This window comes from Falco biarmicus, chromosome 13 (assembly GCF_023638135.1).
Source record: "Falco biarmicus isolate bFalBia1 chromosome 13, bFalBia1.pri, whole genome shotgun sequence".
In the NCBI taxonomy this organism is placed as follows: domain Eukaryota; kingdom Metazoa; phylum Chordata; class Aves; order Falconiformes; family Falconidae; genus Falco; species Falco biarmicus.
The window spans coordinates 20,457,300-20,724,944 of NC_079300.1; the positions used below are offsets into that span (position 1 = coordinate 20,457,300).

At 44.5% G+C, this 267,645-nt stretch overlaps 6 protein-coding genes across 13 annotated transcripts in view; 3 read left to right on the forward strand and 3 right to left on the reverse strand.

Moving 5' to 3' along the window:
* Window positions 1-22,027: 22,027 nt before the first annotated feature.
* On the reverse strand, window positions 22,028-75,830 carry ACSL3 (acyl-CoA synthetase long chain family member 3). Of its 4 annotated transcripts, none has more exons than XM_056358403.1 (15): window positions 75,625-75,818; window positions 55,736-56,157; window positions 49,193-49,370; window positions 42,969-43,078; window positions 41,540-41,678; window positions 39,607-39,757; window positions 38,887-39,010; window positions 38,561-38,632; window positions 37,992-38,131; window positions 37,104-37,276; window positions 35,938-36,012; window positions 34,753-34,944; window positions 33,380-33,494; window positions 28,512-28,669; window positions 22,028-26,267 (listed from the first exon to the last, which is right to left on the reverse strand). In XM_056358403.1, the coding sequence occupies exons 2-15, from the start codon at window positions 56,084-56,086 to the stop codon at window positions 26,104-26,106; spliced, it is 2,142 nt and encodes a 713-aa protein (XP_056214378.1). In that variant the 5' UTR covers window positions 56,087-56,157; window positions 75,625-75,818; the 3' UTR covers window positions 22,028-26,103. The 4 variants fall into 4 exon arrangements, with proteins under 4 accessions (XP_056214378.1, XP_056214380.1, XP_056214379.1 ...); XM_056358405.1 differs by lacking the exon at window positions 75,625-75,818 and adding an exon at window positions 75,210-75,228; XM_056358404.1 differs by lacking the exon at window positions 75,625-75,818 and adding an exon at window positions 66,854-66,958.
* Window positions 75,831-104,271: 28,441 nt separating this feature from the next.
* MOGAT1 (monoacylglycerol O-acyltransferase 1) lies at window positions 104,272-126,696 on the reverse strand. Its single transcript, XM_056357942.1, has 6 exons — window positions 125,856-126,696; window positions 114,786-114,964; window positions 114,164-114,365; window positions 111,414-111,588; window positions 107,627-107,826; window positions 104,272-104,556 (listed from the first exon to the last, which is right to left on the reverse strand). The coding sequence occupies exons 1-6, from the start codon at window positions 125,947-125,949 to the stop codon at window positions 104,402-104,404; spliced, it is 1,005 nt and encodes a 334-aa protein (XP_056213917.1). The 5' UTR covers window positions 125,950-126,696; the 3' UTR covers window positions 104,272-104,401.
* Window positions 126,697-126,906: 210 nt separating this feature from the next.
* On the forward strand, window positions 126,907-169,511 carry FARSB (phenylalanyl-tRNA synthetase subunit beta). Its single transcript, XM_056357941.1, has 17 exons — window positions 126,907-127,063; window positions 128,152-128,207; window positions 130,251-130,405; window positions 130,944-131,016; window positions 132,269-132,384; window positions 132,824-132,974; window positions 134,193-134,301; window positions 136,594-136,664; window positions 137,978-138,039; window positions 138,127-138,178; window positions 139,746-139,807; window positions 140,231-140,438; window positions 140,863-140,943; window positions 143,910-144,002; window positions 146,030-146,147; window positions 152,748-152,900; window positions 168,823-169,511. The coding sequence occupies exons 1-17, from the start codon at window positions 127,006-127,008 to the stop codon at window positions 168,972-168,974; spliced, it is 1,770 nt and encodes a 589-aa protein (XP_056213916.1). The 5' UTR covers window positions 126,907-127,005; the 3' UTR covers window positions 168,975-169,511.
* Window positions 169,512-171,732: 2,221 nt separating this feature from the next.
* On the reverse strand, window positions 171,733-213,815 carry SGPP2 (sphingosine-1-phosphate phosphatase 2). Its single transcript, XM_056359145.1, has 5 exons — window positions 213,568-213,815; window positions 199,239-199,397; window positions 186,820-186,999; window positions 184,188-184,277; window positions 171,733-177,633 (listed from the first exon to the last, which is right to left on the reverse strand). The coding sequence occupies exons 1-5, from the start codon at window positions 213,778-213,780 to the stop codon at window positions 177,088-177,090; spliced, it is 1,188 nt and encodes a 395-aa protein (XP_056215120.1). The 5' UTR covers window positions 213,781-213,815; the 3' UTR covers window positions 171,733-177,087.
* Window positions 213,816-229,376: 15,561 nt separating this feature from the next.
* On the forward strand, window positions 229,377-232,708 carry LOC130158438 (RING finger protein 223). The gene has a single exon (XM_056359177.1). It carries the CDS (start codon window positions 229,479-229,481, stop codon window positions 230,307-230,309), a length of 831 nt encoding a protein of 276 aa, XP_056215152.1. The 5' UTR covers window positions 229,377-229,478; the 3' UTR covers window positions 230,310-232,708.
* A 12,251-nt stretch (window positions 232,709-244,959) lies between these two features.
* Window positions 244,960-267,645, forward strand: part of PAX3 (paired box 3) — a 79,814-nt gene continuing 57,128 nt past the window's right edge. For 2 of the 5 annotated variants that reach the window (XM_056358725.1, XM_056358729.1), the window contains exons 1-4: window positions 244,962-245,046; window positions 245,923-246,158; window positions 247,503-247,632; window positions 248,318-248,452. In XM_056358725.1, coding sequence (XP_056214700.1) covers window positions 244,962-245,046; window positions 245,923-246,158; window positions 247,503-247,632; window positions 248,318-248,452 — 586 coding nt within the window. Of the gene's footprint in view, window positions 245,047-245,922; window positions 246,159-247,502; window positions 247,633-248,317; window positions 248,453-267,645 lie in introns of all 5 variants that reach the window. The other 3 variants (XM_056358726.1, XM_056358730.1, XM_056358728.1) reach the window with 3 other exon arrangements.

Genomic DNA, 267,645 nt, shown 5'->3' on the forward strand with positions numbered 1-267,645 from the left:
TTAAGAATAATCTTCATGCTGTTGCTCCCACCTTTCAGATTCCCCCTTTGGAAAATATTCAGACTAGTAAAGCAGAGCAACAGCCAGGCACTGCAATGATGAAAAGGTCACAACGTAGCTGCTGATGCCAGTTTTTCTTCTCAATGTCCTTGTCTCCTAGAGAGCCTTTTGTGGCAGCAACCTTCGTCACCAAAGGACGCAAAAGTTGAAGCTTGAGGCATCCCATGGGGCAGGAATTCTTCACAACACAGCCTAAGGGATAGTATAATGTGAGCCCTTTCTCCAAATCAAAATGTGAAGATAGTCAGAAAACTGAACAAGGACAGAATCCGTGATGAGGACAACATGAAACATCCTTAGACACTCAGATGACTCCCTGAAGATTCCCTGCCATGGAAAATACATGCCTAACCCTTCATTACAGGCTAATCCATGGCCTGATGCTGCATTTATCTTTCTTTTTGCAGTTAGGGGGTTAATAAAAATAAAGATACAAGACACAACTGATAAAGGGCTAGCTCCTACCAGAAGCTGAGCCTGTCTAGTATGCTAACAGTTTCACTCTAAGGAGTATCCAAGCATATGCATTTTTGGAGTAATCATCTGAAAAAAAGGAAAGAAAAGAGAAATGGGAAGAACAGAGGAGCTGGGGTTTTTTCTCCCTGCACATGGACCTTTAATGGAAGTAATGGTTTGGTATTTACCACTAGGGAGAAAAAGGAGGGAAAGTTTTGCCATGCAAATACTGACTTAGTTATAATTTAGACTTTCCAGGCACAGCAGCTGGGAAAGGACAGCAAAGATGATAAATATTTTCCACTCCCATATAAGATTTCAGTTAGAGTAAAATTAGGCGTCAAGAGCTGGGTTTGACCCCATAAAGAAAGACACAATGAATGGGATGCTTGTGCCCTTGATTTGGTCTTGCGTTTAAAGACCTGCCATGCTGAGATGCACATACTGACTTTTGGTCCCGTTGTAAAACACACGCCTCACTGAGGACCTGATTCCTAAAGTTAATGGCAGTCTCTCACCTCAAGTGAATGTCAGATCAGGCACGGTCCCTGCTCCTTTCAAGTTCTGTACAACGCAGAGTCAATTTCAAGTGAAGCTTGTGAGTGTGTTGGAATAAAAGGGTTCGCTCAAAAGCAGCAAGTCATGCACTCATTCCTAAAGTTGGGAATGAGTATCAGCCTGACACAAGTCATGTGTCTCCTTGCTAAAAAGCCTACTTACAGTATGAAATTTATGAGCTTTACTATATGCTTTCAACACTTCTATGCCTCAGTTCACCCACCTGTGAAATTAAGAATATCTCCAAATTGCATGTGCTGTGAGGGTGCAGCCTGGTAGCGCACTTGCAGATTGCTACCTGAAAAGGTAAAATAACCATCGCGTTTGTGAGCACAACAGCAGGAGCACACGGCTGGGCTGGCAGCTGAGCAATTCTCACACAGCTCTAGGTTCAGTGTCATTTTCCATCACTCCTCCTTATTTTTCATACTGCAGAAATAGATGATGATTTTTTATATACTTCACACAAGCAACTTCCAGAGGAAGGTGGCTGTTTTCTCAGTGTCATCCACAACATGGAAGTAACGCTCTGCCCAGTTATTAACTGTGAAAAGCTTAGTAAAATGCTACAGTTCTGCCTTGCTACCTTACAGTCTTTCACATGCAAATATAACTCCAGACGATGCATACATAAGCCTTCTCTCCAACTTCAGGGTTTAGCTTTCTTTAATTCAAATTTTATTTAACCTTCATAGCAATTCCCCATATCATGAAACTTCAAGTTTCTCAGGCATTCCCTGCACCCAGAGCAGCAAAAACTTTCCATTTTCATCAATAGTAGCAAATACAGGGTTCAGAAGCACCTCACAGCCAAGGTGGCCATCTGCCCTAATGCTCTCAACTCTAGTAGTGGCAAGAGATTTCCCAGAAGTCACATCTGGAGTATTGCAATTGCACTCCAAGCACACAACAAAGATCTGTAACGCAAATTGGTTTCTGATCCTGAGAGATGACAAGCAACAGAAAACCTCAATGATAGCTGTAATAACTGTTTATACTGAATTTAACTGTAGGGCATCCATTGTGCAAATCTTGGTGTTTTGGGATAGGGCATTTCTTTTCAACCTCTAAACCGAATTTCAGAAAGCTCTGAGTGACTGAAGATAAACAGAGTGGAAACAGGTAACTCATGATAGCAATAATAAGAAATTACATATAAAAATCAAAATCTTTCAGTGGCCTGATATGACAATCTGAGTCCAATGTCCTCACACTCTCAATTCTCTTTCCTGTAGCTGAAACAGGTTACAAAGTTATTTTGTCAACATACATTTCTGTACAATAAAATTAAATTTTATTTTTATTTTATTTGTGATTCTGTGAAACTTATACTTCATATTATCTTACCTTTTGGCTTTCATGGGGCACAAAGGACATAGGTATGCTTGAACTGAAAATGCTTTTTCTTTTCTTATTCCTTCCCCACCCCCCACCCCCCACCCCGAATAGAATTATCTGTTGGATGCACTACCTTTAAAAACAGAATAAACTGAAAGCTTTCTTTGCTCTCAAATGCTAGATTCAGTTGCACTGTATGCAATCAACTGTGTTCAATACATTTGACTCTACATGGAGTTTAAAACAGCAGCATACTAAATTTTAAAAAAAAAACCAACAAAACAAGAATCTCTAAATGTGATTAGCAGTATTTAGAAGAAATTCACTGACAAATCCAAACACACATTTCTGTTTCTTCAGCAAGGAGACAGCACTTACACTCCTCCAGCTATGGAAAGGTGCCTTATGTAGGACCATTCATCCTCTCCTCTTTGAAGGGCTTCTGACTAATCTGCTCAGAATTAGCATTTTGATTTGCATTAGAGAAGGCTTCTGACAAATCTCAGGTGAAGGGATATGAATGAATATTTACGGGGGTTTTGAAACATTCCTCTGCATGCAGCATGAAGATCTCTCCTCAGTTTTCTTTCTTTTTTTTTTTTTTTGTTGTTGTTCATTTAGAGATTTTTCATTATCTGAAAAATTCAGCATATGCCAGCAGTTGAGAAGCATAAGAAATAAAGGAGAAGCATAAGAAACCAAGAACAGGGGAGCAGGATGCTCTCTCATGAAATGAACGGGGCAAGGCTCACACACCCAGTGACTTCACTTGCACTGGCACAGAGGTGTAACAGCTCTCAAAGTCCACCACACTTCAAAGAATTTGAGAAGGAAAAAAAAAACCAGACAAAAATTTAACTACTGGGGAAACAACAGACTCTGAAGTCCAGGAGGCAGTTGGTGCTTAGTCGTACTAAGCCACAGCATTGCGGTTTTAATTTTCGTATATCAAGAAATGTTAAAGACCCCAACATCTTGATAAGCAAGTTCTGCCACAGACACATGCCCAGAACTCCCACTGAATCCTGCAGGGTTTGCTGAGTGTGAGGAATACTCCTCTAATAAGGTACCAGCCTGGCTTCCTCCATGGGCTGCATCTAGTTTTCTACCTTGAGATTAAAGTACCTGCCAGTACCTAAGGGGTATTTCACATTAATCTTTAACACTGCTTTTGAGGACAGGGTTGAATACAGACTGTTCAAAAGAGATTGAAAAAAGGGAGATCGTTATGACATTCACCACAAAAGCAATTCTATCCCTTTAGGAACTTGTGACAGCACACAACAAAGAATACAACAAGTGTCACAGTGATCTTTGCATCCTCCCAAGGAGGGAAAACGCATGCAAAGGTAAGTTCACCCTCCTCTCCCAGAAACAGGTGTAGAGCAGAGATGAAAGGGACAGACAGTGCTTTCTCAGTGGCACACATCCAGCCCAGCTGAAGTGAAACCACTTGCGAGGTCTTAGAAGAGAAGCTACATTTCTCTTCATTATTGTTTTTTTCCAATCCTGGAAAATTTGTTTGCAAAGTAAAAAGTAGTCCGTGCTGTTTCACAGCCATGTCAGCACAGCATCCCAGGTCACTGTGACCTTCAGCACATACAAGATTTTTCACTTTCACATGGATACCAGATGCTAAGCCCTCTTTCCCTCCGATGTTCAAGGCCCTCAGGCTTTTGTACTACATCAGGCACTTAGTATCGTGTCCGTTTGCAATGCTCCTTTTGAGTTTTTGTTGTGAAACCTCCACATTTTCTGTAGCTATTGCAGCAAACATCACACTCCGTTAATTTCTGCTCTCAACCTTGTTGACCTGAATCTTCATGGGATTGCAAAAGCAGTTTAGGTTTCATCACTGCCTTTTCCCACAGCAGTCCCCTTTCAAGCTGAAGCAACTGAGACAGCACTTCAGTTTGATTTATTACATATATTTGGCATCTGTTGACTGTACTCACTTTCAGAACATAAAATATTCAGAACAGCTATTTGTATTCTTACTCCAAAAGTCTGCTTTGGAAAACACAACACACACAAAATAGTGATCTGGGGTGTAAATAGCATCAATTGGGATGAACCTCAGGTGCTCAGCAAAGAGGACAGAAAGCATACAAAAGAAGAAGCAACAGCACATCCACCCTCTCCAAAGGGAGGGATGCTGCAAGGTAAAGGAGGGAAATCTGAAATCCAAGGCTGAACTCCCAGTCTCAAATGAGGAACCCATCTGCAGTTTCCCTTTGGATCCTGTAAGGTCTGGCTTACCCTTTTAGTGCCTGGATACAAGAAGTTAAAACGATTCCTGAAAATGAGCTAAGATCCGTTGCTATATTTCTGTATTAGTCCACAGAGCCACAGCTGTGAGTATGCAGAGGATGAGTCCCTAAATGCATAATGTATGGAATGGGTTGCATGCAATACAGGGTCATGCCAGCTTTAACAGAACAGGATTTCTTCCTTTTCAACTGACAGAAAATCTTCATTTCTTCCAGTTAAAATAAGCACTGGTAATCCAGCCTTGCGTGGACATCTGATGGAGATCAAAGGATGTAATCTTCCATTACTAGGAACCTGATCGATGTAACAGCTCCCCACAACCTCCCACATGAAAGAAGTTTCACAAGAGCTCCAAGAGACCTGGAAAAGCCCAAGGAAAAGCTTTCCTGACATTCTCCTCACCAGCGCAGCGAGTTTGCAATCTGCAGATTAGGTGTGCCCCATGGGTGCATGTGGCATCAAACAGAACAGAGAGAAGGTGTGCAGCCCTCTGGGAACCACTGCTGTGTCCCCATAAGGTCCACAGCCACATCACCCTGTGGAAAATTGTTCCCATGCCATGTGTTGAACAGAAAGAGCGAGAGAGCACACAACACTGCAATACTGATCAACATCAAAAAAATCAAAATAAACTTCCCAAATTATTTTTTAAAAGGTAATACCAAGAAAAGGAACTTAGTAACAGGTAAATTCCTACTCTAATCAGGGGCAAGCTTACTTTTTTGAGTGCAGGCATTCATGCCTCTGTGGTGAGATACCATCCCTTCTTGAATGCATTTTGTTAAAGCAAAAGCAACCATTGGTTTGATGGAATTATGCTTTTAGAACTCAGGGGAAAACACTCTCCTCTCTTGGCTGCTCAAAGTAAACAACATGTGGTCTTGTGTGGTCTTTTTGCTCCTCATATGAGGCTGGTATTTTGCTCATCTGTAGGAAGCAGCAGGAAATGCAGAGTTCTGCACAGATACAGGATTCTGCACTTTCCTAACAAGCTCTGGAAGCGCAGTGTGTTTGGGGGAAAAAAATTACTGCTGTTCAATATGGGAAATACAAAAAAAATACACCTAGACACATAGAATGAATTAATACTCCTCTGAGTCACATAACTACAGAATTTTGATGTAGCCATATTCACAGAATTTCCCAACTCTCCCATAAGCATTTGAGTGTTCAAGCATCAATGGAGTACTAATCAATTCTTAAACTAAAGTGTTAAAGGAATTCCTGAAAGCAACATAACTGCTGTACTAGTTGTAAATATAGTTCATGGTGTGCAGTGGTTGCTCACATAAATCATCCACTTAGGGAAGAGAAATAGCGCTCCGGCAGATGAAAGGGCTCAGCACAGCAGGGTCTGTGTTCCCTTTGCTGTTGCACTGCAGGCAAGGAATCTGTTTGCTGCTTTCTTCAGCAAGGATCCTGAAGAACGACACTGCGTAACATGCTGCTACCCATTTACAAAAGAATATGGGGTGTGGAAACTTTGTGTTGGTTTTCTTAACCGTCACTTGCTCACTCAACCCCAGGGCACCCTGTCTGCACCCATCATGGCAGGGGATGCACACAAACCATTTAATCAGTGTGTTTTCCAAGTGTCGCTCCCTTTCCCTACCACACTATGTCTCTTCCACGTGACCCATCCACGTCCCCCTCTCTCTGACCCTTCCTCTGCATGGTCTCGACCTCCACCCCGCCAAGCCATTCAGCCCAAGTCAGCCAAAACCCAGAGGAGGTCTGCTACCCCCAGCCACCTCCACATGATTTGGCTGGCTCCCTCTGCCCCACAGGCTCCACTTCATGCTCCATGTATTGCAAAGGGACGTGGACACAGACCACTCTCATCTATCAAATCGTGTGAACTGAAAATGCAAACTGGAAGCCGCTGCTTCAAAAATGGAACTCGTGTAGTCCTTACCCACATTGCAGAGCTTACCTCCTTCTGAGTTAAACCTCCCGCCACCTTCTCCATCTGTGACTCTTGTCCCTCTCCTTTGATTTCTCCCATGATATTTTGCTTTCACCATCAATGTCCTTCACAAACCAAGTTGCCAAGCATCTCCTTCAAAACCCTCCAAGATCCACCTACTTGCCTGTAGGGACAGAGAGGGAAGGGAGAAAGAAAAGAGATGTTAAGAAGAGTCTAAATAACACTAAGACAACAAAAAATACGTGCACATGTTACTCAGCACCACAGATCCATATTACTTGTTCATGTCACCTATGGCTTTTCGCTGACATTTCTGGTTATAAACATAATGTTTATATCAAACAATGTCATATCAAAACACATCGCTGCCTGTAGCAAGATACCTCGCATTTTTCTGAGCCCTGAAATAGCAATCACACCCCATACATTTGTGAAGTGCACTCAGCTGGGACAGCTCTGCAGAGCTCCAAGTGTTTTCCCAATACCTCCCTTGAAGAAAGAGCTGTCAGAACCAGTTCCTTCCTTCTCCCAGAAGATATCCTCTCTTTGCTGCAGCTCCCTGGGGCTGTGTGGCTCAGCCCCTTGCCTCTGCCCGGTGCTGATGCTGGGGCTGGTGCAAGGCGCATTCCAGAAATGCTTCCAGCCAGCGCCCCTTGTGCTGCTAACTCTCCTCCTTTCCCTAAACATTCAGACATGGCTTAGTCAGACTTTTTTTTTATTTTTTTTTTTTTTAAATAGTTGCTCATTCTCAATGAGACATGGGTGCATCTGTTCTGGAAGGTTCTCTGCCCAAGTCATCATTACCTGATATAGCTTACTTGGATTAGAGCCCAGACCTAGAAAACGTTCCTCTGGATTAATTTGTTTGTGAATAACAGATTAAAATGAAAAAGAGGATGTAGATTTGTTTGCTGTGAGTGTAATAATCTCAGCATTAGGATTAGCTAGCAGCATAAGCAAAAAATCCAAAAACTCTCAAAAAAGTTATCTGAGATTAAGGAGTCTTGGCGATTAAGCTTTTTGATTTGCTGCTGAAGCAACCAACACATCTGAATTCATCGTTATTTTTTCCTAAACCCAAGAACTAACAAGATAAACCAAAATATTTCCATCAATTCCCATCATGTTTTGGTCTATTATAAAGTCTCTTTTTAAACATCAAGCTGACTTTGTGAAGACTACGGTAGGAGTTAACTAAAGAGTAGGCAGTACAAAAGCATCCTGAAACTGGGTGACAAGCTGTGCCAGGCTGCGATTTTGAGGCAGTGAGAGCAGAGGAGCTTTGCTCTGGTCTCCTGTGTAATGTGGGAGCAAATAAAAAAAAAAAATAACATCTTCCAGTTACCAGAAGGATAAAGAGAGATGCAAAATCATTCAGAACTGGACACAGATTGCAAACCCTTGAGGGTGCCATGCCATTTTTGAACCACAGTTTCTAGAAATTCTTAGGGGTCAGACTTTTGTTGTTGCTGTCGAGCTTGAAAAGCACACTATTAAATTGGGAGCTCAGTACCAGAGAAGCAGCAGATTTAAGGGTCAATGCAGAGGCCAATCACCCTTGGTGTTGACAGGGCTCTGCCCTGCCTCTGCTGCACCCCACACCGGCTCCTGCAGCAACCTCTGGAGGCAGGGACAGGCTGGATTATGTCATGTATTACATGACGTTACTGGATCCTGAAAGCACCAGGTAGGACACTCACAGCCTCAGGAGTGCTCTCACAGGGACCCACTACATCTGATTTTTCAAGAAAGCATCTGTTGTATTACAGCCAATCAACAGGTCCAGGCTCAGCCCGTGAACTGCTCAATTTCATTAGACACAGCAAATCTTCACAGGGGTCATTTCCCACTGAAGTCACTGGGTCGGTTTGCTTTTCTACAATGAATCATATTCTGCTCTTTAGGCTTAATACTGAAATCCTTTTCTAGATAATTCCCACTAACTCTGCTCTGTATGTTGCCAGCCTCATAACCTCATATCCCATCGATGTCAACAGCAAGGAGGGTTGGTCACCTCTTCACAGTGCCCCCAAACACCATATTTGTGTTACCACAAATCTGTCCCCTTTGCAGACGTTGCTGTAACACCTCCAGGTCTCAGGGTTTCATGTTTGCTGGTCTCTTGGTACAACCCTGCCATCCCCATCCTCTCCAACACATCCCATCCAGACCCTCTCCTCAGCACCCAGCAGACCACAACAAGCTTCAATACTTCATATAGAGGAAAGATATAAAAGGTCCTGTCTCATCATTGGAAAGCTCAGTGGGGGCAATCCTAGGTCACTGCCAAAACACCCCGTTGTTCTTTTAGGTTTTTTGCTGTTTGGTTTTGGGTTTTTTCTTCCCCCTCATGACTGGTTTCAGGGCCAGATGAATCTCAAAAAGGAAAAAAAAATAAATAGATACAGGCATTGATTCAGGTATCCAGTACTCAGACACTTCAAATAAAATGCCCAGCTCCTTTCTGTAATTTAGCTCAGGAAAGCAGTCAATTTGCTAAATTAAAGATTTTAGAAGTCTTACGAGCGAAGCGAGCCCAGGCTTTGCCCCGTAATTTATTAGCACTTCAATTTCATTTCTCTTAGCTTACTCAACCCTTCATTTCAGAGCCAGTTAAGTTTCAGTCAAGTAGGTTCATTATACCATGGAAAAACCCACGTGCTAAACTAGTGCTATAGACTGCACTAGCGCCCTTAAAAATAATAACTATAGCAGGAGTGAGCTGCCACATCCCCAGCACAGACCAGCTCGGAGTTCCTGGTCACCCTATGTTGCCATGGCTACAAGCGATGCTCAGAAACCAACGCTGCCACGGAGATGAGATTGCCATGACACCAAGGCAAGCAGGAGGCTACGCTGGGGCTGGGCAGATAACACACTCCAGTTTCTGGATGTCATAATTTTAATTAGTAAAGGAATATAATATAGCCACTTACACATAGGTAATGCAGAACTTCAGTAGCATTTCTGCTGAATTAAATTTAGGAGGTTTTAATCTAGCTTTAAAAACAAATGGCAAAAATGCAAGATCTTGTTAACAAAAAAAATTACAAAATACATTAGAATTCTATTATAGCAATAAAGTGGGGGCAATTAATATGCCCTAAATATAAGTAAAAACCAAATGAGGATCCCTTATATCTATATTAACTATGTATTACTGCCTCCCTGAAGCTGAAAGGTAAAGGTTTCCCACGAGGCAGTTACAGAACAAGAGAAACCAAGAAAGAAACAAACTCCTCTGTACCAGGATTTTGAATACTGGAAATTTGTCCATGACTGGGGGTGTACAGGCCGCACCCTGTGTGATGCCAGGCACCTTTAAGCAGGGAGTTATCGAATCCCCCCATTTAGCTAGGCACATTAATTAGGCTGTACTAAGATACTCATTTCATACTATTCAGTTGTTGCCAAGACACCATTCACACTTCTGACTCCCCATTAGCATCAGCTAACAATCTTCTGACGCCTGGTTTTCAAAGAGCTCCAGAAGGATTCAAAGCTGCTATAAGAAAAGAACAAGGCAAGAAAGAAAAGCTGCTTGCTCTTGCAGTCAAAGGAAGAAGTTCAGCCCACGGCTTTTGTGTCTCAGATAACCAGGAAACCAAACAATAAAACCCCAAATTCATTACTTTCTTAAGTCTCATCATTTGGGGATCTGAGTTGTGATTTTTAAATCACAGCTTGCTTGGGAGTTAGCAAAAGCAATAAAGCTTGAAAAAAGCAGACATAACCACAAGTTCCCCTGTTTCCACCTTCTCCCTCAAGTGTTAAGCAAGCTTTCTCCCTGCTTACATCCACAGCTGGGTCCCTCCTGCGTCCCTGGAAGCCCACAACACAGCCCCGACATTTCTCAGCTGCTTTCCCATGTTCAAAACGTAAATGATTTGAGCACAGGTTCAGTCAAGGGCACAGAAATTGTTCATCCTGGGCAAAGCTCTGGGGAGCTGCATGGCAGAGCCAGGGCTGGGGGAAGCCCTGCTGCAGAAACCAACCGGCACTGCCGTGTCATGCAGGTGGTGGGCTTGGCATGGACAGGGTCAGAGACACAGAAAAATTCCAGCCAGCCTGATCTCACCCATTATTTCACTCTGAAACAGAAACCCTGCTATCTTTGACCCTACTCTCCTTCGAGGATGCAGTCAAAGCACTTCTGCAATGCTGCTGCCTCTGCAACAGTATATCCACAGTGGGGAAATCAGCCCCGTAGTCTCAGAGCCTCAGCAAAAGCTAAATGCATTTAGTAATCACCATTACTGCGAGGGCTGTATATTCCAGGCTTTGTGTCGGTGTAACACTCGATACATGTGTTTACGGCTCAGCAATGAAGGTAACGGTGGCAGAGATTAAACGTCGAGGCTAGCAGGAAGCCAATGACACAATAAACGTCCAACTGCTCAGCCTCTATTGTAGCAACAAGACTATCCTTACCCTCAGGCAGAAATTTGTTTCGGATCTTATTTCAGCTTAACTTGATATTAGCCTTAAAAACAGTTTTTAAAAAAATCCTTACATCTATGAAATGTTGGAGGCAAATGAAAGAGGTATGAGAAGCCCAAACCAGCACATTTTGTTCTGAGTCTGGTGTGAAAGTACATGGGCTTGAGAAGTGGAGATTTCTGATTTGCACCCTTCATTCTGTCACTTGCTCCAGGACTGAAAGCCAAAGCACGACTGAGTCACTGCCCAGGGGGGAGATGGCCTCCGAGAGAGGTCAGGAGTTCCTCCCTACAGCAGGAAAACTATAAAGGACAGATTAAAAAGAAAGAAAGATAATTTATTTAAAACTTTGTTTTGCTATTGTGAAGACACTAAAAATATTTTCAAAATAAAATAGGACTGGAGAGATAATTCTTTACAACGCTTAGGGGTATTGCTTTTTTCTAGATACAAAATGTGAGGGAATCGGGTCAGAACCGTGGGTCTTTGCTCTTGCACGAGCTTCTCAAATTCACAGGAAAACAAATGTCACTGTTCTTCACCGAGTCATCTTTTGCACACAAGCATGATTGTAACTGAATCACTGACAAATTACAAACATTTGCCACAATTTATTAATCCTGGAAGGTTCTGGGTTTTTTCTCTTGTGGCTGAAAAGAATAAACCTGAGTCAGCTCCAGCACAAAAATCAAATGCTAGTGAACAGGATGAGACGTCGGCCCTTGTGGGGTTTTTTTATTTACCCTGAGGAAGTAGGTCTGCAGCTCTGCAAAGGCAGGTGCCAAGGACCACGGTCCCTTTGCCAGTTGGGCTGCCGGCACTGGCTGGGTGCAGCTTCACATTGGTGATGCACTCACAAATTTGGCTGGAGAAAGAACAGAGCTGCCTGCATCCGTCTGCGCAGCATTTGTTTTGCTTCTCTCTGCTCACCCAAACTGCAGACGATTAGGTTTTACGGACAGGGCTGCAGCAGCATAAAGCATCCTTCCTCTGCAGGAGAGTCACTCGCCTGCTCTCCTAAGCAGAGCCATGTTAAGTGGGACCTACCCGGTCTGGGTGAGAAGATCCCTGTTGGTCGCGCTTGAGCCTTCCCCTTGCTTACAACAGGCTCAGAGTGCTGGGACATCCACACCGCCTTCTTACCACCTGCAGTGGAGAGGGAATCACGCTCCACAGATTCAAATCTCCTTCCTCCCTTGATACATTCTGCTTGCTTTGACGGCAATTCTTAAAGCTAGTTTTTCTAGAAGCGATTAAGTTCTTGCCTGTATAGCTCGCAGCCTTTCTTGCTCAGCTGTCTCCTCATGAGACTCAGTATCATTCAGAATTTGTCAAGATATTTCATTTTTTTGGATGTTAATGTACATTTAATATTTAGATATGTTCCTCCACCCTCAAGAACATGCTTGGTGAGGTTGTAGGAGGATGCCTGGTTTGAAGGAGTTAGGCACCTGGGAATGTTTTTTACGTCTGGGGAGCATCAGCTCACCAGCCTTGCCCACCCTTTCCCTTCCTCATCACGGTTATGACTCATCCTCCCACATGGATTCTCCTGCACTCTCAGGCATCGCTGGTTCAAAGTAACTGCCACATCCCAGTTTATGCAACCCCACTAGCCAGTCCCCTGAGCACCTGGTGTGGGTAACACAACCATTTTCCTTTGCCCCCAGACAAACATGCCCTTCTCGAAGCCTGTGCCCCCCAGGCCCCCTTCCTGCAGCAGTGGTCCCACCTGCAGGCACGCTGGTTATGCTCCATGCCCGGGGGTCTTCCTGGAGGTGCTCCGAGGACCATCGCCGAGCCCTGAGGGCTCTGTCTCATGGGCAACTCGCAGCTATCGGAGTATTCAGTTTACAGGCATTTTAAGCTAAAGGTGAATACAAAAAAACCTTATTCTCATTTATGCATGCATAAGCCCCCCTCAACCTTGCAACACAGTATAAGCTGTTAAGGATCCTAAATGGTGTACGTCAACACATTAATCTATGGGCAACTTGCAAAGATCCTACCCCAAAGCAACACCAGCAGAGAAACTGAGATCTTACCCAGGAGAAAAGCAAACGCTCTTTGAACAGGTCAACAACCAAAGCAGGAGCCTTTGTACCCAGCAGCAGGGCTCTGCGGAGGTGGGCAGGAGGGGTGGCAGGACATGCAGCGGGGCTGCAGCCATGGCGTGGGCTGGGGCCAGGGCGCGGACCCCACTCTGCCACGCACCCGCCACGCTCCGTGGGACTGCGCTGCAAGGTGAGAGCAGGACAAATGCTGCTCTTCGAAGTAAAACGAACCATACCAAAGTGGGCGATAGATGCTAAGCATTATGCTGTGCATGGGAGCGGGGCAAAGCCAGTCACTGCTTGCCAAGCACCACGGTGAGCAGCTCCCTGGGGCTGCCAGCCCCTGGCAGGGGGACACTGGCACATCCCACTGCACACACACCTCCGCTCACACAGCCAAGGCTAAAAATCAAGATAAAGCTGTGAAGAAAGCAGCATAAAAATTACCCTGAGTAACATTTTAACTATCACTTAATTTATATCTAAATAGTATAAATATCTATTGCCATCCTTCATGCCTACTGTCAGCTGTATTTTCTTACAGTGCATTTGCAGGGTATGAACGCGTGGGGTATGCACCCCAAGATATTCATACAGCTCCCATTTAAGATCATCACATGGACCAGCAGAGAAAAATCAGTAGAGATTTTTTGCTTTGAAGCTACCAGTGCCTCAGTTTATTAGCCTAGAAAATTAATTAAAAAAACAAAATTCAAGTTAATTATGCCAGGCTCACATGGGCTGAGTTATTTGTTCCCTCCAGCACTACAGGAGTATTCACTCCCAGAGGAGCTGCAATGACAAGGGGCTCTGTGATACTTATTTGCTCATCTCTCCAGCATCACACACTGGTTGGGGACCTCACTACAAATAAGCCTTTGCAGTTGCAGAGGAGCTGGGACACTCCAGCCCACAGCTCCCACCTCTGCAGCCACCTCCAGAAGTGATGCCTGGTCACATCAAAAATCTCTCAGAGATGGCTTAAGGTACAAATCTCTCAGAGATGGCTTAAGGTATCAGCTCCAGAATAAAACAGGCCAACAGATGAATAGAGGGGATAACAAAGAGAATTAAGTTTCACTGTACTTATGAGAAAAAATTGACAAGAGTTCTGTCTGCTTGGTTAATATAGAAAGTCTTTTCCTGCAGTCAACACGTGCTTCCTAATCTCAAAATATTTATAAATTATAGGTAAATACCAGACACGGAGATGCTACAAGCGTTTTAGATGTATCAATCTTTAAAGCTATTTGCCTCCAAAAGCTATGAGAAAGGTCTTGGCAATAAAATCAAAAAATCATAGCAAGAAAAATGTAGGGCGAACAAGTTACTGATGGGTTTCTTACGTGGAGCTGGGATGAAAACCAAAATGGGACTATTTAACAGTGAAAACTGGGTATAATTGCCAGAAGCCTCTGCTAAAGGTTACCACAGCAGCAACCTTTACTGCATAAAGTCACTGTTTATAAGGAACAAGTCCTTACAGAGCTTAATCCCAAGGCTCCTGATGTTAGGAGGAAAAGCTCCCTTCGCCTTGCTGGGCTTTGATGCAAGTCCTGACTCAGCAGCTGGCTGCACTGGTGACGTGGGCTGTGGCACTTCAGATGGGAAAGCATGCCACAGCTCTGCTCTCCCTGCCAGAGGGCCGGCATCACCCCACGCAGCCGCTTTCAGCGGTGATGGAGGCAAACACATGGACAAATTCCTTAAAAAGAGAGGATCAGGAGTCCATCCACCGCTGGCGTTCCATGTGACGATGCCAACGCAGCCAGCTCTGGTCAGAGCAGGAAGGGGAAGGGGATACAGTAGGAAACCTCGAGACACAGACAGACGCAATGAAAAAAATAAGAGCATACAAGAGAAACAATGAAACACTTTGGGGAATAATAGTTAATTAAACAAAAGTTGAAAGAAGCCGTACACTTCTTTCAAAGAGGGGGAGTATGCTGTAGCCTCAGCTCATGGTGGGAAAGGAAACGTGAAACAGTGTCAGTCAGTGGTCTTGAATAGCCGTTCTAAGGCTTTGCTGCACTGAATCAGCACAGGAATCTACATATCACAGTGGGTTAGAAATTTCTAGCACAATAAAGCTGTTCTGAGTACTACTGGAGCTTTCTTGAAGAAGTAAATAAACACAGACAGATGGAAATAACTGTAATCCAAATGCTTGGAATTGTTGGAGTGCAGTTTGCACTTATCCTAGATTAGCCCTTAAAACCTACCCCAAGCTATGAAAGGGGAAAAAATTCACTCCTGGCAGAAGCAGGTGGGAGGCTCCTGGGCTCTCAGACACCAGTGGAGCCTCTGGCCCTCAGCTGCCATCAGCGGCAAAACCCAGTGAGCGCACAGGCAGGGCTTCTGCACGGGCACCGTCCCGGCACGTGTGGGGCTGCCGAGGAGCCCTTGTGGCACAGCCCGGGACCCCTGCAACCCCCACCCCTGAACAGTGCCAAGCCCACGGAGCAGAATGCTGCTGCCTGCACCAGGGATGAAGTCAAACCCAGGGAAGCCGCGCCAGGTGCCACAGAAGTTCTGGCAAACACCCCGCAAAGCTGCTCCCTTCCTCCTGCCTGCTGGTCATCCCTGGCACAGGGCTGAGAAGCTACCTACCTGCATCTCCTCCAGTTACGTCACACTTTGAAAACTAAAAATTAAAAGTAAACTGCTAATAATAAAAGTTTTCAAGAAACACCTTGAAACTTCTTTCCACATGCAAGGAGAAAAAGCCACGTTGCAGATTCCTCACCCAAACCATCCCCCTCACGGTACCCATCACCGCGGCTGCTGCTGTTGATGACACCGGTTCCAAAAAGCACCCAAGACATCAGCGTTTTCACGTGGCTTTTCCACAAAGTCACAGGTGCCGTCAGGTGGTGAGTGGCTCTGCAATACAGAGAGAAGCAGACGCATGCCTGGTGGCTAAGGGCTCGCTGGCCACCACCGTTGGGCTAAGGGTTTGTTGTTTCCCCAGAAATTAGAAGCCGTGGGCAGCACCAGATGGGCACAGCTCAGCACTCCACGGGCCGGCCAGCAGTACCAGCCCGATGGGTCCCTGCACCTGAGGCCTCGGGGTGTCCCTGACGCTCAGCACCCCGCAGAACAGCACCAGCCGGGCCAACCCCTGGCAGCCCAGGGCCAGGGTGCTCCAGGTGTACCGTGGCACGGCCCAGCAGGTGGGATTAGACAGATTTCTCTGTTATTCAAATTATCTCAGCTTTTTTATCTTTTCCCCAAGGAAAAGAGAGTTGGTGTAAATAAAATAGATTTCTTCTTGCACCTTGGCCAAGCCTTCCCTCCAAGGATCTCCATATGGCTGGGTAACTTCCAGGCTGCTTAAGATTGGATAACTCTTGTTTTCTGCAAATTCTCCCCCTTATTTTAAATAAATAAACAAATAAATAACGTGTAGCTAATCTAATTATAAATAACGAAAGGTTTATTTAAGTGTATTTCCCCTTGTGGAAAAGGCAGGGCAGCTCTGAAGGAAGGGGAGGGGGTGGTGGCACCTGGTTTACCACTCGATATCAGCCACTTGTTACAATTTAGTGATTTAACGTTTCTTGCCTGCCATTTCCCAGTTTGCCCACGAGCCTGCCACGCTCCTGAAATTCCATCGGGCCGGGATGCGGCAGCTTTCCCCGTGCACCCTGCCAGGACGGAGCGGGGGAACAGCACTTTGCAGGGACATGGGACAGGCCTGCGGCAGCCACCAGCTCCCGGGGGGCACCTCAGGGCCAGGCACACAAGGGGCCAAGGGCCCGCACTGGCCCCCAAGGGCCCGCACTGGCCCCCAAGGGCCCGCACACCCACCCCTCCAGCAGCTGGTGCCCCCTCAGCGCAGAGCACAGCGGCCAGGGCGCAGCACCTGCTCACCAGCAGCCTGCCTCGGCACCCATTGAACTATAAGCCGTCACATGCCAATTCATTGCATTAGTCTAAATATTCCATAGTCAAGCAAGACAAAAAGGAAGGTGTCAGGGATTTTTTTTTTTTATTATTTTTTAATCAGGCTTTCCCTTTCCCCCTGGCCCAGCAGCACTGGCTGTCCCCATATCCCCGAGCCAGAGGGTAAGCCGGCCTTGGCTTCCTGGGCAGGCACTTCCCAGCGGGATCTCCTTTGTCTCCACCCACCCTTCCACAAGGAGCAGCGAAGGCAGATGGGCTCACACCTGCCCACCGCCCTCAGCACCGGCTGCTCCAGGCAGGCAGCGGACACAGGCTCACTCCTTCAGACCTTGGCGGGGGGGGGGACACCCAAAAAAACCCCATTTCTAGAAATACTTGCCAGTCAAGATTTCCAGAAAGTATCATGCCTCCTTTGGAAGCAATCCATCGCGTCTACATCTAATATTATCCAAATTTTGTAAAACAATTAACAGAGTCAAAACATCTGTTATGGAAAAGACTGTACCACAAAGATCTGATTGGTGCGTGGTATAATGAAAAGTTACAGGCAGAAAATAGTAAATGGAAAAAATTATTTAAAAGCAAGTATCCCTTTGTACCACTGGCAAAAATCCTGGAGAAAGTCCCAACTCTCATTTTATGAAAACATTAGGAAAACCACTGCAAAACACATTATCAATGGCACGTTGATGAATATAGACAGAAACAAATACAAAACAAGCAGACTGGGGTACTGGAGAGCATGTTAGGGCAGGGAAACTTTTCTGCATGCTCAGTGGAAACACCGTCATTGCGACTGGAAGGACAACTCCACCTGAGCAGACCGAAGCCACCTATCCGGAGCCCACAGCAGCCCCGTGGGTTCAGCGTCAGAAGGAAGCCAGCCCTGGGGAGGCACTGCCCATCAGCAACACCCTGCCTGTGACAAGACCCCTCACCTGCCATTTCTGGAAAACATCCGATAATCCATTACTAGCCACGTGGAGAAATAACTACATGGGAAATATTTTCGAGGAAAGATTTGTAAGCTTATGAAGACTTCAAATAAAAATCATAATAATAAAAAAATCTCTGAAAGAAGTATTAGCACATTTTGCTTATACCATCCTCAGTGAGATGTAAAGCAAGCAGAAAGCACCATCCTCCAGAAGGCCCATCCTGGTCTACACCAGGAAGGGACAATCCAAAAATCTTCTGGCCCTCGATCCTACCCTGTTGCAGGCCACCTACATAACATCTGCCTGTGCGTGTCAATGAGCATGAGTGCACGCGTGCCTGCAGATATCCCAGCAGAGTCACACTACGCCACAAATTTATCAGCTCTTTTTGATAAAGTTATTCTTTAAAGCCTACCTCCTCCCTTCCCCCACCTTGTTATGTGGCTCTTGTGCAACTTTGGCAAGGAGGAGGAAAGAGGATGTGATGCTGAATGGGCCAGATTGCTCATTGGCATTCTCAGTCTGCCTGGCAATTTTGTTATGCTGCTTTAGCTGGAACAGACTAAGTCCTGAATTGCAACAAAATTAAGCAAAACAGTTTCATTTCCGAGAAGCCTGGCAAAAATACCCAGTAAACATGGGTGAGATCCAGAGAAGAGAACTGATGAGACATGAAATTCTTACCGAGTTTTAGCAACTGGTTTCCTTACAGCTTGTTAAGCATCCAGACCCTTCCAGCTACCCTGAAGAATGGAAACCTCTACTTTCCAAGTCATCCTTAACGCATTTAACCTTTAAAAACAACTATAGATACATATGGTACTAGGAAAGGTAACAAAATTTGCGAGTTTGCAGCAAGATCCATGATGCAAGTCTTAGAAAAAACTGAAGTGCACCTGATCCGCACAGAGAAATCTCTGAATCAAAGTCTGCACTAAGCAGCTAAGCATCCAGGAATTTTTACCAGGTTGGGATACAGGGAGTTTTATGGCAACTTGATACAATAGACACTCTCTTTGGCTATTAATATTTTCATATTTCAAAATTATGCTACTTTCTCCACCACCCTCTCTAGGAGCCAGAAGTAGCAGAAACCCTACAGAAACATAAGGATCTGTCGAGATCTTGCCATTTCAGAAGGATTAAGGACACTACCCACCAGGCCTGTTGCCAAACACTGTTACTGTGATTGCGTATCGATGAAACCCGTATGAATTTTTCCATTAAAACCATTTATGTTCATAAAGTTGTCTCTCAATTATCTGGAAATAATTTAAAAAATAAAATCCAAGCCCACCACTAATAGGAAGTATTACAGTCTTAGATGAAAAAAATAAAACTGAGCACACACTTGTCATAAAGTGGGAAAGGGCATATCACAATACATGGATATTCAGGGGCCAGGGATTAAAGTGTGGCATGTGGCTTTTTCCTGCTATTGCACTTGGCAGTGCTGCATAACCCTGAAATCTGAAATAAACCACCTTTTTGGTATCACATGCACAGAATATTTTGTTATAGAGGAATGCACCACTCCTTCAGGTACGCGTGTTCACAGCAAAACTTAACCCACCCGCCCAGCAACAAAACAGTGTTTGCTTTCCTACCAGTCAGCTCGTACTGGGCGACACACAGCAGCCTGGGGATGCCCTTCTGGGACCACATACATGCACATACAGGCGGTCCAACGCCCAACCCTGCGGGAAGGTCTTTACATTAGGTAGGCAGTTAAAAGCCAAGCAGTGGTTTCCATGTAAAGCAGGAATGAAGCGCTGAAATACTTGGTTTAAAGCATTCTATGATGAGATTTGGGATTCCAATCTTACAGACGCTACTTGCTGAAAGTTAACTTAGTAGCTTCAACAGAGAAAGCATTTATAACTAACTCTCTGAAATGTGATCTACCCGCACCTGCTGTCCCTCCAGCCACAGCAGCTGGATCCCACCCGGACAGGCATGGGCACGTGCCCACCACCGTCAGCTCTGGCCCTGAAGTTTGGCTTGGGATATGCAAAAGCTGTCCCTCCTGGGAACTTTTAGTAATTTCCCAATTCTCGCTGGCACCTCAAAAGGCAGATGGAAAACTACTCAACCCTTTCATCCTGAAAAAGCAGCCTTTCCACCGCTGGCTCCCCAGCACAAAGAAAAGGCATATCCATCATCTGTTCCCCTAGCTTGCCAAGTGCAGACATCCATTCTATACGTACGATTTCCAGGGAAAGACAGTGGTAATTTTCCACGCCATTCACCATCTGCTCTCGCCTGCAGAACTGTTGACACGGGAGGGCAGGCAGCGTTGCCTCACCTGCCGCAGCTGCCCGGGACCCCCAGCTACAGCCCCCCACCCCGGGAAGAGCGAGGCTGTTTCTGAACCGTTGCCCTGCGATGGCACCCAAGACCAAGTCCAGCCGTGCCAGCGTAGCACAGGCATCGTTCTTGGTTTACCTCTTACTGCCAAGGCAGAAATTGTGTATACACAAAAATATTAAATTTTTAAAAATATTATTCTTAAGTATTAAAATTTTATAATTTTTTACAAACCACTCACTTTTCCAGCTACTTGCATATTCCCTTTCCCTGCTGTCCCCTAGATTTTTCTGGTGTAGACAACGATAGCAACTCATCACTTCAATGTTTTTATTTGTAATTTTATTGTATCTATTATTCTGGATCCTATGCCTCTCTGATGGCTTTCTTAACATAACATTTTCTGAAAACTAAGGCTCCTAAAATGGTTACATGTTTATCCTTTCTGAAATTAGTTGCTATAATAAATTACCTACTACAATAGCTCGGAACTTGTTTACTTCTCTTTATTTTACTAAGGAGACACCTAAAGGCATTTTAGAAGCCGTGGATGCCTAAGGGGAAAAAACTCCACGAACAGACAAACAAAAAAAATCAATTAAAGCGTGTCATATTATCCTAAATGAATTTGAAATAGAAAGTTTTCAGTCTTAGAAACACCCAGTATTTTTGAAGGGAAGAAACAAAAAACTACTTTGAACGTAGCTGAAAATCAGGAGGAAGCTGGAGCTTTCTCATGGCTGATGAAAGGGTTAAAAATCAAGATCAGCTATACAGCGGGGAAGGCTTGACATTTAGCCAGCACTACTGACCCCAGGCATCTGGGGACCTGGCAATAAAGACCCTCAAAAACACAAAAAGAGGATCTCAATAGATCTGTTGAGATGCCTCCAGGATGGCTGGTTACCAGCAAGGGGGTTGCAAGCTTGTAGTCAAAACCTTGAAGCACCCAAGATCTTTTAAGTTGCCAGCATCTAACTTGTCTTTGGGATCTGACCCTTCAAGCCCATAAACTTAAAAAAAAAAAATTAAACACCAAATGTAAGTCCTAGTGCACCTGGACAGTAAAAAAACATGGCAGAAGCTTATAGCTTTACATATGGCATTATCATAGCTGGTGCTCTTAACGGGTAAATGACAAATCATATGCAAATAAAAGATAAAGCAGGATGGTAACCTTCCTGTAGTGGAAAACCAGGCTGACCTGACAACCAACGCTCCTGCATTCATCTTGGAACTGTTACATTTATTTTGACTATTTGACAAGACTGGAAGAATAGTTTCAAAAAACACGAGCTGGCTGAATTCCCACTGTCTTCCGTAACATTTCTACTCCTGCATCAGTGAGCCTTGCACAGAAGGGCGATTACTACCCAGTCCAGATACACAAACTCACTACCAACAATATTACCTACAGAAAAAGACACCAGTGACATTTTTACCGCACAAACGGCCCAGTAGCCCCCCAGAGTGTTCACCACCTGCAAAGCACAAACACATGGCTACTGACACAGGGCACTGACAAGATGCCAAACACCAGCAGCAGGAGAATGGAACCTTCTGCAAAAGGTTACCAGCGAGGTGAGGCAGGGAGCAAAACAAAAGGATATGCCTAGCACCAAACAGGTTTCCCTGGCAATGCAGCAATTTGAACTACCCTAACCCTCTACCCTCCTTGAACAGTGGGATTTACGTGCACTAATTTACAATGGCAACTGATCTAGAACTCAGATAAAAATAAAACGCTGCTTAAAAAAACTGGACGCATGGGGCCCAATTTGTGAAATTAATTTTATTTTTGAAATATGATATCCAATTACAAATAAATAATTCATACAATAAAACTCAATTAGGATATACAATGTTCAGGCAGTTCATAGCAACAACCAAGATCACATCGAAAATGAGTTTACATTAAATAACCAATTACAATAATATACAACTGGTCATTCAATTAACGTTTCAGCCTGGTCCACGGTGTATGCAAGTTGAAGATTGTTTCTCTTACCAGTAAAGAAATAGATGTTCACTGTTTTATACCCAGTCCAAAGTAGTTAATACATCACATTAATAAAAATTAAAAACGCTGCGTTGCATCACCTTAATGTAGTTTCAGTACAGAATAAAAGCTTGTGATTTTTAGCTGGATAAAGGTTATTACAAAGGACTCTTGCGTCCCGTAGTAATTTCTGTATAAAGTTACAAGTTTTATAGGACGTTTTTGATGTATGGTTTCAATTCCATACCCTTGTCCGCATCCTATCTATAAAACCAGTAGGCCATAGGTGTATGCATTATGTTCTTAGTTTCAGCTGTACGTTGTTTTTTGCTTTTGTTTCAGGGAGAAATATTTTACTGCTAAGATACAGCTTCCCCTTGAGGCATGGTCCTGCTTGTGTGCGAACTGCAGTAGCAGCAGCAGTAAACCTGCAAGGTCTTTTCTGACATGTGATTTTTAAATGTCCCCACCTGCTCCAGAAACACTGCTCTCTGCAAAGAACACTTACATCATCTAGATTGAACTTAGCCTGAAGTCCTGAAATATTTTTAAATAACTGTGGAAATTTAAAGGAGATTCACAGCATCCTTGGAATTTCTCGGTCAGTCGCTGTTTATATAATGAAATATGTAAATTTTCACAACGGAATACATAGTTACAATTTCTGATGATTCAGTCCTGGGAAATTTATATTTACAAAAGCTTTGTTAAAAATCCCCTCTTTTTGGGGGCCCCTCAGATGAGATATATGCCCCTTGTTCTTAGTTTGAACTCAGAAAGACTATTTAAAAGTTCCGGCTTTTTACATTACAAAATCCCCCACGTGACAGAGACCATTACTTCCAACCATGCACTCTTCCTAATTTACCCTACAGCTGCCCACAGCCTCTGGGACACACGCAATACATTCCAGCAGGTACTTCTGTTGTTCTTGTTACACTGGGCATGGGAAGACACACACAAAAAAAAAGAAAATAAAAAAGGAGCGAGACTAGGTACATTCCTGGCTGGCATGTAGCGCATCTACACAGGGTTTCAAACCTCCCTGATGCTGTTTTTCTGCTCAGCAATGCAAGAACACAAGGTGAGAAGACGGTGGCAGCCAAAAGTATCTGACAGGCATAGCAGCCCACAGGAGTACGACTGCCGGAGCAAGGAAGCCCTACATCTGAGCAGCAGCTGTGACTTACCATCCCATAACAGCCCTGGGCAATTAACGAGAAGCACGGGCACCCATGGGACAAGCGGCCTCAACGGGATGCGGAAGCACTCAACCTAGCAGTATTAAAAGTCTGTCTTTTGTTATAAATCAAAAGAAAACACATACTCATCACAAATATTTTAAGCCCATACAAGTATTGTAAATGTCTATCTCCAATGCTGAGATTAAAATTAATGAACTGCTGTATTTTCACATTTGGAAGAAGAAATAAATGTCCACAATGAATATGACTGCTGAAGTAGGAGGAACTATATATTTATCAACTTCCATTTTAAATATAAAAACCGAACTGCAAAATGAAACGTACAGTTAGACTGTAACGCAATCCTGTGACTGGATTAGAGGAAAAATCAGAACTACTGTTTCCAAACCATTTCAGAAGTTTAAATTTGTGCAACTTATCCAGAAGTGGGTTTAGACCCTTAGCAGAATAATAACTTCAGATTTCTCCTGAATTAACCAAAAGCAGATTTTCTTAAATCTGCTGCACAATGCACCAAGTGATCTACATAGTACTTCAGCAACTAGTTAGTTTTCACTGAAAATCACACAAATACTTGAACAAAGTACATCCTGTGCTGACTGCCAGCTATTTAAGAACATGTTGATGGAGCACAGATTAAGTATTAGTAATGTCTAATATATGATCTGACATTTTCCTACAGACTTGGCAATTTCCACATTCAGATTCTTCATTTTCCAACATTAGTCTTATCTCTACTGGCCAGAAGGTTTTAATTTATGATCTAGATATCTATAGGCATTAATCTCATAAAAGTGGTTTGATTTCTTTTTGTTGCTTACATTTCCATTTGACTAGTTACACCAAATTCTCCAAAAAGGTAACAGTTTTTCATAGGCAGCAGTGGGGGAAATCCACCAATAGTGCGAGAGATGGTAACGTCACAAAATACAGCACAAACCTTCTCACCATTTCATCAAAGCTAAAGTACAGGGAACTTACTTGATAAGTTTCAACTCCTATGAAACTGCTTTTCACAAACAGGGAAGTGTTAACTTAGTTTAAAAAACCCTCCAAAATATTATTTGAGAATTTGTGTATCATCTCCCAAAACTCCCACGTCACAAACGCTAACAGCAGGAACTCTCTGCCCCAAACGCTTCTGCCATTCAGAATTGCTAGACGCTACCACAGTAGGGTACTACAGCAAGCATCAGACCTCAATTTTTGTAGTACTGTGATACACATGAGGGAATAATCTCTAAACTAAAGCTATTAAAATATTTGCTCCATCACAAAGTTGACTGATGTATGCATTTTCACATTCTCATGTAAGTGGTTAAAACAGTCTTTCCAGAAATATTTTGAAAATAGATTTCACATCTGAAAGATCAAAACACTCTCACTGAAGAAAAGATCCCCCATAGCTCTTCAAACAATATTCATATATCTATAGTAGAACAGAAATTGAGACTCCTTCCCAAAAAGTAAGAACTGGGTGTAACAAACCAAGCAACATTAACTCTGGCTGACAAATACTTCAAATATCTGTTTTTTAAACCAAAAAATGCTAAACAAAAAAACCCACAGAATTAAAGGGAGATTTTTAACGGCACAAAGGGCAGCTAGGCACCAAGTGAGCTGAGAACATAACTGTCATTATGTCTTTAAAAATCCCCCCAAGTAAGATTTGGGTTGTAGCTAGGGCAGAAGAGGGGTCTCACCAGACTTTCACAAGCAATGAAAGAGGAAACCCAGTGTAATGTCCAAACCTAATGAGAAAACACTGAAGTTGTTACAGTCCCTCTGCTAAAAGGACACTGTTAAATGTACGAAGTTTTAAGTGAAATTAATGCTGAGAGCTCTTACTAGCTCTATACAATTCTACTGGATAAAACTGTCATGAGCTATTTAAAAAAGGAGTTTCTGTATTTGAAAGATTCTTCTTACATTTAGCTTTTGCTGTGTCAATAGCATCTTATGTATTAAACAAGCTTTAACTAACACCTGCAAATGTACCTGCCTTTATGCAGAGCTGTGCCACGACCATATTTTCACTTTCAGATAAAAACAAAAGTAACCATTAGGCACATATTGAAGGTGTGTTACACGACCTGGAATGTCAAAACATTTTTTTTCCCTCAGATTTACACAGGAAAAATAGCACAGCAGCAAATAACCTGGTGCTCCGTTCAACAACGATCTCGTTACAAGCATTTTCAATGTACATAATGTCACAACATCAATACCTTCTTAACTTTAAATAATTAGGTAAAAAAAGGCCCCAGTATAACCATTTCTTATATAGCCAAGTTCTCTCTATATACATCCAAATTTTAAAGATACAAATAAAACATTATACAGGATTTATAAATGTTTAAAAACTTGAGGCTTCAGAATCATGGCTTCCCAAAAAGACCCGGGAAAATCCACAGACTGACAAGGTAGCAAAGAAAACTGGAAAAAAGGAGACAGACACAAGTTTGCTGCCATAACATTTTACTAAACTTGCCAGTCATCATGGTGATGTTATCAGAAATAACAGTTTAAGCTGCAAATGAGGAATGGTGGTTTTCTGTGTTGATCTCAAGTGTCGAGACAGGCAATTCAAGTATTTCCTATTTGATCCAAGCTCATTGTAGCAAAGTGGTGCAGAAAAAAAGAATTATTTTACGTTTTTTCCATACATTCGATCAATGTCCATTTGATAGTATGCCGTAAGCTCTTTGCGTTTTAGTTTGAACGCATCTGTCACAAGACCAGTCTCAGGGGTCCAAGGATCAGGGCTCAAACGAATTTTTACTGGTATTTCAAACTTCTCCAGATTAGCTGTAAAAATAAACATTTTTAATACAAAACTTAAACATAACCGGTTTTCTACAATTAAGCATACAAGTACAAACTGTATTCTCACACAGAAAAGTGTGAACCAAGAAATGCACCCCAAAACCCCCACGGTTAGCTTTGAAAACCTGTGTGGTCACGAGCAGAGGGACAGCATCCACCAGTAACCGTGCTCCAGTCTACACAGAAATCCTGAAATCACTCCCAGCTTTTTAGGAACAGTTAAAGTTAGGTACCCAACTTCAGGAAAGCCTCAGTGCATGGAAGTGACATCCCCAAAATACACACTGTTGTAGCCCTGTTATGATACTCATCTTCTGAGATAGAATCTTAAAATTCATATTCTGTAAGCCTGAAAAAACGAGGGTGGGGGTGTGTTGTGTTTTTTCCTGATAGCCCTAAACTGTTCAAGGAAAGCAAGCTCATACAGTGGCTGTTCTCCTTACTGAAACAGCACGGTGCTCTGCATGTGACACCTTGAGCACAAAATGCTGTACCACTTGCAGGAGCTTCTCCTATGGTTTCAGATGCAAGAAGGAAAAAAAACCCTAAAAGCTAATCAATAGATGGGCAATATTAACACAAATATCTACTTTCAGGTTAGATAAAAATTTTCAAATCCACAAATGTATAATTACCCTGGGCAATTTTTAGAGCTTCCTATGCCTTTTACTCCCCTTGATATTAAATCACTGGGTTTGGGTTGTGGGGGTTTTTTTGCAATTTAGTACTAAAAATCATAATATTACTTTGAAAGTAAAGGCTATGATACTAAAGTGAAAAACAAAAGCAAATATATGATAACAACAAAATGTGTAGAAGTGCCTCAGGATCAAATCAAGTATTAGTTTTATCCATTTTAACAACATATTTAATTCTCTTTAAAATAGTGCTGCACAAAAAAAACCAAAAGGAAAGCAAGCACTCTCCACCACAGCACTTCTTAGAATGACTTTGCCTGTATGTTCCATGCAGATGAAAAAAAAAAAAAAAAAAAAAATGGAGATGTGGGGCAAGGAAAAAAAAAAAAAAGTCTGCTGCAGTATTGAGACTGTACTCATTGTAACAGCATGCTCCTGTAACAGAAGTATGCAAGTATACATCATAAGAGTTTCATATAATCACAAGCAATGTGGAGAAGTGAAGGTTAACAAGACAAAGACTGTTGGAAGCACAAAGTTATCTGTAGGAGAGATGAGGACAAACTGCAAACAGGTGCAGAAGAACATTACGATACCAAGTGATTGCAATTCATTGCAGAAAAACTTAGAAGAGAATGCATATGAAAAACAGAGTTAACATCCACAGTGACCATTTAAAAAAACATTCTGTGGTCATAAATGACTGAAAAAAAGCTCAGTGCTTCATAATAGTCAAAAGCCAAAACAAGGCAGAAATTCTTATGAAAGAGTAAACAAAGCATCACTGTGCTACTGTTTCATTCTGCACCAGAATACCTAAACAGACTACAACCAATCAGCATGGAAAAAAATACAGCTGAGGGCAAGTATAACAGACATGGGAAAAAAAATGACAACTGCTATTGTGACTGTCCACTTCTCATACAAGAGCTCAGCAGAATCAGGCTGAACTAGCAGATGGCAGGTTCTTCAGAGAGTTCTTCACACAAACTTGGCTGAGCTGTGCAACTCCGCCACAAGACAGTACGGGTACTGATACAGAGACTTTAAAATGTGACTAGAAGAGTTAATGGAAGAAAAGTCTATGGAAAATTATTAACTACAAAGACACTGCTTTTGGCTTAGGAAATCCCTCAGATGCAAGTCACTGGAAGCTAGGAGAGCCCTGTCACCTGTCATCATTTCAGCTATGCACAGGTGTGTAGCAGGTGAGACTGTATGATGCCCAACACACGTATCATGGATCTACAGATGACTCGCCCCCTTTTGGGCCAGCAGCTAAGGCCAAAAAGGCGCTACAGGACATCTTAAAGAGCACCAGACACACACATCTCTACATATACGGAACTGAACTTGTTAAGTTTGACCTGTTTTTATATTCTTTCCTCAGCTAATGACCACGGTAAAAAAATGGTTACCTAAACCAGGAGGACTGACATATCTCATGTTTTGTTGTTGGTTTTCTGTATGAAAAATTCACTTCATATATGTTCTATGAAATATACATTGCTCAAGGGAAGTATTTTTAGAGTCTATGCTTATCTGTAATATGGTCCACAAGGTTCATACTCTTTACCCAGCTACTCACCTGCCATGGCAGCCTCAGCTAGCACCTTCAGTACCTCTTTTTCCATCTCAGGACTGTTGCAGATCTCTTCCCAGGTTCCTTTAAATCCTTTCTTTCGAGCTAGTTCTGCGAGCTCCTTTTGATTTGGCACAACAAATCCAATGACATAAGAATGGAAACTGAGAAGTATAGTGTACTTTAGTATAAATTGTAAAGTTAACAAGTCTTCAAAAATAACATTTCGAGTTGGGGGGTTTGTACTTTACACAGAGATATTGCTCTTAACAGTTGGCTTTTGTTCACCTGATAATCTTTCTGAAACAGCACACACGTTACCTTTGCCTGCTTAAAAATAAGTAGAAAGAGAAGCTACTTACCTTACAGCAACTGGACTGCTTCAAGGTGTGCTGTCCATATGCATATTCCACTGTGTCTCATGCTCAAAGCTTTGGGGAAGCAGTACCCATACGATGTCAATGCGCCCTGCCTCTGCTCATGTTTTGCATCCCGGTATGAAGACTGGTGTGCGGCTTCCCTACCCCAGTTTCCTCTCAACTGCAGAATCCAGTTACTGTAGAGGAGTAGAGGACTGCAGTGAAGAGGGGTTGGAGAGCAGGTTGTGGAATGAGCATATGTGCAACACATCTCAAAGAACGCCTGCTTCTGTAAGGGAAGTGACTTCTCTTTCTCTTTCAAGTGATTGGCCATACACTCACTCTACTGCTGGCAATCTCTGCCTGCTCCTGATATGCCTAGAACATACAGAGCTGTGATATCAAAGTCTTGGAAAACACTGAAGCACCGTTCACCCTGAAACAGGTATTCAAGATTTTTCAGATGGTGCAAAGTTTATGGAAAATGTGAACAGAACCTCACAGAGCAAAGAGATTCTAACAAAGCAGATCACAGAATCCGAGAGCTGAAGGCGATCTCAGATCATTTAATTCATTCACTTGCCACCAAGCAAGGTCAGCTACACCTAACAAGTATTTGTCTAACCCGTTCTTAAACATAAGGCAAATGCTAAAGTCAACGCTTCATTATTCTTAGCATCAGTAAACTGTTCATGATGGCTATTCCTGACTCACTCACTCTGCGGTTTATATCAGTTGTATTTTCATACAGCTTAATGGTCAGATGTTCCCCTCCTTTCCTCAGAAGCTCTCTATTCGTTCACAGGCTGCTACTATTTTTTCCCCCTTCTCACATTTCTAGTCTTCCAGATTTCAAGTTTCTTTAGGAATTTAAGCCATGTCCTTTCCTCCCAAGTCATACATCACAGATCGCTGCCTAGACGCTCTCATTTTTCTCCTGGACTCTTGTCAAGAGGGACACCTTTTCCCAAGCGTTGCGTGTGGAACTCAGACCCTTTAATGCTTGGTAGAGCAAAAGATCATTGTACAACTTGCAGGCACCTGATTATGCCATGTTATTTACCTTCTTCTGATACTTGTTGACTCACATCAGCTCCTACAGAACTGCTACCAGCTGGTGGTCCTAGTCTTGTATTTTTACAGTTTATTTACGTATAATTTACATTTCCTCTCTTTAAACTGACTGCTGTTTTGAAGCAGATCTCCACCTAATCAAGCTTGCTCTGAATTCTAATCCTGTGATCCACTGTACCTTTGCTCCTGTCCCACCTTAATCATCTAGAGATTTATGAAATCTTTTCAACTTTTTATTAATTAAATTTATTATTATTTAATAAAGGTTCTCGCAAGACAGACCACTGATGCAAAACAGAATTTTAACCCTGGTATGGAAATTACTTTAGCTTGTCCTTTAAGGTCTCCAAGATAATTTACAAATACTAACTCCAAATGCCCTTTTGATTACTGTACATTGCAATTTTCTCCTTTGTTACTGGTATGCACTATAACTGGCATCTGACAACAGCTGCGAAGACTACATTGAAGTCCATTACAAATACAGGATTTTCTGGCATCATCTCTCAACAAGCTCTGCCTGTTGACTGACTCAAAACTGTTCTCATTTTTCTAAGAAAGTACTTACAGGAAGACATCAGATTAGCCTCAGTACCGCTTACTGCTTGCATCTCGCCTTCTGTCTTTGCCTCTCCGATTTCCCCCCGCAACACACACACATACTCATGAGATACTCTGTACTGAATCACTGTAACCTTGTCTAGAGTTTGCTCTGTAATGTGTATGCATTATGTACGAGAAGGCATCCAGAACACAAAGGACTCTGGCACTTTCATCCCTGGTTCCTGTAGTTTTTTGACACGCTTAAGGTCATGTCCAGCAATACCACCAGTGTCTCCAGGGAGAAACAGCGTACAGGAGTTCGCAGTTGGCCGGCCAAGCCTCAAACTTTCAGTTCATCTAAAATTCAGCCTTCTGAGTAGAAGCATACTTCCTCTGGACAAACAGGTTCATCCAACTACGCTTTTTCCTAGGAAGAGCACCTTGGAGCTCACAACTCCTCCTCACAGCTTTTCACAGTACCACTAAGTGAAATCTTCCCTTGTTGCAGTTCAAATGCCAAAGCACTGTTTGTCTTGCGAAATATCCTGAAGACTACATCTTCCCTCTGGCGCTGCTACCTCCCTCTCCACTACTGGTCTTTTTGCAGATCTTTTGAATTTGCTAGATTCTTCGGCCTTGGAGGTCATAACAGCACAAAGAAAGACATTTTCAGAATTCAGCCCCCAGGACCTCCTTAGTCATCTCCTCCACGCTAACAGATTTTGCTGAAACATCTCTCCTACACTAGGTATCCTCATTCCCTTGCTGTGCTGGAGATCCTACCAGTACAGCCCTCAGACCTGTGGTAAGAGACCTATACTACAAGTCAACAGCATCGTTTCTATCCTGTGAAGTCTGGTCCTTATCAGCTCTCCTGGAGCATCCTGCTGAGAACTCCCTTGGGGTTTTTTGCCAAGTTTGCTCATTCCTCAGGCAACTGAGCTACTCATTTTCCTGGCGTGATGCTTGAGACCCACTGAATGAGTCTTGGATGGGTGAAGTGCTTAAAAAGCAGTAGGACTCACCTCTGAAGGAGCTCTAATCGTGATTTCTTTCAGCAAACATTTTATTCCTTATCTCACCAAGTATTTTATCTGAAGTGGTCTATTAATATTTTATCTGAAGTGGTCTATTAATACAGCTTTTGAAGCAGTGCCACCGTGTAATCACTTTTGATTCCCTACTAACACGTTCAGAGGAGCTTTGCGCCCCAAGATCTAAGGTCAAATCACAGATTTAACCCATTTGTAGAAGTCTGCCCTCCTTATCCTTTTGCATGTGGAAGACAGAAGAGCTACAAATGAAGGACTCCTCTTGCATACAAAGATCACCCAGGCAAAGTACAAGGAGAGGCAGGATGGATAAGAGAGGGCATAGGCACTGCTAACAAAAGTCTCTGAGCTCACACTGCTGAGGTGAGTGTATAACCCCAGTGTAGTGTGTATATGGACAATCATTCAGAGAATCTGTATTGCATGGCTACTTACACCAAATTACACACGTGAAAGTATTAAGAAGAAATACAGCAGCAGCAGAAAAACCCATGTGGAAGATACCTAGACTCTGTTTGTAAATTACCTTTAAAAATTGCTCATTGGTTTTCCTATTTTTAAGTAATAGGCAAGACACAGACTATCAGAGTCATGTGCCTGTCTGACAAGTGCATTTTAGCCTCCAATGTTATGTTGACCCAGCGAAATTAACACAACATTTGATAGTACAATTCCAACAGTGTACTTCAATCCTAGAAAGCAGAAGTTGCCATCTGTAGGAACCTTCTTATCCACAGAGTGCAAAAGGTGCTCAGAACAGGCACATAATCTCAGGCAGTCAAACAAGCAAACACAAGACTCACGCAGCGAGTCAAAACCACAAATAAAACTTCATATAATGGAAGTTTTCTCAGCAGTGGCATGCCACGTGAGCATTAGTCTATTGATCCTAAACTGTCAAAACTGAAGCTACAGGGTGACTACCATTAGTTTAACACAAAGAAAATACCACAGAGAACCAGGTGAACAAACCAAAAGTTAATTCTCTATTTATTACCACTGAGCAATTCTCTGGTACGCTTGTCCTGGCCTCTTTCAATCACACTTATCAAATGGGGCTTTTTCTGGCCATACTGGCAATAAGAGTATTTCTGATCATTCAGAAGCTCCAAAATTACTTTCCAAACATCAAAATGACAACAGGAAACAAAGATCATCTTAAGAATATTTATATGTGTACGTCTATATTATGCACAGGTAAGAAATTCCAAAAATATAAACTTAAGATGTGTTTGAGCCCTTATATGCCTAATTGATTAGTACACGTAGAAAGCAAGTAGAAAGGACATTTGATCATCATTTATTAATTGTGCATTTGCATAGTATTTGCAAAGCGTTTTCTCTCAAGCTTCAAGGCTTCTGCTGGTGTAGTGCAGGGGTTAAATAAAAGTATTTTTAATGCACAAGCCAGCTTCTGGGCTGTTGGCGGTTTTTTCCCCCCCTGCCTTCCTCTGAAAGACAACAGTACTTCCTCTGAAGAACAGATCACAGCTAAACACAGCAAGGAACAAGGTGTCCTAGGGCTTCTGTAGGTAATATTCGCTAAAGTGCTTAAGTGGTGTCCACTATGAATGCAGTCATTGCCTAGCTGCTTTTCAGGTTGGGGAAAAGGGAATGAAAGACTCATTCTTGGCATTTTCTTACAAGTGACAAAAACACAGGAGAAGAAAAATAAAAAGCTTCAGATGTTTTAGTTTTGATGAAGTTATTCCATTGTATTATAAGCACAATCCTTTTTCAACTGGTTTTAAAAAATTCCACACATTGAGTGGCAAAAAATCTTGCTTACAGCTTCAGCAGGACAGACAAAGAATACAGCAATAGCGAAGTATCAGCTGCCTCTTACCTGCTTGCATACGCACAAATATTATCTACCAGTGGAAGGTTCTTTAGAGCTGCTTCTACTTTGCCAAGAGAAACATATTCTCCTGCCTGGAGTTTTACAAGATCTTTTTTACGATCTATTGAGGAAAAAAGGAATTAAATGTTAGATTACAGAACACAAAACTTTAGACATGGATTTTATACTTTTCTGAAATATACGTATAAATGCTAAAAGGTAAACTGACTCATGTCTGGAAATATTTAAAATCAGGTTTCCAGACTATTCATTTTATCAATCTGTCCCTCATGTAAATATGAGACAGATTTCAATTCCACGCATTTTCTGCCTTCAAAACAGCATTTCCTACGTGACGGCACCGTCATGTGAATGGAAGACAACTAGAAATATACAGAAGCCAGTTTGGCTAGAAGCACACATTTTGTGCTGTCTGGTCTAGGAGTTTAAGGCACAGGATGCACCATTTAGTGACATTTTGTTATTTATTCCCAGGCTAAATCCGTATTTCAAGAGCAACCATTCACCTGTTATTTGAAACAAAAACCATAGGAACTGAAAATTAAGCCCAAATTACTGAGGCTTATTGTGCGTAGCCCAGAGAGGGCGAAGGTGACCACAAGGTTTACTCACCTGGTTGTCAGGGCAGCTATATACTCTCCTTTGCTATATACTTTCACACTGCTTTGTGCAAGCCGGCAATAGTTTTGCAGCTGTATGGCCTTTTGACCATTGCAAGGCTGCTGCAATGGGACCTATGATTTTTCTCATACAATAAACCAAGAAAGCCTAGTTTTCAGGAGCTGCCTGAATCACCCACTGACTTCAAGAGACACATCTGGTAGTTTATAGGGCACCTATTTTTGTGCCTACAGGTGTCAAAGAATGATGAGCCTATCACAGGCTTATGTGTAACACCTTTACCTTAGTATATTTTCCCCCTAGCTCCTTTATGAAAAGGAGATATTATTATAAAGACTGGAAAGATTTTTAAAAAGTCTTATTTAATCCCTGAGCACTTATGACCAAAAGAGCCCTTTCACTGAATCAAACTGCATTATTTACAAAATTATAAAACTTAAGGCAGCTTACCTAGCTCAATTAGCCTATATTTAACTCTTTAATTACTACCCAGTCACACTAACAGCGTGGAGTCAATGTTAAGACTGTTTTAAAAGGAAGCAATTCTTTTAAAAATTAGCTTTTAATAACACAAGCAAGTTTATGTTAACATACCAGAATTTCCCTGGGATACATGTTAGGGCTTTAGACCTCTTGTCAAGACATGGAGAATGTGTTTGGGGGATTTTTTTGTTCATTACAGTATTTAGCAGCCCTGAAAAATGTATATAGGTGTTCACCTGAATTTATTAACTCACCAATAATTTTTAGACATCCATCTTGATGAAATTCTCCAATGTCTCCAGTATGCAGCCACCTCTGTCCATTCTCATCAACAGTGAAATCTTTCTTGGTTCGTACTTCATTTTTGTAGTAGCCCACAGTCACATTTTGCCCTCCAATAAGTATCTCACCTCTAGGATATGGTTTGTCAGTGTTGTAATATCCACCTAAAAGTTTTTTATTAACATACAAGAATTATAATACATTCCAAAGTAAGAATTGCTATCATTTTTAATATTTAAAGATAGGCCTAAACACTTAAGTCAGTCCTTAGCCAAAGTTACCACTTGCCTAAGTAGTTCGGTAAAAGAAGAGGTGGTTCCAATTCTTTTCAGCATATAAAAGTTATTTAACACGTGTTTACAAACAGTGAAATTCAGACACATGCAGAGGGCAAATGCCATCTCTACACAGTCTTTCTGCCTGGACTAACATGCGCTATCAGTTTCATACAGGCTCAAATAGAAAAAGATAAATTTCACCTCATATTTTAAGAAAGAAAAAAATCCCTAAGGTTTCACATTAGCCTAAAACACACTTAAGTATTATTTCTATTCTACAATACGTAAAAGCCTACAGTGAAAGGAAATCACCTAAATACATTTCAAACCCCATTAAACATATTTTGTATGGCATCCATTAAGCTTCCATTCCATATGCCTATTTTTTAATTATTTAATAACATTATGAAGACTATATTAATTTCTTAATGGCAGCAGCAGGTATCACGCACGCACTTAAGTCTCCTGAATCCAGCACCTCTCAAGACACGACATACACAACCCGCACGCTCTCCTGCAAGAATATTGATCTAAATGAGAAACAGGTACAACGCTGTATATATTTAGACAATATACACATATATTTAGAGTGACTGGAATAAAAGAAATGATGTAGCCAGAAAGTGTCATAACACAGCCCAGTCAAAATGCTACTTTCCTTGATAGCTTCTGTCTAGGTATTTGTAAGTTTAAAAGCTACCAAGGAATTTATTTTACCTGTTTTCTCCCCGAAGTTCAAACTTTTATAGGTAAAAGTAGCATTTAAAATTTAAAAAGCCAAGAAATTGTCTAATTACTACTACTGAGTAAAGTCCAACATAAAAACAGCTAAAGTTCCTACAAACACACTGTAATTTAATCACATACAGAAATTCTCACCTTCTTCCCAGTTCAGTAACTTGATTTCACAACAGACCAAAGGTGCTCCCACTCTCCCTGTAGTGTAGTCCCAAACTAGAATTTAAAAAAAGAGCACTTTTCAGAAAAGTTTTTTACCAAAACAGATTAGAAAAAAAACCTTTGTTGTCATGCATCTTATTTAGTGAAAAGTAACTGCTGTTTATTTCTGAGATTTAATGCATGGAACAGAACTTCCAAGAAAAAGCAATGGATCTATAAAGGTAATGCAGATAAAATCCTTATCCTGCAAGGAGAACAGATGGCTGTATTTACAGATACCTCCAGTCATATCAATACAGCTTTGATAGCAAGCTGTCCATGCGGATCATATTTCAGAAGCAGCACAAGAACTTTAGTGTTTGCAGGACTCTGAAATAAGCAGCAATATTTCATAACAATTCAAGGAGTCTGTGTTTTGATGCATGTTCCTAAAGTCCCAATCCCAAATACTTCTGCATCTGAACACCTTCCCAGAAGAGTGTAACTGGAGACTACATCATTTGTATTGCAATTCCACTTTTTTTTTTTTTCCAAGCTACCGAAGAAGCCATTCCCACAGACCTCATGCATAAAACCCACATCATAGCAGTGTGTGGATCACCAAGGAACCTAACACAGGTTCTACAATCCGGCATAATCTAGCAGTGAGCCTTAGACACTTCTTATGCGATCCTTAGGTAGGAAAAAACAGCAGGTCTGACAGTTTCTGCCACCACTGAATAGGAGTGAAATTTTAGGACTAAAAGGCAACTGAAACCACTAAGTTCTGTGACATGAAATTAAAATCCGGTGCAGGCTTTTGCATTCCATTTTTTATTTTCCTAACATCTTGACACACTCACCAAAATTAGAAATCGTTTTTTTCAGTTCACCTGCTAAGTGCAATAATGCCAAGATCCCATTCACACTACTACAGGTTTCTCTACCACAAACGAGAACATTCACATGACGGGTAGTTCAGCAGCTTCAGCACAATGTGTCAGAATTAGTACTCCTACTGTTTTACACATTTATGATTACAAGTAATTCCCAGGATTCCCCAGTTATGTTTGGTGGCATGCACCGAAGAAACAGACTGTCAAAAATGATACACGCTGAGCACTCATCACGGATCACGGCGCTCAGTGGGAGGCACCGACACCAACCTTCCGTGATTGTTCCAGCTCCAGCTGATTCAGTCAGTCCATACCCCTGTCCTACAGGGCAACAGAAACAAATGTTCATAAACCGCTGAGTTGCTGCAGAGAGTGGAGCTCCTCCACAAAGCAGGATGCGAATTTTTCCACCTAGCAGCATTCGTACTTTCCGGAAAATAAGGCTAAAATGCAAAGATAAGAGTATGTATTTGTTGCTTAAAAACAAAAAGAGTACCTAATTTTATATCTGAACTGAAAGTTTCCACCATCTTCAAATAAACTTTTAAGGCATTCAAGGTAAACTTTGAAGGAACACATTTAAGTTTTTGAAAACACAGGCACAGATTTCTAAGCTTGTTTCCACATTTTCTGATTTGAAGATGAGTTAAATGTTTTGAGAATGCAGATTTATAAGACAGCAGAATTCTGTGATTTTCTCCTCGAAAATAACTTAAACAAGCTGTATAAATCTTGAAATTATATTATCCTTTAGTATCACTACAGTTGGGAGTTGGACTAGATGATCCTTATGGGTTCCTCCCAACCTGAGATATTTTATGATTCACTTCTGTGAAAATGTGAAGTCTACAGTTACCTAGAGGAACAGACTTCCCACCTTACCCCAGAATTGTATAAATCCATTATTAAAGTTTCATGAAAATAATGCAATGAATACAAACCTCCAAACAGTTTGAAGTAACACTTATTTAAATTATGTCAGTAAATATTTAAAACCATCACAGACTACTGACACGTTGTTTCAATTTACACTTAATTACAGACTTGTTCAAGTTGAAAATGTCAACATTGAAACAAAGAAAAGCACAAAAAAATCAGATACTGCTCTTGTGGCAAGACTGATAAACATTTTTTTGGCACCATTAAAAATAAAATTACCTATCGCAGAGTGGGGTAGTGTAACCTTTTGAAATCTGTTCCATTTTGTAGTTGTAGGCCAATATAAATAGATTCCGCTGGAAACTAGTCATTTCATTCACTTTATTCATGACATTTTTGTAGATCCGATCCATAATTTCCTAGTTACATAAAAAGATTAACTCAAAGAAACAAATCCTAAATTCAGTACAACAAAAAGGAAACGTGACTTACAAATTCCAGTACATTTCAGATGACAACCCACTCCCAGGTTGCTTCCTCTTCACTTGCTAAGAGATAGCAAGGTGTTCACAGAAATGAGGAAGCCAGACACCAGAGCAGAAGCACCAGTTAACCCCAAGCTGCCTGCTGCCAACTATCTTTATTCCACTCATTTACTAGATGATTAATTAAAACTGCAATCTAATCCCCATAGCTATTTTAACTTTGAAAAACTGCTGACACTCAAATGATGAATGTTTATCCCCAACCTTTTTTATTTAAACTATGATTGCATTGATTTTGTTGTTAAGAACTTGAATTATGTTTTTTAAATAATTTTTAAAATTATTTATCCTTCAGTTACTTACCGGAACAGCTGCCATTAAGGTTGGCTTAAGTGTGGTAACATCACCTTTGCTTCCTTTCTTTATTTTAGAGGACTAAAGGAAAGAACAAGTTTACTAGCAGACACATTCAAGGTTTTTAACGTAAGAAACAGAACAACATAGCACATCTTTCCATTACATTCATTTAAATTATACTGTAACAATTAAAACTAGTCCAGAGTCCCAGTCAACCACCAACCCTGTTTCACGAACTGCAGAAAAGTTTTGTGGTTATATTTTTTAAGAAATATTATGAAGATCTGATGGTGTTTTTTTTTTAACCATAAGGGCTTACATCTACAACATACCTGGTCAGCTAATGTCTGAGGCGAAGAGTAACCAATGCGGCATCCATGAGACAAACACACAAGTTCAGCACTCAGCTCCAGAACATGGGCCAGAGGCAAATAGCCAATATAGATGTCTTTTTCCCTGTAAAGAATTTTTTAACAGATTAGTGGTACAACGTAAACCTGGGTCCTCAGATGAGTCATTAAGCTAAATCTACACAGAGCTTACTGAAGAGCTACAGAAAGTGGAAAAGTGCCTTTGAGCTTGAGAACGTACTTCAAATAATATGGGGGTTTGTTTCAAAAGTTGCATACACGTACTATAGGTTTAAGGCATGACCAAAGTGTGATGCCTACTCATGCCAAGACAGTTAACCATGTGTTACGGTTGCAAAGGCAAGTCTGCAGACAAGATAAAAAACTGCACCAAAGAGAAACAAACCACAGGATTTAACACTAACCACAGAAGTACTGCCTAGGGGAGCTTTCAACCTCTCTCATGCAAGGCAGCCTCACGGGCTTCTGTGTCCCAGTCTTGCCCACATACAGAAGACAAGAGAGCAAGCAGCACCTGAAGTAGTCATTTAATGCAGTACTGGAAGATGCTCAGACACCAGTGCATAGTACGATGTGTCACAGACAAAGCAATATAAAACAATTAATATTTTACACAGTAATTAAAGTTATATGCAACTATATGATTTCTTTATTTGCTGGTAAGCAACCTCTGGTACATACCCCAGATTTGGAATCCTCTCAGCCATTCCAGTTATCCCAGCAATGATGTTGCAATGGGAGATCATAACTCCTTTGGGAACTCCTGTGGATCCACTTGTGTACATGATCACCGCAATATCTGAGGGCACAGGCCTAGCCTGCTGTTTGTTACCTGTAGTTTGTGTTACAGAAGAGAAGGCATAACATGTGAAGAGCCTATTGTGCTGGGAGATCCGATACACTCATGTTTCAGCAGTCACTGCAATGCAACGCTACATGACTACTGCTATTACATTTCGCTTTCAGTTAAAAAGATTGTGGTCAAGCTTAATTGCCTTCACAAAGAGTAGGCATTTCTTTGTATTAGCCAAGCAATTCTTTCGGCGATCGTTCCAGTCTACCACAGCAACACTTCTATTGTTTCCCATATTTCTGCAGACGAGAGAGAAATGGCCAGAGCTTCGGCTTCTCCACAATGCGGCTGAGATTCGCATCCTTCGGCAGCCATGCCACACTGGTTCCATGCTGCCACACGGTCAATCCCCACTGGCAAAGCTACTTTCTCATGTGCTCCCTGGCAGGGCAACAACACGCTGCCTCATTTGCAACACCTGCAGCAAGGCACTGCTGAGCCAACATGAGACCCAGTTTCCATAAATATTTAGAGGAAATTAAACAGCTTTAAAAGAATTAGGGTGTTTGTCAAATATTTGCACTGACAAAAAGAAAATACAAAAACAATTGTGTTTACGCTTAGGGAAAACTGCATAATGCACAAACACATGCGGCACAACATACATGCTGAATGAGAAGAGTGAAAGCGTATTTAGTAACGTCCCACTCACTGAAGCCTGTCCATTCTACATGATAAACACCATGGAGGAAAAAAGCATCAGCACCAACTCAAGTACTTAATATAATATTAAAAGGCTTGACCATAAACAATTCATTGTGGTATTCCACAATTTATGAATGGTTAACTTGACAAAGATAACATTCCTTTATTACAGCATATAGGATGTGGTATTTAGACTGAAGAAAGGAGCATTAGACACCTTTTTACATACCACAAACAGATCTCAATGACCTAATTAATAACAGCCATAAAATATTACGCTGGCGTTGTCTGAACCAGTTTTAATAGTGCATAAAACTCATACATCAAAAAGGGAAAACGATCTTTTAAAGAAATTGAGAGGTCACAACATTGGGAGCAAACTTGCCATTGCCCTGATCAACAGCACATGGATTAACTACCTAACCTAGTCCTAAAAGAAAATTCAATCCAACATTAATGTGCCTTCAGTGGTTAAATGAAAGCGCAAAGAATAAAAACAGAAGAAAGCAACTACTGAATATAATGAAATCTTAAGATACTAGGTTTAGCAGCTCTTCAGAGCCAAGAAAAAAAAATTATAACAGTCAAAACATCTTCTGAAATTCTGAATTCTAAAAATTTCACACAGATTGGAAATCTGCTAGAAAATGTCTTGAAATCTATTGATACTTTCAGAAATGCAATACAAGAGGCCAAGTTCTATCAGATTTAAATGGCTATTTTACATTGTTATTTGTGAATTTAACAAAACTTAATGGTAGCTGATGACTGATGTCTTTTGCTATAAAATACACAACAATTTTCTGTGTGTTCTGAATAACCTGGTTCTAATACGTCTGATCATATTCTTCAACCTGTGACACACGGCTGTTGAGAAGACTTTTTAATAAAAGCATCTGACTCCATTGAAAGAACAAAACAAAAATACACCCCACCCCACTTCCAACCGCAACCAAACTAAAAAACCTCCACAGATTTTATTTAAAGAAAAAGCAGATGATAAAAGGTTAATCACTGCATAATTTTTGGGGATATGCAATTATCCCAGGTTATGTCAACAGGGTCAAAGCAGGACAACAAATTAGATGATCCAAATAAAAAGAAGAGATAACCTACCCATATCTGCCTTGGCCCCCATCGCTTGCACAGAAGCCATAGTGTGAACAATGACACCCTTGGGAAACTCTGACCACGTTGTCGGTTTGCCATCCACTGTAATAATATGTCGCAGCAGTGGAACCTGAGAAACAATTTCCTGTGGACACGAACATGTGTTCAGAAATTAAACATGAGGTTTGTGCCAAAAAAAGCAAAAAACACAACCACCAAAAAAAACCCCACCCACTATCTACTGTATACATTAAAAAAAAAAAAAAAAAGTACTGGCAATGTATCTGAGGTTTTAAAATATTAGAGGAGAAACTTGTCTAGCTCAAACAGCTCCAAAGCTTGAAACTTCTCATATCGAGATTTGCAGGACAGATTGAACCTTCCACTTAGAAGTCCAAAAACTTTTCCAACAATTTACTGATCTGGGTCTTATTTCAAGAAAAGCCCACAAATAAGACTGCAATGATTTGTAGAGGTAATTGACTTTCCACTCATAGAACACAGAGAAAATGGTGATACTGAGCTCTCAACAATTTTTATGTTGCTCCTTGATTACTATGCTATTTCAAATAAGCAACAACTAACAAAACTACAGAAAATTATCAGTTGAGCACTAGTTAAACATTTCAGGCAAAATGTGAATTCTTCCACTAAACATTGGTAAATTTTTTAGAAGAGATTATTACCACCTATAGCAGAAGATTCTCATACTCTTACTGCAAACTGAAATAAATGTGCATTGTATACATACTGTCATTCTAGCAACTTTAAAGATAAAGTTTGGGAAGTTCTCATTCAAAATTCAGCAATAGTTTTAGTTTTTCATTAAAACGATTCTCTTATGTGAAAGGTCTAGTTCCCCCAAAACACATGATGATGAAATTCATGCAGATTAGTTGTTCCATCTGTGTATTCAATCTGTGTCAGTAATGGGAAAAGTTTTTTGACTGTTCTAATGTTTAGTAGGTTTCCTCCCTGTACCGGAAACCAGTTCTAACTCTCCAAGCATCCATCTTTAGATTTAAGAGCCATTCTCTGCTGGGAAAACATCCATCAATCAATCAGGAGGTTGATCACATTTAGCTATTCATATACAGTTCATACATTTTTTTTTTCTGTTCTTCCCATTTGCTTCAACTGTTAAATTTAGGCACTAAGTCCACCTAGTTTCTTGTAAAGGTGTTCCAGGTGGCACTGAGCTCTTCAACAGTGCAAAGTGCTTGCCCTGTTCTCCAGTCTTTGAGGAGCCTAATTCCCACTGAAGACCAACTACCATTTTTTCTGTACATTAAGACAGATACATAAATCTTATTCTAGAAGAAGTGCCTGCCCTATAGAAAGGCAGTAAATCATTGTTCCGTACAGTGGAACCAGGCCATTTAACAATAATGAACAGATACACTGGAAAGAGACAGACAAAGAACAGTTTTCTGACCTTCAATTTTGTTTGCATCAGTTCTTTACTGGTAATGATGGTGGTCACCTCCGTTTCGTTTAGGCCATGTACTATTGCTGGGCCTCCCAGAGTAGCATATAGAGTAACAACTAAAACAGAAAATGGGGGTAAAATGGTGAATCTCCATGTTCCATTTTCAAGTATAGTTTACAATAAGGGGCTGAGATTAATCTGGGTTGGGTAACAGTAAAAATATTTGTCAGCTAACAAAGGTGGTATAGTTTTGTGCTTTACAAAAAAACCCATATTATGTGAATTTAAATACAGCATAATTTTCATTTACTCCCAGAAAGAATAAAGAACAACCACTGAGAACAACCACTGTCTATGTGACCGTTTTAGTTAGACCCTGAAAAGCAGTAAAATTGTCTAACTAAAGGTAATGTGGTTTTGGAACCTCATATCGCTCCCTTCTAGATCTGCTCTCATACCTTCATGGCTTTTACCATTTTAAAAGTAGGCATCTGTTCTCAGTTTAATACACTGTTAACTGTCCTCTTGTACACAGGAAAGAAACAGCTTTCATTTATGACTTCTCTTTTCAGAATTCACGTGCTCTGTTACTAGCCTTTTACAACTGACTGCTAATAGAACATTACTGTAATACTTGTCATCAGCGGATTAATTCTTACACTCAATAAATCCGTAACTACTACATTCTCCCATCTTTTTAAAACAACATAGTAGAGGTTTAATCATCACAATCATTAGACATTGAACTGACATCAATACAGAATAGCAAGGAAGGAAAATATTCAGGAAATTCACTATTTGAAACACTGTTTCCTGCATTTAAGGGCAGCTTGTTAGCAATAGAGTGTACGCCACAATTACTTCGTATAAACGATTTTAAAGTCATATTTAATTCCCTGCCGTTTTTATGGGAACTGCATGAGAAAAGGCAGGAAGAGACGGGGGAAGAAAAAGGCAGCTCAAAAAAGGAAGAGAGGTGTTGCTCTCAAAAAAGTAGTGATTTCCTATTTTCCAAGCAGAATGCTGAACAGGGGCATCACAAAAAAGTTGTAAGGTCAATCACCACAGCAATTACAACATCAGAGCTGGAAGTTTTGTCACATTAGGTATCTGAATGTATTTGTATTTTAGTCTGGATTTAACTGAATATTTAAACAACATAATTATTAAAACAAGACACTCCCTCATATGTTAGGGCTGTACCTATACGATGTTCACTGCAGCAAAAATAAAAATAAAATAAAAGTCAAACTCTGTTGTGTTCTAAGATTTGAAATCCAGGGAGTTACTAACCCAGTGCAGCATATTAAGGACTCAAAAGCAGTTTTCTTACACAGAAAAGTAAATAGTTGACCTCTACTTATTTTTTCCTTGTTAAAACAGTCCATCATAGTTCAGAACTGTTGCAGGGCAAATGCACATGCACTGTGTTTTCTTTAATTTGGTGGGAGCAAAGTCCAGAAGAGTGCCTCTACTAGTTCCCACGAGCTCTCCCTCCTTACTGCAGTGACCCCTGTTATATAAACATCTAGCAGAAATTTAGTTTCCCCAAGCCAACAAGCACAACCAAGACAACACACTGCCTGGAAAGAAAAGCATAATCTCTGAAATAACCATTTATGCAGTTAATTACTCAGCTATAAATAAATACGTCGAGGATAACGTAGAGGTATATGACAGAGCTGAAGAGAAAGAGGGAGATACCATTTATATGATGGTGGACGGATGTCACAGAGAGAAAAAAACCTGAGCAATGACTCTGATCTGTGAAATTCTCACTTCTCCACACTGTCACCTCAACCTTTTGCAGGCAAATCTGAAAGTTTAGGTCATTTTCCTCTCCTCGTTCTCTTAAAAACATACTGACAAGGGATTACCTTGTGTGTTCATCTTTATACATGCAATAGTACAAGCAAGTCTTTGATACCTGAATTTCTGCTAGGAATACTGCTCTAAAAGTCTGACAACAAGAAAGATCTCAACACCACTGAATTTGCCAGCTAATCCACAAGAACAAAGCCTTGCCCTAAAGAAACAAACATAATTTGAAAAAAATGGCAAAAGTTAACTAAAATGCTACACTATTTCAGCATCCATCGTACATCAACAAAAAGCAAAATCTACCTCTGAAGGCTTCAGCCAAATAAACTGACAAAATCACTTCTGCTCAAGCTTCAGGAAAGCATCACTGAAAAACAAAACACCCTTTCCTATTTATTTCATTATTTGGTAATACACGTAGATGTTTTATCTGCCTACACTGATGAAGAGCTCTTCACACAGATTAAGAGCAGATACTTTGGAAGAAAAACCTGTTTTCATGTTAGTACTTTTTTTTTTTTTCCATTTTTGAACTAGCAATCCTACACTACCTCCTGCAAACACAAGACAGCTCCAAACAATGTAAAATTTACAATCAGGCAAACATTTCTAATCACAAACCCACTTCTTTGTGCAAGTAATCAGTAACAAAAATTACTTTCCCCATTTTAATTCTGTAGTGCAAAAGGCATTCTCTCCAACACTATGTATGTACAAAGCAGATGAACCTGGCTCTCTTGACATCAGTTCTGGGCACATACCATCAGATTTAATGCACTTCACAACCAGAAAGAATTTTACAACAGTACCACAGCAGTTAGTTGTTGTGAAAGTCGTAAACTGAAGAACTTCAGCAATGTCTTGCCACACAATTTTATAATTCATTCAGCAAACTAACTGTAAATACAGCATATCACCATCATCTGCCAATACACAAGTCAGCCAAATTCACGTAAGATGACGTACAGCTTAGATGCTAAATACCCTGTCAAACAGTGTGCTGAAGCACGTCTCACTCAATAAGGGAATTGAAAACATTAATCCAACAAAATCAAAAACATATGCACACTATTCTGCATACAACATCCATCCACTATCTCAGATGTATTCCCCCCCCCTCACCCAAACTATAAAATCTTCCTAGGATTTCTAAGTGTACTTCACTTCCAAAGGAAAAATAACTGATACAAGCCTTTGCATTTTATTCCCAGGATAGTCACTAGGGATCTAACACATCCCAAAAGTGATAAAACTGAACTGATACAGTGTGTTAGAAGACACGTAGTTTAAAAGCAACACAGGCATCTCATCCAACAGCAGCCTGAGCAGACCTCAGCAGCAGCCACTCACTGAAGAACGAACAAGAAATACCACCGAGTTTAGGCTGGAAGGCACCTGGGAAGATAACCTGCACAAAACAGTTCATTACAGCAGAGTGCTCAGAGCCATGGCCAGTCTGGTTTTAAGTATCTCCAATGATGGAGATTTCACAACCATTCTAGACTCCTGTTCTAGAGTTTTAGATTTAGAGATTTAGATTTAACCACTCTCACAATGAAGTTCATCTTTAATATGTAATCAAATTTTCCTGTGTTTTAACTTGAGCCTGTTGCCTCCAGCCTTACCAAAACACACCTTTAAGCAGAGTCTGGCTTCGTCTTCTCTGTATGTTCCCATTAGATAGTTGTAGACAGCAACAAGATATCAATTCCTTCATCTTAATGCTGAACAGCCCCCACTCTGTCAGCCTCTCCTCGTATGTCATTCTCCCACCCGTTCAGCATCTTGGCAGCCCTCTGCAGGACTCACTCCAGTACGTCAATGTCTCTTTCCTACTGGGAAGCCCCAAACTGGCCGCAGAACCCTAGATGTGGTCTCACATCACGAAAGGAGGAGGACTGCTTCCCTGCACCTACCTGCTACACTCATGCTACTACCACCCACGATGCTGTTGGCCTTCGCTGCAAGGTGGCACTGCATACTCATGGTTGACTCACTGTCCACCAGCACCCACAGGTCCTTTTCTGCAAAGCTGCTGCTCTCTCTCTCCCCAGCTGTCCCCCAGCCTATACTGGTGCATAAGGCATTCCAGCACACACAGAGGAATTCGTAATTGCTTTCACTAAACTCCACAAGGTTCCAGACAGCCCACTTTTCCAGCTGACAGACCCCTCTGGACACAAGCCCTGCCCTCCAGCCTACTGGCTGCTCCCCACAACTTGCCACGGGCTGTGACCTCCCATGTTTGCACCTGCCCCACTGCCCAGGCCTTCCATAAAGACATTAAACAGTACTGGGCTCAACACCAGTCCCTGAGGGCTGGCAAATAACTTTGCCCTCTGATTACAATCCTTTCTGCCAATGGTCCAATGAATTTTCCATCCGTCTTACCTATTTATCCATTCTTTATCTTAATAGTGTGGTTGTACAGATACTACAGGGACCATGTCAAAGGCCTGGCTGAAGTCAGTATGCAGCATCCACCTGTCCTTGTCCACAGAGCCTGTTATCGCACCAGGCAAACAGCCCGACTGTGAAACCATGTGGGATGCGGCACTACCATCTTGCAACCAATTCCATCCTTAAAACTGAGGGAATACTACAGCGTAAGGGTATAAACCAAAAAAAAAAAAAAATTCACACAAACCTGCAGTAAAGACTTATTTAAATTAAAATTGCTATATTCTCATGAACATATGGCTTCTCAAATTGAAACAGACTCATGCTTAGAGCAGAGAGGGACCACTCAGATACAATTTTCTTGTTAGGCTTGCTTCCAAAATCTGAAAAAAGTTTAACTGATACACATCTTTAGTGTGGGTAGGTAGTAAATCGGGAATTTCTGCACATCTGGCTTTTACAGTCCATCTCTTATTGGCAGATGTATATGTATATGGGGCATGCAAGAGAAGAGGCCAAAGCCTGTGAGGAACAGCAGCCCCTAGAGTGCCCTGTGGGAAAACGAGAAACATCCCCCTTGGTGCATCACAGAACCCAGCCAGGTTGAGCTTCCAGTGACACGAATGACATATTAGGGAGTGATGATGAAACTGACATCGGAAAACAATTCCTATACCAAGTTGAGATCAGCACTCAATAGGTTTCTCAGCAAGAAAAATAGGCCTAGAGCTCCTACACATATCCTTGTGCCCAGGTTCACACTACGCTGGGTACATAGCGGTTTTCCACCATGCAGATGTGCCTCGGACACAGCTGTGGCTCAAGTGAAAGGGGAGCTGACCTGGCTTCGCATCTGTGTCTGCCCTGTGCTGTGAAGCTGTGCAATGACACCTCCAGCCAGCCTGCCCTGTTCTCCACTCCTCAAAGGCACCTCCAGCACAGCCTGCCACCGCCAGTGCACACATCCTGCCAAGAAAGCACCTTCTCTGTCAGCAGGTTCAGCCCTGGCCCAGGAGTAGTGGTCTCCACAGTAAAACAGCAGAAACCTAAAGGATATTTAACTGGAACTTACGAATGGGACTACAACTGTCATCAGACAGAAGAGCCCAAAAGACTTCTCTTACGCTCACTCCATGAGAAAGTCAGAAGTGTCATCCAGGTCAGAGAATCTAGTCTCAGTCCACTGCCACAGTTAAGAATCCAGTTAGCATATGATTAAAATGGATACTATGAATGAGACAGAGACTGACTTTAAACAGCTCATCAAAACTAAAAGTTTCTGAAGCAATAACTAGGACTGAAGCTTGCCCTCGAGCATAACCTCAAGTCAGCACTCAGGTTAGATTAGGATGTATTAAATGGCATGCAATGGACTATGAGAAAGTCAAGAGGCAGAAAGAAGAAAGAAAAATACTAAAAAAAAAAGTCAGCTCAGTCTAAGGTTTGAGTTAAGGAAAGACTTACGGGTTGGTAAAGAGGTTGCTTAGCAACTTTTTAATTGAAAAAGGTCTCCAAAGTAAGGTCAGGACTTACTCAAGCCTTTTCACTTTTAGAGATAACAATACAATAAACTCTAACCAAAACCAAAATTGAAGAACTGATAAAATATCCAGTTAAAACTTATAAGCACAGATGAAGGTTTGACATCAACTCCTGAAACTGATTTAATGAATTCATGTGTGATTTTTGTTTGTTTGTTTTTAGGAACTTGGGAATCTGTACCGATTTGAGATTGAAAGAAAATAAACCTCTCACAAATTCCATTGAGCAAGCTACACTCGCCAAAACCATACTGCAACTGCAAACACATACGGGTTTCTCTATTCGATAAAGCAAAACACTACAAAGTGCAGTCTCTACCTTACATGGCATTTTTTATTTGTAATTTTAAACATTCTGTATAAAGTCTATAATAAAGTTTTCTTAGTATGTAAAGTAAGCAAAAGGTTTATTTTCAGATTGCATTGTAAGATCAAAAGACAAAAATTCTAGGAAAGACGCATACTTACGCTGGTAGTTGCACATAAAGCAGGCCTGCGCTGCAATCATCCACTCGGCTCTGGTCTCACAGAAGATAGCAATGTTAGTCTTTGGTTGCTGACCCAATACTGCTAAGCCCTTTCCAAAATTAACAGCTTTAATGTATACATCTTCATATGAAAGCCAGGTGTACTTGCCAAGGATGACCTAATAAGAATAATAAATTCAATTTAGAAAACGAAAATTCTTAACACATGTCCTACTACATCTTCATCCACATCAAGAAACCACAGATGTTTGAAGTAATATTTGCTTGAATTATGACAGCAGTTTACTCAAGATAATGAATAATCTTCTTGCCAAAAACTACAGGGACTGTGGAAGTTCCAACACAAATACTGCAATATCTCCACACATGTTATCACCTCAGTTTCTATTTTCACATTAGGAAAGCACACAGCTCCCACCGTATTTTGTAGCTTCAGAAGCCCTCTGAACAGCCGTGGTTATCTGACCCATATGCCTTTAATTTTTACAAAGATTTGTTGTGTTTTAAGTAAAGGCTGACAAGCACTAGCTAGTACATATCTCTATTTGCTTCTGGGAGATTTGGGCTACAATTCTCCTACACACATATGATATTTAAGTGTTTATTCTTACTTCAAAAATAGTAATAAAATAAAAAAATCAGTGAAACTGGAATCCAGAAAGCAGTGTATCATTGAGTCCTCAGTCTGAAATTGAGAGATCCCTTTTCCTTTGTTTGTTCCAAAACAAATGCTCAGGGGGAAGAAGAGTAATCTTTTTGCCCTTTTTTACTGTCAAACAGAAGTGGGACAGAAGACCAGACTGGAAATTGCTGGCAAGTCTCAGTACTGAAAAGTCATGGAAAACATTAAGCAATCTCACTTCTCTTTTATATGGGAAAGCTGGTGCACAGTAAATTCAAATCCAATTTTACAAGTCACTATTTATCAGATTTCTGTGTGTGCACATACACCTTGCAGTACCACTTTCTTACTGAGTGAGAAATAGGGTATCTCTGAGTATATCCTAGATATTTTCATATACAGATGTAGTATGAACATGTCTTAAATTGAAAATCCAGACTAAGTTATTATACCTTATCTTGTTTTGTACAAGCACCTTGACAATTTTTAAAAAAATGCGATTTTTATTAGTCAAGTATTTCAGACATTTCCTTTGACTACACAGCATTAGTAACACATGCAAGCAAACACTAAAAACAAAAGCTAGAAAAGCAAACTTCTCCCTCCTCCCCCATTCCGATTTCCGCATTTCATTTTTCATCTTTTACTAAATTTCAAACTTGTGGGCTGTAAAACCTAACAACTCTTTGGCATGTAACTACATTTCTAACAATTCTGTAATTCTACATCCACTTCCTGAATAAAATGAATAATTAAAGAAAAATAAAATGTAATAGTTTTTTTAATCAAAACACGCTTTTTAAACTGCTATATATAGTAAACTATTGGGTAATTGAGTTGTACCTACTACAGCCTTGCTGCATATTGGCGGCATATTGCTCATTAACCTACTTGTTTAGCAGGACAAATCTTTAACTCTGGACAGGTACATGTGCAACTGTGCTTGGAAATTTCAGAAATGTTTTTAAGGGAAAATATTATTTCACAAAACAAAACAAAAATACCTGCCAACAATAGCAATACTTAGCAATTTCACCAGAAAATAAACATTTCCTCACACCAGCATCTGCTCAGGTTTTCCTGTTTTCTTTACAGAAACTCAGCTCCGTTGGCAAATCAGCTGTTTCAGAGCGAAAAACTTTACTGGAGAAGAAAGATCACGGTGAATTTCTCTGCTGGCACCGGTGAGAGAACCCCAGCAGAACTGCTGCCTGCCCTCGTGTGCGGAGGGCTCACACGCTGCTGGCGCTCACAGCCACAGCCCCCCAAGGAGAAGGACCTGGGAGCTCCTTTCGGTTTCAACACACCAAGATATTTCTAGTGTGGAAAAATTTTACTGCTTCCAAAGAAAATACTGCATCTCTTCCTGTCCATCCAAACTTCAGTAATTTGGAATTTTAATTCAAATTTGGAGCATTTTCCCCCAAAACAGTATTTTTGGCAGACTTGTGAATTCTTGACAAGTTCATCAGTTGAAAACAATTTAGAGCAGTAAATCGGGTGACACCCCTTCCATCATTATACTCTACCTAGAGCACGGCCTCAGGGATACTGCTCCCAAATAATTAGGCCAAGAAACACAAGCAGATTCTTCTTACTGTTTCTGGTAAATCTGCCAGTGCGTAAGTGAACAGGGTCATTTCCACCATTCACTACATACCTCACTGAAGTTGGAATAATATATCATTAAAGGGTCAAAACTCAATCTTTCTGAATAACACTTGTGATTCTGCTTTTTTTTCCCTTTTTTTATTATCTTAAATAATTTATCCTCATTGCTTAAACAAGTTTGATATAAAACAGCGAAAGGCGGCCTTATCGGTGCTTTCCTTTCCTAGAGGGTTAGAAAATCCATAGAAAGGAAGTACAGCACTATTGTAGTTATTTTTATATAGAAAGAAATATGTGTTATTAACACAGATGTGTTAAAACAGATGAGAAGACCTTTTCCAATGCAGCTATTCTGAGCTTTACTTTTCTTACTGCCTTCCATGTATTTAAATTCCCATGTTCCCTTCCTCCTCATGCCCACTGTTTCCTCTCTATTCCCTCCCTATGACATATTAATATACTGCCTCTGTCCATATGTCCCTTTCTTCTGCATTTTCCTATATGCTTCTTCTGCAGGACACAGAGCAGGTTACGGTTTCTCCCATCCTTCCTTATGTTTGAGTATGTCTCCAAATCCATCTCCATTTCGGCCCTCCCCTCAGTAGCCTTCGCTAGTATTTTCCAATGTACAGATAGTTTCTACGTTCAACAGCTGTTAAGACTGACGTGAAGCGCCATAACCTTTTACATGTTCACACGCATTTAATTTTACAACTTTCAGAAGTTATTTCTGCTAGATAACTACTTACACACGTGCAGAAAGTAAGCGCCCAAGAGCTTGCAAGCAAAGGGCAAGTCAAGATTATTGAGAACTGATTAAATGGACACACAAACCCAAAGCTGCATCTCAGAGCAGCCAGCGCCTCTGAACGCCTGCTGGGAAGCACCACGTTACGTAGAAGAACACTGCCCCCTAGCGCCCCAGCTCTTCAACGCACTTAAAGCTACTAAAAATAAGTCCGGTTATATTTAATTGCATTGGAAAATACTAGTAAATATCAATACTGTATCCGTACTGGAAATCCAGCAAAGTATACAGACTAAAAACTTGCCGCACAGCGAACATTTCTTTAGTCTGTATTTTAGGGCAACCAAATACAAATTTTTAGTGTGAAGGTGTCATTAAATGTTCTCAAAAAAGCTGCAGGCACACGTGGAGTCGTTAAACTACCTGACCTCAGTTACCTTTCAAGTGGCTTATAAGGCTTGAAGAACCTTGACTACAATGTGGGAACCAGCGATCACAAATTAAATACATCTCCCTGTAGAAACTGTATTAATACAAAAGAAGTTGAAACCGTATTAATACTAAAGGAAGTTGAAATATCTATTTTTGGCTTTTCTCATATGAAAACATGGACTGAAGGTGAACACTTCTGAACCCCCCCACCTTCAAACATTATTTACATAGCACCCTGGGTTTTTCAGTATCATAAGCTATCCTTTTACTGCTCAGTAACTTGGCAAGAACCTTCCTGCAACTTCACATCAAGTTTCAGTTATAATTAGTAACGTTCTGAATTCCCAGGTGCTTGCCCACTTGCTTACTCTTTCACCTTAAGTCTCACAGGCTTTAGACACATCACTTTCCCCTACCAAAAAAGTGTTTACTTTCCCCCACTATGTCTTACTTATTAAGCTTCCATTAATTCTGTTCTTTGTTACAAGCTCTTTTCAAAACAAAACAAGCAACCAACCCCCAAAACAAATACATCCCCCTTCCAACAAAAAAAAAAAAAAACACAAAACCAGAACACACACACACAACCAAAGCAAAATCCACATACCAACATATATAAAAGCAAGCACGTGACAATATAACCTATAAATAAGACAACATAAAATGATCAACCAGCAGAATAAAGTTAATCTTTCTGGCATCATAAAATTTAAGCTCTGCTTAAATTAATTATTTTTTCCAATTAATTACATCTCAATTTCTCAAGTATTTTCAACAGTGTTTTATCCTGACTTAAATAATAGGTACGCTCTCCAATCCATGTATTCAAGGACACTACAGAAGAAAACAGAAAAAGCAACTACATACGAGAAATACTGCAAGATGCAACAAAGTGAGCAAAAGCAAGTATTTGTATTTCATTAACATCCATAAATTTCTGCTACTCTGGCAACTACACAGGAACCAATTAATCTTTTTAACAATATAATAACATAAAGATTCAAGAAATTACAGATTACCTAGGATATCGCTGCTCTCAGAATAACTTAATGTTAGATATCTAGCTTTAATTAATTTTAGCTATAAGTGTGAACACACTTAGTTCTCCTAAGAATCAGAAGCTCAGTATTTTACTTTGAGATATTTACTCAATTAATATATATCATAAATTACATACATTATGCTCCATTAATAAATCATTAATTATGCTAATCTAGCCCATTACAATTTGCATAGAGAGAAATCTAAATAGGTAGTGCAACTCAGTACACAGGCCCACGATCTATATTCCAATCTGCCTGTCACTTGCAGATTACCTCAAAAATGCATCAATCATTCCCACTACTCTGTTCAATTTATGAAAGGGGAAAAAAAAAAACCTAACAAGTTTTGCAACTCCCGTGAAGTACAGAAGTTATATGCATTACATCGAAGATTTAAAGTTGTCAGGCATCTCTTTGAAAAGTTGCATCAAACAAGCTTTAACAAGTTGCCTTCACTAAATAGAACCAAGCGATAAAAAGATGCATGGTATGAAAGACAAAAATCAAAGGAAAAGAACCTTTATAATCAACAAGGTGTCTTGTGAAATTTTCCGATTTTCCTCACTTGCTAAAACATGCTATGAGGTATTAAGAAACACTGTATTCCTTAATGGAAAAAAAGAAAAGAAAATTAAAAGCAGACTTACGTGATAATGCCACAGCTTGGAACAAAGTAACACCAGGATAAGTATGGCAATGACCATAATGAACTGTTGTGTCAAGCTTAGACAAAATTACCTAACTTGGGCAATTTCCAAGTCTAAATACTTAGAAACAAGTAATTTAAGTAGGTCAACACCAACATTCTTCAGCTTTCCAATATTCAGAACACTTTGCTTGCATAATGGAAAAGGCTAAACCTCCTAAGTTGCTTAAGCCCTACGTTACCAATTATGTTTAAAAAACAAAGCACTGACCACAGTGCCAAAATTCTGATTTATGCTCAGAAGCCCACTTTGTATGACATGAACTTTCTGTTTCTTTTTAGGGCAACGAGGCAGCAAAATGTGCATCAAGAGGGACTGTATGTCACCATTTCTCCCAGCACTTCATCCATACTGAAAAATAACTCTATAGCTGGGAGGGAGTTTTGCAACAATTAGAGGTTCTTAACAGAACTAAACTTTGCCATGTATTGATATTAACCAAATTCTACTTTAAACACTAAAACATCAGAATTAAAACTCATAGTATTTAAGGAATCCTTTATTATAAAAACAGGTAATTTTTTTCTTCTGCAGGAAAACTGATCTTAACTGCCTTCATAGCGTATCGTTAACAACTTCTAAGACGGAAGCACAGACCTTTAACACATCCACACACAACCTGTCAATGGTATCTTGACTTGCTTCTTCAGGTAAAGCTGCATTATTAAATGCCTCTGAACAAATACAAAGTTGCAACTGACAATACGGGCCTGAACTGAAAAGTCTGTAAAGTCAGTCCCTTGAAACCCATTAATGGAGTTTTATATTGAAATTACATCTCGTGCACACCCCATCATCACAGAGTAGCAGAGCTGTAGCTCACCTTAAAGGAAATTGAAAGAGGAAAAAAAACTCTTCCAATTAAAGCCTGCACAATATTTTTCAAAAAAAAAAAATTCATTTAAGCCCTGAATTCACAGGGCAGAACAATAAATCATTAAGTTATGATTAAGTTTACTGGAAAGGCACATCTGAGTACAGGCACCTAGCAATTTTTCTATATTTATCTGATTATAGTTCAAAACAACACAGAGGGAGACTTCTTTTTTAATTCACCTAAAAGGAAAACTTGAAAGCCAGTTACATCATCAGCTGAATATTAAAAACAAATGTGCATTTTTCTTTGGCTGAAACCATAAAAAAGGCTATCTACTCAAGAATGCAAAAAGAAGGTTTAGATTTGTTTTAAATGCTAAGTAATGAAACATTGCGAATCAGGTAATTTAACTCTTCTCATGACTACTTAATCTACGTAGATAAACTTTTCCCCCCCTCAATTTGCTTTACTAGACTAAAAATGTTGCAAAATAGTAAACGTACTTTTAAAAGACTCTTGAAGGCAGACTGCAAAGAGACTTACCTTTTTAAAAACTTTTCCTGATGGCTGGATTTCATCTTCCTCTTTTAGGATGTCACGTGTTCCCAAGAGTTTTTTGTCCTTAAATTTAGTTTTAGCGTATTTAAAAACTTTGTCGAGTGTATCACACCCAGGATACAAAACAGAAGCTAAGCAGTGTAGACTGTTAACAGATCTGTACGCACCCCCAGGCTTGTTATTCACAGGTTTAGCTTTAACCTGCTTGGCTTTTGCTATAGCCTGCCTTGATCCTGAAAATATGTACCATGGAATGTATGTTACAAAGGTGTACACAAAGATCATAAAGTTTATAAGCTGTAGAAGAACAGGGTTGATGTTATGCTTCAACTTCATTCTGGCTGCTTGCGAAGGTTACAAGGAAGGGTTCGGAAACATGGATCAATTAGACAGAGATCCAGTAAGATCTGAAAAGAGAAGAAAAGGTTAGTGGTAAACTCTACAGCAGCTGGCAGGGGAGGGTATTTTCAAACAGATTACTCCAAGCCATGTCCCAGTCGGTCGTCTTATACAGAAATTCGGCTAGAAATCTTTTGACACAAATGAAACAAGATGCTGACAGACGAGGAAAAACTCCTCCATTCCCATTTACCAGCCCTCAGTACTTACTAATATTTTGGATTACTTTGGATACTACACAACACGAACACAGAACCTAAGGGATTTGGGACATGGGTTTTGAAATGTGACACGCGAATGGCATGTGTTTATCTGAAAATATTGTATGGTTACACAATTTAAAAGATTCTCTCCAACCACATCAGAATATCTATGCGTGTACCTTCACCAGGAATCTTTACAGCTTTGAGTGTAAATCATCAGCTTCCATACAAGCCCTAAGTACACATGTAATGCCACCACTCTGCACATCGGAACCCCCACCAGTAAGTATGGTATAATGTTTGGAAAGCATTTTAACAAGCGGGACACCTACATAAGAAGAAAACTGTCGCCTTCCCCCATGCAGGCCCTGTATGCCACAGAACTTCGCCAGTTCCTTTATTCCCAGGGACTTTACATCAGTCCTATGATTTCAGTGTCAGTGCCAGTATGCAATGGGCACACTTGTTATACAAACAAACATGACAGTAAGTTAACTAATATTTGGAAAATACTGGAAAATAGCATAGAAACATCCCCCCAGATCCTAGCAACAGTACTATGAAGATATGTAATTTTTTCCAAGGTCCCTAATGATGCCAGGATATTCACTCTGACATTTAAAAGTGTCCCTCATCATATCTGAAGAACACCATGATGCAACTTTCTAATGTATTCTACTGTGCAGTCAAGAAATCATGCCATCTGTCTAGAAGGGAAAAAACAATAATCAATAAATTAATCTAAATCATTATGGAAAACAGGGACACTTGTCATAACGGCTGAAGATTAACTTCCACAATGGTGAATAAGCCACCAGTTACAAAAAATCAGTGTTCTACACATAAAAGCAAGATGAACTATAAATACACTTCACCCAGTTAACTTTTCAGATGTATCGATACAACTGTATTAAAAGCAGTAACATAAATCAAGCAACTAATAATGATGTGTACATCAGATGCACAACTTTGGTAATTCTTTCTAAACTGAGTTTTCCCTCATAAGATACAGTGCCAATACCATATTATTCTTTGCTGATGTCTTACATTCATTGACTCTTTGAAAATACTAATGAAAAGATATTTTAGTTGAAAAAGTAGTATTCAAATCATGCAAGATCCTTCAGTAGTAATGGAAAGAAACCTTGCTTCACGAATCTTGGCTTTGCAGGTCCTTTTAGGAACAGATCAGTCCAATATCCTTCATTTGTAAGACTGATGAAATTAATTCTACCTTTCTCTAAACCATACAATTTCTTAAAACTTGAAGCAAAAAGATTTCACTACCAACTTTTTCCCTAACAAGCTGCCATAACCTCATTGTTAACATGGTTATAGACAGTTTGAAGGAACCAAGCAACGTCAAGGTCTATTCTGCAAAGCACGCAGAGAAACACATTCAAATACAGCACAGGAGCTCTTCAGTGGTAGGACTTGCTGGATCAAGCAGCTGGGGGGGGGGGGGGGAGGCCGTGGGGGCAAGGGATTTAACACCTAAAAAAAAATAATGAAGTGTATGTATTTTAATTTTCAGATCAAAGACAAAAAGCAATGACATAAAAAAACTTAAATAGGCTAAAGGGAAAATTCGTTAATCATTTGAGGAGACTTATGTTCTTAGGCTGTCACTGAAGGATACTTAACGGAAATAAACATGTGCCAGCCAATACACTACTGCACTCCAGAAAAAATATGCTCTTGTTGATAGCAGCATAGAACATGGTGTTTTAAAGGTGAACCCAGTGTTCATGCAACAAGTATACTCATTTTCAAGAAGTTATACAATCTACTTTAATTTTGTCTGGCCCAGTTCAGGGAGGGCACATTTTTTTCTCCTGAAAAAGCTGGTGAACTTCTCTGTGCCTACAAAGTAGAAACAGAATCTAACCAAATACTGCTACAAGCAGAAATTAAGGCAACTGATCTAATACCTTTTGGAAAAATTGTTTTCCCTGTCTGACAAACAGCTGAGCCTGTCCAAAAAATATTCTCTCTGGGTTTCAAAACTTTCCTTGGTTAGCGATGCACTGAGCCCTTCTAGAATAGCAACTTCCCATTTGATTTTGCAGTTACCCCAACAGCTTTATTCCTACCTCAGAAGGAGAAAGGAACCTTTCCCACTATTTCCAAAATAACCACGTTAAGGTCTCACACCACGCTCCCTCTTCTGGCTCACCTGAAGCCTTGCACATAGCCCCCAAACCTGGAAATACTTGCTAATTACCAGTTGTGCTATGCCCACCATTGCATAAAGGCTGCATCACAAGCAAGGGTCTAAGAACACTCCAACAGAACAGACGAAGGGGAAGTATTTTGCAACGTCATTCTGGTTCAGAAAAGCAGGCATCCAGCTCTAGAACTTGGATGTACAACCCGTTACCCTGAGTAAACTGCTAATTATTTCACTTTCTCCTTCAGCAAAGTGAGGCTATTACAAGTCATCTATTTCAACGTTTCTTTTAAAAATTAACAGTTAAGAGATATTTTTTTCTCTTCAAATGTGTTTTTTTTAAGGATAAAAAAGTATTTTTTTGTAAATGTGGTTTTTTGCCTTAAGGGCCAAATAAGATTCCACTTTTCTTTCTTTAAAATCTTATAATTAGCAGGTAGCAAACTTTAGCAAGACAGAGTATTCCTGTGCTAATGTCTAAGAATTTGGCAATTCACACCATGATATTTGCAAAGCACCTATGCTTGTAAGTAATTGCAATTACAATTGTAATCGGGATGTAAAAAATGCAGTCCCTTTTTATAAAAGCAAGAAATACATATTCCAGCATCCTCATTAGAAAGGTAAATTCCAATATCTTTGTATGGTTCTAAAGAGGACTGAGCCAGGACACAAAGAAAGTTCCTTGGTGGCAATGTAAAGGCTCCACCTCTTTCCTGAGAAGTTATACAGAAATTTTCAAGGTCACATCAAATTTGAAAGGGATGCACTGTTTGCTCTTTAATATTCTGCTTTTTAAAAAAGTACCAGACAAAAAAAAAAAAAAAACCAAACACACACACACACAACTCTGAAAGCCTTAGTGAAATACTACACTGGGGCTTTAAAATTTCATTGAAATATAATTTGTGGGCACCTCATCTATTTTGGAAGCATATGACTGCTTGTTACCATAAAAAAAGGGTAAGTAAACCCAACATTTTGGCCCAGGGAATGGAAAGCAGAGGACAACAGGATTCTAAGCAATTTTCTTAAGTATTAGACAGACTATGACATTGTGAGAAAAGTCCACTGCCTTTAACAATACTGGAATTTTGTTGTTAGGTAACCCCTGCTTAGTCCCTGACAAATAAAAACATGTGACACGTGAAAGTATTTTAATTTAGTGGTTCGGTCTACAGATTAGCTGTAAACACTCAGGTTCTTATAGAACACACATCCATTCTGCTTTCACATAATCCTGCTGGGGCTTTTGAGGAATCAGTGCTCAAACCCTGACTAGTGATGCAGGAAAGGTTGGCAGGTTAAATCCTGGAGGAGAACGCTGCTAATATATGCAAGAATATAACTTAGAGAAAAACTGTGCAAGTGAACCTTTCTGCACACACATTAATAGCTGTTCAGTTTACATGTAATTGTGTTTCATGAAGTGTCACCAAATGGGAAAGAGTAAGACCACAAGTAAAAAGGTACACACTTCTTTCAACAGCAAAGGGAAGAAGCAACCAGCACACTCATTCATGAGTCTGGAAAAATAAACCGGCAGTTTTCAGGACTGATCCTGCTTAATACATAATCAGTGATTTGGCCTGACACACTAATACTGTTATAAACCTTTAGTTTTAGAAGAAAACTTTTGTTAAATGAGGAGAAAAAAAATCCTTGAAGGAATGTGTTTACTAATTGACCTGCTTATAATAATTACACTACAATAAAAGCATGAATTAACAAGAAGAAGAAACCTTATGCAACTTCTCATCGCAGCAAGTACAGGTACAACAGCCGATACAAGATGTTCCTGTCTAGGTTTACTCAACAAGACCTGTCACAGGCAACTGCGTGAAATCTAAAAATGGAAAATCCCCATTAAATATGTCAATTATAAAACACTCCCTCCGTTCTTTCACTTGCCTTTTAAAATAAATAAAACCTGTTGGTCATCTAATACTGCACTGTGTCACCTCACAGAGTCTAGGCCCACTACATCTAAGTTAAAATAAAGCCAACTGTAACACACAACAAAGTTCAAGTTATGGCTCATACTTACATCCAGTATAACCAACGTAGCTGGAAAGCATTAGTCAAATTCAGCAGCTCATGCTACTTGCCTTCCTGACATTCCTGGACTCCCCAGTGCCTTCCAGTTCTACCATTTGGGGTGAAAAACACGTACCTATCTTCATGTATCTAGCTATGCAGAAAATACATTTCTGCAGAGTAAGAAATATTCCTGGACACTTTACTAAAAGACTACATGAGACAGTAACAGTTACATTTATTGACCTTGCTCTATGATACATCAAGGTTTTATTTAATGCTCCTTGCAGAAAAAAAGTCATACTTAAAAAAACGCACTAACAATTCACATTTAAAAAACGCAGCAAATGTAACCGTTTGTACCTATTAGCTGTCTGTAGAGGTTATTATTTAAACAGCTATGCAGTTCTCATGCTGATAATCTTTTCCAGAGAAGTTTCAGTGCATGGACTATTTGCTGCTTGAGGTAAGTACCCAGGGTGCTCACTGCCCCATTCCTTACTTTCACAATTTCACACATACTAATTTAATAAAAATCAAACTAAGACCCAGAGATTCCAACATACCCTTGCAAAAACCCACACATTTCTGTCAACAACTTCCAGCTGCAGGAACACACACTGGACTTAGCAGCAAACCCTGCAAAAAGAAACTGATTTGTTGACATTCACAGAAAGGATAAAAAGGTTATTTACAGGGTTAGCCTTTCTCAGACAAAGTAACTTGGTATCTTTGTGTATTGCCTAGTATCTTCATTATAAAAACCAACAATCCAAGTACTCAAGACAATATAATAAAGACCATAACACAGAATTTTAACTAGATCAGAAATTAGCCTCTACTAGTTTACACCAGGACTTAAAAAGCAACATTAACAGCCCTTGGAAGCAGGTTTCTTACTACATCTGGAATTTGCTGTCAAAGCTGCCAGTAAAAACATTTATTTGCTAGCACTCAGCAAGTGAGCTCTTCTTTCACAAAAAAAAAAAATCTCAAAAAACCCGAATTACTATTATTCATTTATAAATACTCATGTACTCATCTATATAAAAAATAGAAAAAGAAAACCAAATGTACACAGAAGCAATAGCCTAGGCTTCACAAGGAAACTCCCCCAACTATGAGGTGAGGTAAAGGTAGAGCCTGAGGTAATGAACGGTGCTGATGAAAGAATCCTAAACATATACCCATCTAAGCAGAAGATCCGTTTTGCAATACGGATTTAAGAGACAGCTGTATTTGAAAACAGATGTTCCTCACAGCTACAGCACAAGTGTTTTCACACATTTGAACCAGAGAGGACAGAAATCCCAACCAGCCCTAGAGAACAGTGGAAACTGATGTCTCGGGTCCCTAGAGGAGTGCTCAGCACATTTTCCCAAATGTGAAGCAACAGCTAAGCAGGCACAAGGACCCACTTCAGCTGCCCCCACAGCTCACCGCAGCACGCCTCCCCTCCCCACCACCTTCCCCAGTGCTGCTCGCCAGGGCCCAGCTCCCCTCCAGCCCATCCTGGTGGTCCCGTCTCTCCAAGGCCCAGGAGTTTCCACACAAGTGCAAACACCATCCTTGTCCCCTGGATGATTATCTTCCAGGCTCCCTACCCCTTCATGCCACCCTTTGCCAGGCTGCTGCCTGGGTCTCAGCATCGCTTCTGGAGCAAGGGAGCCCTTCCCCACACCTCTCCAACATCCACAACACACTCCACGAAGCAGTCCTGCTCCAAAATGGACTGCCTCTGCTGAGTCAAGCTGGGAACAGATCCGCAGCTCTGCCCAAAAGGACATCTGCCTGCAACAGGGAGGGGAAAAAAAGAAATAACATTTGGTGCACGAATGCTGTGGTTTACCACCACCCATTGGAAACAAACCTAGCAGCCCAACCGTCCTCAGCAGCTCCACCTGACCACGCAGGGCTTGTTATAGTTTATTAAACAGCCTTTGCTAAAGAAAGATCTAGAAGAACAGGATTGCATAGCTGTAACAGCCTGACCTATACTCCACCGGAGGCCTTCACTAAACGTTTTCAAGCAGGCAGACCACAATGAAATTAATTCCCACATCCTCTCCAGTCCTTGATTCCTCACTCCAAGGGCTGAACACGAGATAACCGGTCTCTCCCTGGACTCCCCCCTCCTCGCTGCTACCCATGTTGCAAACTGCTGCTCGCTTCCACAGAACAGGGCATAGTGGGAGGCTTTTCTCTCAAAAGGACACAGATTTTCAGGACGTGGGGAGAATAACTACCTAGGCAAGCACACCTAGGGTAATTCCGAGCTACCTTGTTCATACTGCCCTGCAGCCCCCAGCTGTGACCCAGCTCTCCAACAACCCTGGGTGAACTCTCGGGCTCCTCCAACACCCCCAGCCGCTCTGCAGCGGTGGGGGGGGCTGCCGGGGCCACCGCCGCACTCCCACTCCCACCGCTCACCCCCCCCACAAGGCTCCCGCGTAATGAAACCCACAACTGAACTCCAGCCCTGATGGCACCTCGGGAGCTTCTGTGCACAAGTGTTTCCAAAAAGTGCACAAGGGCACACACAGACCGTCAGGAAAGACTGATCACGACCTGGAGCGCCCCGGTTCCGCAGATCAGCATCCCAGAGGCTGCTGGGGCAGGCAAGGCTGCTCATGAAGTCCCCAGCCGAAGGGTATGGTTTTGGTTTGGCTCAAGCAGATTTAACGCTGGGCTGCTAATAAAAACAGACTGTTCATCTCCAAAATGTAATCCAGCTCTTTCCCTCCATTGTACCAACACACAAGTGCCTGTGTGGCTAGAAAGGAATCAGATTAGCTTGCTGATCCAGTTTAAACCCTCTCCTTCTCGGGGCAGAAGGGTGGATTTTCATTTGTATCAACTTTGGAACTTACTTGAGCCTAGGGTGAGTCACTGCAGGCAGCTAAATCAACAGAAAATTAGCACTACAAAAGAAGTTATTCTTCCGCCATCTCAAACTGGGTAACCATGAATAGACAGACGTTAATGCCAGCCCGAAGGGGGAACACACAGCTGGAGGAGGAGAGGGAAGGCGCCTGGCAGTCATGCTCCAAGTCAAACCTCCACTCACTGCAGGAGAAGGAAGACCAGCACAGACCCACAGGCAAAACGCTTTGTGACTTGGTCCTCACTGGTACTGTGAGATCAGAGAAGAGCTGTGGTCTGGAGGATTAACCTTCTGCTCTCACTACTAATGATCTCATTACGTACTTTTTTTGGAGCTCACCCTTGGTGGTTTCAAGTGCTACAGCCTGAATACCTTTAAACTTTGGGTGTGGGCTATTAAGAATTCCTATAAATACAAAGGGGTTTAATTTATGTCCTTCACATCTCAATGCTATGTTTATAAAATGATACCCCTATTTCCTTCGAAGGGAGCCATAAAGCGTGTTATTAGGACAAAAACATTATTATGTACTTGTCAGACATCAACATACTCTAAGGGTAGGAATTACGTGAACCAAAGAAGTCATTTACCCTAAAGAGAAACTTTCTACTATATTAATAAAACTATTTTTCTTGGTTTAGTTATCTAGAAAGGTTTGCAAAACATTATTATTTTCTTTTCCTCTTAGTAGGCCCATTTACACCAAGAGGCGAGGAATCACACCTCGTGGTGACAGACAACGGGGAGACAAAGATGGTAGCACAGAAATAAATTAGACAGAAGCAGCTGACACTTCCTGAGGGCAAAGACTGCACCTCCTCTTAAATGGATCCTTGGTATATCCAGTTATTGATAAAAAGGTAATGGTAAGTGGGTATTCAAAACATCCATTTGCCATCAACCTCTTCTAGGTACCTCCATGCCCCACTTGTATGAAATATCACTGCACCTTGCAGGAGAGTGAGAGGCTCCCACCTGTAAATGTATCCTCTGCTTTCAACAAAAGGACAGTAATATGCATGAGGACCTGAAAGCTAAAGTGACAATCGCAAAGCAGCCAGCCAGCTTTATTTTCCTAAAAACTATGGGACTTCCAATACACAGTCTGAATGCAAGGGCTACAAACTGAAGTTTAAACCTCTGTTACAGGTAAAGGGAAGTAAAACTAAATCAAAACGGATTCAGCACTAATTCAGGAGCGACATTTAACAGGCACTCCTTAAAGCTACTGTTACCTACAACACAAATACCCTTCCAAGACAACAAAATCAGCTGAAAATGCGAACCCCATTGCAACTCTGCATCTTAGGAATTTTCCTATTAAAAACATTCTAAAATTTATTTTCCTTAAGTTTAAAAATTAACTTATACAAGACAGATTAAATATTTAATGAATTAATACATCTTCCATTAATAAGAGTAATAATTACTGTCAGCAAACTCAAAAGCACTTCCCAAGAAGTTAACATCACTGTTACTACTAATACGGACAAGAACATGGCGTGATAAAAACATTTATTCAAAGTCACTCAACAAAGTACCAGCTATGCCAGGAACATAATCCAGTGCTCCTACATCTTTTGTCTCCTTTTCCTCCCACTACACAATACTGCTTCATGGCAAACAAGTGCCTTTCTCGTTTCAGGCACTTTGATTTATCAGATACTGCCAATACACTGCTTCTATTCCTTCTCATAAGCACTTATTAGAGCATTTAAGAGATTTATTTAATGCCAAACTAAACTAAATGTTTTCACAATTGTGTCAATGGATAAAGTACCTTACTACTGGAGAAGACCTCTGAGTAACTTTGGTATCTGCAAATTAACTGTCAGAGACAAAAACACCAGTTTCCCAAGTATACCGCTAGATTTTTAAACCACAGATACAAAATAAACCAATACTGCTCCACACACAGTATGAAAAATGACTGCATAAAAATAAACTAGAGGTTCCATCATTACCCTCAGCCTTTGGCTACTGGAAAAATGGAGTAACAGCGCAGTTACTGCTGTCAGTTTATCACTCTCCAAACTCCTATCATTTTCCAATTGTTCAAGACAATCCTCCCAAGTACCTCCACTGGGAGGCAGACTCTGCTTTCCACTTGAATGCAAGTAAGGACCATGGTTTGATATGACATTTTCTACCACAAAACACAGCCTCAAATCAGTTTTGTAAATTCTGGGAAATCTGAAATGCTAAGGAGTGAACAGGTCTGGCTTGTTTGTTTCTTCGAAATCAAAACAGTAGTAGACGTTCTGCTGCCATATACTGTCTGGTTGTGTGCTGTATTCTAGTTACGCATTCGGCACATCAGAACAAAAAACTTATGTAACAACAGCAGAAATTTTTTAGCAGTAAAGGTGCTTCTGGGTTTTTTTCTCTAGCAGAGGCTATACATGCATACAAATTCACATTTACTTTTAGATTAATTAAGAGTTCATGTAGCGTGACAGTAAAAATTTATTACCCATTATCCTATATTCATTTTTTTAAATTACCAGGGGGCCAGCTCCAAAATCTGGTAAGCCCATGTATTTATATTGTCTTCACCTTCTTTCTGCAACATTTCTTCTTTACTTGATGTGCTTTTGTTAGGGACAACTTTAAGCTGGAACCTCTTTAAAGAGCAAGTGGCAAACGAATACACTCAAGCAACAACACAAATCTGAGAAAACAAAAATTATGATACAGGCTTCAAAAGAAAAAGTAAAGTATTTATTCCAAGTTTTTAGAGAAGTTCCTCACAAGAAAAACATCAGCCAGACGAGCAACACTCTCCAGGGGAATTTTACAATACATTTCAAAATAATAAAGACATCCACAGCTTGATGAAAGCTATCAAACTGATAGAGCGGGATATATCACCAATTAATCTGTCAACAGCTCTTTCAATACACTTTCTGTCAATACACTTTCTATTTTGAAGGATAAATACATTTTCAGGTTCTAATTGCTTGGGGTTTGGTGTGTTTGGGTTTGTTAGTTTTTTAAACACCACCGTGTCCAATCATCTACCAGGATTTACTAAAAAAAAAAGTTTGATGAACAAGCTCCCAGGGTAGCATCTGCTTTTCTCTACCACCACCACCACAAACCCCCTGCAACTTTCCACTGGGGTGACCGCATCTCCAGAACAGGAGCAAACCCTCTCCCTCCAGCCAGCCGCAGAAGTTACAATTCCCTCAGAGGGGACCACTGCCTTCTCAGGGAAAGATTAACACTCCCAAGCTCACATGCGTGCTTCACACTGTGCTTTGTTAACATTCACTTTCAATATAATGAGGAGATCCCCCCTGCAAGCCACACAGCAGAGAAGCAACATGAACACGATTTGTAGAAGTCCCAGACCCAGGAAGCATTGCCTCAAGCCAACCCTTGCACAAGACTCAATGGGTTTTTCATACCTCATGAAGTGAACCTCTCCGCAAGGACTAAGCGAGACATACCGAAAGCAGTACTTCACCCCAGCAACTATATATATATGCAGAAGATAACTTGTGGCGCTTTTCCTGAGCACAAACAGAAAAGGAGAAATGAAATTCACTCAAAGTTCTGTGAATATGCAATTTTTAAGTCCACTTTTAGTAATCCTACCTCTACCAAAAGTTATAAATCTCTTGTCAAAAGCATTGTCTTTGTTTCTTACAGTGCCTACATTAGTATCTGTGAAATCCCACTTCCTAAACACACAGGTCTAGATGATTATTCTAGACTCCTAAAGCTGTATAACATAAATACTCTAAGATTATTTATATTTGAACATACATCCCAACTATACTGCAATGCACAGAAATTGCCTTTCCTAGTATTTTTCAGAATCTAATGTCAAAAAATTACTTGGCTTACTTAACTCTAGATTTCAGAAAGGCTCAAACTAAACCAAACCAATTTATAAGACACTAGGAATGCTGCACACATAAGTCAATCAGTAGAAACAGGACTTAAGCAAATGTCTCCTATGGATACAAGCATGACACCATAAATGCCAAGTTCCCAAAAGGAACGTCACCTGGAAGCTACTTAGGAACGTCTCCACTTTTGTCACAGATACACAGTCCTGTTCTCTGCAGCATCAAAGCTGGCCAAAAACAGTTCCTGAATTAGGCGCTTTATGAGGTCCAAGGAAGGCTACCACAGAAGCAGGTTTCAGCTGTTGCTGCTTCCACCTCGTTCCCCCATGTATTTATGGGCAGATAGCACTCTTTCTTTGCGCTCAAAAAATGACGGGTGACCCATGAGGAATCACTCAAAAGCTTAAGTTACAGAAAGACTAGCAAGCAGGCTGTTTTACTGCAAACCACTTTATAAAGGTTTTTATTTCTCTTGGCTGCTCTGAAATTCTAGGGACAGCGGGGAATACAATATTACCCCAAAAAAAAAGAAACAGCAAAGGAAAAAAATGTATTTCAAATGCAGTGTTTTCCTAAAGATTTGCTTTATGTAGGTTTTACATCTCCACTGCTTGGGGAAATGGCTCCCTTGTTCAAAATCCAGCACCGGAATTTATTTAAGCGTGGCACAAGGATGCCTACCCTGCTCGTTTGAGTTATCAACCTGTTTTCTAACCTTAGTTAGAAGAGTATCAGGACAACCTCTCTCCTCCATCACACTAGAATGAGTAATGTTTTTTTCTCTTTTTATTATTCTCTCTTTTTTGTAAGCAAAGCAAGACAGGATCAGTTATGAACATGCCCAACAATTGCATAACATGAAACAAACACAAAACAAGGACTCATTAAGTTAGAGGCCATTTCATTCTATGTGAAGAAGCGTTAAAGGAGCGTGGTCCTCAGATCCAAGTCCTTATGTGTCACCCTTAAAACCAAAACTTACAAATGCAGGTGTTGAAAACCAGAGGACAACATCCAGTGCCCACAGATATGGACTGGAGGGGATGAAGGTGAAGAGGTAACTAAGTCCTCACAGGAGATAATTCAAGTCAATAGTTCAGAATCAGTATACAAGTATTACAGATAGATGGGATTTTTGGCAGAAGGGAATCCTGTATTTCTATTCAGGGAAAACAAACACAACCTTACACTCCGATTATGTAAATTTGACCAAATTATTGAAGCACCTGGCTGGGTAGAGCCTTCAATGCTAGGTTTTTATAATAAGAACATTTCTTAAAAAGAAAGGTACCATAGTACCAACAGCATTTCCAGGAATTTTGTGAATATTCTCCAGCAAAATTATTTTGCATGCGTTATACAGATGGTCAGATTAGATTAATACAAACTGACAAGCTGGAAGTTCAAAATAAACTATTAAATATTTCTAGAAGAATATAAACAAAATATTTCATGTTTCACAAGCCACTAACATTTCAAAACCCGAAGAATCACATCTTGCATTTTAAAAAAATAATCCCCAAAAGAATCACGAAAGATTAAGTTAGTAACATAATTAAAATACATACAATTTCAACCACTGTACTCAGACTATCGTTATCTTAGATGTACAGAGTATAGAAGAAAAGTCAGGCTAGCAGATCTCTCTGTTCTTTCACTCCCTGGACCTGACCAGAACTGCATAAATGAATGTGTAACACAGGATGTTGACAGAGCATTTTATCTTTTTTTTTTTTTAATAAAACTTATTTTATTGGTAAATGATTTTTTTAAAACAAAATTTGTCACAAGTTTCTTTATGAATGTCTACTTTAGTTAGCATGCCTGATCAAAAACCCTCACACCACCTTCCAGCACCCACTAACAGCCTTGGCTTTGTGGCTAGGACAGCCACACACGACACAGCCCTGCCATGCTTGACTAGGAATTAGATTTGTACCTTGTTCTTGAAAGTACTGGATGTTATCAGGTTAGGCTATTTGTGCAGGTTGTAAGAGAACTAGATAAAAATCTCCATAAGCATCTCCTCCCCGGCCCCCACAATGCGGGGGGAAAAAAGAAATAAAATGTACACAGTTATCAGCACTGCAGAACTGTAGAATATTTTCTAGACAACTCAAAGCTGTTCACTAGGAAAAATCATTTTCTATTCACAGCTTCCCTGAAACAATACAGTACAGCAGTACTCCATCAGATCAACCTAACTGCAGCTATAAATGACTGACAAGCCCCGGTGACAGAACTTTCCAAGTTGTTTGTGACCTTATTGCTGCGGAACATACTGAACACACATTCTGTCACATAGTCAGGGCCTGCCTGAACATTACTGGGACCAGTCTCCCTCCTATACCTGTCACCTTACCTCTCTACTCTTCAACACTCACCAAACATATAAAATCTGCAGACACATCGCTCCACACAACCACTTAAATCCTCCTGCAAAGCCATCAACTCCTGCTCTTCCTGTTCCCTTCTGCCTTTCTCCATACCCACATACTTAAAACACAAACTAGACAGACACCCTCTTTACTAAACACAAATTACATACACATCTAACTTTTAAAAACTAACCACCGATGCTCCTCCTTCCACATTTTTCATAGGTTTTCACAGAATGATCCAATAAACTTTGATTTTGGTAATAGTTTGGTGGAACAACCACTGATCATGCTCCACTGTTTCACAGACCACATCAGATACTGTCTTAAAACTTTGGTTGGTAGAAATCATACTGTATGTCGCAGCTTATGTCACCACGCACACTGATGTATAACACTGCACTAATTGCTCTGAAGTCTTCTGGTCAAGAAGCAAAGAACCCAGACCCATGCAAAACCATCCTGCAGATGGTCAAGGTTTCTCACATGTAGTCAATCTAAACAAAATGAGGCACACTCCGTACGCTGTCCTGGCCAGCAGTAAGGGAAAGGCAGAAAAGTCTTTCCTACAAAGACGCAGAAAACCTGATTTTATGGGTTTCAGTTCACAGCACCCTTACGAGTTTATCACAGGACTGCTCTACACAGACAGTAACGTCACACAGCAAATAGATGGGGAACTGGATCTGGCAGAGCAGTACTACTTCTATTCTGGTGCTTAATCTTCACCAAGTCACTTCTAACGTTCATTATATATTTCCCCCTTCCAGGTCTCATACTGGTTTCCCCTTGTAGATACAAGCACTCAGGATAAGGATGATACCCACAGCACTAGGCTTCCAATTGTAAGTGAAATTGGAAAAGGCTTGCAGCTTGTTATTGCTGTTTTCCACTATCAACAGTGAAAAACTGCAAGTCGGTAATTTGCAATAATCCTATCTTCCCTGCTTTTCAGGAAACCTAGAAAACTAAGAAGCCAGCTTGTCCCACTTCAGATGCTGTAACTAACTCACACACCTCCGTAATTAACAAGACTCACAAATGCCAAGGGAAAAGACTTCCCAACACACGTGTTGACAAATTGCTGCCACCTCCTCTTCCTCCTCCCGGATTACAGACACCAAGCCAGCCCCATGACTTCCCACAAGCTGCAGGCTCACTCGAGTAATTCCCTCCTAAGGGAATACCAGTAAAGACTGCTGCAAGTTTTGAAACGGGCTGATGATAGAACCATTTTGAGTTTTGAACAGCTTTTCTCTAATTGATTTGGAAGGTAAAACATACTAAGGTTTGAGCTTCCTTCAGAGAGATGTACATTTCCCACCCCCCCCCCCCCCCCCCCCGCCCCCCCCCCTATAGTCCTGGATTTAGTAACAGCCATTCAAGAGGTACAATTATGATATATATGGCATTGTCCAGATGATTTCCTTCAACATCCTCAAAACCGTTAGATCCCAAACTGTATCTCAGAACACCGAAACCTCCGAAAGCCCTTCAGGCCTTACTACATGGCAAACCCTGATACAGATCAGGATCTCAGGATGAAGAGCAGTTCTTCCAACTCTTAACTGCACAATTAAACAAGTGAAGTCCCACCACTTGAGAGCTGCTTAAGACTGGCTTGAGTGCCTGCTATAATCCTCCAAGTATATTGAGTAAACCTGCCCTGCCAGACCACATGCAGTCCTAAATAAGCTGGCTCACCAACTTCCACTGCAACTGCTCTGTGGGCAGAAACTAAACAGAGCCATAGGATAATTTGGGACCTCAGAGGGCCTCTGGGTCAACCTCCAGCTCGAAGCAGGGGCACCCATGGGATCATACCTGCTTTCTCAGGGCTTTATCCAGTCGGATTTTGAAAATCACATGGGAAGGAGACTGCAAAACCTCTCTGGGTAGGAAGTCCCACTGCCTGTCTGACCTCATGGTGAGAAATACCTTATAGACACAGACCCCTTCAACTTCAGTTCACACCTGCTGACTCTTGTCCTCCCACCATTGTCAAGAACCTGGCTTCACTCTCTTGAAAGCCTCCCCATTGGTGCTGGAAGGGCCCCCCAAGCCGCCTCCTCTCCAGGCTCAACAACAGGCACAGTTCCTCTGCTCACCTCACATGGCAAAAGCTCACACCTCTACACCATCTTGGTAGCTCTCCACTGAGCTCAGCATAGTTTATCAACATCTCTTGTCCGGGGGGGGGGGGGGGGGGGGGGGGGGCAGGCAGCACAGCTGGATGCTGTATTCTGGATATGGTCTAACTAACAAGCACTGAGTGGAAGAAGATAATCGCTTCCCTTGACCTACTGCCTGTGCTCCTGTAACCGAGGGCACACGGCTGCCCCGCACTCAGCTTGCTGCCCACCATGGCCCCCAGGGCCTTCCACACACGGCTGCCCTCCGCCTGGCCAGTCCCAGGCCCTGCTGCTGCCAGGGAACAGGGCCAGGCAGCCCCCACCCCTAAATAGCTGTTTAAAGGGTAAATTTGCTTAGTAATCAGCAGCAGATGAAATGGATAGAAATTGAAGCCAAGTCGTCTTAGTGTTAATACACCTTACTTAGTAGCACTAAATCGCATCTTAGGGCCATATTCAGATGGCCTAAATTCCACATAAATCCTTCTGTCTCCTATTTCTTATTAGCTGGCTTTCAGGCAGTACCCATTCAGCATCTTACATAAATTATCCAAATTGCTCTCCAAAACCAACTAGATTTCTCCATTGGCTGAGAAAAGGGGCTTGAGTGGAATTCAGGCCACCTGGATTTGGTCTTTAAGGTCTGGTAACACCACAGCGGACTGCATTATTCCTTCAGTTTTGTCACCGTGGCAGTAACCAGCAGCTTCTTTGTCAGAACAGGTTTTAGTTTAGTTACTCTTTCATTGGAAGATGTATTTTCAAAGAAAATGTAGATTTCTAAACAATTCAGGATTCAGTTCTTACCACTACCTTCTGGAAATTTACTCCCTAGCTGGATCTCTTTGAACAAGAACGCTTTATCCGTTGCGCGCTCACATTTTGTCCTGAGCTCTGTGTTATGCTTTGTTCCAGATGTCTTGACAATTCACTGGTTTGAGCCATAATCATACTGAAGACCTAATTTTTTACCATTCACTGGTCTACAAAAAGCAGGAATTAACGCTCTACATTAGCACCAAATGTGGGCTGGGGGAATCAATGGCTTAATTGCTCACTAGTTTGGCAAGAGCACACCATGCTTTAAGTCAAGCGTGAAGACATTTCCTCTAGTTCTTCAAAGGCTATCAGTTTTCCAGCGAATACCATTCTGATTTTCTTAGGCTCCAGGCTGAACCACATCTCTTGGATTTAAGAACTTATTTCTCATAGACATTATGGTTTTATAACAGTGTCATAAATCGAGAAGTTACACATACCAGCATACTCAGCCCAACATGCTCTGCTTAGTGGTCTTGCGTAATCAGAATCCTCCAAGCAAGAGAGATGGGGCAGGGAAGACAGGAACCACCCATCAACACTTCTGCAAAGAGGAACAAGATTCAACACACCACAGTCCTGACACCTTTTTTTTAGGACATGAACAGCGCTTCTGTCAAAGCCTCAGAGTGCTCCAGATGCACAGGTATGGACAACCTACCATCGTCCACAGCTGTAAGTGCTCTCTCTCTCAAAATATCGCAGTACACCAACAGATACGAGATTGTAAAATATGCAGAATACTACTGAGGCTGAGGTTTGTCATCTTCATGATTACTTTGAGTGGAACTGGACAGCTAGGGATGGCACAACTTTCAGAAGGCTGAAAGGCTTCTGAGCTGACAGGCTACTGAGGATCAAACAGGCTATTTTAACATAAATTCATTAGGTCTGCTTCTCCAAGGGATTCTGTTTCCATTAGTAAGAAGCTTGCTTCCTTGACCAGCCAACAGGGGACTGGATCCATACCACAGGCTGCGCATGTTATGTGCTTCATAATTTTTGACCACATAGATCAGCAGGTCCACTCAAATCTGTCTGCCAGTCACCAAAACTGAAAATACAAACCGCGAGATCTGGACCTATCTCCTCTTTCTAGGGACTCAACAAACACACTGAACAACTACAAAGAAAATCAAGTCTTTCAGCCACAATGTCCAACTTCAACCATTCCTGAGGCATAAATCCACAGGACGAGGAGGAATTACCGGGCTTAACAATGTCTTCCCTTAACTTTTCAAAGCACGCAGCAAGCAAATACTAGGAGATGTGCTTGCTCTCTCAGTGGTACAGATGGTTATGAGTATTAAGTCTTATGAGTGCACCCAGATGATAATCTTGCTCTTAGGACATAATTAAGACCTGATAACCTATCTACCATTTCTGACTTTTACTTTTTATCCGGGGGGGAGGGGGGGGGGGGAGGTCATATGCCATAGTGAGTATCTGTGCAATGAGATGCTGAGTCCACTCTAAAGAAAGATTATTTCTACAGCAGAATGTAACCGGACAAAAATCCTATTAAGTCATTTTGGTTTCACTTTGTGCTTTTTTCTTTACACGATACTTCAAACAATATAACTCAAAATGCTTTATGTCAACTCAAATATTCCTTAGGACCTCCATAATATTCTAAAACATCCCAAGTAAAAACTCGTGCCCCTTACCCTTAACAGACTTTTGAAAGTACTCAAAGTCATTTACTGTTGGTTTTGCTCTTTTTCCACAGAGTCTGTATTTGTAATAGCACTATCAAAGTTAGAGAGTGAGGCTCTTTAAACATCGAAATTTCACACTTGGTGTTATCAAGCCCTTTTCATAGGCAAAAAACAAAACAAAAAAAAACCTCCTATGTTCTAGGATCTAGAAAAAAAGCTATGTTCTAGGATCTGGTAGTTCTAAACAAAATGCAGTACTTCTCATTTTCTCATTTTAAAAAAAGTACCTACCAGTTGTCGTACCTAATTATAACATGTTTTGTGGGGGTTATTTCTTCAACAAGTTAAATAAAAAAATATACCTAGCAGCGCTCAAACAACCTTAAAGCTATTTTTATTCAAGCCACCACTTTAATTTCTTCCTGAAGTTCACCGTTTGCTCACTTCGCAAGGATTGCGGCGGGGTCTCTCCAGGTGCCCCTCACGCCGTTCACGGAGCGATCCGAACCGACCCCTCCACGCTCGCCCCTCCGCCGCCCCGCGCCAGCCAGCACCAAGGGGCCGCCCCTCAGCCCCACAAACCGGAGAGACAACGGTACAACGCGACCGGTCAATCCGGATCGGTGCCCCCGCCCGCTCCGCCGGTCTCACGTTACACGCACCCACCCGCCGCCAGCCGCACGCCCGAGGCCGCGCAAACGCACTGCCGGGACCGGCCCCCCCGTCGGGGCCGTTACCCCAGGCGCGACGGCCGGGGCCCGGCGGCGGCTAGCGGCGGCTACCTGCGGGGGGGGGGGGGGGGGGGGGGGGGGGGGGGGGGGGGCGGCCCCCGGCCCGCTCGGTGCCTTACATCGCGCTTCCCCCTCCTCCCGGGCCGTAAGAGCCGAAACACAAAGAAAAGCAGCAAAGAGCGCCCGTTTACCGCCCGCGATCGCGCCGAGGAGCCGGCAAGCCGCTCCCCCGCGCCCCGGCGCCCCGCGAACGCGGCAGCCGCCTCGCAGCGGCGTGGAGGCCGGCCGGCCGCCGCTGGGTGCTCGACGCCGCGCAGCCGGCCGCCCCTCGCCGCCGGCCGGGGCCCAGGGCGGCTCTGGCGGCGGCTCCCACCCCGCCGGGCCGCTTCAGCACCACCGCGGCCCGGATGGCCGCCGCGCCCGCGCTCGCCCCTGCGGGGGCGGGAGCCCGCCCCCGCCCCGGGCCGGGCCGCGGCCCCAGGAGGCCCCTGCGGGGCGCCGCCTGTTCGGGCGGCCCCGCAGCACGGCGGGGGCCGGGCTCGCTGCCGGCGGGCGCAGGGCCACGCAGCCACCCCCGCGCCGGCCTCCCCGCCGCCCCGCACTTACCGGGCCCCGGCCCAGAGGACGCCCGCGGCCGGCGTCCGCACGCTGCGGGCCGCCCGCTACCCGCCCCGGCGCGGCCGCTCCCGCCGCCGCGGCCCGAGTGCGCGCGCCCGGCCGCGCCGCGCCAGTGGCTGGGCTCAGCCGCGGCTGGGCAGCCCGCCGCCGCCGGGCGCCCTCATTCCGTATGCGGCACGGCGCCTCCTGGTTGGCCGGAGCAGGGTGGCGCGCGGGGGCCGGGCTCCCGAGGAATGGCGGGGAGGCGGGCCCGGCCGGACAGGGGTTACTACAGGTCACCCGCGGCAGGGGGCGGGGCGGGGGGGGGCGGGGCGAGGGGAGGGAGGGCGGGCGGAGGGCTCCCTGCCGCGCGTCAGACTCGCCGCGCCTGCGCGCCCGCCGCCCCGCTACCCCGCCGCGCTGAGGCGAGGGGCGGCCGTGGGGCGGGGCACCGCCATTGCCAAGCACTGGTCTCCTCCTACCCGGACCGGGGGTGTCATCCATCTCTATTAAAACCCTTGTTAATTACCTCTGGTCCGCCCGTTAATTTCATTACTTTGACAGGAGCTCCCGCAGTGACGGGTGACGGCGTAAACGCGTGGGTGGTGTCAAACGTTAATTTTGCCTTGGGTGGCAGGAATACGCAGTTACCCGATCCTGGCAGGAGCCCTCGTGCATGTTAAGTTTTATATTTTTGGGGGGAGGGGTACAAAACTCCAGATCAAAGTAACTTGGGTAGAAAGTTGACCTTCTATAGCTCCTTCAGAGGAGTTGGTGAGGCACGCTGGCCTCCCGCTGGCCTCCGCCTGCCGGGCTGCCTCGGCCCTCTGCCCAAAATCCAGGGCTGCAGCAAGGGCTTCAGCGTTTGAGGTTGCCCTCAAGATTTTACGGAGTCTGAGGTTGTAAATAGAGGTGTCATTAGCGGTGGTTGCTGCAGAGGTTTGTGACGTGGATCTCTGCTGACAGAATGGAACGAAGATCATCTCAGCTGACTGCCTTCAAAGCTGGCGGCACTTGGAGCAAGCTTTGCTTTGCTTGAGACTTGGTTCCTTCCTATTTAGCAGTTACCGAGGACATCTTTTATCAGTATTGACTCATCCAGATCCTGAAAATATTCCTCCAAAATTAAAGGTTTTAATTTAACTGGCGGCCTAATACAATGCTGAAGAACAAAATAAATGAGCACCTGCCAAAGATAAGCAAAATAAAAACAACAAATGGGAAGAAGGTTTCAAAGCCCAGAAGACTGAATTACAGCGGGTTGTGCCTGCAGTGGTGGCAGCCACCATTGCCGCAAGGGTTAGGCTTGTTTTCCTCTGTTCTGCAGGTAAAGTGCTCCTGTCACGCAGCCCTTCGGGCTGAACAACCCAGCAATCTGAGCGGCACAGCACGACAAAGAGGAGAGCAGGACTGCAACGCTGAGGGCACCAGTCTGAACACACCCTTACCTACAGATCGTCAGGCACTGAGGTCCTACCTACCATTCAGAAACTATGCAGCTAACCATACCATGTGTCCTACAAACAGTCTTTCCTCCTCTCCCCTCACAGATACTACGTTTCAGAGGAAGCATTGTTGGTACCTATGGTTATCTCTGCAGGGTCTTCAAGAGGCAGGGAATATAATCACTCTTACTAAAAGCAGATTAACAAGATACACTGTTATAAATGTATATTTACAAATACATTTGTATTTCTAATCCAAAGATCAACCAAGTCAGTCACCTCAGTTACTGGAAAAATTGCTTCCACATGCTTAGAACTGGAACAGAAGAGACAGTCACTGACAGTTCTGAAAAGCAGGAAAACATTATCTACAGGAGTTATCTGAGCTGTAAAGATCATGAACTACACAAGCAAAAGTGATGCTAACTGAAATACGGGTAGGAGTATGGAGAGGTTATATTTAAAACAGTTTCTCACTCAGTGGAAAAAGTGGGAAAGGATAAGCAGACTTGGAAGGAGAAGAGACTCATTTTTCAAAGATGGAAAATGTAGGTATTTCTGCAACAGGAGGGAATTCAGGTGGCTTTCTTCCAGAGGATTTACTTACATTGGTAGAGGCAGAATAAACTTAGTAAGTACAACGTGAATATTAGCACAAGGAAAGCAGCCCTAGATTTGTGTCATGCAATCTTCCACATTTCATTCAAGGCAAGGAAGGTTCAGGATAAAAATACAAAAGTGATTTTACATAAAAGGAGGTGGGAGAGAAAGCACCGGACAGTGCAGAGCTCATTTGCTCAGCACCAGATCTCATGCTGAACTCCCTGCTCTTGTTTGCTCCTGCGTAGTCACCAGCGACTGAGCAGTAAAATACTTTGGCAAAAGCCTCACTTTGAGAAATGCATGGAATCCACAACTTGAAATTACATGTCACCCTTATTAAACTGCTAGATCTGAATACTATCAAGTTTTACGAGCAGGAGATTCCGAAGAAACTTTAACTCCAAACATGGATTTGTTGTAAACTTTGTATTTCAGCCTTATGTCTATTACAGGGTGCATCGATGTGTGTGTTTTAAGTTTGCCTGAAATTCTGAGTTCTTTGAAATCCAAAAGCTAATTGCGTAACTAGCCATATTTATTCCAGACAGACACAGCTATTGGCTGTATCCCCAGGTCTTCAGGGTAAATGAGGAGCTGATGATGACATACCACCCCAGCAAGAAGGTTTCTGAAAAATTGTAAGGCCTTTGGTGTTTATGTCCCCCAGTTCTTACTGACTTTTGTCTGGATCGAGGTAACAGCTATGTTACCCAAACTAGTACTCCATGCCTCTAACTGAAGAGCGTGCAAGCATTTTACAGACACCAAAGCAGCCCAAGTACTTTCGTTGCCCTGCAAATACCAACCCTCCAAATCCAGCAGGATCTTCCTGTGTGCAGTGTAGGAGACCAACTGGGAAAACAAACAATCTAACACCAAGGAAAGTTCAGAAGGGTGCAAACAACAGCAGGAGACAAAACTCGTTAAGGGAATAGGGGGTGGAGATCCCCTGAGCCTGTTGGAGGAATGCCTCAAACACTGGCAAGATCAAAGGAAAGGTTACTTTGTATGCACTGAAGACTGATAAGAGGGAACAGCCTGCCAAAGGGTGAATAATGGCCCAAGAAGCAGCAGAGTCAGCAGATTTCTGCACCAACCGGGGGAAAGGTAAATGCGGCAGGGGAAGATCGTGACCACTGACAATTCAAGACTAAAAAGACTTGCCCCTCCATGCCTATGAGGAGCATGCATGCTAATTTACATGCCAAGCGAGGCTGATTTTAATAAGAGGCGGTCCAGACTGAAGGATAAGTATAAAAGAGGAAGGCAAGTGTCATTTTAGGAGGGAATAAGAATGAAAATTAAAAAGAAAGGCCTTCTGGACAAGTGCTCCTACACAAACACAAACACACACACACACCCATCAGCAGGCCCGATGTTGGATCCAGGAGTCTCTCTCCCCCTGCCCTCTTTATTTCTCTTGTTATTTTACCTTTTTCTAGTAAGTAATGTAAAGCATAAAACTTCATAAGCATGGCAAGTGATAAGCATTTCTGCTACCCAATTATTTACCCATGAGCCTGACTATGGAAGAAAAGTCTTTGTTTACCTACAGACCTCTGGTATTGTGTATACTCTATTCCAACCAAGAGAATTAGCGAATCTGAGTCGCTTCTCCCTCCCTCTTGGTGGGACGTGACAGTGCAGGACCGAGTGTCAGATATTCATCACAGAGCATTTGTTACATCCCGAAAAGCTGTGCAGTGCATTCCATATCTGAAGACAATTTAGACAGCAGTAAGCCATTCAAATAACAACAAAAATCTTAGAACTAACCAGTAAATCCTAACAGGTTATGAAGCTTTCATTCATTCATGTTTAAACCAATTTCCAAGGAGTTAGATTAAAAAGGCTGAACTGTGTCCAATCCATTAGCCTACAGTGACATTTCTTAAACTTTCCCCTGTACTGTTCGGTGCTGGCAGCTGCTGGAGACAGTACTGCAGGCTGGATAGCCTGATTCCTGGCAATCCCTGCAGCTTCTCATTCAGCTCAGCATCAGAGGTGAAAGAAACATCATCTGCAGCCCACATTGATTAAGCAGCTTCAAATTTAGAGACACCTAAGGTTTAAAAATACGTACATATGTACACAAACAACAACATACTGATTTAAACAGATTCCTACATGTATTCAGTATTTCTCGACCTTCTTTATAGATTCCTGATGTTTCCATATAGCATAGGCAAAGCTTTTCATGATATCAGAGATTTTACCACACCTTTTTGCTTAAATGTAGGTTTTTTGCAGAGCAGGGGTTTGGAAGATACTGGAGTAATGTGCCATTCACAGTGTAACACTTTTCTTGTACGAGTCCACGCTGAGTATCCCGTAAGGAAACCAAAGAATTTGGGGATTTACAGTAGACACAATAGTCACCTATAAAATGATTGATAATGTATGTTTATAATTGGGAATTTAAACTGCACAAGACACACTAGCGACTGTGGGAGACAGTGACCTTTCCTATACAAGCTACACACAATGATAGGAAATGACAAGTTAAAATAGTACCTGATTTATATGTTAAATAAAAAGGCACAATAGCACAATTAAAGGCAGGAAAGAAGTTGTTGTATCACTCTAAAGCATTCAGGCAGAGAAGGAGTATCTGTGAAAACATTCATGGCTCCTACTAACAACATCCATATATTCACAAATACTTGAGTTTGGTTGGTTTTTTTTTTTTTAATTTCCAGCAGGAAAAGCTCATTAACTATTCTCACTTTCCCTTTTAAAAAGTTTCAGGCATGCAGTCAAGGGGAAAAAAAACCCACTGCCATATGTTTTGATCAACAGCAGAGAATGAATAGCAAGTAGTAAATAGCAGGGAAGATTGCAAGTGATCTTATGAAAATACTGATTTGGAAGTACAATCAACTGACTCATCAGGAAGGAGAACAGAAAGCCAATGTTATATTTGGCCAATTCTAACTAATATCCATGGGGAATTAATAAAAACAAAACCACGAGATGCACTGAAAGAGGAGAGCCTATGAATGGGTAAATAAGTGTGGAAGGTTGGCATTAATCTTTGATGAGCAGGCTGCTGCCTACTGATACTCAGCAAGAAGCTAGAGGGGGAAGAAAAACAACAGTGTCACAGATATAACAGATGTGAGATCTTTTAGCTAAAAATCCCTAGAGGGACACAAACAAAATCAAGTATTTCAGGAAGGTACATATGGTTAAATTAAACCCAAATTGACTTCTGATGTGAAATAATAGAGGCAATTAAAGAAGGGCTTGGGTAGGACAAAGGTCGTGGTCTGGATAGAACATACTCCATTGTACACCTTCAAATTTGTGAAAAATAAATGACTATAATTAGATAACTTTCTCCATGACTCATTAAATAACTGAATGCTACAAATTAATACAGTATTGCTCTAAATTAAATTAATTAAAAAAAGATAACATTTTTAAATGGTTTGCTTAGAACTTAGTTTGTTTTAGCTACAAACAAGAAGACAGACTCATATCCCTGGACATTTTTAATTAAGCAATCAAACTGGCATTTTAATGTTCTATTTCTGAAGTTATCCTTAGTGTGGCATTTTGGATGCCCTCTTAAGACGCAGAGAAGGCTGAGCTAATACTGAATGGGTGGGGAGAGCCAGCTGCGATGCGAGTTCTGGCAGCAGAAACAGCTTGTGTTCCTGAAGTGATCATTGTCAGAACTGTTAATTTTGGGCTGTTGTTTTAAAAGATGGAGAAACATTTCTAGAGCAAGCAGCGTGAGGTTTCAATGCTAAATAGTCTCCATGTACATATTAATACATCTGACTCATCTTTATATCTTTGAAAATTTTTGTTTCTAAATAAAGGAACAAATGAGTAAGTTGCTACGATTAAATTGGAAAGCAGCAAACTGGCAACATGCCCTAAATGATTAATTATTTAGTAGAACATTTGATAATATGGCCATGCCCAGAGCCACTTTTTGCAGAGAGAGATTGATGACATTAATAATAAGGTGATCAAGGGTATAGTATAAAATTTATCACCACTTGACACAGTTCAGTTTGTTAACACTTGAGTACTTCTTTAAATTCCTCGCTTGTGTTTTCTCATAACACAAATATGTTACCAACCCAGTGCGATATATCAGCGTGCAATCAGGTATTAATAGCATGATAACCCCCCAAACCTGAAATTTCCAACTAGGGGAAAGCATGTAAGTGAGTTAGGATCTGTCAGACAAGCTGCAAGGCATGCTCTGCAACACTGCTGCACCCTGGAACTGCCATGCTATGAGAAACTGTGTCACCCATGGAAAATCAGAGAAAGGATTAAAAATAGACTTTATTTCTGCTCTTGAACTTTCTTGCTGAAAAGCTGCCTGTTGTTTTCTAGGCCAACGGAACCTAACAGTGGAGCTGACAGTGTCAAAGGCAGCCAAGAGGAATCAAAAGCATCAATAAACACTAACGCGAGCTTGCAGAAAAAAAGGTGGTTGTCTATGGGGTCCAAAGACAGTAATGTCCTGAGTGAGCAGTGTCTTACAACAATTTAATAATCAAATAGACCATAAAAACATTTGAGTCCAGGTCTGAGCCCATGTCTGAGCTTTCCACACTGCTTGTACATCAGCAGCCACCCAGAGCAGGCTCCCTGGCACCTTGTTGTGTGCCCAGGTGTTACTCTGGGCACAGATGCTTTGGACGTGCTGCAGCCCTGTCCACTGACACTCCTTGGCTCTCCTGGGCACAGCACTGATTTAAGACTGTTTCTTCATTAAAGCAGCACTGGTCACAGAGCCCTTTTGCTTCTTAGACCACCACAGTAAGACTCACCAGGTTGTCTGGATTACGCTGCGTCCCCCTGGCATTTGAGAAGGAAGAAGGAAAAAAAGCCACTTCCCTGGACAGAGTTGCTTTCTTCTGCAACACTGAATAAATAAACAGGGTAAAGGAAGTACTGTTACAGATAGAGCTGGTAGTTGTAAACCCTGTAACGTGACAGTGAGTGGCTAAAAGAATCCAAGAATACTTTACTGCTGTAGCAGGTGAAGGCTGCAAAGACTTCTGATCGTTTGCTTTTATTCACCAGGGTTTGTTTAGTCAACTACTGTACTATGTCTTCACAAAAGAAAACCATTTTACCCTCTAAGACTTCATCCACGAAACAAATAAACGTGGCCAAGGATTTCCAAAACAGAAGCTTAAAATCCTGCTTTTGTGCAAATCAGATGTTTGGGGTTATTTGAGAAAGTTGAGGTAAACTACAGAGTATTTGGCAGTTTGGGAAACACCATGACCTAATTACGTGCCTGAACGTAGCCAAGACGCGTTCTGGGAAAATATCCCCCATTTACCCTGTCTCCAATGCAAACTGCATTCATGGTGGAACTTCTCCCTCACATTTGTAATGTGCTTTTTTGTCTTGAGAGGGTATTTGTCTGTTCAGAAATTTTATTAAATAAGTCACTACTACCCCATCAAGATTACTTACAACATTTAAATCTGAGAATCCTAACCAGCAGGAAAACTTTCAAGCTGAGAAGCAGAAAGAGGGTGAATGCATGCATTTTCTTACTCTGGGGTATTAGGTGGAGGTAAATAACGAAGATGCTTTAGAGCAGACCGAATTTCAGAAACAAAGTCGTGACTAAGTGTAACAGTACCAAATTTTTACTGAACTTGTCTATACTGAAAATGAATACAGAATTACAAAGGTAGGAGTGAACGAATTTAGAGTCCTGCCTAAGCTATGAAGCAAGCTGTGAAATCCTTCGAGGTATGGAGGCATGCACTGCAGGTTCCTCAGAAGATGAACGTCTAACTACAGACAAGTTATTCCTAGAAACACAAAGCTGAACCCTGTATACAAACAGGCAGGTGGGATGTGTAAGAGCCAAAACTATAGTATACATTTTGAAAAAGAAAGCTCTTGCAATAAGTCCCAGGTCTGGTATTTAAAAATCAAGCATTTGTGACTCACACACCCAAAGGTGCTGTTGATCAATACACTCAGAGACTGATTATTTAAAATGCATAATTCATTCATACATGAAATTGATTTTGAATGCAGGGTTGTTTGAATCCTAACACCTGCATCTAATTTCATTTTGGCATAACCAATCAATCATTTTAATACTTGTGAAATTTAGTCTGCCAAACTTAAGTTCGTTGAATGCACTTGGATTTCCTTTGTAGTGCAGTACAGCAATGCTTCGATAGAATTGTGAAACTTCAGAAGAACAGCTTTCAGTGTGCTTTGTATAGGAGGGAGCAACTCCTTTCCGCCAGCCAGAGATACAGCAAGGAAGCCATCCCACTGATTTACACTAAGCTCAACTAGGGAATCCTTCAAAAAGTTAAGGATGTAGTGGAGGTGTCCAATTTTGCAAGCTGTGCTGACCACTGCCAGGCTGTCTGCTGCTTGACACCTGCAAGGCAATGGGTTGTTGTATTTAGTGCAGTTTGTCCATCACACTCCTGTAGAGCACTTTGAAGACACTGCAGCCAGGCAGCAGCAGAGCAGTAGACCTGAGACATGCAGGTAGCAGATGGGAGGGCAAACCCCTTAACTATTTCCTTAAAGCCACATTTATGACATTTGTACATGTGTAAAAGCAAGGATTATTCAGAGGCTTATTTGTCCACGTGTTCTTCTGGGCAATGCTGAGCAGAATGTCAGATCTGCTCAGTTACACATTTACAGTGTTCCTTACAGATTGCATCAGACAATCCATACAACCTACTGCATAAGGGAACGTTTGCTCTTCAATTTACTCAGTAATGATATGAGGAGGTTTATTTAGGTTTTGATTGATGGACATACTCCTTTGCTTCATAGTAACTACTTAGTGATTGAAAATCTGGTATCAGAAACAGTAGACAAAGAAACAGAACTTCTCTAGCAGCTAGGCTTTATATATTTAATAAAGTAATTATACGCTTAATAAAGTAGTTGCAAAATTCAATAAGTCAGTCAGAGTAACTGCAAAAATCAATGAATTTTAGGGCTACCCCACCACAGTATTAGAGAAAGGGATCACTGTTTAAAACCCAAAGAAAAATAAATTCTAAATCAATACTGATATACTTACATACACTAAAATTCCATTCTATGCTATAAAAGCATATTAGAAAACACATTAGAAAGCATGTAGAAAGCATTAGAAAGCATATAGAACTGAGCACTCACAGTAACAAGTAAAATCAGAAAATATACAGAGAATAAAAAGAAAATATGCAGATAAAGGCAGGAGGATTTAAGAGAAAGGTCTGATTCAAGAATTCACAGCTGAAGGTGCAATAATGAAGTATGATTTATAATCCTCCTAAGTCTTCACATTATTCTGAAGTAAATCTACAAAGGCATAAATAACTGAAGACAGTGTGATCTCTTTGATGATTAAAATGATACAACACTGAATTCAGATATAGGGTGGTCTGGGTCTACAGAAAATAGGCCAATGGTATCTGGGAGCACCTGGAGCATTCATCCTCACCTGACACAAGAAAAGTCTAAGGATTAAAAGGATTAAGATTAAGGAAAACTGTTCATACGTGAGGAAGACTACAACCACACTTGCCTAACAACACACAAAGAGGACATCTGCATACCATGATCTACATCACTGCAAAATGTTTGCTTCATCAGTTAATGGATCATATGGGTGTTCTTCAGAAGACTGCATTCTGTACCTCTTCAATCCTCTGATATTTCAAAGACATGAGCACTTCTAAGAAATGAAAGTAGAATGTATGCATATGTGTATATGCGGGGTGAATATTTTTAAGGGATTGTTCCCCTAAATCTTTCCCTTAGGAGACCAAAGCTCTATTATATTCACAGGAGAACACCATAATTCAAAGTCTTAATTCCTGAAAAGATGGTCCAGCTTAAATGTGACCAATATTTCCTCCTGAATACTGGATGCTGGACCTTTCTGGAGAAAACCCACAACAAAAAGTTCTAACCCCAGTCCAAACTTCCATTACCTTTCGCAAGAAGACAATGAACATGAAATTATCCTTTCAAACTACAAATCACTCACAAAATACATTTGTGGCTGGTCTTTGCTAGCCAGTTAAGTTCCTGAGCCAATATGTTCAGTACTCAGCAGTGACAAGGACCACTGCACTGCGTCCCTGTGCAGCCAGCTGGCAGCCGACAACACCGTAGTACAGGTATCCACAGAGATCTCCTACAGCCAAAAAAACGTGTGGTTTTAATACATAAAGCTTTCACAATTATGCCAGTTTGGAAAAAAACTAAACATACTTTACCTAGTGATCACCTAGTTACTCACTGTAAAATGCTTAAATTGCATCTGCACTTTGTTTAGTGTTATTTGGGTTGGTTTTAAAGGCATTTTGTCTCATCTATTTCTCTAGTTGAGACAAAAACCTGGAATTTTAAATGATAGTCATTAGCACAGCTCACCAAGGTCATGTTCTCACATAACCTGTTCTGCACTGGGAGACAGTTCTGAGAGCTCAGTTGCATACACTGAGTCAGCTGCCCTTTCCTTCCAGAATAGATTGTTAGCACAGGCAACAGCATTGTTTTAAATCGTAGCAAGGTATTGCTGTTTACCACGGGAGGGTTTGGCAGTAATTACTTCTTATGTAAACACATACAAATGAACATTCTTATCTGGAGGCCTAAATAAAAGTCTTCGTTAATTTCTTGAAAATATGCATGGATGTAAAATTTCAGACCTGATAAATATTAAGTCATTATACACTTCAAATTCTATTTCATCTCGTAAGTTAAAGTAATAAAAGCAATAGTTTTGTAGTACAATGATGTGTTAGAAATGTCTGCGAACAATAGGGCTGGTTTAGCATAGACTATTTTTAGAACAAATTAGAGCACTATTTTTTCAAGATTTTAAGCCTGTTATAGGGAACTACACTACTCTGACAATACTGTAATTACAGAGATGTAAATGTAATAGTGAATAATGAATGTAGTTACGGAAAGTATATTGTGGAATATCTAATCAATGTGTGAAATCTGGATGCCCTTAGGATATGATCAGCTAGAAGAACTGGCATTAGATGTCATTTGCTTTGTTCCTGCTGAGACAAAGAAAGCATGGTACAAACCATTGAGAACTACTATTTATTAAGAAACTTATTTTTAGAAGCTATAGATTCTCATTACCTCATTATTTTTCTTGTGCAAGGGATACCAGATTTTATAGCAATGTTTCCTCTGAGTATCTCAAAAAACAAAACTCAGGGGAAAAAAAAAGCTTTACACAGCACTTAAGGTAATGATCGACATCATAGCCATTATGCCATGAAAAGAGCAGTTATTTTTTAAGTGAGAAAAAAATCCAGCTTGTGGTTTGGTTTTAGAAATTGATTAATACTATTCTGCAAATATACAAAGAATCATGCAATGTGGAACAGATTACACCCCAACACGCTTGTCTAATTGTTTGATTAAATATCCAACCCAACATAACAAGGACATGGGCCTGTTGGAGCGAGTCCAGAGGAAGCCACGAAGATGGTCAGAGGCTGGAGCACCTCTCCTAGGAAGACAGGCTGAGAGAGTCGGGGCTGTTCAGCCTGGAGAAGAGAAGGCTCCGGGGAGACCTTATGGCAGCCTCCCAGTGCCTAAAGGGGCCCGCAGGAAAGCTGGGGAGGGACTTCTGACAAGGGCATGGAGTGACAGGACAAGGGGAATGGCTGGAGGCTGGAAGAGGGCAGATTTAGATCAGATATTAGGGAGAAATTCTTTCCTGTGAGGGTGGTGAGACACTGGCCCAGGCTGCCCAGAGCAGCTGTGGGTGCCCCATCCCTGGTAGTGCCCAAGGCCAGGCTGGACGGGGCTGGGAGCAACCTGGTCTGGTGGGGGGTGTCCCTGCCCATGGCAGGGGGGCTGGGAATGGATGATCTTGAAGGTCCCTGCCAACCCAAACCATTCCATGATGGTTCTATGATGTTACATTTAGTAGTAACTTTTGTCTGGAGGAATACTAAATAGCCACGCTTTTACTTTTGAGGCACCAAATGATCTCCCAACCTGCTGAAAAGCACTGCTTCCAAAGTGCTTCTAGCCCTTATAGTCAGTCCTGGGCGAAACTGTGGTTTTCCTACTTTTCATTTACCAGACTCAAGTACAAAAGAAAAACTAGTCTTCATCTAAGAAAATCCCAGCAAACACAACATCAGTGCTTTTATAAACAGAGCCTTTAATCTTGACAGGCTCTGAATCCAGAATGCAAAGGATGCAATCTTAGATTTGCTATTAACATTTTTTTTATTTCCTGTGGCGTAAGTAAAGAGTTTAAAAAAACCAACTTTAGGCTTACAATGTGGCTTTCAAGAGACACTTCCTGCATACAGAACCCAGTTCTTGATTTAGGAAATATATATATATGCTATGCTATCATGGGAATTGGCTAACATAAATCCCAGAGAAGTCATATTTGAAGTACCAGCTGCGGAACACCCCGGCTATGCCCAGCTGGAAACACAGGCAGGAGAACTGCCACTGGCATTTCAAGAGGAAGGTGTTACATTTCCACGACAACTCTTTTAAAAGAAGAGCACAATAAAACTGGTGCTGGGGAAGGAAAGGTCAACAGGTAATCCTCCTCTTGAACTAAACTCTTGGATCCCCTGAAAATTCTGATTTTTCCCTTCCTGCAAGAACATTAGTTCTTATGTTCAACTTTATCTGGAGCAGGCTGTTGCCAGGACATAACTCGCATGCTCCAACTCAGCTGCCATAACCCCCGCTCTCCATCACCTTTGCCCTTTTTTCTTCATCTTCATGGCTTGTTGTGGTACATGGAACACAGCCCTTGATCTTACAGCAGTTGCACTAGACTAGGATCAAAGTTTGGAGGCTGGCAAATTAGCATGGGAGACTCTAGCCACAAGGAAAAAGCCTCTTCATACTTGAAAAACAACATGCATACTTCTGCTGCCATGTAACTAAAAACATAGTTATGGTTAGGCACATGATGATGAGTAACAAGGATACAGATTACTAGCTCTTGAAAGCATGGAGATGTGTTCATGCCATCCAAAATGCTGACAGTGCCAGGATGCATCACTTTCTTTTAGTGACACCTCCCCTTACGTGCTTTATTTTTCCATCATGAGCAAAAATTGCGAAATGTGACAGCAACAGCTGGTTATGGATCTCCTGAACTGACGAACAAGTGGTTATCCACAGAAAGCCAGATATATTTAAAACACAATGGGAAGTTCATGCATCTGTATCCCATCTCATCAGCACTAATTGTGCCATGACAGGCTTAATGATCACCTCTCAACGGCAGCATTCCCTGCCCCTTAGCTCGGCTAACCGGTGGCTGACCACTTGTGCTGAAATGAGACAGGGAGGGGAGTTAAAACTGAGTCAGGTTCTCCAGCTCTTGGTGGCTCAGAGCAGCTCTTGCTGTTGGTTTTCATTCAATCCCTTCAACAGCTGATGGAAAAAATGGGATAGCGGGCCTTTAATATCATTCTCAGTGGTAATTCTGGGACTGGCAGCCGGTGTTGGCAGGAGGACAGTTCTCAATGGGATCAGGAGAGGCACTGCTGCTCCCCAAAGCCAGTTATTTTAAGTCACATCTAAACAAGGAATTATCAGCTTATGATCAGCATTTCTCCCCTGCTGCAGGTTCAGTTAGATGCAATACTTGGTAACTAAAAAGCAAAATTACATCCTTTTTGCTTGAGCCAGACTCCTGTTGGCTCTGGTGGGTGTTGGCTCCTACTGAATCGAAGAAGTCACAGCCTGGCCATAGGTATGTGGGTAAATACCTGGGAGGGTGACGTGCCCTGTGTGCCTGCTTGCGTAGCTGGATACCAGCCGGGGAGGTACAGCAGCCTCATTTCAGACACTGGTCCGCGTGCTAATTACTGGCATCCTTGCCTGCAGGAGGGCAGGTGACTCCGCACCAGTTCTGGTACCACCTGTGTGACACTGCCGTGCTTTCTGGTGGTAGTTATTCACCTTCTCTCTAGCTCATCCCCTGAGTAAAAATAAACAAACACACCAACAGAAACTATCACTGGACTCTTTACACTTCCCTGCCTGCCCCACACACGCTCATTTGCCTCCCTGCTGTCTGTACCCTGCATTTTCAGTGGGTATTTGCTCTTCAGCCATGCAGTGTTTAGCGGCAGCATATCTGCACCAGCGGTTTGCATCAGGAACACTGCTATAATCCAAGCACCATTGCAGACAAGGTCTCAGAAACACAAAGAGGCTCGCAATCAGGAAAACAAAACAAACAACAATGCTCTTAACACGTCTGTCAATAGCTCTATGAAGCTATTTTATGGGGGGCTATTTAAACCATCACTAGGTCATCTATACAGCATTATTGCCCATGAAATAGTAAGATTTATGTACTGAAACAAAACATTTGCTAACAACCAAATACCAACATCTTTATTTCTGCCAGGCCCAGCTGAGGAAACCTCTTGCTGGGCTGAAGCTAAGCACCAACCATGACACCCAACAGACATTTATATTGGAGATACCACTGGATGGTGACACCCAGCTCCAAAGGGCAAAGCTAGGCCTCCATTTCTCACTGCTGAATTACAAAAAATGCACGGGTAAATCCCCTTCCCCCACAAGTCACAGCATTTCTATTAACATCACTTGCATGAAGACTTCACGCTATATCCAAATACCTCTCGAGTTCAGGCAGGTGCAGATCCAGGGGTGACACTCATGTCTTATTGAGATCCATGATACTGCTCCTCAGCTTCCCTGCAGCTTTACCTGCCCACACCTAAGGCTTGGGCTCCACCGACCTTCTGACCTTCTCCTTCGCAGCTGCTGTGCCCTCAGCCCTGGTTAACCTGCTCAGCTCCTCTAGCTCAGTCTGGGTACATCCAACTTCTCAGCCAGATTTCTGAAATGATTCAGTTTAGGAAATAAACAAAATGGAGCTTCCTCCCTGGGGGACAGGCATGAGCAACAGGTGAGCAGCGAGAATACCAGCAACCTGCTGTCACAGCTGGATTGTCATTAATTTACATTACATACAATTAAGGCTGCAGTTTAGCTTTGCTGAATTAATTTGTTCAATTCGCTCATTTGCTTTTATTGGAGGGGAATGATCTGAAAGCAGCTGAAATACCAGCATTGGGTCACCACATTCAGCTACATGTGGACTTTGGCTGTGAAGTCAAGTTCCAGATTTGCACTTAAATTCAAACTTAAAACCAGAAAACTCCCATCCAAACTCCTCTCTACTTCTTTGTGCCTGCTTCTTTAGGTGCAAAAATTTGTTTGAAATTGATGATGAATCAGGAAGCTTTTGTAGAATCTGACCAGAATAGAAATCCAGGTGAATTTTATGTATATATACATTTTGAAAGATTTCACTTAATTTCATCAACATTGCTGTATTAAGCACAATACTTTTGAGAATCCAGGTATGCACTTCATATAAAAATGTGGAGCAAGCCTAGGACTGATGAGAATGCTGATGGAACTAATCATAGAATAATTTAGGTTGGAAAAGACCCTTAAGACTATCAAGTCCAACCATTAACCCAGCACTGCCAAGTCCACTAGTAAACCATGTCCCTCAGCATCACATCTACATGTCTTTTAAATACGACCAGGGAAATGTACATTGAAAACATAAAACCCTTCCCTTCAGTATTAATTTGATCTGGTGTATAACAGAGCAATGACAACCCTCAGATTGCTTTATACACCAGTGAGTTGGACTTCAAGTGCTTTATGACAGAACTAAGAAAGCTCATGAAAAGAAAAGCCATCATTCAAAATTTCTGAAAGTTTCAAAACTCTCAGAAGTGGAAATTAGCTACAGAAAGTTCTATCATCTTATTACATACATACACACACATGCATAGATGTATATGTATGTGGAACTGCTTATTTACTCATTAATTAACTTTTCACATTTCCCATCCATTGTAGCTCCTTTGCTGCGAGCCCCTAACCAAAGCTTAGGGTTGGCTGCAAAGCCCTTTTGAAACATTATCAGGACATGAACATCATTCTAATTCTTTTTATTTCAACTGTTTATAATTATTAAAACAGGAGATCTAGCTAACTGTGCTGTAAAGAAATCATGTTTTACCTAAGCTCAGCCTGCTTTTTTGGCAATACCATTTATTTCAATACCTGATAAATTCAAATGTATTGCCAGTGAACACACAATGAAAAGCTATTTTTCTGTTGAAAATTTAATTGAAAGCTATCCCAAGTAATAATGAAAAGCCATAAAAGCATTGGTGTTATATCAAACGTCAGTCCTGGTGCATTAAAAACGTGCTTCTGTACCATTCCTGATCAGAGAAAAGATTAAACGATACAGAGAGTTGGCTGGTGTTTTTTTAATAAGTTCTGGCAACCAGGTTACAACTCTGGACAGTGGTCAGGAGTTTTCATGTGCAGTTGAGGATACAGCTCAAAACAGAGCAGGAACCAAATCCCCCTCTGCAGTCAGGGCTGGAGAGGGAGCAAACCAGCAGGTGCTCATGGTGGAGCCCAGGAACCAGGACTGGGGATGGTTGTACATTACACTCAAATCAATTTTCATGTATTTTTTTAATGCAAGCAGTTATAAACACTGCTGTCCACCTGCACTCCCCAAGGACAGCTGGTTTTGCCTGCTCACAGATTAAGTAAATCCAACCAGCCTCCGTCACCCACTGAGACCACTGCCCATTGATGTCAGTGCCTAGTCCGGTCCCATTCTCGCTCCACCCATTGAGTGTAAGCAGCAGGTGACCCCAGTGGGACACCACCATGGCCAGGGCAATCTAGATGCCTTTGTAGACAAGTCAAAGCGAGGAGGCTGTGCCTGACTGCTCCTCCACCACCTTGGGCCAGAGCAGCCCTCCGGTTGCGTAGATGGGGTCAGAGTGGCATCAAGATGAACAGGAACTGTGAATGAAGCAGAAAACATTGTACCAGCCTCGCCATTTGAGGAGCATCTTAGACCTCAGGGCACAGCTGAAACGATGCCCTTCTATAAATAGCTCTTTGCCTTAAGCAAAGAAGTTGCCTTGATATCAGGTGGCAAAAGGGCCCTGCAATATGAACCTTCGTTGGAAGCAGAATCAAAATTTTTGATGCAACTGCAAAAAGTACAATGGCAGGCGATGAGCAATTTTACATGGAAAGAGCCAATTTCATGCTCTTCTTTATTTTTTCTAGCTCTTACTATCTTCCACTGTGAAATCCTACACAGCAAACATAGCAATATAGTCAAGCAATGTTAGAAGAACATCCTTCCAATACTGAAAAGGATACATCACATATAATGTTAGCAAAATGGTTAGTAATGCCATATAAATATTAAACATGGCAACATTAATATGCAGCTGCCACTGTGAAGGACTGTAGACAAATAGTATAATAAACATTTTTAAAACTGGGGGCTTCCATGTAGGTATCCAAACCAGTCACTTTTTTCACAGAGGTTTAGAGTGCTAGGCTATCATCATATAAAATCAGGTGAAGAGATTCTTGTAGAAACAAGACATGGAGTTTAGGATTCCAGTTTGTAAAACAATTAGTCAAACTTCAAAGTAATTTAATGTTGTTATATTCATACTTCTGGTTTTGTTCTTTTAAGTGTGGATCATTTTCTTACATACTTTGTTTTTTACTAACAGTTGCGCTATAAATAACGTGTCCATTTCATTTCCCCATCTCTTATAGAAAGGATCAACTAGGGCATTTATACCAGCTTTTAAAACAAAAGTTATTTTCTAAAGGAAGAACCTTGGAACTGTCTTGTCTACAACAGCAAACTTTAGTGCTTAAAAAACAACACCCAAGCTGATGACAATTTCACCTACTAGTTTTATCTCCGCTGACAGCATGCCCAGACTGAGATGAGAATCAGGGCTTTTCACACCCACGAGTGGTTTGCTTCAGAGGGAGATGAGCTTCTCAAGATACTCCTGGTAGGACTGCTCACCTTGCAGTGAGGGCCAGGTGTTCAGCACTAAAATACCTTATTCTCTTCTACTCGTTAACACCAGTGTTTGCATGGGTTGATTATTAGAAGTGGGGGTCGCAGATGCCCTGGGGGTAGCAGCCTGTGACACAGCCGTGCCCGCAGCCTTTGGTATCTAGCTACACTTTCAGCAGTTCGCAGCAGTAGACACCTGGGCAGCAGTAATGATGCTGGGGCCAAAGAGGTAAACTGAGGCACAGAGGGCGAGGGCCTGGTCCAAATCCCAAGGCAAGCAATGAATGAACTCTGATTTGTTTATCACAAAATGGTCATCCCTTTGTGAACCCATTCTGCCGACCCACTGTCCTGACTTCTGGACCACATTCAGACCCGCTTTTACCTGGTTAAAAGGACTGAGAAGGCAGCAGAAGATCGATTTTCCCATTTGAATTTGGTTTTAAATGCACGAGGGAAGTTGTTGCACCATCAGTACCAATAAGCAGAATCCTCTTGAGCTGATCCTCCATTGGCACAAATGACTTCTCTGAAGGTTACTATGAGTTTTTAAGACTGAATTAGGACTCTCTGACATGCTTCATTCCCATACGGTTTGTGGCATAGCACTGAAGTCCATCACACCTGAGGTTTCTCTTTCCTTCAGCAGTATGCATTTTCACAATGGTTCCTAAGACATCTGGAGTGGTATGAGACTATCTGGGCAACGAGAAAACTTCAAAAGCTTTGCTCTGAAATGTCCAGTCTCTGAAGACAACACTTCCTGAAAGGCAAAAAAGTCTTGAGAACACATTCCTGCTAGGCTTGCAAGAGGACCCTGAGTCTAAAAGTCAAACAAACAAGAAACCCACACTACAAGGCAGACTGGATGAGTCTTTTTTCCTTGAGCTATACAAATTTCAGCTGACCTGCTGGTGACTTCTCACTTTTGCCTCATGTGAAACCGAAAGAAGCTTCACACATAAGACCCAGGATAACATGCTATCTACTGGGGGATTGAAATCATCTCAAGTTTTCCCACTGACTTCAAAACATTTCCCCTGACACCATATGTTTTCAAAAAGAAAATGCTACAGACAAATGCATTTCAGCCTTCCCTGCTGTTCAACTGATTCAAAGCAGATCTGAATTAGCTGCATCATATATATTTAAGAGTTGCCATACCCCAGTGAAAAGACATGTTGCATTGGACTTACTTCTGTAGTGCTTCTCGGGACAAATGCCTTAAAGGCTACAGATGTTTGGTTGCTGAGCAGAATCCAGAACCTGAGGATAGCAGCTGGGGGAAATTATTGACGTATCTACATTTTAGTTCAGCCTAGGGATGCATATTTGAACTGAATCTCTCAAGCATAGCAGTAAGAATTAGTTAAAGGTATGATTTGTGATGAGTAAATCCTATAAAACTGAAGGAGTAAATTACTAGGTACAACTTCGCTACTCACCTGGGAATAACATTTAACATAGGGCTGGAAATGGAGCCATTTCTTCTATAGTTGTTTGGATTCAGTGAGAGCTGTGGATGCCAGTGCCCATACTGCCTTTTCAACACACCTGTAAAATCCTCAGATACCTTGACTCCTCAAAAAATGACAATAGCTATTTCAGCTTGGCTGTGTGTGCTTTCTCCCTCCCTGTCACTGTTTGTGGCTGAAATTGCCCCTTCGTTTTCTTCTCCCAAACTTCCCACCGCGCTGTCCCCACCTTACGGAGGCTCTGCACCGCAACATACAGGACATGCTGCAATTCAAAGGCCAAAAGTTGCTAAAGCGCTTATGCAAGTTAATTACTGTGCCCGTTTAATCCCATGTAATGCAGATTAGCGCTGTCAGCTACTGTTTGGAAAGCATTTGATGTAACAGGCTGGCCAGTCAGTGCTCTTCAAGAGCAGCAGAGTTGCTTAAAGTGAGGAGATGCTGACCAGCACCGGGAACAGGTAACAGAAACCTCTCACCCTGTTCCCAGTGGCTGCCAGGGCAGAGGAGGCAGACATAAAAGCTAGATACGACAAACAGGCAGGTTTAAAGAAGGCGTCGCACTCCTCATTTTGAGAGAAAATTGTCAGCTTTGACCCTGTGCTCCACTTCTGTGCATTCAGATTAAAAACTCCAAAGTTTCAGAGCACAGTCCCACGAAAGACATCCTTAGGTCAGGAACCAAGCTGCAGTGAAGTCAAGCCACTAGTCCCTATTTTCATATCAAAGTAAAAAAGCTAATACATGTTTCCATGAAAATGAATACTGATACGCCAAAGAAAGCCATCCAGTTTGAGCAGCCAGTCATCCCTACGGGCAGGAGAAGGTGGGAAGGTGGAGGGCTTCCTGGGAACTTGAGTCCAATTTAACTGGATTAATTTACAATTGTTACTCGAGTAAAACGCCCTTTGGCAGCAACGTGTGTTTACATAGGGTCTGCTTATTCCCCAGAAGAGTGCAAATACAATGCATTCAGATAGCTCATTCCAGAAATTAATGTAGTATTTCAGGATTTCCAACAATGCTTTTCCTGTTGTGGAGGGGTAAATAACACTGGTTTTCTTGATTTGTAAGTGGTAGCCGGGACTACGGCATCTCATACACCACCGCTGGTAACTGAGCTACAGCAATAATGCCTGTTTCACATTATATGACAGTTAAGCAAATACTTTCCACCGCAGCAGATTTTATGGTCAAATTTTCTCTCTCTGGCTTACAGCTGACAAAACTTTGCTTGATGGAGGTAATAATGGCAGAATATGTGATAAGGCTGGCTGCTGCTGGCTGCGAGCCAAGGCATGGGATACTAAACTTCCATGTTTTAAAAGCCTTTCTTTTTACTCCACGTGGCTTACAGATGCAGTAAAACTGAATCATTATTGTAAAAAAAAGGATAATTAAATATAAATCACATAAATACTTTTTTCCATTAGAAATCTAAGTCTTTTGTACTCTAAAACACCGAGATTTTGCAAGCAAAGGAGATGTTAGATTAAAAGATGAACAAGTGTCTAGAAACATTTAACCTCACCCTCAGCGTGCTTCCATTGTTAGCCCCAGTGCCTGAGGATGGACAAAAGTTTCTCTTAACCCAGCAGCCACCTACCTCAAGCTGAAACTGGTTCCCTTAAAACCTGCCTGCCAGCAGCCCCCCGCGCCACGCCGCAGTGATGCTCTCCAGGATGATGCTCGCAGGTGAGCGAGCAGAGTCTTGGCAGCAGCCAGAGACATCCCTGCCCACACTGGCCTCTTCCTCGCACCTCTGCCGCCTGCTGCCACCCGAGTGTCCATGATGGCTTGAGATAAGGTGCCAGGCTGAGATGGGGGGCACCCAGCAGCTCTGCTAAGGGAGTGCTGACGGCCGTCAGGGAGATGGGGCAGGCAGCGGAGGGGTGACATCTCAGCCACCATGGCAAGATATGCAGCAGCTCAGGTATCAGACACCCCACTGCTCTCTGCTTGGCCCCAAGGACAGTGGGTACCCGAGCAAAGAGGGGGTGTCCCTCTGACTCCACAGGAAGGGAAGGCAGGCGAACATATCGGCCAGTCGCTAGCCAAGCCCCCTGCCTCACACAGCGCTGGGTCAGAAAGCTGAGAACGAGGAAGGCAAAAGCATCCCACAGAGGCAACGTGGCAAGTACCGGACAGCAGGGATTGGGAGAGAGGTTCAAAAGGATGAACACACAAAAAAGTAAACCCTGTAATGCAAACAAGTTTCTAATTTGAGAACATTAAATGTTCTCGTATACATGTTAAATGCTGAAGATCAGAAAGTGGTGATGTATTTCAAACAGCTTCCAGAGCAGCAACAGTTGTGCGACCTTTTCTCCGCCTTCCTTCCTCCCAGCCCCAGGTAAACATGCCAAGCTACGATGTCAGATAGAGAGAGAAATTTTTCAGGCGAAACGCTGAACCAGGAGGAAAAACGATGGAAGAAGAGGGGGTGGTGGCAGGGAAGGAACGCATCCGAGCAGCAGCACTCGCCGCAGCACTGGGACATGCACACGGAAAGTCGGGGCGCTCCGGGAGCTGGAGACCGGGCAGGAGCAGCAGCGCAAACCCGCCCCCCCCGCCCCCCGGCCCGGGCCTCCTGCTGTGCCGCCGCCGGTCCTTCCCGCTGCAGCGGCGTGAGCCCGTGCGCGCCGGCATCCCGGGGCCGGGGGCTGCGGGGCATCCCTCCCGCTGCCCTCCTCGGTACCCAGGCCTGCGGGGCATCCCTCCCGGGGCTGGGGGCTGCGGGGCATCCCTCGCAGGGCTGGGGCTGCGGGGCATCCCTCCCGCTGCCCCCCTCGGTACCCAGGCCCGGCCGGTGCCCGCTCTACGCAGCCAGCACGGGGCGCTACTTATGGCTCTAGGGGCTGGGCTGCAAAAGCTGATCACCGGTTTAAAAACTTGTTCATTGATGCTGGGAAAACCACAACGCCGGCCTTTGAAGAAGCGCCTGCCCTCCCGCTCTCCCCTTCCACCGATTCCGAGAAGCCGCACCGTGCGCTGGCCTCACCGGGAGGCTGCCGCAGCGGGCGCTGCCGGCCCCGCACACGCCTCTCGGGGCGCCGGCGGTCAGGGCCGGGCCTCCCGCCGCGGAGCCAGCCTGCCAGCGCCCGCCGAGGGTCGCGCCGCCGCCGGGAAGCGCTGGAACGCCCCGGCACTGCGGGCCCCGCGCTGCCGCCATCGCCCCGGGGCCGCCCCGCGCCGCGTCCCGCCAGCCCCGCGCACCCCACTGCGCCGCGGCACGGCAGCGCCACCTGGCGGCACACACGGGCGCCGCTGCCCGCTCCGCGCCGCCCCCCCGCCCCGCCGTCCGGGCCTTCCTACCTTTTTGGGGGAGCTCCTAAACACGCGCACAGTACGGCACCGGGGGAAAACGCTGCTGTTGAGCAGCAGAGCCGTAGTTTACCAAAACGCCTGCCTTCACCAAAGCACGCGCGGGTGTACGCGGGGAGGGGGCAGCACCACCAGCCACGCAGCGCAGCCCCCTCCCGCCCCCCCGCTCCCCCGCAGGATTCGGCCCCCGGGGTGCTGAGTGACATCCTCACCCCAAACCTGTGTTCCTTCAGAGCGGCTCCGAAGTCGCGCATCACTAACTCCCGGTGGTAACTGATGCGGAGTGCAGGGTGCGGGGCTCCTCCGAGCACACAGCACCGCTCAGCCCAGCCCGGCTCTCACCTGCTGCGGGAACCCCAGTGCTACGGCTGCCCTGGTTTAACTGGACTCTGCTTAACATAGGCCTCTACTGGGCAGGAGCAATTGGGGGAACATCGTTAAAAAAATGTTTGCTTTAAATAGAAGAATTAGGTTTTACCTTGTACACATGCAGCAAACAAGTTTAGAGAAACAGCACAAATTTTAGCAACAGATAAAACACCTAGGCTCTGTTTTGATGTGGACTTTGCAATGCATTTTAAAGCACGTGTATGTCCATATTATGTCTAGGAATTAGTCCCAAGCAATTTCTCCAGGAAAACACTGTAATTCATATTGTCTCCTCCAGGACAGGCTCTGCTCTACACACACAGAGAGAGAAAGCTGGTTTTCCCGTCAACAGACCTACTCCCCGTATTTAAACACTGATTGACGACTGCAGAAGGGAAAGGTTGTACCACTGTTGATTGACGTTAGCCAAGAAGAGCTCCCAGCCGGCGTGCTGGGCTCTGTCTCGGTCTGTCTATCAAATTTCATCAGCCATTCAAAAAGCAACGGGGCTCCATTCACGTCAGTAGGAAATTCAACTGAAAATAAATTAGACGAACAGAAGGTGTCATTTGGCTAACAGTTGTAACAGCTACTAGTGTCCAAGATGGAAAAGAATCCAGGTTAGATGTTGGCCAAACCCAGCGTACAAAGGCAACAAGTATTTCTTGATCCCAGCACACTTTAAGGCGATCTCTGTTGCTCTGCACTGCGAAAGGCTCTTCCCAAGCTTGTGCTGTTTGTGAACCCTGCTGCTGGGGTATGGAAGGCAACCATGAAGGATATGGTTCCTCTCCTGCTTTTAGTTACTCTTTTAGAAGGATCTATGTCTCCATCATATGGCTACATTAAGTAAACAGATTTCCTCTTTGTTTCTCTTCCCCTCGTCTTTTTCTACAGCTCTAGTCTGTCTGTTAAACTGAGAAAAGCCATGGGACCACTGGGATCTGCAACACAGGCACTGCTCCAGCAGTTCAGCTGACATGAAATTGATACCACCCTTAAGAAACAGCAGCTGAAAAACCACCTACATCCTTCAAGCCACCTGATTCCCTCCATAGCATCACTTACCTATCACAGCAGTCCTGATCAGGGTAGGTGTTGCTGTAGCACTTTGAGAAGCATGAAGATTCAGTCTCTCTCCATTCCTCATTTCTCTCCATTTCTTGCCTTACAGGTGTAAATTGCTTCTTTATAATATTTTGGCAAAACCAGGATGTGATGCTGATCCATTGATAAACCATGACACACCTCCTCCCACTTACAGACACGGGGGTATAATGAGACTACTTCATAAAGCAATCCAACGCCACTTTACTTTTTATCCATTTTCCCCCTTGCATCTATACTGAGATGCGAGGTGGGATTGTTGCATAAACAAAGTATTAAACCAGTAACAAGACACAATTAGCCTTTCCCAGGCTTGGGAATTCATACTTGTCACTGCAGCTGTTAACATAAACATTGCCACATTTTAAAAAACCCTAAAATACATCACTGTTTCAAGGTGGCTGGTCTTCCTCTTCCCAACAGACAGATGCAACACCTCTTTACTCCAAGCAGCTAGTTAGTTCCCCAGTTCCTAGTTAAGCAGAGCCTCTGCAGGGCTTGTTCTTTCTAGGGCACAGATACTAAGAGTTGGATTCCTTGATGCAAGTTTCAGCTAAAATTCAAACTTATCCTTAAATTTCAGTTGCATTCAACTCCGAAGGCTATTATATTACCAGTTCCTCAGCGGAGTCACCCACCTTCCTGTGCTCCAGCTTCCCTGCTGCACCCCTCGGCACGGCGCTCCTGGCTGTGGGCTGCGCAGCCCAGCCCTTCCTTGCTTCCTTGCCGTGGGTGGCTTCTTCCTCAGACCCTCTGGGGCTAACAGCAGGAACCTAGCTTCAGGCGATCCCTTGGGAGATGGCAGCAAGCAATCCACCCGTCTTCCCTGCCCCCCTGATTTCTCAGCACTCAGCACGTTATGGCCACAGCCTTACAGCTGGTCTAACACGACCTCCTGAGTTCAGATGGACCGAGGGCTGGAGCCCTTACCCAACAGCAGTGATGCATCTTTGAATTCCCAGTCAACACAAGCACACTTTGGTACAAACCTTTATTACCTCACACCTCCTTGCCACAGCTATCATTGAAACAACTGACATTCATCTTTTACTAGTACCATAAAAAGTTGCAAAATGTCAAATATGCTTTGTAGTTCGCAATGTAAAAATTCTTGAGGATTAACCTTCTGTAAACGAAATCTGGCAGAGATGCTCACCCGCAAGGGAACAGGCTGGCACTGTCACCTGGAGCAGGCTGGGGAGGCAGTGTTTGCATGGCGTAGAGGCAGAGCATCTTCCTTGTTGATAGATGACTAGCTTCCCTGGGCTTACCTGCGTCACTAAAAGGCACAAAGAGAAACACACCACAAAGCAGGCCCCAGTAGTGTGGGCATCCCACCAGAAATCTGAGCACTAATTGATTCTTCTAATCACAGCTGGGGGTGGAGGGTGTCACTGTTCCTTCTGGCTGTTTGCTCTTGCTTTGTCAAGCATGAACTGCAACCCAAGACTGCATTGATGCTCAGACCAACACGGGAAGCCTCCCGGCGGCTGCAGCAGTGGTGCCTGCACTAGCCACAGCAGGTCTACAGCCACCAGGGCTCTGGACTTTAGGCTCAGTGTTGCAGGGCTGTTTTACACACCCACACACTGACACAGAGGTATTTCAGATAACGCCATGCCTATCAGGTGGTATTTCAGATAACGCCATGCCTATCAGGTTTGGAGACTGACATTCTATTTTACAATAGTCCTAGATACACTAGACAATTTGTTAATAGAAGGCAGTTTGGAAGGACCACCATAAGCAACATGCAGCAGTTACTGAGCAACAATATGCATTTAAGTAGCTTGTTTTCTTTGTTTCTCCATCTTCCTATGTTACAAAAAGAAAAATCAGTAGTCACAGTAACACAATCCCTACATGTTCTATCTGTGCTGGTTATGGATGGTATTCATAGCCCACAGATAATTTTCTCGTGGAATTCAAAGGTAAGCCTGTTTGTGGGGTACCTTCTGGACCATCTATTGCCCCCAAATCAGTATCTGTGTATTCCCTAGAAGTTTTGGCTAATCCGATCATCAACAATCCATTGTTATTTCCCATCCTCAACCCAATGCTAATGCTTTTAAATTTACATCCTGAGCTTCTATATCATTAAGGTAATGGGGGGAAAAGCAGACTGAGAAGAGAGGAAATATCTCATTAGAGCAGATGGTCTAGGAGAGGACAGTCTGACACAGACTCCAAATTCTTCCTTCATGAATAATCAGCACTACTCATCAGGGCAGGCAGCAAAAAACTAAATCCAAAGGCAATTCCACACAGCTGGCTAAGCAAAAATGACTACTCAGGGCTCATCACTTACTACAGTCCTTGCAACCCTGGAGACCTCTTCCCAGATGTCAAGCCTGCTGTGTCTGACCCCCCTAGACACATGCCCTTCCAAGAGCTGAAACAATCCTGATCTTAAGCCCATGTTAAACGTGCACAGTCACAGCACTTCCTCTTCTCAAGCCTTGCTCCTAAACACCATTTCTGCTGAGTGAGAAGCCACCGCTCAGTATTTTGCATGCACACACAGTCCTTCAAAGATCTTAACCCAGGGGAAGATGGACAGAGTGAGGAAGTCAGACGTGTGCACCACAGCGATCGCCAGGCAGCAAAAGCGTGGGAAGGGAGGGGAAGCACACACGGTGCCAGGAAAGCCGGAGTACGGCAAGGCGAGCCGTGGGCACACGGGCAGCAGCCTGTCAGGGCAGAGCGGGCTACCTCAGGCATTGCAAATTCCAGCCCCAGCTCCAAGAAAGACACCTGTCGTCCTAGGGAAACTGAGAGCAGGATTCACTGGCTCAGTGCTGGTCACATCTGAATGACAGATAGGCACTGGAAGGAACAGTCCTCCTAAGGAAACCGACTTGTTGCTGGAGGTTTTTTTGGAGCACGTCAGGACAACATACATCTGCTCTGTCTGCCAAATATTTATTCAGCTTCAGAGCTTTGGTTCATTAGGAGGCCACTCCGTAGGAGTCGAGATATTTCCATTCTTCTTTAAACACCCACATGTTGCTAAGATCTTTTCTTTCAAGAGTTTTTAACTTTCTGCTCAAGTCCCAGCTGCGTTTCTTCTACAGAGACTCCAGCCCAGCAAGCACACGATGTGCCCAGTGCCTTTGTGGAGCCAGTGCTGCTATTCCCAGAACACACCAGTGCTCATCTAACCCACCTGCAGATGCCCCAGGCTGCCTGGCAATCCTGTGCATGTCCTGTCAGGTCAGAGCACTTAACTGATGTAATATTCAGGCACCAAAACTGCTTAAAGCAAACCAAACACTTCAATAAAACCAGATCTGCAAAGTCCATGTGCAGATAGAAAGCATTTACAAAGAACAAGGATTTATCTTGTAAAAAAATCCATAATATACTATAATTCTCCTTACGTAACATCGCCTCCAAGACCTAGGTGTTTTAGCTGAAAAAGAGTTTGGCTAAGACTTTTTTTTCTTTTTTTCAATGGATATACAAATTTGGGATAAACCTTCTCTCCAATTTAAGCACCTGGTTTGTATAACAAAGCATCTTCTTAACCTGCTGCACCTAGAGCTGTGCTCACACTGCCTTGGCAATTACAGCTGTGTCACACTGCAGCACCGCTCTCTGCATACTTATCCACATCTGTCAGGGGGGAAGATAAAGGCATGTATCAAGTACGCTTTCCTTGGTGAAGTTTCAGGACCAGACTAAACAAACCGGGCTCCCCTTCCTTCTGTGGAATATGGCACATGACCTTTTTTAATTTGCACAAGATGTAAAGTTCATATGATTCCCCCACTAGCCTCCTCAGTACATTTCTCCTGTCCTGTGCCTGCCACCTCCTCTGAGGCTACAACTACCAAACAAAGCTGCTTCATCCTCCAAACCGATGATCCAAAGCACAGCTTGTCCCGAAGAGTCGTATCATTCAGTGCTTCCGACCATGCAGCATACACACGCACACAGAAAACTCAACACACTGTTCTCCTCCAAACAGAGGGTTTGCTCTGCTCCGTAACTTGGACAAACCATTTGTGCTGATATCCCATTTGGGGCAGAAAGCTCCTATTTATTCTTGAATTCACGTGTAAATGGCTTACAATAGCCATCTGCTGAAAACATACACCTTCATTTCTATGGAAGAGCAGCAGGGTTTTCTGATATTCAGGGAACAACCTGATGTCATGTTTGATACATGCTGGTAAGTCCCTCAACTTCTAATCAAAGACTTCTCAGGTTTATATTTTTCCTGTTGGTGAACTCATGCTGGGGCAATTTTGTCTGTTCAAGCTATGGTTCGGTACCCTGGTGGCAAGAACATCTGTGTCGAGTCTCTCACTAGTACTTCTGGTACAGATGAACGTAAAAGGACAACTCAAACCAGCACTGGCTTCGAGGCTCACACCCTAAGGATTTCCCCCCCTCCTGTCCCCCCAAGAGTAAGATAAAAATCAATACATCATCTAATAATCCCTTCTTAAAATTATTCCTTACACAAGGATAATTACAGATTGCAAAATACAGATTGCAAGAAAGACATCTTTCAGCATACAGTGGTTTTTTTCCATGAGATTCGGAATTACAATTTGCTACTCAAAGATGAGAGTTTTATGCTCGGGGATTCCATAATTTCTTTTATGTTCTTCAAATAATTTTCTTAGTTTCTGTAGGTACAATGCATGCAGCTGTTCGATCTCTTCTGTGGTGGGGTTCAAGTTCCGTTTTACAGGGATGGGGCTTCCCACTGTAAATCAAACACAGCAGCAGCATTAGCTTCATTAACATCTCTTTTTAAGTAGAACTGCTCTCCCTCCTGTAACAGCTCCACCACGGCTCCCAGCGAGGTGGCAGAATCACAGGACCCTTCTCCTGCCCCAGGGCTTGATCCTGCCTTTCACAAACTTGAGCCCTGGGTCTGGTTCTCACTTCCTTCTGCTCAAATGTACATAAAATGAATTTTTAAAAAACATCATTTCAGTTTGGCAGCAAAAGAGCAAATGAGAAGGAGCAGTCTACACTTCAACATACAACCCCATGGGCTATGTGCTGTCTTGCTATCAGGGCAGGACTCCGCAAGGTGAAAATAGCATTTAAAAAATGCAGCTTCTCACCGGCTTCTGTTCTGATCTGAATACTAAAGGTATCCAGTGTGAGGGACATGCCTAAGACAGTGGTGCCCTCAAGCACACAGCCACATGAACAGGACTGAAGGAAACACGGGGATCTTCTGATTTATTCCAAATAGGTATTGCCACACCGGTGCCAGAAATGTTGTTGGCTACCTCAGCCTGGGGGGTGGTAGCACGTAAAACCCCCACACCCTGAAAGGTGTCTCTGAACCATCTGTTGCCCACAAATATCATTCCAGCTGAAATGTTCTTCACGCCCCATGCAAAGCCTGCTACCCACCCTGTCAGAGCAAGAGGAAGCATGGGAGGCAATTCCACAGAAGTCCAGAGGGCAGCCCCCTCCTCCACCAAAAGCTACGGCGAAAAAAGCCTGCGATACGCTAGGAGAAGCTTCCCATGATCTCAGCCTTCCTCGTGCTGTTCAGTCACTACAGGTTTTGACAGCTGTTGTTGCACTGCAGGCACTGAGAGCTTAACAGACCCGACCAAGGTTACGAGGAAGTCTGTAGAAAAGCAGAGTTAAAAGCACCCCCCAGGAGCTTTTACAAAGGCACCTGAAAATCCCTTTCAACAGATGTTGCCACTTCAAATTGGATGGTGTTGACTAAGGGGAAGGGAAGCCTAACCAGAACCACAAAGGGGATGACTCTGCATTTTCCTGCCACAGCTTCAGCTGCCAACAGCTCTCAGGTGCTGACATTACACCGCGAGGGGTGGGAACCCAGCCCCGGATTGAGCAACACCTTAGAGGGCGTGAAATCAATATACAACCAATACGGGATTTCCAGAAGCATAACTGGAAACACCAAGCAACCCCCAAGCCCTTCTGCAGCAGTCTCTTCTCCTAAGAGTGGAGATTTCTTGTGGAACTGGAAAATACCCCCATCTCTCACCTTCCATGCAGCTTTAAGCGACCTGCTTGATTTTGTATTTTAGAGTCAATTCTATTTCTGAAAAGCAGTAATAATTTTCAGGAAAAACAAAAGTACTCCACTCATCAAGCCCAAAGACCCAGACTTCACCGACCTCGTGTTTGCTGAACTGCATCTCCTTGCTTTAGGAACCACGGCTTCTGAACCATGAGGAAACTCGCCAGTACCCAGCTGGCCACGCTGCGGACACGGCTAACTGGCTCGGTGGAGCTCAGCGTGGCTGCAGCTTTCAGGAACTGAGCTAACACTTTCAAAGCGGTGTCGAGCCATACCGAGCCCCCTCCCCAAGAATGCAGGGACACGGGGACAGTTTTCAAATGGGATGAAACAGAGGCACCAAAGTTAAGGGATTTCATGAGATCATACAACAAGCTCTGTTGCAAGATTCTGGTCTTGCCGATTTGTAGCACTCCCGTGCTCTAGCCATGGACCACCTCTGCCCTTGCAGTAAATATTACAATGATGAAAATTTACCTTAAAGTAGAGGATATTTTAAGCTTCAGAACAGTCTAGATGCCATCAATCCAAGGAAAAATTGCAGAAAATATGTCATTCTCATTCCAACGCTTTGAAAACTTTTTGGCTTTAATGCAAGTGACATTTTTAGCCTGCCTGTGCACACCGTGGGCTTTAAAAATTAAATCTTTCCTAAAACGCTTAACTATACGAACTGATAAAACACAGATCTTCATGAAATTTAACATGAAAAGAGCTACATTTTTGTCTTAAACATTTTGATTTGCTCCATACTAACACCAAATCTCTCCATTTAAAGGGAGGGCCTTCTTAAATGTCCCTTGTGGAACATCTGAAAAGTTTGATTCACTTTTCTTTAGAAATAGGCTTCATTAGTTCACTCAGCTCAGAATCTGGCTAAAAAATATTTATCCAAAATATATAGACAGCCAGCTATTGCCTTTGCATGATGCCCAGCACCACTTTTTTTTTTACAGGTGTGGTTGCCAATAGCACTAGTTAAAGCCATTAAAAATCAAGACATTCAGCCCCACGCCCCAGTGAGATGACCAGGGATGAAATCTTTTGGAGAAAAATACTCTTCCAAACTGCCTGCCAACACGGCATGCACACTGTCAATTAAACACGCATGGATCTTTCCATGGGGAAAAAAACAAAAGGGAAAGAAACACCTGAGGGAGCTGCAATGCCTTCTAAGCAGCAGCCTGCCAAAGGGCTGTGGTGAAGCTGCCATGGGACACCCTCTCCCTTCCCTCCTCCATCTCTCCCTCTGTCCCGACGAGCACCAGACCAAGCGTGTACCAGCTCCTTCCAGTAGCCCTGCCCCAGAGCACTGCTGGGGTAGCCATGCAGCACCTGCAACGCCCGACTGCTGCTTCCCTGCAGGGCTAAGAAGTGAAGGTGCTGGGCATCTTACAAAATAATTGCAGCATCTAGAATCCGCAGCAACAGCTGCAGGGCTGCAGCAGCCCTCTGGTACAGACTGGACAACCCTTGGGTTTCTCTGAGGATTGCTGGGGATAGAAGCCTGTGAGTAACTGAATGAAGTATAAGGTATGGCCTGGGACAGAAAGGGGGAAGGGAGAAAAGAACCCCCCTTTTTAACAGGGGAAGGACAGGAATTTTTTTTAAAAAAACATTTACTTAAAATCTCACATACTGGTTTTAGATGCACGGTAACCAATTGCTTCTGTTAGAATAAAATTGTAAATTTACACAGATATTAGTAGCACACTTACGCTTTTCATAAGCATAAGAAAAGGCACAGGGGACTTACCAACAGTATGAATAGGCTGCCTGTAAGGTATTAAGCCGAAACTGTACTGAAACACTCCTCTAGCATGAAATAGAGGTAAAGCAAAGCCCATTATCTTTTGCAACTTCTCCTGTACATTTCTGAGCCATGAACCTTTGGGGTTTGCAACTTGCTTGAATAGTTCATTTTCACCAAATGAAAACACTGGGACCAGATGAGCCCTGTAAAATAATGAACACGCTGAGAATCCCACATCAGCCTGCATTCGCACTGCGGTTCACATCAGCAGCGTGGAAGTGGTTTCACAGTAAGTGACACAGAAAGCTTCAGCAGCTCTAGACTTCATCAACAACAGGCATTCAACTCTTCTGATACACAGCTGCTTTTTGGCTGCCTTGGGCTTAAAAAAAAAAAATAATTAAAATAAGGTGATTGGCATACAGCTAGCAACTACCTTTTGGTCAGTATTTACCTGTTTGGTAGCCATCACAACTTGTTTGATAGTTCATGATTATAAAAATGAATAATTGTATGTATCATAATTATAAGTATGATCTTATCCACCACTATTTCAGCGAGTCCACCCTTGTTCCACTGCATTTTCTCCCTTGGCAAGCAAGGAAGCCTTGCTGCTAACCTTACAATGCTCCCAGCTGGGTGGCGTCAAAACCAGATCTTGGCGTTCCTCTGCCTTTTGACCGGAGTAATGCATGCACTTGATTTGAGCACAAAAACAGTGATAAAAACCAGACATCCTTGCAGACACAAGTGCAATGCCAAATCGCTCTGCTGTCCAATTCCCAGTGAAATCCTGCTTCCTCCAGACTTCTTCGAAAACACTAGCCTCAATCCATTATTACCAGAGGTCAAATCCTACCCACGGAAATTATACTAACTCACTTTGGCTCCGGCACAGCCTAATGAATTCTCACTCAGTTCATGAATTGGCTTGGGAAGAAAGCCACTGACTAGCTCCTGGACAAACTGCTTAGGCAGATGGAATCGGCACACTTGTCTCCAACAGGCAAAACCACCATGTATTTGAAGCCTTGACTGCAGCATGCTTTTTGATTAATGCTTAGTTTCATTAAATAGCATGCTGCAGAGTTTAAAGAAAAAGAAGCAGGGCAATCCTAAGCAGTCCCTGAAGGATACAAAGGTCTTTTATTCACTTTACTTAAGTCCTAGCTTCTATCTCTTAGCTCCAGTTAGCCCACACTATCTTTGAGAAAAACCTTACTGCAGAAGACCAGCTTTGCTATAATATTGTCGGGGTGAATTACTGCAGAGCTCTGGACACCTACGGGGGATGCGCTGGGGACAGAGCTGGCTGGAAGCACTGTGGGCAACCAAAGCCCCCCCATATGGAAAAAAACCACTGCTTCTACAGCTTCTCGAGCCTGAAGGCCCCTGAAGACTGCCATTCCCACTCACTATCCTGCCTCGTGTCTGCTCAAAGGTTCTTTCTCAAATAGAGCATATATCACCCGGCTACCTGTAAAGGAAGTATCAGAAAGCCTGGAACATACCGCAGCTGTGTAAATACTCCACTTTTTACTACAACACTAAGACAAACAGGAACATCTTGTGGTGCAATAGCACCCTGAGACTGTGGGATTTGTTTTAATCTGGTAAAGGCTTTTGCAAGATGCTATGTAGGAGGCTAAGACAGAGAAATAAGTAACTTATGATTGTGAAACTAAAGATAAGTTAGCTGATTCATCATCTGTTCCATGTCTTTAGGATTTCTTCACCTTATATCAGGTTCTGTACTACCTTGTACCAAAATGTATTTTCCAAAAGTGCAGGGGACTTTTGCTAACATATTCAGAGCGCATGTGACAAGTTCCTCACTGAGGAACCACAGCATCTCTGTGCTGGCAGTACAGGAGCCAGGGCCAGAAAGCACAGGCCTCTGCACCCTCATGGTCTCTGCATTGCCCCTTCCTCTCTTGGTATTTGATGCTGCAGGTCAGAAGCATCAGAAATACAGGCAAGCACTGACAGCAGGTGGTTCTTCTCATCTGTGTCCCATAAGCCTCCCTTACCTTTTCATTTCCACGTGAGTTGGAAGCTTTTTTCACATTTTCTTAATTGTTAGGAACAAAATGTTAGAACCAGAAGCAATTATTGGATGCAGAGTCTTTGGGCAGTAGCTCAGGACTGCCAACAATGCTGCAAAAGCTCTATTGGGGTCAGACTGTCCCACAGCTCTACTGTATAGAAATTAAGTCAGAATTCCTGGGCTTCACATAGAAGCAGTTTTTCCTGCTGGTGCTCAGACCCAGAATGACTTGTAGCCTGGCGGTTAAGGTGACCATGTACGAGATGTAGCTGTTCAAGTCACCCGGGCAGAGACAGGTGTCACCGCCCACGCAGGGCTCTAGGCAACTCAGCCTCTAAGATACACGATGAACCATCGTTTGAAAAAAGGACTTCATAAGGAAAGAAGTGGCCATTCCTGTGTTTTGTAAGTGTCCTGATTTTATTGTTGCATGTTGGGGATGCTTTTGAAATCAAGGCCATGAGAGGCACAGGTGTATCTAGTTTCTCAATCCAAATCAGTTTGGATGAGAGATAAACACCAACTTTTGTGATCTCACAGATCAGATGTTTATGGACATGCTCAAAAAAACCCCAAAACAAACCACCTAAATATTCTTCTAAACTTTATGTTTAAAAAAAGAAAAGGTACTGATAGTGTTCAGGATCCCACTGGATTAATTAGCAGCTGAGCAGAAATTGAGTAAAGACTCATTTATGCACTAAAGTCCTAATTTAAATACACAAGTGTTGTTTCTGGGTACACATTAGAGTAAAATGTACTCTTCTACTGGAGAACAGGTCCTTTGTGAGACTCCTAGTGATATGCACAAGAAACCCCCTTGGAATTTTGACACAGAATTGTTTCTAGAAAAAAATGGACCTTAACATCGTGTGTGAAAACAGAGAGCTCTTCTTCTCAGAGACCACCCTTTTTTCAGTTAATAGCTTAAAAAACTGTTATAGATTTCTCAAGGTAGTATTTTTTTCTCATTGCTTCACACATTAATATGTAATCCTGGTTGCCGCTCAGAAAGTGTAGCAGGAACAAGTCATTGGTTCCAATATTTCTAGTACACAAGACATCTAGCCCAGTCCAGAACAAACACAATAGCTTATACTGTGTAAATCACTCAAAAGATATTTATACCCTCTCTCTTTAGTTACACATTGCCGGCTGTTCAATAGTACAAAGTAAGTTAGTTTTTCTTGAGATTGCCACCAAAACTTCCCAGAAACTTACTTTTGCAAACAACAATCTTCAAAAGAAATTCTTCAGAATAAAGGTGAAAACAAATCTTCCTAGCGCACAATTTTCAATGATGTAATAAAACAGGGCAGGCCTAGCTTCCTAATTTTTTTTGTTTGCTTAAAATGATAAGAAAATTCTATCTTAATGTTAATTCCATTTAGAGAACAGAAAACAGAATGTCTGCTCCACTTAGCAGTAACAGCCAAGGTTTACTAATATAGTTTCATAATTCTTACTCTTTGCTAGTGCAAAAACCAAGTGAAATAAAACAGCAAGATATGCTAATAACGCCTACTGCTTACAAATTATGAAAGTCAAAGGGAGTTTTCAACACTCCCAGATTGGATCTAGGTGGACAGACTGGCTCCTGTGCCAGACTTCTGCACGTTCTTAGACAAGTAACTCTTTCAACTTCCAGTTATACGGGTTTACTAAATATAACATTAACTACCTTTAAGAATCAATCTGTATTCAAAACTTACTTACTACAAGCAGCCCAGAAAGGAAACCTACCCATGTTTCAAGGCCATTTTAATAAAGCCCTTCCTCTTGAGGATGTTCAAAGTTAAACTTCCAGGATGCGCATTCAGAGATTCCTCTGCTCCTCCGATCACAATGATGGACGCGTGGCCGCCTCCTTCCTTGTTCAGCACGTATGAGACACTCTCCTTGGATGCAGAAACCATTCCTTCAGGAGCAAACATTTTAAGAGTGACCACTGGATCTTCTTGTACAAGTACAGTGGAATGTAAGAAACATTTAAAAATATCTTTAAATATCTAAGTATGTTTTACGATGATTACAGCACAGGACAGGGTTCAAAGATTTGTGTTCAACCCCCTCGCTCTGCAACAGATTGGCTCTTAGGTAAGTCCTTTGATTTCACACTGATGTGCTAAATGCTGTTTGCCTGTCACAGGAGTTTTGAGATCTTCAGGGAAGAGTGTGCTCTTCTGCCGACTTAACTCCCCCTCGGAGAGATTCTGTGCCCGAGAACAGAAGAAACGGCAGCAGATACTGCTGAGAGGCAGCAGCTAAAGCTGTACAGCAGGTGCAGGTAAACACAGGTGGTGAGGGTTTACAGAATGGCTAGAGGACTTGTTAACTCGCACACCGATCTACAGTGCCAAGCTCACCCCCTTCATCCTTTTCAGAACTATAAAGCAGCAGCTCCATCTCAGGCAACGGCATGAGAGCGTCAGAAGCAGCAGAAAAGGCTCACTTGTACCATTCCAAGTGACTGCATCAGCTCATTCTCCAGTAACCAGGACCTGGCGCTCATCAATCTATTTAGCCTAAAATAGCATAAGATGTGAAGCTTTCCTGGTACTCTTGCTGATCCAGATACTTCCCATCGGAGGCACACCGCTGTACCAGCCTTTAACATCGACTTAGACCTTACTCTGAATTTGGTGCTTTGAAAAAACCCCTTTCTACCAGATAAGCGTCTAACCCCTCCAGAGTTCCTTTGTGCCGTAACTTTTACCTCAAAGGCTCATAGTGGTACCATTTACCCAGAAGCCACATTTAATTACATCGTGTTGAATTAACATAGTCTAAATGACAATGCAGAGATCAAGTCTAGTTTGCGTTGGTTTTTGACACGGCTAGTATCAGAGCGTGCTCTTTTGGATGCTAAGCAAAGGCTCCGTCTCCTGTCACCCCACTTGCTTTTTTCTCTTGTTAGAGACATTACAACATGGATTATGAACATGTCACAACAAAGGGAAGATGATTGTGGTCTAGTTTTGAGAGCTGGCCACCAAGGGGAATAGCTTGCTACTGGAGCAAGCTCAGTAAAAAACTACTCCCCTTTGCCATACACGTCTTCACAGTCACTGTTACTCTGAAAAATGCAACTGAGCTGAGACACAAATAATTTGAGCGGTGCTCATTCATCCATCAGCACGCGTTTTCTCTGGAAGAGAAAGCAAGAGCCACTGCCTTTCCCCAGGACAAGTTTATCTCCCTGCTGAAGCCGTGCTGCCAGCCCGGGTGCAGGGCACTGTTCCCGGCTCACTGACGCAGCAGCTCCATGATGCTGCAGCTCTCTTCCCAACGGTGACAACGGCAGCCTGGCAGGCTTCGGAGACAGAGCTAAAGGCTGGGAGATGAAACAAGGTGCTGGGAGCATGGCATTTAGCACACAGAAGATTTTGCAAGTGTTTTATGATTTGACTGATAACCTGTATTATACTGAAGGTCCCCTCTGGTTTACCAGCTACGTACCTGTGAAAAACGAGCTACAAGGCTGACTGTTCTTCAGCGTGCTTTTTTACTCGTGTTATTTCTCATCTAGCAGGTTAATATTTGTTCCTATGGGTCAAGATGCCAAAAACAAGACTTCCAGGCTAGGCAATGTTTAAAACAGTCATTTTCCACCACTGCCAATCCTTTAGCTTTGCAATCCTGAAAGAATCCCCTCAGAAATAACATTCGCATGGAAGGGCATTCTCTGGTATGTCGAGGTACACATGGATAGGCAGTTCTGATATTAAACTGAACATCCTAGACACGCTTCTATGAATAGAGCAATGGAACAGCTTATCTGAGACCACAGCATCTGTGCTGCAGTCAGGAGTAAGAGCTAGAACCGTGTCTCTCAAACCTAGTCTTATGCATTAGACTGTCCTTATGCAAATGCTCTGGTTTATTGAATTTAAGTAAAATAACTCCTGTATTAAACCACTGTGGGCAAACACTAGGCCTGATTTCATTATACACGCTTATGTTCCCCAAACTTATTGCTTGTCATTTTTTTCTTTTATTACTGCAGTACCAATCATGAATATCACCCCTTTACGACAAGTGCTACTTGGAACAGAGAAAAAAAGGTTCTTTAGAGATTACATTGCCATTAAAATTACAGAAAGTTGCAATATGAGACCTCAATCAGAAGTAGGTAATTAAATTCTGACTAGAAAGATATTTGTAATGAGTAGGACTTTGAGCCCTTCAGGTAAGAGATTATCCTCAATTTGTTTTACAAATGTCTGTGCAATGACTAAATAATGTTATAAATCAATATGCCCTTCTCTTCTTGTAAATAACTGGTACATGATACAGTTTAACAAAACTATTAATAAAACCTTTCAAATTGTTTTGCAACAACAGTTCATCATAAAACAGAGGTTTAATTTAGCACCAATGCTGACCCTTCTGAATTGGCATTACTTACCATTTATAGATGCAGAAATAAACCCTACATTTGAAGCAGAAGTTATAATATGGAGCAAAAGCTGAGACATTCTGCTTTTACCTACCAGCACTCATTATGTATTCTCTGAAGAAGGGACAGCCAAACCAGATGGGCATGATATGAAGATATGGAGTAAGCCCAGGAAATAAATTCTGGAAACTTGGACCAGTGCAAAAGTTTCCAAAGGCTCCAGCTACCAGGACCCCATGAGGGTGAAAGCCAAGTAAGTAGTTGTGATTTGGATTCAGATCTGAAGTTTTTATAAGCTGAAAAATACAGACAGTGGAGAACATTATAATACTTGCCTCAGAAGGATCGACAAAAACAGTAAGTATGGAGATTGCACATTGACAACACACAGAACCGATGACAATTAGTTTACTTCTGAGCACTTAACTGTCCCATTTTACAGCCGAACAAAGTTTAAACAGATGTGTCTCAAGATACCATGTCTAGCATTTACTGTGCTGAGGCACTGTCTTATGACCAACAGTCCAAGTAGAAAGTCAGCCTCTGCCCTTTTTTCTCACTAAATCTCAGAATTCCCATGCTTTAAAAAGAAATTCACCCTGGAGTAAGTATTAGAATTTTACCAAAGATGAGTCTTAGACGTTTGTCCATGCTCATGGTTATTCAAGCTGTTTCTGTTCCAGTGTTTACAGTCCTGTGAGAAACCTTTTACTCACATGAATGGGAAAGTATTCCCTAAAGTACTTCCAAACAGTCCAGCTTCTGACCCACTGGGAGCGTCTGCCCCCCGTGCATGGTGTTTCCCAGTCAAGGTAGAGCCACAGCAGGTACAGAACAGCAAGGAACCAGAAGTTGCCCAGAATCAGGATCACGAAGAATCCACAGCAAAACTCTGCTACAAAAGACAAAAAAGGAAACCACAGCAAGCATTAAAGACACCTGTCTCCTCTTAAGACCCTGAATTTCCAGCCCTGATACTTACATTATAAATGCTCTCAAAATGCACACAAATACAAGTTAGCTTGTTCCACATTGTGTGAATGTTGTTACACCCTTGTAGGTGTTTCACCCTTAGTGTATCACCTCAGTCTGTATTGCTTATTCTACTGCACAGCTGGATGAATAAGCCTAAGATGATGCTGATTTACTTTAATAAACCAAAGGCATGAGCTGAAGACCAGGCCAGCACAGTTGCCTTCTCCCTGTGGTGAGAGTGAACACTAATGTTTGGTAGAGAGCATCTGGTTTACCTAAGGCAGAATAAAAGGAGAAAGCCAGAACTAGCAAAGAGGTGATGCTCAAGTGAGCAAAAAAAAGGGAGGAGAGGTGGGGAAGTAAAGCAGGGAAAGAGGGACACAGCAAGACATGATTTTCTATTTCTAGATTTTCTAATGAGAGTGGTGTTGGGCCATCATTTTCCCTTTCTATTTCTTACCTTCTCTACCTATAAAATAGAGATGGCAGTTCTACTCCCCATGAAAAGTGCTCTGTCACTGGCCAAGGAGATGCACTAGACAAGACTAAAACATTACCCTGCTCTCGTGAGACCCCCTGCAGTGCTGCGTTCAGCTCTGGGACCCCCAGCATAAGAAGGACATGGGCCTGTTGGAGCGAGTCCAGAGGAGGCCACAAAGATGGTCAGAGGCTGGAGCAGCTCTCCTAGGAAGACAGGCTGAGAGAGTCGGGGCTGTTCAGCCTGGAGAAGAGAAGGCTCCGGGGAGACCTTATGGCAGCCTCCCAGTGCCTAAAGGGGCCCGCAGGAAAGCTGGGGAGGGACTTCTGACAAGGGCATGGAGTGACGGGACAGGGGGAATGGCTGGAGGCTGGAAAAGGGCAGATTTAGATCAGATATTAGGGAGAAATTCTTTCCTGTGAGGGTGGTGAGACACTGGCCCAGGCTGCCCAGAGCAGCTGTGGGTGCCCCATCCCTGGCAGTGCCCAAGGCCAGGCTGGACGGGGCTGGGAGCAGCCTGGTCTGGTGGAAGGTGTCCCTGCCCATGGCAGGGGGGCTGGGAATGGATGATCTTGAAGGTCCCTTCCAACCCAAACCATTCTATGATGATTCTATGATTAAGAGATTCCACTTCAGCCTCTAAACATGTCACTGTAAGTGGAAGCTCACCATTACTGTGGGAAGACAAAAGCAGTTTTAAGTCCTGATACTTTCAGACCCAGGTTAGTAAGAATCATAACATCCTGCTACAGTAACAATACATCGGAATTGTATTTTACACAACTCAAAAGAGCCAGAAAAAGTTGTTCGATTAAACATAACATGTCACTTTGGGGCTCAATCCTGAAATTATTCAGGGAAACCCCCTACGGAAACCTTGTCTTTGTAGGACTTGTAGAATTTTGCGCTCATGCAGCAGCTCAAGCAGCTCTGGATGGAGTGGGCTGAAGCACAGCACAGTGGTACCTGCTGCTCTCCACCCTGTAGTATGCCCTGCACCAGCCCTCTCGCCCTGGCATCTCACAAACAGAACACATCAGGCTCACGCATCAGAGTAATTCAGCAGATGCTGAATTCCAGGTTTGCAAAGGAGTCAGAACTTTAGCATCACGTATTCATACAATGGCAAACAAAACAGGACCCAGTCCTCACTGGAAGTCTCAACAGGCAAGAGCTGTATGAAACAGGCACTCCTGTGTGATATTTTACAAAGCAGAAATAGTAGTCTGTATGTCCCACAGCTAGCTGGCTTTCATGAGGGCAATACCCTGTTTACGTCTTAAAAGGAGTTACACCAGTGAAACATATGGGGCTAAATACGTAAGTAAATAGAGGTGAGTAAAAAAGTAACAGAAGTACTTCAGGCAGTAATTTGGCTAACACAAGCTAAGTATTAGCAGAACTGAAAACTTAGAAATAAGCAGATGGACCGACAGTAAAACCAACTCATCCTAGTTAAGATCAGTTTCACTCAAGAGAGTGAATACTTGGGCATTGAAAACTCACAGCACATTCCCTATACCAAGCAAGTTTCGAGCTGCTGAAATTCAGAGCTTAACTTGGCCCACAGGCACTCGTGTTTCCTCCAACCCAAATACTTATTTTTTCTGAACTTCACCCAACTTGTCCTTGTGCCTAGTTTGACTGTGCCTTCAGAGTAGGAATGGATATATTGTCACAGGGTGACTGAGAATGACCACAGAATCCAGCAGCAGACAGAGCTGCTGGTTAGGCTGGGTAGAAAAGAAAAGGATGGACATTCCCATCCCTGGCAGTGAATGAGCAGAAAAATAAGGAATTGCATTTGCCCCGAGCAAGGGAGAAGGGAGCAACCATAAAGAAAACCAGAAGCAGAATCAAATCTATTGCTTTGAAGGAGATGCCATTCTTCAGTACCACCAGTACAGAAGCCCATTGCTTCCCCATTCCACAGGAAACCAGCCCTGGTCCTGCGCAGAGAAGCAGCTCAGTAAGACCTCTAGAAAGATACCACAGCTCACCGAGGCCCACAGACCTCCAGAGTCAATGTGGAAAACTCCCAAAAGCTGCAACAATGAGTTCTAGGGAACATCATTAATACAGGACGAGTAACACACATGAAACATGACACAATTCCACTGCTCTGGAGGGAGAACTCACTGGGAACCCCACACCAGCAACACTTCAAAATAGGGCACAGAAATATTCTGAGGAAAAGTCATTACCTGTTCTTTGAAGAAGAGATCCTGAAACTATAGACATTTCTAGGAATGTTAATCTGGACAGGATGCCAAGGCTCACGGTCTCAGTTTGAATAAGTATGAGAAGTTTGTTTAATTGCCATAAATCAATTAATTTCAAGTTGTTATGCAAAAACTGGCAAGTATTTATATTTACTACCCTTCAAAAGGACTTTTGGCTCAGTGCGGAATCACATGCCTTTTTACTATCAGTATCCTAGCCAAACAGCTGAGAGGTGCTTTGGATCAGAGCATCCTTGCTGCAAGAGCTAATTAAATCAGCGGTGATAAGTGCCAGATAGCAGTATTTAATACTATGCAGACAAACATACACAAGATCAACAAGCTCATTGCTTTGCTTTAGCTAGGACACGTTCCTGCGTGCATGTAAGGTATGGGGAGATAAGTATGCTGTCAGCACTTCCTAAGGGAAGCTCAGCATCATGTAGGACAAAGCTCATTTATTATTGCATTCGCAATGAGACATGTGAAGCAAATTCCTTTTACCATACCTTATTATTTCAATGCATTAACAGCCTGCAAGATGAGTTAAACACTGATGACTCAAAACCAATAAGCCTATAAACACAAACCCAGTGTTTTCTCCTTCAGAGCAGACAGTGAGCAGATAAATGGCAACCACTTTACCTCAATTCATAAACAAATTCCAGGCAAAAGGTGAATAACTTGGAATATGTCACTTTACTATATCACTGCCTCCTTGGATGTAGTTCCAGTGTACACTGCAACCATAATTTTTTGCTTGAACTTGAATTTGACAATAATCTCTGTAGTATATTGGAACGGGGGGGGAGAAAGGAAATATGGATTAAAAGACAAATCACTTCCATGAGACTGAATATCTGGTTTGCCAGCCAACATGGGCAAATCCTTTTCCTCCACCTCCCCATTTACAACCTGCAGATAGTCATCTGTTGCAAGAAATGGATGAAAAATATTATATATAGTGTCAGCTAGCAGCACTAGCAGCTGTCCTGCCCAATGATGTTTGAACACCTGATGCGTCACTCATTAAATAAGCTCTGAGTTTGCAGCTGTGGGCACCAAATTAATGAAATAGTTAAATACCACAGGGATGGGAAGTAGGAAACCAGCACACCGGGTAAGGAAATACAGGTGATCCCAGCAAGTGGAAGCTCCAAATGCATTTGCAGTTACTCAGGAGTCAAAAAACGTTTGAGTAATATCTATTGTGAGGGCCACCTAATCATAGATTGTCCACTAGAAGAAAAGCCTCCCATGACGCTCGGAGCAGTCACAAACCCTGTCTGGGCAGTGCAGGTGTATCCTAGGTGGGGCCAGGGTGCTGATCTCAATCTAACCAGCACTACAGGCTCCCCATCGCACCCCTAAAGCCACTCAAAGCAGCTCGCACTGAGACCTCTGGACTGCTCGACAACTCAGGTCTGGACTACAAGCCAGTTCCTGCTGCTTCCCACGTGCCCTTAGCAAAGCTTTCTCTAAAGACACTGTGCTGCTGTGTTTTAATGAGCTGGAGGCTTTCAGAGTTCAGTGACTTGAACCTCATCCCACAAAGGACACGGTAAACAGGACATCTTTATCTCACTGGCATTCTAGTGAATAGACAGGTAGAGATGCAATTTTTTATATTGTGCTTCTCTGGGCTTTATGATTACATGTGCATACCAATACACACAAAGCAAGGTGAAAAGCTAATTTCTTTCATCTACAGCCACAGGGGCGAAAAAAAAAAAAAAAAAGAAAAAAGAAAGACAGACGGCATATTCTTCAAAAGCCACACTGATGTTCCTACAGCAGAACAGTCCTTCCCTCACCCTTACTCTTCAGAGCAGCAATGCCTCCAAGCTGGGTGCCTGAGGAACAGAGCGCTGGAGGGGACTACTAGGAGAATTGCACAGTGATGTTTCCATCCCTAATAAACATTTGCTCCTCTCCATTGTCCTCAAGGTACTGCTGACAAGTTGATTTTGGCATTAAAAAATGTTTTCCCCTGCTCAGTGGATTCTTTCATTAGGGGAAAAAAAGAAAAAAAAATTAACCTTAATTTCTGGCAATACTTTCTAAATTATTTATAGGTTGTAAAGAAAGGGATAGAAATTTAAATGAAATAACACATACAGCAAATAGACCAACAGTCCCACCAAAGGAAGACCTGGGACAACAGGTGACACCTGAGGAGGCAACCTGCCAAGGCAAACAGTAAGCAAGCTGATGCCTCTGTAGACTGCTGCTCTGCAGCTCCCACATAGAAAAAAAACCCACTTTTTTAAAAAAAACTGAGTCATAATGTTGGCACTATCCTGCTGCTTAGAGCCTGCTAGTCTGTGCAATTCTGTCAATACACAGATTTCCACCAGGAGCACAGCAACTTGCTGTCACTTTCTACCCATGGCAGATACAGACTCGCCAGCAAAGAACTAGCTGGGAATTTATTTAAACTAACTGCACTGGAAAATTGGTCAAGTCCACAGGAATCTGGTAGCCATCTCCAGGACTGAGGTGGTAAGGAGGTCGCCGTTTGTTGAAGACATACCAGTCTCCTGGAGTGGAGGTTTTTCGTCAGTTCACTGGTCACAGCTGGGAGACCCGGTCACAAGGATGTTTGAGCATTCCTACCAAGGGAGCTGTATTTCAACATTACTATGATAAAAAATACAAACCCTCTGATGCCACGGTTTGGAAGCTTGTTTACTCTGGAATTTGGTTCCAGTTCTAAGCAAGCAGACCTTCCATTGGCAAATACTGATAAACTAGTGATACAGAGCATGAGGTACTATTGACTTGTAGATAGTGTGGTCTGGATACGGCAAATCCCTGAGTTACTAATTACCAAATCCTGAGACAGCATGCCAATTTTAGCCTACATATTTCCTGTTTCTTTATTTCTCCTCAGACATCCACTATCAGTTCTGGTCACACACAGGTTGCCAAGCCAGGACCTCTGGCCTGACAGAGCACTGCCATTTTTCTCTTCTTATTCCCAAGATATACAAACTAATATACACAGAGACGTGGTTAAATTCCCTCCCTGAGATGTAGGTAACAGCAGCAGCATTCCTAGAAATACTAGTCAGTCAGGCATCACTAAGCACCCTGTTATTCTCTGTGATCACACATCAGTCCCTACCCATGGGCCAGCAATAAGCTTCACAGACAGGTGAATACAGACTGACGAGAACAAGCAGCAACACCAGCCAGCTTACTAGGAAAGGCTCGCAGAGCTTAGCCAATTTTCCTTAGGTATCAAAGGAGAGTTTTTTAAAAAAGGCTTTGAGGAAGAACACCACCATTTTAGTTAGCCAGCTACAGCTGAATCAAATCAGCACCAGATAACAAAACATGACATGTGTGGGGAAAGGGTTGTTTTTTCCTTTAGCACATTACACCGACACCTGCTTTCTCAATACATAAGTCACTTATTCCAGCAGCAATATCTCACCCTGTTGCAAATGTTTCATCATTTCTATTCTTTTGGGGAAGCCAGATCCACAACTCAAAACTGTCTCCAGCCAAGTTCAATTAACAGAGTACTTCATCCTACATGCACAGAAGTTTAATCACTAGAAAACAGGATGTACTTTAATATACACCAATGTCTTTAGCATATTATTTTGTGGCTTCATGCATATTAAAGTATACCTTTTATTTGTACTAATTTTGTATTATTAAGTATTTTGCAAATAAATACTGAGCTGCAGGCACAACAGTCACTTCCTAGGTTCCCATATTTTGCAAATAAATACTGAGCTGCAGGCACAACAGTCACTTCCTAGGTTCCCAGTAAGAAGACCTGCGTGCTATTGCCAGACCCATACAGTGAAGGTGCACCGCTCTCCCCAGCCACCACCTCATCTCAAAACAAAATCCTGGTATCCTTATCATAGGGTTAAACTCTCTCTCATCTCCATCTCTCATAGTCTGGACCAAGTCACCACCACTCCACCCAAGCTACCTAGTTCTGCATTGGATTTTGTACATGCTCAAATTCTACTGTCCCTTTTCACATCACACGCACAGAAGCTGGCAGGGGAAAAGCTCACCAGTTCACCTTCTTGCTTTATTTTCTTCAAAATGCTCTCCTTTGATTTATGTACATTAGAGAGGAAGAAAAACAAAAGGCTAAAGCAGCTGTAAAGCAGCACTTAAATGAAACCTCATTGATTTTTCCTTGTTTGAATTGTTTTGCCTTTAAATGAACCCTTTGATCTACCCCCTGCCTAGGTAGGGATCACCTCCTGACACAACCTGAACCTGGCTCACAGCCCTGCAGCACTGAGGCACGCAGCTCACCCCGCCACACGCTTACAGACCTGCGGAACAGAAAACCTACCCTGGCTCCTAACCGGAGGATATCAGACGTACCATTAACTGCAGCCAAATATTCAGTCAGAAGCTCTAAGAAAAATATTTCCAAGCTTAAAAACAAAGATTTGATGCTAAACACCAAGGACACCCAGCGCATTCATCAATGGTGACAATTTCTTTTGTGTGTATGTACCGTGAAACCTACAGTATAAAAAATGGGACTGATGTCACCTCTCTGCTTTCACCCCCCGTCAGACCAGCAGCACTGAACAGGCTTGGAGATTTCATTTCTCCAGGTGACCTTCTCCCTGGACCGCGGCACAGAGATCAGAAGCAGGTGTCGGCACACAGCTTCACCAGTGGCCATCAGATGGGTGCTGCACATGCTGGGAAGAGGGCCAGACCTACCCTGGGACTGTCAGCCCCTGGCCAAGGCGATGAACCCCAAATAACAGCAATTACAGGCATAAAACGACGTCTACCAAAATTGTCTGTTTCAGCTTTTTTTTCCTGAAATAGGTACTCTGAAAACGCAAAACTTCATATATTTGCTGCTGTGGCAGTGAAACACTAATGACCTGAAATCATGCTTCAGCCTGAAGCCCTTTTGGATTTCTGCTTAACACAGCAAGAAACAGCATCATTTTCGCATTTCCTGTTTTTCAGTTTTCATAGTTTTAGTTTTCTAGACTGCAGGCTCATAGCACTCTTCTTTTAAATGAAAGAAGCTTATTTAAAACACTTTTTCATGGAACTTCACCTGAACTATTTTAGCCTGCTGCACTTAGAGCACGTAAGATAGGAAACCACGTGGCACTTTTCGCTGGCACATGGTGGGAAACTGTTAGATGGGCATTTCTCTCGTTTCATCCAGAAGCTCTTGGATACAGATCACAGTATTTCAGAACTTATTTTTGCTTCTGGTGTCATGCCCCTGGATAAGTAACAGAAGAACCACTGCTACAATGAAAACTCGTCTTTTCTGCTTGAGGGTGAACTTTGGCAGCTCGCAGTACAGAGCAGGGAAGCACAGGAACTTACACCCAGAATTTTAAAGAGGTTCTTTTTGTATGTAATGAAATTCTGTACAGCTTTTTTTGAGGCAGAGGCATGTTTATTCTGCCTACGCTGTACAGCAGAAGCAATGTTCTGTAGTGCAGACCCAGCCCAAGCCAGCACACTGTACAAAGAAGCAGAACTTTTCTTGTTTGTTCCTTGCTACTGCAGCTACTTGTTCAGCATTCCTTGACCGATTCGCTCTTTCTCCAAGTGGTGATGAGATTCTTCAACAACCATTGCCTATACTTATTTCAGGCCAACGTGTGCGTAGCCTTTAGTCACAGAAGCAAAAGGGCATTTTCAATCGTCAATTCCATGGTCTCAGAAAACCATGCACCATTACAACACAGCAAACCTGGAAAGCAAGGGGCAAAGACCACAATGTGCTTTTTACATTAAATACAGCTACTCTTAAGGGTCTCAGCCAGGAAGACAAAACCAAAGCTTGATTTTGAGTCTCCTATCCAAGTCACATAATGGATTCTAAGCTGTAACAGACTCACATTCTGCTTACAGCTTACCCTGTGTGCCAAATCATGCTTTCACATGTCACTTCCCAGATTTCAAGGATATCATTATCCAATTCAGCTTTTGTCTTTCAGGGCACTGATTTCAAAAGTTATCTTACTTTATTAGTCCATTTTATTAAGCTACGGCACCTCACCACATACCTAGATGGACAACTTTGAGAACTAAGCCAGTACCTTATTTATTTACTGCTCTCAACAGAATCCCTGTATCTATAAAATGAATCATTAGTTATCACATGGTGCTATCTGTTCATGTTTTCACATGCAGATATTTTTACATAAGAAAGGCTGAATCTACAAAAGATGTTGCTTGATATAACCTAGTTCCAGCCACATACCAACCCACAAACAACACCTACCCCTCCAACCTATCCTGTGAATTCACACAGTATTTCACTTGTACTGGGGCAATCCCCTGCACAATTTCAAAGTGTCACTTTTGAATTCAAGAGCAATGTTTCCATATTTTGTCTGCTCAGCAGACAAAAAAAAACCAAAACAAAAGGCTGAAAAAATCAGGCATAAAGGTAATCCAGGACATCAGAAACCAATTCGCTTTTCCTTTAAGTCATTTAGGATTCAGCCATGTGAATTTTCCTGGAGCCAAGTGAAACTTTCTGGCCAGATCACTCCGACTGCCCTGTGACTGAAAGAGTACACTACAAATAACAAGGTCACCTTGGATAGCTCTAAAGGTAAATATCCCCATGAAAGTACAAGCAGATGATTATTATTAATTTGTCCACCAAAATTCAAGCACTCCTGCAAACAGATTTTTTTCATGATCATGTGCACTCACTATATATTTAACATAACCAGCCATAACACCACTTCCTTGTTGATTTTTGACGTTTATCCTCAGACAGTGCCAGCTGCAGAAGACAGCTGCCTACTTCTCCCACTGAACTGCAGCGAATGTGGATTTTCTGCAGCCCAACCACTTCCAGCAAGCACAGAAGGACATTATTTTCTGCAGCAGTGTTGTTACCAACCAGGCTCGGATAAAAAATTGTTTCCTTCCATTACCACTGAACTTCCACCGCATTATCATCAGACTGGAATAATGGCATATGCAAAGGTCTAATTCAATAACAGAAAATTAAAAGTACAGGCTATTTACAATGCAGCCACAAACATGAACTCTTTATAGTCCAACCACATATAATTTAGAGGTAACAAAACACCCGAGCGCTAAAGATACATCTATCAAGGTGCTTCATACCCTCCATGTTTCCCCCACAGACCTAAACCTGTGTGGGCTAACAACCAAAAAAAGAAAAAGACATCATCTGAAAGACATCAGACTACCATGTAAACGATACTATATTTGCAAGATATACAAGAAATATATGCACACATTCCTTTTCTCCTTGTAATTCCTAAAGCACAGATAATCATAAATCGTCCCGACACTTCCAGTAACACACAGGTAGTCAGCTGCTCTATACCTCAGGACAGTTTTGTTCCACACAGGCTATTCAATAACCACTTGCCAATTTACACAATCCATGGATCTGGTCCCAGAGAATTAAGGCTTAGCTTACCTTATCAAGTGACTCATTTTATCAAGTTCAAGATAATTACCCATGAGAGTAAGATCTTGCTATTAACAGGTGTTTAGTGATAGGAGCCTGTTAAGATATTAGGAAAATTCCCTACAGAGGAATAAGGAGTGGAAAAAAGTTTACCAAGTAAAATTCTTACAAACACTTTCTTAAAGCAAGAGGGGACATTTTCCATTAATTTACAGAGGCAGCTGCATTGAAGCCAGTTCACTTGTTGATCCTTATTAATTCTCGTCACCTAGTTAAATGAGAATTTTATTGAACTACAGCATATAGTTATTTTACAAAATCAGTAATGAAAACAGCATTAGTCACATATCAGCCTTTACGCTCACGTTCAATAAAAAGCTGGCAGTTGTCAGAAACCTAGTGGGCATCTCAGTGAGAAGACTGCTCGCTAATTTTTATGGCAGAGAACCCGCAGATAGAAAGACACCCCCTCCAAAAAAAAAAAAGAGGGAAAAGCCATCCAGTGCTTCCAGGGAAGAGAAGGGCCGAGCCCGAAGCGCGATGCTCCCGCCCGGCCGCCTCTCCTCCCACGTGGAGCCACGGGTGACACCGGGCGATGCCAGCCGGTGCCGCTGGCGAAGGGAAAAGCCGATTCTGCCCCTTTTCTCTGCGGGGCAAGGGCGGGAGGGAGGATGGCTGTTACCCAGCAGGAGGAAGGAGAAGATCCACTGCAGCACGGCGACAGTCTGGATCCTCCTCTTCAGGGGGATGTTGATGGGAGCGAACTCGACCTTCATGCTGACGGCGGGAGAGCAGCGCGGCCAGGCACGGACCCGCCGGCTCCGGCTGCGGCTCCAGCCCCGGCCCCGGCCCGCCGCACATGCCCGCCGCCGCGCCGCGCCGCGCCGCTCCGCCGGCAGCCGCGCCCCCTCCCGCCGCTGGCGCTGCCCACGGCCGCGGGCCCGGGCACGGCCCCAGCGGGCGGGGACGGGGAGGCGGCCGCCCCGGGCACCGTCCTCCCCCGCGCCCCGCCCCAGCCCCGGGAAACCCGATGCGAACCGGCGCCGCGACACGCGGCGGGGGCTCGGCGGCCACGGCTCCCGGCCGCCAAACGCCGCATCGGCCCCGGTGGAGACAGACGGCACCGGGCAGCGAGGGCGGAGGCAGCCGCGGCTTTATCAGCCCGAGCACCGGGCCCGCTGAGCCGAGCCGCGGGACGGGGCCGCCTCAGGCCCTCGGGCGGGCGCCTGCCCCCCGGAGCGGCCGGCCACCCCCGCCGCCGTGCCCCGCCGAGCGGGGATCTTCAAGGCAGGAGCTGACGGAAGCCGGCCAGGCACCTACAGCTCCTGCGGACTTGGGTGTCACTCGTGCGTTTCTAATTAAACGCACACGCTCCGCCGCCTCCCGCCCCCGCCTCTTAACCCGGGGCGGCAGCAGCGGGCATCCTCACAGGAAAACCCAGCGTGACAACAGCCCACCCCGACAGTCGCAGAAGCGCCGTCCCGGCTGCACCCGCTGCCCCGCCGGCAGGGCGGAACCGCATCAGCCCGCCCTGCACCGCGGGCCGGCCCCTCACGTCGAGGGACGCCGGGCCGGTGCCGCCGCCGTAGCTGCCCGCCGCGCTGCCGGCGCTCGGCGCGCCGCCCGCCCCGTCCCCGGGCGCAGGAGCCGGGCGGGCCCGCAGCACGGGCGGGCGGCCAGGCCGCCCCCGCAGGGCCGCGCTGGGGGGCGAGGGGCGCGGCGGGCGCAGGAGCCGGGCCAAGGGCGGGCGGCGCTCAGGCAGCGCGGGGGCAGGCGCGGCGAGGGCCCGGCGGGCGGTGGCGCAGGCGCGGTGCGGCAGAGCCGGTGCCGCCATGCCGACTGTCAGCGTGAAACGGGACCTGCTCTTCCAGGCGCTGGGCAGGACCTACAGTGAGTGGCGCGGGCGGGCCGGGGGCTGCGCGGGGCCGCTGCTCGCCTCACGCCGCCCCCCGTAAGGCGGGCCGGGCGGCGGCTGCGGCGGCTGGAGCGTCTCGGGAGCCTCCCGGGAGCCTCCGGTTGTGCTGCGATGGGCCGCGGCCTCCGGCCCCGGGCAGGCCCAGCCCCCGCCGGCAGCTCCCCGTCGCTCCTTGCTCAGCCCGGTGTCAGCGGAGCTGAGCCAGGCGGCGGGGGCAGCCCGGCCTTCAGGCCGACGGCGGGGTCCGTACCGGCGGCGCGCCCCAGCCGCCTCCCCTCACCGCCCCGCGGCACGCCAGGCGAGGCCCTGGATTTCCCCCGGGCCCTTCAGGCCTTTTGCCCAGATACGTGCTGTATCAGCCCGAATCCTTCAGGACGTCGGAACCCTGCATTCCCAGAGCGCAGTGTCTGGTTGCAGTTTCCCTGTCTGTTTCAGGAACTGGTAAAAGCAAACAGGAAAGGGAAAAGGTGGGAGCAGGCAAAGCAAACAGTTAATAGTGTGGTTTTATTCGGGCCTTCTTCCCTGGCTCTGTAGAAATTTCACTTAAAAACTGTTTGGCTGGAAGAGCGCTTGGGGACACGCAGCAGTTTATCTAGTCCCTGCTGGAATTGGTGCGCTCTTCAGACAGATGGGTGCAAATTACCATTTTCACATCAGGGTTGTGTGACTGACATGTCATAACACAGCTGATGCAACCTTTGTATGACAAGCTGACTGATTAAAAAATTAGCTGTTGGCAGAAGCTGTGTAACTACTCCCTCCTTTTTATCTGTTCAGGCCAGAGCTACTCTGACAAACTTGCCGGACTTAGTGAAGCCGGCAGCAGAGCCGGGCTGAGAAGTCCTTGCTATGGCTGTAAGAATAACTTGTCAATAAATGCAATCGGTACTAAAGAAACTACTGCTCAGATGCAAATACAAGCAACTTTCCTTGAATTGCTATTACCCTGTTTCAAAATATCATTTGTTACCTTGTTTGAAAACATTTAAAACAAACAGGAAAAGATTCCTTTTACAGTCTGAGGTCTGCTTATTAAGCAAAAATTCACCTTCTTTCTTCACAGCTGATGAAGAATTTAATGAGCTTTGCTTTGAGTTTGGTTTGGAGCTTGATGAAATTGTAAGTAATGGGGTTTTATTTGTTACTTTTTCAGTAGATGTAGTGTATTGACAGCATTTATATTTGTAAGAGTTCATGCGGCATTATTTCCAGCATATACATAGAGTTGTAGAATGGTTTGGGTTGGCAGGGACCTTCAAGATCATCCATTCCCAGCCCCCCTGCCATGGGCAGGGACACCTTCCACTGGACCAGGTTGCTCCCAGCCCCGTCCAGCCTGGCCTTGGGCACTGCCAGGGATGGGGCACCCACAGGTGCTCTGGGCAGCCTGGGCCAGTGCCTCACCACCCTCACAGGAAAGAATTTCTCCCTAATATCTGATCTAAACCTGCCCTCTTCCAGCCTCCAGCCATTCCCCCTGTCCCGTCACTCCATGCCCTTGTCAGAAGTCCCTCCCCAGCTTTCCTGCGGGCCCCTTTAGGCACTGGGAGGCTGCCATAAGGTCTCCCCGGAGCCTTCTCTTCTCCAGGCTGAACAGCCCCGACTCTCTCAGCCTGTCTTCCTAGGAGAGCTGCTCCAGCCTCTGACCATCTTTGTGGCCTCCTCTGGACTCGCTCCAACAGGCCCATGTCCTTGTTACGTTGGGGGCCCCAGAGCTGAAGGCAGCACTGCAGGGGGTCTCACGAGAGCAGAGTAGAGGGGGAGAATCCCCTCCCTCGACCTGCTGGCCACGCTTCTTGTGTTGCAGCCCAAGATATGGTTGGCTTTGTGGGCTGCAAGCGCACATCGCTGGGTCATGCTGACCTTCCTGTCAACCAGTGCCCCCAAGTCTTTCTCCTCAGGGCTGCTCTCAATCCATTCTCTGCCCAGCCTGTGTCTGTGCTTGGGATTGTCCCGACCCACATGCAGGACCCTGCACTTGGACTATTTGAACTTCATGAGGTTTACACAGGCCCAGCTCTCAAGCCTGTCAGGGTCCTTCTGGATGGCAACCCTTCCCTCCAGTGTGTTGATACGGTATTGGCCTGATAGGATTCCCTGATACAGTGTTGGGTAATGCCCTCTAGCAGGTACCAAGAAAAAGTTTAGGCAAGGTTTGGAGGATACAATGTTGTATCCTCAAAAAGCAGTGTAGAGGAGACTTGAAGGCCCCTTTGACCTGTACGGTTACTCAGCAGCACTGCAGCAGGCTTTTCATCCTGAAACATCCTTACACATCTGCATACCACAGGGTAGAATATGCAACACATACCTTTAGGTTCTTGTTTAAAAACTATTGTTGCAATAGATTGTATTAGCACAGGTGTTTTGAATCTGAAAAAAAACAGAAACACAAAAATTACCATCATGGAAGCAAGAGAACCCAAGACAGCATATTGCTATACTTCATGGATGTCGGCAGCCTGCGCAAGCTCCAGTCTAGCCCCATTTTATTTAGCAACATAAATACAGCCACAGACATGTATTGAACATATTTTACAAGATCTGTTTGGCTTTGTTTTGTGTGTATTCTTCAGTGCAGTATCCACAAAAATGTATTTGTCCTGGACATTGTTGTCTAAATTGTAACTAATTTATATTTAAAGTTTTGATTCAGGTTCTGTAGTCATGAAATTTGCTAGCCCTGTTACCTGTTTTCATGTAAATCTTGTTCAAGTAGACCTGTTTTGGATTTGCTTTTTAATTTTAATTAATTGATATTCTAATGATATTTATTAAAAGACATCTGGACATCCTATGTTATGCTTTATTTCAGAATAGACTTGATATGACAAGCCATGTGCTGATAGATTGCTAAATATAATGTCTCAGTTCTCTACTGGGATCTGCTAGCCTGGAGACTCTTGCTTCTATAATCTCTTTTTTTAAAACTCAAATTCTAATGGTGGATTTTCTTTTGGTATACTGCATTACAGTCTCTGAATCTGAGAAAAATTTAGATTTTACATAATTTCTGGTGTTTGGTGTGTCCATTTGCTCTATAAATCCAACTTACACTGTTAAACTTCTAATTAATACAATTTTTCCTATATTACCTCACCATCATACTCCTGTCAATGTTAAGAAATTTCAGGTTAAAAACACATTTTTGCTTAATTTCAGACATCTGAGAAAGACATTATAAGTAAAGAAAAAGGTGAAGAAAAGGCAAAGGGTGCATCTGATACCATTCTCTATAAAATTGATGTTCCTGCCAACCGTTATGATCTCCTTTGCCTTGAAGGATTGGTCCGAGGACTGCAGGTCTTTAAAGAAAGGTAATGCAGAGTTGTGAGATTTTTGTGTGGTTTGTTATTTGTTTCCATATGAGTCCATTTCTGGTCAATAAACAAACTTGCCACCTGCTTGGATTTTGAGTACAATCTCATGTGTAGATCAGAGTTGTCAGATGTTCCTCTGGAGAGGATTTGTTGTATATTTTCAAAAGACTACACTAGAATGTTACTGGGTTTTGTATCTGTTCTAAACATTTTTCAGCTGCTGTTCCATTTGAGACTTAACCTCTGTAAAGAACTCCTGCAGAGGAGCTTCCTTGGGATGCTCTGTACTTAATACCAAAACAAATAATTGTTTTCACTTTTCTGCAATGACTTTATCTTCTTGAGTATTTCCTTTCTAGTTCAGTAATCTGTTTACTATTCCATAGAAAACAAGTTTTAAACAGTTAGCTAATTTTCGTGCCAAGAAATGTTACTAAAGAAAGTTTTCTGCATATAATTGTTTCTACATTTCTGAAGTTTCCTGCATTTGGGGAACTTTCTTTCAGTTACAGGCTGACTTCTGGTTTTATTCTAGGATAAATCTCCCTAGGTATGAAAAGATAATACCACCTCAGGGTGAAGGTCAGAGGCTGATTATCACCGAAGAGGTAAAAATGTTTACTGTACCTTTGTGATTTTATTGAGAGTTTCTGAATCAGCAAGATAGGTATCACTACTCATTTTATAAGAGCACTGAGACTGGAAATCTTAATTGCAGAACAAGGGATAAAGAAATTTAAATATCTTTTAACTCACGATTGATTTCTAGGGACAGGGAGGGGGAGGAACAATAGAAAAATCATTTTTGGTGAACCTAGTAGCAGATAGCAGAATCACAGAATGGTCAGGGTTGGAAGAGACCTCTGGAGATCATCTAGCCCAACCCTTTGCTAAAGTAGGTTCACTTAGATCAGGTTGCATAGAATTGCATCCAGGCGGGTTTTGAGTATCTCCAGAGAAGGAGACCACGACTTTTCTGGGCAGCCCGTTCCAGTGCTCTGTCACCCTCAGAGTAAAGGAAGTTTTTTTATATTCAGATGGAACTTCCTGTGTTGCAGTTTGTGCCCGTTGCCTCTTGTCCTGTCGCTGGGCACCACTGCAAAGAGCCTGGCCCCATCCTCTTGACACCCACCCTTAAGATATTTCTATGCATTGGTAAGATCCCTTCTCAGTCTTCTCCAGGTTAAACAGGCCCAGATCTCTCAGCCTTTTCTGGTAAGAGAGATGCTCCAGTCCCCGCATCATCTTCGTAGCCCTCCGCTGGACCCTCTGCAGTCTGTCTCTCTTGACCTGGGCAGCCCAGCACTGGGCACAGCACTCCAGATGTGCCTCACCAGGGCAGAGCAGAGGGGGGATCACCTCCCTCCACCTGCTGGCCACGGTCCTCCCAGTGCACCCCAGGGTCCCACTGGCTTCTTGGCCACACGGACACGCTGCTGGCCCATGGGCACCTTGCTGCCCACCAGCACTCCCAGGTCCTTCCCCGCAGAGCTGCCCCCCAGCAGGTCAGCCCCAGCCCGTGCTGGTGCGTGGGGCTGCTCCTCCCCAGGGGCAGGACCCTACACTTGCCTTTGCTGAACTTCATCAAACCTAAGTTCCAGATGCTCACGTTGCATTGACCTTCTGGGCCATTACACTGTGAATTGGAAACCTCCCTGTCTGTCATCAGACCTGGAGTGGGTTTGTTTGGTTTGTCTTTTTTTTTTCCCCTTGATATTCTGATGTCTTTCTGTGAATTTCCCTTTTGCTTACTACTTTACGAAAGAGGACTTTATAAAGACAAGTGCACATTTAATCAGTTTTAGTTTTGTATATTCTGTGTACTTGAAATTTATAATGTGTTGCTGTTGTAAATTGTAGACTGTCCATGTCCGTCCTCATGCTGTAGCTGCAGTCCTTCGTAATATAACTTTTACCAAGGAACGTTACGATAGTTTCATCGACCTCCAAGAAAAACTACACCAAAATATTTGCAGGTTAGTACTTAATTTAAAATAATGTCTATGTGTATGCTTTTATCACGTTAAAACTGCACATCCCTCTGGCAGAAAGGCATTATATTTATAATTATGCTAAGGAAAGTCTTCTATAGCAGCTCTCTTGATCCTTCTCACTTCCTTGCCAGTTTTTGCCTGCTCTCAGTATTTTTCAACATAAATAGCTGTTACAGCTCCTACAACAGTTGAGAAAGAAGCACTTTGCAATGGTCCCATTAGATTTGCCTTTGACTGTTTTGTTGTTAACATTTGTTAAAATGTTATTCGTGAAAAGAATTTCTAGGTTTCTCAAAATTGCCCTTCTACTTTTTCAGTAAGTTCTATGAATGTATAGAAGTATAGAGCATCATGAGATTCTGTCGCGAAGGAACTCCAAATATTACTAGTGAAATCATTATTTTGCCTTCTTTCTTTCTAGGAGAAGAGCATTAGTAGCAATAGGTACCCATGACTTGGACACCATCTCTGGTCCATTTACTTTTACAGCTAAAGCACCTTCTGAAATTAAATTCAAGCCCTTGAATCAATCCCAGGAGTACACAGCTTCACAAATTATGGATCTGTATAGAGTAAGTGAGATTTTTCACACTTGTTGCACTAAATGCAGGAAGATACATTTTCAAGGCTTAATATCTCTTTTATCCTTGTTATTAAGAGTTGTACTTGCAAATAAATAAAAGTTATCTTCTGTAGCTTCAGGCAGTGAACATTCCACATTTTGCTTATTCATGAGAAATGCATGGTAATACTTTATCCTAATTGTCCATGAAAGATACATTGTGATGTTTTGTGGCTAAGCACAACTCTTAGAATAGTGAGTCTGATATTAACCCTCTGATTTATCAACACAAAGACTGCTTTTCATGATGTTCTTAATAATACTGTAAAAAGATGGTGTGTTTATATATCTACACTGGTAAGATAGCATACAAAGCTGAGAAAAGCTTGGGGTAAGTAATATCATATTTTTTAATGTTACTTTAATTAAGCCATTTTACTTGGGGAGGATGTCAAATTACTTGCTCAACCACAGATTAGGCAAGCATAGCTGTGTGAAAGGCTCAGGTTAAGTCTGGCACTGCTCTTGGCCGAGCATCCTGATGAAACCAGGTAAATGCTAGGAAAAGATTCTGTCAGGTCTAAGTTTATGGTGTTTATGTGGGCCACTTTAAATGCCAGCATTAGAAAATGATACTGTTATCATTGTCATTACAGTATGCAGCTGTGCTGGAACACACATACTGGCCATAGAGAGAAATAAATTCTCAAAGATCTCTTACTAAAGATGAGTAAGAGAGCTAGGAAACAAGGGGTATCAGAGAGACTATAAGTAAATTATCTTTTTAGTGCAGCGTATACCTCTGTCATTGGAACAGATGTAAATTTTCAATTAAATTTAAGCAATTTATAGTTAGGTATTGTAGCGCTAATTTTTATCACTGTAAGGAAAGTTCCTAGAAACTAAGGATGTGTGCCCGTGGGTTTGGCAATGAAAGGTCTGCTGCGGTGAACAAGGGCATCATTTGGACAGCATCGCCTACGCATCTTTGAGAGAGTCCTTAAACAAATAATTTTTAACACTTGTGAAGAAACAAACAATCCAGTTAGCTCATTTCAAAGTTTTCCTGCTTCTGAGAGCAAACAGCTTTTGCTAGTGAAGTACCTAGCTCTCAACCAAATCCTTCCCCCTTTCAAAATTCTTGTTAATCTCTCAGCAAAGGATTGTAGCACTATGGAAGTTCACAAGTGAGCTAATGTGAAACATACGTTGTGCTTTGTTTCTCCAGACTGACAGCCACCTTCGGCACTATTTACACCTAATTGAAAACAAGCCACTTTATCCTGTCATTTATGACAGCAACGGTGTTGTTCTGTCCATGCCACCAATCATCAATGGTAAGATTACTTATGACTAATTTATACTGTCGTTGCTATTTTGTGTGTGAGCCAGAGTGTCTTAACAGAAGCACTGATGTAATAAGGATTATTCTGTTTACTTAAAATTGTTTCATTTACAATTTTGTATAGTCTTCTTTCAGTTTAAATGCAGCCAATGTTTTTGCTCCCTCCCTAGGCTGACAGTGTTCCTCTTTCCTCATCCTCATCAAGAGGATGTAAAAGTCCCACTGCAAGCCTCTGCATTTAGCTTCTCGTACCATTCAAGAACTCAAGAAAGGTTCCTTGTGAAAGGAACTGTTGTGAGGAAAGCATTTTGTTTGCATACATAAACATTGTTCATCAGACATTTTGCTAAAACAAGCATGTAAGAAATTATTTTGTAAACTGATATCTGTAACAGTCTGCGTGGTACACCGTTTTATGTGGTCACAGTAGGGGACTTTTCACCTAGGTCTTAAGCCCAGCGTACAAGTGATTTCGGAAGATGTTAATGGCTTAAAAAGAATAAACTGATCTGGACTTTTTTGCATTGTTTCTAAACATGGTTTTCCTCTGAACACAAAAGAAACTGTGGGTGATTTTTGAGAACCGTGTTTACTGAAGCTAGTTAATGACATAGCAAGAATTACTCCTTTAACAAAGACATTTCAGTATACCTACATATTTATGTAAAGAATTGGTAACTTTCCCTACACTGACTGATAAAATTTGCAGTGATAATTTCTTTGGATGTATTTTTCCTAATTGACCTTATCCATATGTTAAACAGCTAACCCAAATCTTCTTAAAAGGCAGCTCAAGCTCTGTGGCAGGGACTGGTAAGAATGACTGTTCAATTGAAGGTAGTGTCAACCACTGTTGACACTTCAGAATGTTTCATGAATAAGCATTGCATATTGCTTACATTTTATCAATTAAAAGGTTGAGTTAAATTTAATACCTGTCTCTATTGTAAAGAACAGTATTTAAGAGAGGCTTCCAGGTTGAAGGTACTTTTTAAACAGATAATGAAATGTAAACATCTGTATTGGTTTTTTGGATTATTGACAAGCACTAAAGTGAAAGGTTGTATTTGCTTTGAAGTGCATCCAGAAATGCTGAATGGATGGAATGCCATCTGCAAGGAGGTACAGCACAGCATCAAAGGGAAGGGAATACAAAATCCCTCAGTCTTAAGATCTTCAGTGCACTTAACTTTAAGTCTAGCTGTAACCTGGTTTCTCAGGTAGGAAACACAGAAGCTGAATTACTTGATCAGGGTCAAACAAAGGAAGCAAGAATGCCATGTGTATCCAAGTGTGTACTTCCTTTTGCCTCCTGTGGCGTGCGTCTCCATTAGCAAACAGCGTAATGAAAGACAAGGACAAAGAGGTTGGATTTGGCACAATCCCATACAATTGTAGGATGCCTGTGTCCATGCTGCATGGTTACCTGCAATGACATTCATTCAAGGTGTGCACTGCACATCTATACCTAACAGGCAACGAGGCAGATTTCTGTACAGCTGCTCTAGATCGCTCGTGGGTTACTAACAGAACCCCATTCTTGTAGGGAACCAAGTACTGGGGGACACTTTGGGTTCAATTTGCAAGAGACACACTTTAGGTGATGCCCCTAAGTGTATGTTCCACCTGGAATCTTCCAGGTGGGAAACAGTTCTGAGTGCATCAGTGATGTTCTTCAGTGCACACCTCATGACTCCCAGTACAGACACAAAGCAGATTCATGCCTAAAAGGAACCCGTAGTAGGACATGAATCACTAATGTAGACAAATCCACAGTGTATCAGCAGTGTCAAGAGATCTTGGTTATTCACAGAAGGAGCTATGGATATTTGTCATTGTAAATCATCTTTTCAAAACCATTGAACTCATTCCTGTCCACGGCTGCTCGCTTACGCACATCACACATCAAATGTGAACGTGTTACTAAAGCCAGGAAAGATGAGGTGCCCTGCCAGTGCAGAACCACTTTGCAACCAGCAGACAGCCACCATTGTGCCAGCTCGCTTTCTTAGCCAGATAGCAAGATGCCTGTAGATTTGCGTGTCTTTCAATGTAAAGCATAACCTGGTCTGTCTTTTTCCTAATTTGAATTCATGAATTTAAAAGTAAAAAGAGGTGATATTCTGGTAAGAATTGTGAATGCTCGTGCAGTAGGCAGTGGCTTTTTAAGCTATGGAAGAAGATGACAGTGATCTTTCTGAATCACAAAAGGGAGTTGGTATCAGTGTCATTGCAAGAAAAGTAATAACATTTCTTAACATGTTTTTGTCTTCACATGTTTTAGGAGATCATACAAAAATAAGCATAAACACCAGAAATGTATTTATTGAATGTACAGGCACAGATATTACAAAGGTAAAATAATCTTTCCTGCTTCTGTTATGCTGTAATGTCATTGTTTTCCCTTTGGGCGATAGGGCCACAATACAAAGACCTACAATAGCCAGGCTACTTTATGGATCCAACCTCCCATTTCAAAAGGGCAAGATAAGTTGTAGGACTATGTGGAATTCCTTCAACAGTTTTTGCCTTGCTGTATAGACAGTGTTGTATTTTCATTGGATTTTGGTTTATACTGTGTCTTTACACTGACACTTTCAGTTTGTATAAGAAAGTGATTTAAGTAAATTATGGGCTTTTGTTGTTGTTGAGCACTTTTTCTAAATCTGAAAGGCTTCGAAAACAGTAAAACTCACTAAGACTGCTTATTTAGCCAGAATACTCATTGTAATGAATCATTTTACCTCCTACTTAAAATTTGGGCTGAGGGAAGACAACACTTTTTCTTCTTGTTATCTTTTTCAAGCAGGGATGCTGTGCAAATAATTGTCATATCGAAGTTTTTCCACATGCAAATTCTGTAACTCAAAGCCAAAGCATGAAAGCCTAGCAGTTATAATTGCCTGTTCAGGAATATAAGTTGTGCATTCGTTGATAGTTTCCCTAAAGAGAGTATGTTGACGCTTAAGAGCAAAAGTGCTTTTAACTTGCCCTACTACACAACGAGATGTTAACCACACAAACAAATCCGCACGTTGAGGGGTGTCTTTTAAGCAGACTAATAAATAACTGCTTTTTGGTACTGCTTGCCTTGATAGTAAAAACAAAAATGGTGCTGATCTGTTTATGTGAAGGAAATTATACTGTACGGTATCAAAAAAACAATCCTTGGAAACTGAGAATTTGATCTGAATTTCATGATTATGTTCTGTTATACTAAACTCTTAAAATATTAACTGTAAACCAAAAGATTTTGCAAATGGGGTTATTTCATAGTGTATTACTACAATGCACAGTCCTTCAGCCTCTACATTCTCACTTGAAGTTCAGTGAAATAGCTAATTAGGCTGAAGGTTGGGAAGACCCAGTTCTGACTGGTAAAAACTCTGTGTATCTTCACAACAGAGCTTAGCAAGGATGTAAAAATGTTTCAGAACCTTGAAAACCAAGGATTTTGAGTTTTTGCATAAATCTCTCTGTAGCAGAACAAAAACATTTTTAAAATTCAATCACTACTCTAGTCTGCTAGGATTTTGGTTGTTAAGTTATTGAATAGAATTAAGAGACTGTAAGTTAAGTTTTTTCCCCCTCATTTCTTGTTAATATATTGTCTACTTCAGCACAAGTAGATGACAGATTTCAATGTGATTATTATCTTTATTTTGTAGGCAAAAATTGTTCTTGATATTATAGTCACGATGTTTAGTGAATATTGTGAGAAGCCGTTCAGGTGAGTATAAATCTCTAGTCAGAAACATATTACATTTGGGCTGTGTTTTAAAAATGGTTTTACTTCTCTTTTTCTGTCTCTTCTCAGTGTTGAAGCAGCAGAAGTGGTTTATCCTAATGGAAAGACCATCATCTACCCGGTAAGCGTAGTGATACGATATCTTAGTATCCTTGGGGAAAGGATTTTATTTACACAAAGTCTGGTAAGAGTGACATTGTCTTGCTTTTCTGCAGAGGCTGTCAGTATACACTGGTTCTGACATAGTGGAAAAGCTTAGCTTGGCACTATCTATATATTAGTGAGTCAGGGCCTTCTCTAGCCCCATGAAAGATAGATCCAGCTTCCCCTTATCTAGGAAACTCATTCTGAAGGTCCACTAATTTATGATAAGTCTAAAAATACAGTCTCACTGACATAGCCCGATACTCCAAAAAGAAGGGTAGGGTTTAAAGTTACGAGTGGTAACCATTGTTGTGATTTAGAGTTCATGTGATATGAACTTTTTCAGGAACAAGTAAAGATTGCAATCAAAGGTCATAATCTGTGTCTAAAGTCTTTAAAACCTACATGTTCCAAATCAGGAAGAATGACTGCAGGAAGAGGTCCTTAAGCCAGCGGACAACTGTAATCAGCCTCAGCATAACGTACTTATCAGATCTAGAAGCTTTAATGCCCTTCAGTTAAAATAACCTTGTAACACTGGATTTTTCAGTCTTTCACCTCATAGACTCCAACTATATAAAGGTCCATAAGGCAGGATGTTGACTTCAAGTGCAGGTTTGCCTGCATTTGGAGTCCCAGGCAGACCTCTGCAGTAATGGGGTCTTAATTTTGCTCTCTTAAGAAGTGTAAAGAAAGCAATTCCTCCTGTTTCCTGAAAGTAACTGAAAACAAACAGGGGTCTGGTTGGGTTCATAAAACCACATCTACCAAGCAAGTACAAACTGTTTAGAGGGAAAGAAACTAATTTTTACTGAAAGTTTTTCTAGTGGTGTTTTAGCTTTTTCTCTTAGCAATGTCAGCTTTAATCAACAGAGGAAAGACCTAGAATCTTGAAGAGATATCCAACAAAACAGAAATCTCTGCAGTAACCAAAGTAGCTTTCCTAGACAAAATAGAGCAAAAAATCCCCAAAGTTTTAGGTGCTAAGGTTTTTAAGGATTTGTATATCTGGAAGTTTAGAAACACCTTAGTAAATACATACAAAATAACTTTCTTAAATATGTTGCAAACTTTCTAAGTAAAATGCCAGTAGATACTTCTGTGCCAATATAGAAATAGAAAGTTTTCTTTCCTTTTCCTCCTAAAAGTCATTTGATCTGACCTAGACCATGAGATCTTATGCATGACCATTCATTGCTTTAGGGCTTTGACTTAGAATAAACTGGTGACTAGAAACTTTCAGCAACTCTGTTACTTGCATATATCAGAAATTATCGGAAGTTTCAGTAATGGGGATTTCATGCTGCATTCAACCTTCTAGCTTAACTGAGAACAGCTTTTACATCCAGTACTGTAACACGTTTTCTAGAATCCCGTTACCTTAAAATACTTAGTTTAGCCTAATATTCCACACTGGCCTTCTCTGTATGTCATTTTAGTATTGTAATTAGAAGGAATTAGGCTACTAAGATGTCAAAATTGAATCCTCTTAGGTAGAAATGGCAGATGTTGTGTATACTGAAAAGCTTTGTCTTTCTTTTTAGGAACTGGCTTACCGAAAAGAGAAGGTGAAATCTGATCACATTAACAAGAAAATAGGGATCAGGTGTGTTACTGCAAATGCAAACATAGTTTTCATTAGTCGTGAAAATGGTACTAGAAAATACTGATTATTGCATTGTATTAAAAATGTTTACACTGTGTGCTTTTTTTGTTGTTTTAATTTAACAAAAATTCAGGGGCTCTCCTGGATAATAAGATCAACTCTGTAAGACTCCTTCCCCTCTTTTCAAGGAAAGTGAATGATTCTTTATGGCCTCACACAACTGTTACGAAGTAAAGAAAAATGACTGTCTCAAGAGTCAGAACCTGAGCTGGTTCTGATCGAATGCTAAGTGTATGTACAGTCCATAACACACTTGGAGATGCTTCAGGATATAAGGCAATGCAGCAGAAACATTGATTACTTTAAAAAGCCAGACGATACAGTGCAAGATCCATAAATTTCTACTCTCTTGTTTTGTTTCAGTGAAACTCCATCAAGCCTTGCAAAGCTGCTGACTAGGATGTGTTTGAAGTCACACGTCATAGGGAATGGGAACAATATAGAGATTGAAATCCCTCCTACCAGAGCGGACATTATGCATGCATGTGATATCGTAGAAGATGCAGCAATAGCTTATGGTTATAACAACATTCAGATGACTATTCCGAAAACGTACACCATAGCTAATCAAGTAAGATTGCCCCTTCAAATAAATGCTCTGTTGTCCGTAAATGACTAGTGCATGCCAGAAGAGCTTTGGGGAAAACAGGACCTAGGAATTAAATATTTTGACATGCTTTGCATTGAGAAGTATTTACCATGGATGGGATACAAAACAGATGCCCCACTGATTTGAGTAAGTCCAAGACCAGTGGTTGCTGGTACTTGAAAAAGGACAGGGTTTAAGTAGGGAGCCCATATTAAATCTCTAATTGGGAGATTCATTTCCTCAGGCAAGCCTAAAGGCATCTGGCTGATGCTTTCACAAATTTTAAGCACACAAGCATAGTACATCCCTAGTAAATTCACCATAATGTAACAAGCAGAATCACCTCAGGAGAGAATACAAGAATGTTTATAGATGGAAGTTGAAAACTTTTTTTGTTTCGTTTTAGCTCCCCCTCAATAAGCTCACAGAACTTCTGAGACTGGACTTGGCAGCTGCTGGATTCACTGAAGCACTCACTTTTGCCCTGGTATATTATATTGATTTCATATTTGTCTTAGTTACATGTTGGAACAGCGATGCAGCCAAAGCTGCAGAGGATGGTCTTGAGGATATGTTATTGTATAAATGTACCGGTATTATCTGTTACTGTTTTGGCAGGTCATTGTTTGCTAGTGCTTTGGAATTATAGGATAATATTTTCTGAGTTTGTAGGTCAGAGAAATTGAATGAGTCGCTGTTAACGTGGCATGTAGTTCCGAGTATAAAGGCTAACATAGCTGCAGAATTACTGTTTTTAATTTAACTTGATAGGATGACTATTGTAAGACAACAAGTCTCTCTCAAGACTTTGATGACCAGATGTGAAATTCATCATAGTTTGATAATCTGGAGAACAAACATAAAAATGTGGAACTTTCTGGTGGCTATTACTACAGTTAGAGATTACCCTGTTTCTGTTTGTCTCCTTAGTTTTGTCACTTGCTCATGATTCCTTGCATTAGATACTAAGCTGATACTTAGTTATTCAGTCAGCAAAGAGTTTAAGAATGCCTGTAAAAAAGTTATAATCCACGCTAAGGGGACACAAATTCCTCTGTAAATTTCACCACAGGTGGTTTTTTTTTTTTTTTTTTTTACATGGAAGAGCAAATAAAAATACAGTGATTGTTGTTACCACTGGTTGCAGGTATTATTTGTATTATTTGTTACAGCCATGCCATAGTCTTTTACCAAGAATTAGGACTCTGCAGCAACATGTGCCTCTCCAGTACTAACAGCTGGCATTATTTCTAATACTGAAATTTTATTAATCCTGCAGCAGGATTGTTTCATTGAAATAAAATGTTCAGTAGGAAGCACCATCTTTGTCACAGCCACTTGTTCATGCCCCTTCGCCATAGTTGTGAACTGGGTCAGAGAACCTGATCTACTATGAAAAAGCACCCCATGCCCTCCAAATGATTATGGTAACTGTCCATACATGGACACTGGCATAGTTAGCTATTGAAAGGACATAATGCATTTTAGAAAGTCCTTTCTGTTGCAAGATCTGCTTAAAGCCTTTGCTTTAAGGTGCAATTTGTGGACTTTTTAGCTTATGGGGAACTACCATCATATATGCTACTAAAACCGAAATTTCTCAACCTTTTCCTGAACTTAAAACTTACTAGATGACCAGAACTATACATCCCTGAAAGTACATAACCTTTTAAGAGATATTTATCTGATCGCAGTTTATTTATTGGTAATTTACTCAAAGATTTTAAGGTACAGAGATGCAGGCTCCTAAAACACTTTTATGCATTTGAAAAGTTCAGGTATTGCAACCGAAGTTGGTAATCCAAATGGATTGAATACAATTTTAAACACCTTCAGATTTCACAGAGCTTCAAAAGCAAAATTTGGAGTAATTCAAAGTCTCAAAAATATATTCCAGTTTTAATATTTTGTTATTAACTCATTTAAGTAATCAGGATAATAATTAGTATTACTTCCTGCGGTGCTAGTATTTGACAAAGATATTTGGACTCCCTGTGGTAGTACTACATATGGGAAATAATAAGTATACCATGGTCAAGCTTTTATAGATTTCGCTTATTCATTAATAAGTATAATTCAGCTCTTTCAGCACTGAATAGATAATATGCTTAAAAACGTTGAATATATTATGTCACTACAACTGAGGACCTTTACAAACTGCAACAGCAGAATTTTGTAAGATCAGATCAGAATATCATGTTATCACATTACATATTTGTATTTCTGCTGTGACATGGTGAAATCCATAGTCTGTCGTGTCACTGGCACTTTATTAAAACACCATTGTGAGGCTTGTGACTATGGCAAATATCATTTATGCTACAACATTCTGTAGCCCAGTGTTACATGACAAACATTGCTTATGTTTTTGTGTATACAATCTGTTTCTTGGTTTGAGCCCCAAATTATACTTGTACACAATAACATCGCTTTCTGTGAGGAGCTCCAATTTAGCCAAAATGCATTTAGTTAAATTGCAGTAACATACTGTTTAGATACACATCTGAAAACTGTTTAACACAGTGTTCTCCTCCTAAGGTCAGCATTCATTTAAGATTTTTTTTTTTTTTTAATTCAATAATCCACTTTTTCAGATGGTATCATCTGCTCATTTTCCTCACGTTTGGTCTATCAACACACTTTTTGGAGTTCTGCCAGTGCAAAGGGAACACTTCTGGGAGACTGAAGTATTCTAGCAAATCCTCAATTACATGCCTAGCCTGCTATTGGTTTCTTTAATACATTAATAAAGCTATAAATTCTGGAAATCTGTAGGGTGGATCTTATCAGTAGCATCTGTCACTGTATGTGCACAGACTTCAGCTGAGCCTGATAAAGTGCACATGTATTGCTTTACTAACCAGCTTAAAAATACACCTTGAGAATAAGGGCTTTAAAAATACTCCAACTTAAAAAATGAAAACAGCAACGAACTATGAGTATCCTATGCAGCTATGAAAATTGAAGGCTTGGCCATATGACCTGTTTTTCACAGGCAGTACTTTACTGTCTGTAAGTAGCCCCCAAAGGATTGTTTTCTTTGTGAGGAAGCTCAGGTACCAATCCCTTTACAAGTGCTATTTTCAGAATAAAATACTTCACCCGTTGCAAGTCAGGGGGCAGAATCTGAACGCCTGATTTTCTGTTTTTAAAACAATTACAGCAATCCATGACAGAAGCCTAAATAAACACTTGCCTTTTTTTTTTTTTTTTTTTAAACTAGCTTTATTTTGGTTAGTAATTAACATTAGTAGATAAACCAGTTTGCCTACTTAGTTTTAAGACTGAGGCTTGATATTTATTATGAGTGTCTGTTGCACGTGAGAGCATATATTGTGGGGCCACAGAGCAAAAGCTACAATTGCATTGTTCATTCTTGATACCAAATTTCATCACTGGCTTACCATCTATTTTAACTACATGACCTTGGTTTTTTTCATCTCTTCCTCTTAGTGTTCTCAAGAAGATGTTGCAGATAAACTTGGCATGGATATCTCTGCAACAAAAGCAGTGCGCATAGCAAACCCCAAAACTGCAGAATTTCAGGTGAGATGATTCTGGTCAAATTTTGAGAGTAACATTGTCACAGATTCTGTATTTATAGAGGAGAGAAAGGAACCAACAGCTACTTTTCCTGCATTAAAGAGGGTGTGGATATTTATACGCTAAACTTGGTAGTGGTCATCTTCCGTTACTCCTTCACTGGGAAGTACCTTATGTGGTGTGAAAAACTGTTAGCTTTTCAATGAAGTAAAATACCATGCTCTGTATGACAGCATGTGGCAAAATTGAGCTGTCTTATTACCGAAAGTCCCAGATGATTGATCAACTCCTGCATCTAGAAAAGTCATTCAATATAAATGGAACTACTAGATCTGGCAATCTCTAAATTTCATAAGCTCTGGAAAGGGAATCTTTTTTTTAAAATTATTAACCATTATTACTCTTAAAAAACCAAACCAACCTGTATTGCTCTTTAAGTATTTTAATACCCATTTCTAGATCATTTGATCTTTGCTAGAGCAGAAGGTGAGAGCTCAGGTACAGTATTCTGAACAATTCTGAAAATACCTAAAAGTGTACCCATAGTTGTTGCATTTCTTTTAGAGAGTGTTTTTTGAAAAAGATGCTTTCTTTAGTTTACAGGGAAGGTAAATTTGGAAGCTTTTTTTCTTTCTAACCTAAGAAATACAAAGGTAAACACTCACTAGAAAGGTTTGGGAAAGTTTCAGCAGTCTGTGGGTATTAATGTTTTGTGATTTGTTTTTTCCCCTCAAGATCATCTTCAGTAAGTCTGATTTCTCTGAGTGGCTAAACCACCCTTCTAGATCTTATCTGTAATACTAAAAACAGGTTTCTGCTGCTCTGAAATTCAAGAACAGAAATTTTGGGTACCTTCATGTATTTTCTGTTCTATTTGGTACCGCAAAAAAGCAGTCACACAGACACTGTCGTGACCTGTTTAGACTATTGTCACCTGTTCATATATGCCATTTGGCATGGTGATTACAACTGAGCAATATAGAATATACCACAAAAAGTACTGAGTGTGAACAAACAGAGGAAGAGTGACAGCCCATCTAGCCAGGTACAATTTCACATTCCTATTCTTCAAAATCTGTAGGCCACCCCAGAACTGGGAAGGATTACTCTCTGTGATGCACTGTAAACTTTCAGCTTTAGATGTTAACTGTGATGGGATTCTCAGGATGGCTTTTCCCCCATCCTCTATCCTCTGCCAGCAAGGCAAGGGCAGAATGATGCCAGGGATCCTCTTAACAGCTGAGCGTGCAGCTGAAACTCTTCATTGGTTAGGAAAAGTATAAATAGACAGAAATGCTGCATGACCAATGATAAGAAGTAACTGTGGCTGAGCACATGGTAACTTTTTACCTGCAGTCAAGCAGCAGTCACTCCCATCCCTTTTCCATTAGATTTACTGCATCAGACTCTTCCAGTTTGAAAAAAAAAAATAGTTCACTTCTAAGGAAGTATCTAAGTGGAGAACACAGGAATATGTGTTAATGCATCTGTAAAAGCAGTAATATGTTTACCTCTTGCTTGGTTCTTTGCATGTGTTTTCTATATATTTTAGGTTGTCCACAACTGCGATCTGAATATATCAGTTTCTGTTACTTAGGTTCTGCCTGTGTCATTGATTGATTCCTGGAGGTATCAAGAGAATAGTTCAGATAGCACTTAATATTTCCAACATAACACTTAGTATTTGCCTTTTGCGTAACTGAGATTGAATTTACGGGAATTCTTTTGCACTTCTTTCCATATTATTTGTTTTTCTACCCTGCACTGCAGCTGAAGCATCTGTGCAATGATGCGTGTTCTTAAGCTCACCTTTATGCTCCTTTAGAAAATGCAGTGTAAAGAGCACACACGCAGTGTACATCTTCAGGTTTAATAATTTCAAAGAAAAGATGCCTCAACATAAGAGAGAAGTGAAGTATTAGCACCTGACTACTTCTAAAGTCTTGTTACAAATGAGAAAAACATTTTAAAAAGTAACATTAGCTGTTTTGGAAGGTTTTTCACTTGCAGCATCCATGTTTGTCCTGCAGGTGGCACGTACAACCCTCCTTCCTGGGCTACTGAAAACTATTGCGGCTAACCGAAAAATGCCCTTGCCTCTCAAACTCTTTGAGATTTCTGACATAGTAGTAAAAGATCCTAATACAGGTAAGAGGAAGTTCCTCAGAATCTTTGATAATGGAAATATGGTTACATACCAAATGGTAGGAGTAAGTAAATCTGTATTTCTTTAAAAGTGTAAGAGTTGTTACGTACTGCGTTGGGGATTTTCGTTTTTGTGCACAGTGCGAGTTAAGAGATTGGCATAACAGGCTAGATTTTAGAGTGGCAGGAGGTACAGTTCCATTTTGCTCTCTCAAAAGTGGAAGTAGGTACGTTGCAAATATTTTTAGGCATCTAAATAGGCCTCTAAAATCTGTCAAGTACACCACAAGACTGCAAGGATAAATGCAAGACAGTTCAGCACCAAAGAAGAACCTGCTCTAAGTTGCTTATGTTGATGCACCCATTTTTACTTGTTCTTAATCATGAGAGAAGCTACCTGCTGGAAATGTTTTCAAGTGGTTCAAACCTTGGAAAGCAGTCAATATTGAAGGCATGCTGCTGTTACAGTACTAGAGCCTGCTTAAACTGCTGCGGTCTCAAAGACAGGCAGTGCTGTGCCAGCTGAAGAGCAGTGTGTCTCATGTCTGGGCACAGCAGGTTGTGTTTGCAGACAGATTCTGTTCTGGAGAGCTATAGTTCAGAGGAAAATTTTGGGGCCAGTGTGTCTCAACTGCAATCCCTTTTCCATCTTTCCAGCATCTCTAAACAGGATTTCTTGTTCTCCAAAATAATCTTTTGGAAAACTGACAACCAATGTGAAGAATTAAGATTGGTAGCCCAGATAAAGGGTAAAGAATGGAGCAAGTCTGTGTGTAAAAATGTATAAAAAAATAAAAAGCTCAACAGTATACAATTTACCATCTCATCTATAAATCTTTCCACTTCATCCAACTATGCTAAGAAAGCGTGGCTGCCTTTGAATTGTTCTCTAACCTTAATCATTTTACATGAAACAGCCAAAGCAGCTAGCTCACTTTTCAAAAGCTTCAATGAAATCCTCCCTGTGTGGTGGGGCCTCTTTGCGCTGATTTCACTGTACAGGATCAAAATTTCAAATTACCCTTTTTATCTGGAAAAATGTATCAACGTAAAATGAAGTGTAAAAATGGATTTTTAAATGTTAAATGTTTGTCTAAAATTTACTGATACATTTCTTTCTATGCAGTATATTAGGGGAAAAGGAGTGCACAAGCTACAACTTTTGGGAGGAAGTGCATGTATACTGAGTTACAACTCTCAAGTTTTGCCTCAGTGAAAAAGGCTGACATGACTTTAAATTCAGCAGCAGAAATGGTTCTGTTGTTTCATTATCTGGTTTCACATTTTAGCAGTTGTGTTTAAGGTATATGGGATCTGCAAAACAAAGGTTTATATAAGGCATAAACAAAGTGGCAAGTAAATTGCTTTGGTGATGAATTTAATTTGTAAATTACTTTTTTTCTTTTAAAGGAAAAAGAGCCTTGCCAAGCAAAATAAGCAGTTTTAGCAAACCACGTAGAATCTTTTTTTATTAAATACAGACAGTTTGGTGGTGCAGCTTATTCCTTGTAGGGCAGCAGTTAGCTAGAATGCAAAAACCCGTTGGTATATATAGCAGAACAGCATCAGCGTTCTTCAGAACCAAGGGTGGGGCTGTTGATCTTGGTCTACGGAGTGCGTTTATTCTGGCTTTATAAAATTCACAAGTTAAATTGTTACTTTTATTTTGTGTGTGTTAATTGTAGCTTTTGAAAGCTTTCATTTATGTGGATGACTGCTTAATAGTTTTATGAAGACCGATTTTGTAGTGTACTTCATTTTGATGGGAATCATTGCAACAGATGAAAGATAAAGACTTCTGAGGCAGCAGCTTTGTACCCTGTGTTCTTGGGCAGTACTGCCATGGGTCGACCACTTGCAGACCGTGAACAGTATCTGAAATTGGTTTTAATGTTGTGTTTAGAATAACTACTTTCTTTCCCAAATTTACTTTCAAAATTAAACTTGCCTAATAAACAGTTCGAAAGGGGAGGGGAGAAAGAAATAACTTGTAACTCTGCAATCACTGAAAAATGTGGGGTTGTCCTCTCACATATGGAACGAGATTTCCTGCAGAAGGCTTATGTCATCAGACTGACTAATTTAATTTTATTATTTCATGATTTTGGCATGCAGAATTTCCAATTAATAATTTAAAAAGTATGGGTCAAAAGAGTACTGACATTAACTGTATTTGAAATGGCATCTTGTACTCATTCATGTGTGAATGAACCTAGCTCTTTTAAACACACTGGTTTTTAATAAAATACCTTCTTACACAGAATTCATGCTTACCAAGGTGAACTGAACATACTTCTCTTCAGACATATCTGGCAGAAAGGTTTGACGTACTAAATTAGCAAAATGTGTGCCAGATTTAATATAACTAAAAGGAGCCAAATCTGAGCAGAAATGTTTCTTCTCAAGGCAGGAGGAAGCGTGCTGATTTTGGGTATGTTATGCAGCATTTGTGTGGTTAACTTGTAATGCCAGATAGTCAGTTCTGGTAGGATAGTTACACTAGTTCAGCATATAAATCATCACTTTACACCACCAGTCCTAACAGAACACCCTTTCTCTCCCTTACCACGACAAAAGAAATTAATCCATTAGAAAATCACCTCTGAACAGTTATCTAGGAGAATCTGGCAAGCTTATGGTAGCACACACTTAGCACAATTTACATCATTTGTGAGTACAGCTGCTGCCATATTTTGAAGCATTTTTCCAAACTGTCTGGAAGTGTCAGTTATATGCAGGAAATAGTTCAGGATTTTTGTGAGGCTGAGAAACAGGTTTTAATGAGCAGGTGCCCCCTTTCAGATCACCAAGTCATTTTTCTGAAGCATCTCTAATTTGGAAGGGGGCAGCATACAACACAGCTTTATCTTCCTCTGCACTTTTTTGGCTCACATATTCCTAACCAGCTGCCCATCCTTTGGATTGTTTTTCAGCAGCATCCCCAGGAAGCCCTTTGAAGTCTTAGAAATATATATATATATATAAAATTTAGGTTGACATACTTGGCAAGCTTATTTAAAAAATAGGAATGTTTCATGGCATGACACAATAGATCTCTTAAGTGAGTTATAAAGAGCTGAAGCATTTCTAACAGCCGCCAGCTTTTGCCTTAAGTTCCTAATACTTTCTTTTCTATTTCCTATTGCCTGAAGTGAATAAAATTCTTGTGTTGTATTACAACTCTGTAAAGGAGTAAGTTTATAACACAGAATTTTTAAGAATTTTCCTTTACCAAGGATTTCTACAGTTGAAAACATGAGGTATAAAAATTGGGGTGTGTATTTCTTTCTGATGCTTTAGGTAAGAATACTGATCTGAAGACAACCAGTGACTATCTGAATAATAATGAAATTAAAATTCAGATAGTTGTCACAAATTCTGCTAACATAATGACTCTCAGAAAAAAAGGAAGTCATTCTAATGAATGCCTAGCCTAAATAAGTTGCTAGCTTAGAGAAGGGGAAAACATTTTCTTCTTTTCTGTTGCTCAATACAACATGAAAATAAATTATCCACCATTCATGACTGTATTATTGATTACTTTCTTAGTAGATCTGGGAAACAGAGATACATATAATGGGACAGAACAGCCACCATGCTCACACCAAAAATCAGATCTTGTATTTAGTGATAGTTTCTCTGTAGCCTTTACTTTTCTGTGTTGCCATTTTAACTTCAGGACTGGATTCTCCAGCATTATTTAACACTGCGAATTATTATGACAGGAAAAAGATCCTGAGTGACAAAATGCACATTTACTGCCACAGTAAGTTCAGCTTTTGGTGACTGAGGAGAGAACTTGCAGCTGTATTGCCACGTTGCTGCCCTAGAAGTTTTGAATGACTTTTGGCTTAAAAAGGCTGTGCTTTCATCTTTTGTGTAGGCTCTTGCTCCTGTATTTTGCAGTCCTTTTTAATCTGTGTATTTCTAGTAACTTGGTAAATGTTTTCCTGTTTAGTTTTTGACAGATTTTTTTTTACTAAATGGTTAGTTGGAGCAAATAAACAATATGTAAATTTAATTTTTAAATAGTCTCTGATTTCTTACATGGTAGAACAATTCAGGGAACATCCAATGAGTGCTAAAGTTTCTGCCTGTATTTAAGCTCGTTGTACATCAAGCGCAAAGATCAGCTGTGGCAGGTCAGAGCAAAGGCTCATTTAGCCCCATAACCTGTCTGTAATACTCGCTGGAAGTGCTTGTCAAGGGAAAAGCATGAGAGCAGGTACGCAGGGTGCACGCTTCCAGAGTATAGCCATGAGCAGCTCAGGGACTTCCCACCTCAATCACGGTTCTTTGTAGTAAGAAGTGATAGATTTACCTGCTATTAACTTCTTCTGCCTCCTCAGAGCTGTGTAACTTTCTAGCATCCACCAAATCCTGTGGGGAAGAAGCTTCACTACTTATCTCTATGCTGCCTGAAGAACCCCACTCCTTTTCTTCATTTGAGCTTGGCTCCTCTTGATTTTTATGTCCCTTATTTCTTCAATTGAATGCAGCAGCAAACAACTGATGCCTATAGAAAAGAACGGCCTCTTGAGGTCTGAGGCGCTCAGTTCTGATCCTGTGTGCTATGTGGAAGTACAATTCAGACCGTAAGTGCAGCTGTAACTCCCATGAAGTCACTAACCCTGTAGGGATCTTTAACCACACTCTTGCCATGAGCAGTATGCAGTGCAGTGCCTTTTTTCCCTGGGAACACTAAGTCCAGCTGAGGTGCTTCGTGACCCAGGGGTCCTGACACGCTCAGTGTCATAAATAAAGAACATAATTCACCCTGGCATATACCGGATTGCAAGTGCCTTTCTTTTGGGTAATTCCTGGAAAGAAATACGAAAGCCCGACACATGCAACTATGGCACATGGTGCTGCCCTACCTTAATTTGCACACCAGGCAGACTTCTCTTTTTACTCATTCATTCTTCATTCCTGCACTACTGAAGAAGTTCTTATTCCCTTGAAGTTCTTATTCCCTCTTTCCCCTCAAACATTACAAGTATTTATACATCTGAAGGATTTTTGTTTGTTTGTGGGCTTTTTTTAAAAGTGAATGCAATTGCTGTCAGTAAATACATTTCCTTCCTATATCTAATCACTGTTAAGCAGAGGAGAAAGATGAGTGTCCATCCAGACATGAGCAACTAGGAGACTACAGAAGCCAAAGAACTCTAGAAGGGAAGTAATCCGTGCATGAAAATCTGGCTGTAACTTGTTGCGCTACATGTCGATATTACAAAGCAGTGCAGTACAGGAAGAGATGGGCAGGTGATTCACAGTCTGTGCTATAGGCACATAAGCTGTCCTTTGGACTAGCTCTAGTCTGATGATGTGCGGAATGCCCTTCAGTGGTTGAAGCTATTCAGGTGCCCTTCTGGAACACCTGTCCTGACTGCACTGCAACTGAAAGGAGTCTGGGTTACACGCTGCAGGGTTGCTTTACAGTGTGAACAAAAGCACAGTAAGTGGGGATGATCAGGAGATTTCCTTCAGAAGCGCAGGTCTAGTCCAAACTGAAATGTAATGTATATACTTAAGATGCTTTCAAAGCATATGAATGTTCTGAAGAAGAGGACAGTCACTTAAAGAGTCCTCCCCTGGTTTCAGCAAACTTTGTATACACCAGCGTTAATGAGCACATGCTTGCACTTTAATCTTGAGAAGGTAAAGACCTGAAGGCAATCAGTGAGTTCACTACAGTAATCAGTATTTTGAATTTCATTGCTGCTAATCGGCAGCTGTGACAATAGACCTTTAACTCTATTCCTAGATTGTTCCTCTCAAAAAGTGAAAACATTGAAACCCACAATGAGTAAAACTTTGAAGTAGGCCAGAGTAGTCCTAGAGTGTGTATTGCAATGGAGTAGTCTAAAAGTACAAGTATTAACAACATACGACTGCATACTGATTTTGAAAGTTTAAAAAAGAAAAACATATTTTAATGAACTCAATAATGTAAGAAAATTTACAGGAGGGGGAAGGCAGGTTTTTGACTTAAGGAACTGTCCAAAGTGGGAGACAGTTGTGTCACAGACTTCAGTTTGTGCAATGTAACACGTTTATCATGGTCACTTGGTTGCAGGGACGTCCAAGATGATCACGAAAAGCATCAGCTGTGATTTGGAATTCGCATCTTTTCAGAGATCACCACGCTAACATTATTACTCATTTCAAGTTGTCGGCTAGTTGTTTTGTGCTGGTAGTTATTCTGCAGCTGAGTTCTATAAATATATACCTTTCCTACCAGCATCACAAGTTTATTGATGCTTACTGAGTATTTGTATTTTGGCTAGTCTGTTTTTAATTTCTTTAACACTTAACTATATGCTTAGTACCTGTCACAGTGTAGAAGATACATGTACGTAACAACCCTGTTTCCTGCCTAAGGCATAGGATACTTTAAATCTTTCTTTACATTTCTGACTGTGAGAGGGAAGTGGGTTATTTCCTCATTGTATCACAGGTGTGTCAGAGAAGCCATTTGACATAGTCATTTCTTCTTTCAGCCACAAGTGCCTCACAGTACAGCAGAAGAAAACGGATGCAAAAGGCAAGGTTGGAAGTGTGATAAAGTTTCCCCAATAACCGAATTGTTTCCTTCTTCAGATGTAGGTGCAAGAAACTACAGGCATTTCTGTGCAGTTTATTACAACAAGAGCCCAGGGTTTGAGATTATCCATGGTTTGCTGGACAGGGTCATGCAGCTTCTTGAAGTACCACCAAATGAAGAGAATGGCTACACGATCAAGGCAACTGAAGGTAAGGAAAACAGAGCTGCAGTGTACAGCAGAGGTTGTTCTGGAGCTCAAATGTTCCCCTACAAACTGATGTGAATTTTCGGTTGCTCTCAGCAGTAAGCACCAAGAATTAAGTATTATCGTATATGCTATTGTACTGCACTATGATGAAACGATAATGAAAAGGCATTAACTGCATTCACTGATTGTAAAACGGGATTGCTGTCTTTCTGTGACCTATTTTTAGAAGTTTTATATAAATTGTGAGTTGACAGCTTTTTAAGGAGACTTACAGTAAAGCATATGCCATGAGCTTCATTGATTGTTTACAATTAATCAATCTGCTGATTGCCTGAGTAGGTAAGAATTGACTAGAATGATGAATATGCCAGATACCCACTGTATTCTCTTTGGCTAACAGTGTCTGGAAAAGACAACTTTTTACACCTGATCTTTTAGTTTATAACTTTTATTCATATGTACCTTTTATTGATATGAAGATATATGCCTTTTATGTCCTTTATTCAAAGACCTGCTGTCTTTGAGACTGAACCTGCTGCTTAGACAAGTAGTTGTGTAACAGCCCTCTTCCTTCTCCATACAGGGTGAGCTGCACATGAATTAAAAATAACATCCTTAAGTGCAGAATCTCCTCTGTGTATGTGCATATACATGTAAGAGAGAAAGCAAGCAGGTTGACCCCATTACTTCACCGAGAGACCATAGGCTGATGCAAGAGAGCAAGCATCAGCAGCTAAGCTATCCTGCTATCTAAAATAAGCGTAGTAAATACAATATAGAAAAAGAAGACTGAAGGGATAGCAGCTATGATTCTACTTATACAGCATACTTTGGTGTTCAGAGATATGAGACACTGACTCAAATTGACTCAGCTTGAAGAAATGCCTCCATTCTGCACTTAGCGGAACCAGTGGCACTCACAGGAATCCCTGACAGCCTGACTGAGCTTGCCATTTCATAGAAATTTAATGAAAAATTGTTAGATGTCTCCCTGTTTTGCAGCGCGCTGCCACAATGCCAAACAGAACACTTCAACTAAGTGGTCTCCTACCGCTTTAATGCGTATTTGTGTCACAGATTGACATTTTTGTTTTCTCCTGTTTTTTAACAAAGTACTATTTTGCTCAGTGTTATTTAGGCGGACTTTCAAAGGGTTTATTAGAATATTGTTAATAGGATTCCCAGGTTGACCAGAGGAACGTTTAAACCATGTCTCTTTGTTACTTCTTGTTCTAATTCTACCAAGCATAAAACAGGTAATAGTAAAGCTTCTTATTTGGAGGAAGGGGGTAAGAGTGTTAGAGGACCCTCTAGGAGGTGGGTACTGAGCTGTCATTGAAGCCAAACTGAAAAGCTAAGATCCCTTTTCAAAACTCTTCTGTAGCTCATTTTTGAATAGACATATCAAGAGTTTGCTTTAGTATGGAAGACATTTGCAAGTGGTTTGTATTCCATTTCAGTTACTAGTTTCGAGAAACTGGAAAAAAAAACCCTCAAAAAATAACCCTAACACAGTGAAGAAGCTATTTCTAGATATAGTGCTGTTTAGTTTTCCTGATGCTGTAGGATTTTTAATGCCCATTCAAGATCCCTACATTCCCATGACATTACTCCACAATGCATTTAGTGTAAAGGATGGATTATGTCTTGTCATATGCAATATATTACAAGCAGTTTGTGGCTTTTGGCTATAGACAAAAAAAAAGTGCCTTCTACTTTCTGTTTCACGAGTGATTCAGAAGCTCTCCATGGCTGGTGTGTAGATTCCTTGCAGTTCTCCTGACATTGGAATTTAACCTTGGTAACAATGCGGATGGCTGATACTCTAGTGCCATAGTGAATACAGTGTCACTGCACCACTTACTTCACTGCGGAGATGGTTGGAAGTCAAAGTAGCCTGGGGGATTTTATTTGGGGTTTTTTTGTTGTTTTAGTTTGTTTTTTTTTAACTTGCTTTGCAGTCTGTCAATTAAGCATGTGTGAGAGAAAATGTCAGCAGATGATGGAGTAAGGTCAATTGCTTAGTGAAAAGAAGATATCCTGTAACATCTTAAGAGACTGCAGGATACCAACATAATTCAGAAGATCAGTGCCAGTTAAATCAGGACATTACACATGGCATGAATTTTTAGATGCATCTTTATGGAGCATGCTTTTTTTTATTGCCTGCGCCAAATTAAAATTTTTTACACTGACAAATGGGTTTCTACTATGACTCTGATTTAGAAAGACCGTAGATACTTTTTCTGTATGTGTTTTTAAACAAAACTTGAGACTAGTAAGCAACAGAGTATAAGGGAAGAGTTTTAGTCCGGTTGGTTTTATTTCTTGTGTTAACTGATTAAAATAGTTCCTGTGATTACTGTAAAACAATGCAGGGGAAAATGTTGTTTTAAATGAACAACGAATAATAGATAGAGATGTATTTGGCACATATTTGCCTGTTTGCAAAATTCACTTTGAAAAATGAAATGCCTGTACTAGAGTCCTGTTTGGTCCATATGTGCAAATCATGGTTATTTAAGCTCCTTCTGTTCTACCAACACCTAAGTGCCCTATGATTTGACCTTAAGGTCAGAGCCTTTTTGCCTTTATAGCAACACCTGTGAAAAAAAGTGCAGATGCTAGAAAATATGGGTGAAATTGTGATGTTCCCCTGGCCTTTGCACTATGCTTTGGTGTAATCTGAGCTAGGTAATAAATGGAGAAGAGCTGTTTAGAGCAGCCCTAAGGAAGAGAGGGGTTTGAGTGACTGAATTCAAGGATTTCAGCATATATTTGGCACTCAATGTTTTTTGCTTTCTTACAGCGAATAGAACTTTTTTTTTCTTACTACCACTAAATACACAAAATCATGAAGTTTCAAAGACAGAACTGTGATATGCTACCCATTGTTTTAAAATGCACAGGATAGACTCCTCGATACATTGGTGAATCCTACAGTTACTGGCCTAGAAAAGCATTTTGCTTTTTTCCTTGTTTTATATCTTAGGCATCTGTAACCAAACTTGGATTGACAAGAGTACGATTATTTCATCAATCCTCAAATTTGTATGTGCTCCATAATAAAATTTTGTACATAACACTCTTGAAACTTTAGCCAGTTCCGTACCATTAATAAATAATCAGTATGGATGTGTATGTTTAGGAGGTAAACAAAGTAAAATAAAACTTTCTAAAAAATAAAAATATGGGTAGAAAGACCCAACAAATTTGGTCACGTATTGTCAGGTAATTTAATAAAATCATTTAATTTCTAGTTCACTTATTCTCAGTTCCCTTGAATTGAAAACTAGAGGCATTCTGATAATTATATTGCAAGGTATTCTTAATTTCAGGTTTTAATCTCTGCAGGAATGGGCATGTTTTCTGCAACGTCTTGGTCATCTTGTGCTTCTGACTGACCATCTGAGATGACTATTTTCTTTCAGAAATCAGAACCATGATCACAGGAGGTGATGTTAATCATGGGATTTGGGTCCATAGTAATGTCTTGCTTAGGCTATAAAGAGAAGAGGGCTTAGTAAGCACTGACAGTGGATTCTGTATCGCAGGCTTCAAAGGAGCACTGTGAAGTGCAAGGTATAATTATCCTCACTTGCATCGTAACATTTAGAATTACTGTCCGTTATTTAAGGAAAGAAACCCTAGTTTTGCAGTACTTTGAGAGCCTGTACTTTGCAAAAGGGAATTAATGGGGCACAAACTGTTTGAAAAAGGAAAACAATATCCATAGTCTATGAAAACGAAGCAATTTGATAGGTTCACAGAAAACTTTATTGTAAAATCTGTGCATCAATACTGCTTCACTCTCTGCCCCACTACCTTCCATGACAGAACTGATATTTGATGGAACGTCCTTCATTCAAGTGAAAACAACAATGGCTGAATAGTGTGAGCTTGTGACATGAGCTACTTTTTTTGTACGTTATTGATTCTTGTGAATTGCAGCTAACTCCTGGACTGTTTATTTTTTTAGGTAAATGTTCATGCCATTCATGCTTTTAGGGTAATCAACAGCTTAGTAAAGCTGAGAAGGCAGCCTGTTTGTCTTCAACATAAATGTTTACTTAATAAATGCATACTAAGTCTTGCTTCCTTCAGTAATTGACAGTTGTCTTTCAGGAAAAAAGAAGGGGGAGAAATCGCACTTTCTTTTTACTGCCCTTATTTAATTAAATGAAAGGTGTGGCAAAGTGTAGAAAATTTTAATTCCACAGTAAATCATAGTAATAGCTTCTCATTTAGTAAGGTTTAGCTGTGAAATTAGAGGTAATAGTTATCTCCATAACTAAGAACATCAATAAACATTTGCTTTTATAATAATAATTATACAACAAACAACTTCAAAAGAAGATTTAGACTGTGAGCTTCAATTCGCATACAAGAGGAGAGAGGTCTGGGACTAATTCTGAGTTACATGTATAGAATTGAACACTGGCATTTATCTCTGGTGAGCAGTTTAAATTGGGAGACTAATATACACAGATGTTTAGTGCCCATGTTGAACTTGGCTTTATTAATACCCGTTTTATTTTAAGAAACTATAGCTTGATTGCTCTTAATGGCAATCCTGGCCTTTCAGTTGCCTGTCTTGGCAGCCATTGCATTGTTCGTGAATGCCAATAATTGTGTATTTACTCATAGATAACTAAAGGAAACGGGCCAGTTTTACTATGAAGCCTGCAAATATCATTTGTGACATGCTAGAAGGTATCAGTCGATTCTTAATCCATTTAATTGGCATTCAAAATTTGATACTTTATAGGTGCTATTGCACCTTGTATTTACAGTCTTTCAAATTACAAGTTTGGTAGATAATCAGATTTGTTTGACATCTATTTTCAATAAAAACATATCAGCTGGTAATTGACTGTATTCAAGTCCTCTGGATTTCACATTTACCAATTCCCAATTAATTTTTTTTCTCACCTAGGATCAATCTAGGTCATCCACCTTGGAATACTAGCACCACATTAACATTCTTCTGGAACTACAGGGTTCCATCTATTGTTACTATAAGTTAACAGCAGCAGGCAGGGTATTTGCTTTGCGAATCGCACCATAATTCTGGTGCCCATGACTCCTAGCGTCTGAGAAACATCCTAGTCCTGGTAGATGTAACCAAACATATTCTTCATTTTTTCAGTAGACTGGAAGACACCTTTACTATATTCAAAAATAACTATTTTTCCCCCAGATGAAAAGAAACATTTACAAAAAACTTACACATTTCTGTCTCACATAAAAAGTTCAACCAGGCCTGTTAGCAGATGAAAGTACTCTATCTACAATTTGTTTCCAGTATTCTTAAAAAAATCTTTATAATGCATCTTTATTGCTGCCAGTCATTAGTATTTCTTGATTTATACAATTTCCTTGATGAATTTTCAGCCACTGTTGTTAATCACATTTTATGAAGTGCAATTTATTTCTCTCATTTTTGTCTGTTTTGACCGCTTTCACTTCAGCACTAAATATAGGTACAATTTTAGCCAAAAATGTTCCCAGTTTTTGTTGTGAAACTAGTACTACTTATTTATCAAATTGTTAAGATTTCCCAGTCTTCCACTCCTATTTTTCCGTTATTGTGAGGTGGTGTGGTTTTGTTTTGGGGTTGGTTTTTGTTTGTTGGGTTTTTTTCTTACTTACCCTCGTAGTCGGTTTCATGAATTAACAACACTAAGAGGTAAGGACAGTCTTTTTAAATCGAACTGACTTTAGTACCCTGTTACCTTCTGCAAGGTGTTTCAGCAGTTCCAGCACCGATCATTACAGTGGCTTAATTATAAGTCATCTTGCAAAATTGGATGCTTCTCACTAGTTCTTCTGGCTTTTCCAGTGTTGGCCACTACTTTGAAATCTAATGAAATTCTAATTAATTTCTCATCCTTTTCTCTTGAGCAGTTTTTCCTGTAGCATCAAAGGAGCTTAGTTAAGTGAAGAACTACAGTTATAACAAAATTCTATTATCTAATAAAGTGGGTGTGGCTGCTCACTTAATGTCCCTTTAATTGTCTGTTATTTGTGCTCTTTATTCCTGTTCTTTAAATACAGAGCTTCAGATCTGCAGGAACTAAATCCCTACAAATTTAGGCCAAGTTTATTTTTGTCTTATCAGGTATCTTCCCACACTAGTGCTGATGCCTCAAATTTGGTTGTAACTGGATTAACACCCAAGGAGGTACCTGGCAAAGATATGAACCAGGAGAGTGGCTTATATTATTTAATTAGCCAAAGTGGGAGTCTACAGTGTTTGAAGTTTCTCCGGATAAACCTGATTTATCAGAATTTGGCAGTGGGCTGTACCACTGGACATCTCAGAAGTGTCTTGCTGTTGCAAGTGGTGCAGTTAGGCTAACCAACATGAAGAGGCTGTGACAAAATCCACAGTTTGGTTCTGGAAATAGGTCTGTCTTTGTCATAAGACAAAAAGCTCTCTTCATTAGCTTTGTAATACAATTGATTTTTATTATGAAAAGAGGCTATTAGATGTGAGTTTAGGGAGGGCTTTTTCCATTCATATGGTCATTTCAGCTCCTCTCCTGAAAGTTTTTGAATGTTCCTTCCCAATACCCTCCAAGTATAATCTGTTTGCACAACCCTTATCCCAAAAAAAGCTGTATCAGTTGGAGGAAACTTACATTATTTTAGCACAGTATGGGATAATAAAAGGTTTGACGGGCTTAGACTTCTTTGTCTTTTAAGCTTTCATCACCAAATCATGTTTGACACACTTTTTCCACCACACATGAAATAAAGTTCAATAACAGAACAAAGAAAATATTTGTTTCTCAAATTCAGAAGATTATTTCAGAAAAGAAACTCCTTTGAACTGACTCATTTAGAAGTATGTTTCCTGTTGTGTAAGTATGGGAGGAAAAATCTATGGTAACTGCAAAGCTGTTCTGGGGAGGGGTGTCCAGTCAACCTGTCAAGAGACACGAGCTACCTTCCTCTTTTCGCCAGTGCTAACTAATAAAGATTGCGATGTTCTTCTTCCCGTTGCATTTCATTCTGACAGATTAGGGATGCTCCAAGAATTAGTAGCATTTCTCCTGACAGACTTTTCATTTTCTATTAGTTTTTGTCAACTGCCAGAACCATCTAGATGATTAGATTAGCATTTGTGTTCCTAAGCTCAAGGTGTAAATTTCTTCCCCCTGACATCAAGTCTTTGCTCTCCTGCTGTTCCTTTACTGAGAAGGCCTGTTCAGAGTTTTAATTTGTCTGTGCCCCCCCCCAAGGCAACTATCTGTGTTAATCGTACATCATAACAAGTCTAACAGATAAAAATCTTCCTTGCATCAAGAGTTTTAAATGTCTGATACAGCTCCCAGTATCTAGAATTAGGTCATCTCCATTTTTCTGGCTCTTTCCTTACATTAAAAAATAATTTTCTATTTCAAAATCACAGACTACATTTTCAATGTTGCAAAGCCTTCCTCTAGAAAAGAAATTATTCATCCAAGCCATCTCCTTTCTCAGTGAACGGGATCAGTGATCTAAGCGGTGAGGGGCAGGGTGCGAGTCTGCTTGTGCCACTTCTGTGGTGAAGCCCCACTTGGCTGGTGTCACAGCTGCATCCTTCGATTCCGTTTTCACCTCCTGCACAGCCTGCTATGGCTAGAGGCCAACTAAGTGTCTGTATGCTTCCATTTTCACAACAAATTAATAATGTTAATGCTAGCAATTGTGATCAGGTCAAGTTTATAGCTCATAGTCAAACAGTTCTGTGATCCAGTTTGAACTGTGCTATGGAGGCAGAAGGTGCTTCAAATTTAATCTTGCATACATTTTCTAACGTACATTTATGCAATACAATTTTAAACAGGAATTTGCAAGATTTTAGCTCAAGACTTTTAGATCAACGTGAACGCCAGATCCCAAGATTAGTATTTCTGTTGCCCGTGGTGGGGCAATTGACTTTACCTTTGCTTGTGGTGTACGTACTAGAAAAGGGACGATAAGCAGAGGAATGATGAGCTAGTGCAGACCCAACCCAGTACATGCACTGGGCGCAGACCCTCCGTGTTTGGGTCCCGCAGCAGGACAGCCATGCTTGGTGCACACCCAGTATTGCTTCTGGTCCCGGGCTCGCTCACCCCCGGCCAGTTCCAGCCCCTCTGCTCCTAGCGGTGCAGCGTGCGGCGTTGGTTCACAACAGAACTCTGAGCTGCTAAAACTAAGTGATTAACAGTTCCAGTGACTGCTGGGATTCATCGTTTAATTATGTGTGGTTCCATGCTAGTTTGTCAAGTCGTTTTTTGAAAGGCATGAAATGTGGTGGCTGTGAAGGCATAACCTCAGGTGGCTGTTATTTATCCCAGCAAGTAATGTCAAGGCATTGGGAGGGGAGACGGCTTAGTCTAGGACACGAAGTGAATAAACAACATGCAAACTAAACACAACACACTAAAGTAGACTTGCAGACTGACCTAGTGCTGGTTCGCGTTATTCTGTAGTGCTTGTATGAAAGCAAGCTTAACATCTAAATCTGCTGCCTGACTGTGCATAGAGTATGTTATACCCCCTACCATAAAGAACATGGCTTATTGTTTCCTAGTTTCTGACAGATTCTGGTGTTTGCAAGGAGGAATTATTCCTTTAGATTTTTAAAGAGGATTAAAACCAGTCATGGAACAGGAAGAAATTAAGGGTTTTAATATTCAAAGCTTTCTTTTCTCTACCTCAAGTGAAATAGCAAGACATCTTATAAAAAAAAAAAAAAAAAAAAAAGGAAAGCTTTATTGGGGGTTAGGAATTCTCGACTTTTATAATAGCTGTGACAACATCAGCTTAGGTTTGTGACTTCTAGACAGGACGAAGTATAACATTTCAGATAAATCAGATAAAACTGGCCTAAAAGCAAAGATTAGCTATGTAATGGTAACTCTACAGTACAGTTAGATTCCAGTGTAGAATTGCTGTTTCTCACAACTGCCACACAAATGCAAATTTATTGAGCTTTATACAAAATACTGATTCCTAGAAAAATACATGGAATTTGATAGACTTCTTTCTAGGTTTCCTACTTAAGTTTTTCTGTATGCATTATTCAGCAGTCACCCTGATACTCCAAGCACGGAATGTGTGCGAACCTGTTACCCAGATCAATGATTCAAAATGTCTGCTTTCCTTAGCCTCAGCAATCACCCAAATATTACCTTCCAATAGGAAAGGCAGGAGGAACACAGTGGTTTTACCCAAATAAGATTCTTAAGTGTCTGACACTGCTGTAATCCTGAGAATAACAGAGGCGAATGAAGAGCTCCAAACCTATTACATTCTTGAACTAGTTCCTGACACCCAGCCGCACCAAACATCCTCTGTTAAAAGCTCCTGGGGCACTCTACAGCAAGAATGAAGAATAAATCTAGCCTAGAAGCCTGTGCTGGTCTCTGTTCTCAAGGCAAAGGAAGGAAAGAGATTGCTGGCTACACCAGTTCGTCACTGCAGCACACCTGAGCATGACTAACAAAGCTGACTCTGGACCCAAGCAGCGTTATGATTGTTTCCACACTGCTTGCAGCGTATGGTAATTTTTTATTTGTGGAACAGTATCATTGATCCCTAAATAGTCTTAAATGCAGTCAAATGCAGAATTGAGTATGTTCAGTTGTAGGCTTGTGTATGAGGGTTCTTATGAGATAGAAGAATTAGTTTTTCCTCACACCCTCCCTGAGATTCAAGTTAATAAAAATGCAGCCGTTGACTTAGCTGTAACACGAGAAGATGATTAATTGGCTGACCACTGCAAATCTGTGGATGATTCTCCATATTCCCTAGCCTCATTGTCTGCACGAGGACTCCAGTAGCCAACTCTATTTTTGGATATCCAGTGTACCAGTTCAGGTAAATAATTGATTGTCCCTTTACGCTCCTCTGCTATGCCCTGTATGTGGAGGCTTTTGAAAAAACATTGGAAGAAATCAGAACGAAAGAGTCCCTTTAGACAGATAATATATTAATTCATATCATACAGCTATTTCTTCTGTCATCTTTTCAAGCATTAATTATTTTCTTGGCTGAGGGGGGATTAAATCTCAGGTGCTTATCTTAAATTTGATTGTACTGATGTGTCTTTCCTGACATGCCATTACAGTTTGGTGTGATCTGGGCAGTGGAGGTTGTTCTGGCACTGCTTTGGTCAGGAGTTACAAACAAGGAAACTAAAGTTAATAAATATCCCACTGATCCCAAAGTGTGTTTTTTCTGGGCATGAGAGTATATGGAGGAAGAACTGCTGACAACGTACAACTTAAAAGAGCAATTGGTCTGTCAGTAGGTTCCAAAAATCATGCAAAATTTGAGATGTCTGTGATTTTTTAAATTACCTGGAATTAAATCATCCCATCACAAGATATGATTTTGAGGTTGCTGTTGCTTTGCATGAGGTTCTGGGAGCCTGACTGCACTGTCTACATGGGCAAAAAAAAAAGTAGTTGCCATTTAAAATGCTGTCTGGTCTGATAACGTCCTGTGTCTTTGCATTTGAGCTTATCTGCCAAAAGAAAGAATTAGTCAAAAACGTGGATAACCTGATCCTAAAAAGAAAAACAACATCTACCCTCACAAAACTAAATTCTGTCTAATGTAGCACAGGTAAAATACTTCACCATCTGAGTCAGTATGAGGTAGTGAAAGGGCAGCTGGAGTGACTGAGGGGATGGAGAATTAAGATGAAAGACTTTGGAGGCCAGATGAGCTCTGCTGTATTACCCTCTTAAGCTTCAGCTTCCGATGTTCCTTCAAATTATAGGAACGAGTGAGTGGGTTTGAAGGCTTAACGCAACTGTAGGCCTATAATACTACTTTAATCTATTTCTTTTTGAAAAAGGAGGGAGAGTTAAGGTAGAGAAAAGAAACTGTGCAAGGTGTTTGACAACAAAGAGCACAGGGAACTCAGAGCTCTTTGAGGGTCAATTAGCCAGAAAATGTGCTAAAGACTACATGCTCTATTGGATTATTGGCCAAAGAATTACCCCAAAGCAACCACAGTGGCCCTGTTGCCTGAGTACAGAGAGGCAATTACAGATTTTGAGGACATGCTACAGAAGCTTTAATTAAAGGTATTATTTCTACATCACTGAACACTGGAAATTAAATTCTTACTTGCAGGCACGAGAAGTAGCTTTTGTGTTTCGCTTCCATGTAGTATATCAGCATAAGACATGGCTGGCTTTGGCATCTCTTCTTTAGGAACACATATTGTATTTCACCCCACCCCTTCTCCTAACTACCAATTATAATCTTGACATATTAAGAGCTGCATTTCCATCGCTACACCTTCTGGCTTCCTCTGGCATTGTGTAGGTCTCTATCAGCAAGGACAGTACGATCTCTGACTAGATTTCAAGGTGAAGTTTATAAAGTACTATCTGTGTGCGGAGCAGAAAGGATTAACTATATCAAGAGCCATAAATCTGTTATCCCTAAATCTGATGGTATAGTAAACTACAATTTCCAAATGAATTTTGGCTTGCAATGTACTTGATGGTACCACCACCCAGTCCTGCAAGAGTAGCCCTTCAATATGATTGCAGCAGCAGCAAACTGGTAACGGTGCCTCAAGGTGTGCTTTGGTGGCCACTTGACTAGTGCAAGCTTTCTTCAGGAAGAGCATGGTCTGATGTTATGATGATGATACCATTCCTGATGTTCCTGCATACACAGACAGGACAAACAGTGTTGTCTGCTTTGAACTCCTGCTCAAAAGCGGTGGGTCCAGCTGTTAGCTTTTCTGGGAAGGCGCCCTTTGGACTCCTTTTGGCTTCAAGACTTTATTGAACCTTAAGAGCACTGGACTTCAACTTACGGCGTGATTTATTCTAACAAGATAATGCTGTGTGCATTTTTTGCTGATTCCCCATATATGCAAGTAGCACAAGCACATCTTTCGCACAGCCTTGACTCACTCTAAAATTTTATATATTACTTCAAGAGTTGACACGATAGTCCAGATCGTAACACAGGCTTTGCTAGAAACCTAAACCACCGTTGCTATTTACTTGATAATACAAGAAATACAAATCTGAGGGGAAAAAAAATAATCCTTACCTTTGTTTCGTGGTTATTTTAACAAATCCTCTGGTCTGCTGTCCTGCTCTGAGGGTTGCTCGGCTCCTCCTGCAGCCTGTGGCTTGTCCTCAGCACAGTGAGGCTCCTTTAGCTCAGGTCTCCTTTTCTAGCCATGGCTGGTCCGTCAGACAAAGCTTTCCCCCCGGCTGCAAAATGCTCGGTTCTCTTTTTTTCCCCCCTTTCTACTCAGATTGTTCATGTTTCTTCTGAGTTTTTCTTTCTTCACGTGCTTCCCTTTCAATGTCTGAATTTTTTTATCTGAAATTTACATTGACTCTAAATTCTGGTGCCCTGACAGAGAGAACAAGGACCAACAACACCCGGTCTCAGGCGTGAGCCAACCTCCTTCCCTTACCACGTGCATGGTCAAAGGAAGAGTCACTACGATGAGGAAGACCTCAGGTTCCCCATCTGTGGCATGCAGTCTGGAGGCCCTTTTGGCAGGCAGGAACATACTTTGAAGCGTTCTGTAGTGCAGCCAATTATCATAATAATAGTTTCATTATTAACCAGAGTTCATAAACTCTGTAAACCTATTCCTCAGCTCGTATTTCTTTGGTGCAAGGGCCAAGTGTTAGCTGGACAGATGGGGACCCTAAAGCTTTTAACAGGTTCTTTCATTTTTATTTGTTTACCGTCTGATCTTTTCAGTCACAGAATTATACCCTGCAAGCACCACGTCTGCAAAGCACTGGGCACACTAGTGACTGCACTGTGAAGTAACCAACATTTCAGGGTTAGCTAACTAGAAACGGAGAGGTGATTTGAAAGTCCTGCTTCCTGCGCCGCGGGGAGCTAAATATTCCCCCTTTATTAATTATATATTTACCTCTTCGCTGCAAGGAAGCGCAAAGTAAAATAACATCATGGTCCAGCATCAGTTGCTGCATATGAGATGGAAAATACGGCTGAATGAATGAAAATACCCATAGCCTGGAGCAGCGTATTCAGAGCACGCTGAATTATGGTTTCATGGTAAAGGCTTCAACCAAATCAACAGCTCGTCCCACACTCCTCCCCTCTCCAGGTGGAGAGACACCACCTCCCTTCTGGCAGTGGTGATTGACTGATTCAGTTCACTTGTGCTACGAAGCTTATGGTAAGAAGGGATAAATCTTCTCAGTGTTCAGATCCTAGCTAACGTAACTCTTTGCTTTATGCCATAATCACAAAGATATTTCATAGCTTGCAAAATAATACCATGAATTGCTATCAGTTTATCACAAATCCGTGTTAGTTGGTTAAACACAAGGGACCTTCTACTGAAGGTAACTTTCTAGGGAAGGTCAGTAGGGGTGGATGAGGGCTGGGTAAGGCTTCAGGTCCCCCCGCCGCCTGTCTGCCTTCTGCCTAACTTCTACCTGGGAGACCGACAGCAGGTGATGGCCCAGATAGCAGAGCACTTCTTGGGCCTGAAAACATAAAATTGTTTCACACAGTGGGAAGTGGCACAGATCTTGGAAACTGCCTTTGATAGATTGACTGAGTGCAGTATTATTTTAGACCCCATCCAGATGTCTACAAAAAGTTTAAAAATAGTTAAGTCTCATGATATAATTGGGTCTACATGTGCAAAAAGATGAAGTAACTTTCCTAAGGCTACACACAAGGCAGCTCAGAAGAGCAGACAAGTCAGACTCACAGCTTTTTAACTAACCATATTGTCAAAGCTCTTTTTTTCTATAATTTTATAGTGGGGTACCATGCCAATATTATTAACTTCTGCTTGGTTCTTGCTCTTGTGCAAGTTTAAGCTTACAGTCAAGTTTCTAAAAGAACATCACTGTGTGCTGCACACATCCTTGGTGTACAATACCAGCTTTATTCACAAATAGGAAAGCCTTTACCACTGACTACAAGGGTACTTTATTTTTGGGTTACGTTTTCACCCACAATCTGCAGAGTGATCTGTATGTGTGGCATTTGTTTCTTTCCTAAATTTGTTGTGTCAAGTTTTATTTTAACACTTGTTTTGAATAGTGCAGCTTGGCAGTGGCCAGCCTGTTTGGTTAGAGTCACGTGCCAGTAACACCCAGGGGCTAGATCACTTTTGTACATCCAGTGTAAGCAGCTGGTTTGCGCTCGTAGCTAAGACTGGAACTGGATGATTTAAGAGATACTGGTTCTGAACATTTGTTTAAAACAGCCTTTAGGTAATGTTATTGTGATCGTTTACTACTGCCGTCAGATTTCACAAGGCAGCCGTACTTGCAGCAAGTTGGACAGGAAAAAGACTAAATTGCCATTCTTATTCTTGTAGCTGCAAGTTGTAACTACAGACCTTGCAGGAGACACTTCTTAAATGAACTGTTTCCGTTGCGGAGCTAACAAAGAATATATCTCTGGGCTTGACCGCTAGTGGTCAGAGTGTCATGAAAATATTCCTGAGGTTTGAGGTTAATTTGGCCCTTTATTGCCTTTTTTTAAATAGCTCCTTGTAAACACAGTAAAATGTCCTGGGCTGATCCTGAACCTTAAATAGCATTTGGAGCAATCTGAGAGTAAGTGGCTGTTAGGGGGTTCTTGTGATCCTTTTGCAGGATGCAGAGGATGCTGAAGGGCTGAGTGCCACGGCAGTGGCAGGCAGGGAGCAGGACTAGAAGCAGCTCCTCAGCTGTTGCCTTCATACTGGCACAGAAGCAAGCAGAGATGGGGTGTTTCTCATCCGCACTGACGCAACCTCACGCATACCCAATAACTAGCTCTTGAAGAAGGTGCCATGTTGGATTTTAGCCTATTGAAATAAAAATGCAGACCAAGGGGTGAGGGCAGGAAGGCTGACTGGTCCCCAGTGCTGTCCCTGCTGACTTGTTTAACTTCTGAGTGGAAATCTAGTAAAGATCCCTTCCCTCTTTGCAAGGGCAGTAGCATTAAAAACACGGTGGAAGTGACTTTCTACAGGAGGATCTGTAGGATTCAGTGACCTTGTTTCATCCTCTCCCCTTCCCTCCTTTGAGTTCACAGCAGCATCTGGGAGGTCCTGCACACTATGCCTTGCTTCCACACGCTTGCTATGAAAGAGGTGGCTTCAGAAGGTTTTGTCTTTTGAAGGGCTATCAGGTCTCAATGCCACTCACCTTGGAGCAGAGAGAAAAAACCTGCAAGCGTAGCTGCTATAGACAAGCTTGAATGTGTTGCTGGTATAGCCACCATGCACAGATGAGTTCCCAGGTAGAAAAAGCTTTCCATGAAAAAGTCTGCACAGCTCCTCCAAGTTCTATATGGCCAGTTCAACTATTTTATTTTTCTCTTTTTTTTTTTTTAAACTCCCAAATAACATACAAAACTTGGGTCTTGGTTTGAGGGAAGAGGAGGATGACTTCCTTTCAGCTGTTCATTGTTCCATAGTTTTACAGTGTATATGAAACTGCTTTAAAGCTCTTCTGCAGATGAGGAATGTAGGTTATTTCTAATTACGTGACATGTAATCAAGCGTGACATGCCTACTTACCCCTTAGATGACAGCAAGCTTTATTTCCTTAGACAGACTAAGGTGGGAAACATTCAGGTGTTAAATAGCCTAAAGCTTGCGAAAGTTCTTCATTTCAGTAGCCCTCTGACTCAACTTATCTGTGCTAATTTCTATTTCAGGAGTGACTTAGTCAAAACAACTGGAGTGTGAAAAATGCCTGTGCTGTGGGCTTCACATTTTATTTTTAACTCAAATTGTTTCCTCGTTCTCTATCAATCGTGATGACTGTTAATGCATGAAAGTGAGAGCCCCTTCTTAGCGCCTCGGCACAGAGAATGGTTTAGTACCCAGAGCTTTGTTCTCCATGTTAAATGCCTATTGACTTCTTTGGCCCAAAGAAATATTGATTTTTCTCTTACTTTCTTTACAGGCTCTGCTTTTTTTCCTGGTCGCTGTGCTGAGATCTTTGCCAAAGGTCAAAGCGTTGGGAAACTTGGAGTCCTACATCCCGATGTTATCACCAAGTTTGAGCTCACCATGCCGTGCTCTGCCCTAGAGATCAATATCGAGCCCTTCCTGTGAAGACGGGACTTTTATCCTCCTACAGCCATCCGCTGTCACATGCACCGCCCTCTGCTCTTTTGTCTTCCTCTGCAGGGACATCCTCTTACGCTTTTATGTTCCAATAAACTAGAAAAACAGAGCCTGTCTCCCTGGGTGAATATGTCCCTTACAGTGCAATTTGGCTAGCTTCTGCAGGGTAAGAATGTGGCATCTTGGACTAGACTGTGCCCTCAATGTTTTTGAAGGGCAGGGGGGCGGGGGGAGAAAAAAAGTTGGGTAAAAGCCCAGTGTTTTACAAGAGAAATGTAATGGCAGAGCACATGATTAGTTTTCAAAATCAGAAATGTTCCACAGACACAGCTTCATACTGTAACTGATTATGGCTGCATAACAGGAATCTCATTCTTTTCTTACTGCATGAAATAAGATAATTGATTAGAGCAAATGTTGAGTGAATGTGAGCAGAACTAAGGAGTTGAGCTTTTATTCTGTACGGTTGTCATGTGCTCATCAGTGGCTGGGGGAGGAAAATAAACTTGTTTCATGAAAACCAGAGCTATTTTGTAAGCAAGATGTGTGTAATATCTGCTTCCCTACTCTAGACATAACTGTTGATCCTTTATCATTCTAAATTCAGAAAGGCAAGGGGGTGGAATTAAATTTTTTCATGGTTGATGTAAGGCTAGTGGTTTTTGAAGCTCCAAACCAAATTGGGGAAATGCATTTAAGAGCATATGCCAGTGGTCTTTTGCATGAGGAGCTGAAAAATATCAAAGCCTTTGTCCGACTGAGGCTGGCATATTTGTCTGCAGAAGTTTGCGTGGTCCCGCTGCACTCACATAGCCCCGCCAGTGGCTTTCTGGACCCCAGCTGCACGGCAGGGACCGTGCAGTATTCAGGAGTTTTACTTTTCTTGCAGTTTTGCCCCTGACAATATATGAGAACCTCTTGCAGGTCAGGCTTTTCCTTCTAGGTGGCTTTCTGGCAGCGGTTATGCTGCAGCCTGGCGCACTGTGCCTCCACTGTCTGGGAAACTGAGAAGCTCCGTCCAGCACGGCAATGCCCCATACATCCTCTCTGCTGTAATGTCAGTGAGTGGGTGGCCAGCTCAGTACACTGAAGGAGGCTCTTTACTGGCTTGCTAAAGAAGCTGGCTATCCCTCATTTGCAATATTATAGCCATTGCTAATGTTGCAGCCTAACAATAGCGAGAATTTTTCATCAGGCCAATATGCTGTGGCTCGTTTCCATTCCGAGAGCCGGGTAGCCCCTTCTCCCAGGAGGGGACTGTCCAAGACTGGATATCTGGGTGATGCTGGCGAAGGGCGGTGCAACGACCATCTCACTGAGAACAGAGACGTGCAATGGTGAGGGTGAGGTAAACTCACAGTTTTATGAGCTGCATGTCTGCACAGACCCCCATCGCTAGATCGATGATCGATGGCTTTTCAATAGTAGCCCTATTGGTAATCTTAACAGGTGGGAGGGCAACAGGCAAGGCTTTTTGGTGCAAGTGTTAATCCAGTATGAAAAATGCACTACAGTTACTCATCTGGAAACCGTGCGGTTCCCCTCAGATGGAAGTGTAGATTTTAATTATCTCTGCATGACAGACGTGAAATGAGAATATAGCTATTGCCATACGTTGCACGACTGACTCCAGTGCCCATGGAGAGTGAGAAAACTGCAGCTCACATTTTAAAGTCTCCCAAGGGATTAGCCAGCTTGTCGTTTGCAGGATATATCTCTCCGTGATGCCTACACAACTGTAACCAAGCAAGCTCACAGTGTGGGAAGCAATCTGTAACGCAGATGGTAAGTATTAACCCCCCCTGTTTATTAGTGTGTCATGCATGGGGATTAGGATGACAATAAGGCAGATTTGCATTTCAGCAGAGTACAGGCATATTTGCGTGCACTAAATATATTTCTCTACACAAGATTTTCTGACTCTTTGGGTGTCCAAATTCTCCTGTGAATTTACTGTCCTTTGAGTGTAAAGACCAGATTAGGCTGGGACTAAGGGTTTGAACTGCAGTGGTATGTGCTGTGAGGCTTTTAGGGATCACTTCTTTTTCATACCAGTGGCCCGTGTGGTGATAGCTAAGTGCTCCACAAGTGGGACATTAGCTCTGTCCTGGGGAAGCAGCATTGCTTGCTAAAAGTAGAGGAAGAGAATCGAGAAGAAGGTTAAAAAGCCTCTTCAGAGCCACCGACTCCTCGCACGGCTCGATGCGGTGCCAGCCGCCTTGCGGGGGCTGCTGTAGCTCTGAAATTCAAGCTTTGCCCTAGTGCTGTGCTCAGGATTAGCTGTGAATCCTGATGAGTGGGACACTTTATACAAACCTAGTGTATTTATTGCAGGGCACTGTCTTTTGTAGCCCAGCACCAATTATCTGATACTTACACCTTGCTCATAGCTGTATTCAATAATCAAGTTATCAAACACAGCTTTGTGCTAGAGAGCGCTGCTGGGAGCATTACAATTTTGCTTTTACCCTTTGCAGTAGCTGTGGTCTCTGGCAAAGGAACATTGTCTGCCGATGGTGGTGACTTTGAGCAATTGTTGAACATCTTTTGAAGGCCGGTTTATTATTTATTTTTTTTAAGGAAGAGCTGAAGTTGGCTTTTTCACTAGTGGTCCCCAATTATGAATTACTTTTGGCCTGTTCCTTCTGGCTGTGGGTGCTGGGTCATCGCTCAGGCTCTGAACACGAGCGCAAAGGGCTGGAGAGCCAGTGACGGAGAGGTCAGAGCTGGTGCTGCCTGGGTGACTGCTGGGTGCCGTTCAGCTGGACAGGAGTACCAACTCCTGGGTTTGTCCTTGCTGTGCTTTGGTGCTGCAAAGGTGCTTTTCCAAACAGCAGAACCCCTGCGACAGCCTGGCTCCAGCTCCCCGCCGCAGGGCTCCGCACTGGCAAGTCACTGTGGCTGCTGAGCGAGAGCGTTGGTGTAAAAGCAGCACGTGGGACTCTTCCCATCTCCGGGCTGGTGGTGTACCTGCTCCCAATTCAAACCCTTCTGGGTTTCACAGGCGAGTATGGAATAGCCCGGGCAAAAGCAACAGGCGCTGCTGGAAGGCTGCCGTGGGGATCACGGCCTCGGGCACACACGACACCTCTGACCGCCCAGCAACCTTGAAACTGAGCCGGGCTGAGGGAGGGCGAGCGGGGTGGCGGTTGCTGCAGGCTGAGCAGTGAGCACAGTCCCGCAGACAGCAGGAAGCGATGCGCTCCGACGGGAGCAGGAGCTCGGTGGGAGCAAACGAGGGTCATGCTTTACATGTTTTAGCAAATGTGCAATATCCCACCTGTAGCAAGCTGCACTTCCACCCTGCTCAGAGACGTACCCATGTTCCCGAATTTCTACTTGCAGCACACATTAGAAGGGTTAAAGCTGAAACAGACCATTTTCTTTCCTTCCATCCCCTGAATTAAATCACCTGTATCCAGAAAAGCAAGGTGCAAGCTAACTTGTAGTTTTACACAGAAACTTGGGTGGATTAGGACACTGTGGTCATGACAATTACTGTTAGGTTGGTTTTTAATACCTGCCAAGGGGTGCAATAACATTTGGCTGCTGCCAGAGTAGCTGGTTCGGCGCTGGGGGACTGGCACACAGAGATGCCCTGCGACAGGAGAAGCCTGGATCGGCCACGTGTCCAGGAAGCGGTTTGCAGAGTGAGCGCAGCAGAAGGCAGCCTCAAGGCAGGACAGAGCGGACTAAGCTCAGGGCGAGATACAAGCTGCATCCCTCCTGACAGCAGAACAAGGGCACACCTAGGAAGCCTGTCTTGGTACCGCCCGTCCGGCTGAAGAAAGCCACAGGATGGAGAGCTGCAGGGCTGGACCAGGACGTACCGTTCAGCACTGAGAAGTCAACAGCCCGGGCTCCTAGGCTGATGCTCCATACCTGGAAGTTATCTCCTACCCTGCTCACATCAAAGGCAGTGTCTTACTCTAAAACTCGTACCACATACACAAGAGGATTCAGCTGATACCTTTATGCTACTGAGTACAGAACATAACCAACAAACCGGCCACAAAACCTCATTTTCTACCATCGTGCTGCAGATGCAGAGGTAGGGAGCATTGCATGACTGCGGGGATGAAGCGGTGGGGAGCATTTCCAAAGACAGCAAAGACACACACGGATTTGCAGCAAGGACCTGGTGCTTCAGGCTAATGAAATATGGAAGGGGTGTCGTGTCTTACCTTGTCAGACCACTTGCCTCTTCAAGCCTGGCCCTGCAGGAACAGCTGCAGTTCTGCGAGCTTCCCACAAGCAAAACCTCAGCCCAAAGCCCAGCTGAAAGCCTCACGTGATCCCAGCAGCCCAGGGATGCTGCAGCAATCGGGGCTCACCCCCATCAGCTGTGGGCACTTGGGGGCCCAGGGGCACACCACCTCCAGGCAGGGCATGGTGCTGAGGGGAGGACATGGTCCCAGCCGGTTTCAAATACACATCCTTGCTGACATAACCCTGTTAGGCTCCTCAATAAACATGAAATATTCTGTGGTTTATGGGATGTCATGCTACAATTGCATATATTAATTTAAAATCCAATTTAGCTTTCAATTAACTCTTTAGTCTATTAGATATTGCAGGTGAAGATTACAGGCACCCAAGTGTCCCCCATAACTAATGACACGGCAATTCATGCATTTCCATTTGCAAAGGACGTAACAAATAGTTGTGAGTAGCTCAGTAGTCTTTTTTTTTTTTTTTTAATGTTTTTAAAAAAGTAGGTTGTTGTTGCTAAGCCCAAAGGAGCCGAAGCTCACAGCTAGACTGAGCAGGGGACACCGGGCTGCAAGCGGGCCAGCTTGGGAAGAGAGGTGGGCGGTTGCATCTGGGAAGCTTTTTAAACTGTGACTCATTCCCCTTGGATCAATCATTTACAAGTAGCAACAGAGGGTGCAAAATGAACAGAGCAACAGCAGGTATTGCAAAATAGGTTTATTTTTACATTTGAACCAAATACAGTTTGCATTTATTGCATGAATCACATGCAGGTGAATACTATAAAAAAATACCTGTGCACATACTTTCTTAATCCAAGCATTTATATATAACTTATAAAATCTTCATAGCATAAAATAGCTGTGATTCAGAACAGAAATTTTACACGTAAAACTGCATGAATGTACCTGTCAAACTGTGCCTTTCTTAGGACCAACTGATTCCACCCCAACAGCTTAAAACAGCTTGCTGCCAAGTTTTTTCCCAATTTTGGTCCCATCCGCTGTGATGTGGCACCTCCACGGGGCTTCAGCTCTGCCACGCAGCTGTACAACATAAAGCACTTGTAACAGAAGATATTTTAAAGGTGTTTTAAAGCCTGATGGCAGTGCTTCTGCGGTGTGTGGGAGGGAGGAAGACTAAGGATGGGACCCTGTGGCTTTGGTGGCCTGAGTCCAGTGCTCACCAAGGGGCACGTGCCCTGTTGAAACACTGGTTGAAGCTGTTTGCATGCACATGTAAAGTCCTCACAGACTGATTTAAAACAGTCTGTCCGTAGCCTGGGCAAATCTAAAAATGGTTAGAATTTCTGCCTGCATTTCTTCTAGAGACTACCGACCTGGCTTTAAAATCGTGCAGCTCTTTCAGCCTCCCGCTCCTCAGACAAAACTCCCAGCTACATTTTGGGAACTTGAGTATATCTACCTAAGCAGTTAAACGATGGCAAAGCACCTCCTTTACATTCTTCAGGTTAATTTTTCTTGTAGCCAAGAAGACAAGCGCACGTGGTTAGAAACCTGGCTTTCACTGTACATTCTACCAGGGAAGGCACAGGGGCCATGCCTGAAGCTCCACGGCCATAGCGTGTTATATTTTTCTAGCCAAGCAGACCACATTCACCGCTGTATTTCTCAACAGCTCATTGGTCCAATAGCAGAAACAAATATATTTTTAAAATAAGCAGCCTGAGTTATAGCGAGGACCCTCCTATGAACGTGCCTCAGCTGCTGCCCTACAAGTGTATACATGGTATTGCAAGATGCACGGAAGACCAACCGTAATGCTGTGCAGCACCACAAAATGATGGCATCTTATCATCGCCACACGTTGGGGTCACCGGAGTCACCACTCAGCTCCCTCCACAACGCAGTTTTAAGGACGCTGTTTGTCACCCCTGCACGATAGGAAGGACTCTGTCCCATCCCCTACACAGGGCAGCTAAATCAAGAGTTAAACAGTGTGAACGCAAGCCTCAACACTGGGGTAACAACTCCGCTCCTCTACTCGGTTGTATGTAGGCAAAGGATCTTTTAGTGGAGGCTTTCTTATTAATAGCCAAGATAAATCTGTTACAAATCACTTAAAATGTTTTGTGTTGGATTTTTATTTCTTCTGTTTTACTTTTTGGGGGTTGTTTCTTGGGGTTTTTTGGGGGAGGTTGGGGATTGCAGTAGATAAAACGCACTACAACACACACGGAACTAGCCAGGTCTAGCAGTGCCATCAGAAGGCACTATGACAAGTGATAAATACAATAATCACCAGATTTCTTTAGGGAAATGCTCAGCCATAGCCACGTGTGGCTGTTCTGATCTCTGCTGACACTGGCTGTTGAATAAACCTGCCACCCTGGCCAGCAGGATGCTCCTGCCAAAGCCTGACAGCGGGAAAGCGCCAGCACTCGTAGAGCCCCCACCTCCTTCCACCTCCGCCTCACCTTCCCGCTTTCAGCCACTCTTCCTTTGCCCCCAGGGACAGCAGGGTGCAGACAGAGCTCTGCGCGCCCCGGGGACGGCGCTTCGCTCTTGGCTGGTCGCTTCTCTCCCCACCCCACCAGCCGCTCGCTCCCCAAAGCGAGCCCCTCCCCGGCTTGCCCTCCCGCCCCGGCAGGAGCAGCCCCCAGGCAGGCAGCGGGACCCGCGGGGCCGGCGTCCCACGGGCACAGCCACGCTTCCCCGCACCCCAACCCCCTGGCGAGCCAGCCGCCGCTGCTGCTCCAGCTGGGATCCTGGCTTTGCGCTCTGTGCTTGGCAGCTTTAGTCACCTGGGCCAGGGGTCGCTAATTGTGGGACACAGCGGGGTCAGCGATCTCTAACCCAGGGATGTTTGCGTGCAGCAATTCCCGTGACCCCTACAAACGGGGTATCTCAGGCCAGTCGTACTGGGTTTGCACAGCAAGGTCGTGGTAGCGGGGGAAGCTACAGGGGTGGCTTCTGTGAGGAGCTGCCAGAAGCCCCCCCGTGCCCACAGAGCCAATGCCAGCTCCCAGACGGACCCACCGCTGGCCAAGGCCCACCCAGCCGCCATGGCGGAGGCGCCACCGGGATAACGGGTTCAAGCAGGGGGGCAAAACCCCCGTGCAAGAGCTATTGCCACCGCAGAGGAGTGAGCATACGTGGGAGCAACAGCTCAGCCCCCCAGGGCAGGGCAGGGGGGGCTCCAGGAGCCGGAGCAGACATTCCCCAGCAGCCCACGGCGGAGCCCACGGCGAGGCAGGCTGTGCCCCCAGCCCATGGGGGTCAGCGGGGGGCAGATCCCCACCTGCAGCCCGGGGTGGATGCCCAAAGGAGGCTGTGACCCCATGGGAAGCCCATGCTGAAGCAGGTTTGCTGGCAGGACCTGTGGCCCCATGAGAGGGACCCTAGGCCGGAGCAGGGGCAGTGTGAGGACCCTCCCGCTGAGGGGGAAGGAGCAGCAGAGACAGCATGTGATGGATTGACGGCAGCCCCCATTCCCATCCCCCTGAATGCTGGGGGCAGGAGGTAGAGAATTTGGGAGTGAAATTGTGCCCAGGAAGGAGGGATGGGTGGGGGGAAGGTGTTTCTAAGATTTGGGTTTATTTCTCACTATCTTACTCTGATTTGATTGGTGATAAATTAATTTTTCCCCAAGTCGAGCCTGTTTTGCCCATGACAGTAAATGCTGAGTGATCTCTCCCTGACCTTATTTCGACCCACGAGCCTTTTGCTACATTTTCTCTCCCCTGTCCAGCTGAGGAGGGGAGTAATAAAGTGGCATTGGTGGGCACCTGGCATCCAGCTAGGGTCAACCCACCACACCAGTGCAGAAAGGCACAAAACACTTCTCGATCAAGTTACCAGCCTTGATCGACTCATCACATCTCTGACCTGGTGGTGCCACAGGTCCCTTGGTGAGGAAGGTGCCGCGCTCACATCAGTCCCAACATCTTGTGCAGCACTGGCACAACCACGGTCGCGCTGAAGCCAACTGAGGAGTACGTTATAAATTTATACGGCACTTCAACTTCTAGTCGCCTCCGGGCTTCCAGGTCACGGATGGGAAACTTGTACCGATAACCCAGCATGCCAAGGACCACACTCTTCATGAGCTGGCGTGTCAGCAAGACAATAATGATCCCTACGAAGAACCTGGCCAGCACCACCACCACTATTTTACCGGTGAGCAGAGGAAATCCAAGCTGAAAATTTTCACTGGTGTAGGCTGGAGCAGCATACCGGTTATTTAACCAAAATCCCACTGTTGCTCCAGCTCCTGCTCCTAAGATAGTAGTGGTGTCTCCCCTGGTAGGGCTGTAGTAGTCTAGTTTGGGGTAGTTGTAACATAAGACAAGAGGCACGACTATGGAAAGCAGTGGACAGAAGGGACTAGTTAACAGCAAGTGATCTATCACGTCCCACACAGGATACAAGAGCACGAGCAGCACAGCCGAAATCAGCGCTCCACCGATGACGTCCTGCAAAGAGATCACATTTAAAAGTTTTGTGAGACCTGGAAGGTGAAACAGATATTCTTGAGTGAAGATAAAAGACCAGGATCTGCATTTGTGGCCAAGCAGCAGCAGAGGAATGCCCTGAATTCACAGCCATGGCACTGCCCATGTGCAGTGACAACCTGAAGCCTGTGCTAAACAAATCATGACCTGAACCTGACCGTGGCCTTCTCCGTATTTCGGACATATTGACCCATATTTTTCCCCTGAACAAGTGAGATCCTTCCCCTCACCTGCTTCCGTGTTCTAAGGGCACTCTCCTCCTACAACTTCCATGGAAAAGGCACATGCACAACTCCATCCCAGGGGCAACATCACGGTAAGCTGCATTCATCCAAACCCTTCCCGTCCCATAATCCTAAAGTCATGTCATCATATCAGTAGAATCTGATGAAATCGCTTGTTTCCTCTCCATCTCTTTTGTCAGAAACACGCACCCCATCCAGGACCAGCAGCTCCAGGGGAGGAAAGCACAGAGCCGCAGGACGCGGTGCGTGCCACGACTTCTGCCGGCTGCGGCAAGAGGTAGCACCGCCGGGCAGGAACACATCGAGAAATCTGTTGCCTAAGCCTATGAAATCCGGCTTGCAGTAATGAGCCCGAGGCAAGCGCATAGTTAAACCCTAATTTATTAACAGGGGTAAATAAGGTGTTTTGAGCACTTGATTGTTGCCATCCGCGAGGCTGGGAAAGGAGACAAGAGGTAACCCCTAATAAAAGCTGCCCATGTGAGAGCAGCCAGAGAAAAAGCAAAATAACAAGTTTCCCTGTGCAGCACTCCAAGCATCGCGCAGGAGGCAGCAGTTTGCAGTCTGACCATGAAATAATCACAGACAGAAACGTCCTCTGCTCAGGACAGTATCTTCTTCACCAAGTCATGACAGCTGACCACTACCATGCTTCGTCACAGTCTAAAATGACTTTTAATGAGAATTTCCCTTACAGTTAGGCAGGAATGAGGGGACTTCTTCACAACAGAAATATTTTATGACTTTCTGGTAAATGCATTGCTCCAGTATGGCTGAATTTTAGCTGTTTACAACTTCCAGGCAATAGATTCACAGAACATTTGCCTTTAAGCAACTCCCAGAGCCATTTTGCATATTCCTAATACAAATGTCCACTTACATTTATTCCCTCATCCATGACACAAGGATAGCCATGGAAACACACAAAGTTGTTCACAGGTATCTAATATGTAAAATACCATTAGATGTCAATAATATTTCATAATAATCATCTTTTGATAGCAATTTTTAGATGATAACTTCACCACAAAGGCATGTTTTGGCCCAGCACTAAGTAACTACATCAACAGGGAAGAGCTGGGGGCTGCACCCAGCACTGATGCTCAGAAATCCCATCACCACTGTCCAACTCCATCCCCCACCCCTCTATTTGTCCACCTCATATTAGAAGAAAAAGTCCTGACACCTCAATACTCCCTCCACGTGTGATGAAGGAGTGAACCTCAAAAGCTGTTTATGTGCTTTTCTGTTCTAGTTAAAGACATTTAACCAAACACTAATATTCCCCTAACAAAGGCTTTGCTCAGCTCTGCCCAGCTGACTCCAGCAGTTCCTGGGCGGGGTGCAGCCAGCCTCTGTTTACAGACCCGATTAAAGTTTTCTGAGTTTTGCTGTCCTCTCATACAGCCCCAGCGCAGGAGCACAGCTCCTGCAGCTTTCAAGCAGGACCCAGATAACCAGCTCTTCTCCCACCAGTGGCTTACGCCAGTGGTCTCCAAACTGGGTGGGTGCACAGGGCAACCCGTTGGGCTGTAGGAAAAAAATACTTTTTGCACCACTAATAAGTAAAATAAAACATATACATACATTTTTAAAGTAGTGCTTATTTCATCCTTATCTCATCCTTCTTAAATTTATATTTCTGTGTGTTTTATAACGTACGTATCAGTACAGCAGTATATGTATATAATTCAGAAGTATATTTACAACTACTGGGGGTGCACGCTCAAAACTTTTTAACTGATCAAAGTCATCGAGAGACCGGTGGTTTATTCTGGTTTTCCCTCTATCCACCAACTGATAGGCTTCCCGTTTTGGAGACTTCTTACGAGAAGCTGCTGGAGGGTGCAGGACATCCCCAGCCACGGCCATCAGCAGTGGCTCCCTTCGGTTCCAGTATGCGTGGGCAGAGGCTTGGTTTTGTGAACACCCAGAGAAGGCAGTTGAGTCCAAGATCAACACCTTATGAAGATATTTAGCTGTGCAGAATTAATGATTTTCCCCCTTCACCTGTAAAACTAAGGAGAAGATGGGATGAGGAGGGATGGCGCTGATTTCCGTGAGAAAAACTGCTTTTCCTGGAGTCTGCCCACTGTGCACCCCGGAGCGGGACCTTAGTTTTTCCCGGCGGTGGAGCGGCTGTTAGCACTCCCAGGAAGCACATTCTTGTCCGTCTGCCTGGGTAAACAGATTAGCCTCTTGCCAAACCCACAATTATAAAGGAATTTTTAAATGAGGGCAGGCACGAATTTTGCTCAAGGTGCAGTACTACCGGCAAAGGTGAAAACCTTGTTTCCCTGCTAGGACGCTCCAGCTCCCTCAGCACAGACAAGTCCTCCATCCTTCCCCAAAGCCCGCCCGCTGCCATGCAGCTTGGCCGGCTCGCACACAGAGCCCCCCACCTCTCCCACAGCACAGAGCACCTGCCCGGGCTCCAGGAAGGGGCCTGGCTCCTGGCGACCTGAACTGCAGCAATGCCGTTCTGCTTTGCTACCTAAAAACAGGCCAGTACCAGGTTTCTAACGCTCCAAGTTGTTCGAGTTATTTGCTGATGCTACAGGTACATAAAGAAAAACAGCTGAAGTGAATGTCCAGTTGGATGTGCTGCCTGGGATGCAGGACTGCGGCGCTTCAAAACACCTTCTGCCCATCCCCCAGGCAGCACGGCAGTGGCACGGTCCATGGGTACCGGCATTGCTGCTGCTGTTCTTGTGCTGGGCTGGTTTTGTGGTTTCGCCAGGTCTTAGAACACGGTTTGTTTTAGTATTGCAAAAGCTTTCTGAAGGCAAGACCCTCCTATGCTCTCCCCATCAAAACTATGGTTGGAATTGCAAGCACTCACAAAATGCCCCCAGAATATCAAACCATCACCCTGAACATGGTGGCACTCAAGCACCTTCCCTGACATTGCCAATCAAAGCAAAAATAACACTTTTCCTATTCTGTCCTGTATATCGTCACTTACCGCCTGAACTCCCTTCACACCTTCACTTAGTGTGAGATGCTACTCACTTTCCTAAACAGAAATATCTTACTTGCTTTCCACTCCTAAAGGTTGCCCTGTTTCATCCCACAAGGAATGTACTGCTACTGGAAAGTGATGCCAGTACCTTGTTTGTTTATCAGTTCTAAAATATTTAAGATAATTTCAGGATTAATGGTGGTGTTAAAAACCCTGAGGTACCACAGCGCTAAGCAGCCAGGTAGGGGGGTGCAGCGTGTCACCTCCTGAGGCTGCTGTCATCGGCAACAAATGCATCAACACTGCATCATCGGTACATCTCAAGGAAAAAAAAACAATTTGATTTGTTTACAGAAACAACTTTCAGGTTTCTTTTTGGTCCTAAAAGGTGACCTTCTGACGACTCCTGGTACCCTACACACCACACTGGCCAGCATGGGGCATTATGGCTTTTAACTGAGGGCAAGGAAAGGGGAAGCTGCCGTACCACCGGTAAGGCTGCCGTGGCATCAGCTGCATCTCTGGAGTGACTGGCTGACCCCGAGCCCCCACCGATGGCCGGTGACAGGGGAGCGTGCACTGTAGCCAGGAGGGGACCCGGCTCCGCTGCCACAGCAATGCCAAACCCATCAGCTCGGTGCATGAAGAAATTCCTGCTGCTGGCTCTGAAAGGTTAGAAAAAGGTGAAAAGCTTCCCCTCCTCCTGCCGCCTTGGGGGCTGCCCTCGGCTGATGAAGTTCTTCCCAGTATGATTTGTAATGATCTTGCTCGCATCTTTCAGGAATACCGTGCACTCACACAAACACCATTGCTCATCATTTCAAACACAAGATGACTCAGGCATGCTCCAGCAGCAGTGAGACAGGAAAACCCATTCACCTCACCGAGGCAGGGATCAACACCGGGGCCAAGGTTTTAAGATGGAGAGTAAAAGGATATTTTCTAAAATACAGTTCTCTGGGGAAAAAGACAAACAACAACAACAAAAAAAACCCCCAGTCCTATTGTCTCCAATTGCTTTTTGTTCCTTAAAAACAACCCCTACAAAGTCACAGATTCACTGCCTCAAAACATGTCCAAATGTTTGCTTTGCCCTTTCCAGGTAACTCCAGATTCCCTCTTCACCAGCTCCTCAGGCTCCATCATTTAAGACCTAGAAGGAAGGGCCCTGCCTTTCCCCTGCTTCTCCACGCACATGGGATATTCTCATGTCAAGGTGGTGAATGTGGGTTGTTGTAATTAAATTATCTCTCAGCAGCACAAGTGCATTGCTTCCACCCCACCCCCTACCCGGGTGATGCTCTCCTGGTAACAGCCCAGGCAACGGGTGTTTATTCCCTTTTCCCTAAGCATAGTATTCATTCCGATACAGCCATAATGATGCAGACAGCTCTCATACCAGCATACTGCCTCTCCAGAAGGTCTTTATTGGTAACGTCTCTTCTACCGGCACGACTGTGATTTTTGAGGCCACTCCTGATCCAAAAGCAACGCCAGCAATGCTGAGATACAGACTGATTTGCAGAGCTGGGACTCCCGAAGATGAGCCCCCGCACCGGAGCTTCAGCTACAGCTTCGCAAAGCACAGTGCAACCTCCTCACCAGTCCTCCTCTGGTTCCTCAAACGGGAAAAATTCACTTTCACTAAGTCAGTGGGTATATTCAGACCCATTCATTTGCTTTACTAAAATATTTTGATCACTTAATACATAATTATATCCTGTCAGCGTTCGTTTTCTGTTAGGATCTCAGTTAAAAATCCATTAGACAGAGCCTGTTTCAGCTGGCAGCTTGGCTGAGCGGCTGCTGTGCCTCCTGGCCCGGCACCTCAGACCGGCCAGGGTGGGAGCATCCCTCGACGTGTGGGAAACGGCTCTAAACTGCACTTCTTCCCCAAAGGAACCTGTCACTGCCAGAACCTGTGGTGGGATGCAGCCGCAGAGGGGGGTCGCATCTGGGCAGCTGTGACCACTAGGCGCCTCACAGGATGGGGACCCCAGCGCAGTGCATTTACCCTTTTGAAAGGCAGCATTCCTCACACTTCAACTAAAGAGCTTTTTTAATTAATTATTTATTTTAAAGCCCTTTTTTAGCATGTCAAAGACACAAAGGACTTTTTCTTCTTTACCCTAAAATCCATCTAAATTTAGAGGAGTCTTTCATTAAGATGGACCAGCATGGGAAGTATGCGAAGAATTTTTACTGATTGACTTAAGGTCAATAGCCAAGAAAGGGTGCCTCCATCTTTGATTTAAGATATTATTTTGATCCACTAGGCCTGGAAGGGAAGGTCAAGCTATATTTTATAGAAAACCTTGATCTTATAAGGGCTCCCTTTCTTACAGTTGTCAAGTCTCCTTACTACAAACATAGTTATTAGTAAAAAAATGCCATTATTGATGCATATGCAACCAACCAACAGCACATATCAGCCTCCTGCAGGGAAGTAGCCAGGAGCTTCTGTCCGTGCTTGGGAAGCTGGACCACCCCTCTGACCGCTGGATGTGACACATCAGTAATGCTTCCCCTCCTCAGAAAGGAACCAGCTACACTGTAGCCAAAGTCACACCGAAATCTGTTCTTAAAGCAGGACTGACAACTCGAAACAACTGAGCCCCAAAAATCTGTCATATACAGCCACAGATATTTTTTTATTATTTTCGAACAAAGTACTTGTGCATCTCAGTCCTTTAGGAATGAATTTTCTTCCAGCTGAAAACGAGAAGCTTGTCATGGTATTTTTCTAAACGCCACATGCCTGTATGGTAACGGGAGACACGCTGTCCCCCGGTCCCCCAAGGACAGCTCACTTTTCATGTTTGACCCTCTCCTCTGCTTGCCGCTGGCCGCTGGTGTGACTCACCGACCTGCTATTCCTTCCCTGACACTCCCAAGCTAAACCAGCCCAGGATATTTCTCGCTGACAACAGTGATACTATTGCACAAAGGGCTTAGCTAAGGAGCACTGTCAGTTGCCCAAGTGCATTCCCTCACAATTAAAATTTCAAAATAGAGAAACTCCAATTCAGATGTCACACCAACCTCACCAGGCTCCTCAACTCACCTGCACCACTGCTTCCCTCATGGTATAAATAATTCCCCTGCAGACTCAAATAGCAATAGCCCCAGGGTTTCGCCACAGCTGCCTTTGAATGCACAGCCTGGAACTTCGTGGCACAACTCGTATGTTCCTGCAGTGGCATGGCCAAGGCAGAATGTACATTGCTTGGGAAGTGGGAGATGGGCATCGCTGTGGGGAAGCAGAGCTAGAGGCACGACCAGCACGCGGCGGCGCAGAGCATCCTTACCAGGACTGTGTGCATCCCCGTGTAGAGCCTGCTGAGGCACACCAGCGTCGAAAACACAAATGCTGCTACCAGGCCTAGTTCGAATGGATACTGCAAAAAGGAAAAACAAAACAAAACCAAAAACCTCCCCATTACACCATTATCCATTTTAACATCACTATATAGCTGAAATAAAACACCCAAGCAGCCAGACTGATGTAAGGGTCTCATGTTGGGAAGTGGCTCCCAAGTTGTACTTTCCCAAAGAGATTAACATAACCCCAGAGGAGACCTCACGCTGGCCAACATGCAATCCTGCTGGGAGGTTGTCTCATCTGCGGTGCCACTTTTGCAAAGGTCTAGTCTTAGTGTGGAAAAAGCCTGGAGAATAGATGGCATCTGCAGAGTTCTTCCCTGCAATATCTACCTGCAAAATCCATGTTAGTGCTAAAGACCTTAAGGAAAAAAGCACAGCATGTCATACAAGCAATGCCTGAGGCTGAACTGCAGCCTCAGATCACCTGAGGGGAACGCGATAGCCACAGAGCCTGACCAGAAGCGTGATCGATAGTCCTGGAGCAGTGGGCTGGGAGGGGAAAATCAATGTCTGAGCTGAAACCGCAATCCAGCTATTAGAGCAGTCAGGACCACTCTTCCCTGTGACACCTAAGGTTTAATTGTCTTCTTACGAAGCCAGTTTTGCACAATTCCCTCTCTGAGTTTCCTACAAACATGGAAGGAAGTGTTGAAATAAACCAACATTTTAAAAAGAGAAAAAAAGCCCCAACTTTTGCTGAAGAATAAGCTTAACATACAGCCCTTAATCCACTCATTCAAACCCTGAAACCCAGTGGGCTGGCAGGCTCCTTTCAGTCTGTAAAGGAGATTTTTCGGGAAAAAAAAGGAAACCAACCCAAAATATAAATAAAGGAAATTAATTCCCCCAATTTGACATAAAGTCTCCATCTACTGCTGAAAGCTGACAACTGACCAGGGTGGCCACAGGTCAAAGCAAAAATGCTTCTGTGGAAATTTTAAGCATAACAACTTGCTTCTGACCCTTTCCCCTCGGGCGTAATCTAGCCCCCGGAATACAGAGCTCAGACCCAGCTGCAGATGTCACTCCCAGTTCATAAAACGCTATTTCTTCCTCACTTCTCTAAGCCTTCAGAGGATTTACGCCCACTTTATTTGTCCCTCAGCAGGCAGCCTGGGAGCTAGTCCAGATCAGTAATTGATGACAAGGGCAGCTTGAGAAGATAGCAGCATAATGCACTGGTAGATTTTTCCTTCTTAATAGAGGCAATTAAATCATTTAATTATTTTACAGCAGCTTTATTGTTTCATGGCAATTTCTAAGAAGTACAAGACAGCATGTGAAGAGCTGAGCTTATCCACTGGTAGCTTATCCATGGAGGAGGAAGACAAAGTGCTGCTGACCGGCTCTTTTTGGCAGCTCTGAGACATGGGATGGATTTGGCCTTCCAGGGCTGACAAATATCCCACGTTATGGCTCCTCCTCCCCATCTGCCAAGCTGCTCCAACCAGTTCACATACAATTACCAGGGAGCAGGAGGCTGGCAGCACAGCTTTGGGTACCACCGACCTGCTCACTCATCCCCGCGCTGTAGGCAGCGGCAGAGCACGCTGCTTCATGGCTGGGACCGGGTGAGTCTGGAAGTTAAATTAATTCAGGGATCCTGGTGTAATTCAGAGATCTCTGGCTCCATGAGTTACAGCCCCAGGACACAGCACCTTTCACCAAACGGGTGGCCAGCTTTTGTCCCTGCACACACGCCAGCACCATAGGGAGGACACCTGGGGACACTGCAATGGCAAGACCCCCCTGGCCATACTGCGAGCCCTCTTGGCTACATCAGCTTATCTTTGAAATACATCTGAGAAGGCTGAGAAACACACTTAAATGCAACGCAGCCAGGAGGTTATTATGGATAGAGTGCAGGAAACCCCTATTTGGATTCATAAAATGAATGGAAAACTGCCATGGAGAAAAGAGTTTCCGGAAAATAAACCTTTTAGGAAGATCAAAGGCTGAAGGTTTGGGGGAAATAATTATGAGATCTCCCCAAGCAGCCTACAGCTCCAGTGCCACAACACTGCTGTTACTTCCCTGACAAACAAGCTTTCAAATCACGTTGTGCGCTACGAGTCTACCACAGGTTAGAGCCAGGGGATATCCAAGGATGCTTTTCCTGCATCATACAAAACACAGGCAACACAGAGCTCCTTTGGTTTCCCTGGGAGCTGGCATTTGCTGGTGTACAGCGATGGCTTGGTGGGCACGGGGCAAGCACAAAACACTGACACTGGGCAACTTCTGCAGCAGCATGGCAGCTCCCTGCATGGTCACCCCGCATGTGAAAACCCAGGGAACCCACCACACCACCCTGCCCACGGCTCTAAGCAGGGCTTATACTAAAGAAAGGAGATTTCCACTAAATTTCTTCTTGTATCTATTATCGGCCAGCTATGGGTAACCACAGGGAAAAATACACCTCTTTGAAACTAAACACAGCTCCTCTGGAAGTAGCAACAGCTTTGGATTTGCTAGTTTTCTGTAGCCTGCTGCAAGTAGGCACATGATTTTCTTTTTATTATTTATTTATTTATTTTACCTTTTTGTACCCCCTACCTTGTACTGGTTTGTGGTCGCAATGAGAAAGGAGAAGGAAATGGCGGTAGCTGCCATGGCGTGGGTGGAAGGCATCCCGTACTCCGCATTCGTCCTCATTTCCAGCTTGACAACAGGTGGTGAGAGGGGCCGAGGCCACTTCAGAATGTCCTTGGAGACCTGGCCTATGTACATCACAATCTGGGGAGAAGAAAGGCCACAGGGCTATCAGTCAGCACAGGCAATCCCCACTCAACCACCCGAGAACCACTGCTATTTCTGCGCTTTTTCCTGCAAAATCCACCACCCCGAGTGCAGAATTCATTCCCTGAATTATTAAAGGGGTTTCCATTATCCAGTCGGTGAAGGAAACAGCGGTTTTACTGCACCACGTTGTAACCTGATCACAAGTGGGACCAAAAGGAGAGTTCACTGATGAGATGCAGCAATACAGGATAGCGTGAGACAGACAGCTGGCTCCCACCCCACGCCAGAGAAGTTTCAGTTTCCTCCCCATCCCTTACATCCCCTCTCCTGCAAAGCAAACAGCTACAAGAGAAATTTTTCTGCCACCACTTGCAAATCACCGCCTTGCCCAGCCGCGTCCCTCCCAGCTCCGCGCAGCAGCTCCGTGAGGGCAGCTCCCACCCCAGCCACCGTGGGAGGTGCTGCAGGAGCCCCGCTGGGACGCACCACCAGCATGGTTATTAAATAATAACCTGGCATCCTCGAGGAGGCAACAGTGAGAAAATTGGGCAGGTGACATGCAGCGCCAGTTCTCCTGCCTGACTCCCCAGCGACGCTGGGCTGTCGTGCATTGCTTGGGACACGAGAGGTTTAAGCAAGGGCCCTGTTAATTAGCTACCGAGCACTGCAGCATAGTGATTTTAGGGGAAATGTCCCATTCTCAGGTCACTGCAAGCCGTAGCAAAGGGAAGCAGAGGCATGAGGCAAAGCCAGCCGGCATCGCCGAGAGGTGCAGCCCCCCCAGAAGTAGCCAGGGCACCCACCGTGATGACAACCTCTGCTCCCCAGCACCCTCTGCCCAAAGGCAACGGGCTCTCAGCATCCACAGTAGACAAGGACGTGAACAAAAGTCACCCAGGCTGTTCCTGGAGAATACATTTGCTTTCTATTGCCACCCTCCTCCCTTTGGATAGTGCAGCCAGACACGGGCAAATCAAGCTCTACAAAACAAAGCAAACTATTTTTCTTCTTTTTTTTTTTTAAATACAAAAAATAGGTTAACTGATGTCTGCCATGAAAGCTCAGTTGCTGCGCGAGACGGCTTGCTGTTCTGCTTCTCACACTTCCACTAGCAAAGGAGGGGTCCTAAAATAACATCCTTCCCATGCTGGTGTTAGCCATATGCCAAAACAGCAACACAATCATCCGCTGCCACATTTGTCACCAGCCACATTGCATCCCTCTCTCTCCCACCAGCCATTTAAAAATGGCTTCGTGTTAAAAAGAAAAATGCCAGGATTCAGGATTCACAAATCGGGACCAGGAAAAAGCCAAAATGTCACGTTCCTTCCTCCCCCTCTCTGCAGCAGAGCACATGCCGTGGGGAGTGCTAGGCTTACAGCCAGCATCAGAGCCTGGCAAAGTGACTGCGGGTGCCTTTGCATCCTTTATCCCTCATCACGTGAATCAATTACCGCCTTATTATCAGTGCCACCTGGGGCACGCCTGCTGCTCCTCCTTCACCCTGATACAGGGGACATAGGGCAGTCAGCAAACACCCTGCCCCGCACTGGTCACAGTAGAGAAAGGGTCAAGAAACAAGTGTCTCAAAGAAACCACTCTGGGTTTATTTCGTTAATGGCACCTGTTTCCAAATGCATACAGGCACATCTTTGGAGTTAATTAAATTCCAGGGTTGAAAGCAAAATTACTCTCTGTGACAGAACATAAAACATTGAGGCTGCCATTTGTGATACCATCTGAGAGGCAAGGTAGGACAAGCCAGTTTATCAGCAGTCCTCTCTAATAATGACTTCCACTTGTAGCAGTATTATTAGCACTGGTACGTAAGAGTATTACAGAAAGGGAAATGAGTCATCTTTGAAATGAAGGCTATGCTAGGACTTCTCTGCTGGTGGAAAACAGGCTGAATGCTGGAGGTGGTATGGGTAAGCAAAAACACCAGGCATCCTCACAACACCTTCCTTCCTAGCATTCCAGATTGAATTCTGACCCTTTTAAAAACATGTATCATATAGACACGTAGAGTAATGAGAGGTGAGACAGCCTCCATAGAACATGAAGATGAGTCCAGAACACGTTCAGACTAAGCACCAGACTTTGCCTTTAGCTTCTCCAGGCGCTGTGCACATGGCTTTTAAGCACAATGTCCTGGACTATTTGGCAGAAGCAGCAGTTGTGGGCACAGTAAAACACTCCCCCATTAGCCAAACTGGCAGGCTTTCCTGAGTGGGCAAAAAATGACAAGCACACCATTGCTAAAAGCCCCCCAGCAAAGGTGTTGCACTGGTTCACCGGCCTCCCCATGTGGGGCCCACACGCAGCTGGAGGAGCACAGGACAGCCCAGGCTCCGCACGGGCTCCTTGGCTCGCAGCACAGAAAAGCCAGCAGCCCAGAGCCCCCGCCAGAGCTGCCCACGGTGGGCAGCGGGGTGCCCTCCTCGGGGGACAGCCCTGTGGCACACAGCAGGGCTGGCAGAGCGCCAGCTGGGACCTGCACGTCTGTGCCCAGCCCAGAGCATCAGCCAGTCCTGCTGGAGAGCATCACACAGCTGGCGACAAAGAGCAAGTACCTCTGTGAGCGTGCCAGGCACTGACATCCAGAGCTCAGCCATGAACAGGGAAAAAAACCCAAACCAAAACCACACCCCAAAAACAGAGAAGGCCACCGCAGATGCCATCACTGCTCGACAAGTGTTTTGCAGAAACATAGTTACAGCATTATATTTTACTGCAGGATATATCTGAATTACCTACCACCTTCAGAAGATGAGTGGCATCTGCCCTGGTCAAGCAGCATATTCTCTCTTAAGGCACATCTCATTATTTCCTGACCTCCTTTCTCTGCCTTTTTGAATTTACTCCCTTAACAGTCCCAGGAGAGGAAGCAAGCAGCCTGCAAGTTTTGGCCAGTTACCAGCTTTTTTCAGCCTACCAGATGAGAAAACCCCGGTAATAAACCTTGTGAACAGCAACCACTGAAGCACTAGGAAGGAGGAGAAGGGAGATGAAGAGCTGAGCATGGGGGACAGGTTAAAGATCCACACAGAGCCAAGCCACACCTATGCTTAAGTTACCTGTTTGTGCTACGTAAAAGCCTTTGATGGCCTGGGAATAAATTTAGCATGGGCAAAAATTAGCCCAAGTGCAGACCAGCAAGTAACTCGGGATTGCGTTGGTCACAGGACTGCGTAGTTTTGCCGTGCTTTCCAGCCCACCCTAGGACGCCGAAGAGGACACCCGCGATGGTTTGGGACAGGAGAACAGGGGAGGCAGGCTAAGGCTGGACCAGGCGCTGTCGCCTTGCAGGTTATGCTGGGCCATCCCTCGAGCCGCCAGCGCTGGGCTTCACCCAGCTCCCCTTGCTCTGCAAGGGCTGGGGAGATCTACCAGGCAAGAAGGGGCCAGGCTCAAACCACGCTGACCTAGATTTAAATAAAACCCATTCCAAAAGTCTTTACCTGCCTGTGTACGTTTCCACCCAAAGGGTCTCCAAGCCCAAAGCTGAACCCTTGAAGACTGAGCGAGCAGACACCATTTGCTCTCTTGTAGGCACGGCAAAGAAGAGAAACCCTGAAGCAAATAATTTCTTCAGGCTCTGTTGTTCTGTTTGCTCCTTCCTTTGCTGACAATTTTTGCCCACCTAGAGTGCTACGTTATGGCTCGCAATGCTTTTCTTCTGTGTTTATTTCTAGCACAGGCTCTCTTCCGCTCTGTCCAACTGACATAGATCAACCAAATTTTCTGCAGTTCTGGTGCAAAATAGTTTGCAGACATCTTCAGCATAAATAATTCTAATTTGCACATTAATAAGTACCTCTGTCTCTTCATGGGGAATTGGTCTGAACCTGGAGACTTTTCCATTACTGAAGCAACAAAGTGAAAGCGTGATGGATTGTGTAGGACTCAATTTGCTGGAGATGATAACTACGCTGGAATGCACGGGAATTGAGCTGAGATTTCACAAAAGTCGATGGGATGAGCATGGCTAATTTCCTTGTCTGAAAGCTGACAGCAGCAGCTCCAACTGCCCTGTACCTCAGACTGCTCAAACTTTCAAAATGGAATTTAACCGCTTCACACTCAAGTTACAAAGATGTGTTGGCAAACAAGGGGGGCTGCTCAGGCTGGCAGGGAGGGAGGGGAGCTGGGCTTCAAGGATGGGAAAGGGAGAAGCACCGCAGCCTTCCTAGGTCACTGGACACCCACGAGTGGGGCCCAAACCTGGGCAGAAGCAAAGCGATGCTCTTGGGCATCAGCCAGTTCTGTAGAGCCTGCCCTTGTCCCAAGACCCCAACTGCACCTCCCCATGGAAGCTCCCCACCGAAGCACGCTGTTGGGGAGGCTAAGGGACTCTGCTCTACCTCTGTATTTGCAAGTCCTGCAAGCTACAGTTGTGACAAGTGCCACAACGTGAGTCTCTTAATAAATAAATGATGGCAAAAGCAAGGTGGACCACAGCATGGGAACAGAGGTGCAGTGGAGGGGTCACTGGCAGCAACCATGCATATGCATAATGCAGGGAAACGCCACCTTCCCTTCTGTATGGAGGTGTGTGCACGCACACACTGGGAAACGCTGCTCACATGCCACTGCCATGGTGGGGACCCTCAGGAAGCTACGTCAGCTCCCTAATATTTGCAGTGTCACTTGACAGTGACATGGCAGCGCCAGCTGGAGATGTGGGAAATAAAACGCATCCCCCAAGCTCCTTCTCCCAAAGCCACACGGGCACGGCCCATCGTGGCAGGTCTGTCCCCCACCGCTCCTCCCTGCAGGCTGCACAGCTCCTGTGTCCCCTGCCACGGCTCTGCCTCAGTGAAACACAAACCAGGTGTTTCATTTACATGGCTGAATCCATGAGCTGCATCCGCAGGCAGAGCAGAGCCCAGGGCTGTGTGAGGCAGGCTCTTCCTCCTGAGGGCTCCTGCTCTGCACTGCAAGGGAATACATCACCTCAGTCTCATTCTGCTCCACGGTGAAGCAGTAAGCCTGGCTTACTGAGCAACGCTTGGGATCTAGGCTATGGCTACCCTAATCTGTTCAGAGTTGAACCAGCCTCTACAGTTTCTGCATGGCCAGGCACTATCGCATCAGCTCGGCACGCTGCGGTCGTGCTGGGAACGGGATGCGGCACAGCCTCTGGCAAAGCTGCGGTCCCGTCCAGGGGTCCCGCACTGGCAACCACACAAGCTGAAAACGCGGGCCAAGGCAGCCAACCTGACACTAAAAAACATTTTCCTAACCCCACACTCACAAACGCTACAACTAAATTTTGGATCTTCTGAACTTCCTTATATAAGCCTGCTCTTCTCTCATGCACATCCATGCTCTCCCAGCGCTATGAAGATGACTGTGAAGTCTTCTGAATTAAATCCTCACAACAAATGCAAGAAGCACTAAAAAAAAAAAAAAATACTTGGGTAAAGACTTGTTTCTTGTTCCCCTGTCAAAGGGTTTTTCTGTAATGCTGTAAGCAACTTAAAAACAAGGCTTTCCCCAAACGCTGGTGCCTGCCAGTACTGCTGGGGTGGCCTGGGCAACACGAGGGGAACCACAATCCCTTACAGCCAAGGCATCAGGTGAAGCAAAGGCAAAGCTTTATTGCCACTTTGGGTCAACAACATTACATTTAACTACACAAACGCAATTAGCAGTTGCTATAGCAGCACAGCCACCTCTGCAGCCTTTTCCTGAGGGTTTCCTCTGAGTCATATATATGGTCCATCTCCAAAAGTACATCCTCACCTGGGGCTTTGCACTGGGGTAAACAAGGCAAATCTGTCTCTGTGTTTTAACAGACTTCGCTTTAGTGAAGAATGATGAATCCAGCTGGAGGCCTTGGCATCCACATAGGTCCGGGTGCCAATTCATTTGTTCCAATATCTACAGGGGTTCCCTCTGGGGTGAGGGGCTGTTCCCTTCCTGTGAGCATCAGAGTCCCATAAAGTGACCTGGCTCCTCAATGTTCACGTAACTCTCTTACTGCTTCAGCGATCTCAGAAGGGGTTTTGCTCACCTGCAGGTGTTGCTGGCATTTTCCGTGGTTTTCCCTCACTACCCGTGCCACACCTGTGGGCAGCACACCTGCAGCAGGAAGCAAGAGCGCTGTGTGCAGATTTACCACCACGGTGCAGACGCATACGAACGCACACAAACACACAGAGCCAAGCCAGCTACGCAGAGGCACAGGACCGGTGCCTTGGGGCACGATTTCCCCTTTGGAACATTTCCATGGCAGCTGCCCAGACCCTGAGCCTGGCAGGATTTAGGGAACGGGCCTCGTGCTGCAGGTGTGCTGCATGTGGCACGCTCTCCTTGTGCCTCCGCTGCCACCACCCCTGCACAGGGACAGAGGCACCCGGGCACGCGAAGGTCAGGAGGAGCTATTCTTTTTGTACTCTGTAATATTGCAGCTAACAAAAGGCGAACCAGAACATATTTCTTTTCAACTTCTGATTTTGCAGCTCTCCTGTCTGCGCTATTGATCTATTAAAAGGGCAAAATGAAATTCTAGAGAAGACGCGGGGTCAAATAGCACTGGTGACTTCTTCCTCGAGGCTCGCCGTGTGGCAGCCTGTCTTTGAATCTACTGGTTTGACTCCAAAATAGAAACTCTACAACCTGGCTCTAGAAATCCTAACCTGCAATAGTATTTGTTGTCTTTCCAGAAAGGAAACTTACAGTTTGAAAATGATGTTGCTTTTGTTTTTATCATAACCACTGCGTGCTGACAGGAGTGACAAAGCAAATCGGCAACACTGGAAAGAGGGGCGGCAGCAAAATAAGGATGCACTATTAATAAACTGGCATTTGCAGAAGATTAGTCAAGCAGAAGCAAAGACTGTATTTGTGGTTGTCAAGGCAGGCGTGACTTTGATTCACCATACAGAAATTAAAGCAAGCATGCAGTCTGCACTGTTCACAGCTGCTATTCTCAGCATCCCCCAACTAAGGCTTAAGTAAGTAGATAAACACTGCAACAGACAATAGCTGTGGCTGTGCCCCTTGAGCATCACTTGGGTCACAGTGAAAGAGGAGCAGGGCAAAGAAGAGCACGTTCTCGTGAAGATACTCCTCCTGCCCCCAAGTCAGTGCCAAGAACTAAGGTTTGGCTTCGGGACAAAAACCCACGAAAGCCACTGAAGAGCACTGGTGGCCTTTCACCCCAGCAGCAGCTCAAGTGGAGGAAGCCCTGCAGAGCAGAGGAGCCCCAGCACCCGCAGCCTGGGGGACCCCAAGCTACCCTCTGATTGCATCCTGCTCCCCATCCCCTTCCCAAGCCACTCAGCTGCTCTCCACATGCAGAGATGCCAACAGCAACCGTGAGGCTGGGCACCTCCTTGAGGCACACGTGCCTTACAAGAGAGGGCGGCTGGCTAGGAAAACTCCAGGATCCACCATCTCCAGTGTGGCTATTTTTTTCCAGAAAACACATCAATCTTGCACTAGCTGTGCAGGAACTGTACGCGTTTGCCAAGGATTTGGTCAGGTGCAATGGGGTATTCAAGCTCTCATTGAGCTGGTGGGATGCTCAAACACTTGAGATGTCCCAGCCATGCTGTCAGCAGGATCACACGAGGCAGATCTCCAGCCCACCACGAGCAGGACCATATCAGCAGCAAGCCAGCGGCACCACAGCATGCATGTCATGGCAAGGGGCAGCAAGGGACAGGAAGGGGTAAGAGACAGCACAGGCAGCTTCTTGAAAAATATATATATAGGAGGGAGGACTTTTGGTGTCTCAAGTCAGCCTTCAGAAACTCAAAACCAGAGTAAGAGAGCTTTGTGCCTTCAGAAGCATAACCAACCGACATCCCAGGATGCTCACTCTGTCTTCAAAAGAAGCCTTTGGACAAAAACTATAAGGTAGTTGACTATCTTATGATGGGTTTAAATAAAAGAAATTTGGGCCCATTCTCTTGGTAACAGGGAAAACCACTGTCACATTGTTCTAGTTTTATCATCTAACACCCAAAACTGGGAAACTGCTACACCTAGTAGTTCTAGTGAAATAGGAAAGGTTTCAACTTAAACTTCATCTCAAATTACTCCCAGTTGGCCTCAGCCGTGCAAGCTTCACTGGCACGTTTTCTTCAAGGGCAGAGTACAGCTACCAGCACCTACAGAATTCTCTTTCAGTCAACACTATCTTGTGCACAGCATTTTCTTTTATGGACCGTCTATTTTTGCATTCTGACATTTTGTAGTTAGTTGCCTGCCTGAATAGAGTCTTACATGTTCTTATGCAGTGTAATATATGGCACTTTAAAGAGTTTGGGTGTTAAGTGACTGTTTCATCAGCTGTTCCAAGCTTGTTTTTGTGAAATGTTGCAAAGGCACAAAAATATTTTGCTGAAATGTTGCAAAAGCACAAAAAATAACAAACAAGTATCAATAATCCAAAGTTTTCAAAACAAGGTGAGTTTTCAAAGCAGCATCCAGTGACTCAACCACTGCCCAGTAATGCCAGTGGCATGATGATTGCAGGTAAATTCCTGCTGGTTATTAAGCTCCTGGCTGCCCTGAGAGCCAGACTTCAGAGCTCATCATTCCCAAGGAACTAAATGCCAGCAGCCTTTGGAAACCTGTTCCTCTGAAAAGCAAGACTGGAAACTAAATTGCCATGGATCCAGACCCAGGACCTTCTCAGGTGTGCTGAAGATGTCTGCACCCAGTGCCGCTCAAGTAGCTCAACAGGGCACAGGCAGCCCCCCAAACTCTCCTTCCCTGGAGATGCCGCCTCCACCTGAGTCAGCAGCTTATCGCCGTCATACACCGACAGCTTCCACACCCGCCCCCGCAGAGTCCATGCTGGCCAGCTCTTATTTGTATAGCATAAATTTAAGTCTTATAGGGTCAAAAGATCCACGCACCCTGAAAAAAAAAATAACCAGAAAAAAAATTCCAAGCAGGCTGAATAGCAAGCAGAAACTGTAATTATTTTTTTCCAGGTCTCTACCTTACCTCTGAAATTCCACACCAAAATAAAGCTTTCAACCCTGAATGGGTGCAGAGAATAAAAAAAAGCAAACTGAGCTTTCACCTCTCGAGCTGAGATGCGCAGTAAATTTAAGGTACATTTGGGGGCTGGTTTATGTGAAGTTATTTTTCATCTCTGCACTGCCTGGCTGAAGTAGCAAGAGTCACTGGCATCAAAGTCTCGTCTGTGCAGATTCAAGAGTGTTTTCTTCACATTGCTGGAGAAGGGAAGCAAAGACACGAGGGTACCTTCAGCACTGACCCAGCATCTTGCTCAGGGGTGTCAGGCAGTTATTCCCCTTGCCTGTCTGTAAAGGGAAAGGTAAAGCCTACATATATACTGTGAATCTTCAGAGGAAAGGCACCATGGAAGCATAATGTGCTCCTTTAGGTTTCTAAAGGATCTGGATGTGACGACAGCCAGCGTTTCCCAGAGCCACCCAGCTAAACAGAAAAGCACAAGTAGCCAGTTTTGGGGACCTAGAACTGGAGAAAATGTCCCAGGGCACCAAGTCTACTCCTCTGCTACTGCTGAAATAAACTTTCTTCATAGTTTTTCTTACTGCCCTTCACCATTCTAGAGCTATTTCACAACCTTTGGCTTCAACTTGGCTTATTTATGCCTGCCTTCTGCATGTTTCTTCTTGCAACTGTACTTTTATTTTCAGAAGCTCCTTCCTTCCCCAGGTGCTTACAGCCAGCTCCATCCTCCCTCTGACTTCATTTTGTTAGGGTCTTATCTAAGCTTTCAGTCTGCTCAGAAAATAGCCTGTTCCCTAATCATCCCTGGCCGCACTCCAGTTCAGATTTATCTCTCAAATGTGGTTGACTGGCTCTGCATAAATTATTACAGATAAGACGGCAGGAAGGCCTTGTAAACAGCATTAATACTGCTTTAATTTTTAAGGGAAGAAACTGCCCCGATTCATTCTGGGACAGTGACTCTCATTTCCAACTTGAGGCAGAAACTCACAGGTTTAAGTCCCCAAGACCACAAAATGAAGTACCGCAGCCAGCACTACTGTTTCTCCAGCGCCTGAGGGTGAGCCCACCTCTCCCGTAGGGTGGTCTGACCCCCTTCATCATGCCATCCCTGCAGACCGTGCTTCTCCAGCGTGTGCTCCCAACATACCCCCGTGCTCTGCACCAGGTGCACGAAAAGGTCATTGCTGGTCCATCATCTCTCTCCCTGCTGAAAAGCTTCACTAACAACCTCTCCCCATCCCAAGCAGTTGGCTTGATACCACCTCCTCTCCCCAGCTGGATAAGAGCCTTCTGCAGACCGTGCCTGGATGCTGCACTCGCCCCTTCGTGCCCTTCCTAGCCTTCTACCAGCAGCAGTTGTCAGAGACTACCAGGCTACCTGGATTTTTACTTTTATCCAGCACAGCTGTTCTAAGCCCCACATCATCATCCCTTCAGAAGCATTTCTTTAAAACCTTGAATTGCAGACAGCCTGCAGACCCGCACTGCCGCTCCCCACCATGCCACCAGCCAGGCATCCTTCCAGTGCTGTCGCCAAAAGCCTTCCAGCGAGTTAAAAGCACAGCTTTGTCACACTGAACACCCTGGCAGCGCCCGTGCAGCTAAGCCGATCCTGCTGTCATGTACATGACCAAGGCATCGAAAACAGACTGACACCGCTCACAGCACCATGAAGGCCCATTCCTGCTCACAGCCTGCTTGCCAGCAAACAAGCCACTCAGCTGAGCTTCCCATAACAGTAACAGATAGCCTGCATAGACATTTTTAGCCATTTCACAATCACATATAATTAAAATGTTTTTAAAACTACAGATTGTCACAAGCCTGTGTATTTAAAACAGCTTCTCCTTTTCAGTGTACAATACAACTCCACAACTCCCTCTGTAACAGGAAAAATAACATTCGTAAACATAATATCACATGCTTGAACACCCTAATTAAACCAGCCTAAACCTGGCCAGGACTCAGGCGGACTCCTTGCAAGGCAAAGGCAAGGCAAGTCTGCAGAGAGGCACGCAAGGAGCTCTGAAGAGTCATTTTTTTGAGCAATATGCAAACCCAGAAGGCAGTGACTACCAATTATCATCTTCTGTGGCACGTTTCCAGAAGAAGTAGGTGTACTCCTGGCCCAAACCCAGCTCTAATTATACAGTGTCCACCTACTTCTAAATTTCATCTGCAAGTTATTTTTCATGTTCTCTTTATAAAATGTATTGACTCGGGTTACTGGCACAGAACAACTGATGCCTTCTGTCCAAGGCTGGGTGCATCTCAAATGTAGGACCCAATTCAGATTGCTTTTATTATTTCTCATCATATAATTTGGATAAAAGACAGAATATTATTAATCAAAATGGTCAAGGATCAAAAAAATCAAGGAGAAGTTTCTCTGTAAAGGAACAAAGCTAGATACCACATCCAGGTCTTTTTACCCAGCTTCAATTTCTCAAATCAATGTAGATTGACAGCTAAACCTCCAGGGTTTGCCATCTGCCAAAGATGCTCCCTACCTCCCTTCTTTGTTCTAAAATGGTCTTATTTCGGCAGAAAAGATCTGATTGATACCAAGATAAGCAATGGCAGCAACAAAACAAGAGCCATTCCCAGACTGAAGTGCCTGGTCATCTTCTGGTTTTCAGTGCCAGAATGGAAACACATTACTCTGGGTACCCCAAACCACATTTGTGAAGGCTAAAGCAATGTTGACGCCAGCTAATTTGAGAATGCTCTCAAAGTAACCAAACCCAATGCTTTTAAGTCTTCAACAAAGAATTTGATTATTTTTTTCTCCTCAAGTGACTGCAGAAACACCCTGTTTATTCCACTGCAGCCTGCGCATCCCCTTTCTCTTAGGTTTATACTAATTTCAACCAAGCCAGAATGGTATGAAGAGGTTATGCAAAAGAAATTGGGGTAAAAGAGAAAGATTTCACAAACTGATGAAAAATTATCCTTAAAACACCATGACACATTAGGAAAGAAGTGTTTTCGCAGCTGTTCTGTGCAAAGCCTATCAAAAGCAGCTCAATCAGTTATTGGGCTGAAAAAACATCAGTTTGAGATGTAACAGCGATGAACAGTCACCTACTCTCTCTTCCCTCCTCTCTCAGCATCCCAATGCCTCTGCTTCCTCAACACACAAGTTACACATAAATAATCTTGGCTTTTTTTGTTTGTTTGAAGGGTAATTCTTATTCTTAAATATTCATTTACTACAGTTAGAGAATTAACAACTACATGTTTAAATAAGTCATAGAAATACTTACAGACCAAATAATTATCATCCTCCTAGACACAGAGTGGTCAATGTTCCAGTAAATAAATGGAAGGAAAGTGATATAAAAAATCTCTTCTCCCAAAGCAGCCGAAAACTTGAACAAGTAGTAGTAGAAGTAGTTCTTCACAATATACTTCTGCGTACAACCCTGGAAATGAAAAGATTTTAGAAAGTTTTAGTGAATTAGCTATTATAGCAAGCATTTAAGATATTTTAACTGTTACAGTTCCCAGCCCTTAAACCAAATAATTTGTTGGAACAAGTGTCATGAAATGAAGTTAAATTTTTATACTAAAATGAAGGCTGTAGCAATAGCTCAACTACATTTCCTGCAGACTGGAAATCTATTCAAACTAATTAAGGGTAGCAGTCACATCGACAAAGATTTTCCAAGGATCAGATCAGTCTTTCCTCCAGGGAAATCAAGTATATTTCATAAAAGGGCACCAATGCATTAATTGTGAAGTTTCTACATCTGTAGATAGAGAGCCACCATCACTTTCATTGGAAATGTGTTTTGAGATGAAGAAAGTAAACTGCAGTTACTGAAACATTTCATTTAAAAATTTGCATCAGTATAGCAGGCAAAGTTCACCCTGCTAGTCCCTGAAATTTGCCGTCAGGTGCTGCTGGCAACAGCATCCCCTGTACTGCCCTCAACACTGGGCTCTTCTGCATGCTTCTGACCCCGCGCTCCCCCTCGGTGGGATGCTCACGGGATCGCCCCGCACGGAGATGCCGCAGCCCTTATATGCAAGTTGGCTCCACAATCGCAACTGCATGAGCAGATCTGGGGGAAAACAAGGCTGCAAGTGGGCAGAGAGAAGAGCTGCCCCTGTCACCACCAAATTTTCCCTCCAATATCTTTGAATAACCACCACCAGGTTGTCTCTTTAAATATTACCAGCATATGTATTGCAAAAAGTATCAGGTGACGCTGTTTGGGACTTTATTCATTTTATTAAGGTACTGACTGCACTTTTCTCTGGATTTGGCAGCCAGATGATTTCATTAGATGAACTCTACCCAACATGCTTGTTTTCTCTCTTCTATAATGGTGCACCAGCCCACCAGAGCTGGGAAGCCACGCAGCAGCACGTATTATTAAGGCCATGACTTTGGCCACTTGTGGAAAGGTCTGCTGTCTGCTATCACTGCCATTTGGGACCAGGACACCACTAAGAAGCCTCCCCCACCCTGTCAGCAGAAGCAATATGCAAGTGAATCACATTTTATATAAACACCTGTATGCTTCAGAAAATAAAGGAGAATGATGTAAAGAGGATTTTTGATTTGGGGGCAGGAGCAAGGGAGCCAATCTAGTCTCTCTCCACCTCCCCAAAAAGAAAAGTTGGCTATGTAAACATGAGATGAAAGAAATTCCTAAAGAAGAGAGCTGAGATCATGAGGGTTTCAGCACAGCCACACTAAGTTAAAGATACAGCTTTGACATAAGCTCCTAAAATTCTCCTAAAAGGAAACTATTATGCTTGGAGTTGACTGTGTAACTAATCTAGCAGAGAGAAAGTCATCCTACGTACTAGTAAGGAAAAGTAAAAATTGCCTAAGGAGTCTAGAGATGCAATTGTGACTCATTGTAAAAGCTATTAGAAGTCCCAGTCCCCTCATTTGCTTTCAGGATGAAGATGAAGCAAAGTGCATCAAGACAACAAAAGCAAGATGGAAAGAAGTTGCATCCATCCACCTATCATAGAAAAACCCCACAACTTATTTAAATTGATTTTTTGCATCAATAAACATAAAAGGTGATTCAATGCTTTTGGAACACTGGGGTTACAGGACTTTCCCCCATGTATTAGTAATAGAGGTCACAGCTGAGTTACTGGCATCCCTCTAAGACAGCGCAGCAGTATGCTACAGCTGGCCAAATGACAGAGCAATCAGTCTAAGTGTCTTGACTCTCATATGCCACTTCCAAAACACCCCCAGTGCAATTAGCAACTCTGATGCTTCTGCCTGAGATCCTGAAACCGTACTTGGTCACGCTTAACGTGCCCCAGAGAAAGCCCTCTTCTGGCATCGCTAATTCCTCAATTAAGCATAAGTCTCCAACATATTAGGAATTATGTGCTCATGTGCTTTAGATCAAAGATGATCAGACACATCCCTACAGTAACACTTTTATACTTGGAACTCATGGGATGAAGGATAAAATTTTCTAATTCCATTAATCTGTTTTGTCAGGAAAAAAATAACTTTTCAGGTTCTAAAAGAAATCTGAGTTAAAAATATATTCCCAGGCAGACGCCAGGGCCAAGACCTTCCACGTGATTTTTAAAACTTTTTCTTTATTCTTTTCCTTTTCTATCAGAAATCACCTCCACCTTGTTTGGAATAGTTTTGTTTGGCTGGGTTTTGAACACTACACAGCAGTTTCTGACAGCCCAACGTGTGAGCCAGGTGACAAACAGATGATGCCTGTGACACACAACGGTAACAAGCCCCATGCAAGGTGTCACAGAATTGCTCCACTTGATGTTAGGTAGTGTATGGTAAAAAAAACCAAAACAAACCAACAAAACCCCCCTGTTTTCAATCATTGTTACCCTATAGCACTGTAAGTACGGAAAGCCCACTCCATGCACCCCGCACCCTGGCCCATGCAAGGTCCCAGCGGTCAGCTCATGTTCCCTCGTTATATCCATCGTTTCTGCAGAAAGCAAAGACAACTGTGCTTCGTCATCCCTTTTCATTCTCATTCTAACCCCAGTGCAGGAAAAAGCCATGACAATTATTGTGTGAACATTTAGCATCTTCTAACACCCTCAGAAGTTTATTCAGTCTCTACTTTTAAATAACTCTGATCCTTAGACTTGGTTATTCTTTAATGTACTGAAGTGACCTGATGCCTTCCACAACCTCTGAAGCACTTTCTGTGAGTCAGCCTCTCCATCCATCTCCATTTCTATTCCTTCGGGATCACAGAGGTTTTAATGGGTGGTAATTAAGGCTGTAGGAGAAAGTCAGAATTTTTAGAATGTTTCAGAAGCAAGACGCAATAAGCCACAGCATTCGCAGACGCGGAAGACAGGTAATTTCACACAAACAGCTCTACTCATCAACTATAAAATACCTTTTTTGAAAAACTTTAACTGCTTAAATTACAAGAGAGACACATGAATGTGTGAGTCTCCATAAATTAACTACTCGCCCGAAGCGCTGGCAGAGAAAATGACTGCTGTGAGCCACCCTAGTTTCACAGCCTCTGCACAGTGGCCAGGGGTGGGTCACCAGGTGCTGCCCGCCCAGCCTCCCCCGGAGCATCCCAACATCTCCCTGCGGAGCAGGAACGACAGGGCCAGCAGAGCAGCTCAAACCTCCACCATGGTGGCTCTGGGAGACACTGACACACTATGACATAGCACAGCAGGAATCCGTAATTTTAAGAAGTATGTACATCAAGAATATTTAGCCTTTACAGCTGAAGGAACAGCAGTTACATCACTAACATAATGGATTTAAAATGTATTTTTAGGCAGAGGTATACCCTCAAGAAGACTTAAAAAAAAAAAAAAAAAAGCTGTGTGAAGATACCACTCCTTTGAATTTGTAGGATCTCTCTTGTCAGAGATCAGCTTTCCCTGCCCTGTCTCTAGAGACGAGCTTTGCAGTATCAGACTTCTAAGGCTCAGAGCCTGAACCAGAGATACCATTAACCAACATTTTGTTCTCAGCTCTCAATTACTTTGGATCTTTCAGAAAATGTGCATGTTTAATTAAAGTTCTCAAAGTCCCTTGCTTCCCCTCCAACAGAATTGCCTTGCAGAAGATCAGGAACTTTCCTCCCAAAGCCCCTAGTTAATGCATTGCAATACTTCTCATTTAAGGGACCGTTCATGCTGAAAACGGGCACAAAACTTAGAGAAAGCACCAAAGACCACAAAAAGCCAAAAATTCCCATCTAGATGCTGCTGCACACAAACAATGTAAATCAGGCAACACAGTCCCTCAGGGCAGTACTGGGGGGGTGTATAACCAGTAGGAAAAAATCATTCTGTACTGCAGTATTCTGTATGAGCAGCCCGTTTTACATCACCTTCTATATCTGTTAACTGCATCCAGTTAATACAAGAACCTTTCAAGTCACAATAAAAAAAAAAATCAGAGATCAGATTTTGGAAAATAAGAAAAAAACAAAACAAAACCATGGTATCGAAGGCTTCAGCTCCTCCATCCACCCACACAGCTAAATGCCAAACAATTGCAGAGTTTTCTGAAGATCTGATGAGCAGCTGACAGCATCCAGTAACATCCCCAGCACCTATAAGTTCACCTTCCCTGGGATCACCAACACTGGAAACTCATCGCCCCAAGATGAAACAACAGGGTGGCCAGGAAAAAGGGGCTGTGCCCTGTGGGAGATCCCGGTATGGCCATCAGCCCCTCACCGGAGGAGGGGCTGGGGGCACAGGACTGGAGGTTAGGGGGTGGAGGTGCCAGCAAAAGGAGGGACACTGGCACATGGAAGACATTGCAGAGATGTCTGAAAGATGGCAGAGGGGAGGGCAGCAGCACAGAGCGCCCACAAAATGCACACACAGAGCCCCAAGGCATGAAAAACTCACTAAACCAAACTCAGATATATGTGAGCTTCCCGCTCCGTTCAAGGGCTTTTAAACAAGTAATTCTCTTTTATCCCTTCCAGAACATGACACAGCCAGCTAGCAATAGTTGTCCAGGTTTACAGTGTCCCTGTTGTTGGAGAGACACCTAGAGCTAGCTGAACTGAGGAACGCGGGGATGCAGACAAACAGAAATCAGAAAAAAAACCCTCCTTAAACACTACGAAGTTCTGACCAGCTCTGCTGTTAGCAGCAAGTGTTTGTTGACTGGCACATGAATAGGCAACATCCAACTCACAGCTGTTGCACAAGCATTTACAGTGGCAGGCACTAATGGCACCACGGGCAGGGACACGGCCATGGATCACCACGTGGTGCAGAAGGCAGGCAACTGCTGCAGGAGCGGTAACGACATGCGAGCTTCAAGGCAGGCAATCACGGTACTTTCAGTGGTCTCAGGCAAAGAGCAAGAGGGCATCTCAAAGTCAGGCAGACTTCTGGTAGCATTTCAGTAGTTTAAGCCATTCAAAGCACCAAAGGAGGCTGCTATGTAAAGCTCTCGGCAAGGTACTACAGCAGAGCAGTGGCAGCAGGACGGCTGGAAGCTGTCAGGCTGAAAGGGGACACATTTTACAGGACCAAAGAGCAGTCAAGTAGGAAACGGCAGAGGTGCATCCCAGACTCCCACCAGCACTGCCACACTGGGCACAGCACTCGCCCTGTCAATGTCTCTCACACCGTTCGTCATGTCTCACCCATCTTACACCAGCGCATCTTCATCCAGCCTGTAAAGGATGGTCGGCTGAGCCAGACACACCCCCAGCACACCGCAGCTAGGGCAGCTCCTGCACACAGTTAAGGCACTTCACTTATTCCTGAAGATTTCATTTTTTAATATTTAGGTTATTTTCCCTTCCACTCTGATCACATGGGAGATAGGCTGAATTATAGGTTGTATTTCCACATATTGCTCTTGAAATAATGTAATTACCCCTCCTTCGTTCTGTTGGAAGAACACAGGTAGATGTAACAGAATCTTCCAGGTCATTTAAATGCAAAGTGGAATAAAATAAGACCAGAGTTGACAGAGCACTTGTTTAGGCAATTAATAGGAAGAATCAATGAAGGAAAAAATTGATTATGTCATCTCCCTAAAAGAAAGCTTTGTTAATTAAAAAAAAAAAGGAAAGCCTGTAATTCTCTCTGAGAGACCTGGGGAATGGCTGCTAATGAGGCTGATGCTGCTTGTGAAGGACTACGCCTGCAGTCAGCTGGAAGGACCACCTCAGCTTTCCTGAAAGCCAGCCTAACCGAAGCCCAGCCTGGCTGGACCACCAAGGACAGGCTGCTCATGCTCCCATCACTGACAGACGTTTGTCCCCCCTGTTCTTACAGACGCCAATGGGGGAGGTTCCACCGCTTGCTCCAGGTGCTCTCGAAGTGCTTTGCTCTCCTGCTGCCCAGCCTGAAATTTTCTTACTGGGAATTTAAATCTGCCTACTTTCTTACCTACTGCAGACGACAAACAAATTGTTTCCTTCCTCTGAAGGCAGACATGAGAGTAGCTTGCTACAACTGTTCAAATAGGGCATAAACTGTCCTCTCTTCCACTGCTTCACCGCCTGGTATTTCTTACAGAAGACATTTAGCATTTTCCAGACTTAACGTGCCTGTCTTGAATTACAGGGCCCAAAGAGCAGACACGACACAGTAACGCCGAAGGAACAGTCCTGCACAATTTCAGCTGTCTGCAGGCTGTTTTCAAACCAGCATGCCACCATTGAACCATGCTCAGTCTGTGATCTCCTCAAACCATTGTTTTCATTCATGAAAGCACTCCCAAGTCTATTCTTTTCCATTCTGCAGCTCAGTATTTACTACACTTGTTTGTTCAATAGGTATCTGCACCTATTGAACAGAAGTTAGTTTTCAAACATACCTTCAGCTTGACAAGACTGATTTCTGTCCCTCCTCCAGCCTACCCACAGCTCCTCCTAAACAGCATCTCCCAGGCAGCACGCCCCTCACACCGACGTTTCCAGCTACTTCCACATGGCAATGACACCTGTCCTAAAAGGCCTCTGTACTCATCGCTTTCCATCAAAAGGTGTTCTCCGTGGCACTCAAACCTGCAGGCTATTCAACTCTGTATATCCCTTTCTCAGCCGATGCCTGGAGAATTGACATCCATGATTCACAGAATCATAGAACAGTTAAGGTTGGAAGGGACCTTTAAAGGTCATCTAGTCCAATCCCCAAACTTGCAAGAGCTCCAAAGCATGAGCTGGTTAGTAAAAAGGCAAGATTAGACAATCTTCTCCACAACAGTGGTCTCGTGGTATCAGAATTATGCTTTAGCCCTGTTCTTCCAATATAATTCAGAGAAACGCAGAGAGGTCTACCTTCCACCATGGTCTTCAGACTTTTGAGCAAACACCTATACACACATTCCTGACAGGAGGGTAATGCCTTTATTTCCTTGCATGTTCTTTATGGAAAGTTGTCCCTCTCATGGTCATTCCAGTTGCCCAAGTAAATCCCCAGGCGTCCACTTCTTATGCTTTTGTTTTTAATCACCGATGTGCGTCAACAGCAGTTTCCTGCCAAGAAAGCCACACAACACCAGCCTAAGTAGGGCTGCGTGCATCTCCTTGATGAGCACTGTGAAGGCAGCTCACCTCCTCCGTTCTCCCAGCCCTGCTTTGCCAACCCAAGGTTAGGCAGGCTGGACTCGGCTGTTTCAGGTGCCCTGACAAGCAGTGGGTGAGTTTCCCACACGCTTCAGCATCCTCCTACGTTCCAGGAAGAACTGGTTGATTTGTGCAATAAGGAAACAACAGGGCAAGAGACAGGCAGGAGAGGGAAGGGCCGAAAGGAAAGGCTTCCTTCCTCCCTGTTTTACAGTGGAAGAACAGGTTTGTTTAATTGAGTTTTAATTTGCGAAAATTAGATTGCAATTTTGTGAGGTGCACCACAGAGCCTACGCCTGAAAGCGTCCAAGGAAGTCATTCCTTAGGTTAGGTAGCTGCAGCGTCTGTGGACAGAGGCAAGAAAAAACATGAGTTAAGGACTAGAGAAAGTCTATTACAGACAATTCAGAAGGACGGGGACTGCAGCTTCAAAACGGAGATCAAATTCCTCTGAAACTCAACTGTATTTCATATCTCCAAAGGCTGAGTGTTACTTATAGCATTTTTGGATAGAAGAAGGATGTATCACGCAACAGCATCTTTCAAACTGCACAGCATTAGCTGGCCACACACGCCAGCTCCCTGCGAGCACCACCACCTCGTATTTCTGACTCCCTACCAAAACACGAGTCAGAGCATTACGAGGACCTGCATGGCTGCTAGATACCCACACAGAGATCTGGAGGAGGTGGCACAGGAAGCCCCTCAGCTCAGTTTCCCCCGGCACACCAGCTGTGAGGAGCTCCCAGCTCCTCCACAGAAGCCTAACCTCTCCAAAGAGAGGCATGCCAGAATGGCCAAATGACTGTGGAGAACCAGGACATTGCCATTACGTTTCTTTTCAGAGCAAAAGGCTTGTTCTCATCTTAAGACTCAGGTTTAGATATTAACTACTAGATTTAACTCTTTTAGTTAATTTAACTAAAATTAACTAATAGAAAAATCCTGGAAATTTGACCCCCTGGATTAGTCCCATGTTCCCACCCAGCAGCATCACAAACCCAATCACTGGGCTTTTGCACAAAGGTCGGTCCCACAGCAGAGGTCTGTCCTGAGAGGTACAGAGCAGCAAAGCTTCTGGAAGATAAATGGGCAAAGCAACACCATACCCTTTTTCAGACACCTGACATAATTTTTTTCATCTGCTATAATCAGGCGCCAGCACAGGGAGAAGTGACTGTTTCCCCACAGGTAGTTCCAGGATTCAAGTCAAAGAGCAGTTTGCTAAGGTAGTGCCGGGCCAGGCTCTGGGTTAAGTGTGATCACAGACGTGCGAGTCCCAGGCAGACGTGCTCCTGGAAGGCAGAGACTGCGGTAAATGGGAAGACACGGGGCTCCAGTTGCAGCTGTGGCTATAGAGAGGCATGTTGGAGGACACCTCAGCAGCCTGCCTGCCCCTAGGGACGAGAGCCATAGATAAGATGTTCTCATTTCACTCCCTGCCTCATTATTAGTTGCAATTAGCACGGGCCATGCCGATGTCAGCTGTTTCCAACGGGGAAACACACAAGGAGACCGACACGTAACCCGATGTTGCCAGCAAGCGCTGCTTCAAGGATCCCTGCTGCTGCTTCAAAGCCAGGACCTCCTACACTGCTGAAGAAGTGACCCTGTGGCTGAAGCCCCCCGCACCCCAGCAGCCTCCCCACGCCAGCAACTTCAGCACCGCGCTGCTGGCACCATTTGGCAGGTGCCTGCAAGGTTTAACGCCTCCGTCTGTGCCAGTTCACTGTTGACCCTGGCACCTCGCCGGCAACACCGGCATCGCAGCCACCCTGCCATACACACCCCCTTCTCCTCCCGAGACCCCCCTTAACTTTTTCTGTCCCCTGCTTCATGCCATACATCCTGATCTACAGGCCTTACATTTGCCAGGGAACAAGTTCCTCGCTGCCAATGACTCTGAGCCCCTTCCCGTGCCAATATTTGGTCTTCGCTCTTGTGGCACAACTGCGGTGCCCAACACTGTCTTCTAAAACAAAGTACCTCGGCACTCTCCTTTTACACAGAGAAATGGCAATGGGGAACACTGAAGGTAATGCACCTAATTAAACTAAGTAGTTATAATTACATCAAGTCAAGCTAGTTGCAAAGGGGATAACAACGACCTGATCTGCTGTTACAGAATGACCACACAGCTTGGTGTGTGCCAGAACTGACAGGCTCAGGGGACTCCATTAGCAGTAGTTTACAACAGCCAGTTTTCTTCAAAAGGAAGGATTAAACGTAATTTGTTTTCTCATCTAGTAATAAATATTCAAAAACATGTTAACAGTAATAAATTAGCAATGTAACTCTATATTAAAGCATTCATGTACCTCTAAAACTAGACCAGTAGCAGTTTACCTTGGAAAAATAAGTTACAGGTGCCAACTACACTGAGCTGGTATGAAGCCCTATAAAGCAGGATCTTGAATAGCCATTTTCAATTAAAATCTCATTGTTTAAACAACACTACCTGTACATTCCAGATCTCAGATTTACTTGCCATAGCAGCCAACAGGCACCTTCCATCGCCCAGATGACCCATAAATATTCCCTGCAGAGCGTACAGGCGAGGTAAAGTAAAAGAACTGTCTGTCCAAAGGAATTTTCCAGGGAGAATAGATTTTCTCTGGCTCCTCGCCCATTAAACCTACCCCTGTTCTCCAGAGACCCAAAGGAGAAAATGACAGCAGATGAGCTTTTAGTCTTCTGGTTGATATCTGAGCTAATAGCCTAAGACATTCAGCAGAATTATAAAACAGTAAGTGGCTCACCTCCAAACACTGGAATTAATCCTAGGATCCTGACAGCTTCTCATTATGAGGTCCAGCGGCCTCCAGAAGGATGACTCAGGCAGGGAGCTGGGAAGTGCTGAGTCACAAAGCACCTGACCATTGGCGTAAGGGCTCAGGCTCCAGCCGCAGCCCCTCGCATGCCCCCTGCACCGCCACCCACTGCACCCGAAGCAGCTCCCCCTACACCAGGCACCACGCACAATACCTGTTACAATCAGCGAGCGAAGTTTCACAAACTTTTGTCAGCATCAGGTGTTTCTGCAGCAAGATCTAGCAGATGACTAGACACCAGTAGCAAATGGCACGTGCCTGGCTTTGCTGCCTGCTCTCCAGAAGGGACACTGGTCTTCTCCTGGAGGAGCAGCAAACCCAGCGCTAGCAGGTCTCCACAGGGTACACAGGGTTGCCACCCACTGCTTGAATCTGGGATGCGACTGTACTGTCATCTTCCAAAGGACCATCCCTCACAGGGCTGGCCAAAACCATCCCATGAAACTGCCTCGTTCATACGGACCAACAGCATCTCTTACCAGCTGCTTTCCATTGGGAACCTTAAACCAAAAATCGGACACATGCAAGACAGGGAAGCTCCCTCGGCAGCCGCACTGGGCAGGGCAGAGCTGAGCACCAAGTACCACAGCAGCAGGAGTGATGCAGAGGAACGAGGAACGTAAGACTTGCGCTTACCTATCGAAATAAGAAACTGAACCTCACGTTTCTCCAGCTGCAGCTCCAAACCAGGGGACTTCCAAAAGTTCAGCTATGTTCTCTAGGAGGACAAAGCACTAGCACTTGAGGCAGCAATGCCTTGCTGCCAGCTCTCCTAATGGTGCCTGTGGGCCTTCCTCACAAGGGTTTGTCGCACCTGCTGAACCTACCTCAGCTACTGCCAACTTAACGCTGCGTGGAAAGCAAAACAATGTGAAACTGAGTAAGGCAGTAATATGATTTTAAAAGCAAGGCTGTGAGGCTGATGCAAAAATCTACTGCAAGGGAACACCACAGAAGAGCGACCTTGACTCAAGCTCTAGAGCAAGACTACTCCAAATTAAGCAGGCATGCCATCACAGCAACAGCAGTGCTGTATTCGATGTCATGCCAGTAATCAACTACATTTTCAGGGACTGCAACACATCAGAGATGCATACGCAGTTTTTACCTACCTTTTCCATTCCTGCTACCATCATCTTGCTGTTACCCTGGTTATTCACCTCCTCACCTAACAAGCAAGAGCTATACAATCACTAAACATCATTTGTAAACACTGCACCAGTTCGGAGCAGTTCTGACAGTTAAGGTATAACTACAGTGTAAATATGAACTGTACTCTTTTAAAGGCAGAAAGATAAGATCTCAGGGATGATAAAGCATCTGGAAAAAGGAAAAGTGAAGAAAAAAACAAACAAATCTCTACAGAGAACTTTGAATAAAAGATATTTTTTTTATTTTGTCCCCTTTAATTCAGGTTATCAATTTCATCAGCAAAAGTCCATCAGGAGGTTAGATAAGCAAGACTCCACTTTTTAAATACATGTACCATTTATTTGGCTGCTTACTAAAACACTGGAGAAGTCTTCAGAAAGTTAAGTCAGAATTTTTAAGTGGGCAATTCTAGGACTTCATACAGAGCATCAGGAAAAGAAATCTTTCAGGCAGCTTCAGAAATAAACTCCCTGCAAATCAAATATTAGAAAGGAATACAGAAAGCAAAGTAGTATTAGCTAGAGACAGGATAATTACAGGAAGTTACTGTCTTGTCTTCTGTAGTAATAAAATCTGACAGCTCCTTCACTAAAAGCCCATGGGTCCAATACCAAGTCCAAGTCAGGGCATAAATCCAGCTAGAGTGTTAGACTAGCACCGTTTTATAGCACGCTCATATAGCTGAGTTTTCGCTTGAGGTAATAAAAAGTGCTTCTATCTGGTAACCAAGGGAACATCAAGAACACAAGCTAGGCAACTGATTCAATATTTAAGAAACACATGCAGCCCTCACCATCACATCTAAGTATGTCGTTCCTTGTCTCGTCATTTCAGTGCAGCTCCTGTGGAGCAGACAGGACTGAATTATAAAGATTCAGAAATAACAGCCACTCATTGCACTGCTGACCACTGTAACGAGGCCTTGCTGACTTGTTTTAAAAAACCAAACCAAACCAACATATAATCTGGAGGTTATACATAAAAGATGACACTGATACGTCACAAGCAGCACCACTGGCAACAAACACATGCAGGTAATTAAAGGCCTCCTTCTCCCAGATGAAGAGCTGTCCTGTCTCGTTACCCTCTTCTCTCCACACAGTATGGCATCCATCCCTACCAGGCATGTCCATCCCCTCCCAAACCACCACCAGCTGCCAGCCCTCAGCTCCCTTTCCCCAGAGTCTCTCCAGCCTGGCCACCTCTGCATGTGATCCAGCCCACATCAGCTGCAGGGGCCCTGAGAGCTGAAGCAAAAGGAAGGGGGAATGTCCTGGAGAGATGGAGCCACGGCAGACCCAGCATCTGGCCAACTGTTCATGTCTTCCTCACTCAGTCGTGCAATATACTCTGTGTTCGCAGGTATAACTACTGAGCATCGAAGAACTTCAGAAGGAGAACCAGAAAACCTTTGTCTTTACTGCCACAACGCAGTGCTCTTAAAGTAATATGAAAGTTACTACCACATAGAAACCGTCTGTCCTGATAATATGGACTTTGAACCTCCCCCGCTTCAGAAGGGATGCTCAAGCTGAGCAGAGCACCACCCAAGGTTACCAGGAGTGAGACACAAGGGCAGTGCTTAAGCACCTTTCTGCAAACGCATACAGCTAGGAGCAAAAAAATACCACTGCCCACAGAGAGTTTACAACCAAGGACTTTGCTGTGTGCATTGGATTCCTAAACCCACTTCTCTGCAGATACATCAGGGCAGCCCCAGTTCATTTAGCAACAGGGCAGTGAGTATGGGGTTTGGGATACGGAAAACCTAAAGTCCCTTTTTGCATCTCCTGGCAGGCTGCAGAAGACCCTTTCTGTAAAAATTAATTTTCACAGGAGCAGAGAATCTATCTTCATAATTCTAGCACTTCACTGAAACACTGCTCAAGCCATTACTCCCATCTCCATTTCCTTCGGGTTTGAATCCAGCTTCCATGTGTTTCAGAAGTGAGCGTCCTAATTATGTGGAACCAAACCCTTCTGCTTCTGTCTCGAGGTCTCGTGGAGTCTCACCCAGGAGAGACTCAGCCTTAAAACAAAGGCAGTTACGTCTTAGTTTGTGAAACACAAAACAACCGGCTAAAGGTAAAGCGAACGGCTGCAATCACAGAACATTAACTTGGACAGGACTTCAGCATCAACACGGTGACATCAACTATGTCACTCCTCAAATCAGTAGTGAAACCAAGTCTTTCAGTGAATTCACTGTGTAATTTACCAAAAATAGTTTACTGGAGTTGGGAAGCAAACAGGCTGCAGGACTGTCCCACCTGTCCTCATCCTTTACTGGAGAGAGAGTCGAGCAGTGGCCGATGAAGAATTTTAGATGCTTGAAAGGGGACCTCAAGCACTAGATGTAGCACAGGGAAGGGTGAAACAGGACGGAAGGGGCGGCAGTCGCAGCGCTCAGGCCGGCCCGTGTGTATTTTGCAGGTAGCGCCTGCGAGCCCGTTGTCACACCTCCCTGCGAACGGCACCGCGAAGCGATCTTAATGAATTCTTGCCATCACAGCCGGAGAAAAAGCAGGTCATCCAGCCTGTACACACGGCTTGCGTCATGCCCTTCCCCGCTCCCTTCCCAAGGGAATGACACGGAACGCCGGGTCGTGCGCGGCCCGCGGCAGCGCAGCCCGGACCCCCGACACCCCCCGGCAGCGACCCGGAGCCGCTTCCCAGCCGCTGCCCACGGGAACACTGGCATCCCGGGGGGCAGCGCTGCGGAACGCCGCCATCCCGGGGCGGGGGCGTGGGGGAAGGGGGCTGCGCTCCGCCAGGCGCCTCCGAAGGCAGGGCCCGGCACACTCCCACCGCCTCGCTGCGGGGGCGCTAGCGATGGGGGAGGTGCGGTGAGCCCCCCCGAGCTCCCCCCGCGGCGGAGCCGGGATGAAGGCACCGCGCAGCGCTCGCCGGCACCGCCCCCCCTCCATCCCCACCCCGGGGCAGGCGGGGGGCTGCGGCAGGAGCCCCCCCAGGGAGCCCCGGCGCGCACGGCCGCGGGCGGCTCTGCTGACTCACAGTCCGGCCCGGCCCGGCCCGGCCCGGCCGCCCCCCGCCGCACTCACCTGCGGGCCGCAGCCGCTGCGCAACCCGCCGGGGGGGCCGCGGCCACGGGCTGCCAGGCGGCGCGGCGCGGCCGCGCCGTTACAGGCGCCGCGGTCCCGGGGCCCCTCCGCGGGGTCGCCGCCGCCCTCCTCGCCGGCGGGGAAGAGCCCGCAGCAGCGCTGGAAGCGCGCCACGGGCTGGGAGCCGCGCAGGGTGCCCAGCAGCCGGGCCATGCTGCCGGCAACGCCGCCGCCACCACCCGCCCGGCGCCCGGCGGCCCCGCGGCCACGGCCAGGTGCGCCCGCCCCGCCCCGCCCCGCACAGGTGCGGTGCCCGCCAGCGCCCTCTGCCGGCCGGGCCGTGCGCCTGCCCCCGCGCTGCCGGGGTACCCCGGCCGGCCCCCGCCCGGCGGCGGCGGGAAATTCAGTTCGGTTTTTTTTTTTAAATGGCTGTATAATTTATTAGGTGCACCTATAAGCAGCTGGGAAACTTTTCTGTTCTTTTTCCTGTTTCTCAGATACATGAAACATCCACAAGGGTAGCATTTCAATTAAAAATTGCATTTATATTGCTTAATTCCTTCTACATAGACTGACTTCCGTACAGCTGGATGAGTTCGGTCCATAGTGCCTTCACGGTTATTGTCATTGTATTACAGACAGACCCTTCAAAACGATTTCATTCTTATTTTGTCCCCCTATGTGGCGACACGCACAAGAGTTTTTAACACGTTCATCTGAAGAGTAAAACTGCTGCCCCGCTGGTGCGGCTGGGAGTTCTGCTGCTGATGGCAGTGAGACAGGAGCTCATCCAGGGACACAGCGGAAAGAAAGAATGCAGGAATGAATGTGCATGGCCAGCACTGGCACTCTGTAGGTATTTTAAAACTTCTCTTTGCCAACCACAAGTCAATATTTATCTGATCTGCCTACATACCTGTGTCTCCCCATTGTCATTATAATACTTCCCAAGTATTAAAATAGAACTAACAGCTTGTAGCCAGCTTCTACCTAATTCTTCTTCAGGCAGACACCTAGGTTAGTGGGAGTGTGCCTCAGCAGCCGGCCGATAAGAATTCAGGATGACTGAGATTTCTTTTCCAAACTTACTCTAAACCTAATAAAGCCCCCAAAATAAAAAATTAAAATAAAATAAATAAATATTTTTTAAAAAAGCTGGGAGGGGATTTCTACCTATTGTTAATTTTAATCCGCCTTGTCCATGTCTTTGAGCACTCCAGCTCTTGGTTTGTCTTGAGGCTTCCAAGAAAGCCACAGAGGGTATGGGAGGAAACTGCTTTGAAGAGTTTACCCTTTTCTTGGCATTAGCCCTTAGATTACGTTAGTAGATTGTTTTAGCAGAGGCGTTTGCACACAACAGCTACGTGCAGGTTTACCCCTGTATTTCCTTACGCCAGCTTGAGTAGTAAAGTGCTGGATAAAGCCAGGCCTGGGACCCTCCTGCTGCTCTGTGGGATGGGAACACCAGAGCAAGCCAGCCCTCCCACCTCACAAGGGAATCCACACGCGGATACGAACCCCTGGGGAATGGGGGGAAAAGCAAAGCTGGAATTGCAATGTCACTGAAAAAAAAATGCAACCCCGGGTCTGAAGCATGCCTGAAGGATCTTTAAGCACCCCTTAAGTCGAGACTGCAGTAACCCTTTGCAAAATCAGGCTGCATGCATAAGGGATGCTGCCTGTCATTCCTAGCTTAGAAATGAGCTGGCCCTAATTAGGTTGGTGGCGTGGGGACATTTTACAAAGGTGCTTGGGGGCCCAGGGGTGCAAATATCCAGCTAAAGGGATTTGTGGAAAACCTGGAGAGGCAAGATGCCTAACACTCATTAAATCAATATAAGCAATTATAAGTGGTACATAAGCCAATGATGGCACAATTCGGGCTGCCTGATGGCCCCATCCCAGACACGCTCATTTCCAGGCATGCTGCTGGCAATTCCGCCCCTGGCCTGTCAGGTACCTAACAGGTACGGGCACAGCTGCAGGATGCAGGGGCGCAGCTTTGGGAAGAGGGAAGCACAGGTACTTCCAGGATGGCCCAGAGGATCGTAGGAAGGACTGTAGCATATCAGCAGGAGGTGTCTGCGCCACGAAAAGGATGGAGGGTTTGAGGAGAGAACCGAGGGCAGAAGAATGACTGTTGCAGTGGGAATTGCCTAGTAATACAGAGCAAAAATCTATAGGAAGTTTGTTTTATCATTTGCACTGCTCAGGGAACAACTTGTTTATTCTTGCTCGAACCGAGAGTATGAATCATTCCTCTTCTATTCCTCTTTCAGAACAATGCTCTAATCACATTTTCCTGAGACCTACCTCTGATGGCCAAGAAAAATACTCAAGGTTTGGCTCCTTGAAAGATTTGCTTTAGAAAAAAAATCTCAAAAGTAAACAAATGAAAAATTCAAGAGCTGTCCCGGCCCATACAGATTTTCTGACATTTAGAAAGGCAGTTTTCTGTAAAACCAGTGGAAAAAACATCACTACAAAGGACTAGATGAATAGCATTCTGAGAGTGTTTAAAAGAAGCTATTTATAAACTGTCCAGCTACAAAACCCGTTTTTAAAGCTTTAGCTGGTGAAACTACCTCATCTAAGGCCAAAATATCTCACTAATAGCTGGTCAGCATTCAGCTATGTTTTCACAAGGGAAGAAAATCACCTCTGGGCTGAGGATAAGCATGGAAGATGAGGATACAAAGGACAACTTTTGAGAAAGCTGAAAATAGTGCCTTATGCTGAAGGCATTTCCTTAACAACAACGGGTGTCACTGTCATGACGGTGGATAATTTTGCCTCCAGCATCAACAAAGCTAACAGCAAAGTACAAATTCCACGACTGGGGGTGGAAAATGATGCTAGGAGAACACAGCTCAGTTTTCGAATGCCAGCGTGAGTTTGCAATCCTGACATCCAGACAAGTCTTGTTTTGACTTGTAAGCCGAGGGAATGGGTCTGGAGGAGCAAATACGAGCATGACTTTTACCATCGCTCTGCAGACAGCAACCGCGTTTCGCTGCAGAAGATTGTACTTCGAGTTACTTCAGCTGACAGCCCTTTGAGGTGGCGGCAGGTTGTTAGTTATGCACACAAATGTCAGAGCTGCAGTTTTCTAAGCCAAAAAACACTGGGATGATGTGAACGTGGACAAACCGAAGCCTCGGCTGAAACTGCCGTAGAGCAGGCACAGTCACTGCGTTATGAGATGTCACTGGTATCAGGGGAAGGGACTCGCTAGTACCTTTGATACCAAGGGGTGATGGAGGTTTGGCAGGGCAGAGCTACAAACACCAGCACGTTGGGACTGGGGACCACAGAGCCTGATGGTGGGATGTGGGATGTGCCAGAGGGAGGGGTGGCACTCAGGGTTCTGCTGCAATCCCTCTTCTTCAGCATTTGAAGATACTTATGGCTAGACGCAGAAATCCTTTGGCCAGGCAGTGAAGACAGAAGTCCCACCAACTCATCAGTATCACAGCACGTTGTATTTGAACAGGTTTTGAACAGATTTTCTTTCCCAGCTTTATGCCATACGTTTTCACTATCCTCAGTCATTTTCTCAATGTACTTAGAGCCCAACAATTCCATCTTCCTTCGCTATTTCTTGGCAATTTGCATTTTTCACTGTTTATGATGCAGAAGAAACCATTAAAATCTGTATGTTTGAAAAGTTCCGACTATTCTTTTTATAAGATTCCTGCATTTTCATTTTATTTAGTTGACAAGTTACTGAAGACATTATTTTGGATCTGAGACTTTTGTACCGAATGTCAGACCCAACCACCCACTAACCTCACAGGGAACAAAATGGAGCTTTCTCAGCTTAGCTGGAAGAACTTAAGATTTTGAAGTATAGTGGAGAGATGGCGAATATCTGTAGAAGGTACCCTTGGAAACTGATGCATGAGAGACCATGCTTTTCACAGCACTGGAATCTTTTGCTTTTGATTTAATGCATATCAAAGCTCAAAAAAAATCACTTTGAATAAATTTTCCAAACACAATACATTTTGAGGAAATTTCCTTAGAAAAAAATTTTTTGCAACATAGGTCAATACAGAAAGAATCCCACCGGGCTTGGCTCTGCAGCAGTAGGAACGGTCTTGTGTCTTCAACGTAAAGCCATGGATAGGTGCAATTTTCATTGAACCTCTCCCAGATTTGATCTCCATTTGAGATGTAACGACAGAAAACCTGCTTGATTTGGTACAACAGGAGTCCACACAGCTGTAATGGGTCTTAAGCCTGCACACTTTGTATGCCTTTTCTGACTGTGAGAAAATGTTTGCTATGCAAATATCTTTATTTTAACTGAGCAGTATAGCTAGATTGGAACGCGCTTCTGTAATACCTCCACAGCCTTCAACACACTGAGCACACGCGGATTGTCTTTGCACAGATGGTCTTAAAAAGGTAATGCTCCAGCACAGGGTATGTGCGAAATATATCGGTCCTTTAGGGTCCCAGCTGCTCATCAACTCCCATAACCTTAGGCAAGGGAAGAAATGGAATTGTAGACCCACATTTTTATAATTCTCACATAATTTTATGGCAAAATCCTTATTTTATATATAGTCATATTTTCAGTTTTAGAGAATGTAAGTACAAAAGCAAAGTGAATTTGGGAACTTGGGAAGATGAAAGCATCCCCAAAAACTGCAAGAAAGAGAATATGCTGAAGCTGCAGCTGCTGTCTCGGGTAGGAATAATTAACTTTTCTGTTTGCAGTGTAAGTAACCAGATAATGGTATGTAATTGCTTATGATTTGCACTGCTTGAAATGGTATTGCTAATTTCCAGTGATGATTAGCATGTCATTTAAATAATTATTCTGCACCATATCACTTGGACACTTCAATTGCACGCACATCTACTGTGAAATTTCTAGAGGTGTTCTCAACATTTCTGGCTATTTGTACGCTATACCATACCTTGGCTGTTTCAGTGTTTTGGGAAATAACAGCAGACAAGAAATTGATAATGCTCTGTTTAAATACCGAATTTAACCCCTAAGAAATTTTAAAAGCCTGACTGTCATTAGAGTTGACCTGTCTGATTTTATTTGCAATACCACATACTATTTCTGGAAAAAAATCTGATTGTCTCAAGAGCAGTCTAGGCTTAAATTGGTGAAAATATCTCTGGGTTGAGTTTTGTCTTGATGTACTTGAAACCATGGAAAGGGTTTCGAGTTGTTTTTTTTTTTACAGCAGCTCCCTTGCCGCTGCCTGGTGCATCTCTGCTTACAGCAGCCAGTGCCTGGACTGAAAGGACAGCACAAAGACAAGGGAATTGGGCAGCCTCTGTAAATCACCCCTGTGAAAGGACCTGGGAGGGTCTCTGCTAGCAGTGACCAGCTCCTGGGCCATTATAAGCAGCATCCCTGGAGAGGGGCAGCCTGACAGTACACCTTTGCTGTAGGGACGCAGACCCTGCTGGAAGGGCTCGGCTGAACAAACACCCTTTCTCTGTGCTTGTTTTACCCTGAGACATCTTCTGGCATGCTCTGTTGAACAAATCCTCATTCAGCCTGTGAAAAAAATGATGACAACACAACAGTTCCCGAGTAATTATTATCGAATACAGCATAATACCCTACTTTTTACAAGTTCCCTGTCTTTGAGGCAAGCTCTGACTCCAGAGAGGCGGGTTTTGCTCTGAGCCCATGTGTGCAGAAGGGAGCCTGAACACGGCACGTTGTCCTTAAGCAGCCAGCTGCTAACAGGCACCTCACACCCAGCATGTACAACACCAAGCGAAAACGGTTGGAAAGGAGCTGCTGATTGTAATCACATCCCTTTTCTGAAGGAAAAGTACTGGATACTCACTACTGCTGGGGAGCAGCAATTCGTCTCACCCTGGCAGACACCACACCAAACGCCCTCTGTGCACTGCATGTTTTTTCCATGGTTCTCCATCCTGTTCAGAGCAGAGGATGGATTTGAAAGCTGGGTACCTCTCCATCCTGCCCCTTGACAGCTTCTCCTTAGGGACACTTCACATGAAACCTCCTGCCATCATTTTTTAAGCTACAGCATTGTTTTCTAAATGTTTGTCACTGCCTGATGACAGCATGAGTCACTACTGTCAGACACTTGTTAGGAATGCAACAGGCTGAGGTTATTTTGCTTTCTTCTAAACTCTGTTTATTTGCGGGATGGAGCTGAGCATTGCCAATGCAAGTCAACCTGGCCATCAGGATTGTTCAGCACCTGCAGAGACTCAGCCAACAAAAAGTATCCTGAGAAGGGCAACAGTGGCTTTTGCTGGGAGCTGTTGACTTGTTAATTTATTTTGTTTCCAGGCAGTTTATGAGTTTCAACAAAAAGTCTGTTCCGGAGTTAACAGGCCAGAGAAGGAAGGGTGGGAGTGGAAAATGAGCAATGAAATGGACTGAGGCTAGTGCAGCCAGTTCATAGATTTATTTTGTTTGTATGCAGGAACTTTGGGTAACTAACGTTTTTGCAACCACTAAAAAACATACTCAGTCAATTCATTCAACTGTGAAGAACTTTGAAATTCTCTACTTTTCATTCTACTGCCACCCACATTACAGATGCCAGCCTAAAACCATAATTAGCTCTTGGGGTTTTTGCTTTATTTCTACTATTTACATGACAAACCTTAATGTCATTGATCCTATTTTAAAGACAGCAAAAAATCCCACACCCATATGTCAACGCTTTAACATTGATTGACTGGCAGTAAACCAAGGAGGATATATATGTACATTTTATGGTATAGTAGATAGAAACAATCATTAGGAGGTCTGAGAGCACTTGCCTTGATTCATTAGAAATAACACAAGTCATCCGCTTCAAACACTGGAAGCTACGAAATTAACTGTACAGGGCAGTAAGAAAAACCCTTTTATATTCTGGGAATTTGCCCTGTTTCTAGCAATTAATACTCACCTGCTGATGAGGCAAGGGTACTGCTATTCTTGCATTTGGATAAGTAAAGTTGAGATTACTATTTCTTCCAGGTATGACCAGCATATTTCCAGAGCATCAGGTGGTCCTGCCCTTGCCTTCTGAAACAGTTTGCAACCCCTTAAAAAGTGACCGTTTCCAGACCAGGAGAAGAAAGGAAGGAAAAGGGATTCATAAGGAAGACAGAAATACAGGGCTACCCTGCACTTACAGACCCCGTTGTGGAGACACCACTGAATTCTGACCCAGGCAGACTGAGGAGATGGCTTGCTTGGGCAGCTCCCTCATCCCTGTTAAGAATGGAGTTATAATGGATCCTCCACCCCTACTAACTCACGGTAGGAGTGATTTTCTACTATGCCTTACTCTCAAAGCACACATTTTGCTGTTGAAATGTATTTAAATATCACCAAATGGCAGGCATTTTCAGTATTTTTTTGCAGGAGAGAAACGTGGCCAACTTGTTCATCTCCCTTTAATGCAAACTCTATCAACTGTCTGTACAGCTATTTTAATAAACCTCAGATTTAACTATTTTGGTAAAAATCTGTTCTCCGCATCAAATTGTTGAATACCAGATATCATCTGAGAGGTGACCGATCACACCTGACAGGAGCTGCTGCACCCTCTGACTGGGAGGATGGATGTTACAGCGCTGCAGCCTGGCCTGGGGCTCTCCCATGGACACTAAGACTTGAGACATCTGTTGATTGTTTTAGAGAGGATAGCCATGCCCACCCTGTTCTCTCTATTGGTTTGTGCTCATGTGGGGAATATGCATTCCTTTGAAAGACAGTGGTAGCACTATCATTTTTGACCATCCACCATAGATCATCCATCTGGTTGGCAGATTTCCTGGCAACAGCTGAAGAGAAAATCATGTTTTAACTCCTTTTCTAAGCAGTTATGAGGTCTCTAACAGTGCAAGAGTTGAGAGAAGTTGCATTCCAGGGGTGCTTTCTTCCATTAGCATCTACAAATCCAAGCCACAACCATAAGTCAATGTCCGTGCTTCTGGCAGAATTCATACGGAAACTGTGGATGAGCTTCTGAAATCTTATTTGAAGCCTCAGAGAATCAAAGAGACAAGACTATAGAAATAAATAAAACAAAAATATTGATCCAAATACATTGGGTACAAGCATTTCTCTGAGATTACGGGATGAGGTTTTGAGGACAAGTGTCCCAGAAACCTGAAGTGGCCCTAAGAAAATAGGGTATTTTTCTCTCTACACAAAAAAAGTCAGTATAGATCACATCTCCCAAAATGAGATATATGATGATTTCTAGCATGAAAAATGAATTGCCTCTTCTGCTGTTGATAAAATCATCCAAAAGTCTTTCTTTAAAGTGACTGCCAAAGCAAGCTTGTTTTCCACTGACTTTGTAATCTACATATGAAAGACCTAATCTGGAATTAGACCTCAGCCAGGCTCCCGATTATGTTCCCCCAGGTCTAAAAGTGGAAAAATGATGCATGCAGGGCCTGATTCTGTACTCACTAAGGAAGGTGCAACTAGGGCAACTGCAATGAATCCAGTGGAATTCTTCCAAATTGGCATTCGCTACTGGGAGTACAAATTTAGTCCACATTTTTGTGGGGAAAACAATTGTGAACAAAAAATTGGCAATTTAATCAATTTTCAAGTATTCTTACTCATTACACTCAGGAACCATATACTCTCCAATTAAAGTAATTTAGATTTCAAGTTAGGATGAAGGAATCTCTTTCTTGACTCAGCTAGAACCACAATTTTAGCTAACTGGTGAGTTTTCTCTCCAAATGTAACATCCTGAGTTCTCACCCCCATCACAAAGACATCCCAGTTGTTAGTTGTTTTTGTTCCAAAATATTTAATATCTAATCAACCCATTAGAAACAAGCTTCTCATCTTCCTTTCCAATATTATGAAAAGCAGTGGGCCAGCAGAACAGACTATACAGCAGGCGTATGCCAAGTAACAAATCAGATATCCCTTTGCTTCTAGAGTTACAGTCACCCTTGGCGGGTTTAGAAGTTGGTTGCATCCCTTTTGGCAATCTCCATCGCCCTGTAATGCTGGCGATCCGTTCACTGTGAGTTGCTTGGCTTGTTCGGCAGAGTCAATTAGATGGCTGTTGTATCCCCTCTAAGCTGCCTCTTCTGGAGGTTGTGGAGTCCTGGTCCATTGGGTTCCCTTTGTAAGGAAGCTCTTCCCAATCCTTAGTCCTTTTTGCTCTTCCCTGAACACTTTCCTTCCTAGAGAAGAGGCACCAGAAGAGCACCCAGTGGTCAGTACGTGGCTGATACAGTGGCAAAATGGTGTTTTCTCTTTTGGCCTATAATTGTTCCTAATTTGCCCCTAACACTTGGCTTGCTTTTCTGATACCTCTTTTCAAAGCAGAGGCTGCACTTCTCCAGAGTTGCAGAGATCCAGGTAGGTTTTAGGTTAACATCAAGTGATTTTCAAATCTGTTATTTCTTGTGAGAAGACATTAATGTTTGTCTGGAGGGAAAAAGAAACTAAACCAAATCCAAAAAACTCCCATGTGTTCACTTTCAGCTCACAAAAATTTACAATTTTAATATCTGAATATATGCAATAGTATGAATGCAAAAATCCCCATACCCTTCATCTGTTTCTCATTCTGAATAAAATTGATTTAAGCACATATACATAATGTTGTGGTCTGAGCAATAGCAGTTGTTTCCAAGCTGACTTAAAAAAACATGTCCCTGTCATTATCAAGGATAAAAACTTGTCCCATTTGAAGCTGATGAAAATATTTTTACCAGCTTCACTGAATCAGGATTTTACTTCAGCGATAACCATCCCTATATTAATTTAGCATTACCAATGATATGCTGTAATAAAAGCAGTGACTGAAACACATACTGAGTCTTTGAGACAGAGCTCCCAAAGCACTGCATAATCTTTTAAAGCAATTCCGCATAGGAACAGCTTTTCTCTCTCAGCACAAAGCAAGGACAATTTAGGTAGCAGAAAGTAACTGCCCAAGAGCAAACAGCCATGCTGGTAATTCACTAATTACTCTAATCACCATTATTAGTAATTATTAATTTTGGCCGTATTTTCCTGCTGAGCTGCTTTAATGCGGCCAGCATAGGCATTACACTTAGCTAATATGAAGCCCCAGGGTGCCACATGACACACGGCAGCCCTGCATCCCGAAATTCCCTGCTCCACGGAGATCTGCCTCCTTGCCGAGGCTCCTGCGGCAGCATGCTGCACCAAGCAAGCCCCAACAGGCTCTGCCAGCCCCACACAGCCTCCTAGAGCAGCATCCAGTGTCAAATGCAATGCTCACTATTGCTGTGACACAGAAAACACAGGGCTGGCCAAAACCAAGGGCTTCTCTGAGGTCATCTCTCTGTTTCTCTTTATAGCATGGTCCTTTTTGAAAAAACAACAGTTAAATCGGTGCAGTCCCTGGATTCTTTCTCAATTATATCATCAGCAAAGGGCTCAAAGAAGTGCAGTTTGCTTAGTAGAAGGTAAGTTCTATAAAAACACATTTGTCTGTAAAGCTGCAAACAACCTGGAAGACCACACCGATTTAACTGTTTGGATGAGATTAATTAAATCCCGGTAAACACCCAGAGCAGATCTGCTCTAACACAGAAACACAGTTCTTGCTTCGGGGAGCTGCTAATAAAGCTCCACACACAAGAGAGATGCAGCTCCTCGGGCGGCACTTGGCTGTGCCACAGGACCCTGGGGTGCACGGCTCTGCTGGCCGAACGCTTGGTGCCAATACTCCCCTTAGCTAGGTTCACGTAAATCTGCCGGAGACACCTCCGCCTGAGCTGCAGAGTTAGCCCACATCTGCCATCAGCTTCCATAACGCTTCTGAGATGGGTTTGCTCTGGGTAGCAAGGCTGTGGCGAGGCTCCTTGTTGCTGTTAAACCTTGGCTGCCTGAGAAGGACATGGCACTGATGGACATACCCTCACAATTTTAAAAGGTCCCTCATCTTTTCTTAACCAAAGCTCACCATGCACTTGTCTGTTTGGGATGTGCTGAAAACACAGGATTATGGAAAACAAATGGACGGGAACAATTCCTGATCATTACACCAGAAATGATGTAGTCATCCCCAGCTTTACACCTGCATCCCTCACCCTTTTATTGCCTATAAACCTGTTGCACAATTTGGCATCAGACTGATGCCAACAAGGGTGTGTCTGTGCTCAGAGCTGCAGGTCAACACTGGGTGAGGAAAAGAAACTTAAAGCTTAACCTAGAAAAAAGAGAAAACGGAGACCTCACCAGCAGAGGTGAGCAATCAGTGAAGGCACTGTCTGTCACACATTCCACATTGCCTGAGGCAACTGAAACAGGACCATTTTTATCAGCTACAACAATAAATATTGGGGGGAGAGGGGTGTCAAATATTGTACCTCTGCATATTGCCTATTATAACCATTAAGAGAACAACATATTTTGTATATGACTGTGACTGATGTGGAACTGCTCACAATTGTAATCGTTTCTCTCTCCTTTTTCAGCTCACAAATTACTGAAAAATAACATTCCCTTCTGTACTGAATGCAATAGACCGCACATGCAATAGCTTTTATGGTAGTTCCAAGACAGAAAAGGTAAAATAGCACTTTAATTATAAATTATTCAGAAATCAATTATACAAAATTATACAAAATAAAATGTCAATGTGAAGAAAGCAGTTGATGTTGCAGCATCCTACAATACAGTGATAGGGCATAAAAATAACGCCCAGCTTTTTCCACCCCTCAAAAGTGAGTGGAAATGGGGCTGGAGGAAGAAATCTTTTTCTAAATATTTACCAATTGATCTTGAGGCTTAGTTACCTAATGCACTCCAGAAAGTCATACAACAAGCAGGCTTTTATAAAAGTAAAAAACTTCTGACATTAAAATACTGTCAGAAAGCTTCTGATGTCAACTGCACTAGGATATCAAACCACAAGGACTTATCCAAAAAGCTGTCTGATTTCAATGATCACTGCATCAGCCCTAAATAAGCTACTTAACTGTTGAAATGTACAGAAAACATAAGCAGCAAATGGGGCTTTTGTGTGTGTATAATTTTTTTACCATGAATGGGCTGGCATCTGATCCATTCCTGACCTATGCATCCATCAGAGAGAAATTTTTTCCTAGCTCTAAACAAAAAGCAAGATCTCAAATTTCCTTAAACATACCTATTGTACAGCAACAGAGAAATTCTGAAGAATTAAACCAGCTGAACAAGACATTAGTGCTGCAGGGATGTAAGCCAGCATGTCTCTTGTGAAAAATGGGAGGGTTCTTCTGCAAAGTTTTGGGCTTGGCTCATCACTGAGTTCATTTTACACTGTTACACAGCTCTTAGACAAGTTTTACATCAGCATAAAACAAGCACACTGCATGGGGTAAATCAGGCCCAATATTTAAAATGCTAAAAATCAATTCTTACCAGCTGTAGGACGATTATTTTAAGTGGAAAAATGTGTATTTCATAAGGATTGTCATTTTTGCTCAGAATTTGTAACTTCTGCTGAGTAACATCCAAAGTGTCTGATAGTGGTTCAGCCAAAAGTCAGCCCTCAGAATCGTCTCAGCTGCATTTCAGTGGGTTTTTTTACTATAATTAATGCATTTGTCCCACTAAGGAACAGTCCCTAACAAATGCTCATTGTGATGAAAGTGACTAAATGAGAGAATATGTCTGGATCCTCACAAATAGAGTAACTCTTCCAAAAACCTGAAGAAATTTCTCTTCTCTTTGATCGCAGCCTAGGAAGCCTTTAAATTCAACCTGAAGAAGTTTTCCAGTCCTCATGGTCCAACTCCTCCACTTGTGAAGAATCACAGATTCAGTCGCCAGAAGAATTTAGCCAAGAAGCCACCTTCAACTCCAGGCTGGGTGCTCTGTCGGTCCGAGCATCCCAGGAGCCAGGGCAGCACCACAGCGCAGGGAGTAGGAGTGTGTGTTGCAAACACCCTGCCCACGAGCCTGCAACCCCCAGAGAGCTGCAGCTCATCGCCACCCGACACATATAAGGCTGCCAGGGCGTACAGGAACACAGCTTATTCTTCAGGTTGTCACAGTGGGCTTTCCAGCCTTGCTCTGGGCTGTAACATCCCGTGACACGACGCTGGACTGAGACAAAAGGGCTGAAATCATTGATGGCTTTGTTCCGTAGTCAGGTAAGCGTACATAAATCACCATCGCTGTGGTCCCAGCTTTGTTTCTTCTCCTGACCACGCTGCCACTGGCATGTTTCCCTGCACTGCCTGCAGACCTCGCACACCCAGGCAGCGACCTGCTCCGCTGAGTTGTTGCAGCAGAAAAAACTAATAAAGAAGTAAATAGGGTTCAGTTGGCTCACCTCCATGAACTGACTTGCTGTGTCATCACGAGTTGCTGTGCTAACAAAAGGGTGAGGACAGAACCCCCAAGTGCCACTAGATACACAAAGAGGTAAATAGGAGGTGCATCCGTCCATAGAAAAAAGCAGCACCTGACCAGGTGACCAGGTGTGGGGACCACGTGGCTTACGTGTTCCACTGAGTAACGTTCTCTAGGGACGGTGCAAGGTAACCTTGCTGGTGCAGGATCTAGCTCTACAGCATCATGTTCACAGGGGTAATTATGAGCAAGAAAGTTTCTGTGGCTACACGCCATTTTTTCTCATTCTTAGTTTCATCAAAAAATGTGAATTTCCCCAATTTTGCATTCAGCTTTTTCTTTATATTTTTTTTCAAGTTATACTCAACTTAGCCATCTATTCTGTGCAGTTTCCATGCCAGAATTACAAGAAGCTTTCCCAGTGCTGACTTTCATATAATTATTAGGTGGAGTTTCAGTTGACCTCAAGGCAGATACACATCAGATAAGAAAACTCAGAACACAAAAGACAGGGGCAAAGCAGTTTGAACCAGAAACGCAGCTGATGTATCTGGACCTTATTAAAGCATTTGATACAGTGCCTCAAAAGATTTTACTTGAAAAAATTAATTCAGATTTCCTTGGATCTAAGGAGACTTTCATGTGTTTTGAAAATTAATTGGAAATTGTAGGGTTATGAAAGTGGCAATAATATTAAGTGGAAGGGCGGTGCCTGGGATAATTTGACATACATCTTTTAACAATGAACTAATTAAATAGGAAGACGACGGTAACAGGGAAACAGTGACAAGCAAAAAACAACAAAACAACGGGGGCGGGGGGGAAGGCAAAACAGAACAAACCCACCAGCAACACACATTTCAGAATTTAAGAATACCTGAGTAAATAAGAATTAATGCAAAAAATGGAAGATACCAGTTGGATGAAAACAGTCCAAATTCATCAGGGATGATATGCACTGGGAAAACAGTAACACTGGAAAAGTCCTCCAAGTGATGGGGGCAGATTAGCTCCAAGGCTGCAAATCGGTGTGGCCTTTGGAAAGGGGGTGCTTTTTGACTCCACATGCTGAAATAGCTGTGCACTATGGACAGTGGCAGCAGAAGTCATTTTCTTTCTTCTTTTCAGAGACTGAAGCTACATTTTTAGCAGACTTTAAATCCTCTCCTAGGATAAATTACAAAAAGGATCTGTCTTCCTGTACAGAGAATGTTCCTACCTTTCTCTGCATTATTTCAGTTTATGCCAAGCTGAAAATCTTTGAGTTCCCTCTTTTGCTACTTTTAATGTCCAAGGACTCGTGGACAATCTTCAGATCTGCCACCACAAGCTAGCAATACGTGCCTTTTCATCTTTCCAACAAGTCAGCCCTTCTAAACCACAGTTTCCTCATTTGGTTCAAGAACGCTCAGGGCCCAGGAGCAAAGTAACTGCTAGCACAGAGGGCCAGGAGAAGGGTCCAAGGCTGTGGAGGAGGACGAGCTTGCCCCGGCGTTTGAGGGCAGCACACCTGATGCAGCAGGTCCCAGGGCAGGGATGCGGGGAAGGTGTCCACGCTGCCAGTAGCCGGGCCAGGCAGCTCCCAAGCCGCAGCGTTAGCAAGGCGGCGGGCCAATGCGGTGGGCCCGAAGCACTTGCCTGCCTGGAGGTCTCCCTGTCCCCAAGTAAATTTTCAGAATTAAAAAGAGAAATAATGACTTTTATGGCCTGTGCTACATCTGAAGATAATGGAGTTACTCTGGACTTCCCTGATGCAACAGAGCAGAATTTGATTTAGTGAAATCTGATTGTTTAACACGTGACGTTGGGAAACTCCGAATCCTTTATTGTTTGCATTGTTTTTTCCTTAAACCGGTCAAAGCTCTTACAGCAATGTCAGGACGTAGCCACATCGCAGCTCCTTCCACCTCCAGTTTCCAGAATAAAATACCTTTTATTTTCACTTGTGCACAACGAAAGCACATCCCAGTGCACAAGCCTCTTCCCGAGGAAGCAAGCTATGTGGGAAGCAAGCTACGGTACCCTGCGAGCCCCGGGGACCCGCCAGTGCCCGGCCCCCCCGCTTAACCCTTCCCTGGGGCTCTGGGTGCCCCCCGCCGCCTCGCAGCACTGGCACGCTGGGGACGGCCACCCGCACCGGCAGAACCGCTGACACATGCGGTTCCAGACCGAAAGGCCGCCCGGCGTCTCCCACCCGGGAGCGCTCCCGCGGGCCGCCGCGGCCCCTCGGCCCGGCGCTGGGTTCCGGGGGGGCACGCCCGCCCCGCCCGCCCGGCGCCCACCGCCCCCGGCGCGGGGAGCCACCGCCGGCCGCCCCGAGCCCCGCACGCCGGGCGGGCCGGCCGGCAGGAGGAACCCCGGCGGCCGCTCCCGGGGGCGGGCGGCGCCGATCCCGCCCCCCGCCCGCGGCAGCCGCCAGCGCGGCGGGCGGCCGCCGACCCTCCCTCCCCGCCTGCCGCCCGCCCTCCCCGCCGGGCCGCGCCGCAGCCCGCGGGCGCGGCCGCTGCTGCCCCGGCTCCCCGCCCGCCTGCCAGGCGCGGCGCGGCGCGGCGCGGCCCGGGACTCTCCGCCTTTCCGCGGCTCGGCGTCCCCCCTCCGGCGAGATGTTATGGCCGAGCCGGCGCAGAAGGGCGGCGTAGGGCAGGGCGGGCGGCGGGAGGATGAGGCGGCGGCGGCCGCCCCCAGCTACGAGGACTACGAGTGCAAGATCTGCTACAACTATTTCGACCTGGAGCGGCGGGCGCCCAAGCTGCTGGAGTGCCTGCACACCTTCTGCCAGGAGTGCCTGAGCCAGCTGCACCTGCGCGCCGCCCAGCAGCCCCCCGCCGCCGAGCCGGGGCCCGGGCCCGCCCGCCCGCCCGGCGGCTCGCTGGCCTGCCCGCTCTGCCGCCACCGCACGGCGCTGCCCGACCACCGCGTCCACGGCCTCCCCGTCAACACCAAGCTGGCCGCCGCCTGCCCGCCGCAGCTGCGGGCCCGCGACCCGCTACCCCAGGACAGCCTGCCGCCGCTGCCGCCCCGCCGCCCGCCCCGCGCCCGGGAGGCGGCGGCCGCCCTCGCCCCGCCGCCCGCCGCCCCCGCCGGCCGCGCCGGGCCGCGCTCCTCGGGCGGCGGCTACGAGAGCTGCCAGAGCTGCAAGCGGGCGGCGCTGAGCGCCGGCTGCGTGTGCGTCGTCGTCTCCTTCCTCTCCATGGTGGTGCTGCTCTTCACCGGCCTCATCTTCGTCAACCAGTACGGCGGCGACGCCGGGCCCGGCGCCTCGGCCTCGCCGTCGCCGGTGGGGCCCATCTGCCTGTCGGTGGCCAGCATCCTCGCCCTCTTCTCTGTCGTCGTCACATGGCTCATCTGCTGGCTCAAGTACCGGCCCGAGGCGGCGGCGGCGACCGCCAACGGCACCCCGCGGGGCCGGGCGGCGGCCGCCCGCAGGAGCGACACGTAGCGCCGGCGGGCGCCGAGGGGCCGGGCTCGGCAGGGCGGCGGCCGCAACGGCGGGCGGCCGCGACCCCTGCGCGCAGGCGGCCCCCGCTCCGGTGGCGTTAGCCCCGGCGCAGCCGAGAGGCGGGACGGCAGCTGCGGACGCAGGACGCGGGCGAAGCTGCAGCTCTCCGGGGTGTAACGGGCGCGGAGCCGGCCTGCCGTGGCGGCGGGGGGCGGCAGAGCTCAGGCCCGACGGGTGTCAGGCCCCAGGCCTGCCGGGTGACAGGTGACAGCCCCAGGCCCGCCGGGTGACCGGGTGTCAAGCCCCAGGCCCGCTGGGTGAGTGCGAGGCCGCAGGCCCGGGCCCCAGCCCTCCCGCGGCGCTGGCACGGCCCGAGGTGGCGGGGCGGGCCCGCGGGGTGGCCCGGCGAGGGGCCCTGGAGGGCCGGGCCGCTGCGCAGGGTGGGAGGGAGGCAGGGCCGGGCAGGGCGCAGGGGTGTCCCGGGGAGCCCCCAGGGGAGCCGGGGCTCCCGGGGTGCCTGTGCCCGCCCCCCTGCCGCTGCCGGCAGCGTGCTCGGCCTGCCGTGCTCCCCGGTGCAGAAGGACACAGTCTCCGTGAAAGAAAACTGGCTTACTGTTGCCCCCGCCTGGAAGATAATCGGAGAGATTCACTGTGGGTAGGAGCAGGACAGGATCACGATGTTAAACGCGTTTTGTGTTTTCCGTTTTATGAAGCGAACAAGTGTGTATAGAAGAAGCTGTAACAGAAACGTATTATCTTAAAGAGACTGAGCCAAAGTTTCCCTACGATATATTGGGTACGGTTTTGTTATAATTTTATTAGAAGGCCATCGGGCCCTCTGTTGGTTGCTTAAAATAAGCTTTATTATTTAATTATTTGAAATTCTCATTTAATGTGGGAGACTGAAACGCTACGTTGCACACTTAAAACAATTTCTGGAAGATTATTTAATTAATGGAGCTCTAAAATAGAGCTGAGAGACTCCTGTGGTAGGGAGTAATATTTCACTGGCCATTAATTTCAATTGTTACACAGTGAGAGAAGCCCACATTAAAATACGGACTTTCAGCATCACTGTAAAAGTGGAATGCAGTAGCATAATTTGAATATTGAGCATTTACCTTTGGTCGAGGTAGCTGTAATAAGGCGGTGGTTTTCCCTCCTGGTAAGTTCTTCTGTGTTATGAGTTTCTGCAAAGGCCAGTGGAAAATGTCTTTGTTCTGTGAGGCTGGAACGTCAAAGATGTCTTTGACATGTGACGAGATGCTCATAATATGAAATGGAAAAACACTGCGATACAGCTGGTTTTGTAGTATATTAAGGAGAGCATTCTATATAGATACTGTTCTGTGTTGCAGGATAATTCATTTGGTGCCTGAATTTTTTTAACTTAGTTGTTATAATCTATTCTATTGGGAATAAGATAATGCTGCTTATTCCGTGTTTCTACACAGTACTGTAATGGAATGAGGTAATTATTTTCGTGTTTAACAGTTCAAGAGTTTTTTAAGTGATCCTTGAGTATGTGTATTTTGCAAGCTGTCTGCATGATATTCTGACACATATCCTCTTAATAGACCTTTACTCGACCACTACTATTTATCACAAGTGCAAAAGAATTTACTATGTAGAAATGTAAAGGCAGCAGGTGAAGATGTGATGTGTTTTATGACTGCACAAGTGATGTGTACTGTGCATTGTCCTGATTATCACAAATGTGTCAAAAACAACCCCCTGACACCCCAAAAAACCCCACAGACCCAAGCGCTATTTATAAGACTCTCTTATGATGGATGCAGTTTGTGGAAACAGTATTATGAGTTGTGTGTAACTTTACGTCTATTTAAAAAGATCTGCACCAGCCTTTTAAAGTCATATATTATAATGTAAAGGCCCTGAGGAGATAAATTACTGGGAACAACTGTGGCTCTGACCGTGGTTCATGTATTTAGAACAGTGTTCTCAAACCTGGGAGTTGCTCGTCAGCTGTGTAAAAGTGTATGCCTCCTAAAACTAGGCCTGACCGTTAGCCCCTGTTGACTTCAGCAGTAGTTGTGGATGTTCTGCACCAAAGAAAATCACGAGACTTTTATTTAAGCATCTAAATGAAAATTTAGATGGTTGACTTCAGGTACAAACATTTGAAAATTTTGGCCTTAACCTCTCTGTTTGATAATAGCGTTGACCTACCTCACAGGCAAGATGTGAGGCTTTATTTATTAAAGTTTTTAAGCAATTGGAGATCCTTGAAGAGGAGGTGCTATAGAGGTGAAAGTATTGTTATAAATGATACTGTAGTAAGAATAAATATATGTAAATTAATGGACATAAACAGCAGCAATGTTTTCTAAGGAAAATAAATATATAAAATATGTACGTGTGTACATCATATGCACCAATATATGATTTACCTGTTTGTGCTTCTACTGCAAATGCAGCATGCGCATCAGCATTTCTGTTCGATCAGGTAAGCTCCAGCACCTGGCAGTTCAGATGAGTGCAGCAACAGCCCTGCTATAACTCCATCTCACGTAGACACGTCGAAGGTAGTAGCTCTGAGCGCTCGTGAAGCTGGGCTGGAGCTCGCTGCGTAGTTCATACTTTGCTTTACTCCTGCGGGCTTTCCCGCTCGGGTCCTGCAGGTGTGCTGCCAGCACCGTCTGGGCGAGCTAACAAGCTCGTGCCGGTGCTTGGGTCTGTTTACAGGAGCTGCAGTCACAACGGAAGCTACTATATAGCTATGCCCTAAAATACTGATTACAGTAAGAAATGTACACTCCATCTTTTTTATTTTCTTTCCACATCACAGTTTTATTCTTGCCTTTTCTCTGTAAACAGTATTTGCCATTTTGACTAAACCAATGGTTTCAACTGGGATCCGTGGACTACTTCTAAAGGATCTGCAAAAGGTAAGTAAGAAAAGCAAATTGATCGTCAGAAGCTTGAATTTGTTACGTGAGGGTCAACTTTAAAAGGTTTAGAGGTTGGCACATTACAAAAAGTTAAAGATCACAGGCCTAAACAGGATTTTCAGGCTTATTCACAATTAAACGATCATATTACATATCAGGTTCCTACCCATATATTTGAAAATATTTCAGAGCCAAATTAAAATGGACAGTCTGACTGTACGCCCAGTCCTTCTCTCTGCTTATGCAAATTTTGGGAAACTCCGCTGGTTTCGGGAGTGTTAGTCTGGATCCACATCACAGTACCAGTCAGAAAAAATTGTGCATTGTATACATCTCTGGCTACTGTAGAATCCCAGTATTATATTTGTATTTTGGGTTCCTTTGTGTGTACAGAGTGCTTGTCCAAAGCCGAACTTTGCTCAAGTTTCAGTAAAAAAAAAAACTTAAGTAAAATACAAAAAGAGAAAATCCTTGTGGCTGGTGGTGGTTTGTTATTGTAACTGTTTCAGTCAGAACACTTGTGTTTTCTAGTTGTTTAAAAATGCACCGAGGTAAGCAGCTGGAGGAGTATGCATCAGTTACACTATCCACACATCTTGCAGAAAAAAACGGTGCTTTGGGGCACTCTGTGGGAAAGCAAAGAAGGCGGGCTATACCACAACACCATGGGGAAAATCATGGGAAATACAAGCTGCAGGCTTATTTTTTTTTTTTATTCCTTGCACTCGTTTGGGGGTGGGGGTGGGGTTGGGGTTGGTTTTTTTGCTGTGCAACATTTCTCTGCATTACACATTCTGGGACACTAGCAGCTACAGCCAAGAAATGAAAGTACCAGGAAGATAAACAAAGGCCCGAAGCTTTCTCAGGAATTTTTTGACCTCTGCGAGATCACAGGCTGCGTGAACTCTGAAAGATCTGTAGTTTCCAATTGTGCCAAAAGGTCTTAAATTTTTTGTGGCAGCAATCCCCTGTTCCTCTACCTGAGTGGAGCACACTGGATTCCAGACCGGGAGATCTGATGAAGTGTTAAGTTCATGTTTTGCAATAGGCTGCCAGACATCAGTGGTGCTAGTCCAGTCCGAGAGAGGGAGTAAAAAGCAGATGGAAGGGCAGAACCCAGCTCCGCAGCACAGAACCGGGTGGGCAGCCATGTGCTGTAAACTGGTCTCTTCCATCTTACCTGGGACAGGTGGTGACCATCGCTGCGTGAGGAAAGCTCTCGCTGGAGCTAACTGCAGCCGCGGTGAAGCTGGGTATACGCTCTTTGTGGGGAGCTTCTGCCATTTACTGTATATGGGGATGCGTTAGGACAATTGCTACCGCATTACGAATTCTTTCATGTTGCCCTTCTTCATAACTTTTGCTCAATTATTCACTTTTTTAAGGCACCATTATGTTTTTAACACATGCCATGTATGTTCAGTGCCACAATGTAGAAATATTTATTTCTCCTTTGAAAGTGTCTCTGGTAAATACTACGGCTGCAGGGAATAAATTATATTCCTTTCCGCGTCACTAGCCCACAAGCAGTAAATAATCGTCCAATGTTAATTTATGTAATGGCAGGTATTAATCTTTTGAAAGGAAAGTTTGACAGAAAAACACTTGAGTGTTTCATAAATGTGTGTGGAAGGAATAAAAACCTTGATTATCTAGTTGGATTGGTTAAGACGCCTGCATACAGGGGTACTTTTTGTGTTCTTTTATCATGCAAAAAGCAACATAGCAGTTACTCTCATATTTACGATCATTAGAAACGTACCACAAAGCCAAATAATAAAAAAAGGTAGCTAACATGAGTTGTACGACCCTGTGACTTACAGCATTGACCTGAATTTCCTGAAGTGAGAGGTAGTTTGTTTCTAATCTGTTTTCATGTGGGTTGAGGCAGCATTTGGAAACACATTTGGAAAATCAGTCTCAATAATAGTATATTGTGGGCTGAGAACCCCAAAAGACCACCTTACTCTGAAAAGTGAGTTTCTGTCTGCATTTATACTTTAAAGAACAGAAACACAAGAACTTGTATTATTTTTTCCTTTCACTGTAAAAATACATTATTAAAACATGGTGGATCACAGGTGCAAATGGAAATGCTGTTGCTTCTTACCTTAATGCTCTTCTTGAGTAGCTCAAATTACCATTCACAGGGATTCAAGTTTGCTTTTAAGGCTTAGATCCCAAAGTAGCTTGTTGTGTATAACACTTTGTATGAAATGTCTTTTGCAGATGGTGGAAGAGTGGGTTGCCTGCACGCAGACTGTTACCACAGGCTGAAGAATACAGGTGTAGTCATAGGGTTAATGTGGATTTTCAGTCCAAATCCTACTTCAGTCTGCAGTTTCACTGGAATGGGTGAACTGTTCCAACTGGCCAAGACTGCTGGTTGTGCAGACAGAATCCCACCGAATGGGAATTTTAGGGGGGTGTGAACTGCAGGTTTCTCTGGAAAAAAGCGTGCTACTGTGTGTTCAGACCTGGTGCTGAAAACCTTTACTTAGGGGAATAGTCTTTGTGAATCCCAAGGGAAGGTGCTGTTGCAGCTCGTGTTCATGACTGGCACAGTCCGGCCTCTTTCCTGTGTCACTGTGTTCTGTGTGTCAGTGAAAATTTAGCAAGTGCTGAAGAAGCCACTATTTAAATATGAATGTGTACATCATTCAGAGCAATGGTTATTGATCATCTCTGACCCACAAGACTTAAGCATAAACAGTGCATCTGACATTAGGAGGGTGTGGGATATATGTGTTTCCATGATATCGAGTCCCATATGGAGATAAAAGTGTAGGAGAACTGTTTGCCTAACTTTGTCAGGGATCTTTGTGCACACTTAAATCCTCCTGAGCTCAATGGTCCTTCTCCCTGTGTTGCAGATGTTGTGCAGACATAATGCCCCTGTCTGTTCTACCAGCCTAGAGAATATGCTTTATCTCACTGGAAGTTAGTGAATTTTGTTAGCATATTATATTGCCAAAGAAAAATATAATCTTTGTTTGTATTTAACCTCAGCTCATTTAAACCACATCAGAGGTGGCTCCCTCTCAGTTGCCTGTTGGTGCAAATGGGTCAGGGAAGCACCGGGTCTTTTGTGACTATGACTTCTAATGTTTTTAAAGGGTATTTAAATTTGGTGACTCACTTTTTTTTAAAGCTAGAAAACCCTGCAACATATCCTGCTTCTGCATTTTATCTGGGTGCATGTAGAAATGGAGATACTTGGAAGAAATGCCACAACTGCCTTAACAAAACGCAATTTGTGTCATGGGGGATTACATATATTCATACTAGAAGTTTTCAGCTACGTTTATCTTTCATCAATGCAGTATAAAATAATTCTGCTTGTGTTATGGGGAAAGAGTAACTGGCCCTCTGTTTGGCGTGTATCTCCTCTTACTAAAAACATCCAGGACTGACACTGGCCTCACAGCTCTGGCTCCGAGCTGCTCTCAGGCTTGCTTCTCACGTGCCATGCAGCTTGCAGGGTTTCAGATCAAGGTGATTGTGATGTCTTATGAACAGCTTCAGTTGAGAAATAGCTACTTCAAGGAGATTTTTACAGTAAACAAATATCGTGAGGTTGATTTGACTCACTGGATTCTGAGATTTGGGAGGGATAGCTTGAAAGATAGTATTATTATCATAATCATCATTATTATTTTTACCATTATTATTCCCCCAGACCTACTCCTGATTTGCCAGGGGATCTAAGTTTCAGACTTCAACTCAGTACAGGCCCAGATGTAAGCAACGTTTCCCCATCTTACCGCTAAATTGTTTAACCATTTAGCAAAATCTAATAAATCCATTTTGGTGATTATTTTATGACCTTTTGATTAATAACAAGTAGCAATAACAGCATTTGGGGTTTGGTTTGGTTTTTGTTTTTTTTTTTTAAATGACTGAAATTTGAGAAATATGCATGAGATACACATCAAAATTTGCTTTCCTTTAAAGCGGGAAGAATGAAACTTTTTATGACTTAGAAAATGTGGTGACGAGAAATAACGCCAGCTTGATTTCCACATTGTAAATAAGGACTTGTTAGTCAGATGGTTAATATTAGGAAATGGGAAAATACTCTTCTATGAAAAAAGCTGTATCTATTGAAAACTTTGAAGTAAATTAAATGAAACCTTAGAAATAAAATAAAAACCACAATTTCTTCTATTCAGGTAGCAAACGTTTCCAAAAATAAATGTAGATCTCCCTGTATTATTTAAGTATCAATATAGGTGACGTTCTGGTTGTTCTGGAAGTTACTTCTGCTTGCTTTCTGAAGAAGAGGGAAGAGTCACTCTTCAGCAACGACCACTAAAAGTCTTCTTCTAGATATTCACAGGGTCGTGTCCCCCCGCAAAACACAAAAGCAGGAGGAAGCCCCCCGCTCCCCATTGCGGTATATTCTGGGGCCGTTGTTGCGTAGCCCCCGGCTCTGCCCCGCTCCCTCATCGGGAGCGCTCGGTGCCCGCTGCCGGGGGCAGCCACGGCCAGACCGGGGGGCTGGGCCCCCCCGGGGCACCGGGAGGCTCGCCCCGACCGGCGGGCCTGCAGTGAAAGCGCCCCAAATCCCCCAAACCATGGCTTTGTTTGCTCCCGTTGTTTTACTTCGCCCAACCAGGCACCACGCTGGAAACAAGCGCCCGGCGCTGGCGGGAGCGGCGCCGCCGGTGCGTGCGTGGGACGGGACGGGAGCAGCGGTACCGGCCGGCTGCGGGGGGCCCGGCCCGGGGGGCGGCCCGCAGGTCCCCCAGCCCCACACGGCGACCCCGGCGGGGCGCGGGCCCGCGGCTCCGCGGCGGAGGAGCCCCCGGGCCGGGCCCGGTCAGCGCTGCGGGCGGAGCGGCCCCGCCGGCCGGCAGGGAGCGGGGCGCCGGCCCTCCCGACTCTGCCGTCGCGCCGGTTCGTCCCTCTTCCGTGGGCTTGGCTGGTTGCTTTTGCTTTCCTGCCGCCCGTCCTTCCTGCCTTCTTGCTCATTCTTTCTTTCTCTTTCTTCTTTCCTTCTCGCTTGCTCTTTTCCTCTCTTTTTTCCTATTATTTCGCTCTTTCTTTCTCTTTTATTTTCCTTCCTTTCTTTCTTTCTCTCCCTTTCGGTTTCTCTTTTCCTAGATTTTAATCCAGTTCATCTTTAAAAAGAGTAAGTGGTGAAATCATATGGCTGCGGGCGAAATACCGATTAATGAATTCAATGTCTGTGCTAGTAGGACTGCTTTCCCCTTCCTATCGGTAATTCCTGGCTCCATCATGTTGGAGGGAGGGAGGAATGACCCGGGAGTCACTCGGGGCTGGAGGGCTGGATGTCTGCCTGTGCCCCGATACCTGTTGCAGACCCGAAGTGGGTCACGCAGGGCCACGCATTTGCCTCTGTGGAAATCGCTTGTTCCCAAGGCAAACGCGCTCCACCAGTACGAGCCTCGGGTCGGTGAAGCCCTCACAGTTTCTTTCCTGCAGCAAAACTCCCGGTGGAAATCTATTGGGATGCTGCTGGAATTAATCATCGCTGGTGTTTTTACAAGTAATTAACGAGGATTAGACGCTTCGTTTTGAAATGGGGCTGTTAACGACGGGGGAGGTGGCGAAGGGAGATGCGAATTTCCCCTCCCGTGGGTGAGATTTGCAGGTGGGCGCGGGGGAGCCGGCCCTGCCCTCCCCGTCGGCAGCACGGCGGGGTATCGCCAGCCCTCTCGGAGGTGCATCCGAAATTCGATTGCGATCTTTATAATCATTAACAAAAAAAAAAAAAAGAAGGGTAACGCACGCCTTTCCCTCCCGCCTGTCTGCAGGGGGGGACCAGCCGGTCCCCGCCGCCGCGGCCGTCTGGGGGCGTGGGGGGCAGCCCCCGGGCCGCCTGCCCTCGGCCCCTGGCCTACCCCGCTGCCAGCAGCATGTGCTAGCCTGGAGTGGCAGCTGTAGTATCGCTTACTGGAGGGTCTGGTAGTAATCAGAAAGGTGAGGAGTTAGTGAAATACATGTTGTATTTATTGCCATTTTACAGGGAGAGAGAGGGCGGCCGGTGCCACAAAGGGAGCCATTTGTAGGCTTAAGTGCTCCAGCCTTGTCCCAAGGACAGCATCGCCGGCCTGCGGGGAAGGGGATGCCGGCCCGGCCCGGGGACCCCCTCCCAGCCCGGGGCACGGCCGCTGCCTGGGCCGCGGGCAGCTGCCGCCGAAGGCCGGAGCCGTCGGGCAGAGGGGGGGGGGGGGGGGTCCCCGGGGTCTTTGCTCCCCCGAGGCCCCGGCGGCGGGGGCCACCTCGGATCTCCGCACCAGCGGGACCGCTCTGCCTTCGCCCGCCGCGTTCCCTTTGCCGTGGCGCTGGCAAAAGCGATCCCCGCGGATGTACCCTGGGAAGAAAACTCCTTCCGAGGGGCAGCGGCACAGAGCCTCCCTTCCCCCTCCACCCGGACAGCGGGGGTCGCCTCAGGGGTGCCTGGGGTGGTTAAGGGGACCTGGGGTGTCCTGTCCCCTGTCCCTGCCCTTACACGGAGCCTCCTTCCGTGCCGAGCCGCCCCTGCTCGGGCTGCCGAACGCGCTGTGGCTGTAAATTGATGAAAATGTAACAAATCAAAAGGGGAGGAAAAAAAAATAATAAAAAAAGACGGTGCTGAGACGTGCGGATCGGACATAAAAGCGAAAGAAAAAGGTTCAAAGCTTTCGGTGATGACTTTTCAACCTTTATTTATGTGCCTATTAATGCAATATCCATCATGGAGATACGCATCTTTATCCTTTCAACTGATATGCTGGGAATCAATTGGATATGCAGATTACATTTCGTAAGTTTCCAAATGTTAATCTCCCCGGCCCTTTGCTGGTAATTTCTTTTTTCGCCAAATAGTATTATGTTTCTGCCACACAAAAAAAAAAAAAAAAAAAAAGGCACCAAAACAATTAATCTTAAGGCTACTTGTCTCGAAATATTTGTTCGAGCCCAGGAGCCGGGCGGAGGGCGACGTTCCGGGGCCTTCCCGGGGCACCAGCACCCGGCCCGGGCTCCGCCGGGGCGGAGGAGCCTGCGGGCTCGGTGCGGCCCCGTGTCGGCGCCTGCCCCCGCCGTGCGGTGCTGGGCGAGGCGGGGGGCGTCCGAGCGGCTATTGCCCCCCGACCCTGGGGTGGGTCTGGCTCCCCCCCAGCGCTGAGCTCGGCCCGCCGCTGCCCGGCGGCTGGGTGAGCGGCCCGGCCCAGGGCCAGGCGAGCCCCGCACGTCCCCCCCCCGCGTCCCGCCGCCGGGGCGGTGGCTTCCCGGGGGGCTGCCCCCCCCGACTCACACGTAACGTCCCCGGCCACCGCTGAGACCATGGGCGGCCTGGAGAGGCTTTGCCCCGGAGGGCCCTGCTCGCCGGGCGGTGTGGCAGGGCGCTGGGTCTGCAGAGCTGCCTCTCGCTCCCGGCTGCCGCCGGCCCTGCCCCGTTCCACCGCCCTCACCGCGGCCCCTGCTCAAAGCAGGACATTTATCGACCGTTCGTACTACTGTACACCCCCCACCCCTCTTTACTAGAACGGCATGGAATTTTCTCTGCTGTGGCGTTTTACAGGTCGGCGTCGAACCCTGGTCGCTCTCCTCCGAAAAAGTCGGTACCGGTTTGATTTAACCCGCCTCCTTTCTGGCCGGCAGCGGGGATGGACCCTCTTAACGGGGGGCTCACGGTCGGGCTGGGCCAGCGATCGCTGCGAAGACCGCAGCCCATTCCGCAGCCCCCAGCGCCCTGCAGCCGTCCGCGCCACCGGGCAGCCGCTTGCGGGCCTTGCCTGGCCCCGGCCGCCGCGGTCGGGCGGTGCGAGATCCCGCAAAAGGCGCAAACCCGCTCCCTCTGTAGGAAGGGGAAGAGGAGGGAAATCCGTGGAAGGAGACATCAGACAGCGGGTGAGACCGAACCGGCCGGCCCCGGGGCAGCCCGGGCACCCCAGACCCAGAGGGTGCCTGGGAGGTGTTTGCGGCAAGGGCAGCGTGCAGCTCGACCCAGAGATCACAGACACCCATACACGCCAGCCTTTCCTTCTCTCTTTTTCTTTCTTTCCTTCTTCCCTTCCTTCCTTCTTTTCCTTTCCTTTCCTTCTTTCTTTTTTCTTTTTTTCTTTTTTCTTTTTTCTTTTTTTCTTTTTTCTTTTTTCTTTCTTTCTTTCTTTCTTTCTTTCCTTCCTTCCTTCCTTCCATCCTTCCTTCCTTCTTTCCTTTCTCTTTCTTTCCTGCCTTCTTCTTTCTCTTTCTCTCCTTTGCTTTTTGATTTCTTCCTCTCTGCTCCTCTCCTTCCTTCCTTCTTTCCTCTTTCCTGCCTTCCTTCTTTCTCTCTTTCTCTCCTTTGCTCTTTGATTTCTTCCTCTCCGCTCCTCTCCCAGGCACACGTTTCTATTTACGAAGCTGCACTCTCCCCTTCACCTCCCCTGCAAATAGTTAGGCAGAGAATTCCCTCCGAAACCCTTAGGAGAAATTAATGTATGCGTACAAACCCGGAAACAGTATAATTGATTTATTTCTAATAGAGGAGAAACCAGTAGTGTTATCGTTCAGAAATGATTGCCTGTGTTCTTAATGGCTCTAATTTTCACTGTCCATTTGATGTGCTGCAGGTTTAATATAGAGTGCTTACTAATCCAATTAAAAGTGCACCTGGCCTGGAAGAGCTCTGTAATTAGCAGGAGCATTTTTAGCTATTTCCACTGGAAAACCGTGAAATCATCTCTGCTGGCCTAAAGGACTGTAATATGGGGGTGGGGGCGAGGAGGGGAGGGAGGAGCGGGCCAGGCATTCGTGCCTAATCTTTTTGCCTTGAATTTCTAACAGTTCCCGCGCGGCAGGATGCGGCCGCTCCGTCGCGGCGCGCCCGGTGCCTGGTAGCGCAGGACGAGAGTAGGTGGGTGACACACCGCCTCCCCCGCCCGGCCCGGGAGCCCGGCCTGGGGGACCGGGGGGCTCGGGGGGCTCCGGGGAAGCGGGGATCGCCGGGGGGCGGCGGGGTCCCCGGGGCAGCCTGGAGGCGCCGCGGGTGGGGGGGGCGCCCCTGCACCGGTGCGATCGGCCCTTGGCCTCCGCGGGAGCGGCGGCCGGGTCCCGGTGCGGCTCGTGGCACCGGACGGCGCGAGATGGGCCTGCCCCGAGCGCGGCACGCGGGCCCACGCGCGCGCACACGCCACGCAGACGGACGCGCGTCGCTGAAGGAGCGGGGGAAGGTAACTCACAGCAGCTGCCAGGCCCGCCTCATGCCAGGGCCGAGGGGCTCCGCTCCTCCTCCTGCGCCCCCGAGGGGCCGAGGCAGCCCCTCCGCGCCCCTCCTCGCGTGGACGTGGGTCACGGCCGAGCACCGACGGCGCCCAGCCCCTGCGGCCGCGGGTGGGGAAGGCTCCCGTTCCCACGGCGGGGGCCGCAGCGGGGCCGGGGGGCAGGGGGGCGGTGGCGGGGATGCTCTTCTCCTCGTACGCGCTCCCGTGCGTCCCCGCTCCCCGTCGCGTGTTTCCCAGGCACGAATTAAATCTTAAATAGCTTCGTCTTGTTCTTTTGGGGTTTGGTTTGGTTGGGGGTTTGTTGGTTTCTTTTTTTCTCTCCTTTTTTTTTTTTTTTAAATAACACTTCCGTCGCCTGCCTTCCTCGAGTAAAATACGCGTGGCGCAGAGCGCGGTGCCAGGGGTCCGCTGGGAGCCCCCCCGAGCGGCTCCGGGTGCCGGGGCGGTGCGGCTGCCTCGGCGCCCCCTCGGCCGGCGGCCGCGCTCCGCTGCCCGGCTCCAGCCGCGCCTCCCCGGGGCCGGGCGTTCGCGGGGCTCGCTGGAGGTTGTCTCCAAGCTCCGGCCATCGGGGTGCTTTGTACAACACACACGCGGTGTAAAATACGCCCTGACTTTTACCGCGCTGCCAGCTTTTCCTGCCGACCCGTCCCTTGCCCGTGCGGGAAGCTGCCCTGGGCAGAGCAGCGGCCGCTGCGCCCTCGGGGTTTGCGGGTTATTTTAACGCGTTTACAAGGGGGTGGCAGCGGCTGGGTTTGGGGGCAGAACCACGGGCCAGACGCTCCCGAGCGTGCGGGACACGGGCGGCTGCGGGATCCTCCGCCCCGGCACCCCGGCGGGAGCCGGCCGGCAAACGCCGCGTTCCCCGGGCGCAGCTGCCTGCGCCGGGCCGCTGCCCTTCCCCTTCCCGCTCCCGCTGCCGGGCGGACGGGGCGGACTCCCTCGTTATTCCGGCTCCGGGGTTCCGCCTAAATAACGCGAACCCCCGCCCGCCCCGGGGCCGGTACCGGCCCCGAAACGATTGTCCTGCCCGTGAAGTGGAAGCGGAGAGGGAGCCCAGAAAAACATTGTTTGGCTCGTTTCAAAGGGGGGAAACCTGAACGATTCTCATCCTTTTGATTGATTAAGGTCTTGAATAACTTGAAGCTCGGGAGTGACAGTTACTGAATAGACTATTGCAAATAAAGAGCACTGTGGAAAGCTGGGCTGGCACTTCAGAGTGTAAAGGAGGCGAGTTTGCTGGCACTTACCAAGTTATAAATAAAAGGCCATGCACAATAGTACCTTCTTTAAGGACAGACAGTCTTTACAACACTCCTGGCGTCATATCCTGCTGTGGTCACTTCAGCTCCTAGGCAGACTTTACCTCTTTTATTTTTCCAGCAGTTTAGTTTGAATACAACAATAAATTCCTGGGAACAAACGCTTGTTAGTAAGACTTTAACACGCACCGCCTCGCACCCGTACACACCCGCATACACACCCCCGTGCACAGGCGTGTGATGCAGGGACACTCTCGTCCCATCGATTTTTTAAGGCAGAAATCCCCACGGAGATCTCACTGGCAGCTCTCCCTCCAAAACCGTTAGCACTGTTTGGTCCAGAGACCTTTCCTCGGGACGCCGAGAGATTTGGGCGCAAAATAAATAAGCAGAAGGACGGACGGGAAGAAGAAGCATTTTCTCTCACAAAAAAAACCAACCCAAAAACCAAAACAAACCAAAAACCCAAACAACAAAACGAAACAAGAAAAAGAAGGGAGATTGGTCCCCTCTACCCCCCACCACTGGTGCTCGGGGGAGCGGAGCCAGGAGACAAAGCACTTTACGGGCAGGGAGGTAGGGCTGCCCCTCCGTGCCCGGCAGCCTGGCGGGGGCGGGTGGCGGCCCCGCCGAGCCCAGGGGTGACACGGGGTCCTTGCGGGTGCGGGATCCGGGCCGCCTCCGGCTGGTGCTCCTTTCCCCGGGGCCCGGGCAGCCGTCGGGGCACGGAGCAGCTCCCCGCCGCCGGCCGCTCTTTGCCGGCGGGGACAGCTTGGGGCCGAGCCGTGCCGTACCGCACCGGGCCGTGCCGGTCACGCTGCCGCCGCGCCGGCCGGGGCGATGCGGGAGAGCCGCCTGGCTCGCCCAATCAGCGGGGGCGGCGCGGCCGGGCCGGGCGGCGGCGGCCAATCGCGGCGGCGCCGCCGCGGAGCCGCGCCGGGGACGGAGCCGATAAATGCTCCCGGCCCCGCGGCCGCCGCTCCCCGCCGCACCGGGGACAGCGCCGCCGCCGCCCCCCGCCCCCGCCCGCCCCTGCGCCCAGCCTCGCCGCCCGGCGGGGCTCCGGCCCCGGCCCCTGCCCTCCCGGTGCGGGGCAGCGCGGGTCACTGACAAAGGGGCAGCGGCGGAGCTGCCTCCTCCCCGCCCCCCGGCGGCATCCCCCACCCCCTCCCGGGACCACTCCTGATTCGGTGGGACCGGCTGACAGCGCGGATCTCTCCTAGATCAGCCCTCACCTGGATATAACCCTGCCGGGCAGCCGCCGCGATGACAACTCTGGCTGGAGCTGTCCCCAGGATGATGCGACCCGGGGCCGGGCAGAACTACCCCCGCAGCGGGTTCCCGCTGGAAGGTAAGGCCGCGCCCGGGCTGCTCCACTCGGGGACGGGAGGGCTGCCCGGTGCTGGGAGGCCGGGGCGCAGCGACACCCGCCAAGGGCCGGCGGACGCAGCGCAGCCGGGCGGCCCGCGCGGCCCGCGCCCCCGGGCTGTCAGAGCCGCCGTCCCGGGACGGGCACGGCTGGGGCCGCTGCGGGCAGGCCCGGCTGCGGGCCGGCGGCTCTGGCCTCGCACCCCGGGCGCCGTCCGTCCCTTCCGACTGGCGGGAGCGGGGAGAACCGGCCGGGAGCTCGGCGGCGCAGCGGAGCCTCAACCCGCTTTTTAAGCAGAGCGAAGGGAGCGGTTTGGGGAGCCCAAAGTTGGGGGGAAAAGTGAGGAAAAAGTTAAATTTTTTTTTAAATTAAATAAAAGCCACGCGAACGAAATCGAAATGAACTCGAGGGACGGGGGCACTCCCGGGGCGAACGGCGGAGCGGGAGCCGCGAGCGCCGGGACCCCGCAGGCTGCGGCCCCGGGGGGGGGGACGGGCGGACCCCACCGCCGCGCCCCGGCCGGTCGGGCAGGGCGCGGGTGTCCCGCACCGGCCCGCCGCGCCGCGGGAGCCGGGCGAGCCCTGACCCCCGGCTCCGGTGCGGATGCAACAGGTGAAGCCACCCCGCCGCCGCCTCGTCCGGCCCGCCGGGGAGGCAGCGAGGGCTCCGCGGGAGCCGGCGGGCTCCGGGCGCGCTGCGGGGCGGCTGGGCGGGCGGCGGGGGGGTGTGGGGGGGCGGCGAGTTGCCTTTTACAGAAAAGCAACGACAAAACTACAATAACAAAAAAAGACGCAGCAGGATCCGAAGGAGACGTTAACGCCATTTCCCCCTCCTGCCTCCCCTCCCCTCCTTTTCTAGTCTCTACTCCTCTAGGCCAGGGCAGAGTCAATCAGCTCGGAGGAGTGTTTATCAATGGCAGGCCTTTACCCAACCATATCCGACACAAGATAGTGGAGATGGCCCACCATGGCATAAGGCCCTGTGTCATCTCTCGCCAGCTGCGAGTGTCCCACGGCTGCGTCTCCAAAATTCTCTGCAGGTACCAGGAGACGGGCTCCATCCGGCCGGGGGCCATCGGCGGCAGCAAGCCCAAGGTGAGCCCCCCGCGCCCGCCCGGAGCCGGGCAAACCCCGGCCGCGGCGGGGAGCGAGGCCCGACCGGCACTGAGCGCGGGGCGGCCGCGGCCGGCGGGAGGCGGCAGCCTGGCCGGGGACCGGGGGCACCGTGCGGGGACCGGGGTCGGGCGCAGCCAGGCACCGGGCACAGCTCACGGCACCGCCTGTTGCTCTGAAACTTTCCGAGGCTTTCAAAAATCTTGTTGGGAGTTCGTGGCAATTAATTTTTTTTTTCCAATTCAGAAAATGCAATTTGGAAAAATACCTTCTCAAACGAAAGCGGGGAGAGGGGGGTGGTTTCCCGACGCCCGGCGCGGCCGGGGGACCGATCGCTCCGGTGGCAGGGCCTGCCCAGAGCGGCGGGATCGGGCCCTCGCTTCTTTCGTTGCGAAGCGCAAAAACTTGACCTGCGTTTCTGTCCGCCTGCCTGCTGCTCCTGCTCTTCCTCTGCGCGTTTTTCAGCTCGCTCCAAAGCTGCGTGTATTTAGAGTTACACCGCTAGAAAAGTTTGGGCTCACAATAGTGCAAATATGGATTCTTGTCTTCCGATCAGCCTCCCCCTCCTCTAGCTTTTCATTCCCACAAAAGCGAAGTAAAGGCTTTAGTTTCTGTCGCAAGTTGCTGCTACATTTTTTACCCCCTTTGTTGCTTCTAAGGTAGCAATGCCCGAACTTTCCCTTTGGGTGTTAGGGAGTCTAGGTGACTAGAGGTAACTTTTTAGAAGGGTGATTTTTTTAGAAGCGTGTTAGCCGAACGAAAGGCTATTCCCAGGCGGGAGACCTTTGTTTCGTTCGGTTTCGGCTTGATTTTACGTTGGCGAGGCCACGGGAGGCACCCCCGGCGCTCGGACCTATCGGCAGTTCGGTCACGCCGCTTTTTCTTTGGCGCTGCAAACTTTATTCAGCCGAAACTTCCACAGCTTGGAGCTTCGCTGACAGAGACCCCTCCTCTAATTTCCCCGGGATTTTCTTCTCTGCCGCACGGCAGCCGGTGCTGCCTAATTCGGGATTTTTTTCTCGCCGAGGGCTCGATCCCACCTTTCCCCGACAGCCCCGGTGGAATTCCCGGGAGGTTTCCCTTCCCCCGGGGGTTGCGTGCCTTCCGCCGGCCCAGGGGTGCCTCTTCGGTCCCCTCTGACTTTTAACCTGCCCGGCCCCGGGGTGCTTCGCGGCGGGGTTGCGAGCGGGGTCGGCGCTGGCTGGCGGCGGGGCGGGGCGGCGGGCAGGCTCCGGCCGCACCGGGGGTCCCGGCGGCGGCAGCCCGGGCTCCCGCGGCCGCTCCCGGCCCTGCAGACCCTGCCCGCTCGCCTTGTCTTCACTGAAGCAGGTGACGACGCCGGATGTTGAGAAGAAAATCGAGGAATACAAGCGGGAAAACGCGGGCATGTTCAGCTGGGAGATCCGGGACAAGCTGCTGAAGGACGGGGTGTGTGACCGCAACACGGTGCCGTCAGGTACGGGCGGCGGGGGGCTCGGGCCGAGGGCCGGCGGGGGCGGCGGGGGCAGCCCTGTAGTCTGCGGGAGCGGAGCCCCGGCCGGGCTGGTGCCCGTGGAGCCGTCGGCGTTAGCACGCTGGTGCCGGCAGGCGCGTCCCAGGAGGGTTCCTGCTCTCGGCGGGGGTGTTTTCAATTAAATGGCAACTGCAGCCCCCTCCCCTCCTCCTCCCCCCGCTTCCCCGCCGGGCTGCTGCCGCAGGACGGCTCGGGGCTCGCCGGGGACCCGGAGCTGGGAAGCGAAGGCGGGAAGCAGCTCCCGGTGCCGGTGCCGGCGGATTGCTTGCTGGACGGGGGCGGGGGGGGGGCTGCGGAGCCGGGCGGTGTTTGTGCGGGTAGCCGTGGGCTTTTCTCATCACCCACGGCCCGAGCCTGGGGGGGGGGGAAAAATTCTTGCGGGGCCTCTGTGCCAGCACTGGCGTGCGGTGCGGGACGGTGCCTCGGGAAACCCCCGCGGGGAGGGGAACGGGTAGCGCTACCGAAAGTCCCGACTGGCAGCAGCAGCCGGGGGGGGGGACGGGACGGGAAGGGATGACGACGGGGGATGTGGGACAGCGGCACTGATGCAGGGCTCGGCTCCACGGCCCGGCTGCCGCGGGGGGCTGCTGGGGGCGAGCCCGGTCACAGCTCTGCGCTCCCCCCGAAGTGAGCTCCATCAGCCGCATCCTGCGGAGCAAGTTTGGAAAAGGCGAGGAAGAGGAGGCCGAGCTGGAAAGGAAGGAGGTGGAGGAAGGTGACAAGAAGGCCAAGCACAGCATTGATGGCATCCTCAGTGAAAGAGGTAAAGTCCCATTTCCTCCCTCCTGCTCTCCGTGGAGCCCTGGGACTGGCCAGTGCCAGCCCCAGAGCTGGTGGGTATCACTCCCCTGCTCCCGGAGGTTGTCCTGAGGCCGGTGCAGCAGGAGGTGTAAGGCGAGGAGCTAGCCTGACAAGGTGGCTAGCACATCCCATCCCGTTGCCCCACCGGTACGACCCTGCAATGTGTGGGAATGGTGCAGAGGTGGGAGCAAAGATGGGGGTTGCCACTGGTTTGGCCTTCAATAGTAGGGAAGGAGGCCAGGGAGCAGGGGAGGGGTAGAGCCGGCTGCAGAGCCCCTGGCCCGGCCACGCAGGGGCTGCTTTCCCAGCCCAAGCCAAGCAAAAGGCCGCAGGAGAGGTGGATGTAGCCAAAGGCTGTGGATTCTTGAGTATCTGTGGCCGGCATGCAGGGCAGGGAGCTGTGCACTTCATTCTTTCTCTTAAAACCGCTGGGAAAATCTTGTGTTGGTGGTTGGCCGGGGCTGTGAGGAGGTTGCAACCTGAACAAGGCGGAGGTAAAGTGCTGCTCCAGGGGGGAGGCAGCTGCTGCCCCCGCTGTGGTTGTGCCCGGCGCCCCGGCCAGGCTGGAGCAGAGGGGCAGGCAAGGGCTCAGCTGGGCGGCCTGTGCCTGGAAGTGGCTGCCCAGCACAGGCACAGGCACTGGAGAAGGCGAGACAAAAGTACCAAATGAGCTGGTCAAACATTTGTACAACTTTTCCAGCTTTTACAAAGAAGGCCTTCTATACACAATCTACACTTGGAGATGAACTTGGAAAACAAAGAGGGGGGAGTCCATTGAAACTCACACTTTGGCTTTGCACAGACAAAGCTTCAGCTAGCAGCAGCTTGATGTGAACAAAAGAAGGCAACCTTTTTATAATTCAAGGAGAAAAGAAGAGAAAACAGCCCCACAAAAGGCTGAGAAAAGACATTATGGGCTTGCAATGAGGGATGAATTATTCAATGAGCCCCTAATAGCTGATGCTCCACGCAGTTTTATGGACTCTGCTGTGGAAAAAGTAGCTGTTTCTACCTAGAAAATGTTTCTAGCATTTCTAGACATCTAGAGATGCCAAGTGCCATTCAGGAAGGACAACCAAAACCTGTTCTTTAACAGTAGGATATCTCCTTGTTGTGCAGGAACAAACCCAAAAGCACACCCGAAACTTGGTTTTCAACTCTGTTATTAAAGATTCCAGGGAAGCCTCATCTTCTGCCTGTCTGTGTTTGTGCAGATGTATTTAAAACAAACAGGCAGAAGATGCTAACCAAGTCAAAGGTGAAGGCCAGAAAGCACAGTCTGATTGCGCAGTCTAGCTGCCCCGGTATGATGAGTTCAGAGCTTCCTCCAGTATCTCCTTCGGCAGAGGACTGTCTCGAGAGGGGTGCGCAGCAAGGGAAACTCGGTGCCCTAGTTGTTGAAATAACTAGCGTTTCTGCCTTCCTGAATTTCTCAACAGAGATTAGAAACAGAAGATAGGAAGCCTTGATAATCTCCCTGCTTTATGGAACAAAGAGTAATTAATTGAGACTGCAAGAGAAAAAATATTATCGATATAACCCACCCCTCTACTTCTCTTTGAAACAGTCTTCCTGTTCTTTGAGTCCCCGCTTTTTAAAGTGGGGCTCCTGATCTGCCATAAATCAGTGTCTGGGCAAACGGCTGCTGCCCTCCAACCCCGGGGGAGCCCCGAGACTCTTGTGGGGAAAGCGCTGAGGCTGGCCTTGCTGCAAAGGGGGGGGCTGGCTTGTGCCCCCACCACAGTTGTATGAGGAAACTGCATTCTGCCCTCCTGCGTACCCTCTCCTCGCTTTCTGTGGACACAAGTGTCCTACTTTGCTTTTGAGTTCAGTCAGTGGCAAAATTCCCCTTGACTAAATGGGGTAGCGCAGCCCTATCCTGTCCTTGCACATGCAGGATTTTGCTGCATGAATGTGGTCGAGCAGTTCCGTGCAAACGGCCGCTTGATAATCCCGTCTGTTCTGTGACAGTGCCTTGGAAGGTTTGGCAGTTGGAGGGAGAGTGTGCTCTTCTCCCCAACCCGCCCCCCCCCCCCGCCAGCAACGCCTGCTCCCCCTCCTTGACTAGCAAGCTGTTGCTTAATCTTATTACTGGGGTGGCTGGGATGCTGCGGTGTGAGAGCTGCTGCTTGAGAAAGGATTTGTTACCATACACATACCTTATGTATAGTGTGGTACTACAGGGACGACACAGCAGTAAGCTCATGACAAGAAAAAAATAGCTGTAAAATAAGTCCATCACTACTTGGTGTATCTGGCCAACAAAAAGGTTTTGCTTCAGCTCCCATTGCCAGCAGAGGAGCTTCGATTTCACTCCATCTATAAAAGTCATCAGGTCAGATCCTGCTCTCTTACTGAAATAACTGGCAGCACTCCTGGGGATTTTGATGCTGCAGGATCATATTTGCCTGCGCCCACCAGCCTGGCTGCAAGGCTGTGGCAGGGGGTGCCTGCTGACAGGGTGCCTTGGATGCCCTCTCTGACACTCGGGTTGCTTGCAGGACATCCGAAGGTTACCCCGGTGGTGTGCAGCAAAACCCTTGTGTGGCAGGGCTCTCCATGGGAGCACTTCACATTACGGCATGAAAAAAGCCTGAAGTCTTTTGCAATATGAGTAATTTTTATAGCTCTGGTCTCAGAGGCTCAAGGTGTTCCGGTAGCAGGAGTGTGGGTGCAGGGAGACGTAAGGGAAGGCTGTGGGACAGGTCAGAAAGCAAATCCTGGGGCTGAGTGTGGAGCAGGGAATCGCTCCCCTGCTCAGGAGCACACAGTGCTGGGTGTTTGCTGACATTGCCCGAAATCCCCTCCTCGCCATGGGCATTTGGGTGGCTTGGGGAAAGATGTTTTTTTTCCAAGGGCAAGGATAACAGTTGTCGTTTTAATGGTACCTAATTCAAGATTTGGGGAGTACTTAGAGCAGAGCAGGACTAGAGAGAAGAGAAACATGGTTGTTTTGAAAAATGTGCAATAGAAGTGGTATGTCATGTGGCTTGGGATTTCTCCCATCACATATATAAATGCAGGTAAACTTCCCTGTGCCCTGCTGTGATTCTGTTTCAGCCTCTGTTCATGGACACTTAACTATGATTCCCTCACCGGCATTTACAGATGCTATGTGCACAGCCCACTTTGCTGTATTTCGGCACTTCTGTCAGTGTCACCCCCTACCCTGACTTCGGGCTTATATTTAAAGGCAATCTTGATTGTCACAGTGCCTATTGGGAAGCACCCAAATCTATAATGGCATATCTGTATTTCTGCATGTGTGATAAATTTTTCTTAAAGGCATAAGCTATAAATAACAAACATGGGAGAAGAACTTTTGTGCCTTTATATGGCACATCAGGGCATATTTTTAGCACAACCGCTACAGAAGAGGGAGTTGCTTGTACCTTTCACGGGAGTTGTGTGCGGCATGGTTTGCTGACTAATCTCATAACCCCCTCCATCAGATAGCTGTTGTTTGCTGGCAGAAACCGGTGGCTGTGGTGCTCAAGCGATGGGGTGTAGGGCTGCTCCTGGGGCTGCTGTGAGCGGGCGGAGTGGGCTGGGGGGGGGGGGGGCCGGGACCCCCCCGCCCGGCCTCAAAGGGGGCCTCTGTTCCCGGCCAGCGGAATTGGCCCCCGGGCCCTGTCCTGGCGGATCCTCCCCCAGTCATGCGCACCCGTCCAAAAAGGGCCCTACTCATCCCCAGCCTCTACCCTTGGCTGTACTGAGAGCAATTCAGGCTACAGCAGACTAAATTGCCTCCTTTATTTCCCTCTTACTTTCATCTTGGACCAAACCCTTCCCCCCTCTCCCTCCCCTTCCTCTTTTCTTTTTTTCTGTGTGCCTGAGGCTCACATTAATACAATTTCGGCACCACCCCTATTTTTGTGTGTGTATGTGGGGCGTTTGAAGCGGGGGGGTGGGGGGGAAGGACCTTAGCACAAAAGCCCTGCTCAGCAGCTAGAAAGTTCAAGCTGCTGCTGCTTCTCTAGCTGTGTGATGCTTTTCCTGTTTGTGAGTTTTGGGAAACATTTTTGCTTTGTACTGTAATGGAATTAGAGGACAGATGCTGACTGTAAATGGGACACGCGACTACCAGCCCCTAGCTTAAATATTTAGATGCAATGTTACAATTACTGACTTGATGCACAGGCTTTGAAGTGGTGGCACATGATCTAAAGGGTAGCTGGGGCTAGATGGGCTTGCAGATGTTTTGATTAGGGTTGGTCAGTATCACGCAGCCGGTTATTTTTAGGTTGTTAAACTAATAAAGGCAGTTTATTAAGGGACGGGATTAACATGCAGGCACCAGATACCACTTTTGAGTTGTGCCATTCATTTCTGTGTCATAGGCTGTTGGGTTAGTGGCCGGTGCATGGGACGAGGCAGGTGCTGAGTTAGGTTTTGGCTGCGATTTTCTGATGTAGGGCTCGTGTGGATTTTGCTGCAGCAGCTTGTCCCAGGGCACAGCGGTAAGAGGACTTACTGGCTGTGTGAAATACTGTTGTGTCTTAGGCTGAGAAGCACAATGTGTTCCCTGGCTCAGCGTGCCCAGTAAAGATTCACTTACTGAAATGCGATGACTGTGGCTGCAGGCAATTATCTTCTTGAGACTGGAATTTTATACAGTACTTTACATATTTGGTCAGCAGCAGGTCTAAGAAATCGCCTTGTGTAACTTGAACAGAATTTTGTTTCTGAGCCTCTCAGAGCTGACAAGAAAATAGGGCTTAATTAAGAAAAACTCCCCGGTGACTCCAGGATTTGGCTCAAGGCAGAGAACACTAACAGATTTTTCTGTCTCTTCTCCCCCTTTCTTTCCTCATATCTCAGTAGCGTGTGAGAGTCCTGCCCTGGACAGAAGCGCCAGGCGCTGCATGGGTGCAGATGGGTGCAGGTGATGCCACGCAAGCCCCCACCACAGCTTTGTTTCTTCTGCCTGACCGGTCATCACTGTGGGGCTCTGGGCCAGGCTTCTGCTTCCAAATCATTATTCTGAGCTAATAATAATAACTGATGACCTCAACGATCAATAATGACCTCGCCATCAAGCCAGAAAGCCATGTCCCAGCGTGCTGAGCGTTTTCAGAAAGGTGCTAAATGTTTGTGTTTTGAGTGACTTGAGAGTGGGGTTTGCTGCTCCAGAGATGCCGGGAGCAGCCCATGCCCTCCTGTCTTGAAGGCGAGCTTGGGGACTTTGAGGAGAGTGCTAATTGTCAGACTAACTGCACGCTAATCGCCTTACATAAGCACTGGTAATACTTCCAGCTGTGGGAACAAAGGGTGTTACTCAGCATAGCAGCGGCGCTCTGAAGTAATTACAGAAACATCATATCCCTCGCTTGCAATCATGATTTCATTAATGGGGTTGCATGTTTTGCCATCTTAGGGACACTTTCTTTGACTTAAAAAGAGTCAGCGCCTATTCAAACAGAACTGCTGCGGGCATCCTTTCCAGTTCTTCTAATTGCATATATCTAGAACAAAGGCAAATGTTATTTTAGCAAATATCAGGATTTCTTCACCTCTGTTAACTTGAATTTGTACCCAAGTTTGCATCTTATTTGGTAGCTCTGACAGTTGATTAGATTTACACAGTGTTGTTCTGGAAAGGCTGAGGCAAGAAACATGGTGGGTCGACTTCGGTGTGGCTAGGACTTGCTCCAAGAATGTGATTTTTATCTTTGCCTTTTTGGATTCTCCTACAATTGCAAAATCCTTGACGTCAGCAGGAATTTACCATGGTAGAGATCAGGCTTTTCTTGAAACCAGCTCTGTAATGTGCTGAGCAACTGCAGCTCTGGGGAAAATCCTCAGGTTTAGGATGTAAAATGGATTTACTGGATCGGGTGTCAGACCCCCAGTTCTGCAGACTGTCATACGTGGGTAACGGCAAGGAGCCCCACTCAAAGGGCCTATTCATGTGTGTAAAGTTACTCACGTGGGCTGGGGCAGGCAGGAATGGGGCCTGAATTTGTTCTATTCTGTTAATAGAAAGTACCCACCAAACAAGAGTGTGACTCTAATCCCGAGTGAAACTCTCTGGCAAAACCCTTATCAAGGGCAAGGATCTTTGTGTTTACAGGGAGGTAGTGATGGGCAGACAGACAGAGGTTTTAATTAGATAAAAAAACCAATTAGAAATTAACGCTGAAAGGAGAAGTTGATGCTGATGAAACCCTTAACACATTATTTTATCACAGGGTCTGATTTTGGAAAGTAATTCCCAGTTGTATCAAAGACAAGGCTTTTATCTAACACTTACTTGGGGAAGGTTTAGTTTGGTACTAGATTTACTTATTGATAAGAGTTGGAACAAGGTTGAGATGAGGGAAGCCAATAAAGTTGATAGTGATAAATTATCGCAAGTCCCCAGAGCTGTGTAATAAAACTGCATTGGGAAATGAAGCAGAACTACAAAGTGCTCCCTGGTTAATTTAAGAAGAAATTGAGTGAAACGCAAAGCAATAAATCAGAGGAAGCCAGTCAATGTGAATTTCTCCATGTAAATGTCACTTTAAATCCTATGTAACAAACACATGGGGCTAGAGAAAGAGCAAAATATATAAATAAAAATGCAGGACACTTCCAAGTGTTCTCCAAGCACTGAGCTCTCCGGCTAATAAAAATGATGTACAGTAACATAATTCACCATAAGACCTTGTTTAGCGTAGTGTGAGCAGGGCTTTTTACTTTACTTGCCCTGGAGTACTCCTGCCACATGCTGTTAAACTAATTCAGTTTAAATCACTCTGGCTAGAAAAAAAAAAAGTGGAGCATAATGAAATTAAAACTCACTGAGGACACATTAGAGTTAAAGTGTGTCATGGCTGAGATTATTTAGTTAGTGGAGTTTGATGTAATTGTTGACAGGTCATTTATTCACCCTAGTAAATTCACGAACTATTAAGAATGTGCATATATAACTAGTAAGACAGTAAAAGGCAATTAAGCAGTCAGTTTAATGTCTTATCTTGCTGGTTGCCCTACAGTTGTTTTACAACAAGGAATTAAAATTTGAAAAGGAAGTTTTCAGTGTCCCTGGCCAAATATTGATTAAGTAGTTGTTTGCCGATGCTATTGTGGCACATAAAAAGGCCAGTAGTTCTGCCCCTTGTTCATCTTCCATTGTTGCTGATTCTTAACCTCGGAGATCAAAGGAGGATCATTTCAGTTTATCTGTCTTGGAAAATCCTTCTTTGCTCTAAAACCCCTATGGATTAATGGCCAAATTGTCTTTAATGAGATGTGAAATTTGAATGGAATCCTTATTTTGCATGGTCTGTTGGATGTATGCACTGTACACTCTCAGTTTTGTGGGGAGTTTTTCTTTAACATTATTGGATTTGGCTTTGTTTGAATCTATTTTTGGAGTACGATGCACAGTGAAATTTTACTATTACAACAAGTAAAATACATGGTATTTAACTTAATTTTAATAAAACTAATTTTGTTTCATGTAATCTTTGAGTGTAGCCTAAAGGGGGAAAGGAAAAAAAAGTTGTCTTTGTATACCAAATCACATAGGAGATAAATGGGCTGCCAGTAAAAGAAAGGGAGTTTGAGGAGTCAGCCAGCTGTCCAGATCGGGCTGTCAGTATACAGGGGACACAAACTAGCTTGCAGCATTTTCTTCAGTTTTGATTTTATGGACCTGCCTTGCCTCAACAAGGACAGTTGTACTGCTCCTCCTCAAAAAAGGGGGCAAAGTCGGATCAGGCAGGCTGTGTGGAAAAATGAGCAAGAATCCTTGAGAATAATCAGCTCCTTGTTGCATTACAGCAAGCTGTACTTAGTTCAGAGATAGTAAAATGCATTCCACCACATCCTCAGTATAAGAGGCTGTGCAATCTGGATGTGCTACGTTGGCTTGTAATTATGATATGAAGTTTCATCTGAATTGTAGGGTATGTGAGCATTAGATCCAGGTCCCGCCGCTTCCACTGGCATATCTGGACACAGAAATTTAGCTTCACAAACAGTAGTAAGGCTCTGGTAAAGCCAGAGAGCCTCTCCTGGTGTGGCATTGATTTTTATGTGGGTGAGCCTCCTCTGCTGTAGTGACAAACAGCAGAGTAAGGGGCTAAACCAGAATTTTTTTAAATCAGCATTTTATCATTCCCTTTCTTAAATACACTCTGTTTTCGTTTTCTCTGGTTATTGCTGAATAAAATACCAGTCTGTGCATACTTCACAAGTACTCAGCTACTTTAGGAGACATTTTGCCCCAGAGTAACAGTTAAAATTCTTTGAAAGTGTTTTAGGCACAAATTTCCTTAAAATCCATGAACTCTAACTTGTTCATTTCCATGGAGAGCTGCAGTGAGGAGGACAGTGATAGACATTCTACTGTTTTTTATTTTTTTAAATGGATATTTGCCTGGGTGTAGACTTTGCCAAACATGACCAATGTTTATATCGTGCAGAAGCCCATATAAGGACCTGTCTCAAGGATTTTTGTATTTATGATATGCCTCATGTTGGATGTCTGACCCGACAACGAGTATGTAGTAATTTCTTTATCAGATATAAAGTCACATAGATCACTGTGGTTTGAATAGTATGAGGAATAAACTGTATGCAGCTGACATGTCTGAGAGCAGACAGCTTATTCAGCCCCCGTCAAATCTTATTCACTGTATTTAAATGAGTAGGACTGCTCATGCCAATATAATTGGGATCTGCTCCATATACCAGCCCAGAAAAGCAATAACAACTACAGTTCTTCTGGCAAAATTACACTCTGTTAAAAATGTAACCGATGTATAACCTGTGTACCCCCTGCAAGGCAGTAGCACCAAAGTGCTCAGTGTAACCAAATTGGGCTTAAAACTGCTTCCCATCTTCCCATCATCTTTGGCTCACAGAACGGTGGAGAAGAACATAGACAGGTTTTATAGAAACCAGGCTAACGGGGTGGCAGGGAGTGCTTCCACAGAAAATCCCTTTTCACCGAAGATGGTGTGGCAGGAGTTCCTTTCCGTTTTGACCTAAGGGCTGGTTGTTTGATCCGGTGCGAAGGGCTGGAGTGTGAGCTGGGGGGGGATCAGTGTCCCAGTGAACACTGACACCTACCCAGTCCCTGCCGTCAGGCTGAGTGGCAAGAAAAAGCCTGCACAGGACTAGCTGGTGGAAGTCAGGTTTCCACTGGTTTCATGAACAGCAAAATAAGTTGTTTTCAGAAAGGAGGTGTTTTGACAAAAAAAAGGGAAGTGGCAAACTTTTAGCTAAAGAAATGTGAAAATGGAAAGTATGTTATTTTCCCATTTTCCCAATGAAATCCTGCAAAGTGTGGATTTGGGGGTGGGGAGAAATAAATATCCTGTGCATTCCATTTGCCAAGGCATAAATCAAGACTAATTCTGCTGTGGCTGATAGACTGATGCTGGTGTGTGAGCAAACACTGAATTAGATCATCAGTATTTACATGTAAGAAGGGACAGTTTCAAATAATTACCATCCTGCACATTTAACTTATCCATTTCTATCAGCTTCACCAAAACCAGAGAAGTTACCTATGGACTGTTTACACAAGGAGCGATGTTTTAAGTGTATATACTCATCAAACCTTTATGGTGCAGTATTTTGGAGGGCGGCAGGTCTACAAATTTTTCTGTACATTTTTCTTTAAAATTTTTAACACTTGCAGTGCAGAGAAAGGCATCCTGTGCTCTGACCTGTCTTGCTGCCTATGGTAGCTATTATGTGACTGGTATATAGCTTAAGTGCGTTCTTTGCTGCTGTCTGTGGAACTGGAAAATATAGAAGAAAACATTTAGGAGTCTATTTAGAAGATCGTACAATAGATGTTGCAGTTAGGAAAAAGCCCTGTGGGTTCATCCATGGTTTAGCACAGTCGATTGGACCCGCTCCCTTTTAAATCAACACGATCAAGCAAAAATGCTCAAATGTTTGGCAGCCCTACAGAAAAGCACACAAATGCCTGTTGCTTTAGCACCCACAATTTTTTTTCCAACAAATACAGTGCTACCTTTTAAAAAGTCCTTAAAACTGCTTGTCCACCTCTTCCAAACAGCGTGGAGCCCGCATGCTGTGTGTGCCATGGCAGGTGACACGGGCCAGCCTGCGCTGAGCTGGTGCCCAGCGGGGACTCAAGCAGCGAGGACATCGCAGGCTCTCGGGATGGTCACTTCTCCTGGTGAAAATGCAAAATGGCTGCATGCAGCAGACATTTTGTTTATCTTTTTATTATTTCCTTTCCCATCTCTGTTTAAAAGCTTTCTTGAGACCAAATTGTACCGTCATTTACATCTGAACAATCCCCTGCTCTCAGCGGGGCTGTGCAGGTTGCTTCAAGTTGACTGTGGCCCTAATATGGAAGTTTAATTACATTTCAGGTTTGAGGGAACTTACTTTCTCAGACTTGGCTAGGCTTTATAGCACTAAACATCTATTTTCACTGGTAAATAAGAGATCTGTCATGGCAGGGAAGTGTAGTTAAAATAAAATGTTAAAAGCAGAGCAAATTAAAAAGAGCTGTTTTAGAGGGCTGCACTCAAAAATTTTCAAACACATGATTTAGCAAAAAAAAAAAAAAAAAAAAAGGCAAACAACCCCCCTGACGCTGTGCTGCAAGAAGCTCTGTAACCAATCTGCTCCCCCAGTGCCAGCGGGATGGGGATGGGAGGCAGTGCTGCTGGCTCCATCTGCTTTCTGCCTCCTCCCTGGCTGAAGGGTATCACCCGGGGAGGCACGGCTCTGTCCCCCCAAACTGCACGCCTCCCCGCAACCTTTGATCTTAATCGGCCCTGCCAGTGAAATTTTGGGAAAGAAATCAGGAGCTCTAATTCAGATGGTTCCCAAACCCTATGCTGTCACAGGCATAAAGAGGGATTTTTTTTCCCAAACTCGTAGAGGTTGCCTGGCTGAGGAGGAACTTAAAACAAGCCAGGATTCAAAGTTGCTGTATTTCTCCCACGCTGGCAGTTTAAAAGATGGAACGATGATTGATGACATAAATGTTTCTCTTAATCTGACATCAGGAACAGACTTGTCAGCCTTGGAAGAGTATATTAGAGACAGAAATTAGAGTATTAAGAGTCCTCAATACATCTAGTATCTGAATCCTGATTAATGGTTGTTATAAATGAAAAATAAAACATTCCAGAAAAGTCCTATAAGGGGGGGAAAAAAGATTCTCCAGGTGGTCGAAGAGCAGACCAGGGGCTCATCTGTTTCCAGTCTTGGGTGTTAGCATGCAGAAAAGTCACTCTATTAAAGAAACTGGCCACCTGGTGCTTATTTTTTGGCCCTTGGCTGGCATGTGGTAGCCAGGCAGAATGATGGGTTTCCTAGGACGGTGAAGGGGGAACACTTTTGGATGCACTTTGTTTTCTTACTCTGTTACTCTTCCCATTTTAGCCTCCAGGGGTTTGAGGGGTGGCATGCCCCTGGGGTACTGGGACCTGTTTTGCGGGGCTGGGTCCTTTGGTTAAAAGACCCACTGTGCTTCTGTGAGTTCAAAGCAGCGCGGGGAGGCCGTGGGGTTCATGGTTGCGTGCAGTACTTTCAAGTTCAAGGGTGGCTTCCAGCCTAGGTGGGAGCTGGTGCTGCCCGGTTTCCAGCCTGGGGAGCTTCTTGCTCTGCCTTTCTCTTCTGGGAGGCTTGTAAGTGATTTTTTTTTTTTTTTTTTTTAATTTTTTTTTTAAATGTGAGGTTTAAATCTTCCCCGGGACTGCTGTGATCTCTAGGTGACGTTGTTGTCACAGTTGTGCTTTGTAGGTGGTGTTTTGCAGCTAGTGACATTCAGCTCTTTGAGCAGATGCCTTAGGTCCCAGTGATTTGGGCTCAGTGGCTTCCCCCCGATGGCACAGCTGGTGCTGGTTTGCTGCTGAAGTTCCCACAGCTGTGGGAAAGGGGCTGCCAAAGGCATCTTTCCATAGGCTGTAACAGTCTTGTTACTGGGCTTCAGCGAGTGTGGTTCTGCATCTTTGGAGTGGGATGAGGGAACTTTTTTAATGCCCTTTTTGAGTAGGAAAGAGTGATCTTGGTGACTAATGTGTTTAGAAGTAAGTGATACCCCTAAACACAAACAAGAAAAAATGAGGTCGTAGCAAACTTAGTGCTAGAAGAGTTGTGTTTGGTTTGGAAGAGAGCTGGTTTGAGTTGGTAGAATTTGCTCTGTAGAATGACTTTGTGTGTTGCCTGTGCCTGGAGCCAGCTGAGGTGGAACTGCCTGCTCCCCCTCCCCAGCTACTGGTCTCTGCTGTGATCCGCTAGAACAGGATCCTAGAAGCTGTTGTTTCTCACTTTCTACGTTCTCCTTAATTTTTATTTTTTCCCTCCTGTTGCTGTGCATCCTGGAATTTGTGCAGTGGAGAAGGGGCTGGAGTGTAGGGGATCTGTCTGTCAGCTGCTCCTGTTTGGCTAAATCTATTTTGTATCTTTGTGTGTTTTGTTGGTTTTGGGTTTGTTGTTTGTTTGTTTTTTTTTGTTAGGGATGGGACCAATGATATTTTCCTCTCTTAATGGTATTTCCAAATGTTTGGGATCCAGAAATTAGAAGTGCTATAGGGGTTCAGCTGCAATAGCTCACCTGTCAAAACTGCAAATCCAGGTGATGTTTTTGAATGAATGCTTTGTGGCTAGGAAGGATTGTAACCTGTCCTTGAAAGAGTGGTTAGGCTTCCAGCTTTGGGGGCTGCGGAGCTGGGGAGCACCGGGGTGGTTGTAGGGGGCCAGTGAGTGCCCTCCGGTCCAGTGGCCCTGGCTGTGGGGCACTTCTGCACTGAACAGTGACCCCTGGCTAGGAGCAGCACGTGAGTGTGTTTTGATGAAGTAGCTCAAGATTCAGTATTTTTATTTCTAATACTTTTATTACTATTGTTTACAGCAAAAGCAGATCGATAGCTAGTCTGGGATTAAGCTCATGGATTCAGAGGTGGTGTCTCAATTTACATTGGTGCTCTGAGTCACAATGTGTTTACTGGAGTACAGCAATTAATGATACATAGTTTTTGGTGTTTTTTGCTGAGTTTCTCATGAATAGCCTGCAATTCTCTTAGATTTGTGGTGTGGAAAGTCTATTCAATATTATATGTAAATAATCTTTGGTTCTACACAAATATTCAGTGCTTGAAACTTCTGTGGTTGTGACTGGGCACGCAGGTCTCGCACTGTTCTTGCATTTGCTAAGAATGTATCGTAACTTCTGGATAACTGCTTAAAAATTTTATTTATTTTTAAATTGGATTTTCTTTTTTACAAATGTACTTGTTAAAATAGAAATATGAACTGAGAAGAAAAAGGAGACAAAAATCATGCTTCACACATTCTTTTGTTGTTTATTGCTAGTATTTATAGTTTAAAGCTGTAGCTTTCAAAATCTTTATGCACCAATGCATTTTTCAGTGATGGGATTTTGTGTTATACACACTGATTAGAGATGAGCTGTTCTGGTTTGTTTTTAAGCTTTTTTAAAATGAAATCTGTGCTTTCTTTGGTAAGATTTTTCTTGACAGAGAGAAATAGTCTAGTGACTTGGACATAAAGTTATGAGCCAAAAAATTAAGGAGGCAGTTCCAGTTGATAGACTGGCTTGAACTTGTCAACGGGTCTTAAAAAAGATAAGTTTTTAGATGTGCAACTGCAGTACAACTTGCAGTAAGGCAAGATTTGATTTCCAGAGTTGCTGATGTTTTTACTGTTTTCTAGAGTTTCAAGGAAAATGACATTGTTACAGTAGGGTATTTTAAACAGTAAAATTGTGGGTTTTATTTTGTGTTTTGTGTTTTTTAACACACTAATTCTTCTAATTAATAGTGTCAAGCATGTGAGAATTCTCATAAACCTCAAAAAAGCCTATTGAATTTAATGGCAAGACTTGCATTGTCTTTAATGAAATTTGGTCAGACCCTATTTTTTTTCCCTCTCTCTCCCCCCCCCCCCCCCCCCCCCCCCCCCTTCCCTTGAGGGGGAAAAAGTTTTGGATTTTTTGAGGAAACTGGGGAATTCTACCATTCCTGGGCATGAGGGGAGAATACTGATTAGAATCAGGCAGAGAGCAAGCAGGTGCTGAGCATGTTCATTGCTTAACCCCCTGCCCTGCTCCCGCATCCCTGCCCTGACCCAGCACGCAGACCCTGCAAATAGCAGCAAGTTGCCAGATGTTGGAGATGTTTTCAGGGAGAACGATTATTCACCAGGTCTCATCTAAAACCAGGGAGTTCCTACAATGGCTGTATTTCATGTTTAAAGCTGGGCTGGATAAGCCACTGGAGACTATATTTGGGATAAATAACTATTTCTGTGGATGAGAACCTGGCTGTTGTGTTGCAAACTGCTGTACGTCTGTGGTATTCGTTTGCAAAAATTGATACAAAACCCCCCTAACAAGCAGGGTAGATTGCCTGAGGGGGAAAAGCTGTCTAATTTTTTTTTTTTTTTTTTTTTAATGAACAAAAAAAGATTTTATGGCTTAGAAACAGTACACCCTAAAGAGAGGTGTGTTTAAAAGTTAAGACTCGAAAGCTTTTGTCTGGAGCATAATACGCTTGGTGTAAAGAGCGGCACAATGGAAGTCTTTTCTTCTAGTTATGTATGGGCGAGCATCAGTCAGCCAAGGAAGAACTTCAAAGGCCAAAGTGAAAACTTGCTAGGCTCTTTCTTTCCTGACAGGTTTTTTGGGGGTAAGGTGGGGAGAGCTGTTTGTGCTGGGAAGTGGCGCGCTCCTCCTGTAGCAGGGGCGGCAGCAGGTCACCTGCAAGCCAAGGGACCCGGCTTGAACTGTCGCTGTCTCCAGGTGATGTGCCTTTATGGAAGCTGCTAAACTATCCCATCTCAGGAGTCTTGTATTGCTTATTCATAAAGAGGTCTCAGAAATTCCACTTCTGCCTTGCTGGGAAGGCACCATGCCAGATAGAAGGGGAAACTGTTTCCTAACCATGTTCTTAGGGAAGTTGATCTATTTCTCTGCCTCCAAAAGATACTTGTACGCTATAAATGTACACTATAAATGCCTTTAAGGTGGGAAAATATCCTCAATGTGCTTTAATATTAATAGTCCAAGAATATAACTGCTGCGCACTAAAACAGCCACTGAACTTTGTGTCTGGCAGCATACATGCAGAGTGTCAGGGTTTGTAATGGGGGTGCTTGTGTGGTAGGGAACAAAAACTCTAAATAGCATCCAGAGAAAGCTGGCAGTTCAACCTGAGCTTACATCATCATTTAATTTTGTGAATTTTAAAAGCTTTTTTCACCTAGGAATTTATTTACAGGATGTTAAGCACAGTAATCTAGAGTCATTTCCCCAGGTTAAAAATAGATTTAAGCAGCAGTTTTAGCGTTACCTGCACTGCTGTGTTCTGGAGGCATGAAAAAATATGTGCTGCTACTTCAGCAGGCTGCATGTGTCCCATCAATCTTTGTTAAAGGCAGAGGCACCACACAGAAACCAGAGGATGTTTAAGGGAGAAAGCAGCTTTTCTGATTTCCCAAGACTGCAGAGCGCTCCATACCACAAGCCTAAACTATGCTGACGCTCCTGCTGATGCGCTCAAGGCTGTTCGCTTCCTGGGGAGGCGGGTAGGGAAAGGCAGTCACTTTTTGGAACAAATAAATATCGCAGCATCTTAGCTCTAACACTCGAGCAACGCTTGTACAGGCAAGAGAGCAACCTCTCTGCCAGCCCCCATCCGGGGCGGTCCAGAGCATCAGTGAGCGTGGCTTGGGCCCCCTTGGAGCTGCTTGTCGACCAGAGCTTTGGGCAGAGAGCACCACGTCACCTTTTGCATGAAGCACGTGGCAATTTATCTGCACTTCAGAGAAGGCTCAGGTAGGCTGTTCTCAGGGCATGTTTGGTCCTAGCCTGCATTTGGGCTTCAGTGCTGCAAGAGGAGACCGGTGGTGGTTAGTTGTGTGCTTGCTCTGTGTTTCTATCCTGTGCCAGACTTACTATCTGATTCCCTTTCCATGGCAGCCCTCGTTGTTAGCGATGCATTTGGTGGGGAAGAAGAACCAGTGATGATGAAGAAGCTGGCAACGTGTTTCAGTAACTGTTTCGTATTGTGTTTGAGTTGATGGCTTCAAGAATGGAAAACAAGGCTTTGGGATGACGTGGGAAGATCTGTGTTTGCATGCTCTGTCTTTTGGCTCAACCTTGTCGTACATGCTCAGGCGTCCTTGGCTTCAGCCAGGCTGCTTGAAGGAAACGTGGTTTCTGTGAGGGTTGGGCTGAAAATAAATGGTTTGCCCACAACAGTAGCAGTTGCGGCACTATTTGCTGGGAGCACATCGCATGATATATCTAGACGGACTATGGACAGCCTTGAAGCCATCAGTGGAAGGCAACCGAGAGAAACCGGCTTAGTGTTGTCTGGCTTAAGTTTGCTATACAAGGATTCACACACCTGTTGAGGAAAACATCTAAGGAAAATTTCTGTAAGTGGGAAAAAGATGGGTGACCACTGCACTGATGGTTTCGTGTGAGTTCAGCTTCATTGCTGAGAGCGTTTCAGTTAGCGAAGCGAAGGGGTGTTTGTACCGCCAGGCAGTGCAGAACAAAGATACATGCAGTTGTGGAAAACAGTCATCTGAATGGATAATATTTTATAATAAATTTCAAATGCACAATACCACAACCTATTCATGTTTTTTCTTCTGGCGTAACGCAATGCCATCTAACTCTCTGAAAATCAAGTCTGTGAACAATCAGCTACAATTAATTTTATCTTCCATCTTGGGAAAAGGGTGAAAGAATAAATAGGAATTAGAGCTAAAAATGGGACAGCAGGCTTGGGTTTGGTAGAGCGTTGTCAGTAGGATTTTAGTTTTTCAAAAGTAGAGTAGCGTTTTGGAATCTAGTTCTGTTGTGGGCTGACAGCCTTAGACCGCTGGTGGGAATTGGATAACTGTCCTTGTTTTACATCAGCTGTACAGAGCTTAAAACATATTTGGGAAATGAGAGTATTTGGTTCCCGCTTGCACGGAAAATTTTTAGGCTCTTGCAATTTGAATATAATATTTTTGACCGTGATCATGTCTCTGTATTCTCATCTCCAAAGTACTTATTTATTTTTATAAAATAATAAATGTCTGATTTACCTAAGGAAAAGTACTAGATAAATTCAGGATATTATTTTTACCTCATTGCTTCTCCTAATGTAAACCACTGTCAATTTGCCAGAGATTGAGATAGGGGAAAGTTGAGGACCAGGAGGGATTCTTACTTTACTGTCACTTTTTATCAGATGTTCATCACTCGTGGAGTAAACGCCACAGGCACTTGCAGAGTGAGTCTTTACAGGTATGAAAATAGAATAAAAACATGAAAATTTGTCTGACAAGTTTTTGCTATGCAAATATTCAGGATGTATTTTAGCATTTATCTGTTTCTGTCCTTGATTGCACAAGGAAGAGAGCTGTGTAGAGCTCAGCATCAGGCTCAGTATGCTTAGATTCAGTTCCCATCCTCTCCTTTTTCCTGTATGTTTCTATAGTTGTTGTGTATCACTGATTCAATTTTTAGTAAGAGAACAATTTTTAATCTCCTTTTACATGTTTTGATAGGTTACAAAGAGGAAACCAGCATAATTTGAGATACTGACTTAATCTAATTACTCTTGTGAAACAAGAAATAATGGACTGAGGCGTCACAAATTTGTACTTCCACATACATGTTCCAATAAACTGGCAGGAATTAGTGCCATAATACAGAATGTTTTAAGACCAGATTTTGATCCTGGCATTGAATTTGATGCCTGCTGGCATCAAATCAGAGTGGTTCTTTTGTCAAAGTCCCTTGATTTCCAGCAGTGTAACAGAGATCTGAACCTGGCTTTATGGATAATTCTGTACAGTTTAAAGAACTGAGGACTTTCTGCTAAGCAAGGTCATGTAGGATGTACTGTCTGGTATAGGATTATCTGTCTTGTAAGGTTTAGTTATTTGCCTGATTTTCCTTTGGGGACATTAGTTGATGTTTGTAGAGGATCTTTAATTATATAAAACAAGTTACAGAATGAACAATGCCATGTTTTTGGGTAAATCTGAAAGATTTCTGGTCACTTTTAATACAGCTTCTGTAACAAGGTGGTAAAGCGCGTTTTAGTCTGATGTATGTGTTTATCTGATATTAGTCCCCTGGATGTAATGTTAAGAAATCTTATAGATCTTAAGGAAGGATGCTCTGTAACTTCTGCCTGTCGGGTGTGTGTCACATTTCATGTGCACAAGCTTGCAGACGTACGCAGCAGATACACATCAATTGTGGAGAGAGTGGGGGCAGTACTGGGGCAGAGCTGCGTCTGACCAGGGATGTTGCTTGTGTAACCAGAAGAAAATCGTGTACTTGTTAAAACAGATGCGTTTGTAACTATTTAAGCAAAGCTGTATCTGCTTTTCTTAGCAAGAGGATCCAAATGGAGGATTTTATGCATACGAAGCAAAGGTTCTTTTGATGCTAAAAGGACTTGCTGTCAACACCCACGAAAGTTTCCAAATTAAAAAACCCAAAACAAACCAACAAATAAACTCCCAAACTGCCACCAATGCCCCGCCCAAAAAAAACCCCAAACCCACCACCCAAGCAACAACAAACCACCTACCCCAAACTCCAGCTTTCAAATAAAACCCAGTCCTATGAATATGCTCCGTGTGATGGGTAACTAGTAACCTAGGCTATATACTCTGAGACACTCTCTGGCACCGCCCCATGTGAGCGCTGTTAATGTCCTTTGACATACTTTGTGCCATTTTCTTTCTTAATACTATTTGGAGGTTGTGCTCATCAGATCTCACAACTTTTTTCTGCTGGGAAAATGCAGGTCCACTGAGCGTGAAACTCCCTCAAATCATGCTAGTTGCGGCCATGTTTTGTTCTGAAGAAAACAAGGAAGAATTCAGGCTACATAAAGTCACTCATTTCAACATTTTACGGAACTAAATATTTTTATTTGTTAATTTGAAAATTTTGTTTCTAATTTCTAAACTCTTAGCCTTAGAAAATGAAGATGAACAGTCTGATCATTTTTTGTTGTTGTTCCTTTTGAGAAAAAGTGAACGTATTTAAAAATATTTTTCCCGTATGGTTTTCTGCTCTTTGAGGCACACTCAGATTTCTGTTCTTAACCAGAAGGAAAACAAATGCCAAGATACCCACTTTCTCTGGGGACCAGAATTTCTCACTCCAAAAAGTGTCGTTTAGAG

Bases quoted from the DNA above. Each gene is read 5' to 3' on its own strand.
- ACSL3 (XM_056358403.1), bottom strand. From the start codon at position 56,086: ATGAAGTTGAAGCATAACATCAACCCTGTTCTTCTACAGCTTATAAAC. The intron at 49,371-55,735 runs GTAAGTCTCTTT...TATTCTTATTAG, and splicing joins CAGGAAAAGTTTTTAAAAAG to GTCATCCTTGGCAAGTACAC. The intron at 39,758-41,539 runs GTAGGTTATCTC...CACAAACTACAG, and splicing joins GGGGGCCAAGGCAGATATGG to GTAACAAACAGCAGGCTAGG.
- MOGAT1 (XM_056357942.1), bottom strand. From the start codon at position 125,949: ATGAAGGTCGAGTTCGCTCCCATCAACATCCCCCTGAAGAGGAGGATC. The intron at 114,366-114,785 runs GTGAGTAAAAGG...TGTATTTTTCAG, and splicing joins GGGAATACTTTCCCATTCAT to CTTATAAAAACTTCAGATCT. The intron at 104,557-107,626 runs GTAAGTCCCCTG...TTTGATTTACAG, and splicing joins GCAGCCTATTCATACTGTTG to TGGGAAGCCCCATCCCTGTA.
- FARSB (XM_056357941.1), top strand. From the start codon at position 127,006: ATGCCGACTGTCAGCGTGAAACGGGACCTGCTCTTCCAGGCGCTGGGC. The intron at 139,808-140,230 runs GTGTGTTACTGC...GTTTTGTTTCAG, and splicing joins AACAAGAAAATAGGGATCAG to TGAAACTCCATCAAGCCTTG. The intron at 144,003-146,029 runs GTGAGATGATTC...TTTGTCCTGCAG, and splicing joins CCAAAACTGCAGAATTTCAG to GTGGCACGTACAACCCTCCT.
- SGPP2 (XM_056359145.1), bottom strand. From the start codon at position 213,780: ATGGCCCGGCTGCTGGGCACCCTGCGCGGCTCCCAGCCCGTGGCGCGC. The intron at 199,398-213,567 runs GTGAGTGCGGCG...TTTCATTTCCAG, and splicing joins GCAGCGGCTGCGGCCCGCAG to GGTTGTACGCAGAAGTATAT. The intron at 177,634-184,187 runs GTAAGGATGCTC...ATCTCTTTGCAG, and splicing joins CGGGGATGCACACAGTCCTG to GACGTCATCGGTGGAGCGCT.
- LOC130158438 (XM_056359177.1), top strand. From the start codon at position 229,479: ATGGCCGAGCCGGCGCAGAAGGGCGGCGTAGGGCAGGGCGGGCGGCGG.